This window comes from Pseudophryne corroboree (assembly GCF_028390025.1).
Source record: "Pseudophryne corroboree isolate aPseCor3 chromosome 3 unlocalized genomic scaffold, aPseCor3.hap2 SUPER_3_unloc_2, whole genome shotgun sequence".
NCBI classification, from domain to species: Eukaryota; Metazoa; Chordata; class Amphibia; order Anura; family Myobatrachidae; genus Pseudophryne; species Pseudophryne corroboree.
Window position 1 is genome coordinate 2,863,566 of NW_026967508.1, and position 276,452 is coordinate 3,140,017.

General features: G+C 48.7%; 2 protein-coding genes across 3 annotated transcripts; both read left to right on the top strand.

Annotated features, from left to right (window-relative positions):
* Positions 1 to 9,058: 9,058 nt before the first annotated feature.
* LOC134983609 (gastrula zinc finger protein XlCGF26.1-like) lies at positions 9,059 to 148,486 on the top strand. Its single transcript, XM_063949281.1, has 7 exons — positions 9,059 to 9,225; positions 48,436 to 48,551; positions 101,655 to 101,843; positions 102,219 to 102,342; positions 102,459 to 102,556; positions 102,694 to 102,799; positions 147,037 to 148,486. Exons 2-7 carry the CDS (start codon positions 48,474 to 48,476, stop codon positions 148,371 to 148,373), a joined length of 1,932 nt encoding a protein of 643 aa, XP_063805351.1. The 5' UTR covers positions 9,059 to 9,225; positions 48,436 to 48,473; the 3' UTR covers positions 148,374 to 148,486.
* Positions 148,487 to 219,966: 71,480 nt separating this feature from the next.
* LOC134983607 (oocyte zinc finger protein XlCOF6-like) lies at positions 219,967 to 262,743 on the top strand. Of its 2 annotated transcripts, none has more exons than XM_063949279.1 (6): positions 219,967 to 220,132; positions 236,423 to 236,650; positions 236,758 to 236,881; positions 236,999 to 237,057; positions 254,281 to 254,605; positions 260,635 to 262,743. In XM_063949279.1, the coding sequence occupies exons 3-6, from the start codon at positions 236,797 to 236,799 to the stop codon at positions 262,200 to 262,202; spliced, it is 2,037 nt and encodes a 678-aa protein (XP_063805349.1). In that variant the 5' UTR covers positions 219,967 to 220,132; positions 236,423 to 236,650; positions 236,758 to 236,796; the 3' UTR covers positions 262,203 to 262,743. The 2 variants fall into 2 exon arrangements, with proteins under 2 accessions (XP_063805349.1, XP_063805348.1); XM_063949278.1 differs by having other exon boundaries at positions 236,423 to 236,612.
* Positions 262,744 to 276,452: the final 13,709 nt, after the last annotated feature.

Sequence of the window (276,452 nt, forward strand, 5' to 3'; positions counted from 1 at the left end):
ACGTACCACCGAGTGCAACGTGTTTGCTTTTGCCGGATCCAGAGGCACATCTGTTAGGCAAAATCGATGAGGGGGGCGATTCTTGAAGGGTATGGCGTAACCTCGAGCAACGACTTCCCTCACACAGGTATCCGAAGTGGTCTTCAACCATTCCTGGGTAAAACCTAGAAGTCGGCTGCCCACCCTGGAATCCCCCAGGGGGAGACCCGCCTCGTCATGCGGCAGGTTTCTCAGTTTTTGAATCTGGCTGACGGGCGGCCCAAGCACGCTCCGGTCTGGGCTTGGCAGGTCTGGAAGCACGGACTTGCTTTGGGTACGCCTGACCTTTTGCTTTACCTGGAGTACGAAAGGGGCGAGGGAAAGTACTTTTAGCCTTCTGTGCGGAAGTAGCCGTACTAGGTAGGCAGGCTGTTTTAGCCGTAGCCAGGTCAGCCACAATCTTATTGAGGTCTTCTCCAAAGAGAATGTCTCCCTTGAAAGGAAGAACCTCCAGGGTTTTTCTGGAATCCAAATCCACCGACCAGGATCTCAACCACAGGATACGCCTGGCCAAAACAGATGCAGTAGCAACCTTGGCCGCGAGCAACCTGGCATCGGAGGCCGCCTCCTTAAGGTACAGAGAAGCCGTGGCAATATATGTTAGACATTGTCGAGCATGCTCAGAAGCATCCGAAGGTAGTTCCACCTCGAGTTCCTGAGCCCACGCCTCAACAGCTTCAGTAGCTCATGTCACTGCAATGGTTGGCCTTTGAACAGCCCCAGACAGGGTATAAATCGCTTTTAAACAGCCCTCCACCCGACGATCCGTCGATTCCTTCAGAGAGGCGACGGTAGTTACTGGTAGGGCAGAGGAAACATCCATACACGCCACATGAGAATCTACAGGCGGAGGTGTTTCACAATTTTTACACACCTCCGCAGAGAGAGGATAGCGAGCCAACAGTCTCTTATTCGGTGTAAACTTTGTCCACGGATTTTCCCAGGATTCCTGACATATGTCAATCAGGTGTTTAGAGTAGGGTAGGACCTGCTTAACCACCTTCTTACGCTTAAACCTATCAGGTTTCTTGGAGACAGTCTTGGGCTCAGAATCATCAGCCACCTGAAGAATGAGCCGTGTCACCTCAATCAAATCTGAGACATCCACGGACGATTTCCCCTCCCCATCTGAAACGTTAGCGTCAGTGTCCGAGGGATCAGTATAAGCACCGTCCTCCTCAAAGGACGTATCAGTTAAGGCCGCCGATCTGTAGGAGGTAATGGCCCTTTTAGAAGACGACTTAGTCTTATGCGGGCGAGAGTGACCCTTAGATTTGGACATGGATCGGTTCAAATGTTGTAACTGAGTGGAAAGCTGATCCGTCCATGGCGGGTTCTCAGCGGGGACCATAATCTGTGGTAACAGCACGGGGGCATCAATTTTGTTACAAGCGTGTTTAACAACGTGGAAAATGTAGCCCAAGGTGGTTCTTGTGATGCCCCGAGTGCTACCGACCCACTGGGAGGCAAAGAAGCCCCTGAACCTGAACTCTCAGCTGCTAAATTATCCTCCATTTCGTCAGAGGCCTCACTACCACGCAGTGTGGGATAGGCCCCAACGTCGTTGCCATGTGTAGCAGACATAATAATGCGCACAGTAGAGGGCAACTCGGTACAAACAGTAATTTTATAATTAGCAGCACTATACCTATTAAGAACTCTCAGAATAACAGCCGCAGCTGGCACAGACCGAAGGTTCAATAGGAATAAAATATATGGTGACTATAACTCACAAGTAAAAAGTACTCCCGTAGTATATCTTGTGAGACAAACCTATATTATCAGAGAAAAACTTGAAACACTTGGCCCTCACAGGTATAGTAATATAGGAATAGCACGCTGAGTGAAATACCCTGCAATTAGGCAACCACGCAGCAGCTACATGCACACACACGTTTATTGGGGGTCATTCCGACCCGTTCGCACGCTGCGTTTTTTCACTGCTGTGCGGAATGCGCATGCGCGATGTTGCCCGGCAACAGGGATCGCCGGGTTACGTTGTGGCTTCCGACGGGAGCGGTTGCAGCGATGACCGCTAAGAAGATTGACAGCAAGGAAGCGTGGAGGGGCGGATCCGGACCGTTGGAGAGCGTTTTCAGGGAGTGGTGAGTAAAACGCAGGTGAGTCCAGGACAACGGAGGGCGGAGCAGTGACATCAAAGCCGGGCCCATCATCGATGGATCCATCGCACAGGGCAAGTAGGTATGGGGCTACTTTTCTTCTGCTTAAATTTTTTTTAGCTTAGCAGGGCTGCACAAGCAATAAACTAAGCTAAAATAAACTCCACCATAGGCGTGGACTATTGATCGCAGCAGCAACTAAAAGCTGCTGGCTGCGATTAACTCGGAATGACCACCATAGTCACAAACGTACCATGCAGAAATGATGTACCATAAACTGTACTGGACTAGCAATACAAAGTAATACTCAGTATGGCTATATGTGATAACAATAGATATAACAAACACAGTAAGCACTGGATGTATATCACAGGGTGTTTATACCACACAGCCCTGACAGTATGCACTCTTTCTTAACTAGCACAGTCACAGTGACAGGTAGAATACGTAAGTGTCCTGTAGGAAGCACAGCACTGGCAGTCAGGCGGTTCCACAGAGGAGGATTTGCCCCAGCAGTCCTAGAAACAGCTCAGCTCAATCATGGATGGTCGCTGATCAGGAGTGAGGGAGAGAGATATGCAGCTCCAGGGCGGGAACATTACAGAAATGGCACCCTGGGACTGGGGGGAGGGGCATCAGGTCTGACCTGCTCCCCCTGCTGGCATCCCTACCGGGCGTGCGGGCAGTAAAAGAAGCGGGGGTAATGGTACAAATGTCCCCCCTAACCTGTGCCCCTATAAAAACACCTTGGTGGCTAGTGGAACAGGAGCCCAGTAATCTGTGTCCACGCCAGCGCGCGCGGCCCGCGGTGTACAGCGTTGGCACAGAAGCCCCTTACCTCCCCTTTGACAGCGGCCCCGCGACCCGGGAGATGGCGGCGTGTGTGTGACTCATGAGGACAGAGGAAGAAAAGCCGGCACCTCCGCTGTAGTGACCCGGCAACCGCGGCGCAGTAGTATACAGCGTCCACTGGGGGTGATGGTGCTGCTGCAGGGACATCTTCTGACACAGCCTGCTGCAGCCCTGGTACAATCCTCCTCTTTCTGTTGAAGCTAAAGCTAAGGAATAGGCTGCCTGGGGCAGCCCCCTTTTAAGTGACCTGCTACTGCAGGCACCAACTACAAACTGAGCTCACTGGCATGGAGGCGGGGTTATAGAGGAGGTGGCGCTGTGCATCTTGGGAACAGTCTAAAGCTTTGAGCTTGTTGGTGCCTCGGATCAAGATCCTACTCTACACCTCGATGTTATTTCCTTGTGGAGCCCAGTGTTTCCCGCAGCAGAAAATAAAGCAGCCAGTATTTACTGTGCACAAAAACAAAATAACCCATCCAAATCTAACTCTCTCTGCAAATGTTATATCTGCCTCCCCTGCAGTGCACATGGGGGGTAATTCTAAGTTGATCGCAGCAGGATTTTTGATAGCAATTGGGCAAAACCATGTGCACTGCAGGGGAGGCAGATATAACATGTGCAGAACCACTGGACTGGACTTATACGGCAGCACCCCTTGACTGGACTTATACAGCAGCAGCACTGGACTTATGGCAGCATAGGACACCACCACTGGACTTATGGCAGCACAGGACACCATCACTAGACTGATTCAGCATAACACAGCACCACTGGACTGTACTTAAATAGCAGCAACACTGGACTTATGGCAGCACAGGACACCACCACTGGACTTATGGCAGCACAACACAGCACCACTGCACTGGACTGGACTTACACAGCAGCACAGGACACCACCACTGTGACTTGACTGATGCAGCACAAGACAGCACTGGAATGACACATAAGAGCAGGTCGCCACCCCACTTTCCTGCACAGACACTGAGGAGACACGTCCTCTCGCTACACTGTCCAATTTCGGAGTGAAAATGGTGGCGACGCGTGGCTCCTTATATGGAAACCAAAACCCGCAAGAATCCAACAGCGGGATGATGAAGTTTTGCCTTGTTCTAAGGTTGGTGTGCAGTCACCCAAGGGGACGCCTTCCAAGGATTCACACCAAGATGCATACTTTTTCCAAATGCGATGGTAATGTTTAGCCGTTACTCCTTTCCTAGCCTGTATCAGGGTAGGACAAACTTGTTTTGAATGCCCTTCCAAGCTAAGATCTGGTGTTCAACCTCCATGCCGTCAAACGTAGCCGTGGTAATTCTTGATAGGCGAATGGCCCCTGTTGCAGAAGGTCCTCTCGAAGAGGAAGAGGCCTCAGATCTTCCAGCAGTAACTCCAGAAGATACCAAGCCCTTCCAGAGGAATGAGGATCGCCTGAACTCTTGATCTCTTTATGAGTTTTAGAATTCTTGGGATGAGTGGAAGCGGAGGGAACACATACACTGACTTGAACACCCACGGAGTTACCAGAGCGTCCCCTGCCACTGCTTGCGGGTCCCTCGACCTGGAACAGTACCTTTGAAGCTTCTTGTTGAGCTGGAAGGCCATCATATCTATTTGAGGTACGCCCCAAAGACTTGTCACGTCTGTGAACACCTCTGGATGGAGAGCCCACTCTCCCGGATGGAGATCATGTCTGCTGAGGAAGGCCGCTTCCCAGATGTCCACTCCCGGAATGAAGATCGCTGACAGTGCTACCTTTGCTACCTCTTGCTACCTCTGACATTGCAGTTCTGCTCTTCATTCTGCCTTGTCGGTTTATGTAGGCTACCGTCGTTACATTGTCTGACTGCACCTGAATGGCTTGATCTTGCAGAAGATGTGCCGCTTGTAGAAGGCCATTGTACACGGCTCTTAGTTCCAGAATGTTTATTGGAATAATGGATTCCAGACTTTACCACCTTCCTTAGAAGTTTTCCCCTTGGGTGACAGCGCCCCAACCTCTGAGATTACATCCGTGGTTAGAAGGATCCAGTTCTGCAACCCGAACCTGCGGCCCCTTGAGAAGGTGAGGCATTTCGCTCATAGGAGTGAAATCCTGGCTTTCGGCGACAGACGTATCCTCTGGTGCATGTGCAGGTGAGATCCCGACCACTTGTCTCGGAGATCCAGTTGGAAGGACCGTGCATGAAATCTTCCGTACTGTAGAGCCTCGTAGGAGGCAACCATCTTCCCCAGAAGGTGAATGCACTGATGAACCAATACCTGGGCAGGCATCAAGACATTCCGGACCACTGATTGTATCACTAACGCTTTCTTCACCGGTAGAAAAACCCTCTGCACTTCCGTGTCTAGGATCATCCCCAGGAAAGACAATCTCCTTGTCGGCTCCTAATGTGACTTTGGAAGATTCAGGATCCATCCATGATTCCTGAGCAGTCGAGTCGTGAGAGCAATGCTCTGCAACAACCTCTCCCTGGAGGACGCTTTTATCAGCAGATCATCCAGATGTCGAATTATGTTCACTCCCTGCTTGCGGAAGAGTAGCATCATCTCTGCCATTACCTTGGTGAACACCCCGAATGGCAGTGCCTGGAACTGATAGTGAGAGTCTAACAGTGCAAATCTGAGATAAGCCTGGTGTGGTGGCCAAATCGGAATGTGGAGATATGCATCCTTGATATCTAGGGATACCAGGAATTCCCCCTCCTCCACACCTGAGATCACCGCTCTCAGAGACTCCATTTAGAATTTGAATTCCCTCAAATAAGGGTTTAACGATTTCAGGTTCAAAATTTGTATGCCTGAACCGTCCGGTTTCGGCACCACAAATAGGTTTGAATAGTAACCCTTGTTTTCCAGATGAGGTGGAACTGGAACAATGACATTTGCCCCTTACAATTTTTGAATGGCTTCCTGTAGGATAGCCCTTTCTGTCAGCAAAGCTGGTAAGCCTGATTTGAAGAATCTGTGAGGTGGGAGTTCTTGAAACTCCAGTTTGTACCCCTGGGACACAATATCCTGTACCCAGGGATCCAGGCCAGATGACGCCCAGACGTGACTGAAATTTCTGAGTCTGGCTCCCACCTGCCCGATCTCCAGGCTGGGAGGTCCACCGTCATGCTGAGGATTTGAAGGAAACAGAACCGGGCTTCTGTTCCTGGGAATCTGCAGGTGCAGATTTTTTTAATTTTACTCGACCACCTCTGAAGAAAGTGGTAGGGGGCTTGGACCTTTTAGCCTTTGCGGGCCGAAAGGACTGCATTGTAGACATAGAAAATTATTTTTTCGGTGTCTGAGTGGCTGAGGGAAGAAAGGTTGACTTACCCGCGGTTGCCGTGGAGATCCACGCATCCAATGCTTCCCCAAATAGAGCCTGACCTGTGAAGGGTAGGTTCTCCACACTTTTCTTGGATTCCGCATCTGCTGACCATTGGCGCAGCCAGAGTTCCCTGCGTGCCGAGACAGCAATGGAACACGTCCTTGCATTCAGATGACCCAGGTCCTTCATGGCCTCCACCATGAAGCCTGCAGAATCCTGTATGTGACGTAAAAACATTTCAATGTCACTTTTATCCATAGACTCTAAATCCTCTAGTAATGTGCCTGACCACTTTACTATGGCTTTAGTAATCCATGCACAGGCAATAGTGGGCCTTGGCGCCACGCCTGAGGCAGTGTATATGGATTTGAGTGGTCTCAATCTTGCGGTCTGCCGATTCTTTCAAAGCGGTAGACCCAGGGACAGGTAAAACCACCTTTTTCGACAATCTAGATACAGAAACGTCTACTATGGGGGGGTTCCCACTTTTTCCTATCTTCAGGGAAAGGAAAAGCAATGAGAATCCTTTTTGGGATCTGGAATTTTCTCTCTGGGTTTTCCCAGGAGTTTTCAAACAATGCGTTTCATTCTTTAGACGCAGGGAAGGGAAGAGTGGGTTTCTTATTGTCTGTAAAGTAAGCCTCCTCAACCTGCTCAGGTACTTTGTCAGTAATGTGTAAAACATCCCTAATGGCCTCAATCATGACCTGTGCCCCTTTAGCAAGGGATGCCTCACCCCCCCCCCCCCCCGTATATCCCCATCACCGCCCCCCGTATCAGAGTCTGTATCAGTGTTGACTTGGATTATCTGGGCAAGAGCACGTTTTTGCAGGCATATACCAGGGGAGCTTGAGGAGGTAGTGGGAACAGAACACGACAAAACCTCTACAGATTTTCTCAAAACCTGCGTTTCAGTCTCATTTTGAGCAATCCTAGATGAAATCTGGGATATCTTTCCCTTAATTGAAGCCACCCACAATGATTCGGATTCTGCAGGCTGAGACATTATACTACATTCCTGAGTACATGGAATGGATTCCTCTGGAGAAGATACATACTCTGCAGCACAAGAAACAGAGTCCCTGGACATGGCAATGTGAGAAATATGTACACACACACACACACACACACACACACACACACACACACACACACACACACACACACACACTTACTTTCCCCCAAGTAGCTTCAGAGAGTTAAGGAGCCAGCCACACAGCGCCGTAGTAGGCAGTTATAGAATAAAAGCCTGACGCCTTCTGAGTAGCCTTAACAGACTACACAGTACAATAATGTGACAAAACACTGCCCCTCCCTATAACCCCTGGTACCGCACAGGATAGCTGGAGTTATGTGGAGGGTCAGCGCTCCCTGTCAGCGTCTCTGTGTGTGATCTGCAGGGAGAAAATGGCACTAGTGCATGCTGGATCCGCTCTGAGAAGCTCCGCCCCCTGTAATAGCGCATCTTGCAGCACTTTGAGAGATTATACTGGCCTGAGGTATTACATTGCTGGCAGTAGACAGAGACCCTGATAGCTAGAGTGACCAGTTTGTAGGGTTTGCGCTGGCCCAGGGCTCCCCTCACAGCGCCGCACTGCGTGCTTCTGAGCCCTCTGGAGCGCAGTGTCAGTGCTGCGCTTCTAGCCTGATGCCGCTATTCTCACCGGCTCCCCGCTTGTCGGGTCGCCGGTGTCCAACTCACCACCGACATCTTCTGGCTCTGTTAGGGGGTGGCAGCAGTGCTGCGGGAGCGTGCGGTCACCTCGGGGGCTTGCAATCATCACCCTCATTAGCTCAGTGTCCTGTCAGCGGAGATGGTGGCCATTAACCTCTAGGGTTGGACACTACTCCCCCCCCCCCCTAAGTCCCACGAAGCAGGGAGGCTGTTGCCAGCAGCCTTCCTGTGCCTAAACTCTTTTTAAAAAAACAAGAAAACTAAAAGAACTCCTCAGGAGCTCCCCTAGCTGTGACCGGCTCTTCCGGGCACATTTTCTAAACTGAGTCTGATAGGAGGGGGGTGGGGGTGGAGTCAGCACACACTCTTCAAACTCTTAAAGTGCCAGTGGCTCCTAGTGTACCCGTCTATACCCCATGGTACTAATGTGGACCCCAGCATCCTCTAGGACGTAAGAGATAATAATAATAATATTATTAATAATAATACATACACTCTATACATTATTAGTATGAGCTGTACCAGCGTGCCGGTAATCTAGGATATAACAGTAGAGGTGATAATAATAATAATATACATACATTATTGGGTAGTCTTCAGTATGCCGGCTGTCGGGTTCCTGGCGCACAGTATACCGGCCCCCGGAATCTCGACAGCCGGCATACCGACACTTATTCTCCCTCGTGGGGGTCCACAACCTCCCTGGAGGGAGAATAAATAGCATGGCGAAAGTAGCGAGCCCGCAAGGGGCTCATTTGCGCTCGCCACGCTGTCGGTATGCCGGCGGTCGGGCTCCCGGCGCCGGTATGCTGGTCGCCGGGAGCCTGGCCGCCGGCATACCATACCACACCCACATTATTAGTATGAGGTATTGGGGTGCAGTAATTTGATATAATGGCAGCAGGGGAGTATCAGGCTGTGTATGAGAGTATAACATGCTGCATCTCCCCTCCCTGTATTACATCTGTGTAAGGTAGAGAAACGCTGCAGTGTGAATGAAAGTCACATGGTCTGGTCACATGGCCTGTGATGTCAACGAATTACATCTAGGAAATGGAACTAGTGGTTGTGTCTATGTTACCTTCGTGCTAAGGACTGGGAAAGGTCCTCTCCACGAAGGTAAACTAGACGCTACCCTTCGCTCTGGCTGAACACATCACTCACCGGAGCTTGTGTGTAACATTTATCGTGTGTCTTTAATACATCTTGTGGCCTGTGCATAGAAGGTAAGACACGTTGGTTTTATATGGTTGATGGTTTGAATGATGTTTAGTGTTAGTACAATAAAGATGAAGCAGACTTTAGCGTCCTGATACTAAACTACAGAGGGAGCAGCCTTCTCTACCACATGTGATCATGTAGTGTAATAATGGGACATCACAGTCTGCTGAAATCTCTATTATAATAACCTGGCACAAGCCTGCTCCCCGTGTGGTATTGGGACACTAAAGCCTGCTCCCCCTGTAGTACAGTATCAGGACACTAAAGCTTGCTTCCCCTGTAGTACAGCATCAGGACACTAAAGCCTGGTCCCCCTGTAGTACAGCATCAGGACACTAAAGTCTGCTTCCCCTGTAGTATATTATAGGGACACTAAAGCCTGCTCCCCTGTAGTATGGTATCGGAATGCTAATGCCTGCTCACCCTGTAATATAGTATTAGGAAACTAAAGCTTGCTCCCCCTGTAGTATGGTATCGGAATGCTAAAGCCTGCTCCCCCTGTAATATAGTATTAGGAAACTAAAGCCCTGCTCTCCCTGTAGAATAGTATCAAGACAGTAAATCCTGCTTACCCTGTAATATAGTATTAGGACACTAAAGTCTGCTCTCACTGTAGTATAGTATCAGGACACTAAAGCCTGTACCCCCTGTAGTATAGTATTTGTACACTAAAGCCTGCTCCTCCTGTAGTATATTATAGGTAAGTGGTTGCGGGGTGCTGTGGGTGGGGGAGGGAGTCCTGAGCCACCTTGGGTGGGGGAGGGGCAGAGGGGACGCGGATGGGTTAGGGGTCCAGAGGTGCTGCGGGTGCAGAGGAGGCACGGCTGGGGGAGGGGGTATGCAGATGCTGCTGGTGGGGGAGGGGTGGGTGCTGGGGGACCGTGGATGAAGGAGGGGGTCTTGAGGTGCTGTCTGTGGGGGAGGTGCGGATGCATTTGGGGGGAGGGGCAGGGTGGGTTGGGTTTGGGGTAGGGGTTCCAGAGGTGCTGCGGGTGGGGGAGGGGTGGTTGTGGGTTGTCGTGGTTGGAATCTGTAGATGCTGTGGGTGAGGGAGGGTGGCTGTGGGTGGGCCACGGATGGGGGCAGGAGGTGCTGTGGTGGGGTGGCTGAAGAGGGGGTGCTGCGGATGTGCGAGGTGGTCGGGAAGTGTTGTGGGTGGGAGAGGGGCAGAGATGTGGGGGCCATAGATGGGGGATGGGTTCCGGAGGCCGTGGGGAAGGGGCAGGTACACGGCTGCTGCGAATGGTGGAGGGGGTTACGGAGGCGCTGCGGATGGGGAAGGGGCGGGTGCGGGGGTGCTGCGAGTGGGGTAGGGGGTCAGGAGGTGCAGTGGGTGGAGGAGGAGCAGGGTTGACGCAGGTGGGGTAATGGCAGATACGGGGGTGCCGCGGATGGGGGATGGAATCCATAGGTGTTGCGGGTGGTGGGTGATGGGGTGCCACAGTTTTGGTAGGGGGTCCGGAGGTGCCACGGGTTGGGTAGGGGCGGGTGCGGGGGTGCCGCGGGTGGAGGTCCGATGTCGCTGCTGGTGGGGTAGAGGTGGTCGCTGCGGGAGAGGGGCGGGTGCTGGAGCAAAGTGGTTGAGGGAGGGGCAGACGCGTCGTGGGTGGGGGAGAGGCGGGTGTATCAACTACTCACCAGAAAGTAAAAGGATCATGGCCTGCATCCAGCCACCTCTCCTATATATTTGGACAGATCTGTGACTCTGACTCCGCCCAACGTTGTGAGTCCGCACAGCGTTAGGAAATGAATCACAGATCTGGGCTAATATATAGGAGATAATTATATAATGGTGCATAGCCCTTCTCCCTCACTGTCCTGTGCTTCCATATACACAGTCACATTGCTGTTCTTTTCAGGAGGACTCTGTTGTTGCTGGACTGGTTATAATATTCTCTATTCTTTCTATGCAATCAGATTTACAGTATGTAAACTAAATTTCTCTTACGTCCTAGAGGATACTGGGGTCCACATTAGTACCATGGGGGTATAGACGGGTCCACCAGGAGCCATTGGCACTTTTAGAGTTTGAGAGTGTGTGCTGGCTCCTCCTTCTATGCCCCTCCTACCAGACTCAGTTTAGAAAATGTGCCCAGAGGAGCCGGTCACAGCTAGGGGGAGCTCTACAGAGTTTCTCTAGTAAAGTTTATTATAGAGTTCATTATTTTACAGGAGGCTGCTGGCAACAGCCTCCCTGCTTCGTGGGACTAAGGGGGGAGTAGTGTCCGCCCTGCGGGGTCTGAGCCACTATCTCCGCTGACAAGACACTGAGCTCCTGAGGGGATAGATTGTTCCCCGCCACAGGGGATCGCTCACCCCAGCAGCATGCCGCCACCCCCTTGTAGAGCTGAAGATCAGTGGCGAGTGAGTCACCGACCCCCTAACAAGGGGGGGGGGCCGGTGTGAAGTAGGGTAGGAGCGCAGTTTTAACTGCACTCCAGAGGCTCAGCGGTACATAGTGCGGTGCTGTGAGGGGCGCCCTGAGCCAGCGTCTACACCCTACACTGGTCACACAACCTGATCTCAGCCAGCATAAATCCTCAGGCCAGTATAATCCTAAAAAGAGTGGGAAGACAGCGCCATTTTGGGGGCGGAGCTTCTCCTCGGAGCGGGCCCAGCAGCGATCAGCGCCATTTTCCTGCCTGCACAGCACTGTCCAGGAAGAGCAAGTCCCTTCAAAGCAACTCCAGCTATCTCTCACGGTACCAGGGGGTTGTGGAAGGGGGGCGGAGGCTGCAATACGACTGTGTAACCTATTAAGGTGCACAGTCAGCGCTGATAGGGGGTCTCCCTTTATAATAAAAGCGCTGTATGTGGGTTGGCTCCAATTTCTGTGTCTCTCTTGCCATTCTTGGGGGTGAAACTCTGTCTGTCCTCCCCTGTATGTGTGTGGAGTGTCTGTGGTCTCCATTAAGCAATGCCCAGGGACTCTGGGGGTAATTCCAAGTTGATCGCAGCAGGATTTTTGTTAGCAGTTGGGCAAAACCATGTGCACTGCAGGGGAGGCAGATGTAACATGTGCAGAGAGAGTTAGATTTGGGTGTGGTGTGTTCAATCTACAATCTAATTTGCAGTGTAAAAATAAAGCAGCGAGTATTTACCCTGCACAGAAATAAAATAACCCACCCACATCTAACTCTTTCTGCACGTTATACCTGCCTCCCCTGCAGTGCACATGGTTTTGCCTAACTGCTAAAAAATTTCCTGCTGCGATCAACTTGGAATTACCCCCTCTGTGTCATATGCAACAGAGGATATGTCCTCTCAGGATGATCCTATTCCATGTAATCAGGATTGCACTGGTTTAGCACAGATTCCAGCAAGGGAGCCTGAGTGGTTATCTATCAAATCTATGATTTCTCAGATTTCAAATAGGGTTGCACAAAATGAATCTGCAACTCAGTCTGCAACTCAATCTAAAGCGCATCCCAGCATTCACAGCGGCGGAGGACAGCCTATGGTGAAGGAGAGGGACATCAGCAGCAGCGCCTCCACCAATTGCAGTGCGCTGCTGCGGCTCCCTCCTCCACCTATAATATCAGCATAAACAAAAGCGGCCATATTGGTTGATTTGATTGGAGCTAAAGCATGTCAATCAAATCTAACTCTTAGGATTGGTTACTTGGATTTTTTTATTCCCCGCTGGAGCTGTGGGATTGAGGCTCCCGTGAACAAGCCCAGCGGTGAAACGTACGTCGGGACTGACGTCATTACGGCTACGCCCCCTTCCGGACCGGGCGGCCGTTTCATCACGGTGTTTGAAGATAACGTGGAGATTCAGGAGGATGCCGCGTATTCACAGCGCCACTGATTTATCTGAACAGCGCATACACATGCGGGACTGGTAACTTTTACCCTCCATAGCGGCACTCTGTCATCACTTCTCCCTTCTTTCTTCCGCACAGATGTTTAGAGGGAATATAATAAGGGGTTCACATTGTATTAACATTGTAATCATGTGTGCACATTTTGTTGCTACTGCCGTCTATTTCGACCTGGATCAATGTTTATCCCTTTTTTTTCCCCATATTTAGATATTTTTATATATACTTATTTTCGCACATGTACTTTTCAGTTTGCTCATATATCCATCACATTTAAATGTATATTATCAGCTGTCTATCTATTAATTCAATGACATTTTTGCATCCAAAGATATTTATATAAAAAAAATCTCTTGTTGCTTCAATAGTTACAACAGTGTAACAACTAAAAATGTATTCTCTGCTGGTCCTCACTTAAATGTATCACAGGTTAATACTCAATTAACCAATAATATGTATCAGATGAGATGGGGACAGAATCTCACAGGAGCGTAATAATGAAGCTTTTGGCTCCTGGTGACTCCAAATTGACATCTTCTATTTCAGGTTAATATATAATTAACCATTATTGTGCAATAGATAAGATAGGCATGGTATTCCTCTTTTCCTTATATGCTGACCTTGATTGATACAGGGTTTAATTATTGACAGCATGATAGGTGGTTCATATCATGCCTTTCTGAAACTTGCACATAATATGTCAAACTTATAACCGTCTCCTGCTACTCTGCTGTTTAGATACTTTTTTCAGATGTGACGCGATAGAGATACAGTAGTGAAAAATTTAGCAGTGGGACATTCACTACCCATTGCTACAGTTGTCTCTTTTAGGCGCTGTGTAACAATCGGGTTTCGTACGGTATGCCGGTGCCGGGAGCCCGACTACCGGCATACCGACAGCGTGGCGAGCGCAAAGGAGCCCCTTGCGCGCCACACTATTTTATTCTCCCTCCAGGGGGGTCGCGGACTCCCACGAGGGAGAATAGTTGTCAGTATGCCGGGTGTCGGGATTCCGGCGCCGGTATCCCGACATTCGGCATACAGAAGACCACCCGTAACAATCTTATAGCAGCAAGATATCTACCAATACAATGGTATATTTTTCTTTCTGCCTAATAATCATCTATTCCATGATGCAATATTTACACAGCTGTGAGTAAATCATTAATGTTTTGATATGGATGCCTCTAAGCTCAACTATTTTTCCTAGGGATGATACATTATATATGTGATAATTTGGGTGGTTTTGATACTAGAATAATGGTCTTGATGTGGATTTCAGCGATCTGACTGAGAGTTTTACTCCCATACATTTTGATCACTTGGATGTTTTCTGATATTGGATCACTAATCTCAATGTGGCTCCCAGCGATTTGAGAGATTTTCTCCTATATATTTGATTAGTATCTGTTATTATTTACTGTTCATATCCACAAATTGTATGTTGGACCTAATCTGTGGCATGCTAAAAAATTTATAGTATTCACTTTATGCCAGTGTCAGCTCATACATTTATGTATACACAATCTTGGCACTTCACACATATTGTGTCACGATCCGGGTATCTGGACGCTATTACCTGCCGTTTAGGTGCGTTCCAAGTTCGGATCTCATCTGTGTCAACACTCTGCACATCCCTCTTGTCATTCTGAGTCACTACCACAGCGGCGCCATGTTTGAATCCAACATGGCGTCTCCCGTCCTCCGCGGCCGTCGTTCCTGTGTTATTGCTGCAGGTTCTCAGAATCGTGTATCATGCCTGCCGCGGCCTCTGCTGCCCTCCAAGTGTCTCAGCATATAACTGTCATCTGGCGTCTCCTGTCCTCCGCGGCCGGCGCCGCCAATATCACTATGTTTGCACATTTCATTTCAAACCAGTTTTCCCTCCAGGTTCCAGCATGGGCGCAGCCATGTTGGATTTGATCACCTGCTCCAATTTCTCCAATCCACCGTCTCTGGAATCTGCATAATTGCCCAGCCAATGCCTGCATAGCAGCAGGTATAAGTATCCTGTGTCTGGGCCAGATAGATGTCAGTGCTTTGAATGTCATACCTTGTTCCAGTCTCTCTCTCCTGTGGCTTGTTTCTCGAGGTTCCAGTTCCTGTCTCCAGCATCCACAAAGAGACCCACACCTGCTTTCCATCCTGCGGTGCAGCCTGACTCTACAGTCCTCCGTGGCTGTCCAGTTTCCAGCTATCTACTATCTGCTTCCAGCAGCCAGCTTTCAACAGATTCCAGCTTCTACCAAACACCGGTGCTGATCCAGCGGATCCTATCTTACCAGCAGTATCCACTACCACCGGTAATCATCTATCAGCTATTCTGTTTCTACGCTCCCTAGCATCTCACATCATCCACACTGTGTTTCATCACCTGGCTGGTTCCATCCAGCTTCCACTCCGTGACTTTAGTACCTGGCTGATTCCATTCAGCATCCACTCTGTGTTTCATCACCTGGCTGATTCCACTCAGCATCCACTCCGTGTCTTACCACCTGGCTAGTTCCATCCAGCTGACACAGCAGCTTACTCAAGTTACCAGATTCACCTGTTACAACTACTGGCATGTTCCTCGGCTATCTCCACTACTACAACCAGACCTGGTAAGGTTTTTCCATCAAAGGACTTTTACATCTGTTCTATACCTACCAGTACTCTGTGATACCTTCTAAGGTTACGTGTTCCAGAAACTGTGTTATTTGCCACTGTCAATTGCTAAACCTTAAATGCTGCTTGTTATCACACGGAGTCTGTTAATAAACTTTTATTTTGAATTTTAACCTGGTTGTCATGGTCACACCTTTGGGTAATCATTCTGCACTTACATGTCCAGGGGTCTGATTAAACCTCCCAAGTTTAATTACATCTCAGCCCCTACAACTGAGGCTTCCTCCCGTCAGCCTAAACCCTCAGTTGTGACATAATGGAGCATGCGGGTTATCCGCATTTGAGTATTTCATCTTAATAACACACAATTCTTTTAATAATCAGTTCACCTGTATCAGACTATCACTATTCTATCACTTTCTCTCTCATCTGGCTGACAGAGGCTTAGCTCCTTTCAGCGTACATTTTGCTGTTACAACACAAAGCAGAAGTGCTTATCTTCCTATAAATCTGAGAAAGGAGCAGCACTATCAATATTTTTATTCTCAGTGGTCTATATTTTACTATCCTGTCTGATTTTTCCAACACTCTCTCATCTGGAAGAGCCCAGGGTCCAATAATCCACCCTTTTGGCCCAGGCCCAGTACAGACAGCAGAAGTGGGTTCTCTCTTCCTTCTTCTATCATCCTCAATAACTGCCCACGGTTACATTATCCTTCACCTGCCCGATCCTGATTAATCTCGGAAGCAGATTGGACAGACCTGGTCAGTACTTGGATGGGAGACCAGCAAGGAATACTTGGTACTGTGGGCATCATTTGGATAGTCACTTTATTTACCCCTATTTGGATTATAGGTTGAACATAGAGTGCTTTTGACATAGCATCCTGATTATATTTTCACCATCTTTTATCTTGAGTTCATAAACATTGGTAAATTCCAGATTTTAAAATTTAGACTATGTAGTTGTTATTTTAACATATGGACAGAATAAATGTTAAGTTTTAGATCATTCACCAGTACACTGTTTACTTCAAATTCGTAATTTGTTCATACTTATAATAATTTATTTTGAAGAGTATTTCCAAAAATAATTATTTTTTTGTCTTTTCTCTCCACATTTACACTTGTAGTTGATCTACAAACATTTTTTTGGGAGCACCACCAATAATTATAGTGTTGCAAAATTGTTTAAAACAACACTGTCTATATTGGTTTAATAAATTTGGTTATAATATACCCATATGTTGTGTAATTTGGTGCGGAACTTACAACCTTTGATATAGACGGGTCCATCGGGAGCCATTGGCACTTTAAGAGTGTGGTCTAGACCGTTCCCCACCACAGGGGATCACTCACCCCGACAGCATCCCGCCACCCACTTTCAGAGCTGAAGATCAGTGGCGAGTGAGTCACCGACCCCCCTAAAAGGAAGAAGGGGCGGTGTGAAGATGGCGGCATCAGGGTAGGAGCGCAGTATTAACTGCACTCCGGAGGCTCAGCGGTACATAGTGCGGTGCTGTGAGGGGCGCCCTGAGCCAGCGTCTACACCCTACACTGGTCACACAGCCTGTCGGGGTCCCGGGATCTCAGCCAGCATAAATCCTCAGGCCAGTATAATCCTGGGAAGAGCAGGGGGCAGAGCTTCTCCTCAGAGGGGACCCAGCAGCGTTCCGCGCCATTTTCCTGCCTGCACAGCACTGTCCAGGAAGAGCAAGTCCCTCCAAAGCAACTCCAGCTATCTCTCACGGTACCAGGGGGTTGTGGAAGGGGGGCGGAGGCTGCAATACGACTGTGTAATCTATTAAGGTGCACAGTCAGTGCTGATAGGGGGTCTCCCTTTATAGTAAAAGCGCTGTGTGTGGGTTGGTTCCAATCTCTATGTCTCTCTTGCCATTCTTGGGGGTGAAACTTGTCTGTCCTCCCCTGTGTGTGTGTGTGGAGTGTCTGTGGTCTCCATTAAGCAATGTCCAGGGAATCTGTGTCATATGCTGCAGAGGATGATCCCATTCCATGTAATCAGGATTGCACTGGTTTAGCACAGATTCCAGCAAGGGAGCCTGAGTGGTTATCCTTTATCAAATTTGCGATTTCTCAGATCTCAAATAGGGTTGCACAAAATGAATCTGCAACTCGGGCTTTACAGATCTCTATGGCAGTCTGGCCCAGTTTTGGTACATCAGGGCTTCCCGCTGTATATTAACATAAATGTGCTCTTGCTCAGATCATGCAGGATGATACAGATACCGATTCTGATACTATAGACTGTTAGACAGTGACGGGGATGTGTTGCGGGGGGCAGCATCTCTTGCCAAAGGGGTGCAGTTGATGATAGAGGCTATTAGGGATGTGTTGAATATTGCTGATACAAAACCCGAGCAGGTTGAGGAGGCTTACTTCACTGAAAATAAGGAAGCCACGCTAACCTTCCCTGCGTCAAAGGAATGAAATGCTATTTTTGAAAAGGCTTGGGAAAACCCGGATTAAAAATTCCAGATACCTAAAAGGGTTCTGGTAGAATTTCCTTTCCTGGTAGAGGATAGGAAAAAATGGGAAAACCCGCCTATTGTATCCAGACTTTCAAAAAAGGTGGTTTTACCTGTTCCAGGATCTACCACCGTGAAAGAGCCGGCTGAACGTAAAATTGATAATACGCTCAAATCCATGTACACGGCTTCTGGGGCTATACTACGTCCCACTATTGCCAGTGCTTGGATTGCCAAAGTTATAGTAAAGCGGTCAGGCACGTTACTTGAGGACTTGGAAAAATGTGATGTTGAATTGTTTTTACGTAATATTCAGGATTCGGCAGGATTTCTGGTAGAATCCATGGAAGACCTGGGTTCTATGGCTGCGGGAATTTCTTCCATGTCAGTATCAGCTCGTCGAGGACTGTGGTTGCGCCAGTGGTCTGCCAGTGCGGAATCCAGGAGAAGTGTGAATACTCTATCCTACACAGGTCAGGCGGAAGCGTTAGATGCGTGGATCTCTACGGCTGGTAAGTCACCTTTTCTTCCCTCAGCTACACCTGCTCTGAAGAAATCCTTTTCTTCAGTTACATCACAGCCCTTTCGGTCTACCAAGCCCAGAAAGGCCAAGACGTCCAACACCTTCTTTCGGGGAGGTCGGCCCAAGACCAAGAAACCTGCGACTGCAGGTTCCCAGGAACAGAAACCTGCTTCAGGTACACCAAAGTCCTCTGCATGATGGTGGACTGCACGCCCCGGAGGTGGGGCCGGTGGGAGCGAGATTCAGACATTTCAGTCATGTCTGGGTGTCATCTGGCCTGGATCCCTGGATGCAAGATATTGTGTCCTAGGGGTACAGGCTGGAATTTCTAAATCTCCAAGGAGAAGCTGTTACGGTCCATAGCACTCACGACCCAGCTCAGGGAACATGGTTGGATCCTGAATCTTCCAAAATCAAATTTTGAACCAACCAGGAGGTTGTCCTTTCTGGGAATGATCCTCGACACAGAGGTGCAGAGGGTGTTTCTCCCAGAGGAAAAGGCGTTGGTGATTCAAACGATGGTCCGGGATGTCCGGAAGCCAGCCCGGGTGTCGGTTCATCAGTGCATTCACCTTCTGGGAAAGATGGTGGCCTCTTATGAGGCTCTACAATACGGGATATTTCACGCTTGGTCCTTCCAACTGGATCTCCTGGACAAGTGGTCGGGATCCCATCTACACATGCACCAGAGAATACGTCTGTCGCCAAAAGCCAGTATTTCACTCCTCTGATGGCTGCAATTACCTCAACTTCTGGAGGGCCACAGGTACGGGATTCAGGACTGGATCCTTCTAGCCACGGATGCAAGTCTCCAGGGCTGGGGCGCAGTCACTCAAGGGGTAACCTTCCAAGGAAGGTGGTCAAGTCTGGAAGCCGGCCTGCTGATAAACATTCTGGAACTAAGAGCCATCTACAACGGTCTTCTCCAAGCAGCCCATCTTCTGAGAAATTGGGCCATTCAAGTGCAGTCAGACAATGTGACAATAGCGGCTTACATAAACCGACAGGGCGGAACAAAGAGCAGAGCTGCAATGGCGGAGGTAACAAGAATAATCCTCTGGGCAGAAAAGCACGCGTTGGCGCTGTCAGCAATCGTCATTCCGGGAGTAGACAACTGGGAAGCGGACTTCCTCAGCAGACACGCTCTCCGTCCAGGGGAGTGGGGTCTCCATCCGTAGGTGTTCAAGGAGGTAACAGATCTTTGGGACGTACCCCAGATCGACATGATGGCCTCTCGTCTCAACAAGAAGCTTCGGCGGTATTGTTCCAGGTCGAAGGACCCGCAAGCAGTGGCGGAGGACGCCCTAGTGACTCCGTGGGTGTTCCAGTCGGTGTACGTGTTTCCTCCACTTCCACTCATCCCAAGAGTTCTAAAACACATAAGGAGAACAAAGGTTCACGCGATCCTCATTGCTTCCGACTGGTCAAGAAGGGCTTGGTACGCGGATCTTCTGGATCTACTGCAAGAAGAGCCGAGGCCTCTTCCTCTTCAGGAGGACCTGCTGCAGCAGGGGCCGTTCGCCTATCAGGACTTACCGCGGCTACGTTTGACGGCATGGAGGTTGAACGCCTGATACTAGCTCAAAAGGGCATTCCGAACAAGGTTATTCCTACCGTGATGCAGGCTAGGAAAGGAGTAACGTCTAAACATTACCATCGAATTTGGAAGAAATATGTATCGGTGTGAGTCCAAGAAATTTCCTGTGGTGGAGGTTCAACTTGGACTGTTTTTCCTCTTCCTACAAGCCGGTGTGGATATGGGCCTGAGGTTGGAATCTGTGAAGGTCCAGATTTCGGCCCTATCCGTTTTCTTCCTGAAACAATTGGCTGCCCTCCCTGAGGTTCAGACCTTTTTGAAAGGAGTTCTGCACATCCAACCTCCCTTTGCACTGCCTACGGTGCCTTGGGACCTTAACTTGGTGTTACAGTTCCTCCAATCGGACTGGTTCGAGCCTCTACATGAGGTTGAGGTTAAATTTCTTACGTGGAAGGCTGTCACGTTGTTGGCCTTAGCTTCTGCTAGACATGTGTCAGAGTTGTGGGCTTTGTCTTGTAAAAGCCCATACTTGATCTTCCACGAAGATGGGGCTGAACTCCGGAAACGTCAGCAGTTTCTTCCGAAGGTTGTGTCGGCATTTCATATCAACCAACCTATTGTGGTGCCAGTGGCTACTGACTCCTCAATTTCATCAAAGTCCTTAGATGTTGTAAGGGCTCTGAAAATCTATGTTGGGAGGACTGCTCGTCACAGAAAATCGGACTCTCTGTAACATAGTAACATAGTATCTAAGGTTGAAAAAAGACAATTTGTCCATCGAGTTCAATCTATTTGTGGTCTCCTATGTAGGATTATTTGGTATAAAATTTTGACCGATGCTGATGTCTACCGTTACGTTTTATCCCTCTTTTTTTATAATAACTATAGTGCGTGACTCTGCATCACAACCCTGGATATCCTTATCCATTAGGAATTTATCTAACCCATTCTTAAAGGTGTTGACAGATTCCGCCATTACAACTCCCTCAGGCAGTGAATTCCAAACACGTATCGTCCTTACCGTGAAAAAGCCTTTACGCTGTATTGTGCGGAATCTCCTCTAATCTGAGTGAGTGTCCACGAGTTCTCTGTGTTGATCTAACTAAAAACAGGTCCTGCGCAAGATCTGTGTATTGTCCCCTATATATTTGTAGATGTTGATCATGTCCCCTCTTAGTCTCCTCTTTTCTAATGTAAACATGCCTTTCCTCGTATTCCAGCGTCTCCCTCCCCTTAATTAGTTTGGTCGGCCGCCTCTGAACCTTTTCTAGCTCCAGGATATCCTTTTTGTAGTAAGGTGCCCAGAATTGTACACAGTATTCAAGGTGTGGCCTCACTAGTGATTTATATAACGGGAGTATAACACACTCGTCCCTAGCATTAATTTCCCATTTTAATCATGCAAATATCTTATTAGCCTTCTTTGCTGCAATCCTACTTTGGGTACTACTGCTTAGTTTGCTATCTATGAGGACACCTAAGTCCTTTTCAAGTTGTCCTGTATGATCCCAAGAAAATTGGGTGTCCTGCTTCTAAGCAGACAATCTCTCGCTAGATCAGGTTCACTATCCAGCATGCGTATTCTACGGCAGGCTTGCCGTGTCCTACGTCTGCGAAGGCTCACTCTACTCGTAAGGTGGGGTCTTCCTGGGCGGCTTCCCGGGGTGTTTCTGCGTTATAACTTTGCCTAGCTGCAACTTGGTCTAGGTCGAACACTTTTGCAAAGTTCTACAAGTTCGATACTTTGGCCTCTGATGATCTGAAGTTCAGTCAATCAGTTCTGCAGGAGCCTCCGCGCTCTCCCTCCCGTTCTGGGAGCTTTGGTACATCCCCATGGTACTAATATGGACCCCAGCATCCTCTAGGACGTAAGAGAAAATAGGATTTCTGCTGCGGGGTACACTGGGCTTCACAAGGATGGACAATGGGGTGTACAGTAGGATCTTGATCTGAGGCACCAACAGGCTCAAAGCTTTGACTGTTCCCAGAATGCACAGCGCCGCCTCTCTGCACAGGAGCTCAGTTTTGTAGTTGGTGCTGCAGTAAGCAGACAACTAACAGAGGGGCTGCTCCAGACAGCCCTAAGCAGAGCTTTTTTTGAAGCAAAAAGTGAAGACTACAAGGGTAGCAGCAGTGTGTAAATGTCAGAAGACATTCACTGCTGCAGCTCCAGCTCTCCCCAGCGGCGCTGTACACTCCCGAGCCCTGGTTGCCGGGTAACTACAGCAGGAGGCTCCGGTTTTCTTCACGTCAGGCACACACGACGGGGGCTCTCCGGGATCGCGTGGCCGTGCTTCGGGAGGTGGTAAGTGGGCTTGCGAGACCCGGTCTTTATCGCGATCCAACGCGGTCAGTGGGAGGCGGGCTACGCGTGCTGACGGTGGACACTGTGGCAGTACAGGCGATCCCACTAGATCACCAGGGCATGGGTGCAGGTCAGGTTTTCTCTCTAAACCATTTCAGTAGCCCACAGTACCCGGTGGTTTTGCCAGCAGGGGGATAAGGCTTAGACCTGAAGCCCCTCCCCCAGCCCCAGGGCGCCATTTCCCGCAAATGTTCCCGCCATGGAGCTGCATATCTGTCTCTCCCTCACTCCCTGGCAGTGTCTGGGCGCCATTATCCCTCAGCTCACTGTTCCTGGGACTGCTTAGGCAAATCCTCCTGTGTAAAGCCGCCTGGTTGTCAGCGCTGTGACTTTACAAGACACTTAAGTATTCTACCTGCCTTTTTAGACAGTGCTAGTTAAGAAAGAGTGCATTTAGTCAGGGTTTTCTAGTACAATTACCCTGTGATATACATCCAGTTCTTACTGTGCAGTGTTATATCTATTGACTACATAGCTATATAAGCTAGTCCAGTGCAGTATTATTGTTAGTAATAACCTCTGCATTGTACAGACTGTGACTATTTGTGTGTGCATTAGCTCGCTGAGTGGTGTCCATTTCGTGTCTTTCACTCAACTTGCTATCCCTATATTCTATAACCTGAGGGGGCTTGGTGCGTCAGGTTTTATATTTATATAGGATTTTCACAGATATACTTGAATACGTATTTTTCTCTGTGATTTAGTCACCATATCTCTCCTTTATCTCTGCTAGTGCTGACTACACTGCGCAGGGGTTTGGGTAAGAGGTATTGTGCTGCTGCCAATTGTACTGTGTTACCTGATACTGCAATTTATATCATGTCTGCTTCTGAGGGTAACATTTCTGGGGCTGAATGCACTGCCGGTGTTGCTGAAGCCACAGATCCCTATATGGAGAATATAGCAGCTGTGGGCTCTGGTTCAGGGGGCTCCTTGCCCCCCAGTGGGGCTGTGTCAATGGAGGTACATAATGACCCACCGTGGGCCGCTTTTTCCACTCTTCTGCATAAGCTAGTTAATAAACGAATACCCCCTATGGGACCCCCGATGCCGGTATAACTATATGGGCTGCAGAGGCTATTGAAGCATGGGCCTTGGAGATAGAAGCTGAAATCTCTTCTGACCATGCTAGACAATGCTTGTCAAATATTGTCACAGCTTCTCACTATATTAAAGCGGCGGCTTCTGATGCCGGTATCCTAGCAGCCAAGGCCTCTACTACATCAGTCCTGGCTTGCCGGATATTGTGGCTGAGATCCTGGTAAGTGGATCTGGACTCTAGAAAAACCATGGAGGTACTCCCTTTCAAGGGAGATATTCTGTTTGGGGAGGACTTAAATAAGATAGTGGCTGACTTGGCTACTGCCAAAACTGCCTGTCTGCCAAGTACCGCTCCTTCTGTGTCGAAGGCTAAAGGTACTTCCTTTCGCCCCTTTCGTCCTTCAGGTAAAGCAAAAGGTCAGGCGTACAACAAGCAGACCCGCACTTCCAAACCTGGTAAGCCAAAGCCCAAAAGAGCCTGGGTGGCCTGTCAGCCAGCATCCAAGGCCGATAAGCCTGCAGCATGACTGGGCGTGCCTCCCCCTAGGGGATCCCAGGGTGGGTTGCCGGCTTCTAGGGTATTCCCAGGAATGGTTGAAAACCACTTCAGATGCCTGGGTACGGTAAGTCGTCACTCGAGGTTACGCCATAGCCTTCAAAAACCGACCCCCTCATCGATTTTGCCAGACAGACGTCCCGTTGGACCAGACAAAGGCAAATACTCTGCATTCGGTGGTACAGACCCTCCTGGATTCAGGAGTCGTAGTACAGGTGTCTCTTGCGCAGAGGGGCCGGGGGTACTATTCTCCGCCGTTTCTAGTCCCAAAACCGAATGGGTCCTCCCTGCCCACTCTCAACCTCAAGGCATTGAACAGGTTTCTGAAGGTTTCCAAGTTCCGTATGGAAACCCTTTGCTCTATAGTTTTGGCCTTCGAACCTGGGGACTTCATGGGCACCCTAGACATACAGGTTGCTTACCTGCATATTCCTATAGCAGCGTCACATCAGCAATACCTGAGATATGCTATTGGCAACCTCCATTACCAGTTTCGGGCGTTACCTTTTGGTTTAACAACGGCTCCGCGAGTCTTCACCAAAGTAATAGCGGTGATGACGGTGGTACTCCGCCATCAAGGGGGTCAGGATACTGCCGTATCTGGACAATTTGTTAATCCTAGCAAATTCCCCAGAACTTATCCTTCATCATCTGGATATGACGGTCCGGTTTCTAGAAGCCCACTGGTGGCCCATCAACTGGAAGAAATCCTCCCTGATCCCCTGCTCAGAGCATGGTTCATCTGGAAGCGCTATTGGACACTCACAACCAGAGGTTGTTCTTGTGTCAGGAGAAGGTCCTGAAGCTTCAGGACAGGATTTATTGCTACCTTTCTCGTCCGAAAGTGTCGATACATTCGGCGATGCAGGTGGTGGGCCTCATGATATCAGCATTCGACATGGTGGAGTATGCTGAATTCCATTCTGACCCCCTCCAGAGGCTGATTCTAGCCTGCCTCATCAGATTAGGTCTCTAATGATCTCATTAACTCCGGAGGTGTGTCTGTCGCTGCTCTGGTGGCTCCAGGACCAACAATTTGTGCAGGGGCCGTCCCTTCTGGATATCCAACTGGGTCCTGTTGACAACAGATGCCAGTCTAAGAGGTTGGGGCGCGGTGCTGGAGCAACACTCCCTTCAGGGTCGGTGGACTAAGGAGGAATATCTCCTCTCGATCAACATTCTGGAATTGCGGGCGGTCTTCAATGCATTGAACCTGGCCCAGCATTTAATTCAGAACCGTCCTGTTCAAGTACAGTCGTACAACGGCGCCACCACAGTGGCTTACATAAATCATCAAGGCGGCACTCGAAGCCGTTTGGCAATGAAGGAAGTCTCACGGATTCTACATTGGGTGGAATGCCATCTACCGGCCATATCGGCAATCTTCATTCCGGGAGTCCTGAATTGGGAAGCAGACTTTCTCAGTTGTCAGGACGTGCATGCCAGCGAGTGGGGCCTCCATCCAGAAGTGTTTCAACTCCTAGTGGAAAAGTGGGGTCTTCCAGACGTAGATATGATGGCGTCGCCAGGGTGGAGGCGTAGGCATCCTTCTCTCCCCAAACTGCACCTTTCGTTTCATCCCACCTGAGCCCTCCCTTACCTTCTCCACCTTTGAGGTCCACACTATCCGCCTCTTCTACCCCATTCACCTCCTTGTGGCAGTGATCTACCGCCCCCCTGGCCACTGTTCACCCTTCTTTGACAACTTTGCTGCCTGGCTTCCCCACTTTCTCTCCTCCGACCTCCCCTCTGTCATCCTCGGTGACTTTAACATCCCTATTGACATCACTAATGCTGCTTCCACTAATCTTCTCGCCCTTTCCACCTCCTTTGGACTTTCTCAATGGACCTCCACCCCTACTCACAATCTCGGCCACTCCCTCGACCTTGTCTTCACCCACCGATGTGATCTCTCTGATTTCTCAAACTCTTCCTTCCCTCTCTCTGACCACCATCTGCTTTCTTTCTTCCTCTCATCCTCCTTCCTCCTCTCCACGCCCAGACCCACCACCACCAGACGCAATCTCGGGTCTTTCGACTCCACTTTCATGTCCACCCCGAGACTTTCCTATCTCCTCTTTCCACTATAACTTGCCCAACCTGGCAGCATCCTTCTATAACTCTTCCCTAACCGCTGCTCTCAACTCTGTGGCCCCCCTCTCCTCTGTCCCCCTCCGCCGCTCCAAACCCCAACCCTGGCATACCAAACTAACACGTTTCTTACAAAAATGCTCACGCTCCGCTGAACGTTCCTGGAGGAAATCTCACTCTCTGCCGGACTTCCTCCATTTCAAGTTTATTCTCTCCTCCTACAGCTCTGCTCTTTCCCTCGCCAAGCAATCCTTTTTCCAAGCACTCATCTCTTCTCAGTCCCCCTGTCCACGCCGTCTCTTTGAAACTTTCAACACTCTCCTTCGCCCCCCTCCTCCTCCCCTCCCATCCTCCCTCACTGCCACTGACTTTGCCTCCTTCTTCATCTCCAAAATTGAGGACATCCAACACGACATCTCCCGCCGTCACCCCTCTGCTACCCCCCTAACCCCTTTATCCCTCCCCTCCATCAATCCCACCCTGTCCAACTTCCGTCCCACTTAAGAAACTAAGTCCACTCCCTCATCTTATCCTCCCTCCACCTGCCCCCTGGACCCCCTTCCCTCCCGTCTTCTCCGCTCCCTCTCCCCCCACAGCCTGCTCCCACCTTGCTCACCTCTTTAACCTATCCCTCTCTACAGGCATCTATCCCTCGCCATTCAAACATGCCCTGGTCTCACCTATTCTCAAAAAAACCAACCTCGACCCCTCATCACCCACTAACTACCTCCCCATCTCTCTTCTCCCTTTCGCCTTCAAATTACTTGAACGACTAGTCTACAGCCGTCTCTCTAGCTACATCTCTGAAAACTCCATCCTCGATCCACTACAATCTGGCTTTCACCCACTCCACTCAACTGAAACTGCCCTGGTGAAAGTCACCAATGACCTGTTTTCGGCCAAATACAGGGGCCACTTCTCTCTGCTCATCCTTCTGGACCTCTCTGCTGCCTTTGACACCGTAGATCAGGGCTGGCCAAACCGGTCCTCGAGATCTACCAACAGTTCATGTTTTCCAGGTCTCCTGGAGATCTGTAGAATTGTCAGTTTGGAATGAATGCAGCACATCTTAATTAGTAATGACTACACCTGTGCACCAGCTAGGTGGTCTGGAAAATGCGAACTGTTGGTAGATCTCGAGGACCGGTTTGGCCAGCCCTGCCGTAGATCATCCTCTCCTCCTCCGCACACACCAAAACGCTGGCCTCTCTAGCACTGTCCTTGACTGGTTTTCTTCTTACCTAACTAACCGCTCCTTCTCTGTGTCTGCCTCCAGCACCACCTCACACCCTTGCATCCTTCCTGTTGGTGTCCCTCAGGGTTCTGTCCTTGGACCCCTTCTGTTCTCCCTGTACACCTCTTCCCTGGGTGTGCTCATTAACTCATTTGGCCTTCAATACCACCTCTATGCTGATGACGCACAACTCTACCTCTCATCTCCTGATCTGTCCTCTGTCAGGTTTCCAGCTGCCTCTCCGCAATCTCCTCCTGGATGTCTAAACGCTCTCTAAAGCTCAACATGGACAAAACTGAACTCGTCATCTTCCCCCCCATCCAGAGCAACACCCCCGACCAATATCTCCATCATTGTTGACAACACACCATCTGCCCCGTTCCCCAACTCCGCTGCTTGGGTGTCACTCTTGACTCCTCCCTCTCCTTTGCACCCCACATCCAAGCTATGGCACAATCCTGTTGTTTCCAGCTACGCAACATTGCTTGTATCAGGCCATATCTCTCCCAGAGTGCAACTAAACTCATTATCCACTCACTGATCTCATGACTTGAGTACTGCAATGTTCTCACTGGCTTCGCTTGCTCCCATCTTGCTCCCCTCCAATCTGTCCTGAACTCCGCAGCTAGGCTTATCTTCCTCTCCCGCCGCAGCACATCTGCCAATCCCCTTCGACAAAATCTACACTGGCTCCCATTCCCCTACAGAATCCTCTTCAAACTCCTCACCCTCACATACAAGGCCATCTCTAATTCCACTGCTCCTTACATCTCCAACATCCTTTCCCTTCATACTCCCTCCCGCCCCCTACGGTCGACTAATGGCCATCGCCTCTCCACCGCCCTGGTCACTGCTTCCCATGCACAAGTTCAGGATTTTGCCCGTGCTGCACCCCTTCAGTGGAACGCACTCCCCCGCTCCATTAGACTCTCCCCGACCTTGCAAAGCTTCAAACAGGCACTAAAAACCCACCTATTCATCAAAGCATACCCTCCCGGTGCATAACCCAGTGCTGAAGCCGCGCCTCCACCCCCCTGCCTCGTGCCGTGGACACCTCAGCTTTGCTTGCATACTGCCATCTGGCTACCTCCCACTTGCCTGCACCTCTTGTCATCTGTCTGTTGCCCCTCCCCACTAGATTGTTAGCTCTTCAGAGCAGGGCCCTCTTTCCTCTTGTTATCTAAGCCCTCGTCTTGACACATTTCACTTGCAGCTCTCCCCTACTCAATGTCCATCTTTATCCTGCTAGTAAAGGCTCATCTCCATCTATGGCCACCAGCCTCTAGTAGTACGATGATCACTCCATCAATACTTACATCTTAGCTGTATTATGTCTTGAGAATGTGTGGTGCTGATACCTATACTCTATTTCTGTTCTTTATTTACTGTAATGCTATGTTTTGTCTATCTGTACTGTCCTTTGTACGGCGCTGCGAAACACATGTGGCGCCCTATAAATAAAATGTAATAATAATAATAATGGCGTCTCGACACAATCACAAGGTTCCGGTCTTCGGAGCAAGGACAAGGGATCCTCAAGCAGCATTCGTGGATGCGCTGGCGATGCCGTGGAGGTTTTGGCTGCCGTACGTGTTCACTTCGGTGTCACTCCTGCCCAGGGTAATTCGGAAGTTCAAGCAAGAAAAAGGAATTCTGCTTCTCATAGCTCCAGCGTGGCCCAGACGGCACTGGTTCTCAGACCTGCAAGGCCTATCGTCAGAGCGTTCAATTCTACTTCCACAACGCCCAGACCTCCTCGTTCAGGGCACCTGTGTCTACCAGGACCTAGCCCGGCTGTCTTTGACGGCGTGGATCTTGAAGCTTCCGTCTTGAGGGCTAAGGGTTTTTCTGAGGAGGTCATTAAAACTATGTTGCAGGCCCGGAAACCGGCTTCTGCTCGGATTTACCATAGGGTCTGGCATTCCTACTTTGTTTGGTGCGCATCTAACAATTATGACGCTCCCAAGTTTAGTACAGCCAAACTTTTGGCTTTTCTGCAGCAGGGCCTGGATTTAAGCCTGCGCCTAGTCTCCCTCAAGGTTCATATTTCTGCCTTGTCGGTGTGGTTTCAGAGAAAAATTGCGACTTTACCTGATGTTCATACTTTCACTCAGGGTGTGTTGCGTATCCAACCTCCCTATGTCCTGCCTGTGGCTCCTTGGGACTTGTCGGTGGTTTTGGAGGCGTTGCAGGAGCCTCCGTTTGAACCCCTTGGTTCAGCTGACCTTAAGTGTCTTTCCCTTAAGGTGGTGTTCTTGCCTGCTATTGCCTCTGCTAGAAGAGTGTCGGATTTGGGTGCCCTTTCCTGTAGTTCCCCATATCTGATATTTCACCGTGACCGGTCGGTACTTCGGACTTGTCCCGGTTATTTACCGAAGGTGGTGTCCTCGTTCCACCTTAATCAGGAGATTGTGGTTCCGGCCTTTTTCTCTGTCTCTCCTGATTTGTCTCCCAAAGAGTGGTCTTTGGACGTGGTACGGGCTCTCTGTATCTATGTGAAGAGAACTGCTTCTATTCGAAAATCTGATTCTCTTTGTTTTGTTTGGATTTCACAAACGTGGCTGGCCTGCCTCACAAGCAGACCCTGGCCCGGTGGATTAGAATGTTGATTGCACATGCTTATGTGAAGGCTGGTCTGTCAGCTCCTGCTCACATTACGGCCCATTCTACTCGGTCTGTTGGACCTTCTTGGGCAGCCCAACGTGGTGTGACCCTTGACCAATTGTGCAAGGCGGCTACGTGGTCCTCCGGGAACACGTTCATAAGGTTCTATACCTTCGATACTGCCGCTTCTCAGGATGCTTCCTTTGGACGCCGGGTTCTTGTGCCTAGTACAGTGTGTCCCCTCCCATAAGGAACTACTTTAGGACATCCCCATTGTCCATCCTTGTGGAGCCCAGTGTATCCCGCAGAAGAAAACGAGTTTCATGGTAAGAACTTACCGTTGTTAAAACTCTTTCTGCGAGGTACACTGGGCTCCGCAAGGCACCCACCCTGACGCACTTAGCTTCTTTGGGTTGGCATTAGCTGCTGACACTTCTCTTGTCGTGAGAGTGTGGTGTATGTGGCTACTAACCGTTGTCGTCTCTTTTCCTGCTACTACATTGGGCATGGTTAACTAAAAACTGAGCTCCTGTGCAGGGAGACAGGGTTATAGAGGAGGCGGTGCTGTGCATTCTGGGAACAGTCAAAGCTTTGAGCCTGTTGGTGCCTCGGATCAAGATCCTACTCTACACCCCATTGTCCATCCTTTTGGAGCCTACTGTACCTCACAGAAAGAGTTTTAACAACTGTAAGTTCTTACCATAAAACTTGTTTTTGGTTACCTACCGATAAATCCTTTTCTCGCAGTACGTAGAGGATGCTGGGCGCCCACCCAGTGCTTCGTTTTCCTGCTTTCATTATTTGGTTCAGTACAAATTTGTTTTAGTTGAGTACTGCATTGTTACTTGGTAAGTAATGATTCAGCGGTTGCTGAGTTTTCAAGCTGGTTAACTTGACGTGCCTTGTATGTGTGAGCTGGTGTGAATATCGCCACTGAGCTGGTGTGAATATCGCCACTATCTGTGTTAAATCCTTCTTTCAAAGATGTCTGTCTCCTCGGGCACAGTTTCTAGACTGAGTCTGGTAGGAGGGGAATAGAGGGAGGAGCCAGCCCACACTCTCAAACTCTTAAAGTGCCAATGGCTCCTGGTGGACCCGTCTATACCCCCATGGTACTACTGTGGACCCCAGCATCCTCTACAGACTACGAGAAAAGGATTTACCGGTAGGTAGCCAAAATCCTATTTTAATATAACAACTATTATGTAAGTATCTCCCTATCACTATCCTCTTCCTCCCTCCATATACACACTCACAATTTATATCAGAATTGCGCAGCCGTTCTAGTTGTATATATTAGGACTAGTTAAAAGCCTGTAAAAATGACGGACTGACACCAGGTCCGGATTATTGGGGGAGGTCGCTACTCACACAGGAGCTGACTGGAGCTGAGCCTCTGTCATGCTGAGGGTGTAGCGTTAGCCTATATATATATATATATATATATATATATATATAGAGAGAGAGAGAGAGACTGTATATCTGTAATGGGCAGGCTATAATGATGTTGCACTATACAGTACAGGCAAGTGTAAGCTCCCCAGGCCCCGCACAGCTCTTGCCCAGTCTGGGGGTAGAGGACACCAATAGCCACCAGAAGCTGGCCGAAGGGTTGTGGGCATGGCCTGTGCGGGGTGTGGGGGGGACGAACACAGGACCCCACCCCTCCATCGGTACGCAGTATATATAAGGCAGCCCCAGCACCGACCCCTCCTCCTCCTCCTCCCGGTGACCGCACTTCTCACCCCACGCAGGGTCTACCCCCTTCCTGCCGGACTGATTCACCTTCTCCCCTCCCCGCCGGCAAGTGGCCACAGCTTTACAGCTCAGTGCGGTTACCCCAGTGATCGGTATGGGCCGGGAATCACACAGTAAGGACACAATAGCAAGGTACAAAATGCACCTTTATTGAATATTGAACATTGCATATGAAAAATCCTAACCACCTTTGTAACACACTATACAGGTAGCACTACTACAGACAAACACAGACTAAACTACTATGACAAACCACACAAAGGAACTCTTCCCCCCCCAAGCAGGTAATAGTCACCTCACCTTTGTGAGCTGGGACAAGGCATGCTGGGAAGCTCCTGCTGTATGCGAAAAGGCTGCTGGTGAGCTGGTTGTGAGTTCTGGCTGCTCGTCCTGCTGGTGATGAATCCCAGCCGCTTTGGCCTGTTTGTCCTCCATTCCTGAGAATAGGAGGCACTGGGGAGTCACCAGCTTTTGGCCAGCCCACTCGACCCAATCACCTGCGAGAGCGGCTAGCCCTGGCTGTGTATCTGCCGCTGGGGGGGCTGCCTCTGCTGGTCTGGCTGATGTCAATAAGCCTGGCTGGGTCTGGAGGGACCTCAGCCTCCTCCACTCTTGTCCTGCCTCGTAAGGACAGTGACCACAAACAGATCCAATCCGAAGAACCCAGTGCTGCTGCCTTACCCCTCCTTTTATCCCTCAGTACTGTGCAGGGATTGGCTGGCTCTTGAATCCTAGAAATGTAAAACGTCCCTTGAGCAGCTTGTCTCCTTGCTGGGCTGGTGCCTGGGAGTCTGGAAAGAGCCTGGTAAAACAAAGTCCTGTACATGATGGAACAGCACAGAGAGAGGGTATGTACGGGATGTGTGTAATCCTGTACATGGGGAAACAGCACAGAGAGAGGGAATGTTACGGGGTGTGTGTAATCCTGTACATGGGGGAACAGCACAGAGAGAGGGAATGTACGGGGTGTGTGTAATCCTGTACATGGGGGAACAGCACAGAGAGAGGGGATGTACGGGGGGGGGGGGGGGGGTGTGATCCTGTACATGGGGGAACAGCACAGAGAGAGGGGATGTATGGGGGGGGTGTAATCCTGTACATGGGGGAACAGCACAGAGAGAGGGGATGTAAGGGGTGTGTGTAATCCTGTACATGGGGGAACAGCACAGAGAGAGGGGATGTACGGGGGGGGGGGTGTAATCCTGTACATGGGGGAACAGCACAGAGAGAGGGGATGTACGGGGGGGGGGGGGGGTGTGATCCTGTACATGGGGGAACAGCACAGAGAGAGGGGATGTATGGGGGGGTGTAATCCTGTACATGGGGGAACAGCACAGAGAGAGGGGATGTAAGGGGTGTGTGTAATCCTGTACATGGGGGAACAGCACAGAGAGAGGGGATGTACGGGGTGTGTGTAATCCTGTACATGGGGGAACAGCACAGAGAGAGGGGATGTACGGGGTGTGTGTAATCCTGTACATGGGGGAATAGCACTGAGAGAGGGGATGTACGGGGTTTGTGTTATCCTGTACATGGGGGAACAGCACAGAGAGAGGGAATGTACGGGGTGTGTGTAATCCTGTACATGGGGGAATAGCACAGAGAGAGGGGATGTACGGGGTGTGTGTAATCCTGTACATGGGGGAACATCACAGAGAGAGGGGATGTACGGGGTGTGTGTAATCCTGTAAATGGGGGAACAGCACAGAGAGAGGGGATGTACGGGTGTGTGTAATCCTGTACATGGGGGAACAGCAGAGAGAGAGGGGATGTACGGGGTGTGTGTAATCCTGTACATGGGGAAACAGCACAGAGAGAGGGAATGTTACGGGGTGTGTGTAATCCTGTACATGGGGGAACAGCACAGAGAGAGGGAATGTACGGGGTGTGTGTAATCCTGTACATGGGGGAACAGCACAGAGAGAGGGGATGTACGGGGGGGGGGTGATCCTGTACATGGGGGAACAGCACAGAGAGAGGGGATGTATGGGGGGGTGTAATCCTGTACATGGGGGAACAGCACAGAGAGAGGGGATGTACGGGGGGTGTGTAATCCTGTACATGGGGGAACAGCACAGAGAGAGGGGATGTACGGGTGTGTGTAATCCTGTACATGGGGGAACAGCACAGAGAGAGGGGATGTACGGGGTGTGTGTAATCCTGTACATGGGGGAACAGCACAGAGAGAGGGGATGTACGGGGTGTGTGTAATCCTGTACATGGGGGAACAGCACAGAGAGAGGGGATGTACGGGTGTGTGTAATCCTGTACATGGGGGAACAGCAGAGAGAGAGGGGATGTACGGGGTGTGTGTAATCCTGTACATGGGGAAACAGCACAGAGAGAGGGAATGTTACGGGGTGTGTGTAATCCTGTACATGGGGGAACAGCACAGAGAGAGGGAATGTACGGGGTGTGTGTAATCCTGTACATGGGGGAACAGCACAGAGAGAGGGGATGTACGGGGGGGGGGGGTGATCCTGTACATGGGGGAACAGCACAGAGAGAGGGGATGTATGGGGGGGTGTAATCCTGTACATGGGGGAACAGCACAGAGAGAGGGGATGTACGGGGGGGGGGGGTGTAATCCTGTACATGGGGGAACAGCACAGAGAGAGGGGATGTACGGGGGGGGGGGGTGATCCTGTACATGGGGGAACAGCACAGAGAGAGGGGATGTATGGGGGGGTGTAATCCTGTACATGGGGGAACAGCACAGAGTGAGGGGATGTAAGGGGTGTGTGTAATCCTGTACATGGGGGAACAGCACAGAGAGAGGGGATGTACGGGGTGTGTGTAATCCTGTACATGGGGGAACAGCACAGAGAGAGGGGATGTACGGGGTGTGTGTAATCCTGTACATGGGGGAATAGCACTGAGAGAGGGGATGTACGGGGTTTGTGTTATCCTGTACATGGAGGAACAGCACAGAGAGAGGGAATGTACGGGGTGTGTGTAATCCTGTACATGGGGGAATAGCACAGAGAGAGGGGATGTACGGGGTGTGTGTAATCCTGTACATGGGGGAACATCACAGAGAGAGGGGATGTACGGGGTGTGTGTAATCCTGTAAATGGGGGAACAGCACAGAGAGAGGGGATGTACGGGTGTGTGTAATCCTGTACATGGGGGAACAGCAGAGAGAGAGGGGATGTACGGGGTGTGTGTAATCCTGTACATGGGGAAACAGCACAGAGAGAGGGAATGTTACGGGGTGTGTGTAATCCTGTACATGGGGGAACAGCACAGAGAGAGGGAATGTACGGGGTGTGTGTAATCCTGTACATGGGGGAACAGCACAGAGAGAGGGGATGTACGGGGGGGGGGTGATCCTGTACATGGGGGAACAGCACAGAGAGAGGGGATGTATGGGGGGGTGTAATCCTGTACATGGGGGAACAGCACAGAGAGAGGGGATGTACGGGGTGTGTGTAATCCTGTACATGGGGGAACAGCACAGAGAGAGGGGATGTACGGGGGGGGGGGTGATCCTGTACATGGGGGAACAGCACAGAGAGAGGGGATGTATGGGGGGGTGTAATCCTGTACATGGGGGAACAGCACAGAGGGAGGGGATGTAAGGGGTGTGTGTAATCCTGTACATGGGGGAACAGCACAGAGAGAGGGGATGTACGGGGTGTGTGTAATCCTGTACATGGGGGAACAGCACAGAGAGAGGGGATGTACGGGGTGTGTGTAATCCTGTACATGGGGGAATAGCACAGAGAGAGGGGATGTACGGGGTTTGTGTTATCCTGTACATGGGGGAACAGCACAGAGAGAGGGAATGTACGGGGTTTGTGTAATCCTGTACATGGGGGAACAGCACAGAGAGAGGGGATGTACGGGGTGTGTGTAATCCTGTAGATGGGGGAACAGCACAGAGAGAGGGGATGTACGGGGTGTGTGTAATCCTGTACATGGGGGAACAGCACAGAGAGAGGGGATGTACGGGTGTGTGTAATCCTGTACATGGGGGAACAGCAGAGAGAGAGGGGATGTACGGGGTGTGTGTAATCCTGTACATGGGGGAACAGCACAGAGAGAGGGGATGTACGGGGTGTGTGTAATCCTGTACATGGGGGAACAGCACAGAGAGAGGGGATGTACGGGGTGTGTGTAATCCTGTACATGGGGGAATAGCACAGAGAGAGGGGATGTACGGGGTGTGTGTAATCCTGTACATGGGGGAACAGCACAGAGAGAGGGGATGTACGGGGTGTGTGTAACCCTGTACATGGGGGAACAGCACAGAGAGAGGGAATGTACGGGGTGTGTGTAATCCTGTACATGGGGGAACAGCACAGAGAGAGGGGATGTACGGGGTGTGTGTAATCCTGTACATGGGGGAACAGCACAGAGAGAGGGGATGTACGGGGTGTGTGTAATCCTGTACATGGGGGAACAGCACAGAGAGAGGGGATGTACGGGTGTGTGTAATCCTGTACATGGGGGAACAGCAGAGAGAGAGGGGATGTACGGGGTGTGTGTAATCCTGTACATGGGGAAACAGCACAGAGAGAGGGAATGTTACGGGGTGTGTGTAATCCTGTACATGGGGGAACAGCACAGAGAGAGGGAATGTACGGGGTGTGTGTAATCCTGTACATGGGGGAACAGCACAGAGAGAGGGGATGTACGGGGGGGGGTGTGATCCTGTACATGGGGGAACAGCACAGAGAGAGGGGATGTATGGGGGGGTGTAATCCTGTACATGGGGGAACAGCACAGAGAGAGGGGATGTACGGGGGGGGGTGTAATCCTGTACATGGGGGAACAGCACAGAGAGAGGGGATGTACGGGGGGGGGGGGTGATCCTGTACATGGGGGAACAGCACAGAGAGAGGGGATGTATGGGGGGGTGTAATCCTGTACATGGGGGAACAGCACAGAGAGAGGGGATGTACGGGTGTGTGTAATCCTGTACATGGGGGAACAGCAGAGAGAGAGGGGATGTACGGGGTGTGTGTAATCCTGTACATGGGGAAACAGCACAGAGAGAGGGAATGTTACGGGGTGTGTGTAATCCTGTACATGGGGGAACAGCACAGAGAGAGGGAATGTACGGGGTGTGTGTAATCCTGTACATGGGGGAACAGCACAGAGAGAGGGGATGTACGGGGGGGGGGGGGTGATCCTGTACATGGGGGAACAGCACAGAGAGAGGGGATGTATGGGGGGGTGTAATCCTGTACATGGGGGAACAGCACAGAGAGAGGGGATGTACGGGGGGTGTGTAATCCTGTACATGGGGGAACAGCACAGAGAGAGGGGATGTACGGGGGGGGGGGGGTGATCCTGTACATGGGGGAACAGCACAGAGAGAGGGGATGTATGGGGGGGTGTAATCCTGTACATGGGGGAACAGCACAGAGTGAGGGGATGTAAGGGGTGTGTGTAATCCTGTACATGGGGGAACAGCACAGAGAGAGGGGATGTACGGGGTGTGTGTAATCCTGTACATGGGGGAACAGCACAGAGAGAGGGGATGTACGGGGTGTGTGTAATCCTGTACATGGGGGAATAGCACTGAGAGAGGGGATGTACGGGGTTTGTGTTATCCTGTACATGGGGGAACAGCACAGAGAGAGGGAATGTACGGGGTGTGTGTAATCCTGTACATGGGGGAATAGCACAGAGAGAGGGGATGTACGGGGTGTGTGTAATCCTGTACATGGGGGAACATCACAGAGAGAGGGGATGTACGGGGTGTGTGTAATCCTGTAAATGGGGGAACAGCACAGAGAGAGGGGATGTACGGGTGTGTGTAATCCTGTACATGGGGGAATAGCAGAGAGAGAGGGGATGTACGGGGTGTGTGTAATCCTGTACATGGGGAAACAGCACAGAGAGAGGGAATGTTACGGGGTGTGTGTAATCCTGTACATGGGGGAACAGCACAGAGAGAGGGAATGTACGGGGTGTGTGTAATCCTGTACATGGGGGAACAGCACAGAGAGAGGGGATGTACGGGGGGGGGGTGATCCTGTACATGGGGGAACAGCACAGAGAGAGGGGATGTATGGGGGGGTGTAATCCTGTACATGGGGGAACAGCACAGAGAGAGGGGATGTACGGGGTGTGTGTAATCCTGTACATGGGGGAACAGCACAGAGAGAAGGGATGTACGGGGGGGGGGGTGATCCTGTACATGGGGGAACAGCACAGAGAGAGGGGATGTATGGGGGGGTGTAATCCTGTACATGGGGGAACAGCACAGAGGGAGGGGATGTAAGGGGTGTGTGTAATCCTGTACATGGGGGAACAGCACAGAGAGAGGGGATGTACGGGGTGTGTGTAATCCTGTACATGGGGGAACAGCACAGAGAGAGGGGATGTACGGGGTGTGTGTAATCCTGTACATGGGGGAATAGCACAGAGAGAGGGGATGTACGGGGTTTGTGTTATCCTGTACATGGGGGAACAGCACAGAGAGAGGGAATGTACGGGGTTTGTGTAATCCTGTACATGGGGGAACAGCACAGAGAGAGGGGATGTACGGGGTGTGTGTAATCCTGTAGATGGGGGAACAGCACAGAGAGAGGGGATGTACGGGGTGTGTGTAATCCTGTACATGGGGGAATAGCACAGAGAGAGGGGATGTACGGGTGTGTGTAATCCTGTACATGGGGGAACAGCAGAGAGAGAGGGGATGTACGGGGTGTGTGTAATCCTGTACATGGGGGAACAGCACAGAGAGAGGGGATGTACGGGGTGTGTGTAATCCTGTACATGGGGGAACAGCACAGAGAGAGGGGATGTACGGGGTGTGTGTAATCCTGTACATGGGGGAATAGCACAGAGAGAGGGGATGTACGGGGTGTGTGTAATCCTGTACATGGGGGAACAGCACAGAGAGAGGGGATGTACGGGGTGTGTGTAACCCTGTACATGGGGGAACAGCACAGAGAGAGGGAATGTACGGGGTGTGTGTAATCCTGTACATGGGGGAACAGCACAGAGAGAGGGGATGTACGGGGTGTGTGTAATCCTGTACATGGGGGAACAGCACAGAGAGAGGGGATGTACGGGGTGTGTGTAATCCTGTACATGGGGGAACAGCACAGAGAGAGGGGATGTACGGGTGTGTGTAATCCTGTACATGGGGGAACAGCAGAGAGAGAGGGGATGTACGGGGTGTGTGTAATCCTGTACATGGGGAAACAGCACAGAGAGAGGGAATGTTACGGGGTGTGTGTAATCCTGTACATGGGGGAACAGCACAGAGAGAGGGAATGTACGGGGTGTGTGTAATCCTGTACATGGGGGAACAGCACAGAGAGAGGGGATGTACGGGGGGGGGTGTGATCCTGTACATGGGGGAACAGCACAGAGAGAGGGGATGTATGGGGGGGGTGTAATCCTGTACATGGGGGAACAGCACAGAGAGAGGGGATGTACGGGGGGGGTGTAATCCTGTACATGGGGGAACAGCACAGAGAGTGGGGATGTACGGGGGGGGGGGGTGATCCTGTACATGGGGGAACAGCACAGAGAGAGGGGATGTATGGGGGGGTGTAATCCTGTACATGGGGGAACAGCACAGAGAGAGGGGATGTAAGGGGTGTGTGTAATCCTGTACATGGGGGAACAGCACAGAGAGAGGGGATGTACGGGGTGTGTGTAATCCTGTACATGGGGGAACAGCACAGAGAGAGGGGATGTACGGGGTGTGTGTAATCCTGTACATGGGGGAATAGCACTGAGAGAGGGGATGTACGGGGTTTGTGTTATCCTGTACATGGGGGAACAGCACAGAGAGAGGGAATGTACGGGGTGTGTGTAATCCTGTACATGGGGGAATAGCACAGAGAGAGGGGATGTACGGGGTGTGTGTAATCCTGTACATGGGGGAACATCACAGAGAGAGGGGATGTACGGGGTGTGTGTAATCCTGTAAATGGGGGAACAGCACAGAGAGAGGGGATGTACGGGTGTGTGTAATCCTGTACATGGGGGAACAGCACAGAGAGAGGGAATGTACGGGGTGTGTGTAATCCTGTACATGGGGGAACAGCACAGAGAGAGGGGATGTACGGGGGGGGGGGTGTGATCCTGTACATGGGGGAACAGCACAGAGAGAGGGGATGTATGGGGGGGTGTAATCCTGTACATGGGGGAACAGCACAGAGAGAGGGGATGTACGGGGTGTGTGTAATCCTGTACATGGGGGAACAGCACAGAGAGAGGGGATGTACGGGTGTGTGTAATCCTGTACATGGGGGAACAGCACAGAGAGAGGGGATGTACGGGGGGGTGGGTGATCCTGTACATAGGGGAACAGCACAGAGAGAGGGGATGTATGGGGGGGTGTAATCCTGTACATGGGGGAACAGCACAGAGGGAGGGGATGTAAGGGGTGTGTGTAATCCTGTACATGGGGGAACAGCACGGAGAGAGGGGATGTACGGGGTGTGTGTAATCCTGTACATGGGGGAACAGCACAGAGAGAGGGGATGTACGGGGTGTGTGTAATCCTGTACATGGGGGAATAGCACAGAGAGAGGGGATGTACGCGGTTTGTGTTATCCTGTACATGGGGGAACAGCACAGAGAGAGGGAATGTACGGGGTGTGTGTAATCCTGTACATGGGGGAACAGCACAGAGAGAGGGGATGTACGGGGTGTGTATAATCCTGTAGATGGGGGAACAGCACAGAGAGAGGGGATGTACGGGGTGTGTGTAATCCTGTACATGGGGGAACAGCACAGAGAGAGGGGATGTACAGGGGGTGTGTAATCCTGTACATGGGGGAACAGCAGAGAGAGAGGGGATGTACGGGGTTTGTGTAATCCTGTACATGGAGGAACAGAACAGAGAGAGGGGATGTACGGGGTGTGTGTAATCCTGTATACGGGGGAACAGCACAGAGAGAGGGGATGTACGGGGTGTGTGTAATCCTGTACATGGGGGAACAGCACAGAGACAGGGGATGTACAGGGTGTGTGTAATCCTGTACATGGGGAAACAGCACAGAGAGAGGGTGTGTACGGGGTGTGTGTAATCCTGTACATGGGGGAACAGCACAGAGGGATGGTAAGTACGGGGTGTGTGTAATCCTGTACATGGGGGAACAGCACAGAGAGAGGGGATGTACGGGGGGGGGGTGTGATCCTGTACATGGGGGAACAGCACAGAGAGAGGGGATGTACGGGGGGGGGGTGGTGTGATCCTGTACATGGGGGAACAGCACAGAGAGAGGGGATGTATGGGGGGGTGTAATCCTGTACATGGGGGAACAGCACAGAGAGAGGGGATGTACGGGGTGTGTGTAATCCTGTACATGGGGGAACAGCACAGAGAGAGGGGATGTACGGGGGGGGTGATCCTGTACTTGGGGGAACAGCACAGAGAGAGGGGATGTATGGGGGGGTGTAATCCTGTACATGGGGGAACAGCACAGAGGGAGGGGATGTAAGGGGTGTGTGTAATCCTGTACATGGGGGAACAGCACAGAGAGAGGGGATGTACGGGGTGTGTGTAATCCTGTACATGGGGGAACAGCACAGAGAGAGGGGATGTACGGGGTGTGTGTAATCCTGTACATGGGGGAATAGCACAGAGAGAGGGGATGTACGGGGTTTGTGTTATCCTGTACATGGGGGAACAGCACAGAGAGAGGGAATGTACGGGGTGTGTGTAATCCTGTACATGGGGGAACAGCACAGAGAGAGGGGATGTACGGGGTGTGTGTAATCCTGTAGATGGGGGAACAGCACAGAGAGAGGGGATGTACGGGGTGTGTGTAATCCTGTACATGGGGGAACAGCACAGAGAGAGGGGATGTACGGGTGTGTGTAATCCTGTACATGGGGGAACAGCAGAGAGAGAGGGGATGTACGGGGTGTGTGTAATCCTGTACATGGGGGAACAGCACAGAGAGAGGGGATGTACGGGGTGTGTGTAATCCTGTACATGGGGGAACAGCACAGAGAGAGGGGATGTACGGGGTGTGTGTAATCCTGTACATGGGGGAATAGCACAGAGAGAGGGGATGTACGGGGTGTGTGTAATCCTGTACATGGGGGAACAGCACAGAGAGAGGGGATGTACGGGGTGTGTGTAATCCTGTACATGGGGGAACAGCACAGAGAGAGGGAATGTACGGGGTGTGTGTAATCCTGTACATGGGGGAACAGCACAGAGAGAGGGGATGTACGGGGTGTGTGTAATCCTGTACATGGGGGAACAGCACAGAGAGAGGGGATGTACGGGGTGTGTGTAATCCTGTACATGGGGGAACAGCACAGAGAGAGGGGATGTACGGGTGTGTGTAATCCTGTACATGGGGGAACAGCAGAGAGAGAGGGGATGTACGGGGTGTGTGTAATCCTGTACATGGGGAAACAGCACAGAGAGAGGGAATGTTACGGGGTGTGTGTAATCCTGTACATGGGGGAACAGCACAGAGAGAGGGAATGTACGGGGTGTGTGTAATCCTGTACATGGGGGAACAGCACAGAGAGAGGGGATGTACGGGGGTGTGTGTGATCCTGTACATGGGGGAACAGCACAGAGAGAGGGGATGTATGGGGGGGGTGTAATCCTGTACATGGGGGAACAGCACAGAGAGAGGGGATGTACGGGGTGTGTGTAATCCTGTACATGGGGGAACAGCACAGAGAGAGGGGATGTACGGGGGGGGCGGTGATCCTGTACATGGGGGAACAGCACAGAGAGAGGGGATGTATGGGGGGGTGTAATCCTGTACATGGGGGAACAGCACAGAGAGAGGGGATGTAAGGGGTGTGTGTAATCCTGTACATGGGGGAACAGCACAGAGAGAGGGGATGTACGGGGTGTGTGTAATCCTGTACATGGGGGAACAGCACAGAGAGAGGGGATGTACGGGGTGTGTGTAATCCTGTACATGGGGGAATAGCACTGAGAGAGGGGATGTACGGGGTTTGTGTTATCCTGTACATGGGGGAACAGCACAGAGAGAGGGAATGTACGGGGTGTGTGTAATCCTGTACATGGGGGAATAGCACAGAGAGAGGGGATGTACGGGGTGTGTGTAATCCTGTTCATGGGGGAACATCACAGAGAGAGGGGATGTACGGGGTGTGTGTAATCCTGTAAATGGGGGAACAGCACAGAGAGAGGGGATGTACGGGTGTGTGTAATCCTGTACATGGGGGAACAGCACAGAGAGAGGGAATGTACGGGGTGTGTGTAATCCTGTACATGGGGGAACAGCACAGAGAGAGGGGATGTACGGGGGGGGGGGTGATCCTGTACATGGGGGAACAGCACAGAGAGAGGGGATGTATGGGGGGGTGTAATCCTGTACATGGGGGAACAGCACAGAGAGAGGGGATGTACGGGGGGTGTGTAATCCTGTACATGGGGGAACAGCACAGAGAGAGGGGATGTACGGGGGGGTGTGATCCTGTACATAGGGGAACAGCACAGAGAGAGGGGATGTATGGGGGGGTGTAATCCTGTACATGGGGGAACAGCACAGAGGGAGGGGATGTAAGGGGTGTGTGTAATCCTGTACATGGGGGAACAGCACAGAGAGAGGGGATGTACGGGGTGTGTGTAATCCTGTACATGGGGGAACAGCACAGAGAGAGGGGATGTACGGGGTGTGTGTAATCCTGTACATGGGGGAATAGCACAGAGAGAGGGGATGTACGTGGTTTGTGTTATCCTGTACATGGGGGAACAGCACAGAGAGAGGGAATGTACGGGGTGTGTGTAATCCTGTACATGGGGGAACAGCACAGAGGGAGGGGATGTACGGGGTGTGTATAATCCTGTAGATGGGGGAACAGCACAGAGAGAGGGGATGTACGGGGTGTGTGTAATCCTGTACATGGGGGAACAGCACAGAGAGAGGGGATGTACAGGGGGTGTGTAATCCTGTACATGGGGGAACAGCAGAGAGAGAGGGGATGTACGGGGTTTGTGTAATCCTGTACATGGAGGAACAGAACAGAGAGAGGGGATGTACGGGGTGTGTGTAATCCTGTATACGGGGGAACAGCACAGAGAGAGGGGATGTACGGGGTGTGTGTAATCCTGTACATGGGGGAACAGCACAGAGACAGGGGATGTACAGGGTGTGTGTAATCCTGTACATGGGGAAACAGCACAGAGAGAGGGTGTGTACGGGGTGTGTGTAATCCTGTACATGGGGGAACAGCACAGAGGGATGGTAAGTACGGGGTGTGTGTAATCCTGTACATGGGGGAACAGCACAGAGAGAGGGGATGTACGGGGGGGGGGTGATCCTGTACATGGGGGAACAGCACAGAGAGAGGGGATGTACGGGGGGGGTGGTGTGATCCTGTACATGGGGGAACAGCACAGAGAGAGGGGATGTAAGGGGTGTGTGTGATCCTGTACATGGGGGAACAGCACAGAGAGAGGGGATGTACGGGGGGGGGTGTAATCCTGTACATGGGGGAACAGCACAGAGAGAGGGGATGTAAGGGGTGTGTGTAATCCTGTACATGGGGGAACAGCACAGAGAGAGGGGATGTACGGGGTGTGTGTAATCCTGTACATGGGGGAACAGCACAGAGAGGGGATGTATGGGGTGTGTGTAATCCTGTACATGGGGGAACATCACAGAGAGAGGGGATGTACGGGGTGTGTGTAATCCTGTACATGGGGGAACAGCACAGAGAGAGGGGATGTACGGGGTGTGTGTAATCCTGTACATGGGGAAACAGCACAGAGAGAGGGGATGTAAGGGGGGGGGGGGGGTGTAGTCCTGTACATGGGGGAACAGCACATACAGAGGGGATGTACGGGGGGGGGGGTGTAATCCTGTACATGGGGGAACAGCACAGAGAGAGGGGATGTACGGGGTGTGTGTAATCCTGTACATGGGGGAACAGCACAGAGAGAGGGGATGTACGGGGTGTGTGTAATCCTGTACATGGGGGAACAGCACAGAGAGAGGGGATGTATGGGGTGTGTGTAATCCTGTACATGGGGGAACAGCACAGAGAGAGGGAATGTACGGGGTGTGTGTAATCCTGTACATGGGGGAACAGCACAGAGAGGGGATGTATGGGGTGTGTGTAATCCTGTACATGGGGGAACAGCACAGAGAGAGGGGATGTACGGGGTGTGTGTAATCCTGTACATGGGGGAACAGCACAGAGAGTGGGGATGTACGGGGTGTGTGTAATCCTGTACATGGGGGAACAGCACAGAGAGAGGGAATGTACGGGGTGTGTGTAATCCTGTACATGGGGGAACAGCACAGAGAGAGGGGATGTAAGGGGTGTGTGTAATCCTGTACATGGGGGAACAGCACAGAGAGAGGGGATGTACGCGGTGTGTGTAATCCTGTACATGGGTGAACAGCACAGAGAGAGGGGATGTACGGGGTGTGTGTAATCCTGTACATGGGGGAACAGCACAGAGAGAGGGGATGTACGGGGTGTGTGTAATCCTGTACATGGGGAAACAGCACAGAGAGAGGGGATGTACGGGGGGGGGGGGGGGGTGTAATCCTGTACATGGGGGAACAGCACATACAGAGGGGATGTACGGGGGGGGGGGGTAATCCTGTAGATGGGGGGACAGCACAGAGAGAGGGGATGTACGGGGTGTGTGTAATCCTGTACATGGGGGAACAGCACAGAGAGAGGGAATGTACGGGGTGTGTGTAATCCTGTACATGGGAGAACAGCACAGAGAGAGGGGATGTACGGGGTTTGTGTAATCCTGTACATGGAGGAACAGAACAGAGAGAGGGGATGTACGGGGTGTGTGTAATCCTGTATACGGGGGAACAGCACAGAGAGAGGGGATGTACGGGGTGTGTGTAATCCTGTACATGGGGGAACAGCACAGAGAGAGGGGATGTACGGGGTGTGTGTAATCCTGTACATGGGGGAACAGCACAGAGACAGGGGATGTACAGGGTGTGTGTAATCCTGTACATGGGGAAACAGCACAGAGAGAGGGTGTGTACGGGGTGTGTGTAATCCTGTACATGGGGGAACAGCACAGAGGGATGGTAAGTACGGGGTGTGTGTAATCCTGTACATGGGGGAACAGCACAGAGAGAGGGGATGTACGGGGGGGGGGGGGGGGGGGTGATCCTGTACATGGGGGAACAGCACAGAGAGAGGGGATGTACGGGGGTGTGTGTGTGATCCTGTACATGGGGGAACAGCACAGAGAGAGGGGATGTACGGGGGGGGTGTAATCCTGTACATGGGGGAACAGCACAGAGAGAGGGGATGTAAGGGGTGTGTGTAATCCTGTAAATGGGGGAACAGCACAGAGAGAGGGGATGTACGGGGTGTGTGTAATCCTGTACATGGGGGAACAGCACAGAGAGGGGATGTATGGGGTGTGTGTAATCCTGTACATGGGGGAACAGCACAGAGAGAGGGGATGTAGGGGTGTGTGTAATCCTGTACATGGGGGAACAGCACAGAGAGAGGGGATGTACGGGGTGTGTGTAATCCTGTACATGGGGAAACAGCACAGAGAGAGGGGATGTACGGGGGGGGGGGGTGTAGTCCTGTACATGGGGGAACAGCACATACAGAGGGGATGTACGGGGGGGGGTGTAATCCTGTACATGGAGGAATAGCACAGAGAGAGGGGATGTACGGGGTGTGTGTAATCCTGTACATGGGGGAACAGCACAGAGAGAGGGGATGTACGGGGTGTGTGTAATCCTGTACATGGGGGAACAGCACAGAGAGAGGGGATGTACGGGGTGTGTGTAATCCTGTACATGGGGGAACAGCACAGAGAGAGGGGATGTACGGGGTGTGTGTAATCCTGTACATGGGTGAACAGCACAGAGAGAGGGGATGTACGGGGTGTGTGTAATCCTGTACATGGGGGAACAGCACAGAGAGAGGGGATGTACGGGGTGTGTGTAATCCTGTACATGGGGAAACAGCACAGAGAGAGGGGATGTACGGGGGGGGGTGTAATCCTGTACATGGGGGAACAGCACATACAGAGGGGATGTACGGGGGGGGGGGGGGGTAATCCTGTAGATGGGGGAACAGCACAGAGAGAGGGGATGTACGGGGTGTGTGTAATCCTGTACATGGGGGAACAGCACAGAGAGAGGGGATATACGAGGTGTGTGTAATCCTGTACATGGGGGGAACAGCACAGAGAGAGGTGATGTACGGTGTGTGTGTAATTCTGTACATGGGGGAACAGCACAGAGAGAGGGGATGTACGGGGTGTGTGTAATCCTGTACATGGGGGAACAGCACAGAGAGAGGGAATGTACGGGGTGTGTGTAATCCTGTACATGGGGGAACAGCACAGAGAGAGGGGATGTACGGGGTGTGACAAGCAAGCTCATATATGGCAGTAATTGCAAAATACGCATTATAGCGCGTTTTTACGCGCTACACGCATTTTGATACCCTGTTTTAAAAAATGTGCGGTCCTCCAGGAACCGCTGTGATACAATTCATGTCAGCAATGCATCTGTGTGACTCAATGGGCGCGTGGGGGAGGAGGGGGGGGGGGAGACAGATAGAGAGAAGAGAGAGAGAGTTTGCAGGTGTGAGCCGGACTGCGGCGTCAGCAGAAGCAGTACACAGCCGCGTATGGCGCCAGGCTCAAGGTGATCCTCGCGGACTGCATCACCAGCTATAACTCCCGCCACCGCTCCCATGGACTGGTACCCCATGCTGCCACCGCCTGCCTGCGATTCAAGTCCCAGTACAATGTCTCACCAGCCACCCACTATCTCCCCATAACCCCTGCCTCACCAGTCATCCACTATCTCCCTGTCATCCCAGCCTCCCCAGTCACCCACTATCTACCTGTCACCCCTGCCTCCCCAGTCACCCACTGTCTACCTGTCACCCCTGCCTCCCCAGTCACCCACTGTCTACCTGTCACCCCTGCCTCCTGAACCTATATATTGCCTCCCTGTGCCCTACACATGACCTCATGGTACATACACTCATACCCCAACATACTACCTCCAGGTGCCCCACACAGCACCTCATTATACATACCCTTCTATACCCCCATATACTCCCTCCCTGTGCCCTACACAGCACCTCATGGTTCATACACTCCTGTATCCCCACATACTGCCTCCCTGGCTGATGGCATATGAGGTGCTCAAAATTATAAATTGCGATGTGACCCAGAATAAGTATAGCAGGACCCCAATCTTTTAAAGTGAGGGGTCCTTGGGACCCTTTTTTTTGTTATCAGCGCGATCACTGTATGTCCATCATGGAGTCAGAGTTGCACGCTATGCAGATAGTCACGCAGCAGTTGAAGTACTGTGCACATGTCGCAATGTATCTCGTCCCGATTGTTACTGCACCGAGATGCAGAGATAATTTGGGCGCAGGGAGTGTGGTTTTTAGTGGATGGTGCTGGTAGGTTGCAGGTGGGTGTCTGGTCAGATGCGGGTGTGACGCTGGCACAGCAGGCCATGTGCAGATGGAGAGACCGCCTGCCATAGTGCTGGTACTGGATCCGATGGTGCGTCATAATGGCTCTAGAGAATAATTCCTCATATACCCGCATCAGTATGTTTGTAAGGTGTGTTTCTTTTTTCTGTTTATGTATTAAGGTGTGTTAAGTTATTTGTTTTCCATCTCTAACAAATCTACAGGGCAAACTTGTCTGTGTCATCTGACTGTCTCAAGGAGGATGGAGGAGGACAAAAGTGATATGACTCAGAAGATCTTAAACCTCACCCTGGAGATCGTCTACCTGCTGACTGGGGAGGTGAGAGAGTCTGGAAGTGTCACAGTGACATCACTCTTATCTCTATTACTAACACAGGGACCTGACTGGGGAGGTGAGGGAGTCTGGGAGTGTCACAGTGACGTCACTCTTATCTCTGTTACTAACACAGGGACCTGACTGGGGAGGTGAGGGAGTCTGGGAGTTGTCACAGTGATATCACTCTTATCTCTATTACTAACGTAGGGACCTGACTGGGGAGGTGAGGGAGTCTGGGAGTGCTTGTTTGTTGCTATAGGGATTTTAGAGACCTAGTAGTAGATAATTATATTTATAGGTATATATTTGTATCCCTGTTGCTCCTACCAAATTGAAAATGCATAATTTTCTATGTACGCTTGCAATTATAAAATATAATAATATTTCTCTTACGTCCTAGTGGATACTGGGGTCTTGTACTTTAGTACCATGGGGGTATAGAAAACTTCTAGTGTGTGTATGTGTGTGCTGGCTCCTCCCCTCTAGGCCCTTCCTACCAGACTCAGTTTAGAAAAATGTGCCCAAGAGCCGGGTGCACTTCTCTGGAGTGCCAGAGATTTTTTCTTTTATTGTTATTTTAGTTTATTATTTCAGGTAGCTCTGGTTGGCAACCAGACTACCTGCTTCGTTGGACTTAGAGGGGGAACCGAACCAACCTCCTGAGGGTTAATGGTTCGTAATCCCATCTGACAGGACACTGAGCTCCTGAGGTGCTGATCACACATCATTAGTATGTGTGCCCACACCAGCAGCTAGCCGCCACCCTCTAACAGATGCCGAAGTTACAAGGTGCGGTGAGTGTTACTCCGGGGTCCCGGTCAGCGGAGCCCCGGTGCAGTTTTAGCGGCAAGTCAATCGGCGGCCACGGGCCCGGAGCCGCGGTGCCCGCCGCGGACAAACTGGCTCAGGGCTGTTGCCCCACAGTGCTCTCTGTCTTAAGGCTTTGTGTGTACTGTAACAACGCATGATTTACTGTTTTGTATGTGGCCAGTATAATCTGCATTAGGGACCACGCGCCATTACAAGGGGCGGGGCTTCCCGGAGTGGGACCGGCGGCGGAAAGGCGCCATTTCCTGCTGCTGTGGATCTTAATGGCTGCATGCACGTTGCTCCTCCAGGACCCATGCTGCTACGGATTGTAAACTGGTACCAAAGAGTCCTACCAAGAGGGAGCACACCAGCGGTAGCACCGCTGCGCTAGTATCAGGTCATACACATAATTCAACACATTGTGGGGCTGTGTGCTGGTGTGCGCTCCTCAGTGTCACTCCAGGGGCTCTCTAGGGTCTGTGTGGGATGTTGGTCAGCGGGCTATTGGTGTATTACTTCTGTGTATGATGTCTGTTGGTTATGTGTGCTGTTTGGAATTCTACCCCCTCTTCAGCGGGGTCACTCATGTGTGAGCAATGTTCCTTATCTCCACAGGGACCCGGCTCACAGGCACCTGACTGGTTAGATAGCTTTAACAGCATGATTCAAAATGTAAATTCGTAATTAGCTGCAGCTAAAAGAGAGAGACAGGTATTAAAACAGTCTATTGGTTGTGTGGCTAAAGCAGCAGATGCCAAGAAGGCTACTCAGCCCCCTCTAGTGGTGTCACATAAACGCTCACTGCCACAGGTGCTCCAATCTGATTCTGATTAGCCTGATGTGGATGATGATGATATGGATGAGGACAGCTCTCTATCCCCTGGGGGGGTGGCTCTCATTTCTCTTTTGTCCTAGAGGATGCTGGGGTCCACATTAGTACCATGGGGTATAGACGGGTCCACCAGGAACCATTGGCACTTTAAGAGTTTAACCGTGTGGGCTGGCTCCTCCCTCTATGCCCCTCCTACTAGACTCAGTTTAGAAAATGTGCCCGGTGGAGCCGGTCACAGCCAGGGGAGCCCCTAGAGCTTCTTTAGTTTTATTGTTTTTTTTATAGTAAAATTAGGCACAGGGAGGCTGCTGGCAACAGCCTCCCTGCTTCGTGGGACCTAGGGGGGGGGGGGGGTGAGAGTCGCTATCTCCGCTGACAGGACACTGAGCTCCTGAGGGGATAGATCGTTAGCCGCCCCAGGTGACCCCTCACCCCAGCAGCATGCCGCCACCCCCTAACAGAGCCAGAAAACTTTGGTGGCGAGTGAGTCACCGGCCCCCTGATAAGCGTAGAGACGGTGTGAAGATAGCGGCAACAGGGTAGGGAACGCAGTACTAACTGCGCTCCGGGGCTCAGCGGTACTTCGTGCAGCGTTGTGAGGGGCACCCTGAGCCAGCGCCTATACCCTACACTGGCCAGCAAGCCTGTCAGGGTCCCCGGATCATATATTGTTGTTTTGCAAAAACTGTATTATCCTCTATGATCTGGTACATGATGGTTTATGTGTAAAATGGTTTGCTGTTTAGCATACTACTTCCCTGATCTACATCAGGTATAGATAGACCCATTGGGGCAATGTTTGCACAGACTTTGTACAGTTTAGCTGAAAAGTTAATTCTTACACTATTAACCCATGCAGCTAGAGTATGACTGGATGTGCAAGTTTAAGTTGGACATTCAAATAGTTGATTACTGGTGATGTTCAGCTGTTCATTTACAAACACCTTATGAATGTGGCTGCACGTTGATCAGCACAAATTACCTTATATTGCATGTACTGAATACTATGGCTGTTTAATACAAGCTACCAATGAGAAAAATGTGATGTTGATGAAAGGTGATAAATTACCCTGTATTGGACTAGGCAAACAACAGCCAAATAGAATTTCATGAAGAATGGATTACTAATTACAAATTGAAGTACAAGTTTTATGATTGCATGCAGATCATGATAGAGCAAAGGTTGCTAAGACTAGATTGTGGGCATAGTGTTCACTAAGTGAGGGTTGCAGAGTAATACTGTATACATATTTATTTATTTATTATTTATTAACAGTTTCTTATATAGCGCAGCAAATTCCGTTGCGCTTTACAATTTGAAATAACAATAACAAACTGGGTGATAACAGTCATAGAGGTAGGAAGGCCCTGCTCGCAAGCTTACAATCTATAGGGAAATAGGCATATGTACACAAGGAAAGGTGCTATCTTTTGCATAGAATGAGAAGACATGTGAGGATATGTGTGGACTGTACAGAGTGGATGTAATTTGATAGGAAGGTTTATGAAAATTATGTGGGTGGTTCAGGAATTTGATACGCTTGCCTAAAGAGGTGAGTTTTGAGGGAACGCTTGAAGGTTTGGAGACTAGAGGAGAGTCTTATTGTGCGTGGTAGGGCATTCCACAGAGTGGGTGCAGCCCGATGAAAGTCCTGCAGTCGTGAGTGGGAGCGAGTAATGAGTGTGGATGAGAGACGTAGGTCTTGTGAAGAGCGAAGAGGTCGGGTTGGGAGATATTTTGTGATAAGCGAAGTGATGTACGTTGGTGTAGTTTGGTTAATGGCCTTGTGTGTGAGTAAAAGTATTTTATATTGAATACGGTAGAGTACAGGTAACCAATGGAGGGACTGACAGAGTGGATCTGTGTCACAACCCTGACTGTAGGTTTTATATTTGGTGACTTACCCCTGCCATCTGTCCTGGATCCTGTGTCTTTTCACTCACGGAGTTAAACAGCTTGTCAGTTTTCCTGAGTTCTCTGCCTGAGAGGTAATAGTTAATTAGCTCCACCTGTGGTGATCTCCTGTGTGAGGCTGAATTCAGTAATCTGAAGTTCAGGCTTCAGTGTTCTCTCGGCCTGCTAGGCCTCGCTGCACTTCACAGCCTCCTCTAGAGTAGTCACATGACAGTGACTTCACCTGACCCAGAGTTGTCCAATCCTCTGCCAGCCTGAGACTCTCTACATCACCTAATCCTGCCCACCAATCATCAGGGACCAGGAAGTATAAATCAGGAGGCTGAGTTGGAATCTGGGCCAGTTCCTCATGTCACATACAGCCTTGTGTGAGTCTTATGCTGAGCTCCCTTAAGGTAACCTTTGTACCTAAGTTCCTGTGGGAACTCTGTTCCCTTGTTACCGTTTGGTTTACTTGTGTGTTGCCATTTGATTTCATCATTTTCCCTGAGTCTCAATGTAAAGGCACAGCTGCAATGTTCGTCTTAAAGGCACAGTACTGAATTCCGTGTTCTCCACTGAAAACCACAGAAGTCGTGTTTCAGTTTTACTACTGTTGTAGTTGGGATCTCCAGAGCTCAGTACCTCGTGCCTCAGCATCTCCGTGACTCAGTACCTCAGTGCCTCATCATCCCCGTGCCTCAGTACCTCCGTGCCTCAGTACCTCGTGCCTCAGCATCTCCGTGCTTCCAGCACCTCGTGCCTCAGTACCTCCGTGCCTCAGTACCTCCGTGCCTCAGTACCTCCGTGCCTCAGTACCTCCATGCTTCCAGCACCTCCGTGCTTCCAGCACCTCCGTGACTCAGTACCTCAGTGCCTCATCATCTCCGTGCCTCAGTACCTCCGTGCCTCAGTACCTCGTGCCTCAGCATCTCCGTGCTTCCAGCACCTCCGTGACTCAGTGCCTCAGTACCTCCGTGCCTCAGTACCTCGTGCCTCAGCATCTCCGTGCTTCCAGCACCTCGTGCCTCAGTACCTCCGTGCTTCCAGCACCTCCGTGACTCAGTACCTCAGTGCCTCATCATCTCCGTGCCTCAGTACCTCCATACCTCCGTGCCTCAGTACCTCGTGCCTCAGCATCTCCGTGCTTCCAGCACCTCGTGCCTCAGTACCTCCGTGCTTCCAGCACCTCCGTGACTCAGTGCCTCATCATCTCCGTGCCTCAGTACCTCCGTGCCTCAGTACCTCCGTGCCTCAGTACCTCCATGCTTCCAGCACCTCCGTGCCTTAGTACCTCCGTGCCTCCACGCATCCCAGTGCCTCCACGCATCCCAGTGCCTCTACGCACCTCAGTGTCCCCAAGCACCTCAGTGTCCCTGAGGTCCTCAAGCACCTCAGTGTCCTCAAGCACCTCAGTGTCCTCAAGCACCTCAGTGTCCTCAAGCACCTCAGTGTCCTCAAGCACCTCAGTGTCTCCAAGCACCTCAGTGTCTCCAAGCATCCCGTGCCCTTTAGCACAGTTGAACCTGGTATTCTTCACTGATTCATCAGCGCCTTTCCAGTTCTGTCTTTCAGGAGACCTTCAGCGCCCCCACGTGCTTCCTGTCTGCCGACCTAATCCTGTATGAGGAGAGCCTAGATTCGGTCATCTCTGCCGCGGTTCCTCTTCCCAGTCATCGGAAGAATACTCGAGTCCACAACATTTCCAAACCAGGTCAGTGGTAGTATTCACATAATCCTCCAGTCGCCCGCACAGACTTCACTACACCGGGTTCACAAAAACCTCAGTCATGACAGTAGGAACTGGCCACATGGACCCGGCCGAAAGTGTTTGTCTGACGCATGACCTCCTAAGCAATATTGCAGGACGCTTGGGAGGTCTGGAGTCGACTCAGCATCGATTGGCACAGTGTCTGCAGCGGAATTCGTCCTCCAGAGATTCTATGACCTTCTGCTCTAAGACTCCTGACCAACTGCAGATTTTCTACCAGATGTTACTACAGTTACAAGAACTTTTGCCTAGTATTCTCTCTGTGATGCCTGATCTCCTCAGGAATACTACCAACGTTGTTGATCCTGTTTTGTCCCATTCAGTTAATAGAGTCTCTTCCTCTGCGCAAGGGAAAGTTTTTCATCAGAGCAATCCACGGCCCAAGCTCTCTGAAGCTGAACGTCAGCGGCGTAAGGAGCTACATCTCTGTCTTTACTGTGGAAATTCTGGTCATTTTGTTAAAGACTGTATTCTTCGCAAGCCAGGTAATAGTGACAAATCTCAGTATCATAGTGCTCATGTCTACAAGTCATCCACAGTATCCGATCCATCTGCTGCTGACGGGGGTATCAAGAAGGCTACTCTTCTGAGAGAGACTCAAATTTATGACTGGGGTCCGGTGGTTAAAAGACCTTATCCCAAGTTGGGTGTCCAGAGAAGAATGTTCAAGCCATTTACAGTCACAGAGGAGTCCGTGTCCACAGCCCCAGGAGGGGCGTCTTCAGAGCGTCCAGCCCCAGGAGGGGCGTCTTCAGAGCGTCCAGCCCCAGGAGGGGCGTCTTCAGAGCGTCCAGCCCCAGTGAGGGGTTCAGAGCGCCCAGCCCCAGAGAGTCTACAGGGTGCTGCCCAGCCAGAGATTCTACAGAGTGCTGCCCAGCCAGAGATTCTACAGAGTGCTGCCCAGCCAGAGATTCTACAGAGTGCTGCCCAGCCAGAGATTCTACAGAGTGCTGCCCAGCCAGAGATTCTACAGAGTGCTGCCCAGCCAGAGAGTCTACAGAGTGCTGCCCAGCCAGAGAGTCTACAGAGTGCTGCCCAGCCAGAGAGTCTACAGAGTGCTGCCCAGCCAGAGAGTCTACAGAGTGCTGCCCAGCCCCGTGAAGAGGGGGCTCTTGCCTCAGCCCAGCCCCGTGAAGAGGGGGCTCTTGCTTCAGCCCAGCCCCGTGGAGTGGGGGCTCTTGCCTCAGCCCAGCCCCGTGAAGTGGGGGCTCTTGCCTCAGCCCAGCCCTGTGAAGAAAGGGCTCAGCCCGTCCCGGTTCCAGCCGGTCCAACAATACTCCAGGCCCTGCCTGGTCAGTCCGTCCCGGTTCCAGCCGGTCCAGCAATACTCCAGGCCCAGCCTGGTCAGTCCGTCCCGGTTCCAGCCGGTCCAGCAATACTCCAGGCTCCGCCTGGTCAGTCCGTCCCGGTTCCAGCCGGTCCATCAATACTCCAGGCTCCGCCTGGTCAGTCCGTCCCGGTTCCAGCCGGTCCAGCAATACTCCAGGCCCAGCTTGGCCAGTCCGTTCCGGTTCCAGCCGGTCCATCAATACTCCAGGCTCCGCCTGGTCAGTCCGTCCCGGTTCCAGCCGGTCCAGCAATACTCCAGGACCAGCCTGGTCCGTCTCCTTTGGCTCCAGCCAATCCAAGTATCCTCGGATCCAATCCAGTCCTACTCGTCCAGCCAAAGCTTTCTTCAGTTTCATCCTCTAAGCTTTCGTCTGATGGTTTTCCACCTATTTACTTTGATGGAGATTTATTGCAATATGCCGCTCTGGTTGAACAATTTCTCTCTCGGATGGAGTCTGATCCTTCAGGTGCAGTAACTCTTTCCAACGTTACTCGATATCTGTTCCTGGCATTCAGAGGAAGAGCTTTGGAGTGGGCCAACATGCTCTTTGAGAGTAATGATCCTGTGTTCCATGACTTACAGACTTTCAGTAACGCTGTAGTTAAAGAATTTAGTCCTAAACCTTTGGAATCTGCATCAACGAAGGTCCTAAATTCTTCTGTATGAATTTCTCAAGTTCCTCTAAGATTCAAGATGGGTGTCCGGAGTCCACCCTTGAAGAGGGGGATACTATCACAATCCTGACTGTAGGTTTTATATTTGGTGACTTACCCCTGCCATCTGTCCTGGATCCTGTGTCTTTTCACTCACGGAGTTAAACAGCTTGTCAGTTTTCCTGAGTTCTCTGCCTGAGAGGTAATAGTTAATTAGCTCCACCTGTGGTGATCTCCTGTGTGAGGCTGAATTCAGTAATCTGAAGTTCAGGCTTCAGTGTTCTCTCGGCCTGCTAGGCCTCGCTGCACTTCACAGCCTCCTCTAGAGTAGTCACATGACAGTGACTTCACCTGACCCAGAGTTGTCCAATCCTCTGCCAGCCTGAGACTCTCTACATCACCTAATCCTGCCCACCAATCATCAGGGACCAGGAAGTATAAATCAGGAGGCTGAGTTGGAATCTGGGCCAGTTCCTCATGTCACATACAGCCTTGTGTGAGTCTTATGCTGAGCTCCCTTAAGGTAACCTTTGTACCTAAGTTCCTGTGGGAACTCTGTTCCCTTGTTACCGTTTGGTTTACTTGTGTGTTGCCATTTGATTTCATCATTTTCCCTGAGTCTCAATGTAAAGGCACAGCTGCAATGTTCGTCTTAAAGGCACAGTACTGAATTCCGTGTTCTCCACTGAAAACCACAGAAGTCGTGTTTCAGTTTTACTACTGTTGTAGTTGGGATCTCCAGAGCTCAGTACCTCGTGCCTCAGCATCTCCGTGCTTCCAGCACCTCCGTGACTCAGTACCTCAGTGCCTCATCATCTCCGTGCCTCAGTACCTCCGTGCCTCAGTACCTCGTGCCTCAGCATCTCCGTGCTTCCAGCACCTCGTGCCTCAGTACCTCCGTGACTCAGTACCTCCGTGCCTGTGCCTCAGTACCTCCGTGCCTCAGTACCTCCGTGCCTCAGTACCTCCGTGCCTCAGTACCTCCGTGCCTCAGTACCTCCATGCTTCCAGCACCTCCGTGCTTCCAGCACCTCTGTGACTCAGTACCTCAGTGCCTCAGTACCTCCGTGCCTCAGTACCTCGTGCCTCAGCATCTCCGTGCTTCCAGCACCTCCGTGCTTCCAGCACCTCCGTGACTCAGTACCTCAGTGCCTCATCATCTCCGTGCCTCAGTACCTCGTGCCTCAGCATCTCCGTGCTTCCAGCACCTCGTGCCTCAGTACCTCCGTGCTTCCAGCACCTCCGTGACTCAGTACCTCATCATCTCCGTGCCTCAGTACCTCCATACCTCCGTGCCTCAGTACCTCGTGCCTCAGCATCTCCGCGCTTCCAGCACCTCGTGCCTCAGTACCTCCGTGCTTCCAGCACCTCCGTGACTCAGTACCTCAGTGCCTCATCATCTCCGTGCCTCAGTACCTCCGTGCCTCAGTACCTCCATGCTTCCAGCACCTCCGTGCCTTAGTACCTCCGTGCCTCCACGCATCCCAGTGCCTCTACGCACCTCAGTGTCCCCAAGCACCTCAGTGTCCCCAAGCACCTCAGTGTCCCCAAGCACCTCAGTGTCCCCAAGCACCTCAGTGTCCTCAAGCACCTCAGTGTCCTCAAGCACCTCAGTGTCCTCAAGCACCTCAGTGTCTCCAAGCATCCCGTGCCCTTTAGCACAGTTGAACCTGGTATTCTTCACTGATTCATCAGCGCCTTTCCAGTTCTGTCTTTCAGGAGACCTTCAGCGCCCCCACGTGCTTCCTGTCTGCCGACCTAATCCTGTATGAGGAGAGCCTAGATTCGGTCATCTCTGCCGCGGTTCCTCTTCCCAGTCATCGGAAGAATACTCGAGTCCACAACATTTCCAAACCAGGTCAGTGGTAGTATTCACATAATCCTCCAGTCGCCCGCACAGACTTCACTACACCGGGTTCACAAAAACCTCAGTCATGACAATCTGCAGGCGATGAACGTCTAGCGAGGAAGATAAGCCTCGCCGCTGCATTCAGAATGGATTGTAGTGGTGAGAGTCTCGTTTTGGGAAGACCAGTTAGGAGACTATTGCAATAATCAATGCGGGAGATAATGAGAGCGTGGATTAGAGTTTTAGCAGTGTCTTGTGTAAGGTATGGTCGTATTATGGATATGTTTCTTAGATGCATGTAACATGATCTTGAGACAGATTGAATGTGGGGAACAAAGGACAGATCAGAGTCAAGGATGACACCATGCAGTGAGCTTGTGGGGTAGGGTAGATAGTCGAGTTTTCAACAGTGATAGAGATATCAGGTTGGTACCTACTATTGGTAGGTGGAAATATAATTAACTCTGTCTTTGAAATATTCAGTTTGAGGTGGCGAGATGTCATCCAGGATGAGATGGCAGAAAGGCATTCAGTGACACGGCCCAGTACAGATAGGGACAAGTCAGGGGAGGATAGGTAGATTTGAGTATCATCTGTGTACAGATGATACTGAAAACCAAAAGAGCTGATTAGTTTACCAAGGATGAGGTATAGATAGAGAAAAGCAGAGGACCCAAGACTGAGCCTTGCGGTACTCCAACTGAAAGAGGTAGCGAAGAGGAGGTAGATTCAGAGAAGCGAAGACTGAAGGAGCGATTAGATAGGTACGATAGGAACCAAGAAAGGGCTGTGTCTTTAAGACCTAGGGATTGTAGTGTCTGTATGAGAAGAGAGTGGTCTACAGTGTCAAATACATACATTAGAAGTTGCAAAGAAGTTCATTTTTAGTTGCTGTAGGTGCTTGATGTTTCCTTTCAGTTTTCGTACAGTTTAAGTACAGTAAAGGCTAAAAAAAACACTTTTCTCTTACGTCCTAGAGGATGCTGGGGTCCACATTAGTGCCATGGGATATAGACGGGTCAACCAGGAGCCATTGGCACTTTAAGAGTTTGAGAGTGTGGGCTGGCTCCTCCCTCTATTCCCCTCCTACCAGACTCAGTTTAGAAAATGTGCCCGGTCACAGCTATGGGAGCTCTACAGAGCTTTTCTAGTAAAAGTTATTTTTCGAGTTTTTTTATTTTACAGGAGGCTATTGGCAACAGCCTGCCTGCAGTGAGGGACTAAGGGGGGGAGCATTGTCCGCCCTGCGGGGTCTGAGCCACTGTCTCCGCTGAGTGGACACTGAGCTCCAGAGGGGTCTGATCGTTCTCCGCCACAGGGGACCGCTCGCCCCAGTAGCATGCCGCCAACCCCTTACAGAGCTGAAGAGTGGTGAGTGAGTCACCGACCCCCCTAGCAAGCGGGGAGCCGGTGTGAAGATGGCGGCAACAGGGAGGGAGAGCAGTATTAACTGCGCTCCTGTGAAGGTTCAGAGGCACATGGTGCGGTGCTGTGAGGGGCACCCTGAGCCAGCGCTTACCCCCACACTGGTCCACAAGTCTGTCGGGGTCTGCGGATCTCAGCCAGCAAGTTTTACCTAAGGCCAGTATAATCTATGAAGATCGGGAAGACAGCGCCATTAAGGGGGCGGAGCTTCTCCTCAGAGTGGACCCAGCTGCATTCTGGCGCCATTTTCCTGCCTGCACAGCGCTGGATGGAAGAACAGGTCCCTCCACAGCAGCTCCAACTGTCAGTACACGGCACCAGGGGGCTGTAGAAGGGGGAGGGGAGGCTGTAAACTGACTGTGTCTCCTAATAAGGGACACAGGGGCAGATGTATTAAGCCAGGTGAAGTGATAAAGTGGAAGGAGATAAAGCATTAGCCAGTCAGCTCCTAACTGTCATTTTTCAAACCCAGCCTGTAACATGGAAGTTAGGAGCTGATTGGCTAGTGCGTTATCACCTTCCACTTTATCACTTCACCAGGCTTAATACATCTGCCCCACAGTCTTCGCTGACAAGGGGTCTCCCTTTACTGAAAGCGCTGTGTGTGGGTTGGCTCCGATCTCTGTGTCTCTCTTGCTATTCTTGGGGGGGAAACTCTGTCTCCCCCCACGTGTGTGTGTGTGTGTGTGTGTGTGTGTGTGTGTGTGTGTGTGGAGTGTTTAATGGTCTCCTTTAGCTATGTCCAGGGACACTGTGTCATATGCTGCAGAGGATTTATACTCCCAGGATGATCCCATTCCATGTAATCAGGATAGCACTGGTTTAGCACAGATACCAGCAAGGGAACCAGAGTGGTTTTCCTCTATCAAATCTTGGATTTCTCAGATTTCTGACAGGGTTGCAAGTAATGAATCTGCAACCCAGGTATTACAGAGCTCTATGGCAGTATGGCCTGGTTCTGGTACCTCAGGACGCCCCGTTATATACCCCCACAAACGTGCGTCACACAAGATGACACGGATACCGATTCTGACACTACATATGGTGATGGGGATGTGTTGCGGGGGTCCACATCTCTTGCAAAGGGTGTGCAATTGTTGATGGAGGCTATCAGGGATGTATTAAATGTTAGTGATACCACACCTGAGCAGGTTGAGGAGGCTTTTTTCACTGAAAATAAAAAAGCCTCGCTAACCTTCCCTGCGTCAAAGGAATTGAATGCTATATTTGAAAAAGCATGGGTAAACCCTGAGAAAAATTCCAGATCCTTAAAAGGGTCCAGGTAGGGCGTGGCCTGACTGCTAAAGGAGACAGACGTCTTTAACAAGAGCTCCTGGAAAACGGAGCCTAAACAAGCATAAATAGCCCATTTCTGGGCTCAATCAAGCTCCTTGGCAGCCCCACTATCCCTGCCATTCCCACGGCAGTACCCCTGCCTGAGCCGCGGAATCGGGGAGTGGTTCTAACTACTCCCGCGGATTGCGGCCTAAGAGACACGCAGAAGCCGGGGCCTCGATTTACCCCCCCATACCGAAGGTGGCCGCGGAGACCTGGAGACAGGGCTGGAGGCCCCTCCGGGACTTTGGGCGCCTGCACCGAAGCCGGCCACGGCTGGGAGACCCACCCCGCCACGTACTATCTACCTCCGCTGCCCGGGAACACCGTCGCCTCAGACGCCGGACGAGACCGCGGGAAGACCGGCGGCCGTCCCATCAGAGCGTCTACGGCTGCCTGCTGCTGCTGCATCTCTCCCGCTGGGCCCCAGAGTGAGTATAACTTACAGACCACCGGTCCGAGGGGTCCCAGCGGGGGAAGAAGACCACAAGCAATCTCCTTTAGACAAAGGCTAGCCGGAAGGTGAGGGCCGGGGTCTGGGCCTGCAATACACCTGCCCGGGGACCTCTCATACAGAAAGCCGGCAACCATCCAGCCTTCCCCCCACCTGACCCCCTCCTCCCCTGGCTACCACTACACTGCCCTTTAACACCACTGCTAAAAAAAAAAAAAAAAAAACATAACAGAAAGGAAATAAACAAATAACAAAAAATAACCGGAGGCCGCGGAGTCGGGGAGCGCCGTGGATGCTCCCGCAGACTGCGGCCTACCCAAGATCGCCAGACCGGGGCCTAAAGTACGAAGCTGACCCGCCGGACCATTGCACGGGCCGAGAGGACAGAATACGCCACCAACTCTGACTGCCTACGACTCGAGGGACCGGAGGCGGCACACGACCGAAAGTGCATGCCGGGTGACCGCTCTATCTGACGGAGGGGAATGGCCGGGAGCCATTTTGCCTCTAGCCGCTGAGAGTCGTGTAGCAGGGAAGGGACCCAGAGACGGGAGACCACAGCTCCACGGTAGCAGAAACCACAGGCTGCTGCCCCCCCTTTCTTTCCTCCCCCCACTAATCCCTGCTGCTGACTGCGGATTGCTGGAGAGGAGACCCGTCTGCAGATCGATCGGCCGGAGAGTAGCTGAGGCTCAGGATAGCCCGGCTCATATAGACCAGATAACCACAGCCGCAGATCACGGAGACCGACAGACTTCATTCTTAAACCCCCGCTGACAGACACAGAGCGGCATCAAGGAGACGGGAGCCGCACTGAATTGTCATCTCACAGTGCGGTGAGGAACTCTCCCTCACCTATCACCTATCACTTACCTCTCTATTTATCTGCCTGCTTCCGTCCCACAGTGACGGGATGAAGGCCTGAGGCCCTGCACTGTATTACACGCATCTATACAGTCTTCGAGACCTCACCCCTGTGGCGGGTTCTCCTTTACCTCATGCCCCACATATCTCCTACCCCTGATGCTGTACAAACATGATGGAAGTGCACTGAAAATCATTGCTTAATATGTGAGGCCCGTTATATCCTTTACTAATTACAGCCTAAGCGAGTGGACCCCACATCTGTATCCTGAACTACCTGCATGGAAAAGTTCCTGATCCCTCTGCCCGTAATGTCCGCAGGCACCGCCCAACACTCTCAAGAAGGTACCCCTCGCGGTGAGTCGTCTGACTCAGATCACTCAACCACTAGATCGCTATCCCAACGCTCTCGCAAATCACGCACGCTTACCAAACAACCAAAAATGAAAAATAAAGACCTGGTGGCGATCCTGGGGCCACTGCTTGATGAAAAGCTGGCGGGCATCAAAGAAGCCATCGAATCCTCCTCGACGATGCTGGCTCAACACTCCACCCGCCTCGATGAAGCAGAGCAGAGAATATCGACCCTGGAAGATAATTTAGAGGAAGCTCAACGCTCCCTACAGGCCAGACGACTGGAGGTCTCTGACCTATCGGAAAAGCTTGATGACCTCGAAAATCGAAGCAACGTAATAACCTGCGGGTCATAGGCATTCCGGAATCGGTAAGAGGCCGCGAGCTCACAGACCTCCTCTCGTCTAGCATCCCGGAACGACTATCTATAGATTTAAAAGGAATCCCTCTGGCTATCGAGAGGGCCCATAGATTGGGACCCGAAAAAAAAAATACCTCGGGACGCCCTCGCCCAGTGATTGCGCGCTTCCTGAACTATGCAGACAAGGCAAAACTCCTTGACCACTACCGCAAGGCCACTGACCTCTACGTCAATGGAGAACGCCTTCTCATCTTTCAGGACTTCTCGGCATTGGTATCCAACAAACGCAGAGAATTTGCCCCCGTCTGCAAGCACCTCTTTGACGCTAAAATCAAATTCTCACTACTCTACCCGGCCCGTCTCAGAGTGTTTGAGGACGGACGACCGCGTTTCTTTGAAGACCCGGATGAGGCCAAACTACATTTCACCATACCTGACACTTGATCACTGCACGAATATACCTATTAGCAATCCACTATCGCCCAAGTCTGCACTTGGGCCTCACATGATGATGCTATTGAAAAAAAGTGCTAGATACCCACTTTTGACTTACTATCTACACTTCCTATTGTTCACTGTTCATTGTTCATGAATGTTTTTGTTAATATTTGTATGTTTTGTTAAGTTTACCTGCCTGGGGGGGGGCCCCGTCCCCCCATTGGGGTATCCCTTCCCCGCTCGCTGGGACGGGGGGGGACCCTACTTCACTCTTCACATTCCCATGTTACTCTTCTACCCGGAAGGGGTGGGTTGACATGTCTACTGACACCCACCCACACCCCCAAGTAGACGGAAATACATCAAATTCATTGCTCCGTATAGTGTCATGGAACACAGAGGGCCTCAACCATCCGGTTAAGAGGAAAAAAGTCATTGCCCACCTAAAGCGCATGTCCCCCCATATCGTATTCCTCCAAGAGACCCATTGGTTAGCTGATCCTAGACACACCCTACGAGCCCCTTGGATAGGAGAATGCATCTCGGCCCCATACCAGTCTAAGTCCAGGGGGGTGGCAACACTGTTTCACACCAACCTCCAATATTCTATACAGAGAAAATTGTCTGACCCTGAAGGTCGATTTCTATTAATTGATATTTGTACCGACAACGTAGTTTATACACTTTTGAACCTCTATGCTCCCAACATCTCACCTGACTCCTTTTTTGCAGATCTTTTGAAAACTCTATGTACCTGGGGCAGCCAGAATCTAATAATCGGAGGAGACTTTAATTTAGTGGTCGACCCATCCATGGACAGATCCAGGGTAAGTACCTCCACAGCTACAACCCTCACACAGCTCCTGTCTTCTTTCTGCTCTCAGCTAGATCTGGTAGATCCCTGGCGAATACTTCACCCTACTCAAAAGGACTATTCTTTCTACTCCCATCCGCACTCCTCTCACTCCCGAATCGACTATATATTTACAGCTACCCATCTCCTCTCCAAGGTGGTACACACCTCCATTGACAATATCATCATCTCAGACCATGCTCCCATATCTCTCCACATCCAACTGGCCACATCCCCTCATAGCCCACCCCGTTGGCGTTTCCCTGCCTATCTTCGCAACTCTACCGATTTTCTCTTACACATGAAACAATCCTGGCTCAACTACACCACAGACAATAAAGATCAGAGTCTAAACACACCAATCTTTTGGGGGGCGGCTAAGGCAGTCCTCCGGGGACAGGTAATGTCATACACCCACTCTAAACGGAAGGCATTCTCTTCCAAACTACAATCCCTAAGCTCCACACTCACCTCTGCATACGGAAGATATACTCAACATGACACCCCTGCCCACAAAGAGGCTTACCTATCGGCCAAACTCATCTATGACACATTCCTCACGGAGCGGGCCCAACTGTCCTACGACTACCAACGCAACAAACTCCACAGATGGGGCAATAAGTCAGGCAAATTATTGGCCAATTTAATCAAAGGGCCAAAAGCCCGCACGTGGGTAAACGCCATTATCAGTAACGACACACTCAATACTGACCCCGAAGCTATCTGCACTAAATTTAGAGACTTCTATCAATCCCTGTATGCTAAAGGCCCCGACGACCTGGAAGCCAACCTTGCCTTCCTGGACGAGGCCGCTCTTCCTGTCCTTACTCAGGAAGAGAGAGAATCTCTGGAGGCCCCAGTCACCATCATGGAGGTTGTTGACATAATCAAATCCTTACCAAATAATAAAAGCCCCGGTCCCGATGGCTTTGGCTCAGAATTTTATAAAATGCTCCGGGAAGAGCTGGCCCCCACCCTCACATCTCTCTACAACCACATCCTTGTCTCTAAACAAACCCCGATTAGATTCAACGAGGCCACGATAATAGTCATAGCGAAACCCGGAAAAGACCCCTCCCTACCTGGCTCTTACAGACCAATCTCCCTCCTTAACCAAGATTTTAAGATCCTTACGAAACTGATGGCCAACAGACTACAGCTCTGCCTATCTCGAATTATCTCACCCGCACAACTAGGATTTATCAAACATAGACAGTCTGTTCAGGGCATTAGGACCGCCCTGGCGGCCATAATATATTCACGCTCCCACAACCTTATAGACAACATCCTAATAAATCTTGACGCAGAGAAGGCGTTCGACAAGATTGCCTGGCCTCACCTCGCAAGAGTATTATCATACCAGAAATTTGGTGATAAATTTCGTGGCCTTGTTGACTCTCTATATGACAATCCCACCGCCCAGGTAGTAGTTAATAATATCCCCTCAACTCCCTTCACCCTCGAGAGAGGAACCAGACAAGGATGCCCCCTCTCCCCCCTCCTCTTCAACCTAGCTCTAGAACCATTCATACGATACATCCTAAACCTCCCGATATTTCGGGGTATTAAAATTGGTAATAGAGTGATTAAACTAATGGCATTCGCAGATGATATCCTTCTGCTCACTTCTAATCCAAGACAATCTGTCATGGCGCTGCAGGAAGCCATCGCCCGTTTTTCCTCCTTTGCAGGCTTCTCGATCAACCTAGATAAATCGGAAGCATTGGCCATTTTCCCCCAGATAACAACGGGATAGGACACCCCCTTCCCATTCCGGTGGGCCCCCGCCCACATCACATACCTAGGAGTCATTCTCCCTTCCGACCCTGCCCGCCTTTATCCAGACAACGTACACCCCATCCTCACTAAAATCCAAACCGAGTTGATGCTATGGCAAAAACTACCCCTTAATCTTATGGGACGCTGTAACTTGGTTAAGATGGCCAGCTTCCCTAAATTGCTCTATGTCCTCCAGATGGTACCAGTTCTGCTCTCTAAACCTGATCTCACCCTCCTAAACTCATCTATCTCCAAATTCATATGGGCCGGTAAAAGACCCAGAATAAGTTTCTTCAAATTATCCCAGACAGTGCAGAACGGAGGGCTTAATCTACCAGACATGGAGCAATACAATAGGGCCTGCTTACTTCGTTTTGCAATGGATTGGCTCAACGGCACATCGGTTTTCACCGACTCGATGGTTGACTCCCAACTCTGCACCCCTTTGTCTCTTAGCTCTGTCCTACATGCCTCCAACTCAGACTTACCACCCAATCTCATGGACAATGTACTCCTAACATCCACTATGGGGGCGTGGAGACTTTCCAGGAAATCCCTAAAACTACAATATACCTCCTCCCTATTTCTCCCCCTCGTGGGTAACCCGCACTTTCAAAAGGGCATGGCCTCATACCCCTTCACTGCCTGGCATACTGCAGGTCTCACACGGGTGGGTGACCTCCTCGATTCTGGAAGGAAACCACTCACTTTCACGGACGCACTTGCCAAATTTGATATTAACCCTAACCACGAATTTTACTTCTTCCAGGCCTCTCATTATATTCACTCAGCCCTCTCCCATCTCGGCCCGGCAGATTTTACTAATAGCCTAGACACGCTACTACGCTCCGGGACGTGCTCCATCTCGTCTCTATATACCCGCATCCGAACGGAACACATCCCCACCACTGACCTATCCCAAGTACAGACATGGTCCTCACAAATCCCTTCCATGACCCCGGAAGCCATAATGGACAACTTCACATCCTCCCTCAAACTCATTCCGGCTAGTTTATATCAGGAGATGTCCTACAAAATTTTACATAGAGCCTATGTTTCCCCCAGAAGGGGCCATCTGATGGGCTTGTCTGATTCGGCTAAATGCCTAAAATGCTCGGCACCAATAGCAGATCTTATGCACTGCTTTTGGTACTGTCCCCTTATTCAGACATTCTGGACTGACTTACAAACATACAGTGCCTCCGAATTGGGTCTACACTTCCAATGTACCGCCTCATGGGCTCTCTTCGGATATATCCAGGACCAACCTAAATCCCCCCCCCAGAACACGAACACGAAAATGATAATGATTCTTTCAGCGGTGGGCAGAAAAGCCATCCTCCAACAATGGATCTCTGAAAACCCCCCTACACTGGCACTAGCTACCTCAAGGTTACTCTTCCTATTCACGATGGATTGGTTAGAGACGTCTTTAAACAAAGAGATATTGACTCCTGCGTTATTTCATTGTTGGGGCCGATTCATCAATACATTACCCACTCTGACAAAACTGGCAATCAAACAGAGCTTTCAATGTACCACATGGTACGGCAGACAACTTCTATCTGATGACCCCCCCGTTACCCTCTCATAATTTCATAATAAAGTAACCCACTACACCTCGGTGCTCCTCTGACCCTACCATCCCTATTTTCATACCCCCTGCTAATACCATATACTACTTACTACCTATTATCTATTATCTACTACCTCTCTGGGCTCCTTTTACTCCCCCCACCCTACACCCTTCTCACAAATCTCCGTCGCATGTACATCTTTGCTTGCTCTGATGATGTCTCCATGGATGGGTCGGTGGTCCCTTCACCCTGGCAGGTACTGTTGTTTGTTGTGTTTGTTTTCTTCTTCTCTTCTCTTCTTTTTGTTATTATTTTCACTTATCAGCTATTTGTTCCCTGATAGGGAGAACATACTTGAATGCTATACAATCTAAAATAGATATGTTATGATATTGATTATGTTTTTAGGATAATTTGGGGATAGATGGCCTTGCGAGGCGGCTCTTATATGAATCCTTTAACACTATCGCCCATAGCTGTCCTATGTTGTTTTAGAAAACAAGGAAAATGAGGTATTATTATTATTGTTGACTTGACTGCTTACCTGACATGTATGTCTCAGACTTTATTAACCCTTGCTTTCAAATATGTACTATGTTAAACTTTGAGATCACATGTTGTACTATATTAACCTCAATAAAAATATGTTGGAAAAAAAAAAAAAAAAAGGGTCCAGGTGGCATTTCCTTTCCCTGAGGAGGATAGGAAAAAATGGGAAAACCCACCAATTGTTGACGCCTCTGGGTCCAGACTCTCAAAAAAGATTTTACCTGTTCCAGGATCTACCGCCTTAAAGGAGCCAGCTGATACTAAAATTGATAGCACGCTTAAATCAATGTATACTGCTTCAGGGGCCATATTACGTCCCACTATTGCTACTGCATGGATTGCAAAGGCAATAGTAAAGTGGTTGGCTACCTTACTTGAGGGTTTGGATACGATGGATAGGGATGACGTTGCATTGTATTTAAGCAACATACATGATTCTGCAGGTTTTATGGTAGAATCCATGAAAGGCCTGGGTTCCATGGCTGCGGGAATATCTTCCATGTCTGTTTCAATTCCTGTAATCTGATTAGTTTGAGTCTTTACAGGAGGCTGAAGTCAAGTTTCTCACGTGGAAGGCTGTCACTTTGTTGGCCTTAGCTTCTGCTAGACTTGTGTAGGAATTGGGGGCTTTGTCCTACAAAAGCCCCTATTTAATCTTCCATGAAGATAGAGCTGAGCTCAGGACGCATCAGCAGTTCCTTCCAAAGGTTGTGTTGGTTTTTCATATCAACCAACCTATTGTGGTGCCAGTAGCTACTGACTCCTCAATTACATCGAAGTCCTTGGATGTTGTGAGGGCTTTTGAAGATCTGAAGAGAACGGCTCGTCACAGAAAAACGGACTTTCTGTTTGTCCTGTATGACCCCAAGAAAATTGGGTGTCCTGCTTCTAAGCAGACGATTTCTCACTGGATCAGGTTCAATATCCAGTATGCATATTCTACGGCAGGATTGCAGTGTCCAAATTTGGTTAAGGCCTACTCTATTCGTAAGGTGGGTTCTTCCTGGATGGCTGCTCGGGGTGTCTCGGCTTTACAGCTTTGCCGAGCGGCTACTTGGTCTGGGTCGAACACGTTTGCTAAGTTCTACAAGTTCAATACCTTGGCCGCTGAGGACGTAAAGTTTGGTCAGTCAGTTCTGCAGGAGCTTCCGCGCTCTCCCTCCCAGTCTGGGAGCTTTGGTACATCCCCATGATACTAATGTGGACCCCAGCATCCTCTAGGACGTAAGAGAAAATAGGATTTTAATATACCTACCAGTAAATCCTTTTCTCGTAGTCCGTAGAGGATGCTGGGCGCCCGACCAGCGCTTCTTGATCCTGCAGTGGTTATTTCAGTACTGCTTTGTTCTTGGTTAAGTACTGTTTTTTTACTTGGTTAAGTAATATTTCTCTGACGTCCTAGTGGATGCTGGGTACTCTGTAAGGACCATGGGGTATAGACAGGCTCCGCAGGAGACTGGGCACTCTTAAAAGAAAGATTAGGTACTATATCTGGTGTGCACTGGCTCCTCCCTCTATGACCCTCCTCCAGACCTCAGTTAGTATCTGTGCCCGGCCAGAGCTGGATGCACACTAGGGGCTCTCCTGAGCTTCTAGAAAAGAAAGTATTTGTTAGAATTTTGATATTCTATTGATCAAGAAAAATTCAGTGACAGTGCTGACTACGAGGATTGAGAGCACTAGTCAACAGCGCAGAATTCACGCTTGTACCCCGTAAAACATAATATGTGGGTATGTGCGATTAGGGATCACTAGCCAGCAGCTATTTAAATTCCAAAGTGATTGAAAGTGTTAATACTGACACATCGGAAAATTCCCTGTGAGAGATAATATTTCATAATATAGTGGAGGGTTGGTTAAAGGTAACTGGTATAAGAAGAGACTAACAACAATACGGACATTGAGATAAGTCTTTATTCACATACCATCTGACAATACACATAAAAACTTTAGAGGTCATGGTACCCATTAATTAAATAGAAAAGCAGTGCACGACACCCTAAGTATAGCGTGTGTTTTTAATGAATATATGTCACATTTTTGTCTTGTCATTATATGTTGGTTTTAATATTTCACAGCTATAGGACTCTTAAATAAATTAGAATAAAAGTTATATTTTATGAAACTATTTCTTTTTGTGCGCCATTTGAGACTAATTCTTTCCCTCTTCTAGTAAACATGTCTAAAAAATTGGTACTACCGGTACCAGGGGCTATATCCCTTAAAGATCCAGCTGATCTTAAGATTGAGACCATGCTCAAGGCAATATATAAGTCAGCAGGCGCAGCACAACGCCCCACAATTGTTTGTGGGTGGATTTCCAGCGCAGTAGTCAAGTGGTCAGATAATGTTATTGACGGTTTGGACTCTCTGCCTTGGGATGAGGTCATTACTTTGCTGCAACATATACATATTGTTATGATTCCAGCACTCCTGGTCAGAGAAGATCTTATGGCAAGGACCGGAGCGCTGGACCGGAATGCTGGGGAAGGGAGCAGGAAAGAACAATAGCCCCTGGCGCCCTAACTCTGTTGTCTCACCCGTGCTGTCAGAAATCCCTTGCGAGACTATGGTTTCTTGAGCCCTTGGCAGCCGCGTTTGAAGGGCGGATTATGTCTGCCCAACTCCGATGCGCCCCGGTCTTAGTGAGAGACAAAGGGAAATCCGAGACAGGATGATGACAAGATGCCCTCTAACTAAACAAACAGGCCAGGGGCTATGAGCTAACTACAAAACCTAAAGTATGTGCGGAGAAAACGCCAGGGAAAAGGACAACCAAAATCCACTTGTCCAATACTCCTACCCGGCACCGCCGAATACCAGAGTGGACCTGTGGAAGCGGAACCCTCCGCAAATGCTACAAAACATAAAGGGTAAAGCGGCCGAGCCGCTACACACGGCAGAGCCGCGACTCACGAACACCACTGGATGTTAAACGGTGATCAGTCAGGACTCCAGGGACGAGATGATAACTCCCGAGTACAGGACTTCAGAGGACTGGAATGACCGGATACAGCAGGACTGGAAACAGACTCTCAGCAAACAAAGGCAGCATGCAGGAAGCTATTACCGGCGTCTGTGAGAAGCCCTGGGAATGTATTTAACAAGAAGTCCTCCAATCAGCTGCTAAAAGGCTGATTGGGATAAATGCCGTGCAGCTGCCTTGCTGCACGGCCAGAGAGCAGGTGAATAACTTAACCCCTTCAGCCTAGCAACGGGGAACGCGGTCCGCCAGTGGCGTCCCCATTGCTAGGGTCCGTGCGGCTCAGTGCGCCCGGCGTCTAGCGTTGCTAGGGAGCCGGCGGCTGTACACGCACGGCGTCTCTAGTTGCTAGGCGCCGGGCCGCGCAAACAAGCGGACCCGGCGCCTAACAGTACCCCCCCCTTGAGGAGGGGTCAAGGAACCCCTAAAGCCAGGTTTCTTAGGAAACTCCCGAAAAAATGCCCTCTTGAGCCTCGGAGCATGAAGATCCTTATCCAGGACCCAAGACCTTTCCTCCGGACCATAGCCTTTCCAGTGAACTAGAAAATACAGCCGACCCCGGGACAATTTGGAATCGAGAACCTTCTCTACCAAGAACTCCTGTTGTCCCTGTACATCCACTGGAGATCTACCCTGAGAGATCTTCCGAGGAAATCTACTGGAAGAAACGTATTGTTTCAACAGGGAACAATGAAACGTATTTCCAATCCTGAGAGATCTTGGTAAACGTAACCGAAAGGCAACTGGGTTGACTCTTTTAATAATAAGAAATGGCCCAATAAATTTGGGTTCCAGTCTAGCCGAGGATTGTCGAAGCCTGATGTTGCGAGTCGACAACCACACCCTATCTCCCACCTTAAAAGTGCAAGGACGTCGGAGCCTGTCAGAAAATTTCTTCTCACGAAAGGCCGCTTTTCTGAGAGCAAGGTGCACCTTTTTCCAAATGGCTCTGAGATGGGAGGTTAAGGTTAGCGAGGAGACTGAGGAATGATGAAAAAAAGAATTAGCTCTGGGGTGGAAACCAAAAACTGAAAAGAATGGAGACTCTTTCGTGGAGGAATGACAAGAATTGTTGTAAGCAAACTCCGCCAACGGAAGAAACTCGGACCAATCATTCTGGAGTTTGGCTGAATACAAACGCAAATACTGTTTCAATGATTGGTTAACTCGTTCGGTTTGCCCGTTGGATTGTGGGTGGTAACCGGATGTTAACGACAACTTCATTTTTAACGAGGCACAAAAACATTTCCAGAATTGTACGATGAATTGTGGACCCCGATCAGAAACAATGTTAGTAGGCAACCCATGAAGTCTGAAAACATGGCGGAGAAACAAAACTGCCAACCCTTGGGCAGAAGGCAATCGGGGAAGAGCAATAAAATGAGCCATCTTGCTAAAACGGTCCACTACCACCCATATGACTCGGAATCCGGCTGAAAGGGGAAGGTCAACCACAAAATCCATGGAAATATGAGACCATGGCCTGAGAGGAACATTTAAGGGCATAAGTTGCCCGATAGGCAAGGAACGGGGAACCTTATGCTGTGCACAAGCCTGACATGAATAAACAAACTCCTTAACGTCTTTAGAAAGACCAGGCCACCATACTGAGCGAGAGACTAACTCCAAAGTCTTAGAGATTCCCGGATGCCCAGAAACTTTGTTATCATGGAATTACGTTAAAACAGTAGCTCTCAAAAACCCAGGGACGTAAAGACGACCAGCAGGAGTATTTCCAGGAGCTTGATGTTGAAGCTGTTTTAACTGGGTAAATAAATCTTGTGTGAGGCCTGCCCAGATGACTGAAGATGGAAGTATGGGAGTAACAGGACTGTTATTGTGAACCGGAAGAAAGCTGCGTGACAGGGCATCAGCCTTAGTATTCTTGGAACCAGGCCTGAAAGTGATTATAAATTTGAAACGAGTAAAAATTAAAGCCCAACGTGCCTGCCGGGCATTAAGCCGCTTAGCCGATTCGATGTATTGCAGGTTCTTATGGTCAGTCAATACTGAAATAGTATGTTTTGCTCCCTCCAGCCAATGCCTCCACTCCTCGAAAGCCCACTTTACTGCCAGTAACTCCCGATTACCAACGTCATAGTTGGATTCAGCGGAGGAGAATTTCCTGGACATAAAGGCACAAGGGTGTAGCTCCAGAGACTCCGGATCCTTTTGGGAAAGGATAGCCCCCACTCCAACCTCCGAGGCATCAACCTCCACAACAAAGGGCAATTCCGGATTGGGATGTTTGAGGACTGGAGCCGAGACAAAGGCTTGTTTCAAGGCCCGGAAGGACAACTCAGCTTCACGCGACCAGTTGGTAGGATCTGCTCCTTTCTTTGTCAGAGCTACAATGGGAGCAACCAGGTCAGAAAAAGAATGAATGAACCTCCTATAATAATTCGCAAACCCTAAAAAGCGCTGAATTGCTTTTAAATTGGTGGGTTGCGCCCAACTAAGGATGGCCTGGAGCTTCTTTGGTTCCATGGAAAATCCCTGAGGGGAAATAATGTACCCTAAAAAAGATACTTCCGTGACATGTAACTCACACTTCTCCAGCTTGGCATATAGATGATTTTCACGTAACTTTTGAAGAACCAGACGCACCTGGGTAACATGTTGTTCCATTGATTCAGAATAAATCAGGATGTCGTCTAAGTAAACGACCACGAATTTCCCTAGGAAGTCACGGAGCACATCGTTAATGAGGTCTTGAAAAACTGCTGGAGCATTAGACAAGCCGAACGGCATCACCAGGTACTTGTAGTGACCCGACTGAGTACTGAAGGCCGTCTTCCACTCATCTCCAGATTTAATTCGGATGAGGTTGTACGCTCCTCTAAGGTCAATTTTAGAAAAAATCACAGCCGAACGTAACTGGTCAAAGAGTACAGAAATCAGCGGCAAAGGATAAGTGTTTTTAACTGAGATCTTATTCAGGGCTCTAAAGTTAATGCAAGGTCTAAGCGAGCCATCCTTTTTCTCCACAAAGAAGAAGCCTGCACTTAAAGGAGATTTTGATGGTCTAATAAATCCTTTCTCTAGGCTCTCCTTAACATAATCATTCATAGCCGCAGTTTCTGGCCCGGATAATGCATATAATCTTCCCTTTGGCAAAGCGGCACCAGGAATTAGCTCAATAGCACAATCATAAGGCCGATGGGGAGGTAGAATGTCCGCATTGCCTTTGGAGAAAACATCAGCAAACTCCCGGTATTCCACAGGGATGAGTTCTGGAATGATAGCTGCTACTCTGACGGGAAACGTAATACATTCCTTAGCACAAAAAGTACCCCATTGTGAAATCTCCCCTGACCGCCAATCAATGGAGGGATTATGTAAGGCCAGCCAAGGGTGACCCAGAACAACTGGAACTGCTGGGCAATGTGTAAGATAGAACTCGATCTTTTCGGAATGTAGAGCTCCTACTGTAAGTAGTACAGGGGGTGTACGGAGAGAAATAACCCCATTGGACAGCGGACTCCCATCTAAGCCATGCATGGTGACACACCTACCCAAAGGTAACTGAGGAATGCCTAAGGCCTTAGCCCAAGTTAAATCCATAAAGTTTCCTGCAGCTCCACTGTCGACAAAAGCCGACACCAAAGAACTGAGACTGCCAAAGGAAACTTTAACTGGGACTAAAAGGGAGTTATTCGAGGAGATAAGCTGCAGACCTAGGTGAACCCCCTCACAATTCACCTGGTCAAAAGCGTTTCTCGACTTGTTCGGACAGTTTCGAGCAAAATGTCCCTTACCCCCACAGTACAGACAAAGACCGGATTTTTGCCTTCTGGCTCTTTCCTCAGGGGACAGCCGGGAGAGACCCATCTGCATGGGCTCCTCTATGTCTTCAGGAATGGAATATACACACGGACTTGACCTTATAGGTGCTCCTCTTTCAGTCCTTCGCTCTCTGAGACGACGATCAATCTTAATAGAAAGCTCCATGAGTCTATCGAGAGTCTCAGGAGCGGGGTACTGGAGGAGACTGTCTTTTATAGACTCTGATAAGCCGAGGCGAAACTGGCTGCGCAGGGCTGGGTCATTCCAGCCACAGTCGTTCGACCAGCGGCGAAACTCCGTACAATAAACCTCCGCAGGATTTCTACCTTGTTTGAGAGCGCGCAGCTGACTTTCAGCGGACGCCTCTCTATCAGGGTCATCATACAAAAGCCCTAAAGACTCAAAAAAAGCATCTACTGACAACAACGCAAGATCCTCTGCCCTTAAACCGAATGCCCAGGTCTGAGGATCCCCCTGGAGTAAAGAAATAATTATCCCAACCCGCTGAGATTCAGTACCAGAGGAAGTAGGTCTTAAACGGAAATATAGTTTACAGGATTCCTTGAAATTAAAAAATTATTTTCTGTCGCCAGAAAAACGGTCTGGCAAATGCATCTTTGGTTCAGGGACTACCTTCGGGGAGGCTCGCAAAAGATCTTCCTGCGATCTCACCCGAAGAGAAAGATCCTGAAACATCTGAGTAAGTTCTTGCATCTGGCTGACTAAGAACTGACCGGGATTTGGCCCTAAACCTGTCGGATTCATGAGGCCGATAAACTCTCACAAAACTGAATGAGAAAAAAATTAAACCCCGTTTAATTTTAAGTTTTGGTATGGCCGGTAATAATGTTATGATTCCAGCACTCCTGGTCAAAGAAGATCTTATGGCAAGGACCGGAGCGCTGGAACGGAATGCTGGGGAAGGGAGCAGGAAAGAACAATAGCCCCTGGCGCCCTAACTCTGTTGTCTCACCCGTGCTGTCAGAAATTCCTTGCGAGACTATGGTTTCTTGAGCCCTTGGCAGCCGCGTTTGAAGGGCGGATTATGTCTGCCCAACTCCGATGCCCCCCGGTCTTAGTGAGAGACAAAGGGAAATCCGAGACAGGATGATGACAAGAGGCCCTCTAACTAAACAAACAGGCCAGGGGCTATGAGCTAACTACAAAACCTAAAGTATGTGCGGAGAAACCGCCAGGGAAAATGACAACCAAAATCCACTTGTCCAATACTCCTACCCGGCACCGCCGAATACCAGAGTGGACCTGTGGAAGCGGAACCCTCCGCAAATGCTCCAAAACATAAAGGGTAAAGCGGCCGAGCCGCTACACACAGCAGAGCCGCGACTCACGAACACCACTGGATGTTAAACGGTGATCAGTCAGGACTCCAGGGACGAGATGATAACTCCCGAGTACAGGACTTCAGAGGACTGGAATGACCGGATACAGCAGGACTGGAAACAGACTCTCAGCAAACAAAGGCAGCATGCAGGAAGCTATTACCGGCGTCTGTGAGAAGCCCTGGGAATGTATTTAACAAGAAGTCCTCCAGTCAGCTGCTAAAAGGCTGATTGGGGTAAATGCCGTGCAGCTGCCTTGCTGCACGGCCAGAGAGCAGGTGAATAACTTAACCCCTTCAGCCTAGCAACGGGGAACGCGGTCCGCCAGTGGCGTCCCCGTTGCTAGGGTCCGTGCGGCTCAGCGCGCCCGGCGTCTAGCGTTGCCAGGGAGCCGGCGGCTGTACGCGCACGGCGTCTCTAGTTGCTAGGCGCCGGGCCGCGCAGACGAGCGGACCCGGCGCCTAACACATATACATATACAGGATGCTGCAAATTTTATGATTGAGGCTTTTAAGGAGTTGTATAAGATAAATGGCCGCACTACTGCTATGGCTGTTTCGGCGCGCAGAGCTCTGTGGTTACATTAGTGGTTGGCAGATGCTGATTCCAAAAAGGGTGTAGAAAATCTTCCTGTGACAGGTGATGCCTTGTTTGGGGACGAATTAAATAAAAGGATCTCCCGAGCAACGGCGGGAAAGTCTAACTATCTGCTGTCGGCTGCGCCACCAGCTAGACGTTCTTACACCGGACCCTCCTTGCAGTCCTTTCGTGTGGCAAGATTCAGAGGCAGGGGCCGAGGGGTCTCCACCACTCCCAAAGGATCTCGTGGTAAATCCCGTAAACCTGCAGCTGCTGCCTCCCTGGACCAGACCACCGGATCCCCTGCCGCTAAGCCTTCCGTGTGACTGTTGGCCCAAGCAGCAAGGCGACTTTTCGGTAGGTGCTCTCCTTCAACACTTCTCCCACGTGTGGGCAGCATCCTGTCGGGGTCCTTGGGTGAGGGATTTCATTTCCCAAGGATACTGGCTGGAATTTCAAACACTCCCTCCTCACAGATCTTTCAAGTGGGGTTTTCCAGCTTTACCCGCAGCAAAAGTTTCCTTGCAAGAGGCTATGCAAAAACTTTTGCAGACAAGGGTGGTGGTTCCTGTACCTCCTCGGTTACGCAGCAGGGGTTTTTACTCCAATCTTTTTGTCGTTCCCAGACGGTTCGGGGCGCCCCATCTTGAACTTGAAGTCTCTAAACCCATATCTGCGGGTGTTCAAATTCAAGATGGAATTTCTGCGGGCGATAGTGTCCGCTCTGTAGGAGGGGGAGTTCCTGGTGTCTCTGGATGTCAAGAATGCTTACCTACAGATTCCCATGAGGCCTCCGTCTCAGGCTTACCTCAGGTTCACCATATTGGATAACCATTTCCAGTTTCAGGCCTTACCCTTTGAATTATCCACAGCTCCGAGGGTCTTCACCATGGTCATGGCGGAGATGATGCTGCAACTGCACATTACGGGGATCAACACAGTCCCCTAAGTCCTTGCAAGGTGTCCATACATCTTTGCATCCACTTACTGGGTAAGAGAGAAAAATTTTGCTATCCCTAATGCACACTGAGTGAGAAATAACTCTACATAATACAGAGATCTTAGTTGCGTATATCTGCAGATATAGGGTTAAGCCCCCAGGCCGAACGGAAAGGCGTCTGTCACTGGAGGTCCCTAATACTAGGTCTGGGTCCGGGTGCGGGACCCCATCATGTCGGCACAGGTCGGCTACCCCAGGCCAACACACAGGTGAAAATTAATAAGGGTTAATAAGAAGCACATAAGTGCTTGGTAAGTGAGGTGTGATTAAAATAATACAAAAATGTATACAATGTGATAGGGAAAAACAAAGTGTGAATAAAGTGTTAGGGTTTGCCAACCTGAAGCAGCTCAGCCGCACAAACACATGGGAAAATGGCACCCCAAACACACCCCATAAAATATAACAAATATGTCTGGGTCTAATAGCCCAGTGTAAGGCCTCATGATAATGGCTCCTACAGCATCCGAGAGCCAGCTTACCTGGAGACACCCCTAGATTCTCCAATGGCACTCTGGAGTCAGCAATCCCTCCTAATGCTGACCCATCCATGCCTCTCTGAAATACAATGCACATTTATTGGTCAGCTGCTCAATCAGATTGTGATGTCACTCAGGTGCTAAAAGGGAGGAGTGATTCTGGGTAAGAGAGAAACATTTTGCTATCAATAATGCACACTGAGTGAGAAATAACTCTACATCATAATCAAATAATACAGAGATCTTAGTTGCGTATATCTGCAGATATAGGGTTAAGCCCCCAGTCTGAACGGCAAGACGTCTCTGTCACTGGGAGTCCCTAATACTAATACATCCGCTTACTGGGCAATCCAACATGGCAGATTCCATGCCCAGCCATTTCAACTGGATCTACTGGACAAATGGTTGGGTTCTCACCTTCACATGCATCGGGAAGTGACCTTGTCTCTGAAAGCCCGGATTTCTCTATTATGGTGGCTACAAGTGCATCACCTGGTAGAGGGCAGGAGTTTCAATATCCACTCGTGGATTCTACGGACAATGGATGCCAGCCTCCGGGGTTGGGGGGTTGTGACCCACGGGGTCCAATTCCAGGGGATATGGTCGAGACAGGAATCGGCTCAGCTGATAAACATCCTGGAACTGAGAGCAATTGCAGGCTTCTCAGCTCCTGAAGGTTTGGGCGATTCAGGTTCAGTCGGACAACACCACGGCAGTGTCGTATATAAACCGACAAGGGGGAACAAAAAGCAGAGTGGCGATGCGAGAGGTGTCAAGAATCCTCCTCTGGGCGGTGGCCAATGCAAGGGCCATTTCCGCCATATTCATTCCATGCGTGGACAACTGGGAAACGGACTTCCTCAGCAGACACGACCTCCATCCGGGGGAATGGGGCCTGAATGCCCAGGTGTTTCAACAGATAATTCACCGGTATATCCACAGATATATCTGATGGCTTCTCATCTCATCAAGATACTATGCCGTTACTGTTCCAGAACGAGGGATCCGCAGGGTGTAGCAGTGGACGCGCTGACGACACCGTGGATGTACCAGTTTGTGTACCTGTCCCTCCTCTACCGCTGATCCCAAGGGTGCTTAAAAGGTTAAGAAGGGAAAGCGTTCAGGCAATTCTAATTGCTCCGGATTGGCCTCGACAGGCGTGGCACCTGGAGCTCCTGACCATGTCTCTGGAAGATCCCTGGCCTCTGCCGCTCCAAGATGATCTTCTTCAGCAAGGCCCGTTCGTCTATCCAGACTTACCGCGGGTACGTTTGACGGCTTGAAAGTTGAGAGGGAGCTTCTAGCATGAAAGGGTCTTCCCTCCAGGGTTATTTCCACCATGGTCCAGACCAGGAAGATGGTTACGTCAGAGCAGAGTGTAGTACGGTATGCCAGCAGCCGGGCTCACAGCGGCCAGCATACCGGCGCCGGAATCCTGACCGCCAGCATACCGACAGCTGGGCGAGCGCAAATTAGCCACTTGCGGGCTTGCTGCGCTCGCCATGCTGCCGGTACGGTGGCGCTGGGTCGTGGACGCCCAAGAGGTAGAAAGAAAAGGTGTCAGTATGCCGGCTGTCGGGATTCCGATGCTGGTATACTGTCCACTGGGATCCCGACAGCCGGCAAACTGAAGACCACCCGTCAAAGTATTATCATCGTATCTGGAAAAAGTATGTTTCCTGGTGATTCCAAGGTTTCTTCCGTGCAATTTAGAGTTGGTAATTTTCAACTTTTCCTGCAAGCTGGAGTGGATATGGGCCTACGTTTAAGCTCCTTCAAAGTCCAGATTTTGGTACTCTCTATTTTCTTCCAGAAACAACTTGCCATGTTGCCTGAAGTACAAGCTTTCCTAAAAGGAGTCCTTCATATGCAACCGCCCTTCGTACCTTCCACGGCTCCGAGGGTTCTCAATGTGATTCTGTCCTTTCTTCAATTGAACTAGTTTGAACCCTTACATAGGGTGGAGTTAAAATTTGTCAACTGGAAGACTGTGATGTTATTAGCATTGGCATCTTCCAGACATGTCTCTGAATTAGGGGCCTTATCCTGTAAGAGCCCTTGTTTGATTTTTCATGAAGACTAAAGTGGTGTCAGCTTTTCATGTGAATCAGCCTATTGTTCTGGTGTTGTCTGGTGCTTTCATTGGCCCTGAGACCTTGGATGTGGTCAGGGTTCTGAAGATTTATGTCAGAAGGACGGCCCGTCATCGGAAATCGGACTCGCTGTTTGTCATTTATGATGTCTCCAAGTTTGGTCAGTCTGCTTCTACGCAATCTATTGCTCGTTGGCTCAGGTTGACCATTCAACAGGCCTGTACGTCGGCTGCTCTGCCTTGCCGACGTCTATTCGGGCACACTCGACAAGGTCGGTGGGGTCCTCCTGGGCGGCTGCCTGGGGTGTGTCGGCCCTACAATTGTGCCGAGCTGCTACTTGGTCTGTTTCGAACACCTTTATGAAATTCTATAGGTTCAATACTTTGGCCAAGGATGACCTTCAGTTTGTTCAGGCGATTTTGCACTGGTCTCAGCACTCTCCCACCCGTTTGGGAGCTTTGGGACTTCCTCATGGTACTAAAGTACAAGACCCCGGTATCCACTAGGACGTAAGAGAAAATATGAATTTAATACCTACTGGTAATTCCTTTTCTCCTAGTCCGTAGTGAATACTGGGCGCCCACCTCAGTGCTTCGTTCCTGCTTACCTGTGTAAGTATTTGGTTGAACCGACATTGTGGTCCCGTTATGTTGTTGGGATAGCTGTGCTATCCGGGTTAGGTTGGTGTTACTATTCTCTGTTCTGGTTAGCGCCCTCCTTTCATTATGGTTGTATGTTGGCTTGTTGCCTCACCGCTGTTGTATTGTTCTTCTCACATGTTATGTCCGTCTCCTCAGGCACAGTTTTCCTATACTGAGTCTGATAGGAGGGGCATAGAGGGGAGGAGCCAGCACGCAATACACACACTAAAAGTTTTAAAGTGCCAGGCTCCAGTGGACCCGATCTATACCCCCATGATACTAAAGTACAAGACCCCAGTATCCACTACGGACTAGGAGAAAAGGAATTACCTGTAGGTATTCAATTTCTATTTTCTTCTTCTGGGTCCATAGGCATCCACAGGGATGATCTTGGGGTATAATGGTGGAGACCAAGATTCAGGCACCGAACAGTTAAGCTTTTGAAGCTCCCAAGATGCACTGGTCCTTCTCCCTCATACCCTGCCCACAGCTCATGCTCTTCAGTTCGTGTCTGGTGCCAGCAGGAGGTGGTCACCGTTTAAACAGTGGGGCTATTTTAAGTAGCCCAACCTTTCATTTTATGATTTGTTTTTGCAATTGACCATGCCGCGGTAGGCAGTCTTATGGACGCCAGGGCTGCTGCTTCAACACCCCCGCCAGATCTGCGACTCCAGCCACAGCGAGTAGCTTTCGGCAGTATCCCTGTACAGCCTTTACTAGCTTGGGTACACAGTAATACCCCGGACTGCAGCTGGAGTATATCCATAGATGTACCTTTCCAGCTTCCTCTTCACAGGGTCCCTGTCTCCACCCGGACCTAGCTCGGTTGTCTTTGATGGCGTGCTCTTGAGTCATACCTCTTAAGAGCTAAATGATTCTGCTGTTTGGTAACTAACTATGCTCCGATCGTGGAAGCCTGTTATCAGCTAGTATATATTCCAGCATCTGGCATTCTCACTTCCTGTGGTGTACTCAACATCACTTTGATCCTCCTGGTGTTTGAGATTGCTAGAATCCATGCCTTTCTTCTTCGGGTTCCATAGAACTTTGGAGTTGTAGGTGGTGGAATCAGGTCCTGGGCACCAAACAGTTAAGCTCTTCAGATTTACCAGGATGCCTTGGTCCTCCTCCTTGAAACCCAGCTTCCATGCTCAGGCAGGTACATGTTTTGTTGGTGCCAGCACCTTTTTACAGGGGGCTTTTTTAAATTTATTTTTCATCCACTAGGGGTCACTGGAGTACTCTTGGGAATATGGATTTAAATGTGTAACCCTCCTCCCCCTCCATACTCCCAAGATGCCTCAGTATTTTTTGTGCCTTCACCCGGGAACGGCTCATTCTAGAGGTCTCTAGACTTAACTTTTTATAAAGATTTTAACTTTATTCTTTTTAATCCACATCCCTTCCCAGCTTATTAAGAAGCTTGGGTCCTGGTCTGTGTGTGCTGCTGATATCAGCATAGGCTTGTCGGCGCTCAGTCAGAGTTGCCTCACTCATAGACCTAGATCAGCTTTAGCTACAAAATTAAGCTGGACAGTGCTTAGGAAAGAAGCTCCGTCAGAGCCTCCACAGTACAGAGGTAAAGAGTGGGCAGGCAGCTCACACTGCTGCCGCTCTGTTCTGCCATTTGTTTCTATGGGAGCGGGGCAGTCAGCTCATGCGGCCGCCCCACCAGGTGTGGGGACATCATGTTTTATTGTTATGCTTCTTGTTTCCCCGCTGCAGTGCTCCCCAGCCCAGCCGCGGTCAGCCACGCTGCCATCTCCTGGGCGCCCGACTCTCTCTCTCCAGCTCGCATGGTCAGCTTCCACTATTGCTGGCCGCCCACCACTAGTTCACTGCTGCTGCCCGCCACATGCTCCATTACTGCTGCTGCTGGCCGCTCTGTCATGGCCGCCTGCCGCTCTCACTGCTACAGGCCGGCCGCCGCTATCTCAGCACAGGGGGAGATCGCTCTCAATGGCCACAGCTCCACGCAGCAGCCGCGCCATTCCACTGTCTCCGCTCCCCTGCAATAACAGGGGGAGATCGCTCTCACTGGCCACACCTCCACACTGCACCTACGGCTTCCCCGTCTCCACTCCCCTTCAATAACAGGAGGAGATTGTGGGTCACACCCACTGAGAGCTGCCACTGCTCGCCCGTCACCGCTTGCCGGGGCTTCCTGCAGTAGAAAGCACTGTGGCTCTTCTCCGCATATAGCGGTGGGGGAGATGTAACTGTGTGCATGATGGGGTCCCTAGTCCAGCGTTCCCCTCACATAGAGGGGATGGCCATGGATCTTATGAGTAATACCAAAAAAAAAAGCAATTGTGACGCCATTTTATATTGACGTCCTGCTTTTTGCTGCATGAATTTGATGTTGGTCCTACAACACACGGCCACTGGAGGGGGCAGGGGTGTTAGTAGGACTTTCAGTGGAGTGCATCTTTAACAGATCTTAGTGTGTACCATGTGCAGGCACTTGGTCTAATACACACTTCATTTCAAATTATTTTACTGAGTCGTGGGTACTTGTGTTGCACTATTCTACTGTCTGTGTGCATGAGAGTAAAACTACTGCAAAATCAAAGGCAGCTTGGCTGCGCTATCTGTGAGTGTGTTACGTGGGTACTTTCACTTGCACAGTGTGTCTTGCAAATATGGGTCCAATTAGCTCCTCTGCCCTGATCCTTCTTGAAAGATGGCAGGCGTGATGGCTGATTTGAAGTCACAGTTGGCCGCTGCACAAACAAATCCTTAGGTGGCTATATCTGATTTTATGTTAATACCGTCTGAGCAGCCACAGTGAGCTCAGGATATTTCTAGAACTTTGTAGGATTTACAAATGTCCATGTATAGTTCAATTCATAGGAGCAGTCATCGTTTGTCTTATCATTCACTGGTGTCCTCTGTGTTACATTCTGTGCTAGATCTAAAATCATTAGGGTAGTCTGCCAGGTATTACATTTCATTGAGATAAAGGAGACTGTCAAAAGATGTAGTGTTATTGCTAAAGGGAGGCTGTGTTTTCCTTATTCAAATGATCTTACTAAACAGTTGACGGCAGGTGACGAAATCCAGATAAATGTTTTATATAAAAAGCGTTTTTTGTCTAACTATCGTTACTCACAGGCTATGACAACTGGATAGGAAAATTCACCACCAGTGGGTTCTTCTGTTTCAAAACTTTCAAAGCCAGTCCCAACTACAACGACACTTTAAAACTTGTCGGAGCGTAAGCTGGAGCCCATGCTAATATTCATGTACACAGCAGCAGGAGTGTTGCTTAGACCTGCTTTAGTTGGATTTTCGGTTCACAAGGCTGTCGTTGCATAGGTGAAACAACTCAGGTTAGGCCTACAACAGGGTCTTTCCTCAGACTAGCTTATACTGCTTTCTGATCACATTTGTGAATTGGCTGAGTATTTAAGTAAGGCTTCTACGGTTGTCGGACAGGTTGGTTCTCGGCCTTCAGCTTCAATGATTGCGGCCCGACAAGCTTTTTTTTTTTTTTTTTTCACATTCTTGGCAGGCCGAGGCTGGTTCAAAACGAATCTAGAGGCGTTGCCTTAGACTGGCGATATGTTATTTGGTCCTCTATTGAACAAATGTATTTCCCAGGCTACTCTGGGAAACTCTGTTTCCTACCGTTGGCCGCACCAGTTCCGAAACGGACATACGCTAGACAAGCGTTCAAGTCCTAACTCCTTTTGAGGCTGTGCTCAGGGTATAACCGTACAAAGTAGACGTGGTAGAGAAAGTAGTTTTCAACAAACTATCACCGGTCGTCGACACACAAAGCCAGCTAACAACCCAGTGACATGACGGGCTTTCAGCCCATCTCTGATCTTCGGTTGTAGGAGCACGCCTTCAAATCACTTGGGTGGTTTCAGACATCCAAGGTTGAGTGGATCCGCACTTCAGTGTTCAGAGGTGCAAAATTGAGTTTGCTGGTCTACCACCACTGCGGTTTTTCGAAACAGGTCTGCCTGTGTCGGCTGACAAGAAGGCAGTTCTGCAGACCACTATTTAGTCTTTAGTGTCGGCAGTTTTAATTTTGGTACCAGTACACCAACAAGTTCAGGGGTTTTTATTCCAATCTTTTTGTAGTACCAAAGCCGGATGACTCTAAGATGGAATTCCTGCGGTCAGTGAGTGCAAGTTTGGAAACATGGGAATTCATGATTTCGCTAGATCTCCAGAAAGCATACTTACACATTCCGATTTGGGTACCTCCTCAGGTGTACTTAAGGTTTGCAGTACAGGATACCCATTAACCATTTCACAAAGGTGATGTCTGTGATGATTGCTCATCTCAGGTATCTGGGAGTGATAATAGTCCCGTACTTAGACAACCTTCTCATCAAGGCTTCGTCTCAACAAATACTCCTTCAAAATGCCTTACTGGCGTACAAGGTTCAGTAGGGTTGGATTGTCAACTACACAAAATCAAGCCTGGTCTAGTCTCAAATGATTCAGTTTCTAAGTTCAACGATTTTACCTGCCAGAAGAGAACGCACAAAGCCTTCATCATCTGGCACACTTGGTGCTCAGACCACAGGCCGTCACGGTGCACTTGTGTATTCAACTGTTGGGAAATATGGTGGCGTCTTTCGAAGCACTCTAGTTTAGAAGATTTCACTCACGTTCTTTTCAAGTAGATCTTCTCGCATAGTGGTCAGGCTCTCATCTCAAATTCATCAGATGCTGAGGTTGTCTTCACGGACCAGAGTATCACTACTTTGGTGGCTCCAAATACAAAATCTTATCTCGAGGCAAAGGTTCGGAGTCTGGAATTAGATAATTCTGACGACGGACACAATTCTCAGAGGTTGGGGAGCAGTGGTCCTACATTGTCGATTCCAGGTCTCTGGTCAAACCGACAAAGATTACTGTCAATAAATGTCCTGGAACTCAGGGCAATTTACAATGCTCTGCATCAGGCAGTTCAAATGCTCCAGTCTTGGACTGTTCAAGTTCACTCAGACAACACAGCGGCAGTCGCAGACATCAACAAACAAGGGACTCGAAGTCGCATGGCCATGCGAGATGTTGCTCGAATCCTGTTTTGTGCCGAGCATCACCAAGTGATATTATTGGCAGTGTTCATTCTAGAAGTGGACACTGGAAAGCAGATTATATCAGTCGTCAGGATTGTCATCCAGGACAATGGGCCTTACATCCATATGTTTTCCAGATGTTAGTCCAGCGGTGGGGTTACCTGCACGTGGATTTAATGGCATGTCCAGAACAAGATATCCAAGGGCAGTGGCTGCTCTCACATTAGCGTGGCCGTACAGCCTAGTGTATCTATTTCCACCATTTCTGCTGGTTCCTCGGTTGCTAAAGCAACTCAAAAGAGAGTCCATGATCGTCGTTCTAGCGGCGCCTCATTGGCCTTGGAGAGCGTGGTTCTCTGATCTCCGCTGTCTGCTCGCAGACTATCCGTGACCGCTTCCGCTATATCCAGACCTACTACAACAGGGTCCATTTCTTTACCTCGATTTGGTGCGGTTGTGTTTGACGAAGTGGCTGTTGATACCGCTCTCTTAAGACGAGAGGACATTCCAGAGTCTGTTATACCAACCATGTTACGTGCTAGGAAGCCAGTTACAGCAGCTCATTATCACTGGGTTTGCCGAGCTTATATAGGATGGTGTGAAGCTCGGAAGTTTCCGACATCTTCTTTCAAGTTATCCTGTCTTTTACTATTTTACAGGCGGGGTTAGATGGAGGACTACGTTTATCTACACTAAAGGTGAAGGTCTCTGCCTTGTCAATTTTCTTTCAAAGGCGTTTGGCCCTTTTTCCAACAGTTCACGCTTTCCTGCAAGGTGTCCTTCGAGTTCAAACTCCGTTATACCACCTACAGCTTCATGGGACTTGAATCTAGTTTTAGATTTTTTGCCATCTTCATCTTTTGAACCCTTTCATCAAGTGGATGTTAAGTTTCTAACTTGGAAACCAGTTTTTCTGTTAGCCTTAGCTTCGGCAAGGTGTGTTTCTCAATTAGGTTCGTTGGCATGCAAACCACCGTATCTGGTGTTTCATGATCAAGGAATTCCGTTTTCCTACCTGAAGTCGGAGTTATAGGAGGGACCTGATGCATACTGGGACAGCTAAAGCTTTACCCGTTGCTGCCTGGATCCAGATCCATCTCTACACCCCGATGTTTCCCTGTGGAACCTATGTACTTGGCAGAAAGGGAGTTAACAATGGTAAGTCTATCATATCTCTTACTATTTAGTCCTTAGGAGCCCACCTTGTCTTAAGTATTCTGGGCCCCCTGGGGCCTTAATCCGGCTCTTCCCTAGCCCTGTTTGTTATTTTGTGGTTTTGTATTTCTCTTACGTCCTAGAGGATACTGGGGTCAAATTTAGTGCCATAGTATAGACTGGTCCTTTAGGAGCCACTGGCACTTTAAGAGTTTAATAGTGTGGGCTGGCTCCTCCCTTTATGCCCCTCCTACCAGATTCAGTTTAGAAAATGTGCCCGGAGGAGCCGGTCACAGCTACGGGAGCTCCTAGGAGTTTTTCTAGTTTTGTTGTTTTCTATGAGTTAGTTAGGTACAGGAATGCTGCTGGCATCAGCCTCCCTTAGGTAGGGGTGAGTAGGAACCAACTTCCTAAAGAGTTAATGGTTCTTTACTCCGCTGACAGGACACTGAGCTCCTGAGGGTACTGATGGCAAGCCCACGAGGCGACTGCTCACTCCCGCAGCACGGCCACTACACCCTAACAGAGCCAGAAGAAAGAGTGGTGAGTACAGCGTCGGCTTCCCGGTTAGCGGGTCGCTGGTGGGTATGGCCGCACAAGGGTGGGAGCGCAGCTCTGACAGGCTGCACTCCGGGAAGGCTCAGCAACACACTGTGTAGGCGCTGTGAGGGGCGTCCTGAGCCAGCGCGCACACACCCTATATATATAGTGTTGCTTTGCGAAGGTGAAAATATTATCAAAACAATACAATAGGAATGTACTTTTAAAATATTTATTAAACAATCACATTACACTCGGCAGGTGTTAAAAATCGATAAAAAATATAGTAGATATAAACACTCCTATATATCTGTAATAATTATCACAGTAAAGGACTATTGTGCAATGGAAACTATAAGCTTATTAGCAGATGATAATACAGGCTGTAAGAATCATCCATCGATTGGAACGGTTTCTTGGCAAACAATCACAGTTCAAAGTTCAGTTTAAAGCTCATAGATTGTGTTATGCTCCAAAGTGCTAGATTTCCATATCTTTAGTAGACCAGCTTTCAGGTGTAAGATTTTAAAAACCTGTTTCCGCTGTTAACAATTATCGACTTTGTCCATCAGTCAGCATAGACAATATGTATGGAGATTTTAAAGTGCAGACTCCGGTTATCTCTCACCCATAATCAGAGCCGGATTAAGACCATGGGGGGCCCGGGGCACTTAAGAGAGTGGGGCCCCTAATAGAGAAGGCAGAAAATATATATATATATATATATATATATGTATATATACACACACATATACATATATATTTCTCTAACGTCCTAAGTGGATGCTGGGGACTCCGTAAGGACCATGGGGAATAGCGGCTCCGCAGGAGACTGGGCACATCTAAAGAAAGCTTTAGGACTATCTGGTGTGCACTGGCTCCTCCCCCTATGACCCTCCTCCAAGCCCCAGTTAGATCTCTGTGCCCGAACGAGAAGGGTGCACACTAGGGGCTCTCCTGAGCTTCTTAGTGAAAGTTTTAGATTAGGTTTTTTATTTTCAGTGAGACCTGCTGGCAACAGGCTCACTGCATCGAGGGACTAAGGGGAGAAGAAGCGAACTCACCTGCGTGCAGAGTGGATTGGGCTTCTTAGGCTACTGGACATCAGCTCCAGAGGGACGATCACAGGCCCAGCTTGGATGGGTCCCAGAGCCGCGCCGCCGGCCCCCTTACAGAGCCAGAAGGCAGAAGAGGTCCGGAAAATCGGCGGCAGAAGACGTCCTGTCTTCAACAAGGTAGCGCACAGCACTGCAGCTGTGCGCCATTGCTCTCAGCACACTTCACACTTCGGTCACTGAGGGAGCAGGGCGCTGGGGGGGGGCGCCCTGAGACGCAATAAAAACACCTTGGATGGCAAAAAAAATGCATCACATATAGCTCCTGGGCTATATGGATGCATTTAACCCCTGCCAGAATCCATAAAAAAGCAGGAGAAAAGTCCGCGAAAAAGGGGCGGAGCCTATCTCCTCAGCACACTGGCGCCATTTTCCCTCACAGCTCCGTTGGAGGGAAGCTCCCTGTCTCTCCCCTGCAGTCACTACACTACAGAAAGGGTTAAAAAAAGAGAGGGGGGCACTAATTAGGCGCAGTATTAACTATACAGCAGCTATAAGGGGAAAAACACTTATATAAGGTTATCCCTGTATATATATAGCGCTCTGGTGTGTGCTGGCAAACTCTCCCTCTGTCTCCCCAAAGGGCTAGTGGGGTCCTGTCCTCTATCAGAGCATTCCCTGTGTGTGTGCTGTATGTCGGTGCTTTTGTGTCGACATGTATGAGGAGAAAAATGATGTGGAGACGGAGCAGATTGCCTGTAATAGTGATGTCACCCCCTAGGGGGTCGACACCTGAGTGGATGAACTGTTGGAAGGAATTACGTGACAGTGTCAGCTCTGTATAAAAGACAGTGGTTGACATGAGACAGCCGGCTACTCAGCTTGTGCCTGTCCAGACGTCTCATAGGCCGTCAGGGGCTCTAAAGCGCCCGTTACCTCAGATGGCAGATATAGACGCCGACACGGATACTGACTCCAGTGTCGACGGTGAAGAGACGAATGTGACTTCCAGTAGGGCCACACGTTACATGACTGAGGCAATGAAAAATGTTTTACACATTTCTGATAATACGAGTACCACCAAAAAAAGGGGTATTATGTTCGGTGAGGAAAAACTACCTGTAGTTTTCCTGAATCTGAGAAATTAAATGAGGTGTGTGATGATGCGTGGGTTTCCCCCGATAACAACGGATAATTTCTAAAATGTTATTGGCATTATATCCTTTCCCGCCAGAGGTTAGGGTGCGTTGGGAAACACCCCCTAGGGGGGATAAAGCGCTCACACGCTTGTAAGGGCTCTACCTTCGCCTGAGATGGCCGCCCTTAAGGATCCTGCTGATAGAAAGCAGGAGGGTATCCTAAAAGGTATTTACACACATACTGGTGTTATACTGCGACCAGCAATCGCCTCAGCCTGGATGTGCAGTGCTGGGTTGGCGTGGTCGGATTCCCTGACTGAAAATATTGATACCCTAGATAGGGACAGTATATTTTTGCCTATAGAGCATTTAAAAGATGCATTTTTATATATGCGTGATGCACAGCGGAATATTTGCCGACTGGCATCAAGTCTAAGCGCGTTGTCCATTTCTACCAGTAGAGGGTTATGGACACGTCAGTGGTCAGGTGATGCGTATTCCAAACGGCATTTGGAAGTATTGCTTTATTAAGGGAGGAGTTATTTGGGGTCGGTCTTTCAGACCTGGTGGCCACGGCAACAGCTGGGAATTCCACGTTTGTACCCCAGGTCGCCTCTCAATATGAGAAGACGCCGTATTATCAGGCGCAGTCTTTTCGTGGACAAGCGGGCAAAAGGTTCCTCATTTCTGCCCCGTGACAGAGGGAGAGGAAAAAGGCTGCAGAAATCAGCCAGTTCCCAGGAACAGAAACCCTCTCCCGCCTCTGCCAAGCCCTCAGTATACGCTGGGGCTTTACAAGCAGAATCAGGCACGGTGGGGGGCCCGTCTCAATGAATTTCAGCGCGCAGTGGGCTCACTCGCAAGTAGACCCCTGGATCCTTCAGGTGATATCTCAGGGGTACAAATTAGAATTCGAGACGTCTCCCCCTCGCCGTTTCCTAAAGTCGGCTTTACCGATGTCTCCTTCTGACAGGGAGACAATTTTGGAAGCCATTCACAAGCTGTATTCCCAGCAGGTGATAATCAAGATACCCCTCCTGAAACAGGGAACGGGGTATTATTCCACACTGTTGTGGTACCGAAGCCGGACGGCTCGGTGAGACCGATTCTAAATCTAAAATTTTTGAACACTTACATACAGAGGTTCAAATTCAAGATTGAGTTACTCAGAGCAGTGATTGCGAACCTGGAAGAAGGGGACTACATGATGTCTCGGGACATCAAGGATGCTTACCTTCATGTCAAAATTTACCCTTCTCACCAAGGGTACCTCAGGTTTATGGTACAGAACTGTCACTATCAGTTCAGACGCTGCCGTATGGATGGTCCACGGCACCCCGGGTCTTTACCAAGGTAATGGCCGAAATGATGATATTCCTTCGAAGGAAGTGAATTTTAGTTATCCCTTACTTGGACAATTCCCTGATAAGGGTAAGATCCAGGGAACAGTTGGAGGTCGGTGTAGCACTATCTCAGGTAGTGTTGCGGCAGCACGATTGGATTCTCAATATTCCAAAATCGCACCTGGTTCCGACGACGTGTCTTCTGTTCCTAGGGATGATCCTGGACACAGTCCAGAAAAAGGTGTTTCTCCCGGAGGAGAAAGCCAGGGAGTTATCCGAGCTAGTCAGGAACCTCCTAAAACCGAGCCAAGTCTCAGTGCATCAATGCACAAGGGTTCTGGGTAAAATGGTGGCTTCCTACGAAGCAATCCCATTCGACAGATTCCACGCACCAGTGGGACCTGCTGGACAAATGGTCCGGGTCGCATCTTCAGATGCATCAGCGGATAACCCTGTCACCAAGGACAAGGGTGTCCCTCCTGTGGTGGTTGCAAAGTGCTCATCTTCTAGAGGGCCGCAGATTAGGCATTCAGGACTGGGTCCTGGTGACCACGGATGCCAGCCTGCGAGGCTGGGGAGCAGTCACACAGGGAAGGAATATCCAGGGCTTATGGTCAAGCCTGGAGACATCACTTCACATAAATATCCTGAAGCTAAGGGACATTTACAATGCTCTAAGCTTAGCAAGACCTCTGCTTCAAGGTCAGCCGGTGTTGATCCAGTCGGACAACATCACGGCAGTCACCCACGTAAACAGACAGGGTGGCACAAGAAGCAGGAGGGCAATGGCAGAAGCTGCAAGGATTCTTCGCTGGGCGGAAAATCATGTGATAGCACTGTCAGCAGTATTCATTCCGGGAGTGGACAACTGGGAAGCAGACTTCCTCAGCACGACCTCCACCCGGGAGAGTGGGGACTTCACCCAGAAGTCTTCCACATGATTAAAAACTCGACAGGTATTGCGCCAGGTCCAGGGACCCTCAGGCAATAAGCTGTAGACGCTCTGGTAGCACCGTGGGTGTACCAGTCAGGGTATGTGTTCCCTCCTCTGCCTCTCATACCCAAGGTACTGAGATTGATAAGATGGAGAGGAGTAAGCTCTATATTCGTGGTTCCGGATTGGCCAAGAAGAACTTGGTAACCGGAACTTCAAGAGATGCTCACGGAAGATCCGTGGCCTCTACCTCTAAGAAGGGACCTGCTCCAGCAAGGACCCTGTCTGTTCCAAGACTTACCGCGGCTGCGTTTGACGGCATGGCGGTTGAACGCCGGATCCTGAAGGAAAAAAGGCATTCCAGATGAAGTCATCCCTATCCTGATCAAAGCCAGGAAGGATGTAACAGCAAAAACATTATCACCGCAATTGGCGAAAATATGTTGCGTGGTGCGAGGCCAGTAAGGCCCGACGGAGGAAATTCAACTGGGTCGATTCCTACATTTCCTGCAAACAGGAGTGTCTATGGGCCTGAAATTGGGGTCCATTAAGGTTCAAATTTCTGCCCTGTCAATTTTCTTCCAAAAAAGAACTAGCTTCAGTCCCTGAAGTTCAGACGTTTGTAAAAGGGGTACTGCATATACAGCCTCCTTTTGTGCCTCCAGTGGCACTTTGGGATCTCAATGTAGTTTTGGGTTCCAAAAGTCACATTGGTTTGAACCACTTAAATCTGTGGAGTTAAAATATCTCACATGAAAAGTGGTCATGCTGTTGGCCCTGGCCTGGGCCAGGCGCGTGTCAGAATGGGCGGCTTTATCCTGAAAAAGCCCTTATCTGATTTTCCATTCGGACAGGGCGGAATTGAGGACTCGTCCTCAGTTTCTCCCCAAGGTGGTTTCAGCGTTTCACCTGAACCAACCTATTGGTGGTGCCTGCGGCTACTAGGGACTTGGAGGCCTCCAAGTTGCTAGACGTTGTCAGTGCCCTGAAAATATATGTTTCCAGGACGGCTGGAGTCAGGAAATCTGACTCGCTGTTTATCCTGTATGCACCCAACAAGCTGGGTGCTCCTGCTTCTAAGCAGACTATTGCTCGTTGGATTTGTAGTACAATTCAGCTTGCACATTCTGTGGCAGGCCTGCCACAGCCAAAAATCTGTAAATGCCCACTCCACAAGGAAGGTGGGCTCATCTTGGGCGGCTGCCCGAGGGGTCTCGGCTTTACAACTTTGCCGAGCAGCTACTTGGTCAGGAGCAAATACGTTTGTAAAATTCTGCAAAATTGATATCCTGGCTGAGGAGGACCTGGAGTTCTCTCATTTGGTGCTGCAAAGTCATCCGCACTCTCCCGCCCGTTTGGGAGCTTTGGTATAATCCCCATGGTCCTTACGGAGTCCCCAGCATCCACTTAGGACGTTAGAGAAAATAAGAATTTACTTACCGATAATTCTATTTCTCATAGTCCGTAGTGGATGCTGGGCGCCCATCCCAAGTGCGGATTGTCTGCAATACTTGTACATAGTTATTGTTACAAAAATCGGGTTATTATTGTTGTGAGCCATCTTTCAGAGGCTCCTCTGTTATCATGCTGTTAACTGGGTTCAGATCACAGGTTATACGGTGTGATTGGTGTGGCTGGTATGAGTCTTACCCGGGATTCAAAATCCTTCCTTATTGTGTACGCTCGTCCGGGCACAGTATCCTAACTGAGGCTTGGAGGAGGGTCATAGGGGGAGGAGCCAGTGCACACCAGATAGTCCTAAAGCTTTCTTTAGATGTGCCCAGTCTCCTGCGGAGCCGCTATTCCCCATGGTCCTTACGGAGTCCCCAGCATCCACTACGGACTATGAGAAATAGAATTATCGGTAAGTAAATTCTTATTATATATATATATATATATATATATATATATATATATACACACACATATATATATTTATATATATATATTTGCCTCCCCAAGCAGCAGACTCCCTGCCACACCGCAGATCGGATCTCTCTTCCGATCCGATCTGCGGTGCTGTGCTCCCCGGATCCCGTCCTCACTGCAGCAGCGGGCGCACAGACAGGACAGCTGAGCTGAGCGACGGCTCAGCTGTCCAATAAAGTATGAATGAAGCAGCCTGCCGCTCAGTCATTGGCTGGGCACGCAGGCTGTTTCATTGATACATTATTGGACAGCTGAGCCCAGTGGCGTAACTAGAAATTTTTCTCCCCCAAGCCAAAAAATCCTTCGGCGCCCTCCCCATACCCCCCGTAATTGGCACTAGCAAAGGTAGAAAAATGTGCACGCCGCAGGCGCGCGCCGGCAAAAAGTGTGTGTGGCTTTGTCGAAATGGGCGTGGCTTTGCGTGGAGGGCGTGGCATTGCAGGAAAAGACTACCTTATAGCCCAGTTTTGCAACCTGCACGCCCAGACGTTGGCCACCACAGGAAAGAAAAATAATCCTGATTCATGCCCCTTACATTATTTGTCATTTTTCCTCCTTATAGTAATGCCCAGTATACATTATTCCACATACTGCAATGGCCCTTAGACATTATTCCACACACAATAATGCACATGACACAATATGCACACACTGTAATGCCCCAGACACATTATGCCACACACCGTAATGCCTGTGACACATTATGACAGGAATCGCAATGCCCGTTATACATTATGCTACACACTGCAATGCCCCTGATACATTATAGCACATACAATGTCTGTGACACAGTATGACACACACCACAATGATCCTGAGACATTATACCACATACCACAATGCCCGTGATATAGTATACAACACACCGTAATGCCTGATACATTATGACACACACCGCAATGTCCGTGATACATTATGCCAAACACCGTAATGCCCATTACACATTAAGTTCTACAGTAAGGCTTCTAATTACTTTTAAATTACCTGCTCGTTGCCAGGGGTTTCATGCTCTTGATTCCATGCACGGTGCCAGGGGTTTTCACGCTCAGGGTGTCATGCTCGTTGCCAGGGGTTTCATGCACTGGGTGTCATGCTCGTTGTTAGGGGGTAGTGCTTGTTGCTAGGGCCATGCTCCCAGTGCCACATATGCCCCCAGTGCCAGATATTCCCCTACAGTGCCAGGTATATGCCCCTAGTGCCAGATATTCCCCCACAGTGCCAGGTACATGCCCCCAGTGCCACATATACCCCCCCCCCCCCAGTGCCACATATGCCCCCTCAGTGCCTGCTCCCCCCAGTGCCAAATATTCCCCCACAGTGCCAGGTATATGCCCCAAGTGCCAGATATTCCCCCACAGTGCCAGGTATATGCCTCCAGTGCCAGATCTTCCCCCCACAGTGCCAGGTATATGCCCCCAGTGCCAGATCTGCCCCCACAGTGCCAGGTATATGCCCCCAGTGCCAGATCTGCCCCCCACAGTGCCAGGTATATGCCCCCAGTGCCAGATCTGCCCCCCACAGTGCCAGGTATATGCCCCCAGTGCCATATCTGCCCCCCACAGTGCCAGGTATATACCCCCAGTGCCAGATCTGCCCCCCACAGTGCCAAGTATATGCCCCCAGTGCCAGATCTTCCCCCCCACAGTGCCAGGTATATGCCCCCAGTGCCAGATCTGCCCCCCACAGTGCCAGGTATATGCCCCCAGTGCCAGATCTGCCCCCCACAGTGCCAGGTATATGCCCCCAGTGCCAGATCTGCCCCCCACAGTGCCAGGTATATGCCCCCAGTGCCAGATCTGCCCCCCACAGTGCCAGGTATATGCCCCCAGTGCCAGATCTTCCCCCACTGTGCCAGGTATATGCCCCCAGTGCCAGATCTTCCCCCCCCCCCACAGTGCCAGGTATATGCCCCCAGTGCCAGATCTGCCCCCCACAGTGCCAGGTATATGCCCCCAGTGCCAGATCTGCCCCACACATTGCCAGGTATATGCCCCCAGTGCCAGATCTGCCCCCCACAGTGCCAGGTATATGCCCCCAGTGCCAGATCTGCCCCCCACAGTGCCAGGTATATGCCACCAGTGCCAGATCTTCCCCCCCCCCACAGTGCCAGGTATATGCCCCCCAGTGCCAGATCTGCCCCCCACAGTGCCAGGTATATGCCCCCAGTGCCTGCTCCCCCCCCCCCATGTGTTGGAGGGACACTGAGCGCATCGCGCGTCTCTCCTATGTCCCTCCTGGCTCTCCCCCGGCTGGTCTAATACAGGAAGTGCCGGTTCGTGAGCCAATCAGAGCTCACGAACGGCACTTCCTTAGACCGGCCGGGGGAGAGCCAGGGAGGGACACAGGAGAGACGCGCGATGCGCTCAGTGTCCCTCCAACACAGCAGGGAGGGAGAGGAGACCGCAGATTGACATGCGGACGCTCGTCCGCATGTCAATCTGTTCTAAGGGAGCCAGGGAAAGGAGCACAGCACCGCAGATCGGATCGGAAGAGAGATCCGAACTGCGGTGTAGCAGGGGGCCCTTTTGGAAAGGGGGGCCCGGGGTACGTATCCCCCGGGCCCCCCCCCCTTAATCCGGCTCTGCCCATAATCAGAATATGCATGGTGACGGGTCTCCTCGCTCCACACGTTCCTGGGATCAATATTATCTGCATGCACCAAGTCTAAGACAGTCCCTCTTAACGCGTTTCTCCGCTTGATAAGCACTCAGTGGCGCCGAGTGTAATGTGATTGTCTAATAAATATTTTTTTACAAGTACATTCCTATTGTATTGTTTTGATAATATTTTCACCTTGGCACAGCAGCGCTATATATATATATATTGTTGTTTGTTTCCATGTGAGCTATTGGGGATTAAGTGGTCCCCTTTATATGGCAGCAGCTGTTACAGGGTAATGTTTATCTAATTGTGGTGTCTCTTGCTAATTAGCGGCCAGCGCCTGGTGACTTGTCTTAATTGACTGGTCAAATATATATCTTTTTCTTAGCTTGGTCAAGCATGGGCTGTTAGCACATATCCCCAGGCCACTATAATCACTTAGTGCAGGAATCCGCGCACCATTGCAAGGGGCGGGGCTTCCTCTCAGAGCGGATCCAGCACTCACCAGCATCATTTTCTTCCTGCAGATCATAAAAAAGAGACGCTGACAGGGAGCGCTGCCCTCCACATAACTCCAGTTATCCTCTGCAGTATCAGGGTGTTATAGACAGGGGGGGGGGGGGGGGGGGAGGGGGGTGTATTGTTAGTACTAATTACCCTATTAAGGTTAGTTAGTCAGCGCCAGGCTTTTATCATAATAACTGCCCACAGGGGCGCTGTGTGGCTGGCTCCTTATACTCTGTGTCTCTCTGAAGGTACTCTGGGGGAAACTGTGTCTGACATTTTCCTGTGTGTGTGTGTGTGTGTGTGTGTGTGTGTGTGTGTGTGTGTGTGTGTGTGTGTGTGTTTAAGTGTGTATATCTCACATTACCATGTCTAAGGACTCTGTGTCCTGTGCTGCAGAATGTGTATCTTCTCCTAAGGAGTCTATTCCATGTACTCAGGACTGCAATATACTTTCCCAGCCTTCTGAATCCGAACCCCCATGGGTGGATTCTTTAAGGGGAATGATATCCCAGATTTCAACAAGAATGTCACATACTGAGAAAGAGAAGCAGTTTTTGAGAAAATCTGTAGAGGGTTTGTCATACTCAGCCCCCACTGCTGCGTATAAGAACCCACCTACATACCCACAAAAGCATACACTTGCCCAGATAATGCAAGCTGACACTGATACCGACTCTGATACAGGGAACGGTGATGGGGATATGCAGGGGGGAGATACATCCCTTGATACAGGGGTGCAACTGATGATTGAAGCCATTAGGGGTGTTTTGCATATTACAGAGTAGGTACCTGAGCAGGTAGAGGAATATTATTTTACAGTAAATAAGAACTCCTCGCTTACCTTCCCTGCTTCTAAGGAGGTAAACTCCTTGTTTGAAAAATCCTGGGAAAACCCAGAGAAAAATTTCCAAATCCCTAAAAGAATTCTCATTGCTTTCCCTTTTCCTGAAGAGGATAGAAAGAAGTGGGAAAACCCACCTATAGTAGACGCTTCAGTATCTAGGTTGTCTAAAAAGGTGGATTTACCTGTCCCTGGTTCAACCGCCTTAAAGAAGCCGGCTGACCGCAAGATTGAGACTACGGTCAAATCACTATACACTGGAGGACTCTGACTACGCCAATGGAGTGCGGATGCAGAGTCCAAGAAAAGTGTGGAGTATCTGCCCTTCACAGGTCATGCACTATTTGGGGACGCATTGGATGCGTGGATTTCCACGGCGACTGCGGGTAAATCGACATTTCTTCCCTCCTCAGCAGCATCGGCTAGGAAATCTTATCCTATGCCTACTCTCCAGTCCTTTCAAACCGCTAAATTTAAAAAAATCCAACCCCCCCACACACACACACACCTCCTTCTTTAGAGGAGGTTAGGGAAAATACAGAAAACCTGCACCAACAAGTTCCCAGGAACATAAACTAGGTTCTGCTTCCTCAGAATCTTCAGCATGACGGTGGACCTCCCAGCCTGGAGATCAGGCAGGTGGGAGCGAGACTAAACGATTTCAGTCACGTCTGGGCGTCATCATGCCTAGACTCCTGGGTGACAGATATTGTTGCCCAGGGGTACAGACTGGAGTTTCAGGATCTTCAAATCAGGCTTACCAGTTTCGCTGAAAGAAAGTGCTATCCTACAGGAAGCCATTCAAAAATTGGTACAAACAATTGTCATTGTTCCAGTTCCACCTCACCTAAAGGCCAAGGGTTATTACTCAAACCTGTTTGTGGTAAGGCCTATATTGAACCTGAAGTCATTGAACCCCTACTTGAGGGTTCTCCATTTCAAAATGGAGTCTCTGAGAGCGGTGATCTCAGGTCTGGAGGAGGGGGAATTCCTAGTATCCCTGGATATCAAGGATGCGTACCTTCACATTCCGATCTGCCCGCCTCACCAGGCCTATCTATGGTTTGCACTACAGGACTGTCACTATCAGTTCCAGACATTGCCATTTGGCCTCTCCACAGCACCAAGGGTGTTCACCAAGGTCATGGAGGAGATGATGCTCCTCCTCCGCAAGCAGGGAGTGAACATAATTCCATATCTGGACGATCTGCTGATAAAGGCATCTTCCAAGGAGAAGCTGTTACAGAATATTGCTCTCCCAACTCAACTACTCCAGGATGATGGGTGGATCCTGAACCTTCCAAAGTCACATTTGGAACCGACAAGGAGACTGACCTTCCTGGGAATGATACTCGACACTGAAGTGCAGAGGGCGTTTCTACCACTGGAGAAAGCGTTGGTTATCCAGTCAATGGTCTGGGATGTCTTGAAGCCAGCCTGAGTATCGGTTCATCAGTGCATTCGCCTTCTGGGGAAGATGGTAGCCTCCTACGAGGCTCTACAGTACGGAAGATTTCCTGGACAAGTGGTCAGGATGACATCTTCACATGCACCAGCGGATACGCCTGTCGCCGAAAGCCAGAATTTTACTCCACTGGTGGCTGCAAACTTCTCACCTACTCCAGGGCCGCAGGTTCGGAATTCAGAATTGGATACCTCTAACCACGGATGCAAGCCTCAGAGGTTGGGGAGCAGTCACCAAGGGGGAAAACTTCCAAGCAAAGTGGTCAAGTCAGGAATCTCTCCTTCCGATAAACATTCTGGAACTAAGGGCCGTTTACAACGGCCTTCTACAAGCGGCGCATCTTCTACAAGATCGAGCCATTTTAGGTTCAGTTGGACAACGTCACAGCGGTGTCCTACATAAACAGGCAGGGCAGAACGAAGAGCAGGGCTGCAATGTCATAGGTAACAAGAATCCTCCTCTGGGCAGAAAGGCACGCGCTTGCGCTGTCAGCAATCTTCATTCCGGGAGTGGACAACTGGGTAGCAGACTTCCTCAGCATCCAGGAGAATGGGGCCTCCACCCGGCAGTATTCACAGAGGTAACAAGCCGATGGGGCGTACCTCAGATAGACTTGATGGACTCTCGCCTCAACAAGAAGCTTCAGAGTTACTGTTCCAGGTCACGAATCCCGCAATCAGTGGCGGTGAACGCCCTGGTAACTCCATGGGTGTTCCAGTCGGTGTATGTGTTCCCTCCACTTCCACTCATCCCAAGGATTCTCAAACTACTAAAAAGAACAAGAGTTCCGGCGATACTCATTGTTCCGGACTGGCCCAGAATGGCTTGGTACGCGGATCTTCTGACATTGCTGCTGGAGGATCCGGGGACTCTTCCTTTTTGCGAGGACCTTATACTACAGGGCCGTTCGCCTATCAAGACTTACCGCGGCTACGTTTGACGACATGGAGGTTGAACGCCAGATTTTAGGTCAGAAGGGCATTCCGAACAAGGTCATTCCTACTCTGTTCCAAGCCAGGAAGGGGTTAACGTCTAAACATTACCATTGCATTTGGAGAAAATATGTGTCTTGGTGTGAATCCAAGAAGTTTCCTATGGTGGAGTTTCAACTAGGACGTTTTCTCCTCTTTCTGCAAGCTGGTGTGGATGTAGGCCTACGCTTGGGCTCCATCAAGGTCCAGATTTCGGCCTTGTCCATTTTCTTCCAGAAACAATTGGCTGCTCTCCCTGAGGTTCAGACATTCTTGAAGGGAGTTCTGCACATTTAACCACCCTTTGTGCCTCCTAAGGCACCTTGGCATCTAAATGTGGTGCTGCAGTTCCTGCAATCGGATTGGTTCGAACCTTTACAGGAGGTTGACGTTAAGTTTCTTACTTGGATGTCAGTCACACTGTTGGCATTGGCATCTGCTAGACATGTGTCTGAATTGGGGATATTGTCGCACATGAGACCCTACTTGATTTTCCATGTTAATAGAGCTGAGCTCAGAGCGCGTCAGCAATTCCTTCCAAAGGTTGTGTCAGCTTTTCATATCAACCAACCTATTGTGGTGCCAGTGGCTACTGACACCTCGATTACTTCAAAGTCCCTGGATGTTGTGAGGGCTTTGAAAATATATGTGAAGCTAACTGTTCGTCACAGGAAGTCTCACTATTTTTCCTTTATGATCCCAACAAGATTGGGTGTCCTGCTTCTAAGCAGACAATTTCTTGCTGGATCAGGCTTACTATCCAGCATGCTTATTCTACGGCAGGTTTGGCATGTCCAAAATCTGTTCAGGCCCACTCTACACGTAAGGTGGGTTCTTCCTCGGTGGCTGGCCGGGGTGTCTCGGCCATTCAGCTTTGCCGAGCGGCTACTTGGTCAGGGTCGAACACGTTTGCTAAGTTCTACAAGTTCGATACTTTGGCCTCTGGGGACCTTAAGTTTGGTCAATCTGTTCTGCAGGAACCTCAGCACTCTCCCTCCTGTAATGGGAGCTTTGGTACATCCCCATGGTACTAAATTGGACCCCAGCATCCTCTAGGACGAAAGAGAAAATAGGATTTTAATTACCTACCGGTAAATTCTTTTACTCGTAGTCCATAGAGGATGCTGGGCACCCGCCCAGTGCTTCGTATTCCTGCATTGTTACTTGGTTACGTTTGTTGGTTCAGCCGTTGCTGATTCATTCCAAGTTGGTTAGCTTGGCTTTCCTTTTTTGTTATGTATGAGCTGGTGTGAATCTCACCACTTTCTGTGTATTTCCTTCTCTCAAAGTATGTCCGTCTCCTCGGGCACAGTTTCTAGGCTGAGTCTGGTAGGAGGGGCATAGAGGGAGGAGCCAGCCCACACTATTAAACTCTTTAAAGTGCCAGTGGCTCCCAAAGTACCCGTCTGTACCCATGGTACTAAATTGGACCCCAGCATCCTCTACGGACTACGAGAAAAGGATTTAATGGTAGGTAATTAAAATCCTATTTTTTTATTTGTGTAACCTACTTTATAACCCTTACCTGCTGTTTGATTTAAACCTTGTGTTACAGAATTATACAATGAAATTGAAGTCTGGTGAACATATCACATCAATACAAAGTCCATCTGTATCTGGAAGAGTGAGCAGGACCCAGAGCCCCATCCCGGTGCCTCCACCTCACTCACTGATAGATGAAAAACAAAATGGCCAGAAGATCCTGGAACTCACCAACAAGATCATATACCTGCTGACTGGAGAGGTGACTGCTGGGAATGGGGCATTATACAGTAACACCAGGGGATGTGACTGGAGATGTGACTGCTGGGAATGGGACATTATACAGTAACACCGGAGATGTGACTGGAGAGGTGACTTCTGGGAATGGGACATTATACAGTAATACCGGGGGATGTGACTGGAGAGGTGACTGCTGGGAATGGGACATTATACAGTAACACCGGGGGATGTGTCTGGGTGATGACTGGAGAGGTGACTGCTGGGAATGGGACATTATACAGTAACACCGGGGGATGTGTCTGGGTGATGACTGGAGAGGTAACTGCTGGGAATGGGACATTATACAGTAACACCAGGGGATGTGTCTGGGTGATGACTGTATCATTGTGTGTGTCAGGTTCCTATAAGGTGTGAGGATGTCACTGTCTATTTCTCCATGGAGGAGTGGGAGTATATAGAGGAACACAGGGGTCTGTACAAGGACGTGATGATGGAGAATGACCGGCCCCTCACATCACTGGGTAAGAGGAGACTGTCATGTAGTGTAATGGAGAGATCAGCTATGGGGCCACCTAGCTACACATCACCTGATAATCACATATATACAATGTACTCAGTCACTGTGTGTCTCCTACAGATGGGGCCAGTAACAGGAATACCCCAGAGAGATGTCCCCGTCCTCTTTATTCCCAGGATCATACAGAGGAGAATCGCAGTGTCCCACAGGAGGGTCAGGTAGGTGGGATTTGATGATCTTGCAAAATATCCAAGTGTACTTACACTATACTATCATTATGAATGTTGTTAGTCTCTTATACACTTTTTTTTTTTTAATGTTCTCTCAATTCATTGGATATTATGGGTCTTTTTAGGCTGAAGATATCATTGATATGAAAATAGCAAATACGGAAGAGGAGACGTATGTGAGGGGTGATCAGCAGTGTAAGGAGGAGGAAATCCCTACAGGTATCAGCACAGGTGAGTAATACACACTAAGGGGGTGATTCATATTTGTAAGGACTTGCATAGCCTCAAGGAAGCGACTGTGTAATTAAAATTCAAATGCAGTAAGCGGTGTATTTGTGAGATCCAAGTGCTGCGTTAAAGGACGCAACATCTGGTCACAATCGCAAAGTTTTTAGGCACCGGTCAGCCTGCGCAAGCTGAAGCTTACTCAGGCTGGCCGTCTGATCTAGACACCTGGCTCCAGTAAGTCTAACAATGTAGACCCTGGACTCGTCAAGTCTACAAAATGGGGGCGACACGTCCCTGGTTTGTAGAATGGTGCTGTTTGCTGCCCCCCCTCCTCCCCCCCAGTCACTGAATAGCCAAGGTGAAACCAGAAATCACAAGGAGCAGTACCTGGAGAAACGCGTAATCAGGTCAGAAGAGTAGCCGAGCTCAGGAACAGAAATTCAGCTTAGATATGTACACGGCGTAGCACAGGGCTTACACGCTGGTGCAAGGTTTGATAGCCTATACTCTGGCATTTTGCAGTATGCAGATAAAGAGAGTTATGGTAGACTTACCTTTTGTTAACTCTTTTTTTTCTCTTACGTCCTAGAGGATACTGGGGTCCAATTAGTACCATGGGGTATAGACGGGTCCACTAGGAGCCTTGGGCACTTTAAGAAATCACTAGTGTGCGCTGGCTCCTCCCAGACTCAGTTTTGAAAATGTGCCCGGAGGAGCTGGTCACGCTTATGGAAGCTTCTGAAGAGTTTTCTACATTTATTTTCTCTGTTTTGTTATTTTCAGACAGGGCTGGTTGGCAACAGGCTGTCTGCTCCGTGGGACTTAGGGGGTGGAACGGCCCAACCTCCTATAGGGTTAATGGTCCCGTTCCCCGCTGACAGGACACTGAGCTCCTGAGAGTGCTTTTCGCAAGCCCCAGCACGGCGAGCATACGGTCCCGCAGCACGCCGCCACCCCTAACAGAAGACAGAAGAGTGGTGAGTAGGTGGCCGGTATCCTGGTTAGCGGGTCGCCGGCTGTTATGGCCGCACAAGGGTAGAAGCGCAGCCCTGGGTGGAGGCTGCGTCTCCAGGCTCAGATCAGCATTGCTGCACCGCTTGAGGGGCGAGCTGAGTCGTTTTAACACATAATACCCACACTGGCAAAGCGCTTACAGGGGCTCTGACCCACTGTTAAGTACCAACATCACCTCACCCAGTATAAAAAAAAACGGCGCGCCATGGAGGGGGCGGGGCTTCGCTGTGAGCGGATTCAGCAGCTCTCCAGCTCTATTTTCCTTCTGCAGCTTCACACAGACTGACTGGCAGGGAAGCACAGCTCCTCCACAAGGACTCCAGACTACTTCAGCGGTACCAGGTGGTCATAACTAGGGAGGGAGCGATATTAGAATACTAAGTCCCTATCAAGGGTACTCAATTTGCGACCCAGCTAAGCTTTGCATTAACAATAAGGGCGCGGTGTGGCTGGCTCCATCATACTCTGTGTGGGTTAACTGTGCTTCTTGCGCAGCAGAGAGTTTGTTTTTCCCAGGGGGGATCCCTACAGTGTACTCAGGATAGTGCACATTCTCAGGCTAGTGGGGCTGAACCCGCATGGTTGGATTCCCTTAAAGGGATGATCTCAAATATTTCTAATAAATTATCCCATAATGAGAAGGAGACGCAATACTTAAGACAGTCTATGGATGACCTGATGAATAGAGATTCAGTTCCCATTCCAGCATCTTAGACCCCTGCCATTTGTCCATAGAAGCGTACTCTGGCCCAAATCACGCAGGCTGATACCGATGATGATGATGATGTATCAGACCCAGAGAAGGGTGAGGTGGACTCGGGAGGGGGGGATGCAGCTCTGTCACAGGGAATACAGGCCCTGATAGAGGCTATTAGAGATGTCCTGCACATTCCTGACAAGGTGGCGGAGGTGGATGAGGAATCTTATTTTAATGCAAAAAAGAAATCCTCTGCTACTTTCCCTGCATCAAAGGAGTTGAATTCCGTGCTGGAAGAAACTTGGGTTAATCCTGAAGATCCTAAGGAGTTTCAGATCCCTAAAAGGTTACTCACAGCCTTCCCGTTTCTTCAGGATGATAGGAAAAAATGGGAAAATCCACGATTGTGGACGCATTGGTATAGGTTGTCACGTAAGATAATCGGGGGGCAGCCTCCTTAAAAACCGCGGCTTACCGCAAGACTGAGATCACTCTCAAATCTCTGTACACAGCTGCGGGGGTGGCTCAAAGACCTACTATTGCTTGTGCATGGATCACTAGGGCCATTGCAAAATGGTCAGGTAACCTAATTAAAGGGTTAAATTCCTTATCCAGAGAGGAGATAGTTTTACTCCTACAGCATATACAGGACTTTGCGAATTTTATGGTAGAGGCCATAAAAGAAATAGGTTTGCTTAATGCAAGCACCACGGCTATGGCAGTGTCAACATGCCTATGGCTACGCCAGTGGACTGCGGATTCGGATTCCAGAAAGGGTGTGGAAAGCCTTCCATTCACAGGTGAGGCCCTGTTTGGAGAGGAACTAAATACGTGGATATCCAAGGCTACGGCGGGTAAGTCTACATACCTTCCTTCCGCAGTCCCCCCAACTCTGCAGTACTTTCGGACAGCCAAATTTAGAAATAAAACCAAATGTTCTTCTACGGCCTTCAAAGGCAATAGAGGTAAACCCAGAAAACTGCAGGTTCACAGGAACAGAACTCCGGTTCTGCTTCCTCAAAGCCATCAGTATGACGGGAGCCAGATTAAAATATTTCAGTCACATATGGGCAACATCATGCCAGGATCCATGGGTCATAGATCTTATCGCCCAGGGCGACAGACTGGAGTTTCAGGAACTCCCACCTCACAGATTCTTCAAATTAGGCTTAAAAGCTTCTCAAGCAGCAAGTATGACCTTACAGGAAGCAATTCAAAAACTGGTACAGACTCAGGTCTTTATTCCAGTTCCGCCTCAGTTGCAAAACAAGAGTTATTATTCCAACGTGTTTGTGGTACCGAAACCGGACGGTTCGGTAAGGCCCATTTTAAACCTCAAGCCACTGAACCTGTACTTATGGGTGTTCAAGTTCAAGGTGGAGTCTCTGAGAGCGGTGATCTCAGGTCTGAGGAGGGGGAATTCCTGGTGTCTCTGGATATCAACGATGTGTACCTTCATATTCCAGTCTGGCTGTCACTACCAGTTCCAGGCCCTGCCATTTGGCCTCTCCACGGCACCGAGGGTGTTCACCAAGGTAATGGCAGCGATGATGTTTCTCCTCCTCAAACAAGGAGTGAACATAATACCGTACCTGGACGATCTGCTGATAAAAGCACCATCCAGGGAGAGGTTGTTGGACAACATTGCCCTCTCAACCCGACTACTCCAGGATCACGGGTGGATTCTGAACATATCAAAATCTCACCTGGAACCAACACGGAGGCTTCCATTCCTGGGGATGATACTGGATACGGAGTCCCAGAAGGTATTCCTTCCATTAGAAAAGGCATTGGTAATCCAGTCAATGGTGCAAGATGTCCTAAAACCAACCCGGATATCGGTGCATCTATGCATTCGCCTTCTGGGGAAGATGATAGCCTCTTACGAGGCTCTGCAGTACGGAAGGTTTCATGCAAGGCCATTCCAGCTTGATCTGTTGGACAAATGGTCCGGATCGCATCTTTACATGCACCAGAGGATACGTCTGTCGCCATAAGCCAGGATTTCTCTTCTGTGGTGGCTCCAGACTTCTCACCTGACCGAGGGTCAATGGTTCGGGTTTCAAAATTGGATTCTGCTAACCACGGGCGCAAGCCTCAGAGGTTGGGGAGCGGTCACCCAAGGGGAACAGTTACAAGGAGAATGGTCAAGTCCGGAAGCCATTCTTCCGATTAACATTCTGGAACTAAGGGCCATATACAACTCACTTCTTCTAGCTTCGCATCTTCTTCAAGATCAAGCAATTCATGTTCATTCGGACAATGTGACGGCAGTAACGTACATAAACCGACACGGCGGAACGAAGAGCATAGCTGCAATGTCAGAGGTAACAAAAATTCTCCTCTGGGCAGAAAGACACATGGTGGCGCTGTCGGGAATCTTCATTCCGGTAGTAGACAACTGGGAAGCGGACTTCCTCTGCAGACACGACCTCCACGCAGGAGAGTGGGGCCTTCACCCACAGGTGTTCGAGTCCTTAACAAGTCGGTGGGGAATTCCACAGATAGACATGATGGCCTCTCGTCTCAACAAGAAGCTAAAACGCTATTGTTCCAGGTCGAGGGACCCACAAGCAATGGCGGTGGATGCTCTGGTGACTCCATGGGTCTACCAAATGATTTACGTGTTCCCACCTCTTCCTCTGATCCCAAGAACTCTCAAAAGAATAAAAAGGGAAAAGGATCAATCAATTCTCATTGCTGCAGATTGGTTGAGAAGGGCCTGGTATGCAGATCTACTGGAGTTGCTCCTGGAGGACCCGTGGCATCTGCCTCTACGAGAGGATCTTCTGCAACAGGGGCCGTTCGTCTATCAAGACTTACCGCGGCTACGTTTGACGGCATGGAAGTTGAGCATCAGATTTTAGCCCGGAAAGGCATTCCGAACAAGGTTATTCCAACCCTGATCCAAGCTTAGGAAGGGGGTAACGTCTAAACATTACCACCGTATTTGTCTCGTGGTGTGAAAACAGGAATTTCCTGCAGTGGAATTTCAACTGGGACGTTTTCTCCTTTTTCTACAGTCAGGTGTGGATGAGGGCCTACGTTTGGACTCCTTGAAAGTCCAGATTTCGGCCTAGTCCATTTTCTTCCAGAAACAATTGACTTCCCTCCCTGAGGTTCAGACGTTCTTGAAGGGTGTTCTGCACATCCAACTACCCTTTGTGCTTCCTACGGCACCTTGGGATCTTAACGTGGTGTTGCAGTTTCTGCATTCGGACTGGTTTGAACCTTTACAGGAGGTTGACGTTAAGTTTCTTACATGGAAGACTGTTACACTGTTGACCTTGGCTTCCGCAAGGCATGTGTCCGAACTGGGGGTGTTGTCTCACAAAAGCCCCTATTTGATTTTTCGTGAGTATAGAGCTGAACTCCGAACTCGTCAGCAGTTTCTTCCTAGGGTGTCTGCGTTTCATATCAACCAACCTATTGTGTTTCCAGTGCTTACTGACACCTCTGCTACCTCAAAGTCCCTGAATGTTGTGAGGGCTTTGAAGATCTACATGTAGAGGACAGCTCGTCACAGAAAATCTGACTAGCTGTTTGTTCTCTATGATCTCAAGAATGTTCTGCTGCAAAGCAGTCTATTGCTCGCTGGATCAGACTTACTATCCAGCATGCTTATTCTACGGCAGGATGCCGGTTCCTAAAGTACAGGCCCACTCTACTAGGTCGGTGGGTTCTTCCTGGGCGGCTGCCTGGGGTGTCTCAGCTTTACAGCTCTGCAGAGCAGCTACTTGGTCAGGTTCGAACACGTTTGTTGAGTTGTACAAGTTCGATACTTTGGCCTCTGAGGACCTTCAGTTTGGTAAAACAGTTCTGCAGGAACCTCGGCACTCTCCCACCCGGTTTGCGAGCTTTGGTACATCCCCATGGTGATAAATGGACCCCAGTATCCTCTAGGACGTAAGAGAAAATAGGATTTTAATTACCTACCGGTAAATCCTTTTCTCGTAGTCCGTAGAGGACACTGGGCGCCCGCCCATTGCTTTGTGGTTTTCCTGCACTGTTACTTGGTTAAGTGTTACTGTTGGTTCAGCTGTTGCTGTTCCGGTTGAAGTTTGGTTAGCATAGTTTCCACTTGTTTTGTGTGCGCTGGTTCGAATCTCACCACTGTCTTTTTAAATCTTACTCTCAAAGTATGTCCATCTCCTCGGGCACAGTTTCTAGACTGAGTCTGGTAGGAGGGGCATAGAGGGAGGTGCCAGCGCACACTATCGATTTCTTAAAGTGCCCAAGGCTCCTAGTGGATTCGTCTATATCCCATGGTACTAAATGGACCGCAGTATTCTCTACGGACTAGAAAAGGATTTACTGGTAAGTAATTAAAATCCTATTTTCGAAGTCCTTAGGGTCCACAGGGTAACATTGGGTTTGTAGGTGGTTGGATCAGGACCTGGGCACCAAACAGTTAAGCTTTTCAGATTTCCCAGGATGCCTTGGTCCTTCTTTCTATACCCCCACCTCCATGCTCAGGCAGGTCAGTGTTAAGCAGGAAGAGGATGAAGAGAGAAGAAAGATACGGTACACATAAAACACACTCTCACAGACAGGAGAAGCGAACCAGTGACCAAAGCAGCAAACCCCCATGTAGGCGAGGAGCATCAGGGTGGGTGCCCTGTGGACCCTATGGACCTCAAAGAAAGAGAGTTAACAAGGGTAGGTCTACCATAACTCCTTTTCTTCTTTGGGTTCCATAGGGCCCCACAGGGCAACATCAGGGATGTCCTAAATTAGTACTACAGGTGTGGGGACGCTCCTGAGTGGATAGTAGAATCTGGTGTCCAAATGAAGTATCCTGGGAGGCGAATGTATCAAAGGCATAGAACCTAAGGTGTGAATAGAAGGCCACGTAGCCGCCTTGCACAATTGTTCAGCAGGTGCACCATGGCGCGCCGACCATGGCGGTCCCATAGACTGAGTAGAATGGGCAGAGATAGAAGATGGTACTGGAGGATCAGCTTGTAAATATGCTTGTGCGATAGCCATTCTAATCCATCTGCCCAGAGTCTGTTTATAATCTGGCCAACCACATTTGTGAACGCCATAGAGGATGAAGATGGAACCCGATTTTCGAATTGAACTGGTCCGATCTACATAGATACGGAAAGCATGAACCACATCCAGAGAACTTTCCCCTGCCGAAAGGTCTGGTGATACGAAGGCCTGAACCACAATTTCTTAATTTAAGTGGAAACGGGAGACCAAGGCACACAGTCAGTACCTTGAGGGAAAAAACTAAGACACATTGGTCCAGACAGGAAAAAAACAAACCCATTGGCCTCCACATGAAAAATACAATCACACTGCCCCCACAGTAAATAAAAATAATGAACACAGTTCAGAGTGTGTGCCAGGCTTGTCTGCTCGCAGAACACTGGAGGGACCCTATGCCAATGTCAGTTGTTTTTAGTGTGGATTGCACCAGGGTGTAAAGTTAAAAATGTCCTCATGTGAACACCATACAAGTCACTTTCCAGCTGCCATCATGTGCTCCTAGGGAGATAGTGCAGACAATATAGCAGCAGGACACCCAAGCATCTCCACCTTGCTCCCTGTGACGCATCTTCTTTAAATCCTGTAACCTAGTCAGCATGCCCCAAGCAACGAGTTCTTGAATCGGGACCCTGGGACTGACATGCACACCATCATTGTGAGAGATGGAGGAACAGCAGACACCACCAACCAATGATGATTAGCGGATGACAGGAAGAGGAGGGGCCAGCGGCCAGATCCAGACCCACTGACAATCAGAGAGGGGCGGTCTCATATGCCCAGGATACAGATACAGGACTGGAGCAGGAAGAGATCAGTGCTGTCCAAAATGAAAGTTCAGGCTGAACTGGCGGCAGTGGCAGCGGCACACTTGAGAACTGCTCTTGGCACACTAGTGTGCCGCAGCTCAGTGGTTGAAAAATGCTGCCCTATAATATATACTGCCTGAGGACGGTTTTTGTTCCTTAAGCATGGCTTGCATAACTGAGTGAGAAAAACCTTTTGCCCACAGTATGGAAGATTTAAGAGCCATGTCGTCAAAGACAGTCGTGCTAGATCCTGGTGTAGACACGTTCCTTGAGACGAGATCCTGTCGTAGTGGAAGTTGATGGGTAACCCCCACTGAGAGACCCTGTAGGTCAGAAAACCAATGATGTCTGGGCCAGGCTTGGGCCACTACTATGAGGTTGCCGCCTTCCTGTTTGAATTTCCGTAGAACCCTCGGCAGAAGGGATAGTAGGGGGCAGACGTACATAAGATGGTAGGTCCATTTGACAGAGACAATTTGCCTGCATGAACATCCGGGCGACTGAGGAAGTCTGCATCCCAGTTGAGGGTCCCTGGTATGAAGATGGCGGAGATGGCGTTCGGGCCACTTCCTGCATTGCCATCAGACTGTGAGTGCCGCACTGGTGATTTAGACAAGCCACTGCTGTGGCATTGTCGGAATGAATTTGGACAGGTCTGCCTTGAAGGACACTGTGTGCCAGAGTTAAGGCTTTGTATACGGCTCGTAGTTCCAGAACATTGATTGGTAAGTGAGAATCCGTCTGTGTCCAACGTCCCTGAAATGAGTGCTGTTCAATCACTGCTCCCCAACCACGGAGGCTGGCGTCCGTGGTGAGGATCACCCAGTTCGGGATCCAAAAGGGTCGTCCCTTGTCTAGGTGTGTCGTTTGGAGCCACCAAGTGTGAGATTGGAAAACTTCCGGAGTGAGAGTTATCATTTGTGATCTGATCAGATGTGGCCATCCATTCCACTTGTCCAGGATCAGTTTCTATAAAGGGTGAGAATGAAATGGAGCATACTCTACCATGTCAAAGGTCGAGACCATCATTTTGAGGACTTGCATGGCCGAGTGAATGGACACTTGGTGAGGCTGGAGCAACTTGCGAACACGGCCCTGCATTCTTGAGATTTTTTTCTGTTGGCAGGAAGAGCCGCTGACTCGCAAAGTACAGTAATGCTACCAGGTGTGACATCCGTAGGATGGCGTGAGGGATGTCTTTTTCCAATAGATGAGCCACCTGTGACGTTGAAGGAACGTCATCATAATTTGAAGATGCTGTTTCAAGACTTCTGTTGAAGTGGCTAGGAGCAGTAAGTTGCCTAGATAAGGAAGTATTCTGACTCTCTGACAACACAGCTGTGCTGCCATGACTGCCATAACCTTGGTAAAAATTCTGGGCGCTGTAGACAGCCCAAACGGCAGCACCTGGAATTGATAATGTTTGTTGCATATAGCAAACCGTAGGTATTGTGGGACGCGAAGGAGCGATAGGTATGTGAAGATAGGCATCCTGTATGTCCAGGGTTACCACAAAGTTCCCCGGCTCCATAGCAAGGACTATAGAACAAAGAGTTTCCATGCGAAACTTGGGAACCTTTATAAATCTGTTGAGAGATTTGAGGTTGAGGATGGGTCGGTGAGACCCATTGGGATTGGGCATGAGAAACAGTGAGGAATTGCCGCACTGAGACTGAGATACCGGAACTATCACACCTGACTGTAGAAGGGAGTGAATAACTTGAATTTGACCCTTTTACGGATCTCTGGAGGAAGGCCCATACAAAAGAACTGTGGTGGCGGGCGTGTCTTGAATGAAATGTCATACCTGTAAGAGACCACCTCTTCCACCTAGGTGTCTGAAGTCAGAGTCCAGACATGTGTTTAGTGAAGAAGTCTGCCTCCCACGCTGGGATCCCCCAGGAGGAGGCCCACCCCTTCAGGCTGCAGGCTTATCGGGTTTGCTGGTGGCTGCCGTGTAGCCCAGTGTTACTTGGCCTTGGGTTAGGCTTTATGGTGGATGTTTGGGAAAAGCCTGTCCTTCTGCTTTGCCTTTGGGACAAAAGGAACAAACATTTTAACTCCCTAACACGTGGAGTAGGAGTGGACGGGAGAAAGGCTATCCTAGCTGCAGCCAGATCAGTGGCAATTTTGTCTAATTCAGCTCCAAATAACACCTCATCTGTAAAAGGGAGAAATTCCAATGTTTTCTTGGAATCAAGGTCCGCTTTCCAGGAACGCAGCCAGAGAATGCATTGTGCCAGTACAGAAGTGGCATACGCCTTTGCCGCCAATACTTCAGCATCAGAAAGAGCTTCACGAATGTAAGAACCTGTGTGCTTAATAAAGGCCAAATATGACATGCAGTCCTCAGCTATATCTGAGGGAAATTCCTCCATGGCCTGTAATCGTGATTCAGTGGCTTTTTTAGTCCAAGAAGCAGCCGCTGTAGGTCTATGGACAGCACCATGTAGAGAAAAAGTAGACAATTTTCGAAGCATCTATCTGTGGGCTCTTTCAGTGAGGAAAGAGTAGCGACAGGTAGAATGGACATCTTAACTAGACGTGCAGTATGCGAATCCATCAGAGGAGGAGCCTCCCACTTAGCACAATCCTCTGCAGGGATAGGGTAACGGGATGCTAATCGTTTAGACACAGGAAACTTCTTACCCAAGGTTTTCCAGGGTTCCTGTCTAATTTCCATGAGATGTTCTGAATGAGGAAATTCTGATCTAAGTATCTGTTGTTGCATGAAAACATCAGTTTTCTTAGTAAACAACTCAGGTTCTTCATCCGTCAGTTGGAGATTTTGCCTAATTGCATCAATCAAAGCTGCCAACACCACTGTGTTAGGAGCTTCCGCCTCTATTATGCAGGAATCAATGACAGATGGAGGTGTGATGACTCGTTTGAGTCTGACACAGGCCTGGATTGAGATGAAGGTGTGGTCCTGGTAGTGGGTCGAGAGGATTGTTTAGTCCCAGGTAACATCTTTTGCAAAGCTAGGGATGTCTGGGCTAGGCACTGAACCGTATTATTAAGAGTATCCACCTATGGTGGATTAGTAAGTGGGACAATATTAGGTGGTGCTAACATAGGAGGTCCCATGGGGGGAAGGGGGGGGGGGGGGGTTGGAGCCTGTCCACTAAAGTACCTAGTAACTGAGAGAGAGAAGGCCATGGAGGCTCTTGAGTAGGAGCTGGGGATGTTGACTGGCCAGGAGGTGCATAGCAGTTTACACAAAGCCCATCCTGTACTACATCCTGAGCAGATAATCCTGTAGAGCACAATCTGTCTGGCTGTTTGCGACCTTTTACCTTGTTAGAGATAACCGCAATATAGGAGAGTCGCCCACACACACAGTTGTAAACCAAGGTGTGTCAGCTGTAATATAGTATGTGACTATATTCAGCAGTAGTGCTCAAATATATGTAAAGACACCTGAAACACCTGGTCACAGGGCACAGAAAAAGACAGGGACAGATCTATAGAAATCTGAAATGAGAAAATCAGAAACAAGCACAGGTCACATACAATGCAGAGAAAATAGGATTTTGGTACTTACCAGGTAAATCCTTTTCTTTGAATCCATATGGGGCACTGGAGTACTCTTGGGATATGGACGGCTTCCACCGGAAGAAGGCACTGAATAAATAAATTTTGAAACTACTCCTCCCCTCCATATCCCAGAGTACCTCAGTGTTTTTTACTGAGCCGAACAGGAGCGATAGAGAGATTGACAAAAGGAGAATTACATATAACATAACAGACAACAATAAAGTTGACACAAAACGTAACTGACAACTAAACAGTTGACACCATAACCGATTAGCACTTCTTAAATTTGAACCAGTCGGTGAGAATGTGTTACCATAAGATCTACTGAACTTACTCCAAACCAGGTAAACTGCTCTGGGTGGGCGTCCAGTGCCCCCTATGGATTCAAAGAAAAGGATTTACCTGGTAAGTACCAAAATCCTATTTTCTTTTTCATCCACTAGGGGTCACTGGAGTACTTTTGGGACGTACCAAAGTCTCCCCCGTGGGCGGGAGAGCTGTTTGGCACCTGTAACACCAGGCGGCCAAAGCTAGATGCTGGTGCCGCAAACGTATCAAACTTGTAAAAGCGCACAAACGTGTGCACTGAAGACTAAGTAGCCGCACGGCAAAGCTGTGTTGTAGAAGCTCCACGACCTGCTGCCCATGATGTTCCCACAGCCCGTGTGGAATGAGCTGTTACTGACGTAGGCGGCTGTAACCTAGCATGAAGGTAAGCCTGACGTATGGTCAGTTTAATCCATCTGGATAAGGTCTGCTTAGACGCTGGCCAACCCATCTTGGCAGCATCTTAGAGAACAAACAACGTATCCGTCTTACGAACTGTAGACGTTCGGGATACATAAATGCGTAATGCGCGTACCACATCCAACGTTCCAGAATTTCCTGTTAATACCGGAACTACTATTGGTTGATTGATGTGAAAAGACGACACTACCTTTGGTAAGAAAGTGGGATTCGTCCAAAGTTCCGCTCTGTCATCATGAAAAACTAAATACGGTGACTTGCACGACAAGGCACCCAAATCTGAAACACGCCTTGCTGAAGCTAAGGCTAAAAGAAAAATCGTTTTCCAAGTGAGAAATTTAATATCCACTTGTTGTAAGGGTTCAAAGTAAAAGGACTGTAAGAAATCTAAAACCAGATTCAAGTCCCATGGCGCTGTAGGTGGAATGAATGGAGGCTGTACTCTGAGTACACCCTGCAGAAACGTATGTACCGACGGCAACAAAGCCAATTTCCTTTGAAAGTAAATTGACAATGCAGATACCTGCACCTTTAGTGTGGATAGACGTAGTCCTCCATCTAACCCCATCTGTAGAAATAACAAAAGACGGGATAACTTGAAAGATGATGTCGGAAACTTCCGAGCTTCACACCAACCTATATAAGTACGCCAGATTCTGTAATAATGAGCTGCTGTAACCGGCTTCCTAGCTCGTACCATGGTTGGTATAACCGATTCAGGAATGCCTTCTCTTCTTAAGATGGCGGTCTCAACAGCCACCCCGTCAAACGCAGCCGCGCTAAATCGGGGTAAAGGAACGGCCCCTGTTGTAACAGGTCCGGACGTAGTGGGAGCGGCCAAGGATCGTCTGCGAGTAGTCCGCGGAGATCCGAGAACCAAGCTCTCCGAGGCCAATGAGGCGCTACTAGTATGACTGTGACGGACCCTCTCTTGATCCGTTTTAGCAACAGAGGGAGCAGCGGAAACGGTGGAAACAGATACACGAGGCTGTACGGCCACGCGACTGTGAGAGCATCCACCGCCACTGCCTTTGGATCTCTCGTTCTGGACACATACTGTGACACTTGGTGATTGTGGCGAGATGCCATCAGATCCACTTGAGGGTAACCCCACCTCTGGACCAACATATGAAACACTTCTGGATTTAATGCCCACTCTCCTGGATGAAAATCCTGACGACTGAGAAAATCTGCCTCCCAGTTGTCCACTCCCGGAATGAACACTGCCGACAATATCACCTGGTGATATTCGGCCCACCTGAGGATCCGAGCTACTTCCCGCATTGCCATGCGGCTTCTCGTTCCTCCTTGTTTGTTGATGTATGCGACCGCCGTCGCATTGTCTGACTGCACCTGAACAGTCTGAAACCGAAACATGTGCACTGCTTGTCGTAGCGCATTGTAAATTGCCCGGAGTTCCAGGACATTTATAGATAGCAATCTTTCGTGATCTGCCCAGAGGCCCTGGAGCCGATAACCCTGAACTACAGCTCCCCAACCTCTGAGACTTGCGTCTGTCGAAAGAATTATCCAATTCCAGACGCCGAACCGTTTCCCTGCGGATATTGTGTATCTTTAGCCACCAGAGAAGAGACACCCTGACCTGTGGCGACAACCTCACCCTGTGGTGAATCTGCAGATGCGAGCATGACCACTGTGCGAGCACATCCAGTTGAAAAGGACGTGAGTGAAATCTTCCGAACTGAAGCGCTTCGAAAGCCGCCACCATTGTGCCTAAGAGGCGAATGCACAAATGTACCGAGACTGTGCGTGGCTTGAGCACTAATTGTACCAGATGACGAATAATCTGTACTTTCTGTTCTGGTAGGTAAATTCTTTGATTTACTGTATCGAGAATCATACCTAGGAATTGAAGTTGTTGAGACGGAATTAGATGTGATTTCTTGAAATTGACTATCCAACTGTGCTGAACTAGAACATTGTTTGTTAGCAACGCATGTTGGAGGAGCATCTGTTGAGACGGAGCCTTGATGAGCAGATCGTCCAAATACGGAACAATTATTACTCCTAGGGATCTGAGATGAGCTATCATCACTGACATCACCTTGGTGAATACTCGAGGCGCTGATGAGAGGCCAAACGGTAGAGCCTGAAACTGGTAATGGTCTCGCCTTATTGCAAACCTCAAGAACCTCTGATGAGGTGGCCAAATCGGAAAGTGTAAGTACGCATCTTTGAGATCCAGCGCAATCATGAATTCCTGTGGCTCTAAACCTGCAATTACTGACCGGAGAGATTCCATCTTGAATCTGTAGTAAGTGACGTACTGATTGAGACCCTTTAAGTTCAATATTGGCCTGACAGAGCCATCCGGCTTTGGTATCACAAACAGACTGGAATAATAACCCTGACCCTGTTGTTGCACAGGGACCGGAATCACAACTGCAGCATTCAGCAGAGACTGAATGGCAACCTGCAGAACCGCCTTCTTGACGTCCGACACAGGCAGTCCTGTCTTGAAAAACCTCCTTGACGGAAGACAATCGAACTCTATTTTGTAACCCTTTAACACTAAATTGCGGATCCACCCATCTTTGGACGTCTGAAGCCACGCCCCCTGAAACGTCTGAAGGCGTGCTCCCACAATTGGAGATCCGAGATGGGCTGGGAGCCCGTCATGCCACTGGCTTGTTAGTGATCTTAGCGTCTTGACGACCTGCGTTGGATTGTTGGGCACCACGTCCCCGACCTCTTCTACCAAGCGTGGCCGCTCCTCTGCCCCGCCCATGAAAGGACTGAGTTCTAAAGGATTTGAACGCCGGACCAGAATATTTACGTTTAGGTACCGTTGTAGGCAATGGTAGAAACACAGACTTTCCTCCCGTAGCCTCAGAAATCCATCTGTCCAATTCAGGACCGAACAGCTTCTCGCCACCGTAAGGTAATGCCTCTATACCTTTTTTAACCTCCGCCTCCGCTTGCCAAGAACGTAGCCAAAGTGCTCGTCGTGCTGTGACTAGCGATGAAGAAAGGCGAGAAGTAAGCTGACAGACGTCAGTAGAAGCTGTACATAGATATTCAGCAGCTTCCCAGATTTGATCAGCGAGAAGTATAAGATGATCATCCTGTAGAGCCGACTTGAGCTCTTTTATACATACCATTAATGCTTTAGTTACCCAAATGCCAACCAACCCAGGTCTCAGCAGCACTCCTGCCGCTGTATACATGGACTTTAGCTTCTATTTTACAGTCTGCAGGATCTTTAAGCGTAGTAGCAGTAGGTACTGGTATGGTTAACTTCCTTGTAAGCTTAGATAAGGACGAATCCACCAATGGCGGATTCTCCCATGTAGCTGTCATGGACTCTGGAAACGGGTAACTCGACTTAAATCTGCGAGGTATAGAAAACTGTTTATCCGGATTCTTTCGTGTTTCCAGTAACATTTTATTAAGAGATTCCGAAACAGGAAAACACATCGGAGATCTCTGTCGTTTAGTAAAGACGACCTCATCATTTGTCAGAGGCTCCTCAGTTTCCGTAAACTTCAGAGACTGACGCACCGCTCTGATGAGATTATCAATGCCTGGGCTGTCAAAATCGTCACTATCTGACTGCTGGTCTACTTCGCCCTCCTCACACTCATCTGCAGTGAGGTCTAGCATCGCAGAAACTGGGAATTATAAGAAAAAAGAAAGTTATCCTTTCCACCCAAGGTGGACTTGGACTTTTGACCAGATTGAGACTCCTCTGGTAACCCTAGCGGTCTCATCTTAAACTCAGATCTTGCCGCCTCCCGCTCTTCACGAGAGGCGGCCAATTCTGATTGCAAACCAACCAAGACATTTGCAAGCAAAGCCCATGGAGGGTCCGGAGAAGAACCTGGCTTTAAAACTGGAGTGGAAATCGTATTTGTAGCTGTATTTACAAAACATACTGTACATGTGGTAGATCCATCAGGCAACACACTTTTACAGACATGACAAGAAAATTGCTTCTTAGACTTTGCTGGTGTCTTACTCATTATACAGACAATACAAACTACACACAGACAATTTGCACGACTCAGTAATAGCACTAAGGTTCTTTGTATATATCAGGCAAGTGCAGTGCACGCCAGTAATTTGAAAAATCTGATCCCCAAATTCCCCTAACACCCCTGTGTCTTAAGTAGAGATGTAATATAGGAACTCTGGAACAGACAGGAGAAAACAGGAAGTATGGTTAAATACCAAGTTTCCAGTATAATACAACATAAAATGCAGAATAACTTCACTAACTGCAATCATGTTCTGAAATCAAAGCTTAATACTGCTAATGTGTCTCCCCCACCCCCACGAGCACCGTGTACTGCACCGGGGTCGAAGGCACCGTGGAACACACAGCATAGAGTCGTGGAGCGGCCTATGCCCGTGTACCAGGGACAGCGGGGATCCTATCAGCTGCTGCGGCGCTGGGAGCGGCGGTCAGCGGGGATCTCATCAGCTGCTGCGGTGCTGGGAGCGGCGTTCAGCGGGAGCCAGAAAGCGCACAGCATAGAGCCGTGGAGCGGCCTATGCCTGTGTAGCCAGGGACAGCGGGGAACTCATCAGCTGCTGCGGCGCTGGAAGCGGCGGCCAGCAGGAGCCAGAGAGCGCACAGCATAGAGCCGTGGAGCGGCCTATGCACGCGCGGCTCCGGGCAGCGGGAAACGTGTCTTAGATGCGGCGGCGCTGAAGCGGCGGCTAGCGGGAGCCGGAGAGCGCATAGCATAGAGCCGTGAAGCGGGCTATGCACGCGTCTCCGGGTAACGGCGGTGTTAACTTGGCTCTCCCCAATACAGTTTCCCACACAGCGCGACCGCCCCTACCCAACATACCTGGACAGTAGTGAGGGCTATGACGGGGCTTCTTGTTCAAGCTCCGTCCAGCTTCTTGCAGGCAGCCTGCACGTGGTGTGAGGGAGCTCTTTACAGAGAGGTCCGACACCCACAGCTGCTCTATAGCAGCTTCCACTATCCCTGACCCACGCCTATCGGAAGGGGGGAAGGGATGTGGCAATCAATGAGGGGAAAAAAAAAAAAAAAACCTTAGAAAAAATTCCAATAAGTGTGGACAAACTCCACCAGCCTTCTAACTGTGTCGAGCACAGAAAAACCACTGAGGTGCTCTGGGATATGGAGGGGAGGAGTAATTTCAAAATTAATTTATTCAGTGCCTTCTTCCGGTGGAAGCCGTCCATATCCCAAGAGTACTCCAGTGACCCCTAGTGGATGAAAAAGAAATACAATAATATAACTGAAATGAGCACTTTATCAGCAACTCGGTTTTGTTTGTAGCAGGTAGGATATAAGTGATGTAAAAACCCGGCTCCTTGGAGGGGTGTAGTATGGAATGCCGGCTGTCGGGATTCCGGCGCAGGTATACTGTGCGCCGGGATCCCAACAGCCAGCATACTGAAGACCACCCCCTTGGAGACGTATTTACAGGGATATTGAACCCAGCGTTCCCAGAGACCTGGCTTGCTTGCACTGAGATGGCTTCCTGAGTCTCTGAGGGGAGGAGGGTGTGTAAATTCAGCTAAATGGCGTGAAGTCCGCGGTGGACTGACACCCAAAACTGAGGGAGGGGCTACAGGTTGAGCGCTCCCTCCCCTGTGCTGGCACTTAAGCCCCAGTACTGAGAGGACCCCGTAAAAATAAGTGCTATGCACTGTAACCTGTGCCTCAATGCCTTGGTGGTCTGGTGGAGTGCCTGAGCTGTGTCAGTGTCCACGTCAGCGCCGCAGTCCAACTCCCGGGACGTGCAGCAGATAGTGGTTTCAGTGCGGGTCCCGGTCCTCTTACCTGCTCCCCTTTGCCGACCAAGCAGTTGGTCCTCACATTGTGAGCGGTGCTAGCTGCACCGTGTGAATTTCCCGCCGCAAGTACCTGTCTCGGCATTGGTCGTGCGGGAGTTTCGGCACCGGTAGGGAGTGATGGAGCTTGCAGCGCTGAAGTTCCTGAGACTTCCAGCACGGACAGGCTCAAGAGAGAAAACGGAAAAAAAAAATCTTGGGGCAACAAACAGCAGCCCCATGTAAAAAGGTGCATCCAGGTTCCTGCTGGCACCATCTAAAAACTGACCTACCTTAGCATGCAGGCGGGGTTATAGGGAGGAGGACCGAGGCATCCTGGGAAATCTGAAAAGCTTAACTGTTTGGTGCCCAGGACCTGATCCAAACACCTACAACCCCGATGTTCCCCTGTGGAGCCCTATAGAACCCTAATAAGAAATGTCTTTATATAGGAAGGAGATACAAATTTGGCACCAAACAGGTCGGCGCGTGCCAGGGAGCAGCGTCCATCAGCAGGCAGAGACAAGGGATGCTGGCAGAAGTCATTGCCGACCACAACCAGACTACAGTGGAGGTCAGCAGAGGCGGATTTAGATCTCAGGGGGCCCTAAGCAAGACACCGATATGGGGCCCTCTCCCTCAAACAATCCGTAGCACTATAGTTTTGTTTCTGATTTATGCCCCTCACATTATTTGTCAGGTGTGTATGTGTCTATCTCTACAGCTATTACTGTGTAATAATATTGGCCCTCATTCCGAGTTGTTCGCTCGTTATTTTCCTTCGCATCGGTGCGATTTTCCGCTAACTGTGCATGCGCAATGTTCGCACTGCGGCTGCGCCAAGTAAATTTGCTAAGAAGTTTGGTATTTTACTCACGGCATTACAAGTTTTTTTCTTCGTTCTGCTGATCGTAGTGTGATTGACAGGAAGTGGGTGTTTCTGGGCGGAAACTGGCCGTTTTATGGGAGTGTGTGAAAAAACGCTGCCGTTTCTGGGAAAAACGCGGGAGTGGCTGGAGAAACGGGGGAGTGTCTGGGCAAACGCTGGGTGTATTTGTGACGTCAAACCAGGAACGACAAGCACTGAACTGATCGCACTGGAAGAGTAAGTCTCGAGCTACTCAGAAACTGCAAAGAAAAATCTTTTCGCAATATTGCGAATACTTCGTTCGCAATTCTGCTAAGCTAAGATTCACTCCCAGAGGGCGGCCGCTTAGCGTGTGCACTGCTGCGAAAAGCGGCTAGCGAGCGAACAACTCGGAATGAGGGCCATAGTGCAGTTGTAAAGTGCAATAGAATATGCTGTCGCTGTATACGTAATGGGATTGGGACGGGACCTGCTTACATAAGAAGGGGATACATTTTCAAAATGGTTTATAATTATTTTCTCTAACATCCATAAGGGATACTAGGGTCACTTAATACGATGGGGTATAGATGGGGTCCAAAGGAGCCGGTGTGCTTTAAATTTCTTCAACTGGGTGTGCTGGCTCCTCCCCTCTATGCCCCCTCCCACATGCAGTTTAAAAAAAAGTGCCCTCAGGAGAGGATGCACACTCTGCAGCTCCAGAGAGTTTTCTTCAATTTCTTTTAATCTTCTATTATTTTTGGTATGCTGTCTGGGCAACAGCATACCTGCACCATGGGAGTTAGCGAGGGGGCGGGGGCGGTCACTGGCCTTACGAGGTGCAGAGCCGCTTCCCCGCTGCAGGACCACCGTCCTGAGAGGTTGTTGTACCGCAGGCACGGCGCCTTAGCGCACACAACCGAAGCACGCCGCACACCCCTAACAGAAGCCTGAAGGTGGCAGAGTGGTGGGCATCCGCCGGTTCCATGGTGCGGCGCGATCGCAGGGGCAGCATACGGACCCTCCATGGAGGGATCCCATAGCCCCCCTGCATACACTGGCATTCGTTTTGGTGGAAACAGGTACTCATACTACGTTTGGCACCATAAGGAGACTTTAGCCAGTATAAATAAGCACATAGCTTCGAAAACCATAAAAGGGGGCGGAGCTACCTTAGAGCAGGACCAGCGACTTCCTGGCGCCTTCCTCTGCTTCCAGCAGCAAGTCACAGAGCTCCTCCAGGGACACTCCATTACACAGGAATCCGGTACAGGAGTGTTAGAAAGGGGGAGAGACGCTAGATTATACTATAATTACCGTCCTGTGACTGCAGTAATCTCCGGTGTTTCCACAGAGCTTCAGTGTATTATACAGCCTGCAGTCTTACTGAGTCTGCTAGGCTTGGACCAGTCTGGGGGGGAGTTTCAGGAGCCATTACAGTTAGTTTCGATACAATCCATGATGGCTGACATGTCCTCTCGGCCCTCTGCCAATAGTCAAAAGACACAGCAACTGAGGCAGGCTGTGGTAGACCTGGCTGCAAAGGCAGATGACAGAGACACCCCTCTCCCTAGCTCAGGGCCACATAAGTGTGGGCTGCCTGACTCACTCTCGAACTCTGATGAGGAGGGGGAGGAGCTGGAACCTATTACAGAGGATTTGATTGAACCCCTCATACTTGCTATCAGAGATATGTTAAAAAAAAACAGCGGAAGACGCTGCAGTACAGCAGTCATTCTTCTCACAGAAAAGGGTTAGCGTCGCCTTTCCTGATTCAAAGGAACTAGACGACATGTTTAAGACAACCTGGCAAAAACCCTGATAAAAAGTTCCAGGTGACAAGACGCTTTCTAAGCACTTTCCCATTTACCACAGAGGGCAGGAAAATTTGGGAAAACCCCCTGCTGTGGACGTATCGTTCTCACGGCTGTCCCTGGCACCTCTGCCTTAAAGGACCCTGGGAATAGGAAGATAGAGACTACTCTAAAGTCTATTTACACAGCAGCTGGTGTATCACAAAGACCTGTGATAGCGGGTTACTGGATGACGCATGCCATTCACACCTGGGCGGGCCAGATTCAAGAGGGCCTTGCGGCGGATATGTCTCTGGTAAATATGGTTACACTGATAAAACACATTCAGGATACTGCACGCGTCTTGTGTGATTCTATCAAGGAGATAGGTGCTATGAATGCAAGGACTACTGCCATGGCAGTGTCTGCGCGCAGAGCTTTGTGGCCGCGTCAGTGGATAGCGGACGCGGATTCTAAACGCAGTGTGGAGTCTCTTGCTTTTTCAGGTGAGTGGCTATTCGGGGGTGAGTTGGATACGTGGATTTTGAAAGCTACTGCGGGGAAATCCAAGTTTCTCCCCTCTGGGGCCCCACTGGTCAGACGCTCCTACCCGGGGCCATCTACACAGTACTTTCGACCGTTAGGTTTATGTCAAAAGCCAGAGGCGCCTCAAATGCTGCAAGAGGCAAGACGAGAAAACCAGCCGCTGCAAGTTCTCAGGAACAAAGCACCAGCTCTGCTTCCACCAAGGCCTCGGCATGACGGTGTTCCCCCACCAGAGGGAATCTCGAGGTGGGAGCTCAGTTGCGTCACTTCAGCCGCATCTGGGAAAGCTCCTGCCAGGATGCCTGGGTAAAGGAGCTCTTTTCTCAAGGCTACAAGCTGGAGTTCGACAGTGGTTGGCCCAGTCCCAGGTCATTGTTCCAGTGTCACTGCAACAACTGTTAGGCGCCGAGGGTCCGCTCGTCAGTGCGGCCGGCGCCTAGCAACGGGGACGCCACTGTCGGATCGTGTTCCCCGTTGCTGGGTCTAAGTTTATATCATCACTGGTTTCCTGGCTGTGTAGCATGCAGCTGCACGGCATGTTGTAATTATCACTCATCTGTTTCCCTGGCCATGCAGCTGCATGGCATTTAATCCAATCAGCCTCCAAACAGCTGATTGGAAGACTCTCTGTTAAAAGCACTCCCAGGACTCCTCACAGACGCCGGTGATAGCTTCCTGTTTGCCTGATTCTGCTGCAGAGAGAGTTCCCAGTCCCGGTCTGTTTGTTTGTTCCTGTTCTCAGTGATCCAGTACTCGGAAGTTACCATCTGTTCCTGGAGTCTGACCGAGCACCTTTAACATCTGGTGGTGTTCGTGAGTCGCGGCGCAGCCGTGTGTTGCGGCTTGTCCGCTACTATTTATTATTGTGTTTATTTTGAGTTCTGGTGCTTTGCGGAGGATTCCGCTTCCACAAGATCCACTCTGGTGTCCAGCGGTGCCGGATAGGAGTGTCGGATCCGTGGATCCTTGGTTGTCCTTTTCCCTGGCGGCTAGTCCGCACATACCTTTTGATTTAGTTAAGTTAGCTTGTAACCCCTGGCTTGGTTGCTTAGTCAGAGGGCCCCTTGTTATCTCCCTGTCTCGGACTTCCCCTTGTCTCCCATTAAGACCTGCGGGGGCATCGGGGTTGGGCAGACATAATCCGCCCTTCGAACGCGGCTGCCATGGGCTCAAGCAACCATAGTCTCGCAGGGGATTTCTGATAACACGGGCGAGACAACGGAGTTAGGGCGCCAGGGGTTACTAGGCTCTCCAGCTCCCACAACCTGTATTTCATTCCTGTACTCAGATCTCTGCCATAAGATCTTCTCCAGTCTGGAGTACAGGAATCGTAACATTATCACCGGCCAGACAAAAGAAAAAATTTCAACAGGAGTTAATTTTTTCACTTATCCAGTAGGGAGAATTTTGTCGGCCTCATGAATCCCACCGGTGTTGGGCCAAATCCTGGCCAGTTTTTGGTTAGTCAGATTCAGGAACTTACCCAGATGGTTCAGGATCTGTCCCTCCGGGTGAGCTCACAGGAAGATCTGTTACGGACTTCCCCGAGGGTCATCCCTGAACCAAAAATGCATCTGCCTGACCGTTTTTCTGGGGATAGAAAACAGTTTTTTAATTTTAAAGAGTCTTGTAAACTGTATTTTCGTTTAAGACCAGTTTCCTCAGGTACGGAGGCTCAGCGGGTTGGAATTATAATTTCTCTGCTTCAGGGGGATCCTCAGACCTGGGCTTTTGGTTTAAAGACAGACGATCCGGCCTTATCGTCTGTAGACGCTTTTTTGAAATCTTTAGGGCTATTGTATGACGACCCTGATAGAGAGGCATCCGCAGAAAGTCAGTTGCGTGCTCTAAGACAGGGTAGGAATCCTGCAGAGAATTATTGTACGGAGTTTCGCCGTTGGTCGAACGACTGTGGCTGGAATGATCCTGCCCTGCGCAGTCAGTTTCGCCTCGGCTTATCTGAATCTATAAAAGACAGCCTCCTTCAGTATTCCGCTCCTGAGAACCTTGATAAACTCATGGAGCTCTCTATTAAAATAGATCGTCGGCTCAGAGAGCGGAGGACTGAGAAAGGGGCATCTGTAGTTTCTTTTCCCTGTGTTTCTTCCGTTCCGATAGACATGGAGGAGCCTATGCAGATTGGTCTCTCCAAATTGTCTCCGGAAGAAAGAACCAGGAGGCAAAATTCTGGTCTGTGTTTGTACTGCGGAGGTAAGGGACATTTTGCCCGTAGTTGCCCAAACAAGTCGGGAAACTTCCTGACCAAGTGAATAGTGAGGGGGTTCACTTTGGTCTACAGCTCATCTCCTCAAATAATTCACTATTGGTTCCTGCTAAAGTTTCTTATGACAGCCTCTGTTCCTCGGTCTCTGCTTTTGTGGACAGTGGAGCTGCAGGAAACTTTATGGACTTAACATGGGCCAAGGCCTTAGGTATTCCTCAGTTAACCTTAAGTAGGTGTATCACCATGCATGGTTTAGATGGGAGTCCCTTATCCAATGGGGTTATTTCTCTATGTACACCTCCTGTTTTGCTCTCGGTGGGAGCTCTACATTCTGAAAAGATTGAGTTTTTTCTTACCCATTGTCCAGCAGTTCCTGTGGTTCTGGGTCACCCTTGGCTGGCCTTTCATAATCCCATCATAGATTGGCAGTCTGGGGAGATTCTACAATGGAGTACCATCTGTGATAAAGAATGTATTACACTTCCTATCCGAGTAGCTGCTGCCAGGCCCGCACATATTCCTGGAGAGTACCAAGATTTTTTGGATGTGTTTTCCAAGGGCAATGCGGATATTTTGCCTCCCCATAGGCCTTATGATTGTACCATAGAGTTAATTCCTGGTGCCACGTTGCCTAAAGGAAGGTTATATGCATTGTCTGGTCCTGAAACTGTGGCCATGAATGAGTATGTGAAAGAAAGTCTTGAGAAAGGGTTTATCAGGCCATCTAAATCCCCTTTAAGTGCAGGTTTTTTCTTCGTAGAGAAGAAGGATGGTTCCCTCAGACCCTGCATTGACTTTCGAGCCCTGAATAAAATCTCAGTAAAGAATACTTACCCTCTGCCTCTGATCTCTGTCCTCTTTGATCAGCTACGTTCGGCTGTTATTTTTTCCAAGATTGACCTGAGAGGAGCATATAATCTCATTAGAATCAGATCGGGGGATGAGTGGAAAACGGCATTCAGTACTCAATCAGGTCACTATGAGTATCTGGTCATGCCTTTCGGCCTATCTAACGCTCCGGCAGTCTTTCAGGATCTCATTAATGATGTGCTCCGTGAGTTTCTGGGAAGATTCGTTGTGGTCTATTTAGACGACATTTTGATTTATTCTGACTCTATAGAACAACATGTTACCCAGGTGCGTCAGGTACTTAAGAAATTACGTGAAAATCACTTGTATGCCAAACCGGAGAAGTGTGAATTTCACGTCACGGAGGTATCCTTTTTAGGGTACATTATTTCCCCTCGGGGATTCCGAATGGAACCTAAGAAGCTCCAAGCCATCCTGAGTTGGGCGCAACCCACCAACTTAAAAGCAATTCAGCGCTTTTTAGGGTTTGCGAACTACTACAGAAGGTTTATTCACTCTTTCTCTGACATAGTTGCTCCCATTGTGGCACTCACTAAGAAGGGAGCAGATCCTACCAATTGGTCATGTGAAGCTAAAGTATCTTTTCAGGCCTTGAAACAAGCCTTTGTCTCAGCCCCTGTCCTTAGACATCCCAACCCAGAATTGCCTTTCATCGTTGAGGTAGATGCCTCGGAGGTTGGTGTAGGGGCTATCCTTTCTCAGAAGGATCCAGATTCCCTTGAGTTACATCCTTGTGCCTTTATGTCCAGGAAATTCTCATCTGCTGAATCCAACTACGATGTTGGTAATCGGGAGTTGCTGGCTATTAAATGGGCTTTTGAGGAGTGGAGACATTGGCTTGAAGGAGCGACCCATACCATTTCTGTTTTGACAGATCACAAAAATCTTCAATACATTGAATCAGCTAAGCGACTGAATGCCCGACAGGCTCGTTGGGCTTTATTTTTCACTCGTTTCAAATTCATTATCACCTTCAGACCTGGTTCCAAGAATACCAAGGCAGATGCCCTCTCACGCAGTTTTCTTCCCGCTCAAGACAACAGTCCTGTTACTCTCATACTTCCGCCTTCAGTCATTCAGGCAGGTCTCACACAGGATGTTTTTTCTCAATTGAAGCTGCTTCAACATCAAGCTCCGGGAAATACTCCTGCTGGTCGTCTTTTTGTTCCTGAGTTTTTGAGAGCAACTGTTTTGGAGGAATTTCATGATAGCAAAGTTGCAGGGCATCTGGGAGTCGCTAAAACTTTTGAATTGGTATCCCGCGCAGTGTGGTGGCCTGGTCTTTCTAAAGACATTAAAGAGTTTGTTTTTTCGTGTCAGGTCTGTGCACAGCATAAAGTTCCCCGTTCTTTGCCTATTGGTCAACTTATGCCATTGAATGTTCCTCTTAGACCATGGTCGCATATCTCCATGGATTTTGTGGTGGATCTCCCTCTGTCAGCTGGATGCACAGTCATATGGGTGGTAGTGGACCGTTTTAGTAAGATGGCTCATTTTATTGGTCTTCCCCGATTGCCATCTGCCCAGGGATTGGCAGTCTTGTTCCTCCGTCATGTTTTCAGACTCCATGGGTTACCCACTGATATTGTTTCTGACAGGGGTCCACAATTCATTGCACAGTTTTGGAAGTCTTTTTGTGCTTCGTTAAAAATGAAATTATCATTAACCTCCGGTTATCATCCACAATCAAATGGACAGACTGAGCGAGTGAACCAATCCTTAAAACAATATTTGCGTTTGTACTCGGCCAAACTCCAAAATGACTGGTCTGAGTTTCTTCCATTGGCAGAGTTTGCTTATAATAATGCCTGTCATTCCTCTACCAATGTGTCTCCATTTTTTGCAGTTTTTGGTTTCCACCCCAGAGCTAATTCATTTTTCCAACATTCCTCTGTCTCCTCTCTGGCCCTGACCTCTCATCTTAAACTTATTTGGAAAAAAGTGCACATAGCTCTCAGAAAAGCAGCTTTCAAGGAAAAAGATTTTTCGGACAGGTTCCGGCGGCCGTGCACTTTTAGAGTAGGAGACAGGGTGTGGCTGTCGACTCGCAATATCAAACTTCGACAAACCTCAGCCAGATTGGGTCCTAGATTTATTGGACCATTTCTCATTATCAAAAAAGTCAATCCAGTTGCTTTCCGGTTACAGCTACCAAAAACGTTACGAATCGGAAATACCTTCCATTGCTCTTTGCTCAAACCATATGTTTCATCTAGCAGATTTCCTCGTAAAAAACCTCAGGGGAGATCACCAGTTAATGTACAGGGTCAGCAGGAGTTCGTGGTTGAGAAGGTTCTCGATTCCAAGCTGTCCCGGGGTCGGCTTTATTTTTTGGTGCATTGGACAGGTTATGGTCCTGAGGAAAGGTCGTGGGTCCTAGATAAGGACCTTCATGCCCCAAGGCTCAAAAGGGCATTTTTTCAAGAATTTCCTCAGAAACCCGGATTTAGGGGTTCCTTGACCCCTCCTCAAGGGGGGGGTACTGTTAGGCGCCGAGGGTCCGCTCGTCAGTGCGGCCGGCGCCTAGCAACGGGGACGCCACTGTCGGATCGTGTTCCCCGTTGCTGGGTCTAAGTTTATATCATCACTGGTTTCCTGGCTGTGTAGCATGCAGCTGCACGGCATGTTGTAATTATCACTCATCTGTTTCCCTGGCCATGCAGCTGCATGGCATTTAATCCAATCAGCCTCCAAACAGCTGATTGGAAGACTCTCTGTTAAAAGCACTCCCAGGACTCCTCACAGACGCCGGTGATAGCTTCCTGTTTGCCTGATTCTGCTGCAGAGAGAGTTCCCAGTCCCGGTCTGTTTGTTTGTTCCTGTTCTCAGTGATCCAGTACTCGGAAGTTACCATCTGTTCCTGGAGTCTGACCGAGCACCTTTAACATCTGGTGGTGTTCGTGAGTCGCGGCGCAGCCGTGTGTTGCGGCTTGTCCGCTACTATTTATTATTGTGTTTATTTTGAGTTCTGGTGCTTTGCGGAGGATTCCGCTTCCACAAGATCCACTCTGGTGTCCAGCGGTGCCGGATAGGAGTGTCGGATCCGTGGATCCTTGGTTGTCCTTTTCCCTGGCGGCTAGTCCGCACATACCTTTTGATTTAGTTAAGTTAGCTTGTAACCCCTGGCTTGGTTGCTTAGTCAGAGGGCCCCTTGTTATCTCCCTGTCTCGGACTTCCCCTTGTCTCCCATTAAGACCTGCGGGGGCATCGGGGTTGGGCAGACATAATCCGCCCTTCGAACGCGGCTGCCATGGGCTCAAGCAACCATAGTCTCGCAGGGGATTTCTGATAACACGGGCGAGACAACGGAGTTAGGGCGCCAGGGGTTACTAGGCTCTCCAGCTCCCACAACCTGTATTTCATTCCTGTACTCAGATCTCTGCCATAAGATCTTCTCCAGTCTGGAGTACAGGAATCGTAACAACAACAGGGAGAGGGTTACTACTCCAACCTGTTTGTGGTACCAAAGCCAGACAGTACGGTGAGGCCCATTTTGAATCTAAAATCCTTGAACCCTTACCTTAAGGTCTTCAAGTTCAAGATGGAATCCTTGCAAGCAGTGATTTCGGGTCTGGAAGAACAGGAGTTCATGGTTTCGCTGGATATAAAGGATGCTTATCTCCATATCCCGATTTGGCCACCTCACCAGGCTTACCTGCGGTTTGCCCTGTTGAACGACCACTACCAGATCCAGGCACTGCCGTTCGGCCTGTCCATGACTCCGAGGGTCTTCACGAATGTGATGGCGGAAATTATGTTTCAGCTCCGAGTCCAGGGGATCAATATCATCCCTTACCTAGACGATCTCTTGATAAAGGCGAGATCTAGGGAGCTTCTATTGCACAATATCAACCGCACTATTCAGCTTCTGTCACATCATGGGTGGATTCTAAATTTGCAGAACTCTCCCCTGGAGCCTTCTCGGCGGCTTCTGTTCCTGGTAATGATTCTGGATACAGTGGCTCAGAAGGTATTCCTCCCAGGGGACAAGGCGAGGACGCTCCAGGAGATGGTCCGAGCGGTTCTAAGGCCGAATCGGATCTACATCCATCTTTGCATACGACTTTTGGGAAAGATGGTAGCCTCATATGAGGCGATTCAGTACGGAAGGTCTCATGTCAGAACATTTCAATTGGATCTCCTGAGCAAGTGGTCTGGATCACATCTTCAGATGCATCGGATCATACGTCTCTCACCTCAGGCCAGGATTTCCCTTCTGTGGTGGCTGCAGTCCTCAAACCTGCTGGAAGGTCGTAGTTTCGGGATTTAGAATTGGATTCTCCTCACAAGGACGCGAGTCTGAGAGGATAAGGAGCTGTCACCCGAGGGACTCAGTTCCAGGGCAGGTGGTCAGCCCACGAAGCCCTACTTCCGATCAACATTCTGGAACTTCGGGCGATCTACAATTCTCTGCTTCAGGCCTCTCCTCTGCTCCAGGATCAGGCCATTCAAGTTCAGTTGGACAACGCCACGGCGGTGGCTTACATAAATCGACAGGGAGGAACAAAGAGCAGAGCCTGCATGTGAGAAGTGTCAAGGTTACTCCTCTGGGCAGAAAGAAATACAAGAATAATGTCAGCCATCTTTATTCTGCGGGTGGACAACTGGGAAGCGGACTTCCTATGTCGTCACGAACTCCACCCGGGAGAGTGGGGCCTCCAACCACAGGTGTTTCAGCAGATCACCGACCTGTGGGGCTGCAGATCGACTTGATGGCATCTGTGCTCAACAAGAAGCTTCGCCGGTATTGTTCAAGAACCAGGGACCCTCAGGCGATAGCAGTGGATGCACTGACGACGCTGTGGCCTTACCGATTGGTCTACCTGCTTCCTCCGAATCCTTTGTTCCCGAGGGGGCTAAAGGGAATGGTGCATCAAAGAGTCCAGGCAATTATGATTGCCCCAGACTGGCTTCGGAGGGCATGGTACACGGATCTTCTGGACATGTCCATCGAAGACCCTTGGCCTCTACCAATGAGAAGAGTCCTTCTTCAACAGGGCCCGTTCATGTTCCCGGACGTACGGCGGCTTCGTTTGACGGCATGGTGGTTGAGCGGAACATCCTAGCTCACAAAGGCCTTTCCAAAAAGGTTGTTGCAACCATGGTTCAGGCCAGGCAACCTGTTACGTCAATGCACTACCGTCATATCTGGAGGAGATATGTCTCTTGGTGCGAGGAGCGCAAATATCCTCCTGCAGATTTTCACCTGGGACGTTTCTTAAGTTTCCTGCAGGCTGGAGTGGATATGGGCTTACGTCTGGGCTCCCTTAATTCCAGATTTCAGCCCTCTCTATTTCTGCAGCGAGGTACACTGTATTCCACAGGGAGTAACTTCGGGGTGTAGAGTAGGATCTTGATCCGAGGCACCAACTGGCTAAAAGCTTTGACTGTTCCCAAGATATTCAGCACCGCCTCTTCTATAACCCCGCCTCCGTGCACAGGAGCTCAGTTTGTAAATTGGTGCCTGCAGTGCAGGCAGCTATCAGCCCTAAGAAGAGCTATTTTAAAGAAGAATAGAAGACTTCAAGGGCTGCAGCAGAGGCACTCTAGTGCTAGATATCATTCTAATATCTCCTGCTGCAGCTCCATCACCTTCCCCAGCGGCGCTGTATACTCCCACGTCCCTGGTTGCCGGGTACTTACAGCAGAGGCTCCGGTTCTTCACCCAGGGCGCACACACTAACCGAAGTTCTCCGGGATTGCGTGGCCGCACTCAGGGAGGAGGTAAGAGGGTCCCCCAGACCGGACCCGCTGGAAATCGCTATCCGCCGCGGCCATTAGGAGGTGTGCCGCGGACACTGTGGCAGTACATGGACCCCACTAGACCACCAGGGCAAGGGCACAGGTCGGATTAGGCTATAATCCATTTTATTAAGGCCCACAGCACCTGGTGGTGAAGTCCAGCAAGGGGATAAGGCTCTGACCTGTAGCCCTTCCCTCAGCCCCTGGATGCCATTTAGAGTAAATGTTCCCGCCCCGGAGCTGTTTGTCTCTATCTCCCTCACTCCCTGTCAGCGTTTGGGGCGCCATTACACACAGGCTGAGCTGATTCTGGGACTGCTGGGGCTCCTCTGTAAAGCCGCCTGCATCATCAGCGCTGTGCATTTACAGGACACTTAAGTTTTCTACATGTCTGCTGACAGTGTTAGTTAAGAACAAGTGCATACTTCGGGGTTATTTAGTATAAGTACCCTGTGATATTCATTCAGTTTTTACTGTGCATTGATATATCTACGTTTATACATAGCTTTACTCAGTAATAGTATTTCTAGTCCAGTGCAGTTTTATTATTTGTCATAATTCCTGCATTGTACATGTGACTGTGTGTGTGTGTGCATATAGCTGCTGGGTGATCTCCACTCCGTGTATCTCATCCCTACTGCTATCCCTATATTTTGTAACCTGAGGGGGCTCAGTGCGTCAGGGTTTTTAGATAATATAGGTATTTCACAGGATATACGTATTTTGTATTTTTCTCTGTTTTTCAGTCACATTTTACGGTTACCTCAGAAATCCTGTTTGTGCTGTAACACTGCACAGGGGGTTTAGGTTAGGTATTGCTGATATTGGACTGTGTCGCCCGTGGTTTACACTTTCATATTATGTCAGCTACAGGGGGCGATGGGTCTGGGGCTGATTCCGCTGTGCACGGTTATGACGTCCCAGATGCATTGGAGGATAACATGGCTGCGGAGGGTTCAGGTTTTTGGGGCTCTGTACCCCCCAGTCAGTTTGTAACAATGGGGGCACATCAGGGACCGCCTTGTGCTGCCTTTTCTAATTTACTGACTACGATGGTAACTAGACTCGCGCCCCCTATGGGACCACCTGTGCCTTATCAGCCTTATATGGTCCCTGCGGTTAATCCGTCATGGACAGATGCTCTGTCCACTCAGTTACAGCAATTGAATAACTCTTTGGGTAAAAGTGTTCCTGACCCTCGCCCGCCTAAGACTAAACCTCAGAAGTTCTCTAAGCGGGCTGTTACTTGCGCTCAATCCACGCATATACCAGATACTTCTTCAGATGAAGATGGCGTGTATACTGACTGCTCAGACTCTGATCATGACGTTTCTGATGGGGAATCTGTTTCACAGGTGGATGGTCCTGATCTATTAGAAGCTATCGCGCTCATTCTTCAGATTGATGATGATCCTGAGCCTACTGCTACGTCTAAGAAACAGGACAGGTTTAAACGTCAGAAGGTTACTAAATTAGTTTTACCTCATTCTGACCACTTGGTTGACATACGTCAGGAATCCTGGGAGAACCCAGGAAAGAAATTCACCCCGCACAAGAAGATGCTGGCCCGCTTTCCCCTTGCGGCAGAATTGAGTAAAAATTGGGAAACGCCAGCGACGGTGGATTAGCAAAACGCTCGCCTGGTGGCGTCATATGCTCTGCCTGTCACTACCGTCACTTCTCTCAAGGAACCGACGGATAAGCGGGTGCTGGGCTGCTTAAAATCTATCTATACACTTGCAGAGGCTGCACATAGGCCCACCATTGTGGCTACTTGGGCCGCAGCAGTTATTGAGGCGTGGGCTCAAAAAATAGAGGCTGAATTTCCATTCAATTCTTATTATTATGCCAGACAATGTCTCTCTTATATTGTCACGGCATCTCATTACCTTAAAGAAGCCGCTTCAGATGCAGGTGTTCTGGCGGCCAAGGCTGCTACAACATCCATTTTGGCTCGCCGTATTCTCTGGTTGTGGTCTTGGTCGGTAGACTTGTACACTAAGAAAACCCTGGAGGTGCTCCCGTTTAAAGGAAACATCCTCTTTGGTGAGGATCTCAACAAGAATGTCGCTGACTTGGCGTCTGCTAAGACGGCATGTCTACCTAGTACTACTCCTTCGGCTCCGAAGGCTAAGAGTACCTATATACAGGATGCTTACCTGCATATCCCTATTGTCATGTCACATCAACAATCCTACTTCTGATCACTCCGGCGTGGCCCAGACGGCATTGGTTCTCAGACCTCCAGGGTCTCTCGTGAGAGCGTCCTCTTCTACTTCCACAATGACCAGATCTCCTTGTTCAGGGCCCCTTGCGTCTACCAGGATTTGGCCCGGCTGGCTTTGACGGCGTGGCTCTTGAAGCTTCCGTACAGAGGGCCAAGAGATTTTCTGAGGCAGTCATTCAGACTATGTTGAAGGCCCGTAAGCCGGCTTCTGCTCGGATTTACCATAGGGTCTGGAATTCTTACTTTGCTTGGTGCATATCTAACAATCATCATGTTTTCAAGTTTAGTACGGCCAAACTTTTGGCCTTCTTACAACAGGGCCTAGACTTAGGCCTTCGTCTGGCCTCCCTCAAGGTTCATATTTCTGCCTTGTCGATATGGTTTCAGAGAAAAATTGCGACTCTGCCTGATGTTCATACATTCACTCAGGGTGTTTTGCGGATTCAACCTCCCTATATCCCACCTGTGGCTCCTTGCAATTTGTTGGTGGTTCTGGAGGCATTACAAGAGTCTCCGTTTGAACCTCTTGAATCTGCGGACCTTAAGTGGCTTTCTCTTAAGGTCTTCTGCTGGCTATTGCCTCTGCTAGACGGATCTCAGACTTGGGTGCCTTGTCTTGTAGGTCCCCCTATCTGATTTTAACCGTGACCAGGCAGTTCTTAGAACGAGTCCTGGTTATCTACCTATGGTGTTGTCTTCTTTCCACCTTAACCAGGAGTTTGTGGTTCCGGTCTTTGTCTCTCCTGAATTGTCCTCCAAAGAGCGGTCTTTGGATGTGGTACGGGCTCTCCGTATCTACGTAAAGAGGACAGCCTCCGTTAGGAAGTCTGAATCTCTCTCCGTACTGTTTTGTTTTCTCAAACGTGGTTGGCCTGCTAACAAGCAGATCTTGGCCAGATGGATTAGAATGGTGATTGCACATGCTTATGTACAGGCTGGACTTCCAGATCCTGTTACCATCAAAGCCCATTCTACTCGGTCTGTTGGACCTTCTTGGGCGGCCCGCCATGGTACGACCCTTGAGCAATTGTACAAGGCAGCTACGTGGTCCTCAGTGAACATGTTCATAGGTTTTATGCCTTCGATTCTTCCGCCTCCCAGGATGCTTCCTTTGGACGCCGGGTTCTTGTGCCCGCTACAGTGCGTCCCCTCCCATGAGGAACTGCTTTAGGACATCCCCGATGTTATTCCCTGTGGAATACAGTCTACCCCGCTGCAGAAAAGGATATTTATGGTAAGACCTTTGTTCAATCTCTTTCTGAGAGGTACACTGGATTCCACAGACACCCTGACGCACTTCGCTTCTTTGGGTTGGTATGGCATTAGTCGCTGATACCTTCTCCTGTCATGAGAATGTGGTGTCTGTGGCTACTAACGGTTGTCGTCTCTTTTGCCTGCTACTGCACTGGACTGGTTAACAAAACTGAGCGCTTGTGCGCGGAGGCGGAGTTATAGAGAAGGCCGCGCTGAGCATCTTGGGAACAGTCAAAGCTTTTAGCCTGTTGGTGCCTCGGATCAAGATCCTACTCTACACCCCGATGTTATTCCCTGTGGAATCCAGTGTACCTCGCAGAAAGAGATTTAACAAAGGTAAGTTCTTACCATAAATCTCCTTTTTCTTTCAGAAGAAGTTGCCAGTGTTGCCAGAAGTTCAGACCTTCTTGCAAGGGGTACTTCACGTACAGCCTCCCTTTGTGCCACCAACGGCACCCTGGGATTTGAATGTGGTATTGGAATTTCTAGTCCTCCTGGTTTGAACCGTTGATGTCGGTAGAAGACAAGTACCTTACGTGGCAGACGGTAACGTTACTGGCCCTAGCTTCTGCTAGGCGTGTCTCAGAATTGGGGGCCTTGTGGTGTGAAAGTCCATACTTGGTCTGTTACAAAGACACAGAGAAGAGCTCAGGACTAGGCTGCAGTTCCTGCCAAAAGTTATCTCTGCATTCCGCTTGAACCAACCTACCGTAATGTGGTTCTGGCACTTCTGCTCCTCCGGAGGCATTGGATGCTGTGTGAGCCTTGAAGATCTATATCAGGAGGACGGCTTGGATCAGAAAGACGGATTTCCTGTTTGTGCTCCTTTGATGCACAGAAAAAGGGTTTCCCTGCTTCTAAGCAGTCCATTGCTCGTTGGCTTAGGCTGACTATCCAACAGGCCCATGCGTCGGCAGTCTTACCTGTTCCACAGTCTTTGAAGGCCCACTCTACATGATCGGTGGGGTCTTCCTGGGCGGCTGCCCGTGGAGTCTCGGCCTTGCAACTATGCCGAGCTGCTACCTGGTCGGGGAAGAACACCTTTGTGAGGTTCTACAAGTTTGATACTCTGGCCAAAGAGGATACCCAGTTTGGGCCGGCGGTACTGCAGACGTCTCCGCACGTCCCGCCCTGGAAGCTTTGGGACGTCCCCATCGTACTAAGTGACCCCAGTATCACTTATGGATGCTAGAGAAAATAGGATTTGAATTACCTACCAGTTATCCTTTTCATGTAGTCCATAAGGGATACTGGGCGCCCGCCTCAGTGCGGTGACTTTTCTACAGGTTTTTTCTTGTAGGAAAGTTTACCTGTTCAGCTGTCGCTGTTGCTGTTTTGTTACCAGCCATTGCTGGTCGGTTTATGTTGTGGTGTGAATCTCACCACTCGTTATGTTCCTTCTCTCAAGTATGTCCATTCTCCTTCGAGCACAGTTTTACCTAGGCTGGCTATGGGAGGGGGCATAGCGGGGAGGAGCCAGCACACCCAGTTGAAAATTTTTTAAGTGCACTGGCTCCTTAGGACCCCATCTATACCCCATCGTACTAAGTGACCCCGACTAGGAGAAAAGGATTTACCGGTAGGTAATTAAAATCTTATTTTTTTTAACCTTTTTCCGTGTTTTGCATGTGCACATCTGCAAAAACAAGCCAGCAAAGTGGGAAGTTATCCCTTTCTGTCAGCCCTGTGCAGCCTGGCTGACTATTAAAGTGACGGTAGCCTTCTACCCCCCCCCCCCCCCCCCCCCTCCCCAACAAAAAAAAAAAATGTACCAGGCAGGAGCAGGACCCTGACAGTGTGTATGCCGCCCTACCTCCATTCTCACACTCCACTGTCATACATTACCAATCATTGTCACACATACCCACTTACCCCTCGCTGTCTCACATACCCACTTATCCCTCACTGTCACACATTCCAGCTCACCGTCACATTCACCCTCACACATTTCCATTCACCGCTCACACATACCCACTCAACCCTCCCTGTCATACTTACCCACTGACTATCACACATACCCCTCACTGTCACACATTCCCAATCACCCCTCATTGTCTCACACATCCACTTACCCCACACTGTCTCACACATCCACTCTTTTCATGTTCTGAATGTGGGAAATGTTTTACAGCAGGGAGCACTTGATGATCATCAGAGTACTCACACGGGTGAGACGCAATTTCCATGCCCTGAGTGTGGCAAATGTTTTACAAGTAAATCAAAAGTTACCAGTCACCAGAGAAGTGCACACAGGTGAGATACAATTCACATGTTCTGAGTGTGGGGAATGATGAAGGAAGGAAGGAAGGAAGTTAAACATCAGAGAACTCACACAAGAGAAAAATCTATTTCCATGAGCTGATTGAAAGATTTTAAATTGTTCAGATACCTGTTGGAGAGACTGCAATCTGCGTTGGGTCTTCTTCTTTTTTTTTTGTCTGGTGAAGCTGCCCCATACTTAAAACCTTTTGGAAACATCATCTCACTAGCATCCCAGATTCTCAGCCTACAGATTCTGCGTTATCCGAAGTTCATCCTTCTCCTCATTCCTATCCTAAATTGCCCTAAACGCACTTAAATCCTTTTTTTTTCCTTTTTTTTTGTGTGCATCATGAGCCAAATAGCTGCTTCTTGGAAAAGGTTGACTCCACCCACTCTCGCCTCGTTAACAAACCAGGTTTGGAGTATATCACAAGCATTTTGAGGAACTCCTTCACGTCATATCATAAAATGTAAGCCCCCTGGACTTCATGGCATAACAAGACCTTTTTAGATCTTTGACCATTTAGAGACTCTACTGTGTCGGTTGGTTGACTCTGCCCTATGACACTCTAGTCCCATTACTTGCTAGCAATTATCCACGTGGAACTCCCTATCCCCTTCTTTCCTCCTTCATCCACCTGGGGACACTGGAGATCAAGCCACTGGTATATAGATGAGTGGAGCTGGCACTTTCAATTTAGAAGTGTGAGTGACTCCTCCCCCTCTATCCCCCAGAAGCCCTAGTTTTAGAAATGTGCCCAAGTGAGCCGGTCACTTGGGGGCTGATGAGCTTGCTGACAGATCCCCTGTCTTGCTGGGGATTGAGATACTATATTGCAGTCCCCTGCTGCACCCCTCCTTTCCTGTCTGTCCTGATCAGTGCTGCTTATTTTCTCTAACATCGCTTATCAGCGCTACTTTCACTACAGTCACTTTTATTTCTCCCTGCAAAGAAGGGTCCCAGTGCCGGCGGTGAAGGAGAGAGCGGAGCTTCAGCGCTGTGCTCAGTGGACCTCTACAGCTCGCCTGACTGTAAAGAACCTCCCTTATTGGCCTCTCTAGTGGTGAAGGGGAGGTTCAGGCCAGCCCATAGCCCCTCAGATCGGCACCATTTGGTGAGGGCTGCACAGCTGCTTCCTCTAAAGCAGTGATTTTCAACCTTTTTTTACTCGCAGCACACCGAACAATATTTTAAAATTGCCAAGGCACACCATCCGTTCCCCACAGAAACCCCCCCAAAAAAACACACATTGGCCCTCACAGTAATAAAAAATCAACACATACATTGGGCTACACAGAAAAAACAATCACATTGCTCCCCACATAAATCCTGTTGCTCCTTACATAAATCCTATTGCTCCCCACATAAATCCTGTTGCTCCTTACATAAATCCTATTGCTCCCCACATAAATCATGTTGCTCACACATAAATCAATCACATTTCTCCCCACATAAATTCTGTTGCTCCCCACATGAATTATTCACATTGTTCCCCCCATAAATCCATAAATCCTTTTGCTCTCCACAAAAGATATAACATAACAAATATTAGCCCCCACCGGTCAGCTGTCCTCCTCCCTGTCCCTCAGTGGTGGAGGTTGTTCATAGTGGAGTGCTGCGAATACTGAGCAGCGGGGTGGGCAGGTGTGGATGTGGGTGGGCAAGGAAAGCTGTGGATGCGAGTGGGAACTGGAAGATGTGTGTGCAGGCGGGTGGGCTGGCTGGGTAGTGAGTTGCGGCGGCCATGACCTATGATATCACACCGCCGCGTCATCAAGGTACAGGTCACAGCCAGAGCATGAATGATCCTCTAAGAAGAGCCCGGGCCAACAGTTCACTCTGAAGGTGCAAGAAGCTGCTCTGGCTCCACGGCACACCTTGCAACTGGTCTCGGCACACTAGTGTGCCACGGCACACTGGTTGAAAAAGCCTGCCCTAAGTCCTCCACATGACGGTGGACAGCTAGGCCTGGAGGAAGGTCAGGTGGGGGCAAGACTCCGGCAGTTCAGCCATGTGTGGGTGTCGTCTGGTCTGGACCCCTGGGTCCTGGATATAGTCTCCAGGGGGTACAGACTGGAGTTTCAAGATTCCCCCTCCTCACCGTTTCTTCAAGTCAGGCTTGCCAGCCCTGCTGGCGGACAGAACAATTCTTCTGGAGGCCATCAGAAAATTTATGGTGTCAGAGGTCATTGTTCCAGTTCCACCTCAACAGTGGAACAAGGGTTATTATTCGAACCTTTTTGTAGTACCAAAAATGGATGGTTCGGTAAGGCCTTTTCTAAACTTAAAGTCTTTGAACCCTTATCTCAGGGAGTTCAAATTCAAGATGGAATCTCTGAGAGCTGTCATCTCAGGACTGATGGAGGGGGAGTTCCTGGTGTCGCTGGACATCAAGGATGCTTACCTCCACATTCCCATTTGGTCGCCGCATCAGGCATATCTCAGGTTTGCACTGTTGGACGATCACTATCCGTTCCAGGCGCTGCCATTTGGCCTCTCCACAGCACCAAGGTGATGGCGGAGATGATGGTTCTCCTCCGCAAACAGAGGGTGAACATAATTCCATATCTGGATGATCTCCTGATCAAGGCGTCGTCCAGGGAGAGGTTGTTGCGATCCATCGCTCTCATGACACAGCTGCTCAGGAAGCACGGTTGGATCCTGAACCTTCCAAAGTCTCATCTGGAGCCGACAAGGAGGCTGTCTTTCCTGGGAATGATCCTCGACACGGAAGTGCAGAGGGTTTTTCTTCCGGTGGAGAAAGCATTGGTGATTCAAGCAATGGTCCGGGATGTCTTAAAGCCTACCCGGGTATCTGTTCATCAATGCATCCGCCTTCTGGGGAAGATGGTTGCCGCCTACGAGGCTCTGCAGTACGGCAGGTTTCATGCTCGACCTTTTCAGCTGGACCTATTGGACCAGTGGTCGGGCTCTCACCTACACATGCACAGGAGGATACGCCGGTCTCCGAACTCCAGGATTTCACTCCTCTAGTGGCTACCACTTCCGCACCTTCTGGAAGGCTGAAGGTTCAAAATTCAGGACTGGATCCTTTTAACCACAGATGCAAGTCTGAGAGGTTGGGGAGCAGTCGCTCTGGGGGAAACCTTTCGGGGAAGGTGGTCGAATCAAGAATCCCTTCTCCCAATAAACATCCTGGAGCCGTGTACAACGCCCTTCTGCAAGCAGCACACCTTCTACAGGATAGGGCTGTTCGGGTGCAGTCTGACAACGTGACGACGGTGGCCTACATAAACCGACAAGGCGGACTGCCATGTCAGAGGTGTCAAGAATCCTCCTCTGGGCAGAAAGACACGCGGTGGCGATGTCAGCAATCTACATTCCGGGAGTAGACAACTGGGAAGCAGACTTCCTGAGCCTCCACGATCTCCATCCGGGAGAGTGCGGCCTCCACCCGGTGGTGTTTGAGGAGGTATCCGGTTGGTGGGGGGTTCCTCACATAGACATGATGACCTCCCGCCTCAACAAGAAGCTGGGGAGGTACTGTTCCAGGTCAAGAGACCCACAGGCAGTGGCGGTGGATGCACTGGTAACATCGTGGGTGTTCAAGTCAGTGTATGTGTTCCCTCCACGATACCAAAGGTTCTTCAGCTGGTGAGAAGAGCAAAGGTTCTGGCAATCCTCATTGTTCCGGACTGGCCAAGGAGGGCTTGGTACGCGTATCTGCTAGATCTTCTGTTAGAAGATCCAAGGCCCTTACCTCTTCGGGAGGATCTGCTACTGCAGGGGCCGTTCGCTTATCAAGACTTACTACGGCTACATTTGACGACATGGCGGTGGATTGCCAGATCTTAGCTCGGAAAGGTATCCTGAGTGAGATTATTCCTACCCTGATACAGGCTAGAAAGGGGGTAACGTCTAAACATTACCATCGTATTTGGAAAAAATATGCTTCTTGGTGTGAATCCAAGAAATTTCCTGCGGTTTAGTTTCATCTTGGACGTTTGCTCCTTTTCCTGCAAGCAGGTGTGGATATGGGCTGAGATTAGGCTCCATCAAGGTCCAAATCTCTGCTCTGTTCATATTCTTCCAAAAACAATTGGCTGTCCTCCCTGAGGTTCAGACATTTTTGAAAGGGGTTCTGCACATCCGGCCTCCCTTTGTGGCGCCAACGGCTCCCTGGGATCTGGACGTGGGGCTGCAGTTCCTGCAATCTGCTTGGTATGAGCCTCTGCTGGAGGCTGACATCAAGTTTCTCACGTGGAAGGCGGTCACTTTGTTGGCCTTGGCTTCTGCCCGATGCGTGTCGGAATTGGGGGCTTTATCTTGTAAAAGCCCTTATCTGATCTTCCATGAAGACAGGGCGGAACTTAGGACTCGTCCACAGTTCCTGCCTAAGGTTGTATCGGCTTTCCATATCAACCAACCTATTGTGGTGCCAGTGGCTACTGACTCCTCAATTGCTTCAAAGGCTTTAGATGTTGTCAGGGTTTTGAAGATCTATGTGAAGAGGACAGCTCGTCATAGAAAGACTATCTTTGTCCTCTACGATCCCAGGAAAATTGGGTGTCCTGCTTCTAAGCAGTCGATTTCGCGCTGGATCAGGTACACTATCCAGCATGTGTATTCTACGGCAGGATTGATGTGTCCGAAATCGATTAGGGCCCACTCTACTCGTAAAGTGGGTTTTTCCTGGGCGGCTGCCCAGGGTGTCTCGGCTTTACAGCTTTGCCGAGCTGCTACTTGGTCTGGTTCGAACACGTTTGCTAAGTTTTACCAGTTCGATACTTTGGCCTCTGATGACCTCAAGTTTGGTCAAGCAGTGTTGCAGGAGCCTCCACGCTCTCCCTCCCATACTGGGAGCTTTGGTACATCCCCATGGTACTAATATGGACCCCAGCATCCTCTAGGACGTAAGAGAAAATAGGATTTTAATTACCTACCGGTTAATCCTTTTCTCCTAGTCCGTAGTGGATGCTGGGCTTCGTTTTCCTGCATTGGTTTTTATAGTTCAGTACTGCCTGGTTCCTAGGTAAGTTCTGCGTTTTTACTGTTTCAGCACTGTTTCAGCTGTTGCTGAGTTGCTCCGGTATGTTGGCTGGATTTGCCTGTTGTGTGAGCTGGTATGAATCTCGCCACTATCTGTGTAATTCCTTCTCTCGAAGTATGCTGTCTCCTCGGGCACAGTTTCTTGACTGAGTCTGGTAGGAGGGGCATAGTGACAATGGCTCCTGGTGGACCCGTCTATACCCCATGGTACTAATATGGACCCCAGCATCCTCTACGGACTACGAGAAAAGGATTTACCGGTAGGTAATTAAAATCCTATTTTTCTTTTTCCTACTTCATGGCAGCCCTTACTGTGGGGTTAATATCCCATTCTCCCAAACTAGACGGGAGATTTTTTTTTTTTGCAGGATCCACCAACCATGGGTATATAGTTGTACTCCTCCCTTGTCTTTTTTCTGGTCTCCCTTTCTGTTAGGCAGAGATGGTCTATTATTATTTTTTTTAGCGTTTACCTCACTTGTTTTTACCCAGTATAGCCGCCTTACTGAGCCGCAATCTTTGGTGGGGGGGTTGGCACCTTGGGGGGAAGCTAGTGCACGGACATATGGTGCTACTGTGATGGCGGTGAGCGGGTGGTCAATTGCCCGGTGCTCACCGCTGGTATCTCCACTCAAGGCCGCTACTTCCAGGCGGCCGGCGTGTCCCAGAAGTTCCCGAACCAGCCCGGGAACCATTGCCCATGTGCCCAGCCAGATCAAAGGTCAAAAGGCTATTAAAAATGGCGCCGCACACCGGATCTCATGGAGCAGCATTGGAGCCTTCCACACTGTAGAGTTGGTCAGCATGGATGAGCCTTCTCCCCAAAAGCCTGTTAATGCCCAGCCGAGGTAAGTACTCATAGGAGTGGTTACTTTACTTTGCTTCTGGAGAAAAAAAAGAGGACTTGCAAGAAAAAGAATCTTGGATTTGCCCTGCATGTGATAAATCATTCACAGGAGACCAGGATGAATCCATAGCTATTGGAATTGATGGAATTGCTGAAAAAATCCTTTGTGTCTAAGGAAGAGTGTCAGCAAGGATTTTAAATATCTAGATCTCAGACTAGCCTGGATTCTGATTATGGGTTTATATCGCTGGGGTTTGCGTCTGAAGAGGACCTTACAGATGTTTTTAGTGCAGAGTCGGGAGAAATTCTGGAGGATAATATATCATTTAACATGGAACTTGTTGATATGATGCTGAAAAACATCTACAGATCCATGAATTATAAGGAAACTGTTCACCAGGAAGAGCAGGATTTGCTATTTGAGGACAGATCCAAAAAGAGCAGGTTCTTTCCAGTGCATAAAGTTATGAAAGACATTATACATAAAGAGCGGCAAAACTTGGATAGACTCCTAGGTAATCTTAAAAGAATTATCCATATGTACCCCATTGATGATGAGGAATTTATTGGCTGGTGTAGCATACCTAGGGAATCAGTATGATTTCCCGATGGACGCAATGCCGGTGGTTAGAATACAGACAGCCCTCCAGTAAGCCCCCTAACCTTCCCTTCCCCGCTGCCTAAACCTAACCTTCCCCGCTTGATGCCTAACCCTTACCTCCGCTTCTATGTGCCTAACCCTCCCTCCACGGTCCCTAACCTTCCCGGCACTGCAGCCTAACCCTAACCCCCCTTATGCAGCCTAAACCTGACCTCCCCCTTCCCCCACATGGCAGGACGGCAGTGCGTCCAGCTGTGAGGACGATCGAGATGCCAGCTGTCTGTAATATGATGTTGGCATCCCGAGTGGCATCGGTGTCTTGACGCCAACAATGCATCCTCACTCGGGATCCCGGCATTGGTATATTTACCACTGCCATCCCGTATGTCGGGAAGCTAACTGCTTCCCATACCTAGAGTGGAGGCTGCAGTGGCAGAGGTGACAACTAGGACTACCATACCTATAGAAGATGGTGCTGTTTTACGGACCGTGAGCTTTGACTGGCTGACGGACTGGCGGCTGATTTCAGGCAGGGAGCCGCCGGACTTGGGAGTGCGGGGAAGGAGTGGCTCACGCTGCGCTCTCCTCCCCCCACACAGGAGCAGCGGCAGCAGTGGGAGCAGCAGGAGAGGCCTGCTACAGGGGGCACGTGTATCTGGCACTGTGTGGACACGTGTATCTGATAATGTGGGGGCATATTATGTGTATCTGGCACTATGGGGGCACATGTGTTTCTCTAGCATCTATAGGGGATACTGGGATGACGAATTACAGTGATGCTAGAGAAAATGGGATTTTGGTAATTTCCTGTAAATCCTTTTCTCAAAGTCCATAGGGGATACTGGGCGCCTACCTCTGTGCTTCATATCTTTCTGCATATTGTTTGGGTTGTTTGCCAACGTGTGCATGTTGCTTTCGTTGTTTTCTTTTCTACTTGTTCGGTTGTGTTGCTGGTTTTCTCCTATTATTCTGTTCGGTTTTCCTGCTCTTGAGGTATGTTCCCTCTCCTTCGGGCACAATTTTCTAGACTGGTCTGATGGGAGGGGGCATAGAGGGGAAGAGCCAGCACACACTATGTTGAAGAAATTTAAAGTGCACTGGCTCCAATGGACCCATCTATACCCCACTGTAATTCACCATCACAGTATCCCCTATGGACTTTGAGAAAAGGATCTGGCACTGTGGGGGCAAATAATGTGTATCTGGCACTTTGGGGGCATATAATGTGTTTCTGGCACTGTGAGGGTATATAATGTCTATCTGGCAATGTGGGGGCATATAATGTGTATCTGGCACTGCACTACTGGGGTCATTATGTGTCTCGGGCACTGTGGGGGCATATAATGTCTATCTGGCACTGCATATGCCCCCCCCCCCCCCCCGCAGTGCCAGATAGACATTATATGCCCCCCACAGTGCCAGAAGGACATCAAATGCCCCCCGATGTCTCTCTGGCATTGCGGGGGGCATATAATGTCTATCTGGCACTATACTGGAGACTTTATGTGTAAAGTACACTACTGTGGGTGTTATGTGTGTAGAGGGGGTGTGAAAATATATTTATGTATAGTCTTGCTCAGGGTGCTAGTAGTCCTGGAGCCAGACCTGCTTTGGAGTATCTGCCTAATTTCAAGTATGGTGTGCAAAGCCTGGTTAAAGCCTCCTCGCTTCACTTACACTCCTTCTAAGATTGCACCGCCCACAAATGCCTGTCCTTGCCAAATCCAATCCTCAAACGTGACAGAGATTATGTGCTGAAGAGTTTGGAGATTATTGAAAGAGTTATAGATTATATGTGTGAAGCCTCTCTTGACATGCTGGATTTTTTGCTAAAGTCTAGAACCTCAGGTGTTATGGCCAGAAGGGCTGTATGGCTACATTCATGGACAGCAGATACCCATTCAAAAAACAGGCTTGTGACACTACCATATGAAAGATCATTATTATTCGGTAATAAATTGGAATCTATGATTCAGAGGATGACTGGTGGTAAATCCGTGAGGCTGCCTCAAGATAGACGTGGTAGATACCCAGAACCATTTACTAGACAACAGTTCAAGCAGCCTAGGTCCTATAGGCTTGGGCATCCCTGTAGGGAGAGGTATGGTTCTGGTATGTTGCGTCAGTCCTTTCACCAAGCACAGAAAAGAGGTAGTCATAGACAATGATTAACTTACATTAACACCAGTAGGGGGCAGGATTCTGAAGTTTGCCGACCAATGGAGAGAAAATGTGGATATAGCTCTTGGGTGGTACCGTTTACAGTTTCTAAAAAAAAAAAAACAAGAACAGACAAGTTGAGGACATTACAGCGTGGCATGTAGTGGGAGTGGGAACTGGGGGCACTGCAGTGTTGCGTGTAATGTAATTTTTGTGTATTTTATGATTGCAGAAATTGTATTCCCCTCCTCATTATTTTCATGCATTTATTGTATTCCCAACAGATGGCTGCAACATCAAAAATAGTGTGGGAAGAAATCTCATTTTATCTCCAGAGTGTAAAATACAAGATGACAACATCGCCCAAGATTCTAACGAAAACCCCATTAACCCATCTATACATCCAGTTCATTGCAGTGCAGATGTATCACTTAATGCATTTACTCATGAGGAAAGTTATCTTGATACATTGGATATTGTCACACAGAATATAGATCACACTGGTGGTAAACTGTTTTCATGTCCTGAGTGTGGGAAATGTTTTACAGAGAAATCAAAAGTAGCTAGACACCAGAGAGTACACAGGAGTAAGAAGTCATTTTCATGTCCTGAATGTGGGAAATGTTTTACAGAGAAATCATCAGTAGCCAGACACCAGCGAGTACACACGGGTGAGAAGCCATTTTCATGTTCTGAATGTGGAAAATGTTTTACAGGGAAATCAAACTTAGCCAGACACCAGAGACTGCACACGGGTGAGAAGCCATTTTCATGTTCTGAATGTGGGAAATGTTTTTTACACAATTCAGCATTTGTGGCACATAAGAGAACTCACACTGGTGAGATGCCATTTTCATGTTCTGAATGTGGGAAATGTTTTTTTCACAATTCAGCATTTGTGGCACATAAGAGAACTCACACTGGTGAGAAGCCATTTTCATGTTCTGAATGTGGGAAATGTTTTACAGAGAAATCATCAGTAGCCAGACACCAGAGAGTGCACACAGGCGAGAGACCATTCCCATGTTCTGAGTGTGGGAAATGTTTTATTTTTAAAGGAGATCTTATTAATCATCAGAGAAGTCACACAGGTGAAAAGTCATTTTTGTGTTCTGAATGTGGGAAATGTTGTACAACTAAATCAAACTTAGCCACACACCAGAGAATGCACACGGGTGAGAAGCCATTTTCATGTTCTGAATGTGGGAAATGTTTTGCACACCATACATCTCTTACGCAACATAAGAGAACTCACACAGGTGAGAAGCCATTTTCATGTTCTGAATGTGGGAAATGTTTTACACAGCAGCGAGAACTTGATGAACATCAGAGTACTCACACTGGTGAGAAGCCATTTTCATGTCCTGAATGTGGGAAATGTTTTGCACACCATACAGCTCTTACGCAACATAAGAGAATTCACACAGGTGAGAAGCCATTTTCATGTTCTGAATGTGGGAAATGTTTTGTACACACTTCAACATTTGCGAAACATAAGAGAACTCACACTGGTGAGAAGCCATTTTCATGTCCTGTGTGTGGCAAATGTTTTACAAGTAAATATAAAGTCACCCGACACCAGAGAAGTGCACACAGGTGCGATACAATGCCCATGTTCTGAGTGTGGGAAATGTTTTCCTTTTAAGGAAGTTCATGTTAAACATCAGATAACTCACGCAGGAGAAAAATCAATTTCCATGAGCTGATTGAAAGATTTTAAATTGTACTGATCTCTGTTGGAGAGACTGCAATCTGCGTTGGGTCTTTTTTGTGTCTGGTGAAGCTGCCCCATACTTTAAATATTTTGGAAACATCATCTCACTGGCATCCCAGATTCTCAGCCTTCAGATTCTGCATTATCCGAAGTTCATCCTTCTCCTTCCTATCCTAAATTGCCCTAAACGCACTTAAATCCTTTATTGCTGACAGAGTGACTCCACCTCCTCTCACCTCGTTTACCAACTGGGTTTAGTACATGTACCAAATGGAGTATATCACAAGCACTTTGAGGAACTCCTCCACTTCATATAAAATGTAAGGCCCCTGGACTACATGGCATAACAAGACCTTTTTAGATCTTTGACCAGTGGCGTAAGTTCGTCACAGTTGCCAGGAGGCAAGATAAATAATGGTGCCCCCCTATTTACTATATTAAGATAAATATATGTATGTAGATGTGCATGTATGTGTATATATATATATATATATATATATATACACGTGTGTGTGTGTGTGTGTGTGTGTGTGTGTGTGTGTGTGTGTTCTGAAAAAAAATTATATACTGTATTTATACATTTAATTGTCTTTTATCTAAATCACACATTTCTTAGCAGTCATACCCAGGATTAGAACCCATGACCTGTTACACTGACAGCAGACATTTTACTGATGGAGCTATTTGCTCCTGTAGAGGAAGCATGAGAATTCTAACTATGTGAAGTTACGTGTAATTGTCAGAGAAGTATCTTCATGTAGTTAGAATTCTCATATTTCCTATACAGGAGCAAACAGCTTCATCAGTAAGGTGTCTGCTTCCAGTGTAATAGGTTGTGGTTTCTAATCCTGGGTGTGATATCTACAGTATAATAAAAAGGGTGTGATTTGTAAGGTGCAGGGACCAGTGAGGAAGTCGGCCACTGAAAAGACAGTGGCAGCTATCAATTAACTTAATTCAATGGTGTCACAGAATGGGAGGTGAGGTGCCCCCCTTCAGAGCAGGAGCCCGGCGGCAGATGACTCCGTTGCCTCCCAGAGTTCTGCCTCTGTCTTTGACCATTTAGAGACTCTACTGTCTTAGCTGGTTGACTCTGCCCTATGACAATCTAGTCTCATTACTTGCCAGCAATTATCCACGTGGAACTCCCTATCCCCTTCTCTTTATTCCTCCTTTCACCTTCATCCACCAGGGGACACTTGAGTTCAAGCCACTGGTCTATAGACGGGTGGATGAGTGGAGCTGGAACTTTAAATTTAGAGGTGCGAGTGACTCCTCCCCCTCTATCCCCCCGAAGCCCCAGTTTTAGAAATGTGCCCAAGGGAGCCGGTCACTTAGCCCACACCTAGTTTTCTCTTCATTTATGTTTGTTTGAATTTACTTTAATAGCTCGGGAAGAACCCGGTGAAGGAGGGGCCTGTATTTTTTTTCCTGTTTTTTTTTTTTGAGGGGGGGGGGGGGGAGGGTGTTGCTATAGCTGGACCCTGTTCTGATTCTGCCCCTATGCCGTCTTGGATAGTGTTGATACACTTGCTAGAATATCTTGACCTGATCTTTATATCGAGGTGTATCACACGGGAGGCGGTCAACATCCCGCTGGACGCTAAGTGTTTTATAACTGAGAATATATTAATGGCAAATAAGGAGAGTTATGGTAGACTTACCATTGTTAACTCTTTCTGCGAGGTACATTGGGTTCCACAGGGAAACATCGGGTGTAGAGTGGGATCTTGATCCAGAGGCACCAACAGGCTAAAGCTTTAGGCTGTCCCAGGATGCATTGGGGTCTCCTCTATGAACCCACCTCCAGGCACTAAGCAGGGCCGTCTTTTCGTATGGGCTCAATGGGCACTTGCCCAAGGGCCCTAAGAGTATAAGGGCCCTAGGCTGATAGCTGAGGGTCCCCTCTTTCCAGGGGTACCAGATTTTTGAAAATCGGGCCAGGGGAACCAGAGATATCCGACTTCAAAGCAGTGGTCCCCATCCAAGCCTGTTAATTGCTCTTCCCAGCCAGATATCTCAGATTCTGTTTGACTTAGAGTTTTTCTGAAGGTATACTCCAAAAGCTGTGACTCTCCCCTTTTGGTGAACACTGGCAGCTTGTCTCTACTATGCCCAGAACCAGAGATATCAGCCTTCCAGCAGCTGTTCCCTGCTCCAGCTCCACACAACTGGTATACAGTTTTATATTTTCGTTGGTGGTTTGCTCTGGCTTCTGAACTTTGGTCCCCAAGTTCCCAGTACCTCCTGAAAGGTGAGACTCTTTAGTGTTTTTCTCCTTCATCCACTAGGGGCCACTGGAGCGTAGTTACAATGGGGAAATAGTAGGCAGTAATTGGGAGCTGGCACTTTAAAATTCTCACACTGTGGCTAGCTCCTCCCCTACTATCTCCCCTCCAAGCCAGTCTTAGTTAGTGCCCGAGGTGAGCTGGTTCACTTGGGTTTAGCTGAAGAATTTTTCATTTTTTCTTTATTATTTTATTTTTCTTTCACACACACACAGACTGGCAGCTCTGCCACGGCCAGTCTGCACCGCGGGAGCTGCCGGCGGGGTCCCATCGCAGCTGCGTGCGGCTCGAGATGGGCCCCGGCTGAGGGAGACACTGAGCTCTCCTGAGTTTGCCGGACACCGCTGCGTGCGGCGCGTGTCGGGGCCGCTCCACCAGCAGAAGATTCCGGCAGCATGGCAGCGGTGAGTATAAGTGGTCGGACACCGCTGCGTGCGGCGCGTGTTGGGGCCACTCCATCAGGAATCCTGCAACAGCGGTGAGTACAGACACTGAAGCTGTGATGAGGTGTGCTGTGTCTTTTATATTCACGCTCCCATACATGGGGGCCAAACTCAGGGTCCCTGGTCTAACCCCCCTCCACTACATATAGGGGCTGTGTATAGAGGCTGTGTATTGCATTATAAAAAAAAAAAGATTTTTATTTTACAGGGCACCTTTATATTTAGGCGCCATTACCAGGGTGGGCGGATCTTAATTCCGCTCAACCCGGCGGGCAAAGCGCCCCCGCTCCCCGGCCGCGGCTCACAGGACCGTCAGAGAGGTGCTCCCCGCTAAGTTTGCGCGGGAGCTTCAGACAGAGCACAGTTAGTGAAAAGGGGGCGGAGCTTTCTCCCGCTCTGCTCGGCGGGCTCAGCTTCCCGGCAGCAGCGCGTGTGATCAGCGGGGGAGGCAGAACGCTTCCCGCTGTCTTAAGAAGGATGGCTACGGTTTGTAAATTGCTAGGCTTCTGTGTCTCACGAAGCACCCGGGTTGCAGTGCACATAACGGGGGGTGGGGCTTCCTCCCGTCTTGGAGAGGCCACCTGCGGCTTGGTTAGGGCTGGCGGCCATTTCCTCTCTGCAGGGGAAACTTATACCAGGACTCCACTGCTGGCTGTCAGTGTCAGGATCTTCTTGTCACTGCAGTGAGTAGTCTTTTCTTAATGTGTTCCTCCTGTGGCACACATATGTATATATATATATATAGTTCTTGGTTGCGGACCGGCACTCCTCCTAATGAACGCTTGTGTCCCCGGTGCCTTCTGGTAATAAATGTGCAATTTCCCAATGAAGAAGACAGCGGCACTCAGGGTTTTGTAAAGGTGCAAAAAATGTATTCAAAACATGAATAAATAAGCCGACGTTTCGGGGCTTACCCGCCCCTTTGTCAAGGTGTGTAACAATACAAACAGAGAGTGACATACCTTTATTGAAGAAGAAGCCCGCCAGTGCTCGTGTGTGGATCGGAGTCGCGGATTCCCGCTGTGTTTCCGGTCCTAGACTGATGACGTCACTCCGGCTGCGTCTAGCGGTTGTTATAGCAACATAGACGTTTGCTCTAAATGCCGGTGCAGACAGTCATCTAGGATTAAACAAATAGTGACGAAAAGTGTAACCACTGATGTTACAGAGCCCACCACCTCAGTATATATATACACATATAGGCATATGAGCATGTTAAGTAGCACTCTCAGTGTATACGTGAAACAGTATAATGGGTATCTATGTGTAAGATATTGGAATATGTATGAGGTGTATAATGAATAAATGTGATGTACGTATGGGAGTGTTAAGTGAATGACAAGTGTATGGAGAAGGTTGCTAGTGTATGACCCTAACTGGCGTGTGTGAATGTGAGTCTGATGTGAAATGAACAATAAGTATGTGATGAATGTCAGAGCCCGCAGAGTGCGGGCATGTTTAAACTGGCAGGTCTAAGTCTGGGCGCTGTTGTGTGATGTGAGGGACTGGTATGTGACTGGGAAAAAAGACTAGGGTTACGTGATGTCTTGTGACTAGTAGCGTGTTGCTTAATAAAGTTGGTGTCTTTATGTGTATGTCAGGATATGTGCTACGACGGGTGATAAGTGGAATGTATACTAAGTGTGATGTAAGGGGTATTAATTGGCCCGAAGTGCAATTGGTGTGGGCTGAAAAAAATATGTTACGATACACTGAGAGTAATGCTGTCAGATGTGTAAATACGTCACGTAAGAATGGAAGCATATAAAAAAAGGGAAAAAAAAAAGGAAAAAAAGAATGGTTTGAAAAAGGGTATTTTGTTTGATGGAACCACAATCCACCAGAGTCCAATTTCACTGAAAAAGTGGATTATCTCAATTGCAGACCACCAACATATGGTATTGGAAGACAATGTTCATAATAAGTTGGTATCATCCTATAGGAAGATATTCCAGGAGAATTTCTCATTGAGGCCGCCTGGGCTGATTGTGCCTAACTCGTGGATCCACTTGGATTCGATTTGTAGCAGCTTTCGGTCACGGTCGCCCCCCCTGGGGTTTCTAGGCACATGGTCGATGATTTGATGCTTCAAGTCAGTGAGGGCATGACCCTCCGAGGCATAGTGGCGTGCCACAGGTTGGTCTGAGACTTTGCCCGCCAATGCTTGTTTAATTGCTGTCCTATGTAGGGCCATTCTCTCCCGCATCGTTCTGATTGATTTGCCCACATAGCATAGGCCACAAGGGCACGTTAGGAGGTATACTATGTGGGTTGTTGTACACGATAATACATATCTGATGTTATATCTCCTTTCTCTGTGGGGATGTTTGAATGTAGGCCCTACTATCATTTTACTGCACGTTGTGCATCCGAGGCACTTGTAGCACCCTGGTGCTTTGGTCAGGAAGTTGACTCCTGCCTTAGTCACCTCATCTTGAAACCCTGTGATGTCTGTGTGGACAATAGTGTCCTTGATGTTTCTACCTCTAGAGAAGCACATCATGGGTCTCATATTCTTTATTGAGGCTAGTGCTTTGTCAGTAGAAATGATAGGCCAGAGAGCTCTGGTGGCCCGTTGGATGACTGGACTAGCCGTGTTGAAGGTATTAACAAACGGAATCACCGCTTTAGAGCATTTAGAGGTTGGTTTTAGCAGTGTTTCTCTGGGGATCAACAGGATTTCTGCCTTCTGTTGTTGAAGTAGATGTGGATCGTAGCCCCTCTGTTAAAATTTCTTCACCATTATGCTTAATTCATGGTCCAGCGTAGTACGGTCACTGATTATCCTTGAAGCCCTAATCATTTGTGATCTTGGTAGGCCATTCTTGAGGGGCCTGGAATGATGGCTGTTGGCACGTAGCAGGACATTTTTGTCTGTCGGTTTTGTAAAAAGGCTCGTGGTCAACTTTCCCTCCAGCAGGGTAATTTTGACGTCCAGATAATTGAGGGTGTCATCGCTGACTTGGTGTGTATATTTGATAGGTGACTGTCGGTTGTTGGTATCTGCCAATTGGTCCACAAATTCGTCCATACAGTCATTCATCAGACTGATTAATGATTCAGTCCTCAAATATACAGCTGCCACAACTGAAGTACATCACAATCTTTCTAAGGCAGAGCGCATGGCTCTCAAGCAACTTGGATCTTACCGTGATGTAGTATTTCGTCCGGCGGACAAGGGAGGAGGACTCGTAGTTTTGAATCTCACAGACTACATTAATGAGATCAATAAACAACTGACTGCTTTGGACACGTATGAAGAGCTAGCCCAGGACCCGTCGGCCGGGTATCAACGGGAATTATTTACACTTTTAGATGATGCTAAAACCAGAGGCCATATATCCCCTAAATTATGTGAAGCACTCAAGCAAGATCACCCGCTGGTACCTATTCTATTCTCAGTACCTAAGATACATAAGAATGCTACTTCACCACCAGGGAGGCCGATAATAGCGGCCAGGGACTCCATCTTCCAGCCTATTTCCATCTTTCTAGATGGTATACTACAACCCCTCATCTTGAAACACCATAATTTCATTAAGGACACCACGAGTTTCCTAGAACGGATTAACCAAGTAGGTCTGGTACCAACAGGCACACTGCTGTGCGTAATTGACGTAAACAGCTTATATACAAGCATCCCACATGCAGCTGGCCTACAAGCCATGAAAGAATACCTGATGGCGGAAAATATGGACATAATTAACCTTGGTCTCTTCATGAGTCTTCTAACCATGACCCTGGAGAAGAATTTCTTCTTATTTAACGGTAGATTCTACCGACAAAAAACAGGATGTGCGATGGGGAGCAACGTCTCCCCGTCATTTGCGAACATTTTTATGTTCAAAGAAGAACAATCAGTCTTTTTTGATAATCAGGAAGTGGCTCAGCACATACTGATGTTTACCAGGTACATTGACGACCTGTTCCTCCTATGGACTGGGGGACGGGAAGCTTTTGACCAATTGATGGCAGATACCAACAACCGACAGTCACCTATCAAATATACACACCAAGTCAGCGATGACACCCTCAATTATCTGGACGTCAAAATTACCCTGCTGGAGGGAAAGTTGACCACGAGCCTTTTTACAAAACCGACAGACAAAAATGTCCTGCTACGTGCCAACAGCCATCATTCCAGGCCCCTCAAGAATGGCCTACCAAGATCACAAATGATTAGGGCTTCAAGGATAATCAGTGACCGTACTACGCTGGACCATGAATTAAGCATAATGGTGAAGAAATTTGAACAGAGGGGCTACGATCCACATCTACTTCAACAACAGAAGGCAGAAATCCTGTTGATCCCCAGAGAAACACTGCTAAAACCAACCTCTAAATGCTCTAAAGCGGTGATTCCGTTTGTTAATACCTTCAACACGGCTAGTCCAGTCATCCAACGGGCCACCAGAGCTCTCTGGCCTATCATTTCTACTGACAAAGCACTAGCCTCAATAAAGAATATGAGACCCATGATGTGCTTCTCTAGAGGTAGAAACATCAAGGACACTATTGTCCACACAGACATCACAGGGTTTCAAGATGAGGTGACTAAGGCAGGAGTCAACTTCCTGACCAAAGCACCAGGGTGCTACAAGTGCCTCGGATGCACAACGTGCAGTAAAATGATAGTAGGGCCTACATTCAAACATCCCCACAGAGAAAGGAGATATAACATCAGATATGTATTATCGTGTACAACAACCCACATAGTATACCTCCTAACGTGCCCTTGTGGCCTATGCTATGTGGGCAAATCAATCAGAACGATGCGGGAGAGAATGGCCCTACATAGGACAGCAATTAAACAAGCATTGGCGGGCAAAGTCTCAGACCAACCTGTGGCACGCCACTATGCCTCGGAGGGTCATGCCCTCACTGACTTGAAGCATCAAATCATCGACCATGTGCCTAGAAACCCCAGGGGGGGCGACCGTGACCGAAAGCTGCTACAAATCGAATCCAAGTGGATCCACGAGTTAGGCACAATCAGCCCAGGCGGCCTCAATGAGAAATTCTCCTGGAATATCTTCCTATAGGATGATACCAACTTATTATGAACATTGTCTTCCAATACCATATGTTGGTGGTCTGCAATTGAGATAATCCACTTTTTCAGTGAAATTGGACTCTGGTGGATTGTGGTTCCATCAAACAAAATACCCTTTTTCAAACCATTCTTTTTTTCCTTTTTTTTTTTCCTTTTTTTATATGCTTCCATTCTTACGTGACGTATTTACACATCTGACAGCATTACTCTCAGTGTATCGTAACATATTTTTTTCAGCCCACACCAATTGCACTTCGGGCCAATTAATACCCCTTACATCACACTTAGTATACATTCCACTTATCACCCGTCGTAGCACATATCCTGACATACACATAAAGACACCAACTTTATTAAGCAACACGCTACTAGTCACAAGACATCACGTAACCCTAGTCTTTTTTCCCAGTCACATACCAGTCCCTCACATCACACAACAGCGCCCAGACTTAGACCTGCCAGTTTAAACATGCCCGCACTCTGCGGGCTCTGACATTCATCACATACTTATTGTTCATTTCACATCAGACTCACATTCACACACGCCAGTTAGGGTCATACACTAGCAACCTTCTCCATACACTTGTCATTCACTTAACACTCCCATACGTACATCACATTTATTCATTATACACCTCATACATATTCCAATATCTTACACATAGATACCCATTATACTGTTTCACGTATACACTGAGAGTGCTACTTAACATGCTCATATGCCTATATGTGTATATATATACTGAGGTGGTGGGCTCTGTAACATCAGTGGTTACACTTTTCGTCACTATTTGTTTAATCCTAGATGACTGTCTGCACCGGCATTTAGAGCAAACGTCTATGTTGCTATAACAACCGCTAGACGCAGCCGGAGTGACGTCATCAGTCTAGGACCGGAAACACAGCGGGAATCCGCGACTCCGATCCACACACGAGCACTGGCGGGCTTCTTCTTCAATAAAGGTATGTCACTCTCTGTTTGTATTGTTACACACCTTGACAAAGGGGCGGGTAAGCCCCGAAACGTCGGCTTATTTATTCATGTTTTGAATACATTTTTTGCACCTTTACAAAACCCTGAGTGCCGCTGTCTTCTTCATTGGGAAATTATATATATATATATATATGTATATATATATATATATATGATCAATGGAGGTATATGGTTGTGCTGGGTATGTATGTATGTATATATGTGTGTGTATGTATATATATATATATATATATATATATATATATACATATCTTGTATGTATATTATATTTTATATAGTTTGTTTTATATATAGTGTTATATCGGATTATATCTATATATGCATATAGAATCAACTAGCGCCGTTGATTTTAAAGTTAGGCGCCATAGCAGTGCCCCTTTGTCAGGGGGGCTAGTGCCGCTAATTCAACACGTAGTCCCCTGTTTTATGGTATATGGAGTCAGCTCACTACTGCTCTCTATCAGGGCACAGTTGGGCTCACTGAATATTTACAATAAGATAGAACTACAAGCTCCACCGACATTTATTATAATAACACAGACCTGGGTTCACGTCCCACATATCTTCACCCTGCCATATTGATTTTTCCCCCTGCTTTACTCACAGGCTGCCCGCCATTTTGGGCAACCAGCAGAGCTTACTGAATTAGCAATACACTACATAGAGATGAGCGGGTTCGGTTCCTCGGAATCCGAACCTGCCCGAACTTCAGCTTTTTTTACACGGATCCGAGCGACTCGGATCTTCCCGCCTTGCTCGGTTAACCCGAGCGCGCCCGAACGTCATCCTGACGCTGTCGGATTCTCGCGAGGCTCGGATTCTATCGCGAGACTCGGATTCTATATAAGGAGCCGCGCGTCGCCGCCATTTTACACGTGCATTGAGATTGATAGTGAGAGGACGTGGCTGGCGTCCTCTCCGTTTAGAGAAGAAATAGATAGGAGAGTGAGAGTGAGACAGTGACACTTCATTTACTGGAGCTTAGGAGGAGTACTCAGACAGAGAGTGCAGAATTTTGCTGATAGTATTAGTTAGTTATACTAGTGACAGAGTGAGACAGTGACACTTCATTTACTGGAGCTTAGGAGGAGTACTCAGACAGAGACAGAGTGCAGAATTTTGCTGATAGTATTAGTTAGTTATACTAGTGACTGACCAGTGACCACCAGTGCAGTTTTATATTATTTAATATAATCCGTTCTCTGCCTGAAAAAACGATACACAGTGACTCAGTCACATACCATATCTGTGCTCAGCCCAGTGTGCTGCTGCATCATCTATGTATAATATCTGACTGTGCTCACACAGCTTAATTGTGGGGGAGACTGGGGAGCAGTTAGGTTATAGCAGGAGCCAGGAGTACATATTAAAATTAAACAGTGCACACTTTTTTTCTGCAGGAGTGCCACTGCCAGTGTGACTGACCAGTGACCTGACCACCAGTATATAGTATACTATATTGTATTGTGAATGTCTGCCTGTAAAAGTTAAACACACGTCGTGTGACTTGTGTGGTGTTTTTTTATTCTATAAAATAAAAAACTCATTCTGCTGACAGACAGTGTCCAGCAGGTCCGTCATTATATAATATATACCTGTCCGGCTGCAGTAGTGATATATATATATTTTTTATATCATTATTTATCATCCAGTCGCAGCAGACACAGTACGGTAGTTCACGGCTGTAGCTACCTCTGTGTCGGCACTCGGCAGTCCATCCATAATTGTATACCACCTACCCGTGGGTTTTTTTTTCTTTCTTCTTTATACATACTACATCTCATTATCATCCAGTCTATATTAGCAGCAGACACAGTACAGTACGGTAGTCCACGGCTGTAGCTACCTCTGTGTCGGCACTCGGCAGTCCGTCCATAATTGTATACCACCTACCCGTAGTTTTTTTTTCTTTCTTCTGTATACATACTACATCTCATTATCAACCAGTCTATATTAGCAGCAGACACAGTACGGTAGTCCACGGCTGTAGCTACCTCTGTGTCGGCACTCGGCAGTCCATCCATAATTGTATACCACCTACCCGTGGTTTTTTTTTCTTTCTTCTTTATACATACTACATCTCATTATCATCCAGTCTATATTAGCAGCAGACACAGTACAGTACGGTAGTCCACGGCTGTAGCTACCTCTGTGTCGGCACTCGGCAGTCCGTCCATAATTGTATACCACCTACCCGTGGTTTTTTTTTTCTTTCTTCTTTATACATACTACATCTCATTATCAACCAGTCTATATTAGCAGCAGACACAGTACGGTAGTCCACGGCTGTAGCTACCTCTGTGTCGGCACTCGGCAGTCCATCCATAATTGTATACCACCTACCCGTGGTTTTTTTTTCTTTCTTCTTTATACATACTACATCTCATTATCATCCAGTCTATATTAGCAGCAGACACAGTACAGTACGGTAGTCCACGGCTGTAGCTACCTCTGTGTCGGCACTCGGCAGTCCGTCCATAATTGTATACCACCTACCCGTGGTTTTTTCTTTCTTTCTTCTTTATACATACTACATCTCATTATCAACCAGTCTATATTAGCAGCAGACACAGTACGGTAGTCCACGGCTGTAGCTACCTCTGTGTCGGCAGTCCATCCATAATTGTATACCACCTACCCGTGGTTTTTTTTTCTTTCTTCTTTATACATACTACATCTCATTATCATCCAGTCTATATTAGCAGCAGACACAGTACAGTACGGTAGTCCACGGCTGTAGCTACCTCTGTGTCGGCACTCGGCAGTCCGTCCATAATTGTATACCACCTACCCGTGGTTTTTTTTTTTCTTTCTTTATACATACTACATCTCATTATCAACCAGTCTATATTAGCAGCAGACACAGTACGGTAGTCCACGGCTGTAGCTACCTCTGTGTCGGCACTCGGCAGTCCATCCATAATTGTATACCACCTACCCGTGGTTTTTTTTTCTTTCTTCTTTATACATACTACATCTCATTATCATCCAGTCTATATTAGCAGCAGACACAGTACAGTACGGTAGTCCATGGCTGTAGCTACCTCTGTGTCGGCACTCGGCAGTCCATCCATAATTGTATACCACCTACCCGTGGTTTTTTTTTCTTTCTTCTTTATACATACATACTACATCTCATTATCATCCAGTCTATATTAGCAGCAGACACAGTACAGTACGGTAGTCCACAGCTGTAGCTACCTCTGTGTCGGCACTCGGCAGTCCATCCATAATTGTATACCACCTACCCGTGGTTTTTTTTTCTTTCTTCTTTATACATACTACATCTCATTATCAACCAGTCTATATTAGCAGCAGACACAGTACAGTACGGTAGTCCACGGCTGTAGCTACCTCTGTGTCGGCACTCGGCAGTCCATCCATAATTGTATACTAGTATCCATCCATCTCCATTGTTTACCTGAGGTGCCTTTTAGTTGTGCCTATTAAAATATGGAGAACAAAAATGTTGAGGTTCCAAAATTAGGGAAAGATCAAGATCCACTTCCACCTCGTGCTGAAGCTGCTGCCACTAGTCATGGCCGAGACGATGAAATGCCAGCAACGTCGTCTGCCAAGGCCGATGCCCAATGTCATAGTACAGAGCATGTCAAATCCAAAACACCAAATATCAGTAAAAAAAGGACTCCAAAACCTAAAATAAAATTGTCGTCGGAGAAGCGTAAACTTGCCAATATGCCATTTACCACACGGAGTGGCAAGGAATGGCTGAGGCCCTGGCCTATGTTCATGGCTAGTGGTTCAGCTTCACATGAGGATGGAAGCACTCAGACTCTCGCTAGAAAACTGAAAAGACTCAAGCTGGCAAAAGCACCGCAAAGAACGGTGCGTTCTTCGAAATCCCAAATCCACAAGGAGAGTCCAATTGTGTCGGTTGCGATGCCTGACCTTCCCAACACTGGACGTGAAGAGCATGCGCCTTCCACCATTTGCACGCCCCCTGCAAGTGCTGGAAGGAGCACCCGCAGTCCAGTTCCTGATAGTCAGATTGAAGATGTCAGTGTTGAAGTACACCAGGATGAGGAGGATATGGGTGTTGCTGGCGCTGGGGAGGAAATTGACAAGGAGGATTCTGATGGTGAGGTGGTTTGTTTAAGTCAGGCACCCGGGGAGACACCTGTTGTCCGTGGGAGGAATATGGCCGTTGACATGCCTGGTGAAAATACCAAAAAAATCAGCTCTTCGGTGTGGAAGTATTTCACCAGAAATGCGGACAACATTTGTCAAGCCGTGTGTTCCCTTTGTCAAGCTGTAATAAGTAGGGGTAAGGACGTTAACCACCTCGGAACATCCTCCCTTATACGTCACCTGCAGCGCATTCATAATAAGTCAGTGACAAGTTCAAAAACTTTGGGCGACAGCGGAAGCAGTCCACTGACCAGTAAATCCCTTCCTCTTGTAACCAAGCTCACGCAAACCACCCCACCAACTCCCTCAGTGTCAATTTCCTCCTTCCCCAGGAATGCCAATAGTCCTGCAGGCCATGTCACTGGAAATTCTGACGAGTCCTCTCCTGCCTGGGATTCCTCCGATGCATCCTTGCGTGTAACGCCTACTGCTGCTGGCGCTGCTGTTGTTGCTGCTGGGAGTCGATGGTCATCCCAGAGGGGAAGTCGTAAGCCCACTTGTACTACTTCCAGTAAGCAATTGACTGTCCAACAGTCCTTTGCGAGGAAGATGAAATATCACAGCAGTCATCCTGCTGCAAAGCGGATAACTGAGGCCTTGACAACTATGTTGGTGTTAGACGTGCGTCCGGTATCCGCCGTTAGTTCACAGGGAACTAGACAATTTATTGAGGCAGTGTGCCCCCGTTACCAAATACCATCTAGGTTCCACTTCTCTAGGCAGGCGATACCGAGAATGTACACGGACGTCAGAAAAAGACTCACCAGTGTCCTAAAAAATGCAGTTGTACCCAATGTCCACTTAACCACGGACATGTGGACAAGTGGAGCAGGGCAGGGTCAGGACTATATGACTGTGACAGCCCACTGGGTAGATGTATGGACTCCCGCCGCAAGAACAGCAGCGGCGGCACCAGTAGCAGCATCTCGCAAACGCCAACTCTTTCCTAGGCAGGCTACGCTTTGTATCACCGCTTTCCAGAATACGCACACAGCTGAAAACCTCTTACGGCAACTGAGGAAGATCATCGCGGAATGGCTTACCCCAATTGGACTCTCCTGTGGATTTGTGGCATCGGACAACGCCAGCAATATTGTGTGTGCATTAAATATGGGCAAATTCCAGCACGTCCCATGTTTTGCACATACCTTGAATTTGGTGGTGCAGAATTTTTTTAAAAACGACAGGGGCGTGCAAGAGATGCTGTCGGTGGCCAGAAGAATTGCGGGACACTTTCGGCGTACAGGCACCACGTACAGAAGACTGGAGCACCACCAAAAACTACTGAACCTGCCCTGCCATCATCTGAAGCAAGAAGTGGTAACGAGGTGGAATTCAACCCTCTATATGCTTCAGAGGTTGGAGGAGCAGCAAAAGGCCATTCAAGCCTATACAATTGAGCACGATATAGGAGGTGGAATGCACCTGTCTCAAGTGCAGTGGAGAATGATTTCAACGTTGTGCAAGGTTCTGATGCCCTTTGAACTTGCCACACGTGAAGTCAGTTCAGACACTGCCAGCCTGAGTCAGGTCATTCCCCTCATCAGGCTTTTGCAGAAGAAGCTGGAGACATTGAAGGAGGAGCTAACACGGAGCGATTCCGCTAGGCATGTGGGACTTGTGGATGGAGCCCTTAATTCGCTTAACAAGGATTCACGGGTGGTCAATCTGTTGAAATCAGAGCACTACATTTTGGCCACCGTGCTCGATCCTAGATTTAAAACCTACCTTGGATCTCTCTTTCTGGCAGACACAAGTCTGCTGGGGTTGAAAGACCTGCTGGTGAGAAAATTGTCAAGTCAAGCGGAACGCGACCTGTCAACATCTCCTTCACATTCTCCCGCAACTGGGGGTGCGAGGAAAAGGCTCAGAATTCCGAGCCCACCCGCTGGCGGTGATGCAGGGCAGTCTGGAGCGACTGCTGATGCTGACATCTGGTCCGGACTGAAGGACCTGACAACGATTACGGACATGTCGTCTACTGTCACTGCATATGATTCTCTCAACATTGAAAGAATGGTGGAGGATTATATGAGTGACCGCATCCAAGTAGGCACGTCACACAGTCCGTACTTATACTGGCAGGAAAAAGAGGCAATTTGGAGGCCCTTGCACAAACTGGCTTTATTCTACCTAAGTTGCCCTCCCACAAGTGTGTACTCCGAAAGAGTGTTTAGTGCCGCCGCTCACCTTGTCAGCAATCGGCGTACGAGGTTACATCCAGAAAATGTGGAGAAGATGATGTTCATTAAAATGAATTATAATCAATTCCTCCGCGGAGACATTGACCAGCAGCAATTGCCTCCACAAAGTACACAGGGAGCTGAGATGGTGGATTCCAGTGGGGACGAATTGATAATCTGTGAGGAGGGGGATGTACACGGTGATATATCGGAGGATGATGATGAGGTGGACATCTTGCCTCTGTAGAGCCAGTTTGTGCAAGGAGAGATTAATTGCTTCTTTTTTGGGGGGGGTCCAAACCAACCCGTCATATCAGTCACAGTCGTGTGGCAGACCCTGTCACTGAAATGATGGGTTGGTTAAAGTGTGCATGTCCTGTTTATACAACATAAGGGTGGGTGGGAGGGCCCAAGGACAATTCCATCTTGCACCTCTTTTTTCTTTTCTTTTTCTTTGCGTCATGTGCTGTTTGGGGAGGGTTTTTTGGAAGGGCCATCCTGCGTGACACTGCAGTGCCACTCCTAGATGGGCCCGGTGTTTGTGTCGGCCACTAGGGTCGCTTATCTTACTCACACAGTCAGCTACCTCATTGCGCCTCTTTTTTTCTTTGCGTCATGTGCTGTTTGGGGAGGGTTTTTTGGAAGGGACATCCTGCGTGACACTGCAGTGCCACTCCTAGATGGGCCCGGTGTTTGTGTCGGCCACTAGGGTCGCTTATCTTACTCACACAGTCAGCTACCTCATTGCGCCTCTTTTTTTCTTTGCGTCATGTGCTGTTTGGGGAGGGTTTTTTGGAAGGGCCATCCTGCGTGACACTGCAGTGCCACTCCTAGATGGGCCCGGTGTTTGTGTCGGCCACTAGGGTCGCTTATCTTACTCACACAGTCAGCTACCTCATTGCGCCTCTTTTTTTCTTTGCGTCATGTGCTGTTTGGGGAGGGTTTTTTGGAAGGGCCATCCTGCGTGACACTGCAGTGCCACTCCTAGATGGGCCCGGTGTTTGTGTCGGCCACTAGGGTCGCTTATCTTACTCACACAGTCAGCTACCTCATTGCGCCTCTTTTTTTCTTTGCGTCATGTGCTGTTTGGGGAGGGTTTTTTGGAAGGGACATCCTGCGTGACACTGCAGTGCCACTCCTAGATGGGCCCGGTGTTTGTGTCGGCCACTAGGGTCGCTTATCTTACTCACACAGTCAGCTACCTCATTGCGCCTCTTTTTTTCTTTGCGTCGTGCTGTTTGGGGAGGGTTTTTTGGAAGGGCCATCCTGCGTGACACTGCAGTGCCACTCCTAGATGGGCCCGGTGTTTGTGTCGGCCACTAGGGTCGCTTATCTTACTCACACAGTCAGCTACCTCATTGCGCCTCTTTTTTTCTTTGCGTCATGTGCTGTTTGGGGAGGGTTTTTTGGAAGGGACATCCTGCGTGACACTGCAGTGCCACTCCTAGATGGGCCCGGTGTTTGTGTCGGCCACTAGGGTCGCTTATCTTACTCACACAGTCAGCTACCTCATTGCGCCTCTTTTTTTTCTTTGCGTCATGTGCTGTTTGGGGAGGGTTTTTTGGAAGGGCCATCCTGCGTGACACTGCAGTGCCACTCCTAGATGGGCCCGGTGTTTGTGTCGGCCACTAGGGTCGCTTATCTTACTCACACAGTCAGCTACCTCATTGCGCCTCTTTTTTTCTTTGCGTCATGTGCTGTTTGGGGAGGGTTTTTTGGAAGGGACATCCTGCGTGACACTGCAGTGCCACTCCTAGATGGGCCCGGTGTTTGTGTCGGCCACTAGGGTCGCTTATCTTACTCACACAGCGACCTCGGTGCAAATTTTAGGACTAAAAATAATATTGTGAGGTGTGAGGTATTCAGAATAGACTGAAAATGAGTGTAAATTATGGTTTTTGAGGTTAATAATACTTTGGGATCAAAATGACCCCCAAATTCTATGATTTAAGCTGTTTTTTAGGGTTTTTTGAAAAAAAACACCCGAATCCAAAACACACCCGAATCCGACAAAAAAAATTCGGTGAGGTTTTGCCAAAACGCGGTCGAACCCAAAACACGGCCGCGGAACCGAAACCAAAACACAAAACCCGAAAAATTTCCGGCGCTCATCTCTAACACTACATACAGGGCGGGTGTTGTCACCCCTTTATTACTCCTTTGTTTCACTTGATAATAATACTGTGTGTAATTTGGGGGAATTTGTGTGGTATCGGCCAAATAGCCGATGTGACTCGGTACGCTTATAGCGGGGACATCTGAACACAGATTGAATTCCATCAAACACAACTTTAGGGGATATGTGCCTGTCACTGCACGTTATAGTGCAGAGTTTATAGAGGGTTACACTTCTTTAACCTATCTTTTCTCTTTTCGTTTAACTAAACGTAACACCCAGGACAGAGAATTCCCTGTTATGTGTAGATTGTGCGGTGGAGCCATCTGATTAGCCCTCACTGCAGCTGCAGCACACTCCAGTTTGACCAGCTCAGCTTATGCAGGTAAGGTCACCATTACCAGAGACCCCGTCCGTCATTTCTTCCCAGGTTTCTAAAAGGAGGTTGCTAACCTCAGTGTTACACGATGCTGCGGATGACAGACCTCTATGGAAGGAGGCAATGAATGTCCGGGATACTAAGGATGTCTGTTTTCGGTGAAGTCCGACCAGTGTCTCGGGGTCCTGGAGACATACGACTGCACGTTTTCAGGTTTCTAAAAGGATCTTGCTAACCTCCATGTTACACGAGATACTGATTATGTTTCGGTGCAGTCTGGACCAGTATCTCAGGATATTGAGGCGTATTGTACAGCAGTTCGTCTGGTGCTGCAGGTAAAGAGGTCGGACACTCCAGATCCCTCGGGGTTTGACGCCAAGGAAGAAATGACAGCGACTTGTTCAGTTTCGAATGAGCTGGGCATGCTCCGGTAGGCGGCCGGGAAACATCCGAATTCACAATTTCAGATATCGAACAATGTTTGTTTGCCTATCCTTTTCCCGCAGATAGCAGGAAACGATATCAGACCTCTCCAGGTATACCTCTCAATGTATCGCCGGTCCAACAAGCTGCCGTTTTCCTGGGGCAGCCTTGCTGAGGGATCCATCTGAGAGACCTATGCGACAGCAGGGTTTCGACCTTATCCGGAGCAGGTAGGTTGCGGAACAATTGTCCTCTAGGTTACTGGATAATTCGCATCAGGATCAACTGATGCTTTGGGACAGATCAGAATCACGATTCTGCTTTATATTCTTTTGAGGTCCCCACGTCTGTATACTCGGAACCTGCATTTTCGCTTGGGCTGTCTTAACCCGACGACCTCTGGGGCTGCACCAGTGAAAGCTGAACTTGAAATCCTAAGGGGCAGCTGGTTCAGGGGAAGGAACTTCCTGCATGATTTCTCGAACCATTGGGGGTAAGTCCATTTTTCTTTCCCCTACTGCTGCCCCAGCTCCAAGACGGACCTTTACTGGTCTTTCCTTTAGATCTTTTCAGGCTTTCGACTCCACACGGGCGGTATCTCCGTCGCCAGGGGATCTCAGGGTAACAGGCTGAAGCAGAGTTTCAGCATCCTCGGTCCAGTCTGATTTTAGGTCATCCTACACATCCACTACAGGTCAGACCTTCCTACCACCTGGAGGGTCCCAGGGTAGGCGCAGGTCGGTGGTCCTACTGGGAGGACTGAGAAGGCTTGGGCGGTTACAGACTAGATTTTGGAGTACAACCGTCTCAGGGGTCCCTCGGCATGGGTCGGCCGGTTTACGATGCTTCTAACCGCAAAGGGTGTTGATCCCTGTTTTCACATATCATTTGAATCGGGACAGTTCTCAGGCCTTTGTTTTCTTTTCTCGTGCCGAAGCCAGATGGCTCGGCCACGCCTATTCTGGCCTTACAATCCTTTCAGTCTGTGATTGCTAGTTTGAAGAAGAAAGGGGGTTTTACGCGTCCCTTGTCTTCAGGGATGCCTGTTTACTCATTTCCGTTGTTTTTTTTTTCCTCATCGGGCTTTTCTCAGATTCGCATTACAGGATACTCATTTTCACTGTCAGTCCTTTCCATTCGGTTTCTCTTCCGCTCCCACAGTGTTCAGGAAGATCTCAGAATAACTCTTTTTCAAGGGCAGGAAGTGACGTTTGTTCCCTAATTGGACAATCTACTGCTAGTATCTCACTCTTAGGTGGCTTCTGAATATCCGGAGGATCCAGGAGTTTCTGGGTCGACACGGATTCAATTTATGCTCCTCGTAGACGTTTCTCAACACGGTCCGTCAGAGGATTTTTCCTTCCTCGGCACCAGGTGCTCTCTTTCTTCAGTCAAGTTGCGACGCAATGAGTGGTCGCCTACATTCCCCTCTGAGCAGAGGACAACAATCTTCTTTCCAGGTCAAGCCGCCAGGTCAAACTCCCGGGTGAGAGGACATTCCCCGGTGTTTTGTCAGCTGGTCCGCTGTTGACGGAGATTTCGGATCGACCTCCGGGCGTTCTGACTGACTCTTTAACCCTTTACTACTCTCGGACGTGAGCTCTGGCGGCAGTAGCCGAGGATGCCCTCAGGGCTCCTTGGAGTTTCTGGTTAGTCTATCCTGCCTCCTTCTCTATTTCTACTTCACTTTTGGTAACACAGGAGGGGAGAATGCGCGCTAGTCCTCTCGGTGGCTCCGGTTGGGCCACGCATGACTTAAAGATCCAGCCTGCACCTGTTGTCAGTAGGGGAGCCTTGGCTCCTACCTCGACTAGACTGTCTGCTTCAACAGGGTTCTTTTCTTTGTTCAATCTTACACTGGTTTCGTTTAACCGCGTGACTGTTCACGAGACCTCAGAGGGGAGGAGTTCCCTAGTTCGGTTATGCCTACTGGGCCCCGATTTCAGAAGTCGGGTACCTCTTCTCGCTTTTGCCACTTTTGGAAACCTTTATGGGGCATAGTGAGGATAACAGGGGTTTTCCCTTTCTTTCAGTTACCATTTAGCCGTCATCTTTGGTTTCTCTGGGAGGTTTCGCTCGGCTGCGCTTCAACCTATATTGACCTGAATTTTAGGTCTCTGCCCTTTCGGTTTTCTTCCAAAAGAGATTAGCCTGGCGGCCGTAAGTTCGGGCTCTTTTTCAGGGAGTACTCTATTGACAACTCCCCCGGCTGAGCTTCAGACTCAGCGGTCTTTTCTTCCAGAGGGGATGTCCGTTTTTCATATATGTCTGACACTAGTGTTTTCGGCCCTCTTTGAATGTTGTCAGGACTCGCCGACTCTCTCTACAGAGATCTTAGGCTATTCGACGAAGTGTTTTTCTTTGTTCTGTACGATGCTCCTGTACGAAATAGCTGGGGTCCCAGCATACACTGGGCCGTTGGATACATCTGACATCAGAGAGTCTTCTTGGCGGTTGCTCGGGAGCCTCCGTTTTCCATTCCAGCGCACTCTACGCGCGTTGTGGGACCTTCGTGGGCGGTTGCCCGTGGGGTCTCCAGGAATACTTTGTCGGGCGGCTACTTGGTCGGAACGACATTCGTTTTGTCGAATTCCACAAGTTTGACACTTTAGCGGCCTCTGCATCACAGTTTGGCTGAGCGGTTTTACAAGACTCAGCGCTCTCCCACCCATTTTGGGAGCTCTGGGACGTCCCCATTGTAACTACGCTCCAGTGGCCCCTAGTGGATGAAGGAGAAATCAGGATTTTGGTACTTACCGATAAATCCCTTTCTCCGATTCCACAGGGGCCACTGGACGCCCGCCCAGCGCTGTTCCTCCTTGTTTTTTGCTTAACGGTTTGCAGATCACCATGTGACTGCTTGTTGAGTTCGGGCTAGCCTGTTTGTTAGGTTCTGTTCCAGGTTTAGTTTGTGTTATCCTGGTTTACAGGGCGTCATTAACCTCCTCGACCTTAAGGTTTGTTTATTCCAGCTCTCCTCGGGCACAGTTTTACGTAGACTGGCTTGGAGGGGAGATAGTAGGGGAGGAGCTAGCCACAGTGTGAGAATTTTAAAGTGCCAGCTCCCAATTACTGCCTACTATTTCCCCATTGTAACTACGCTCCAGTGGCCCCTGTGGAATCGGAGAAAGGGATTTATCGGTAAGTACCAAAATCCTGATTTATCCCATCCAAAGCCAAGAAATCTATTTCCAGGAACTGGAGATATCTGCAGTCAAGAAAGCTGCCCTCCCACCAGAAAATGGTGAATATTAAGCCCACTCCACTATCTACCCCTCCCCTGCATATTAAAACCTGCCCTACCTCCCTGGAAGTCATGTACCAGGGCCCCTTCATTCAGCCCAGTGCCCCTTTATACATTTTAGTGTTCCCTCCACCGCATCTGTTCAGTAAAGGATTAATTAGCAGAAATTACTGCTCCAGGTCCTACATGCTGAGCTGAAGATAAAACACCCCCTACCTCCCACGGGACATCAAAGCTGCCGCTGATAGCACCCCCAGCCCCTACCGCTGGAGGATAGGTAGGGGCCCCAGTGCATTGTTGTGCCCAGGGGCCCACACTGCTGTTAAGACAGCCCTGGCACTGAGAGCTCAGTTTCGTTAACCAGTCCAATGCAGGAGCAGGTAAGAGAGAAGGCAGATGTTAGTCACATAGAACCACATTCTCACAACAGGAGAAGGGACTAGTGGTTAATGCCATACAAACCCATAGAAGCTAGGTGCATCAGGGTGGGTGCCCTGTGGAACCCAATGTACCTCGCAGAAAGAGTTAACAATGGTAAGTCTACCATAACTCTTCTTTTCTGCAGCAGGTTACATTGGTTTCCACAGGGAATACATCAGGTGATGTCCTAAAGCAGTTCCTCAAGGGAGGGGATGCGCCTTAGCGGATGTTAGAATCCGGCGTCCAAAGGAAGCATCCTGGGAGGCGAAAGTATCAAAGGCATAGAACCTAAGAAACGTGTTCATTGAGGACGCACGTAGCCCCCTTGCACAATTGTTCTGGGGATGCCCCAGGGCGGCCCGCCCAAGAAGGTCCAACAGACAAAGTAGAATGGGCTTTAATAGCAGCAGGAGCTGGGAGTCCAGCCTGTGCATAAGCTTGTGCAATCACCATTCTAATCTATCTGGCCAAGGTATGCTTATTCGCAGGCCAGCCACGTTTGTGGAAGCCAAACAGTACAAAAAGGGTATCTGACTTCCTAATAGAGGCAGTCCTGTCCACATAGATACGGAGAGCCCTCACCACATCCAAAGAACGTTCTTTTGGAGACAAGTCTGAAGAGACAAAGGCCGGAACCACAATTTCTTAGTTAAGGTGAAAAGATGAAACCACCTTAGGTAGATACCTGGGTCAAGTTCATAGAACCGCCCGGTCACGGTGAAAAATCAGAAAGGGCGGACGACAGGACAAAGCTCCTAAGTCGAAAACCCGTCTTGCAGAGTTAATAGCCAGCAAGAACAGGACCTTGGCCGTAAGCCATTTAAGGTCCACTGATTCAAGAGGTTCAAATGGAGACTCTTGCAGGGCTTGTCGCACAACAGACAGATCCCATGGAGCCACTGTAGGGATATAGGGAAGCTGAATCCATAGGACACCCTGATTGAAACATCAGGAATAGACGCAATTTTTCTCTGAAACCATACCGGCAAGGCAGATATGTGAACCTTGAGGGAGGCCAGACAAAGAGTCAAGTCAAGGCTTCATTGCAGAAAAGCCAGAATTCTGGAAGTTCTGAACCTATAGCTATCATAGTCCTTACCAGCACACCAGATGAAGTAAGAATTCCAAACCCTGTAATAAATCCGGGCAGAGGCCAGCTTACGAGCTTTAACCATAGAGAACGCAAGTAGTAGGGATCAGTTTAAATGGGTGCACTCAATCCCATATATGCAAAAAATTTATGCAATTTAATATAAATGTATTTAATTTTTATTTTATAACAAATTACCAATACCCACATGGGATATATAAACTTTATTTCTTGTCCCACATGAGGTATTATTATGACCTACATATAAGGTCATAGAGAGTGAAGTATATAAAATCAATTAAAGAAATAGAAAAAATGTGATAAGAAAAATAATGACAGAACAAAAAATTCTGTCCATGTGAAAAATAATAAAAAGATGTTAAAAACAACACCGTGTGCCGTGTATTGTTATTGTTAATTTATTTTATTATATCTCAATGATAAGGTACTGGATCTTATCCCCAAGTTATCTCTTTGGAAATACAATTTTAGTACATGTGTTGTATCAATGTAGAATATGCTTGTGTACTAATAGTATAATAAATCCTGTTACAATATTAATCAAAGTAATTAAATGTTATTATGATGTCCAAAAATGGTGAAACCTTGTATGTAGTGATATCACTCGCATCTGGGGGACTGTCACGGTCCGCCGGGAGACTGTGCAGGGGATCCGGTGCTTACCTGTCCGGTCCCTTTGGAGAGGTCCAGCTGGCAGAGGTGCTTGCTGCTGGCGCCGGGCAGGGTGTGCTGGGAGGACAGGCAGGGGCACTGGTTGGCAGCTCTGCAGACTGGCAGCATGTCCCTTTGGCAAGGGTTAGCGGTGCTGCTGTGGAGCCGGTGGCCATCTTAGATGTTGGCAAAAAGCCTGTCTTGCCCACACTTCACCAATTTATCACTTTCCTGTGGCCAATTAGCTCCGAGCAGCTGCTATAAGACAGGAAGCCCTACAGGAGGGAATTTGCCAGTGCAACGTCTTTTACAGTATCTGTGAAGCTAGTTCTCTGTGCTCCCGCAGCGTCTCCAGTGTCAGGTTCTTGTTACAGAAAAGTACCCAAGCCTCCTGATATAGCCTTACGCAGACTGCCGACTCCGTTCCCGTATCCTACCTAGCTACCTGTTCTGGATGCCGCAGTAACCAGCCTTCGAAATTCCTCCTTTAAAGTACTGGGTCATGGTTCCGGTATCCTCAGCCACCCGCTAACCTACATCTATTCAACTGTCTTTGGCGAACCCTGTTAAAAGTACTCCAAGTAATAAATGCGCAAGACCTTTATCTGTCCCGCATGTTTGTTATTCAGAGATCCAAGTGCACTAGAATCATCTTCCCCAAATCCGGATCCACAAGAATCCTCAGACGTGACAGGGATATTTTGAATCTCCCTCTGGCTGTACGGCCGTTCAGTTCTTTACCCAGTGTTAGCTAATGATACTAATGTTTCTATTTGTTCTCTGCAAGAATTAGTATCGTTAACACAAATGTTGCTCTTAATAAATAATGCACAATGTTTCAAACATCACTCATTTTGCAACATTATGCTGCTATGCTAGTTTATACTGGCAGACTGATCATGTTATGTTATAATGATTTAGGGGTAGATTTACTATCCTTCTTTAAGGGGTAATGCGCTATCTGCACACGTTATGTGACGCAGATAGCGCATCCCCTGATGTATTATCCCATTGAATTACTACTGTATGCAGGGTCGGTGTGCACCTGCTGCCTTATCGGCGCCTCTCTCTGTTACACAGAGCACCGATAAGATTGCTCACTTATGAACGTTCGGTGTGCCCGAATGTTAGTCTTTCCTACCCTGTTCCTCTTCGCTTCTAAGATCCGGCACTGCCGGTCTCCAAACAGTTACTTTTTTTTCTCTCAATAAACTTTATTGTTTTAATACACACATTCAAACCGCGCATGCGCCCTTATAACTCACGAAAGGAAGGCTGGGAGTTACGGGACGGCGCGAATGTAGATAATGCAGCCAAGAATGACAGCCGTTATGGGAAGATGCGTTTCACCAGAGGGGTGAGATACCGCGTTCCCATAATGAACAAAGCAGCCTTAATAAATGCACCGCAAAAGAAGTCCTGCTTCACCACGATGATGCGGTGAAGCGGGACCCTGCATATAAAGAATCTTATCAGCATTTTAATAAATCTACCCCTTAATTCCGTGTCACAGTCTGTCAGCGTCAAAGGAAAATATGAACCATGTGTAACTTTTAGGAAACTTCAATCCACCTGTTACCAAGTGTGCTACAATTGCTTATGTTCTAACACTTGGAAGACATAATAATTACACATATAATGGTGGCTTATGATGATATGTATGGTGATGACACATGCAAACCCAGTTATTTTCAGTACACTCAGGTATGACAAATTATTATTATTTTTTTAAATAACTTTTTATTGAGTCATCATGAAAGTCACAAAAAGCACATAAATCATAAGGTTATAATACACAAACATTAGGATCAAGTCGTATACGTCAACAGTGTCTATATTAATCGTCGGTTAAGACATTATTCTTCCAAAAAGAAAGGTTTACAGTAATCACGCTAGTGTTATCGTACATGATATAAGCAACCCAGAGGGAGGCCGCCACAGCCATCCACACCTAGACCAGGGATACCGGTTGTTCCTGTATGGCCAGTCTAGTTAGGTACCATGTGGTGTTTTTGAGGCTGTTATGAATGTTTAGGCGTGTGGTAAGGGGCAGGGTGGGGATGTAGGATTCCCACAGGTGAAAGAATCGTTCCACTTGTTTACCCCTGTCTACAATAGCCTCCACCCAGTCCATCCTAAATATATGATGTAACTTGTTTAGGAATAGTGGTATCTGTGGCGGTGTACTATCTATCCAACCCTGTAGTATAGTCTTTTTCCCCGCAGCGCTTAGGGCTACCAGTAATTTTTTGCATTCTGATGGCATGCGGAGGGCAGGATCAATAATGCCCAAGACTGCCCATTCAGGGGTGAAGGGCACGTGAGTAATTAGATTTGCCTCCGCATATCTCCTAACCAGGTGCCAGAAGTATTGCACAATCGGGCATGTCCACAAACAGTGAAAAGTGTCTGCTTCACTCTGATGACATTTTGGACAAGAGTGCGAGTCGGTCGCTCCCATGTGGAAGCGCCGTAGTGGGGATAAGTAGGTGTTATGATATACATTCAGAAACAACTCAGTGTACATGCTTGACGGGAGGACCTTTCTGGAGTAGAGTAGCGATTTTTCCATAGTTGGTATGGTCAGATCAGGAAAGTGAGCCAACCAAGAGGACATGCCGCCCTTCACATTAGCGTGATCTAATATTTTCCTCAAGAAAGTGTAGTGGATGGAAATGGCCTTATATCTCGGTACCGGATGTGTTAAGAGGCTATCCAGGGAGTTGGTCCAGTCCCCATCCGCAAAATGTGAGAGGACATGTCTGACATAGAATTGTGTCTGTAGATATGGAAGGGAAGATGAGACAATCACCTCGTGCCTCGCCGAGACCTCTGAGAGGGTGAGCGGGCGGTGGTCTCCCACTGCCACTAGTGAGCGAATTGATGTTATGCCCTCCTCCCTCCAAATCTGGAAGGGGTGAGCAGCCATGCCGTCTAAGAAGTCTGGGTTTTTAATTAGGGGTAGATGTAGGGAGTAATATGGGTTTAGTTTCGCATTGTGTCGCAGTATGTGCCACATCTTCCTGGTAGACCATAGAAGAGGGTTAGACCGAATGTGTTCAGGTATTTCCCAGTCATGCTGATGAAGGAAACATGTCAAGGCTACAGTCGGAAGGAAGCTTTGTTCGAGGGATGTATTTGTGTAAATAGAGCTGTTTTGAAACCAGTCCCTCAAGTGTCTCAAAAGAGCAGCGTGGTTATAAACCACCACATCTGGGAAGTTAATACCCCCATTGGATTTAGGCTGAGTAAACTTACGTAGCGCGATACGAGCTCGGCCCCCCTTCCATATGAAGGTTCTAATAAGTTTATTAATCTGCTGTGAGTCCTGCTTCGTCAACAGTATGGGAAGTGTTTGCAAGGGGTATAGTAGGCGAGGTATTGCCACCATTTTCAGAAGATTGGCCCTTTCAAGGTATGACAGTGGAAGGCGTTCCCATTTCTTGACATCATCGGTCAGGGTGTGTAATACCTTATGTACGTTGATTTTATAGAGTTCTGAAATATACCGTGGGATACTAATACCCAGGTAGGTGTTATATGTGGACACCCAATGAAAGGGGAAACGTGTGGCCCAAGTTGGACATGTCACATTGCCATACAATAACAGGGCCCTCGATTTGTCCATATTAATACTAAAACCCGATATGCGGCCAAATGAAGTAATCCTGTCCATGATCTGAGCTAGGGAACACTCTGGGTCCGAAATATAAAGGAGGATGTCGTCAGCAAAGGCTGAGAGTTTAATTTCCTGACTACCCACTTTTATCCCTCTAAAAACAGACCAATCCTGCAATGTTCTAAGCAGTGGGTCAAGGGCCAAGTTTAATAGGAGGGGCGATAAAGGGCATCCCTGACGGGTTCCCCTTTCCAGGAAAAACGTTGACCTCTGATTCCGTTAATTAGGAGCGAGGCGGATGGAGTGCTGTAGATATATCGTATATAGTTAATAAAACTCACATCAAACCCCCTTTTCTCCAACACAGTAAATAAGTGTGGCCATAGTACCATGTCGAAAGCCTTATTGGCGTCGAGGCTAAGGAGCATGTTAGAGTCTGTGCAGGGAGACTGGGATGCCGCCGCCAGTGCCGTGCAGATAGCCTTAACCGCATGTCTGCCAGTCACAAAACCCATCTGTGTCGTGGTGAGAATATCAGGAAGGATGGATTGGAGTCTCGTTGCCATAATTTTGGCTAGAAGTTTGTAATCTACATTTAGGAGACTAATTGGTCTGTAGGAGGAGAGGAAACCAGAGTCCCCGCCAGGTTTAGGGATAAGTGTAATAAAGGCTTCATTAAAAAGCGGGGATGGGGAGTTCCGTTCGTGTATTGCATGAAACAGTTCCAGTAAGGAGGGGACAATTTGGGCCTGTAACATGCGGTAATAATCACCCGATAAACCGTCTGGGCCCGGGGACTTACCATGGGGCAAATTAGAGATGGCAGCGTTAATTTCCTCCGCCGTTATTGGACCCATAAGGGCTTCTCTCTGGTCAGAGGGGGCAGCACGTCATCCGTGAGCAACTGTGTTTGTGTTTCAGTGTCTATTTGTGTCGATTGGAACAAGGACTGGAAGTAGGAATGGAATTGTTCTACTATTTCCTGCGACTTTGTGATAACCCGACCGGTCCTGGGGTGATGTATGGTAGTTATAACATGACGTTTTTGGGGAGGTCTAGAGATGACCGCCAATAATCTACCAGCCTTATTGCCCCATCTGTAGAATTTATTTTTAGTGTAGTCTAAGGAATGTTTTGCTTGGGTGGCTAAGTAGGTTTCAAGAAGGCGCCTGGCCTGTTTGTATTCGTCAAGAGTAGTCTCGGTAGGGTTAGCAGTGTATGTTTGAAAGGTCCTGGACATAGAAGCTATTAACATTGTGTATTCCAATTTAGAGTCTCTTTTCTTCCGAGAGACATAACTAATAATATGACCCCTCATCACTGCCTTTGAGGCATTCCAGAAAATCTCGGGCTTGTCCCAATATTCTATGTTGTCATCAACGTAATTGGTCCAATGATAGGTTAGGTATAATTTAAAGTCCTCTGAATTTGCCAAATATTGCGGGAACCGCCAAATACGATCTGTCGGGTGCATATGGGGATGGGCCAGCGCTAGCGTGACTGGAGCATGATCAGAGATCAATATATCGTGTATGTCTACCCTTGCGATCTGGGATACTAAGTCATCAGCTATCAAAAACCTGTCAATACGAGACAAGGTTCTATGTGCTAGCGACAAATGAGTATGTGTCCTGTCAGTCGGATGCAACAATCTCCATGGGTCAGAGAGGTCTAGTCTCGAAAGGCCAGTAGATGCCTGCTCTGGGAGTCAGTAGTTCTCGGCACACTTGGTGATCTGTCAACTGTGGGGTCATCCACCATGTTATAGTACCCCCCCCCCCCCCACTATCAAGGAGTAGTTAGTTCTGCTTAAAAGAATGTGGGCAATGTCCAGAATAAATGTATGTGTATTGACATTGGGGGCGTATAAATTGACAAGTGTGTATTTGGTATGAAAAAGCTCTATGTCCATAATGATGTACCTGCCTTAGGAATCTATGATTTCTGACAGGATAGTAACAGGTAGGTTTTTCCTAAAAAGTATCGCTACCCCTCTGGACTTTGTTTGAAAGGGGGCAGCTATACAGGGGCCAAGCCATGGTGCCTTCAGGATGTTTTCCTCCCCCATCAGCCAGGGGGTTTCCTGTAAGAAAATAACATCTGGGTGGAAACGTTTGAGATGTTTGGTCACACGTCGTCGATTGATTGGGGAGTTAGGTCCCCCTACATTCCAGGAAATGAATTGTATTGGCTTTGGGGGTAGTACCTCATCTGAAGAATGATCTACAGACGGCATGGCTACCCAATCCACTCAGGGCAATGTGAAACTTGACTGGTAATCAATAAATTCAGGCGGACAGTGGTGGCCCCCCTCCCACACCAAGGTCGCCAGGACATCAGCAATTTCAACCATACAAACACCAGCATGACATAAAATCTATAACACAGACCTAATGTGTGATGCAACAATAATGAACCATGATGACTCACAACTCCTTTTTCCAACATTTTCTCAACTTCCAAAACCATAGTGGGCACCAACTGAGTCCAGTGGTGCGCACAAGTAAATCCAACAAAATAAGTATTAAATTATTAAGGTAAACACTTATAGTATAGTATTATATTATCTATAAACTGAAAACTACGCCAATCTATGGCTAGCACATATCCGCCCGAGGCGGGAGTTCCTGATATAATCAACCCGTTATTCCCTCCCGACCAACACTATCCATCAGGTGATTTTGAGTCAGAAAGCGAGATTTCCCCACTTCCGGGTCCGTGTAAAACACCTGATTACCGTTCTCTATGACCCGTAATTTTGCTGGGTATAACAGAGCAAACCTGATGTTTTTACTATGTAAATAAGAGCAAACTTCAGAGAATTCCTTTAGTTTCTGAGCCACTGCAACTGAGAAGTCTTGGAATATCAAGATTTTGTGACCTTTGACCAACAGTTCTCTAGTTTTACGGTAGGCTGAGAGAACCTGTTCTTTGGCTCTATAATCAAGGTAGCGAGCAATGACCGGTCGCAAACGCTGCCGCGCTCCGTCCTGCATCGCACCCAACCTATGGACTCTTTCGAGATGTGGGATTTCCATATTGTCTATAATTCCCAACGAGTTTGGGAGGTCTACAGAAAGATATGAGGAGAGGGCCTGGCCCATCTAGGACTCCGGGACACCTATAAATCTAAGGTTATTTCTATGAGATCTATTCTCCAGGTCCTCGACTTTATCCTGCAGTTGCTGTATATAGGTATGCTGGGAAGCTATCCCCGCCTGACAGGATTGGACCAGGTCCTCAGTGTCCCCCAGTCTCATTTCCAATGCGGTAAGACGCGTTGCATGAGAGTCTATGCGAGCCAGGCCCGATTCTAAGCGGGCCTGAAGGTCGTCAAATCGCCTATCAAGTAGGGGCATGAGAAAATCAGAAATCTCTTTGGCCGTTAGAGGAGGGGTTTTGTCACTGAGCAAATTAGGTGGTTCCGACCCGTGTCCAACTGGGGAGGGTGGACCTGATTTAGGGAGGGGCTCTTTCCCCTTTCCCCCCTTATATGAAGTGTTGGACTGTTTCGGGAGCATGGTATTGTCGAGGTATTTGTCCATACCCCAGAGCGTGAAAAATGGGGCAGTCAATGTCACCTCTAAGTATTGTTTCCCCTAATATGGACAGTGGCAAAGATACAGAAGCAGTTACACACAGAGCTCGGGCGGAGGTGCTAGACCAAACCTATTTTCTAGAGCATGGGGGATCCCGACTTGGGTGCAAATCTATGTCTTGAAAACAATTTGAGATATCAAGCTATACAGAATGGAAATATCGAATAAAAATAACAAACATCACATTTAGGCCACCGCGGGCGAAGAGGAGAAGAAGATTATCTCACACAGAATACTTTGAAGCAGAAAAATAACAAACGTCATATAGAAGTTTCCATGTGAGGAGCACAAAGAAATATCGCATAGAATTTCTGGTAAGTGCAAAGTAACAAACGTCACATTAAACTGAAAAAAAACCCCAATAAACATTACATAAAAATTCCCAGCAGGAGAAAAACAAACAAAATAAAAGAAAGAATTCAATAGTGTGAGACGTTATACTAAAGAACCACTAGATGGCACTACTGCGTTAGATTCAACTCCATACAATTAGTAAGGCCACCGACTTAACTTGCGAGTGTAATAAAACATATGACTAGAAGCAATATGCTATATATCCCTAAACCATTTGTTATGTCAAGCAATATAGAATAGAGTATTTGGCAAAATAACAAACGTCACATTTTCCGCAGCCCGCGAGAAAGCCCATGGAGCAGCCCCGACAAAATGAGAAAAATAACAAACAGTACAATAAGTTTCAGAGGAAACCAGCAGATAGTGAGATAAATTTAGGGCACGTAATAATGGGTCATAAATTGCAAATAAGGCCTGTGGTCGGCAGTTAAGTAAACAATGTGGAGAGTCCTCTTCTGAGAGTTAGATTTCCCGGAGCAGCATCAGCCGGTGCCACGTAGTGCCCGTTGATGAGAGAGGCCTTCGAGCAGGAGTAAGCAGGGGGCATCAGGTATAGGCTGTGACACAGTTAGTAGTGAATGTATGTAACAACACAATTCAACAAGGGAGCAGGGTCTAGAGAGCGTCTGATGAAAAGGCCAATTCACCCCGCGCATGCACGGGAGGCTCCCATAAATATCAATGGTGCACAAGTGAAGCGCAGGGAGGGGAAAGGAAAATAAGGGAGTGAGGGTGAGTTCGACTGGGGTGAGAAAAAATAAACAACAGGGGGGGAAAAGGTTCACACAGGAGGGAGGAAGGGTTCAAGTATAGGATGTAATAAGAGGAGAGAGGGGTTATTATTAGTAAAAAGTGAGGGGGAGGACAAACAATGTTGCTATCTGTTGTGCCTGCAGGGCCATGCACGTCGGTAGAGGCTGTGGATATGGAGGCATCCCTTGGATCGTCATCCAGTGAGTGGGTACAGCCACTGTTGCCCCAGGCTCCCCCAGACGCCGGCAGCATGAATAGACGGCAGCAATCTTCAGCGTCCGCCTCACTTCCGGCGACGTCCGCTCAGGCTACGATGTTCCAGCCGTCTCAGCCCGCATGTGGTGGAGCGGCGAGCCAGAGCGCAGCAGTGAAAGCCAGATGGGGCCACCAGCTCAGCGCCTCCAGGCGCGGCAGGATCAAAGCCCAACGCAGGGAAGAAAGAAATAGGCGGGTGTGCCTCTCCGTCTCGGGCCGGCAGGCACTCCACAGCGGGGTCCTCCGCAGCCCGATGTCAGCCACCAGCAGTCGGAGGGAGAGGTAAGCGCGCCCAGGGTCTCCCGCAGTCACGACGACGACTCCCGCCGGTCAATCCTTGACGGGGACGGACTGAGTGTCACAGCACGTCCCGCGATGAAGGGGGGCACCCACTCCAAACCGATCACTCACAGCCGGGAGAGAGGGTCAGGCTGTCGGGCATAAATTAACCCACGGGTAGGGGCGCATCCCCCTCAGGCAGTCGTCAGCAGGTCCTCTCCAGATATCAGAGAGGGGTCGAGGGAGACAGTGAAGTCGGGTAGGAAGAGTTACTGTAGTAAGGGGCGTTCATACAGGGCACTATCAGAGGCCGGATTCCGGGGGATATATAGAAGGTCCAGACGTGAAAAAGGTATCTAAAAGGTATCTAAAGAATCCTCCACTCCTCAGCTATCCGAGGATATAATCAGAATCCCCATGAATAGATTAATAGTGGTAGATGAAGGCATATTCAGGAGATCCACGTCTCGAGAGATATTAAAATGCAGCCACACGAGGTGCCCTGCCCACCGGAAGACAAATTATTTTCTACAATAGTCTAAATCTGATGTTTGACGGGTACATGCTTATTGTCTCAGCCGTACAAACAACATCACCTTTAGACTATTGTAGAAAATATGTAGTGATACCTGAGAATTTGTTTTTGCTGTTCTGTACCAGTAGCAGGGCGAGAGAGAACATATTGAACACGGCCCTCAGCTCCAGAATGTTTATCGGAAGGAGTCGTTCCTCCTTGGTCCATCGACCCTGTAAAGACTGTTGTTCCAACACCGCACCCCAGCCCCTGAGACTTGCGTCCATTGTCAGCAGGACCCAGTCGGGGATCCAGAAGGGACGGCCCCTGCTTTACTGCTGGTCCTGGAGCTGTCAGGTCAGCAACAAACGAACCTCCGGAGTCTAAGTGTTCATGTGAGATCTGATCCTCTGAGGTAGGCCATCCCACTTGGACAAATTAACCTCTGTAGAGGGCAGTTATGAAATTGAGCGTACTCTATCATGTCGAAAGCCGACACCACCAGGCCAAGTACTTGCATTGCTTCAGGACTTTGTCTGGAGACAGAAACAGTCTCTGACTGTGCGTGTCTAGGAATGCTGTAGGTGCACCATGATTTGAGCAGGGACCAGCGAGGACTTCTTCCAATTGTTGAGCCACCCATGGGCTTGCAGCAAGTTTAGCATCAGTTGCAGATGATTTATGATGACATCGTGGGAATTCGCCAGAATAAGTAGGTCGTCCAGATACGGCAGGATTCTGACTCCCTGTCAACGGAGATGGCCTGTCATCATGGCCATGACCTTGGTGAAGATCCGAAGAGCCTTGGCCAGTCCAAATGGCAGAGCCTGAAATTGATAGTGGAGGTTGCCAATAGCAAACCGCAGAAACTGCTGATGCGACATGGCAATAGGATTATGCAGGTATGCATCCTGTATATCCAGGGATACCATATAGTCTCTAGGTTCCATAGCCAGTACAATGGAGCGCAGTGTTTCCATACAAAACTTGGACACTCTCACAAACTTGTTCAGAGATTTGAGGTTGAGTATAGGCCGCAAGGACCCATTTGGTTTCGGGAGTAGAAACAGAGTTGAGTAATAACCTCTGCCTCTCTGGGACAGCGATACCGGCACAACCAGTCTTGTACGCGGGAAAGAACTGACAACTGTTTGCAATGCTTGCGCCTTTAACGGATCTGAAGGGATAACCATGGTGCAAAACTGGCGAGGGGGAAGTCTCTCGAAAGAGACCGCGTACCTGTGAGAGACAACTTCCAGTACCCCTGCGTCTGAAGTGGCCTTTAACCAGACAAGGGCGAAATGTAGAAGTCGGCCTCCCACCCTGGGGTCTCCCAGAGGGAGGCCTGTCCCATCATGCAGCAGGCTTGTCTTGTTGAGAAGCAGGCTGCCGGGCTGCCCAGGATTGTTTCGTCTTGGGCTTAGTGGTTTTGGGAGCACAAGATTGTCTTGGGTATGCCTGACCTTTTGCTTTCCCTTGAGGCCGAAAGGAACGAAAGGTGGTACCTTTTGCCTTCTGTGCAGAAGGATTAGTATTAGGAAGAAAATCAGTCTTAGCAGCCGCCAATTCAGACACAATCTTATTTAGGTCTTCTCCAAACAAAAATGTCACCAGTAAAGGGGAGTATCCAAGGTCTTTTTGTAGTCTAGGTCCACCTTCCATGACCTCAACCACCAAATATGGCGAGCCAGGACAGCTGTAGTCGACGCCTTGGCCGCCAATATCACCACCTCAGAGGACGCCTCTTGAACATAATAGGCGGCGGTGGGAATGTGAGACTGGTATAGTCTGGCATTGTTAGATATATCCTCGGGCAGCTCTTCATCTAATGCCTAAATCCATGCTTCAATCCCTCTAGCAGCCCAAGAGGCAGCAATAGTGGGCCTATGTACAGCACCTGTCAGGGAGTAGATAGATTTCAGGAATCCCTCAACACACTTATCTGTCTGTTCTTTCAGTGAAGTGACAGTGGTGACAGGCAGAGTAGATGACACCACGAGGCGGGCGACATGATTACACTGGCGGTGGATTCTACCATTTGTTACAAAACTGCGGGGAGAGGAAATCGAGCCAAAGCCTGTTTAGGCAGAGGAAATGTCTTCCCTGGAGTAGACCAGGTTTCCCGCCTGATGCCCACTAAATGGTTAGAGTGGGGTAATACAGTTTTAACCACCTTCTGCTGTTTAAACTTGTCAGTTTTCTTAGCCACAGTAGTAGAATCCTCCTCATCAGGGATTTGTAAGAGATATACTTAATAGCAACCACTAGGGCAGGGATATCCATCTGCAAGGGAGAATCCTCATCAGAAACGGGATCCGGTCTGAAGGTCGACAATGTTTAGGTCGACCACTGTAGGTCGACAGTCACTAGGTTGACATGGATGGAAGGTTGACAGGGTTTCTAGGTCAACATGTGCTAGGTCGACAGGTCTAAAGGTCGACATGAGTTTTTCACATAATTTTTTCTTTTTAAAAAAAATGTCATATTTAACGATCCACGTGGACTACGATTGGAACGGTATTCTGTGCCGAGCGAAGCGGTAGCGGAGCGAAGGCACCATGCCCGAAGCATGGTGAGCGAAGAAAAACGACACAAAATAAACGACAAAAAAAAAATCCTCATGTCGACCTTTAGACCTGTCGACCTAGCACATGTCGACCTAGAAACCCTGTCGACCTTCCATCCAAGTCGACCCAGTGACTGTCGACCTACAGTGGTCGACCTAAACATTGTCGACCTAGATACTGTCGATTTGATGAACCACACCCATCAGAAACACCTGATTCAATGTCTGACAGGAGCGCATGCTCCCCCTCCTCTTCAGATGAAACTTCAGAGAGGTATGTGGATTGTGAGGAGGAAGCAGCCTGTTTAGATGCCCCAGGGACACAAGAGTGACCTTGGACAGGTTTATGTCTAACCAAAGACTGATTTATTTGCTGCAGCTGGTTAGTTAAATTATCCATCCAAGGCGGATTAACCATAGGGACAAATTGTGGCAGTATTGGCACAGGTGCTCCCGTAGAGGGCGTAAGGCGGTTCACCAGTGTACCTAGTATGTTTGTGAACGCAGCCCATGAAGTACAGGTACAGCAGTTGCGGACTGACTGGAAGATGTATGATATGCAGTACACAGCAGTGGCGTGCGGTGAGGTCAGTGGCTGGTGAGGCACTGCAGCCATAATGTTCGCTGAGTCCCGCTGATGACCCTTACCGCTGCCAAACTGATACCTGCTACCACCCCCTAACCGATAACAGTTACCGCCGACGTCTCTGATGCGTCAGCTTGTGCAGGTGAGGGATCTTTTCTGATCCCTCCCTGCTGTCAGACACAGACAGGCAGACAGGCAGAGGATGTGAGAGGATGGTGGAAAGAGACACATAGAGGAAAGAGACAGACAGACAGAGGATGTGAGAGGATGGTGTAAAGAGACACAGAGGAAAGAGACAGACAGACAGAGGATGTGAGAGGATGGTGGAAAGAGACACATAGAGGAAAGAGACAGACAGACAGAGGATGTGAGAGGATGGTGTAAAGAGACACAGAGGAAAGAGACAGACAGACAGAGGATGTGAGAGGATGGTGGAAAGAGACACATAGAGGAAAGAGACAGACAGGCAACAGAGGATGTGAGGGGATGGTGGAAAGAGACATACAGAGGAAAGAGACAGACAGGCAGAGGATGTGAGAGGATGGTGGAAAGAAACACCCAGAGGAAAGAGACAGACAGGCAGAGGATGAGGGAGTATGGTGGAAAGAGACACATAGAGGAAAGAGACAGACAGGCAACAGAGGATGTGAGAGGATGGTAGAAAGATACGTAGAGGAAAGAGACAGACAGACAGACAGACAGAAGATGTGAGAATGGTGGAAAGAGACACATAGCGGAAAGAGACAGACAGGCAGAAAGACAAAGGATGTGAGAGGATGGTGGAAAGAGATACATAGAGGAAAGAGACAGACAGGCAGATGATGTGAGCGGATGGTGGAAAGAAACACTCAGAGGAAAGAGACAGGCAGGCAGAAGATGTGAGGATGGTGGAAAGAGACACATAGAGGAAAGAGACCGACAGGCAGACAGACAGGCAGAAGATATGAGAGGATTGTGAAAAGAGATACATAGAGGAAAAAGACAGGCAGAGGATGTGAGAGGATGCTGGAAAGAAACACACAGAGGAAAGAGACAGACAGACAGTCAGGCTGAGAGAGGATGGTGGAAAGAGACACAGAATAAAGAGACAGACAGGCTGAGGATGTGAGAAGATGGTGGAAAGAGAAACACAGAATAAAGAGACAGACAGACAGAGGATGTGAGAGGGTGGTGGAAAGAGACACACAGAGGAAAGGGACAGACAGGCAGACAGACAGAGGATGAGAGAGGATGGTGGAAAGAGACAGACAGGCTGACAGGCAGAGGATGTGAGAGGATGGTGGAAAGAGACACACAGAATAAAGAGACAGACAGGCAGAGGATGTGAGAGGATGGTGGAAAGAGACACATAGAGGAAAGAGACAGACAGGCAACAGAGGATGTGAGGGGATGGTGGAAAGAGACACACAGAGGAAAGAGACAGACAGGCAGAGGATGTGAGAGGATGGTGGAAAGAAACACCCAGAGGAAAGAGACAGACAGGCAGAGGATGAGGGAGTATGGTGGAAAGAGACACATAGAGGAAAGAGACAGACAGGCAACAGAGGATGTGAGAGGATGGTAGAAAGATACGTAGAGGAAAGAGACAGACAGACAGACAGACAGAAGATGTGAGAATGGTGGAAAGAGACACATAGAGGAAAGAGACAGACAGGCAGAAAGACAAAGGATGTGTTAGGGTCTCCTGCCCTGTGCTGCCACGTCGTCATGGCAACCGGGAGACAAGTGCTAGTGGAGTAACCTGAGCGCAGCTGATACTCCGGTTCGGGTCTTTTGCTGTGCAGTGGTTATAGGCTCTGTGCACGGCAGGGGATCCGGTGCTGGTTTTTGTGCTCACAGTCTGTGAGGTCTGAGTGGGGCGTGGACAGCACCTGCTTTATAAGGCCTCTTTTCAGGGTAAGCAGATGCTGCTGAATCTTTGTTGGTTAGTCAGTTCATGAAAGTTAGCCAGTACTGTGTAGCTTTGTATTTGTTTGTTGCTTACTGCAAATAGGCCTGGGGATTTGGTATTACACTCTGCCAATCCAGACCTAGCAGTAAGACTGGAGTCAGTCGTTTAGCTTGCTGGGGTTCTGTTACTACTCTGTGAACTTAGCAAGTTTGCGGCTGTATTCTAAGACTTGCCTGTCTAATCCTGTCTCACTGTGCTAGGTGTCAGGGGTCAGTTTAGTGGCAGTAAGCTAAAACCTGTGCACTGCAAGTGAGAAATAGGATTGTGGAGACTCTCCTTGTGTCTATCATTCCATCTCTGACCAAGGAGTTTACTGCCACACCCGTTGGTAACCCTTTAGGGTTTTGCTGTTGCCCTTAGCAACAGCATTTCGGGTTCTCTACGTATTAAAACACAACATCTTGCTTTTTCCATCTGTGCAGTTCTAATACAAGGGAGATACCCAGTTCCTTAGCCTCTGGGCTTCTCTGTTCACTTTGTGTGTATTTTGTTACCCTATTACCTTCTGTGTACGTTATGTCATATTCCCCAGTTTGTCTGTGAGTCCATTTGTTTTGCATAACAGTTCAAACACCAGTACATTCCTGCAGACACTGGAGTGCATAACAGTTCTGACACCAGTACTTTCCTGCAGGCATTGGTGTGCATAACATATTCAGCAGCCTAATACTCCTGTTGAAATTTTGTGGGAATATGGAGCATACCCCTCAAAATACGTTGCAACAGGTGGTCGATCAGGTGCAGGTCCTGACTCGACAATTTAATGATTTGTCCATTAAAATGCACACCTCCCAGGCTGCTGGCGGAGCTCCCGCAGCAGCAGCACCTGCAGGGGTTAAGGAGCCGAAAGTAAATCTCCCGGATCGTTTTTCTGGAGATCGCTCGCAGTTCTTTTGTTTCAAGGAGAGCTGCAAGCTATACTTCCGGCTTAGGCCTCAGTCTTCTGGGTCGGAGATTCAGCGGGTGGGCATAGTGATTTCCTTGCTACAAGGAGACCCACAGGTCTGGGCATATGGGTTGCAGCCTGACTGTCCGTCGCTTAAAAGTGTTGATGCTTTTTTTACGGCACTGGGCATGTTGTATGATGACCCTGACAAGACGGCCTCAGCCGAGGCTCAGATTTCGATCCTTAAGCAAGGGCGAAGGCCAGTTGAGGTTTACTGTACGGAGTTTCGGAGGTTGGCCCATGATACCCAGTGGAATGACCCAGCCCTGAGACACCAGTACCGAAGAGGTCTTTCTAACCAGATAAAGGACCAACTGGTACAATATCCCTTGCCTGATAGCTTGGATCAGCTCATGCAGTTATCCATCCGGGTGGATAGACGGCTGAGAGAGCGTAGGCTTGAAAGGGAGACTGAGATTTCCTTCCTTCCCAAGGGAACCTCAGACTCTGAGGAATTTTCTGAGGAGCCTATGCAGATTGGGGCTACCCGCCTCTCCTCGCGTGAGAAGATGCGGAGGAGACAGCAGGGGTTGTGTTTGTACTGTGGGAATAAAGGTCATGTGGTAGTATCATGCCCAGAAAAGCCGGAAAACTTCAGGGCCTGAGGGTGATGGGAAATATCCTGTCAGGCCAGAAGTCAGAATTTCCCAAGAAGACTTTTATCATTCCGGTGACCTTGAAGATCCTCGGTCAAACTGTCAAGACTGAGGCCTTTGTGGACAGTGGGGCCGACGGGGTTTTTATGGACCGCCAATTCGCCCTGAAACACTCTGTTCCCTTAGTACCCTTGGCATCGGAAATTGAGATTTGTGGGTTAAACGGGGAACCATTATCCCAAGGTAAAATTACCTCTTGCACTAGCCAGATTTCTTTGTATATTGGAGCCACACACTCTGAAAAATTGTCCTTTTATGTGACTGTCTGTACTTTTGCCCCATTGGTGTTGGGGTTACCCTGGTTAAGGGCCCACAATCCTCAATTTGACTGGGTCTCTGGGGAGATTCTTAGTTGGGGTACTGATTGTTTCAGGAGTTGCTTGAGCCTTCCAGTCAGGCTCTCGCAGCTAAGTTTGCCAGGATTGCCAGGGTGTTATGCAGATTTTGCGGACGTGTTCTCCAAAAAAGTTGCAGAGGTACTACCTCCCCATCGCCCCTATGACTGTGCCATTGATTTGTTGCCAAATGCTAAGCTTCCCAAGAGCAGGTTGTACTCCCTGTCACGTCCTGAGACTCAGGCTATGGCAGAGTACATTCAGGAGAACTTGGCTAAGGGATTTATCAGACCTTCACAGTCTCCAGTTGGGTCGGGGTTCTTCTTCGTGGGTAAAAAGGACGGTTCGTTGCGACCCTGCATCGACTTCAGGGAATTGAACCGTATCACGATTAAAAACTCATACCCACTGCCTCTCATTTCGGTCTTGTTTGACCAGCTTCGTACTGCCACCATTTTTTCTAAGATTGACCTACGCGGTGCGTACAATCTAATCCAAATAAGAGAGGGGGATGAATGGAAGACTGCCTTTAATACCCACTCAGGGCATTATGAATATTTGGTGATGCCTTTTGGGCTCTGTAATGCCCCGGCAGTCTTCCAGGATTTCATGAATGATGTGCTCAGGGAATATTTGGATAGATTCTTAGTTGTATACTTAGATGACATCCTAATCTTCTCCCATTCCCTGGAGGAACATCGGAAGCATGTACGCTTAGTCCTCCAGAAACTCAGAGACCACCGGCTTGGGGCGAAGCTGGAGAAGTGCGAATTTGAAGTTCAGCAAATCGCATTTCTAGGATATATTATCTCCCCAGAAGGTTTCCAAATGGAGGGTTCCAAGGTACAGGCAGTCCTGGATTGGGTGCAGCCCACTAGTTTGAAGGCGCTTCAGCGTTTCCTGGGCTTTGCGAATTTTTATAGACGATTTATCGCTGGATTTTCGTCTATAGTGGCGCCCTTGGTGGCACTCACTAAGAAAGGGGCGGATGTTGCTCACTGGTCTTGTGAGGCTAAAGCGGCTTTTGCCCGTCTCAAAAGGGCATTTGTTTCGGCCAAGGTGCTGCGACACCCAGATCCAGAGCGTCCTTTTGTGGTGGAGGTGGATGCCTCTGAGATGGGTATTGGGGCAGTGCTTTCTCAGATGGGAGTGTCTGATAATCGCCTTCATCCCTGTGCTTACTTTTCCCGTAAATTTTCGCCTGCCGAGATGAATTATGACGTGGGTAACCGGGAATTGTTGGCTATTAAGGATGCACTCGAGGAGTGGAGACACTGGCTTGAGGGGGCTAAGTTTGTGGTCTCAATTCTCACTGACTATAAGAATCTGGCATATTTAGAATCAGCGAAGCGTCTCAATGCCAGGCAGGCACGATGGGCTTTGTTTTTTGCTCGCTTTAATTTTTTGATAACATATCGCCCTGGGTCAAAAAACATCAAGGCTGATGCGCTCTCGCGGAGTTTTGCTCCAATCCAGGAGACCACCGAGGAGCCGTTGCCCATTGTTTCCCCATCATGTATTAAAGTGGGCATTACCCAGGACCTCTTATCATTAGTCCTTAGAGCACAGGAGCAGGCTCCTCCAGACCTTCCGGTAGGTCTTTTGTTTGTGCCTCCTAGGTTAAGACAGCGAGTGTTCCTGGAATTCCATGCCAAGAAGTCGGCAGGTCACCCGGGTATTGCCAGAACTCGGGAGTTGCTATCTAGGGCGGTGTGGTGGCCCTCGGTGGCTAAGGATGTGGATTAGTGGGTTCGGGCATGTGACATCTGTGCCCGAAATAAGACTCCTAGAGGGGTTCCTGTTGGCCCATTACATCCACTCTCTATCCCATCTAAGCCATGGACCCACATTTCAATGGATTTTGTGGTGGACTTGCCCAAATCCTCGGGGATGACAGCCATCTGGGTTGTCGTTGACAGGTTTTCGAAGATGGCGCACTTCGTTCCACTGGTTGGGCTGCCATCAGCCAGATGCCTGTCTGAATTATTTATGCTGCATGTTGTGCGTCTCCACGGGTTGCCACTTGATGTGGTCTCTGACCGCGGATCCCAGTTTGTGGCCAAATTCTGGAGGGCATTTTGTTCCGATCTCCAGATTTCTGTCAGCTTGTCGTCAGGCTACCATCCGCAGTCTAATGGGCAGACTGAAAGGGTGAACCAGTCCTTGGAGCAGTTCCTCAGGTGTTATGTCTCCAAGTGTCAGACTGACTGGGTTGCTCATCTGTCCATGGCGGAGTTTGCCTATAACAATGCGGCTCACTCTGCTACAGGGATCTCTCCCTTCCTTTGTGTGTATGGGCATCATCCTAAGGCCAATTCTTTTGACCCCCTGGACTCCACGCCTGGTGGTTCCTCTGTGGTTTCGGTCCTTAGAGGTATTTGGCGGAAAGTGAAGAAAGCCCTTGTGTCTGTGTCATTAGTGACCAAAAGGGTTTTTGATAAGCGGAAAAGACCCTGCAGCTTCAAATTAGGAGACTTCGTCTGGTTGTCTACCAAGAATTTGAAGTTGAGACAGCCATCTCATAAGTTAGGCCCCCGGTTCATCGGCCCTTATAAGATCACCAGGGTTATCAATCCGGTGGCATTTCAGTTAGATCTGCCCCGTTCTTTGGGTATCAATAAAACATTTCATTGTTCCCTTTTAAAACGGGCGATTAGTAATCCTTCTTCCAGTGGAAGACCTTCCCCTCTTCTGATACGTGGCCAGAGGGAGTTTGTTGTTGAAAGGATTCTTGACTCCAAGGTGGTTCGGGGTCGGCTGTCATTTTTGGTGCACTGGAAGGGGTATGGCCCGGAGGAGCGGTCGTGGGTGCGCAGTTGTGATCTTCATGCCCCCAGACTGATACGCTCTTTCTTCTCGCAGTTCCCCGATAAACCCGGTGGTAGGGGTTCTTTGACCCCTCGTCAGAGGGGGGGTACTGTTAGGGTCTCCTGCCCTGTGCTGCCACGTCGTCATGGCAACCGGGAGACAAGTGCTAGTGGAGTAACCTGAGCGCAGCTGATACTCCGGTTCGGGTCTTTTGCTGTGCAGTGGTTATAGGCTCTGTGCACGGCAGGGGATCCGGTGCTGGTTTTTGTGCTCACAGTCTGTGAGGTCTGAGTGGGGCGTGGACAGCACCTGCTTTATAAGGCCTCTTTTCAGGGTAAGCAGATGCTGCTGAATCTTTGTTGGTTAGTCAGTTCATGAAAGTTAGCCAGTACTGTGTAGCTTTGTATTTGTTTGTTGCTGACTGCAAATAGGCCTGGGGATTTGGTATTACACTCTGCCAATCCAGACCTAGCAGTAAGACTGGAGTCAGTCGTTTAGCTTGCTGGGGTTCTGTTACTACTCTGTGAACTTAGCAAGTTTGCGGCTGTATTCTAAGACTTGCCTGTCTAATCCTGTCTCACTGTGCTAGGTGTCAGGGGTCAGTTTAGTGGCAGTAAGCTAAAACCTGTGCACTGCAAGTGAGAAATAGGATTGTGGAGACTCTCCTTGTGTCTATCATTCCATCTCTGACCAAGGAGTTTACTGCCACACCCGTTGGTAACCCTTTAGGGTTTTGCTGTTGCCCTTAGCAACAGCATTTCGGGTTCTCTACGTATTAAAACACAACATCTTGCTTTTTCCATCTGTGCAGTTCTAATACAAGGGAGATACCCAGTTCCTTAGCCTCTGGGCTTCTCTGTTCACTTTGTGTGTATTTTGTTACCCTATTACCTTCTGTGTACGTTATGTCATATTCCCCAGTTTGTCTGTGAGTCCATTTGTTTTGCATAACAGTTCAAACACCAGTACATTCCTGCAGACACTGGAGTGCATAACAGTTCTGACACCAGTACTTTCCTGCAGGCATTGGTGTGCATAACAGGATGTGAGAGGATGGTGGAAAGAGATACATAGAGGAAAGAGACAGACAGGCAGAGGATGTGAGCGGATGGTGGAAAGAAACACTCAGAGAAAAGAGACAGGCAGGCAGAAGATGTGAGGATGGTGGAAAGAGACACATAGAGGAAAGAGACCGACAGGCAGACAGACAAGCAGAAGATATGGGAGGATTGTGAAAAGAGATACATAGAGGAAAGAGACAGGCAGAGGATGTGAGAGGATGCTGGAAAGAAACACACAGAGGAAAGAGACAGACAGACAGACAGACAGTCAGGCTGAGAGAGGATGGTGGAAAGAGACACACAGAATAAAGAGACAGACAGGCTGAGGATGTGAGAAGATGGTGGAAAGAGAAACACAGAATAAAGAGACAGACAGACAGAGGATGTGAGAGGATGGTGGAAAGAGACACACAGAGGAAAGGGACAGACAGGCAGACAGACAGAGGATGAGAGAGGATGGTGGAAAGAGACAGACAGGCCGACAGGCAGAGGATGTGAGAGGATGGTGGAAAGAGACACACAGAATAAAGAGACAGACAGGCAGAGGATGTGAGAGGATGGTGGAAAGAGACACACAGAATAAAGAGACAGACAGGCAAAGGATGTGAGAGGATGGTGGAAAGAGACACACAGAATAAAGAGACAGACAGGCAGAGGATGTGAGAAGATGGTGGAAAGAGACACACAGAATAAAGAGACAGACAGGCAGAGGATGTGAGAAGATGGTGGAAAGAGACACACAGAATAAAGAGACAGACAGCCAGACAGAGACAGGCAGAAGATGTGAGAAGATGGTGGAAAGAAAAACATAGAGGAAAGAGACAGGCAGACAGACAGAGGATGTGAGAGGATGGTGGAAAGAGACACACAGAATAGAGACAGACAGACAGACAGAGGATGTGAGAGGATGGTGGAAACAGATTTTACTGTAGTTGTGACTAAAGGACCAGTGACCACTACCCAATAGGAGCACCGATCGCAGTAGCAGCCATATGGCTCTGCACACAGTGAGAACCGGCAGAGCAGAAGGGGGTATGGGACCGACTTGGGGGGACTAGCTTGGCTCCCAATGTCACAGGCACACAGTGCTACAGATCACCTTGGATCCAACACTGTCCCAGATGTGCTAGGCAATTGCTAGGGGCCGACTCTGGGGGTGGGGAGGGGGGGGGGGGTGTCACCGTGGCTGTAGACATGCCCCCTTCCTCACATAGAACCTTTTTCATGCTGACAGGCAGACTCAGCAGCGGCCCCTCCTTGCAAGAAAGCCCTCTCACCCTGCGGAGCTCCCAGCACCTGTAGAAATCCCCCCTGTCACAGAGTCCGACCATGGATCCATGAACCTCCCCTCCATGACACTCCCGGCTCACCTGGACACCTGTCGGTGGTGCAGTTTACAGAGAGGATCTGGATAGAGTGCAAACAACTCTGTAATCAGGCACCCTCCTAACTGTGGCGCCGCGCCTTACACAGCCTTGTACGCAGAACTGGCCCTAACCCATTTGATGCCCAAGGCAAGCTTTTGGCTGGTGCCCCCTAGCACTAACTCTTTACGCAGCACTCAATCACTACACTACATACCTACTATATCACCCCAGTATGAGGCACTAAATCACTACTGTACACCCCCCTATATGTCGCAGTACGTTTCTACACTAAGTCACTACACTAAATTCCCTCATATATACATTGAACTACATCACTACACTAAATACCCCCTTATACGCCGCACTACATCACTACACTAAATACCCCCTTATACGCCGCACTACATCACTACACTAAATACCTCCTTATACGCGCACTACATCACTACACTAAACACGCCCTTATACGCGCACTACATCACTACACTAAATACGCCCTTATACGCGCACTACATCACTAGACTACATACACCCTTATATGTGCACTACATCACTACCCTAAATACGCCCTTATACGTGCACAACATTAAATACGCCCTTATACGCGCACTACATCACTACACTAAATTAGCCCTTATAAGCGTACTACATCACTACACTAAATACGCGCACTACATCACTACACTAAATACGCCCTTATACGCACACTACATCACTACACTAAATATGCCCTTATACGCGTACTACATCACTACACTAAATACGCCCTTATTCGCCGCACTACATCACTACACTAAATACGCCCTTATATGCGCACTACATCACTACACTAAATACACCCTTATATGCTGCACTACATCACTACACTAAATACGCCCTTATGCGCGCACTACATCACTACACTAAATATGCCCTTATACGCGCACTACATCACTACACTAAATACGCCCTTATATGCGCACTACATCACTACACTAAATACGCCCTAATATGCGCACTACATCACTACACTAAATACGCCCTTATATGCGCCACTACATCACTACACTAAATACGCCCTTATACGCGCACTACATCACTACACTAAATACACCCTTATACGCACACTACATCACTACACTAAATACGCCCTTATAAGCGCACTACATCACTACACTAAATACGCCCTTATATGCCGCAGTACATCACTACACTAAATACACTGCACAAAATGACTGCACTGCACTACATTCTGCACAATAACATTTTACACATCCTTGTGCCACCCTCCACATGAACTTACTATGATGAAGTCCTCTCTCTGTCCACCGGAGCTTTAGAGTCAGACAAGGGCGACACTGCGACATGGTAGTGTGGTAGGAGGAGTCAGGGCCCTTGGGAGAGAGCTGGATAAATCAGAAGAAAAGTGGTGAAAGGCGGGGGCGGGGTTTGGTCCTACAGCTGGGACAGTGCTAGGTACAGGGTAAGTGAGGAGGACTGACTGAGGGGAAGTAGAGGGCGGGCCTGATCCACCTCAGGCCGAGACAGAGCAGGATAGAGGGATAGTTGCAGGGCTGGCTGTGAGGAAGAAGGGGGCGGGGCCTGATCCACAGGCCGGGACAGTGCAGGGTAGAGGGATAGCTGCAGGGCTGACTGTGAGGAAGAAGGGGGCGGGGCCTGATCCACAGGCTGGGACAGTGCAGGGTAGAGGGATAGCTGCGGGGCTGACTGTGAGGTAGAAGGGGGCGGGGCTTGATCCTCAGGCCCGGACAGAGCAGGGTAGAGGGATAGCTGCGGGGCTGACTGTGAGGAAGAAGAAGGGGGCGGGGCCTAATCCACAGGCCGGGACAGTGCAGGATAGAGGGATGGTAGATGCTAGAATCAAGGGGGCGATAGCTGCAGGGCTGGCTGTGAGGAAGAAGGGGGTGGGGCTTGGTCCTCCAGCAGGGACAGACCAGGGAAAAGAGAACTGGGGACTGCTGAGGGAAAGAAGAGGACGGTGTCTGATCATCCATCCGGACCAGAGCAGGTTAGAAGGGAATTGGGGACTGGGCTGGCTGAGCGGAAGAAGGGGGCTTGATCTTTCAGACTGGATAGACTGAAGGAAATCGAGGACAGGAAGAAGTGTTGCGGGGCTTGGTCCTCTGGCTGGGAGAGAGCACAGCCCGCACAGGGCTTAAGGGAGCTGGTCTAGTCACATTAACAAGAGATCGCGGGGTAGAGGGGAAGAAGGGTGCTGGCCTGGTCCTGTGGACAGGAGGGAGCACTGGCAGAGATTAAAAAGGGGGCAATGTTGTCTTGCAGTAGCATCTCGGCGGTGTCTAGGGCCGTCTGTGCTTGTACCATGTCCAGATGTAATGACAGGGCCGTCCCTGCCCACTGCCCTATCACAGCTTACTCAGTGACAGGGGCGTGCTTTAATGTGAGCTCACAGCACGCCCCATGTCAAAGCGGCACTTCTAGTAAGTGCCGCTTCTACTGCTTTTTTTTTAATGGGCCTTCACTGCCCAGTGCTTGGCTCCGCCCCCTGATTCCGGCCCTTTACACTGACAGCAGGAGGCACCGACAGCGGTGCCTCCAACACACATTTAACACAGATATTTAAAGGGTAAAAATTATTAAAATAATATGAAGGCTAAAGCAGATACTTATGACACAGAATATGTGTCATAAGTATCTTCTTTATATTATTTTAATCAATAATGACAGGGGAGGCACTGCCTCCCCTGCCTCCCCTGACTGCACGTCCCTGGTACACAGATCATCATATAATACTTCCCCCTGTGGTAAATCCTTGGCACATACTCTGCATGCTGCAGGAGAGTCCACAGGTTTATAGAATACTAAAGTGTTTGTAAAGTCACAGGCAGCTTTACAAGGGAGACAGCAATATCAAATTTCATGAACTATCGATGGAGCTTCCCAACCAGTGGAGAGACAGGAGATATAGGAGGGTGAAGAGATTTGGAAGTGACACAGGGTGGGATCCCTGTGTCATTTACAGCTCTCTCCACACCTGGGTTTCTGAGTCCTGTGTAACTTGTTATCTAATAAGGGTCTAGAGACACACATACACACACACACACACACACACACACACACACAGTCCTCCTGAGTCCTGTCCCAGTGTGTAAGTAGTACATAGACTGCTGCTATTCTTGCGTGTTACAAGATACATTTATATATTTTGTTTTTCTATGTGTATTTTAACGTTGTTTAAGCTGTCTTTATTTCACTACAGGAACATTTTATAAAATTTTTGTCTTTTAATTAGATGGAGCTATAAACAGTACTCAGGCATTATTACACTATTCGTTTATAGCTAATATACACCATTGGGCTAAATGTAATTTACACAATCCATACCTCCCAAACATGACCCATTCCCGGAGGGACATAATGCTATCTACCTGGACTTCCTTCTTAAGTTATGATTTCAGTCACATGTGTTGAAATACCTTTCTTATCAATTAAATAGTTCAACACAAATTACTACAATCATATATTAAGAGGGAAGCCCATGTAAACATGTAAAGAGCAATTATTCCCTCCTGTAATAGGTCATGTTGGGAGGGATGTACAATCTTATATACATTCCCTCTTCCATACATACATATTATTCATGTAACCTTGGAGATAATCAGAACCAGAGAGTGTCTATGTTGGCCTTCAAAGATGTGGAATCACAAGGTTTGGTGTTATCTTATATGTTAGGAATGATATTAGCCCATTAGTGGGACATTAAATCGTTTTCTTCCGTTTATTTTAAAACTATTTTTGGTATGCTGTTTGGGCAACAGCATACTTGCACCATGGGAGTTAGGGGGGGGGGCGGTCACCGGCCTCTTAAGGCGCCCTGAGAGGTTGTTGTACTGTGCCCTAGCGGTTGCAATCGCAGCACGCTGCACACCCCTCACAGATGTCTGAAGGTGAGAAGAGTGGCGAGTACCCTCCGGGGGCCCGGCTAGGGGGGGACCCTGGATATTGGTGCGGCACTATCGCAGGGGCGGCATACGGACCCTTCTCGAAGGGATCCGCAATAGCCCCCCTGTGTACACTGGCCAGCGGTTTGGCGGAAACAAGTATTTATACTCTGTTTGGCACCATATAGGAGACATTGCCAGTATAAATAAATGTATAGCTCCGGCGCCATTGCAGGGGGTGGAGCTACCTCAGAGCGGGACCAGCAGGTTTCTGGCACCATTTCACTGCACACTGATTACACAGACACTGCAGGGGACAAATCACCTTCTCCATGGACACTCCAACGCCACAAATGGCAATGGGGTTTATTGTAGGGTGGAGTGACACTACAGGTCCTAGTACAGATATAATATATATGTTATATGTAGCCCAGCACTTAGCTGGAGGCTGGTATGCTGGATCTTTCTATCTGTATAACCTGTAAATAGCATGCTTGTTTCCCATGTATGTCCCCCCTATACTAATCTGAGTAAAAACTAGTTCAGACTGGTTTTCCTCTGTGCGGTGTGGTTCTCAGCAGCCATCATCCACACCCTAATCTGGATACAATGTTGCCTACAGGCAGAGGAGCGGAATGATTACATAGACTGGGATCTGGTTTCTAGGTCGACAGGGACTCTATGTTGACATTTACTAGGTCAACATGAGTTTGTAAAAAAAAAAAGACTTCATTTGTTGAAGTTTTTCATACTTTACGATCCACGTGGAATACAATCGGGAACGGTAACCTGTGCCGAGCGCAGCGAGGCACCTTGCTCAAAGCATGGCGAGCGAAGCGCACCATACGAGGGGACGCGGTGCACTAATTGGGGTTCCCAGTCACTCTACGAAGAAAACCACACAAAAAAAACTAAAAAACTCATGTCGACCTAGAGTCAGGGCCGTCTTTTCGTATGGGCTCAATGGGCTCTTGCCCAAGGGCCCCAGGAGTATAAGGGCCCTAGGCTGATAGCTGAGGATCCCCTCTTTCCAGGGATACCAGATTTTTGAAAATCGGTCCTGGGGAACCAGAGATATCCGACTTGAAAGCAGTGGTCCCCATCCAAACCTGTTAATTGCTCTTCCCAGCCAGATATCTCGGGTTCTGTCTAATGTAAAGTTTTTCTGAGGATATACTCCAAAAGCTGGGCCTCTCCACTTTTGGTAGACACTGGCAGCTTGTCTCTCCTATGCCCAGAACTAGAGATATCAGCCTTCCAGCAGGTGGTCCCTGCTCCAGCTCCACACGCCTAACATGCAGTTTTAGATTTTCGTTGGTGAATTGCTCTGGCTCCTGACCTCTGATTCCCAAGTCCCCTGTACCTCATGAAAGGTGGGACTCCCTAGTTTATTATTCCATTCAAAGCTAAGAAATATATTTTCAGGAACTGGAGATATCTGCAGTCAAGCAAGCTGCCGTCTCACTAGAAAATTATTAATATTAAGCCCACTGCACTATCCACCCCTCCCCTGCGTATTAAACACCCCCTATCACCTTGGAAGTCATGTACCAGGGCCCAATGCTCCTTCTACAGTTTATCCCCATCTGTGCAGTAAAGGAATAATTAGCAGAAATTACTGCTCCAGGTTCAACATGCTGAGCAGAAGATAGAACACCCCATACATCAGAGCTGTCGCTGATAGCACCCCCCACCCCTACCGCTGGAGGATGGGTAGGGGGCCCAGTGCATTGCTGTTCCCAGGGGCCCACACTGCTGTTAAGACGGCCCTGCCTAGAGTCCCTGTCGACCTAGAAACCATGTTGACCTACTTATTGTCGACCAATGGTGGTTGACCTTTAACAGTGTCGACCTAAGTCTAGTCTAACATATCACACCCCATAGACCACAGTGTGCCTGTGTCTTTGAATTATGGGCCTAATTCAGACCTGATCGGCTCCGGCTCTTGCCAGACAGCCGACGGCCGTCTCAGCTTTAGGGGAGTGGTCCAGGCTATGCAGGCGTGCCTGGACCATACAGGGGGCGGGCTGCTGTGGCCCGGACCGCGACGAGTAGCTCCCTGCCAGCGCGCGTGACGTCACATGCAGCCGCTGCGACCCGGACTGCGACGAGTAGCTCCCTGCCAGCGCGCGTGACGTCACATGCAGCCGCTGCGACCCAGATTGCGACGAGTAGCTCCCTGCCTCTCTTCAAGTACAAAAGCATCGCCGCTGTGCGATGCTTTTGTACTTGTGTGGCGGGTAGGGCCTGACATGCGGGTTGAACTAACCCTGTGCTGGGCGTCGCCCCCGCATGTCAGGGAAGCTGTCTACGATCAGGTCTGAATTAGGCCCCATGTGCACTGCAGGGTAAAACTTGCTAGCTGCTGCTAAAACTTAAGATAGTACTTAAGAGGGGTGGTATTCATGTGACCGCCGGTCAGCTGACCGACAGTCACATGACCTCCTCCGTGAGCCCGACGGCTCACTATCCCGATGGTCAGCATGCCGACCAACAGGGACTATTTCCACTCGTGGGTATCCACGACACCCATAGAGTGGGCATAGAACCCGTGGCGACCGCAGGTCGCCACCAAGCCCGCAGTGTGGCGAGCGCAGCGAGCCCGCAAGGGGCTTGCTGCACTCGCCCCTCCCCGCCGGGATCCCGGCGTCGGTGAGGTGACCGGCGGTCAGGGGACCGCCGGTCACCAGTACTACACCCCTTAAGAGGTTATAGAAATTCTCTATCTTAGGGAGTAGAGCAATTATTATGCTATACGATCTGTGTAAATATACCAGATATTTATGTACACAGAAAGATCTCCATTAAGGAGTTAACTGGTAACTCATTCAGGAGGCCATGGAGTCTGCCTAATATGATAATTCATATACAGCCTTACCTTCCCTCCAGAGGACAGTAAAGTCTGGAAAACCGCCTAAAGTAGATAACTCAATATCAAAAACAGTTATACCATATAGTAACATAGTATCTAAAATTGAAAAAAAAAAATCGAGTTCAACCTATTTGTGGTCTCTTATGCATGATGATTTGTCTATAATTTTTGACTGATGCTGATGTCAGCCGTTGCATTTTATCCCTTTTTGTAGTAACTATAGTGCATGACTATGCCCCATAACCCTGGATATCCTTATCCATTAGGAATTTATCTAACCCATTCTTAAAGGTGTTGACCGATTCCGCCACTACAACTCCCTCGGGCAGGGAATTCCAAACACGTATCGTCCTTACCGTGAAATAGACTTTACGACGTATTGTGCGGAATCTCCTCTCCTCTAACCTGATTGAGTCTTCACGAGTCCTATGTGTTGATCTGGCCAAAAGCAGGTCCTACGCAAGCTCTGTGTATTGTCCCCTTATATATTTGTAGATGTTGTAGATTTGTAGATGTTGATCATATCCCCTCTTAGTCTCCTCTTTTCCAATGTAAACATGCCTAGTCTTTCAAGCGTTTCCTTGTATTCCATCGTCTCCATACCCTTAATTAGTTTAGTCGCCCTCCTCTGAACCTTTTCTAGCTCCAGGATATCCTTTTTGTAGTACGGTGGCCAGAATAAACCAGTGATATGTGCAAGGTGATAAAGGCACAAGCCAATCAGCTCCAATATGTAAATTAACAGTTAGGATCTGATTGGCTGGTGCCTTTATCACCTTACACATATCACTGGTTTATCACTTCCTTATGCCTTCTCCAGTTCAATACATCTGCCCCACAATTTGGTATCATCTGCAAAAATTTACACCATAATCTCTAGATCCTCTGTTAGGTCGATAATGAAAATGTTGAACAATAGCGGTCCTAATACCGAGCCTTGTGGCACACCACTTAACACTTCAGTCCAATTTGAAAGAGATCCATTAACCAAAACGCGCTGCTCTCTGTTATCTAACCAATTCTTGTCCCAAGTGCAGCTTATAGATGAGTTGCATGTGTGGTACTGTGTCAAAAGCTTTGGCAAAGTCTAAAAAGATTACATCCACGTCTTTACCCTGATCGAGGTTTGCGCTTACTGGTTCGTAAAAACCAAGTAAGTTGGTGTGACAGGATCTGTCCTTCATAAACCCATGTTGATTCCTTTTAGTGATTTTATTGGCTTCAAGGAACTTCTGAATACTATCTCTTAGAATACCTTCCAGTACTTTCCCCACCATAGATGTAAAACTAACTGGTCTATAGTTACCCGGTTCAGCTTTACTTCCCTTTTTGAATATAGGCACTACTTCCGCTATACGCCAATCTTTGGGAACCATACCTGATATAAATGAGTCCTTAAAGATCAAAAATAGCAGTTTTGCTAATTCAGAGTGAAGCTCCATTAGAACCCTTTTGGGTGAATTGCATCGGGCCCCGGTGATTTATTAATCTTTAAATGTTTTAATCGGTCACAGACTACTTCCTCGCTTAAATAAGTACCTATCAGTGGGATATTCTCATTATTGAGATTGTGTGTCAGTCCCTTAATTGGGTCCTCTCTAGTAAATACTGTTGAAAAAAATTAATTAAGTATGTCCGCTATGTCATTATCATTTTTGATTAAGACTCCCAACTTGTCTTTTACAGGGCCTATACTCTCCTTCTTTAATCTCTTGCTAATAATGTATTTAAATAATTTTTTGGGGATTAGAGTTACTTTCCTTAGCTACTAGTTTTTCTGTTTCTACTTTAGCCGCTCTTGTATCTTTTTTGCATATTTTGTTACAGTCTTTATAGTGCTGAAATGATTCCACATTCCCATCAGATTTGTATTTTTTGTACCTGTTAATAGGGGGTTGTCTCTCAGAGATTGTCATTGGTGCCTCACATCACTTATCTGTAGGGAGCATAAATCTTGCATTACCATGTGTTTAACTGTGGTGTGAAATACCATCCGTAGAACATGAGAAAACAAAAAGAGAGAGAATAATAAACATAAAACAATTGTCAGATTTCCGTTCACCATCAGGCTGTCACACCAACATGTCTATCGGTATCTCTGCACAGTCTTCCCCCACCAGTATTTCCACTCTCCACCCTCTGTGCATGGCCAGGCACAATGATGCTGGTGAGATATACTGGGGTTGGGCAGACCTCTGAAAAGACCGAGTAGACATGTGACGTTTGAGCTGTAGTTCTGTCGGTGAACGTCAGAGATGAAGAGGAAACATTTAAAGATAAATCACAGAGTTTACCTGGCCGCCCCTGTATCTACAAGAAATGATCTGCCAACTACATCAACTGTGACCTCAGGTTTACTTCCAAGGTTCACAATCAACTTCACTGGCTGCAGACTACAGGTGCGGGCCAAAATTTTTCCTATATGATCCCTGATCCCAATTACGTGTGTTATAACTTTGCTTGTGTTCTTGTCTAGGGGGTCTGACTTTATGTGTGCTGTTACAGTTGCTGGCATAATGCCCTTCCCTTTTACACAGATAACAAACTCTTGGCTTCCTCCATGTGCCAGGGGCCTGGGGTTTTTGTCGAGTTGATGCCTCTTCCAGTGCTTGGATGCTCATCACCATCAACCGCTCTCCCTGTGCTTCCCTGGTTCTTTGGATATTACAGTCATGCTCGATAGCGGACTCTCTTAATGCAGCCACCGAGATACCTCTCCAACTAGGTTGAGTGGTTTGTACCCTGGTTCTCAATGTTTCTTTTAAACCTTCCATTAATACGGACACAGCTACCTCTCTATGATATACATTTTCCGTTATGTATTCGATCCCAGTAAATCTAGCCATTTCCTGCAGTGCTCGATGGAAATAGTCAGAAGCAGGTTCACCTTCTTTTTGTCTAATGGAGAAGATTTTATTCCACTTGCCAACAGTTGGGAAATATACTCCTAATTGCAGATTGTTCTGTCGTACATTCTCCTGAGTGTATTCCTCAGTGAGAGGTACTTCTGCGTCTAATTTACAATCAGTAATACATTTTGCAGGGTCAATATTGGAAGGTAAACATACTCGTAGCACTGTTCGCCAATCTTTGTTTGTGGGTTCGGTGGCATTACCTAATTCTTTAATAAACCTCTGGCATCCGACTAGATCTTTTCTGGGATCGGAAAATTCAGACATAATTGTCCTCAATTCTGCCCGGGACCAGGGACAATGCATAGCAATGTCCTTGACGGGAGTGACTCCCTGAGCGTCCGTCCTCCCATTGGGGACTGCGATCACCCTGAAAGGATTTAGTTCAATTACACCATCTTGTGTTGACTCTACAATGTGAGGTGCAATTGTCTGTGCATAATGTACAATACTGTACTTACCTGTGGACACGACCTCACCTGACCCTCCGCTAGGGGGCTTTACTACTGCTCTTACCGATTGGGCCGTGCCCACCTGGGTGTCCTGTATGGTGGCTTCTAGAGAAAGTGCCGACATCGTGCAGGGCTCACTTTCTGTTAGGCGCCGGGGTCCGATCAGCGGTGCGGCCCGGCGCCTAGCAACCAGGGACGCCGGGCGCGTGCAGCCGCCGGCTCCCTGGCAACGCTGACGCCGGGCGCACGCAGCCGCCCGGACCTTAGCAACGGGGACGCAACGTTCGGGCCGCGTTCCCCGTTGCTGGGTTTTCTATAGGGATATCATCATGTGCTGGCCGTGCAGCATGCAAGCTGCACGGCATTACCTTTAATTGCCTAGTCTGGCTCCTGATTGGGGAGCCCGCAGTTATAGGCTCCCTTTGGACTTCCCACAGACGCCGGTGATAGCTTCCTGTTTGCCTGAGTCTGCTACAGAGAGTTCCCAGTCCCGGTCTATTCGGTTGTTCCTGTCCTCAGAGATCCTGTACTCGGAAGTTACCATCTGTTCCTGGAGTCTGACCGAGCACCTTTAACATCTGGTGGTGTTCGTGAGTCGCGGCGCAGCCGTGTGTTGCGGCTTGTCCGCTACAGTTTATTATTTTGTTTATATTGTGTTCTGGAGCTTTGCGGAGGATTCCGCTTCCACAAGATCCACTCTGGTGTCCAGCGGTGCCGGATAGGAGTGTCGGATCAGTGGATCTTTGGTTGTCCTTTTCCCTGGCGGCTAGTCCGCACATACCTTTTGATTTAGTTAAGTTAGCTTGTAACCCCTGGCTTGGTTGCTTAGTCAGAGGGCCCCTTGTTATCACCCTGTCTCGGACTTCCCCTTGTCTCCCATTAAGACCTGCGGGGGCATCGGGGTTGGGCAGACATAATCCGCCCTTTGAACGCGGCTGCCATGGGCTCAAGCAACCATAGTCTCGCAGGGGATTTCTGATAACACGGGCGAGACAACGGAGTTAGGGCGCCAGGGGTTACTAGGCTCTCCAGCTCCCACAACCTGCATATTGTTCCTGTACTCAGATCCCTGCCATAAGATCTTCTCCGGTCTGGAGTACAGGAATCATAACACTTTCTTGCTTGTAATCCTGAGGGAAGTTTAAAATGGGGTGCAACTTGCACGGGTTAGAATTTATACATTTATCAGTTTTACTCTTATCATCATTAATGTATTTATGACGTTTACTCTTATCATACATCAGTATGTCATTCTCTGTAGCCATCAGTGTAAGCTAGTTCCCTCTGTATATCACTCTCTCGTTGCCATAAATGTAAACAGTTTGTGTGTCTGATCCTCTGTTTTGGGGATTTTATCAGACAGATCCTAAGCCTTAGATTATGCAATACCTCTGAGTCAAAACTACCTATCCCAGGAAATGGTGCTTTATCCCCCACAGTCATTCATGTCCATTCATCACAAAAGGTCTCAGTGTGGGGACCATACGTCCCCCACATTACTAACCGAGCTGACCCCCTGGGTCTGAAATCTGCAGTCTGAACCCTGACTGCTGAACGTCCCTGTGTTGTGCACTTGGCTTCCATTGTGGACCTTTTTAACACGGGAAAACTTCCTAAAATGCACCAAACACAGTAGTCTACGGTGGAAATCCTTAAAGCTCTTCCACTGAACTTCTTCCACTCCGAGTACAACGGATCCGCCTTCTTTAGCAGACACGCGTAGCCAGTGCAGGCCCTACTTCTAGAGATTTTCCTGAGAGACCAGCGAAAATTCCCTAAACCTTTACTTTACACAAATCACGCTTGCATGTGCTTCCTATAACGCGTATGATGACGAGATTTACACACAAATATGCAAAACCTCATATCACGTTGCGTCACGTGTTGCCCATACAACCGTGCGGTCCAATCATACAGCTTATAGACACTTGCTATCTATAAGTGGTAGGATCACTGGAGTCTCCCTACTGTGCTCCAAAACAGCCGGAGCGTAATACCACGAAAACTTTATCACACTCCGCCGCACGTGTTCACCTAGACCGTGCTCACCACGAATTCACCTAGACCGTGCTTCACCAAGTTTACCAAGTTTCACCAAGCTTCACCAAGATCACCAAGACCACCAAGCGGGGTTCAATACACTCATACCTTTTTCAGCCCACACTATCATTCTATAGTTTTCTGATCAGAAAAATCCTTTCCTGTTAACTGATAGCTTTCCCCAAAGGTAATACAGAAAAAAAGGTATTTAAACTAAATTTTGGACACTGATCAATTTGTGCTATTATCGCGTGGCTACCGTATCACCTAACCTGAAACAATGCTATTGTGTATATTGTATTTAGTGGGCGTACCTGTACGCACGTTGCGTAAAATACGCCACGTGTGTAGGCCTTTGCGTTGCATACGCAGTCCCGCACGCTGTCCGGGACACGTGTACAAAGGCCGGATACGTCCGCAGTAATACAAATACCACACTTCTATAAATGTAAACGATATTTAACTATAATCGCTTACCAAACACCACACAGTATCTCCTGTATAAACCTTTATAACTAGGCCAGGCTGTGTGTGTGTTTTACACGTACTCCCTTAAATATTACTGTAAATTTTAACTAAATAGCAACAAATTTTCTCAGTACAGGTCAAAATGAATCTAGTAATCAATGCAAATGGCAACAAGTGAGTAGATATGCAGAATACACAAAATACAGGTCTAAATGAATCTAGTAATCAATGCTTCCAATAGTATGATTCATATTGGATAGCTATCTTGCAGAACATACATTAATATAAACACACACACATAATTATAATATTATATCTATGTACCATTTACTGGTCTCCTGAGACCCATTTACCCATTAAGTGCTTCTAATTTGCATATGAATGCTGTGTGCTTTTGACTGTGAAGGTGGTTTTTCACTGCTAGGAAAAGCAGTTACACAGGTTAATTTGCATTTCAATGGCTATCTTACAACAAGCAGAGTTTAACTGAATCCTAGAGGTAAAGAAAAAAAACTTTGTTTATATCTGTATGCGGTTCTTACATCACGTATTCATCTTACTATTAACTTCTATTAAGCCCCATCTGAATCTATTTCTAATTGACTATGGCATGGGTTAAATAAATGCATTGGTAACTCATAAATGGTGATTTATTTTTGACCAAGGAAGGCTGATTATTCGGGCAGTGAAAATCAGCCATTTAGAAAAATATGACCTTCCCAAAATGGCCGCTGCTCCTCCCCCTTCCACATCCATAAGGGTTACACAAAATGGTGGACAGGCCATGTGGTTAGTCCAAAATGGAGGACAAACCATGCGGCTTCCTTTGTCACAACGAAATCACACACCATGCAAGCCCCTGAAGTTATTTTACCTTGTTTTGCAACAATATGATCAGATATGCAGAGTACAGGTGTATGCTTGTATTGTGTGCGCATTTGGCGCAAAACAGAAATTTACAGATTTTAAATTAGCTTTGCGTTCTTACCTTCTGGATCCCACCAGCATCCCAACAAACCTTGCAGAGCAGACACCATCTTATAAGCAATGAAATAGGGTTTTACAGTGTACTCTACAGCCAAAAAACTTACGTAGGATACCTGTCCGCCCTTTTGCTGATAGAGTCTGCTTTAACCTGCTAGGCTGTGGCCCCCAATTGATAATGTCAAATATTATCTTAAAACATAAAGCTATACACTGTTACCGTGGAGCCGCTATGGCCGCTAGACTTATTACACACACTACGGACTAAGTACGCTATTTGCGTACTGAGTAACGTATTTGATACGCACTTAGCATATCAGACGCCGTGCCGTGGGTACAACGTACACGCGGCACGTACGCACACTGATTGAAATACTGTAAACCTTATTAATGAAACAATGTAATGATATGCTTATACTTTAAACCCTATAATAGCACTGGCGATACAAAGTATCTGCAGTGCATACACCTTAACAATGCAGGTTAATCTAAAACAGGTTAAACAAGTTAATCTACTTTAAAAGCCCAGGCAGGAAAATGAAAACACAACTCTGTTTGTGGTAAACAACTGGATTCTAACACCGCCGTGGATTATTCAGAGAAAAAGGGGTAAACAGATACAAGTTATACACTACAAGCTAACAGGGAAATCTAACAGAATAACAGAGAATAATGATGGCTACAGAGAATATACATACATGAGAATGTTTCGCAAGCGCAACCTAAATTCAGTCCTCAGCTATCAGGGAGAAAGCCTTCAGAGTCTTGTGTGTCCAAGCCTGCTGCAAGCTCTATTTATTCACTTCATCCAAAACAATACAGTGTAATCCCTTTGTTCATTGGACACAGGGATATGGCTCTAAATTACAGCAAAGGTCATAGGTGGATTTGAACAGGTGGGCTGTGTCTTTCCCCAACTGCTCTTGTGGGTGGTATCCTCTGGATTCCCGCCGCATGTGTAATTTACAGCAAATACAGTTAATGTTCATAATCTACTTCTGTACATAACTATACACAGGAGCGAGCGATCCTTTCCTAACTAACACCGGAATGTTACCCTTAAAATACCCTACAGCTGGATACTAGACACCACCTTTCATCCTTTATCTGACACTTCCTATCATGCAAAGAGGAATCTCTCTGTCCAGGAACTGTTTAAACTAATCATACTCGCTGACATGGTCTAGGGGAACTATATCTACAAAATGCACTATTTGGGTTAAATATGCTACTTTCGAGTCGCACGCTACACTCTCACAAACTCCACCGTAAATACACAAATCATGCGCACGAGTCGCTGGAGCGTCTCTTACGCAACTTGTGGGTATGTGTACGCATGAGGGACCAGGTGCACGAGCAGCGTGCATGTGCATGAGGGGTTAGTACAAGGTATGGAGCGGAAGAGCTGGCAGAGATGGAGGGACAGAGGAGGGAAGCAGGATGGAACAGAGCAGGAGTGCACTGGACAGGGCTGGGAGGGGGCAGGCCATTGTTATCCAGCAAAGGTTGGGTCCTCTTACTAGGGGCTGGCTTGCAACTTTCAGCTTGTGGGGGAAGGGGCACAAACACAAGGAAGTGGCTCTCGCAGACTGCAATTCAAAATTGGTGTGATAAAAGACCTATAGGTGTTTATCTATTGTGGGTGAGGCTTAAATAGGGATGAGTCAGTCTCTGTCTTTATGCTGAACCATACTGCTTGATGATCACTGGATCCCGGGTTTTCACCCACTTTTACGTCAGATATTCTGTCTCCATTGGTAAGTATTAAGTTTAATATTGCGCCTTTCCGAGTGGTCTCCCTCATCAATTTCTGGAGGGATGCTCACTGCCGGGAATTCAGAATGTCCCTACTTCTAGTAGAAGTTGCACAGACACATCCTAGTTTACATCAGGTAGATTTAAGTTTCCCATTATTATTTCCTCTAATTTTAATGCCACCATTTTAGTGATGTCCCACAATAGGTTCTTGTCCAGTTCCTCTTCCTGGCCTGGTGGATTTACTTTAATAATTTGAGACACTCACGCAAGCACTGGCTGGAGACTGCACTTGTGGACGCCGAGAAGGTATAATTAACATAGTCCGCTATAATATAAGGTTTTCTGATAAAATGAGGAAGCAAAAGGGTCTGGAAACCTAAATATCTAAGAGCCTACCTCCACCCCCACACAATACGCATTGCATCCAGTCTACTCCCCATACCCTGCTACCAGAGCTCTGTACCATACCATACTTCCATTTATGTGTGCCCGGCTGGAGAGAGCCTGGTGACATCTCTGTGCCTCTATGATGTTGACCTAGGCCTGTGTGTCTGGCAGCCCAAACGGTGACAGAAAGTGATTCCCCCTCCCTTGCGCACAACCCAGCATCATTGTTTCCTGCATCATCAACTCGTGTGACCAGATATATTAGTTGATATGGGGGAAGAAAAAACTGAAGAGAAAAAAGAGGGATATGGTGGGGGAAACAGATAAGAGAGATGGTGCAAGAGGGGGTGACATAAATGAGGGAGAGAGTAGAAAAGTGAGGGATTGGGTAGCGTCTAGTTACCCTTCGTGGACAGGACCTTTCCCATAATGCACTGGGTCCACGTCAACAACTATTTGGAATAGTAACCTGTGGCGAGCAAAGCGAGCATGCGATGCATCAATAAGAAAAATACCCGAAATCAAATGGAGATTGCACAAAAGATGAACATGCTGTAAGGGCGGAAGAGATATTACGCCCTCACTTGATGTCATTTCCGGGCCCCGTCCATGAAGAGTAAATAGACACAATCGGGGAGGGGGGCGGGGGAGAGACAGAAAAGGTATAAGACAGGAAGAGGTGGTGAGCACAGAAATGCAGGGGGCATAGCCATATTAAGGGGGGGCATGCAGGGCCAGAGCACGCTGACATCACTAGCTTTCCCACTTGAGCAGCAGCAGAACCAGACAGCCAGAATGCAAGCAGGATAGTATGCAGTGCAGGCAGAGGCACAGGAGTATCAGATTTCACGAACTACCAACGGAACCTCCCAACCAGAGGAGAGATAAAAGGGTGGAGAGAGCTGTAAGTGACACAGGGTGGGATCCCTGTGTCACTTACGGCTCTCTACACCCGGGTGTCTGAATCCTGTGTAACTTGTTATCTAATGAGGGTCTACACACACACACACACACACACACACACACACACAGCATACTTCTGAGTCCTGTCCCAGTGTGTAAGTAGTACAGAGGCTGCTGCTATTTTTGCATTTGACAAGATAAATTATAGATTTTATGTTTTTATGTGTATTTAAAGGTTCAAGTTGTCTTTGTTCCACTACAGGAAAACTTTACAAAATAGAGTTCTTTCAATTAGGTGGAGCCAGTGGCGGAACTAGTGAGCGGTGGGCCCAAGTGTGACAAAATGGTTCCCCCCCCCCCCCCACACATCCCATCCAAGTCCACTCCCTCACCCCTGGAGAGGATCTGGTAAGGGGCCAGAGAAATGGATACCTATCAACAGTGCTGTAACTAGACGTTTTAACACTGTGTGCAAGAAATGGCATCGGAGCCCCCCCTCCATGCAAAATGGGCGTGGCTTTGTGGGGAAGGGGTGTGGCCACAAAATAATACCAATTCATATAAAGGTGCACATTATTCTCCATTATTAAAATTATGCTGCACAGTAGCACCACTACACCAGGTAGAGCCCTTTTTACACATAACGGCAGAGCGCCCCCTTTTTACACATTAAGGCAGACAGTGTCCCCCTTTTTACACATTACGGCAGACAGCGTCCCCTGTTTACACATTAAGGCAGACAGCGTCCCCTTTTTACACATTACGGCAGACAGCGTCCCCCTTTTTACACATTACGGTAGACAGCGTCCCCTTTTTACACATTAAGGCAGACTGCGTCCCCTTTTTACACATTACGGCAGACAGCGTCTCCCTTTTTACACATTACGGCAGATAGCGTCCCCTTTTTTACACATTAAGGCAGACAGCATCCACTTTTTACACATTACGGCAGACAGCATCCCCCTTTTTACACATTACGGCAGACAGCGTCCCCTTTTTACACATTAAGGCAGACAGCATCTCCTTTTTACACATTATGGCAGACAGCGTCCCCTTATTTAAACATTACGGCAGATAGGGTCCCCTTTTTTACAGATTACGGCAGACATCGTACACATTTTACACATTATGGCAGACAGCGTCCGCTTTTTACACATTACGGCAGACAGCGTCCTATTTTTACACATTACGGCAGACAGCATCCCCTTTTTACACATTAAGGCAGACAGAATAGAAAGAAAGAATTAATAGATTATACTTAGTGTCTCCGCTGGCTCCCGGCTCCTCAGTGCAGCTTCTTCTGGCAGAGATCGCGGGCAGGGGAGAAGGAGGAGGAGGTAGGTGGAGAAGGGAGCCGCAGCAGCGCAGTGTAATTGGTGGAGGCGCTGCTGCAGCTACCCCTGTCCTTCACCATAGGCTGCCCTCCGCCGCTGTGAATGCTGGGATGCGCTTCCCAGCATTCACAGTGGCAGAGGACAGCCTATGGTGAAGGAAAGGGACAGCAGCAGCAGCGCCTCCACCAATTACACAGCGCTGCAGCGGCTCCCTCCTCCACCTCCCTCTTCTCCCCCGTGGTGGCTGCGATCCTCTCCTCAGTGGGCGGCTGTGTGCTGCGGGCGGCGGTTGCCCGCAGCACACAGCGGTATGTAATGAGTCCGTTTGACTCATTACATGCCGTGCTGCTTTGGGCCCCTGGACAGTGGTGGGCCCTAGTGCAAGGCACTGCCTGCACTGTTCCGCCACTGGGTGGAGCTATAGACAGTACCCAGGCATTATTAAATCTAATATACACCATTGGGCTAAATTTAATATACACAATCCATACCTCCCAAACATGAACCATTCCAGGCGGGACATAGTGCTCTCTATCTGGACTTCCTTCTTAATGTATGATTACAATCACCTGTGTTGAAACATCTTTCTTATCAAATAGTTCACATGTGACTACAATCATATATTAAAAGGAATGTCCGAGTAAAGAGCATTTTGTCCCTCCTGGAAAGGATCACGTTGGGAAGTATGCATAATCTTATGCATAGCCCCCCCACCTTCCACCGGGGCCCCCCTGCCTAAAGTGCCCCGTGCACCCCAAAGGCTTAATCCGGCCCTGGCAGGGGTTCAGCAACACCATCTGCAAGAGAATCATTTAAATGTGTCTGTGCACAGAGCCGTAACTAGGCATTTTGGTGCGCATATGTAAAATAGGTCTAGTGCGCACCAACAAATTAGGTGTGTGGCTTCATGGGGAAGGGGCGTGCTGACAGAATAGTACCAATTCACATTACACTGCACAGTAGTGTCCATTATTCAAATCACACCACAAAGTAGTGCCACTTATATACATTACAGCACGGAAGAGCCCCTTACACACATTACGCCAGGTAGAGCCCCTTACACACATTACGCCAGGTAGAGCCCCTTATACATGTTACGTCAGGTAGAGCCCCTTATACACAGTATGACAGGTAGAGCCCTTTAAACACATTACGCCCGGTAGACCACTTTACACACATTGCAACAGGTAGACTCCCTTAAACACACTGCGACACGTAAAGCATGTTATGTGGACCCCTGCAATGCTAACGATTAAAAATACTAGATGTTTTTCACTATAATGCCTATATAATATCACTAAAAGTTATTTAACACCCTTACACAGGTTTGATTGTTATAAAAATGTAACAATCACAATTTATTAAAATTCAATGTTTTTAAAGTATCAAACAGATAAAATACATTAAGACATTTTGTCATATCGTGCATTGCTTCAATAAACAGAGTTTCCACCCTTATTATAGAGGAAACATTTCTTCCAATCACAGGCTCTGTGAATGAGTGCGCTAATGTTTAACCCCTTGGAGCCTTTAGATGACATCGGCAGGAGATGCGCAATGTTAGGTGACATCCGTAGGAGACGTGCGGTGTTAGGTGACATCGGTGGGAGACGTGAGGTGTTAGGTGATATCGGTGGGAGGCGCCTGGTGTTAGATGACATCGATAGGAGGCGCACAGTGTTAGGTGACATTGATGGGAGATGTGCGGTGTTAGGTGACATAGTTCGGAGGCGTGCGGTGTTAGGTGACATCGGTGGGAGAGGTGCGGTGTTAGGTGACATAGGTGGGAGAGGTGCAGTGTTAGGTGACATAGGTGGGAGAGGTGCAGTGTTAGGTGACATAGGTGGGAGATGTGCGGTGTTAGGTGACATAGGTTGGAGAGGTGCGGTGTTAGGTGACATAGGTGGGAGAGGTGCAGTGTTAGGTGACATCGGTGGGAGAGGTGCGGTGTTAGGTGACATAGGTCGGAGGCGTGCGGTGTTAGGTGACATCGGTGGGAGATGTGCGGTGTTAGGTGACATAGGTGGGAGAGGTGTGGTGTTAGCTGACATAGGTCAGAGGCGTGCGGTGTTAGGTGACATAGGTGGGAGAGGTGTGGTGTTAGGTGACATAGGTGGGAGAGGTGTGGTGTTAGCTGACATAGGTCAGAGGCGTGCGGTGTTAGGTGACATAGGTGGGAGAGGTGCGGTGTTAGGTGACATAGGTCAGAGGCGTGCGGTGTTAGGTAACATCGGTGGGAGATGTGCGGTGTTAGGTGACATAGGTGGGAGAGGTGCGGTGTTAGGTGACATCGGTGGGAGAGGTGTGGTGTTAGCTGACATAGGTCAGAGGCGTGCGGTGTTAGGTGACATAGGTCGGAGAGGTGCGGTGTTAGGTGACATAGGTGGGAGAGGTGCGGTGTTAGGTGACATCGGTGGGAGATGTGCGGTGTTAGGTGACATAGGTCAGAGGCGTGCGGTGTTAGGTGACATAGGTGGGAGAGGTGCGGTGTTAGGTGACATAGGTCGGAGGCGTGCGGTGTTAGGTAACATCGGTGGGAGATGTGCGGTGTTAGGTGACATAGGTTGGAGAGGTGCGGTGTTAGGTGACATAGGTGGGAGAGGTGCAGTGTTAGGTGACATCGGTGGGAGAGGTGCGGTGTTAGGTGACATAGGTGGGAGAGGTGTGGTGTTAGGTGACATAGGTCAGAGGCGTGCGTTGTTAGGTGACATAGGTGGGAGAGGTGCGGTGTTAGGTGACATCGGTGGGAGAGGTGCGGTGTTAGGTGACATAGGTGGGAGAGGTGTGGTGTTAGGTGACATAGGTCAGAGGCGTGTGTTGTTAGGTGACATAGGTGGGAGAGCTGCGGTGTTAGGTGACATCGGTGGGAGAGGTGCGGTGTTAGGTGACATAGGTGGGAGAGGTGCGGTGTTAGGTGACGTAGGTCGGAGGCGTGCGGTGTTAGGTGACGTAGGTCGGAGGCGTGCGGTGTTAGGTAACATCGGTGGGAGATGTGCGGTGTTAGGTGACATAGGTCAGAGGCGTGCGGTGTTAGGTGACATAGGTCGGAGGCGTGCGGTGTTAGGTGACATAGGTGGGAGAGGTGCGGTGTTAGGTGACATAGGTCGGAGGCGTGCAGTGTTAGATGACATAGGTGGGAGAGGTGCGGTGTTAGGTGATATAGGTGGGAGAGGTGCGGTGTTAGGTGACATAGGTGGGAGAGGTGCGGTGTTAGGTGACGTAGGTCGGAGGCGTGCGGTGTTAGGTGACATAGGTAGGAGAGGTGCGGTGTTAGGTGACATAGGTGAGAGAGGTGCGGTGTTAGGTGATATAGGTGGGAGAGGTGCGGTGTTAGGTGACGTAGGTCGGAGGCGTGCGGTGTTAGGTGACATAGGTCGGAGGCGTGCGGTGTTAGGTAACATCGGTGGGAGATGTGCGGTGTTAGGTGACATAGGTCGGAGGCGTGCGGTGTTAGGTGACATAGGTCGGAGGCGTGCGGTGTTAGGTAACATCGGTGGGAGATGTGCGGTGTTAGGTGACATAGGTCAGAGGCGTGCGGTGTTAGGTGACATAAGTGGGAGATGTGCCGTGTTAGGTGACATAGGTGGGAGAGGTGCGGTGTTAGGTGACATAGGTGGGAGAGGTGCGGTGTTAGGTGACATAGGTCGGAGGCGTGCGGTGTTAGGTGACATAGGTCGGAGGCGTGCGGTGTTAGGTGACATAGGTGGGAGAGGTGCGGTGTTAGGTGACATAGGTGGGAGAGGTGCGGTGTTAGGTGACATAGGTGGGAGAGGTGCGGTGTTAGGTGACATAGGTCAGAGGCGTGCGGTGTTAGGTGACATAGGTCGGAGGCGTGCGGTGTTAGGTGACATAGGTGGGAGAGGTGCGGTGTTAGGTGACATAGGTCGGAGGTGTGCAGTGTTAGGTGACATAGGTGGGAGAGGTGCGGTGTTAGGTGATATAGGTGGGAGAGGTGCGGTGTTAGGTGACATAGGTGGGAAAGGTGCGGTGTTAGGTGACGTAGGTCGGAGGCGTGCGGTGTTAGGTGACATAGGTGGGAGAGGTGCGGTGTTAGGTGACGTAGGTCGGAGGCGTGCGGTGTTAGGTGACATAGGTGGGAGAGGTGCGGTGTTAGGTGACATAGGTGAGAGAGGTGCGGTGTTAGGTGATATAGGTGGGAGAGGTGCGGTGTTAGGTGACGTAGGTCGGAGGCGTGCGGTGTTAGGTGACATAGGTCGGAGGCGTGCGGTGTTAGGTAACATCGGTGGGAGATGTGCGGTGTTAGGTGACATAGGTCAGAGGCGTGCGGTGTTAGGTGACATAGGTGGTAGAGGTGCCGTGTTAGGTGACATAGGTGGGAGAGGTGCGGTGTTAGGTGACATAGGTGGGAGAGGTGCGGTGTTAGGTGACATAAGTCGGAGGCGTGCGGTGTTAGGTGACATAGGTCGGAGGCGTGCGGTGTTAGGTGACATAGGTGGGAGAGGTGCGGTGTTAGGTGACATAGGTGGGAGAGGTGCGGTGTTAGGTGACATAGGTCGGAGGCGTGCGGTGTTAGGTGACATAGGTGGGAGGCGTGCGGTGTTAGGTGACATAGGTCGGAGGCGTGCGGTGTTAGGTGACATAGGTGGGAGAGGTGCGGTGTTAGGTGACATAGGTGAGAGAGGTGCGGTGTTAGGTGATATAGGTGGGAGAGGTGCGGTGTTAGGTGACGTAGGTCGGAGGCGTGCGGTGTTAGGTGACATAGGTCGGAGGCGTGCGGTGTTAGGTAACATCGGTGGGAGATGTGCGGTGTTAGGTGACATAGGTCAGAGGCGTGCGGTGTTAGGTGACATAGGTGGGAGATGTGCCGTGTTAGGTGACATAGGTGGGAGAGGTGCGGTGTTAGGTGACATAGGTGGGAGAGGTGCGGTGTTAGGTGACATAGGTCGGAGGCGTGCGGTGTTAGGTGACATAGGTCGGAGGCGTGCGGTGTTAGGTGACATAGGTGGGAGAGGTGCGGTGTTAGGTGACATAGGTGGGAGAGGTGCGGTGTTAGGTGACATAGGTGGGAGAGGTGCGGTGTTAGCGAACATAGGTGGGAGAGGTGCGGTGTTAGGTAACATCAGTGGGAGATGTGCGGTGTTAGGTGACATAGGTGGGAGAGGTGCGGTGTTAGGTGACATAGGTGGGAGAGGTGCGGTGTTAGGTGACATAGGTCGGAGGCGTGCGGTGTTAGGTGACATAGGTGGGAGATGTGCGGTGTTAGGTGACATAGGTGGGAGGCGTGCGGTGTTAGGTGACATCGGTGGGAGAGGTGCGGTGTTAGGTGACATAGGTGGGAGATGTGCGGTGTTAGGTGACATAGGTGGGAGAGGTGCGGTGTTAGGAGACATCAGTAGAAGGTGTTAGGCGGCATCAGTGGGAAACTCGCCGGTGTTAGGTAACATCGGTGGGAGATGTGCGGTGTTAGGTGACATATGTGGGAGAGGTGCGGTGTTAGGTGACATAGGTCGGAGGCGTGCGTCGTTAGGTGACATCGGAGGGAGATGTGCGGTGGTAGGTGACATAGGTCGGAGGCGTGCGGTGTTAGATAACATCGGTGGGAGATGTGCGGTGTTAGGTGACATAGCTCGGAGGCGTGCGGTGTTAGGTGACATAGGTGGGAGAGGTGCCGTGTTAGGTGACATAGGTGGGAGAGGTGCGGTGTTAGGTGACATCGGTGGGAGATGTGCGGTGTTAGGTGACATAGGTGGGAGATGTGCGGTGTTAGGTGACATCGGTGGGAGATGTGCGGTGTTAGGTGACATAGGTGGGAGATGTGCGGTGTTAGGTGACATCGGTGGGAGATGTGCGGTGTTAGGTGACATAGGTGGGAGAGGTGCGGTGTTAGGTGACATAGGTCGGAGGCGTGCGGTGTTAGGTGACATAGGTGGGAGAGGTGCGGTGTTAGGTGACATAGGTCGGAGGCGTGCGGTGTTAGGTGACATAGGTGGGAGAGGTGCGGTGTTAGGTGACATAGGTGGGAGAGGTGCGGTGTTAGGTGACATAGGTCGGAGGTGTGCGGTGTTAGGTGACATCGGTGGGAGATGTGCGGTGTTAGGTGACATCGGTGGGAGATGTGCGGTGTTAGTTGACATCGGTGGGAGAGGTGCGGTGTTAGGTGACATCGGTGGGAGATGTGCGGTGTTAGGTGACATCGGTGGGAGATGTGCGGTGTTAGGAGACATCAGTAGAAGGTGTTAGGCGGCATCGGTGGGAAACTCGCCCGTGTTGGGTGACATAGGTGGGAGGTGCGCGGTGTTAGGTGACATCGGTGGAAGGCGCGCGGTAGTAGGCGACATCGGTGTGAGGTGTTGGGTGACATTGGCAGGAGGGAGACATGTAAGGCAGCTGAATATTTAGGCACCTTACATCCACACATATTATTATGTGAGCGATGCTTTCCCCTGTGCATGTGTCTGAGCTGAGCCGCCCATACATCCTGATGGTGATCACACAGAGCCGCAGCAGAGTCAGACGCAGACAGGAAGCGGTGTATTAGATATGTGTGGTGCGCTCCTGGGTGGTTACAGGGGGCTGGCTAATAACACACAGATGTAGTATGGGCGTGGTATTGGGCGTGTTTCTGATAGTGGTTAGGTACAGAGACCCTGTGTCACTCACATTGGAGCCATACTCAGACGGATGATCAGCACCTAGCACAGGGCTGCTGCAGGGTTCAATGGTGCAACCCCTGGTGCTGTCTAAGGGGGATCCGGTCTGAAGATCGACAGTATCTAGGTCGACAATGTTTAGGTCGACCACTATAGGTTGACAGTCACTAGGTCCACAAGGATGGAAGGTCGACAGGGTTTCTAGGTCGACATGTGCTAGGTCGACAGGTCTAAAGGTCGACATGAGTTTTTCACATTTTTTCTCTTTTTGAATTTTTTCATACTTATTGATCCACGTGGACTACGATTGGAACGGTAATCTGTGCAGAGCGAAGCGGTAGCGGAGCGAAGGCACCATGCCCAAAGCATGGCGAGTGAAGCGGTGCACTAATTTGGGATCCCCGTCACTCTACGAAGAAAACGACACCAAAAAAAATAATAATCCTCATGTCGACCTTTAGACCTGTCGACCTAGCACATGTCAACCTAGAAACCCTGTCGACCTTCCATGTCGACCTAGTGACTGTCGACCTATAGTGGTCAGCCTAAACATTGTCGACCTAGATACTGTCGACTTGATGAACCACACCCGTCTAAGGTGCACACAGTATCTCACAGAGGGCATCTCCGACCTTGCTAGGGACAGACATCGCATTCCGATGTCCTATGAAGATGTTTGAGTCCGGGCAACAGCATGGCACTACAAGCCCCAGCCAGCATAAAGACAGAATACAAGGAAAACAACTACACAAGCAGGACTTGTTCTGTAAGACTGGCAGAAAGCAGCAGTAGGTGCGTACACACCCTGCACCCCACACACAAATGCGAGCCCCCCATGTACATTCTGCTTCCTATTCAAGCAGTGACTCTGTTAAGGGAACATTGAGCCTCATTCAGCATGGAGTGCAATTACGCAGCTTTGCAAATGCAATCTGTAGCAATGCCAATGCATACACACCTCCTTGCTGCATTTGCAGCGCTGCGAGCGTGTTGTAGCTCGGGATCAAACATCGCGTCGGCAAGCTGAGTAAGCCTTTCTCAGGCAGGCCATTGCAGTCTTGCAACACAGTCCTTGGCCTCACCACTCCCGGAAAAAGGGGCCAACACGCCCTCTTTTCTGACAACGCCGGTCGCCCCCGCCCCTCCACCTGTCAATCAGGCATAAGCATTCGCAATCCTGCAATGTGATCGCAGGAGCCATTCTGCACATGCGCAGATCAGGTCTTGCGTTTTCGCAGTTTCCCGACTATCAGGAAACTGCGTGTTGGATCGCTTATGTGATCCAATTTGAAATAGGCCCTTTGTGACTATTAGATACTGCTCAGCTCTGTGGAACCACAGATCGCAGCATGCCCTGTAACATTAATTAAGAGTATTATTCGACGGGTGTGGTATGTAAGGTCGACAATGGTTAGGTCGGCCACTATTGGTCGACAGCAAGTAGGTCGACCAATAGTGTCAAGGGATGTCTATTATTCGACAACCCATTATTAGTATGAGGTATTGGGGTGTAGTAATGTGATATAATGGCAGCAGGGGATTATCAGGCTGTGTATGAGAGTATAACATGCTGCCTCTCCCCTCCCTGTACTGACGTAATAGCTAATAGGTCCCTTAGGCCACTTGGATCTAGCATTTACCCTCCTTTGTATTGCACTGTGTCTGTGGTGATACTGCAACACAGCTGTACAGTCCCTTCAACTGAAGCCACGCCTTAAAATTTGCATAAGACACACCCCTCTGCCCGCTGATGACCTGCATGTGGCAGGCAACGGTGTCTCCGGTTACGCTGACTGTGCGCATAGATGGCGACGGCCATTTTGTTGTAGTCCTACTGTACACTGCCTCACATACCGGAAGTTGTGTCCAAAAGTTTCCGGGCGATAGGGGAACGAGGAGGAGGTGATACTCTGATACATTTTGTTGCCTTTGAATGGAAGGTAAGACTCGCTGGGGTTGTATTGTATGGCTGGAGGTGTTACTGATCGTTGTTATTGCAATAAAAATTGTAAAGTCTATTAGTCTCCTGAAAGTAATTATTATTGTTGCTATAATACAGATGGGAGTGGAATTTATTGTTATATTGTACTACTGGAGAGCAGACTTTAGTGCCTTAATACTGTACTACAGTGGGGCAGCGTTGTGACATATTATTATTGTCAGATGCAGCAGACTTTGGTGCCCTGATACCGTAGTACTCAAATCTCTATTATAATAACATAGAGCAAGCCTTGCCCCCATGTAGTATAAGGGTGTGGGATGACAGATAGACAGTGTCTAATTAGACAGTCAATAGATAGACACCATATGTTAGACAGACATTAGGTCGACATGAAAATGGTCGACACTAAAATGGTAGACACCATTTTTGTTTAGCATTTTTGGTGGTTTGTGTGGATAGTTTTGCCATCTGGGACCCCAAATTGTAGAAGGGCATTCCCTTGCGGGGCTCGCCACGCTTCGGTGGCTCGCTGTATAACCAGCTCTATGCCGACATGGATAGAGAATGTATGAAATAGTCCAAAAACATGTCAAATAAAAAAATTAACTGGGTCAACCTTTTTTCTGTCGACCTTTTGTACTGTCTACTTTTTTCATGTCGACCTAACATATGGTGTGACTGTCTAACTAGACACTGTCTATCTATCATCCAGATACCGTAGTATATTATCAAGACATCAAAGTCTGCTCTACCTGTTGTGTAGTATCAGGACACTAAAGCCTGTTCCCCCTGCAGAATAGTATTGTGACACTAACTCCTGCTCCCCCTGTAGTATAGTATCAGTACACTAAAGCCTGCTCCTGCTGTAATATATCAGGATACTAAAGCCTGCTCTCCCTGTAATGTAGTATCAGGAAGCTAAAGCCTGCTCCGCCTGCAGTATAGTATCAGGATGCTAAAGCCTACTCCCCCTGCAGAATAGTATCAGTAGACTAAAGCCTGCTCCCGCTGTAATATAATAGGGCACTGAAGCCTTCTCCCCTGTAGAATAGTATCAGGACACTAAAGCCTGCTCCCGCTGTAATATAATATCAGGGCACTAAAGCCTGCTCCCCCTGTAGTATAATATTTAGGACACTAAAGCCTGCTTTCCTGTAGCATCGGGAAGCAGGCCTGTACCTTATTAGTATAATGCAGATTAGAGCAGACTGTGATGTCGGGAGGCAGACAATTGACCACCTGTCAGGATCCCGGCGGTACAGGTGGAGTAGAAGTTGCTGGGAAGTCATAATACAGGGGTGGTGGGTGTCTCCGGGAGGCTGACATGTTAGTGTCAGACTGGGGCATGAATGACCCACCAGGGAATGCTATAGATGGACACCAAGCTTAAGGGGTGTGGCCAGCCATCCCACTTGTCTGACCATTATAAAGGAAACGCAAGGAACAGGGCTCCTTTAAAAAGGAAGGGACCGGGGGGGGGGGGGGGGGGGGGGATGACAGGACTACTCAATGGCCTTCATTCCGAGTCGATCGCTAGCTACTTTTAGCAGCCGTGCAAACACATAGTCACCGCCCACGGGGAAGTGTATTAGTGTATTATCGCTTTGCAGAAGTGCGAACGCCTGTGCAGCCGAGCGGCTACAAACACGTTTTGTGCAGAACAAGACCAGCCCTGTAGTTACTTATCCTGTGCGATGATTGCTGCGACGAGTGATGCGGTAATGATGTCAGATACCCGCCCGCCACGCCTGTTTTTTTCCAAACACTCCCAGAAAACGGTCAGTTGCCACCCAGAAACGCCCTCTTCCTGTCAATCTCCTTGTGATCGGCTGTGCGATTGGAATAGTCGCTAGAACCAGTGCAAAACCACAAAGGATGTCGTACACGTACGACGCACATACGCATGCGCAGATTAGCTGTTTTTTAATTGATCGCTACACAGCAAACAACGGCAGCTAGCGATCAACTTGGAATGAGGGCCAATTTGATTGGCGGGTGGGTTAATTTTTGTGTTAATTCTTTAGAAACAAACCAAGCACCAAAGGTCATCTATGATCCTTCTTTACCATGGTAACTGACCCTCTATAGGAGGGGGTGATGGAGCCCTCAGCCAATGGGACCCACCAGGGTTTTTCCCTGTATACCAGTTGGTCAGTACAGCCCTGTGACACGTTATATATTCCCTCCCTGTCATTCTCCTGTTCCACCATGTATACAATCTCATTCTGGCAAATTTACAGAATTACTACGCTGCTGCCAGGCTGCTTGTACTATGTATTATCTTATATAATAAAAGGCTTAGGGGGACATTTACTAAGCAGTGATAAGAGCAGAGAAGTGAGCCAGTGGAGCAGTTGCCCCATCAACCAATCAGCAGCTCTGTATAATTTTGTAGCATGCAAATTTTAGATGTTACTTCAGTGCTGATTGGTTCCCATGGGCAACTTCTCCGCTCTTATCACTGCTTTGTGTGCTGCTAGCTGTCACAGGTGAAAGTGATACTGCGGGGAGATGTTACAGCCTCCTACCCTGCTGCTGCTAATATTAATCATACTGATCTGACGGTTTCATACTTGCTACATACGGAGAGTAGGGGCTGGAGAGAGAGTGGTGATAGTGGCAGATAGGGTCTTTTTAGGGGGGGGGGGGATGGAGAGTGGGGTAGGGAGAGATAGGGACTGGGAGGGTAGGGTGAGGGGTTGGGGTGGATAAGGACTGGGGAAAGAGTGGAGTGGTAGAGGCATATAGGGACAGTGGAGAGAGAGAGATGCATATTTTTTCAATATTGATTTCTATGGTGCCTAGCCTGCCACTGGAGGGCACCTGCCGGACCTCCGTTCGTGGAACGGACACACACATGCCCTATGTATACTACATACCCACATTGCACCCCCATACCCCTCCATATAGTGCCGCCTACATACAGGGCACCCTCGCCTCCATATACTGCTTCTGCCAGATACTCGGCACCCCCTCCATATACTATGCTGCAACCCCAGGTTACTAGCCATCCTGGGACTCGGCAACAAGTAGCAGCAGTAACCAGGAAATTAATGCAGGAACCACCAGACGGTCCCGCAACGCTCAGAGCAGAGCCACCGGAGACACGTTTGGCCACTTACCGGTGGAGGGGGGAAAGAAGCAGAATTAGACCCTGTGTGGGGTGAGCAGTGTGGTGACCGGGAGGAGGAGGGGTCAGGGCTAGGGCTGCAGATGATGTGGGTGAGTAGGAGGAGGCAGATAACTGGCTCAGCTGCTTTATATATATTGTGCAGCTGCGTAGGGATAGGCTACTGGTGTCCACTACCCCTAGACTGTCTGGGAGCTGTCGCACACTCAGCATGACAGAGCCCCGGCTCCCAGCAGCAGGTCTTCCATGAACCCGGCAGCTCCAGTGTGAGTAGCAATCACACCCACCCCACCCCACCGCCTCCCATCCCTATCCCTATATTCCAGCCCTGGTGTCCATTTTGACGGGCTGTTAACTAGTATTTTATAATGGGGTATAGTCCTATTGCCTTCACGGTCCTGTACTTTCATATACACAGGTACATGTTATTTCCAGGAGGATTCTGCTGTTGCTGGACTAGTTATATAAACATAATATAATCTATACTCCCTCCATGTAACTGTCCTACTTCACTATATATACAGTTACATTTGCATAATTTAATATGACAGATATTGTATTTTATTTCCCTGTCACTGTCCTATTCCTAAATATACACAATCCCATTTTATATCATTTTCGGGATTGTGCGTCAGCCGTGCTGGTTGTAATGTTCCGTAATGCTAATATATATTTCTTCCTTATTACTGCCCTGTTCCCCATAACACGCACACCATGGTAACAATAATATGGTATCCGGACTCCAGGTCAACACCTCTTAGGTCGACACCAGTTGGTCAACACACCTTAGGTTCGACACGGAAAAGGGTCGTTGTGAGTTTAAAAAAAAAAATATATATATATATTTCTCTAACGTCCTTAGTGGATGCTGGGGACTCCGTAAGGACCATGGGGAATAGCGGCCCCGCAGGAGACTGGGCACAACTAAAGAAAGCTTTAGGACTACCTGGTGTGCACTGGCTCCTCCCACTATGACCCTCCTCCAAGCCTCAGAATCCTGTGCCCGGCTCGAGCTGGATGCACACTAGGGGCTCTCCTGAGCTCCTAGAAAGAAAGTATATTTTAGGTTTTTTATTTTACAGTGAGATCTGCTGGCAACAGACTCACTGCAGCGAGGGACTAAGGGGAGAAGAAGCGAACCTACCTGCTTGCAGCTAGCTTGGGCTTCTTAGGCTACTGGACACCATTAGCTCCAGAGGGATCGAACACAGGACATGACCTCGATCGTTCGGTCCCAGAGCCGCGCCGCCGTCCCCCTTACAGAGCCAGAAGCAAGAAGTGTTCCGGAAAATCGGCGGCTGAAGACTTCTGTCTTCTCCAAGGTAGCACACAGCACTGCAGCTGTGCGCCATTGCTCCCCATGCACACCTCACACTCCGGTCACTGATGGGTGCAGGGCGCTGGGGGGGGGGCGCCCTGAGGGCAATATAATGCATCTTGGCTGGCAAATCTACACCATATATAGTCAGAAAGGCTATATAGGTGTAAAAATACCCCTGCCAGAATGCCAGAAAAAGCGTGAGAAGTCAGCCGAAAAGGGGGCGGGGCTATCTCCCTCAGCACACTGGCGCCATTTTCCCTCACAGCTCCACTGGAAGGATCGCTCCCAGGCTCTCCCCTGCAGTTTCCAGACTACAGAAGGGTAAAAAATGGAGGGGGGGCACTAAATTTAGGCGCAATATATATATAATATAAGCAGCTATAAGGGAAAAAACACTCATTTATAGTGGGATCCCTGTGTTATATAGCGCTCTGGTGTGTGCTGGCATACTCTCCCTCTGTCTCCCCAAAGGGCTTTGTGGGGTCCTGTCCTCTGTCAGAGCATTACCTGTGTGTGTGCGGTGTGTCGGTATGGCTGTGTCGACATGTTTGATGAGGAGGCTTATGTGGAGGCGGAGCAGATGCCGATAAATGTGATGTCACCCCCTGCGGGGCAGACACCTGAGTGGATGGACTTGTGGAAGGAATTACGTGAAAGTGTCAACTCCTTGCATAAAAAGTTTGATGACATACCAAATATGTGACAGCCGGCTTCTCAGCTCGTGCCTGCCCTAGCGTCTCAAAGGCCATCAGGGGCTCTAAAATGCCCGCTACCTCAGATGGCAGACACAGATGTCGACACGGATACTGATACCAGTGCCGACGACGAGAAGACTAATGTAATGTCCAATAGGGCCACTCGTTACATGATTGAGGCAATGAAAAATGTGTTGCACATTTCTGCTATTACCCCAGGTACCACTAAAAAGGGTATTATGGCCCTCATTCCGAGTTGATCGGTCGCAATGCGAATTTAGCAGAGTTACACACGCTAAGCCTACGCCTACTGGGAGTGTATCTTAGCTTCTTAAAATTGCGACCGATGTATTCGCAATATTGCGATTACAAACTACTTTGCAGTTTCTGAGTAACTTCAACCTTACTCTGCCTGTGCTTGTCGTTCCTGGTTTGACGTCACAAACACACCCAGCGTTCGCCCAGACACTCCTCCGTTTCTCCGGCCACTCCTGCGTTTTTTCCGGAAACGGTAGCGTTTTCATCCACACACCCATAAAACGCCGTGTTTCCGCCCAGTAACACCCATTTCCTGTCAATCACACTACGATCGCCGGAGCGAAGAAAAAGCCGTGAGTAAAAATACTATCTTCATAGCAAAGTTACTTGGCGCAGTGCGAACATTGCGCATGCGCACTAAGCGAAATTTCACTGCGATGCGATGAAAAATAACGAGCGAACGACTCGGAATGAGGGCCTATGTTTGGGGAGAAAACGCTACCAGTAGTTTTTCCCCCATCTGATGAATTAAATGAAGTGTGTGAAGAAGCGTGGGCTTCCCCTGATAAGAAACTGGTAATTTCTAAAAGTTTACTAATGGCGTACCCTTTCTCGCCAGAGGATAGGTCACGTTGGGAAACACCCCCTAGGGTGGATAAAGCGCTCAACGCTTGTCAAAGAAGGTGGCACTACTGTCTCCAGATACGGCCGCCCTAAAGGAACCTACTGATAGAAAGCAGGAGGCTATCCTGAAGTCTGTGTATACACACTCAGGCATTATACTGAGACCTGCTATTGCTTCAGCATGAATGTGCAGTGCTGCAGCTGCGTGGTCATATTCCCTGTCGGAAAATATTGACACCCTAGACAGGGACACTATATTGCTAACCGTAGAGCATATAAAAGACGCAGTCTTATACATGAGAGATGCACAGCAGGGATATTTGCCGGCTGGCATCTAAAATAAGTGCACTGTCCATTTCTGCCAGGAGAGGGTTATGGACTCGGCAGTGGACAGGGGATGCAGATTCTAAAAGGCACATGGAAGTTTTGCCTTACAAGGGTGATGAGTTATTTGGGGACGGTCTCTCGGACCTAGTTTCCACAGCAACAGCTGGGAAGTCAGCATTTTTACCCCATATTCCCTCACAGCCAAAGAAAGCACCGTATTATCAGGTGCAGTCCTTTCGGCCCCAGAAGAGCAAGCGGGGAAAAGGAGCGTCCTTTCTGCCCAGAGGCAGAGGTAGAGGGAAAAAGCTGCAGCATACAGCCAGTTCCCAGGAACAAAAGTCCTGTCCCGCTTCCTCAAAAGCCACCGCATGACGGTGGGGCTCCACAGGCGGAGCCAGGTACGGTGGGGGGCCGGCTCAAAAACTTCAGCAATCAGTGGGCTCACAGGTGGATCCCTGGATTCTACAAGTAGTATCTCAGGGGTACAAGCTGGAATTCGAAACGTTTCCTCAAATCTGCCTTGCCAACAACTCCCTCAGGCAGGGAGGCTGTGCTAGAGGCAATTCACAAGCTGTATTCCCTCAGCATGGATGTGTAGTGCTGCTGCAGCGTGGTCTGATACCCTGTCAGATAATATTGATACCCTCGACAGGGATACTATTTTGCTAACCATAGAACATATAAAAGACGTCGTCTTATATATGCAGGATGCACAGAGGGACATTTGCCTGCTGGCATCTAGAATTAATGCAATGTCCATTTCTGCCAGGAGAGTATTATGGACTCGGCAGTGGGCAGGTGATGCTGATTCTAAAAAACACATGGAGGTTTTGCCTTATAAGGGTGAGGAATTGTTTGGGGACGGTCTCTCGGACCTCGTATCCACAGCAACAGCTGGGAAGTCGACTTTTTTACCTCAGGTTCCCTCACAGCCTAAGAAAGCCACGTATTATCAAATGCAGTCCTTTCGGCCTCAGAAAGGCAAGCGGGTCAGAGGCGCATCCTTTCTGCCCAGAGGCAGGGGTAGAGGAAAGAAGCTGCACCAGGCAGACAGTTCCCAGGAACAAAAATCCTCCACCGCTTCCTCTAAGTCCACCGCATGACGCTGGGGCTCCACAGGCAGAGCCAGGTGCGGTGGGGGAGCGTCTCCGAAACTTCAGCAACCAGTGGGCTCGCTTACAGGTGGATCTCTGGGCTGTACAAATTGTATCTCAGGGATACAAGCTGGAGTTCGAGTCGACTCCCCCTCGCCGTTACCTCAAATCAGCCTTGCCAGCTGCTCCCAGGGAAAGGGAGGTAGTACTGGCGGCAATTCACAAGCTGTACCTCCAGCAGGTGATAATCAAGGTTCCCCTCCTTCAACAGGGACGGGGTTACTATTCCACAATGTTTGTGGTACCGAAACCAGACGGTTCGGTGAGACCCATTCTGAATTTAAAATCCTTGAACACTTATATAAGGAAGTTCAAGTTCAAAATGGAATCGCTCAGAGTGGTGATTGCAAGCCTGGAAGAGGGGGATTTTATGGTGTCGCTGGACATCAAGGATGCTTACTCGCATGTCCCCATTTACCCACCTCATCAGGAGTACCTCACGTTTGTGGTACAGGACTGTCATTACCAATTCCAGACGTTGCCGTTTGGCCTGTCCACGGCACCGAGAGTATTTACCAAGGTAATGGCCGAAATTATGATACTCCTTCGGAAGAAGGGAGTTATAATTATCCCATACTTGGACGATCTCCTTATAAAGGCAAAGTCCAGGGAGCAGTTGTTGGTCAGCGTAGCACTCTCTCAGGAGTTGTTGCAACAGCACGGCTGGATTCTGAATATCCCAAAGTCGCAGCTGATTCCTGCGACGCGTCTGCTTTTCCTGGGCATGATTCTGGACACAGAACAGAAGAAGGTGTTTCTCCCGGTGGAGAAGGCCCAGGAATTGTCATCTCTGGTCAGGATCACCCTGTCCCCGAGGGCCAGGGTGTCTCTGCTGTGGTGGCTGCAGAGTGCTCATCTTCTCGAGGGCCGCAGATTCGGCATACAGGACTGGGTCCTGGTGACCACGGATGCAAGCCTCCGAGGATGGGGGGCAGTCACTCAGGGAAGAAACTTCCAAGGACAGTGGTCAAGTCAGGAGACTTCACTACACATAAATATACTGGAACTAAGGGCCATTTACAACGCCCTGAGTCAAGCAGAGCTTCTGCTTCAAAACCAACCAGTGCTGATTCAGTCAGACAACATCACGGCGGTCGCCCATGTAAACCGCTAGGGCGGCACAAGCAGCAGGATGGCGATGGCAGAAGCCACAAGGATTCTTCGATGGGCGGAGAATCACGTGCTAGCACTGTCAGCAGTGTTCATTCCAGGAGTGGACAACTGGGAAGCAGATTTCCTCAGCAGGCACGACCTCCACCCGGGAGAGTGGGGACTTCATCCAGAAGTCTTCACACAGATTGTAAATCATTGGGAACTGCCACAGGTGGACATGATGGCGTCCCGCCTCAACAAAAAGCTAAAAAGATATTGCGCCAGGTCAAGGGACCCTCAGGCGATAGCTGTGTACACACTAGTGACACCGTGGGTGTACCAGTCGGTTTATGTGTTCCCTCCTCTTCCTCTCATACCCAAGTTTCTGAGGATAGTAAGAAAGAGAGGAGTAAGAACAATACTCATCTTTCCGGATTGGCCAAGAAGAACTTGGTACCCAGAACTACAAGAAATGATCTCAGAGGACCCATGGCCTCTGCCTCTCAGACAGGACCTGTTAGAGCAGGGGCCCTGTCCGTTCCAAGACTTACCGCGGCTGCGTTTGACGGCATGGCGGTTGAACGCCGGATCCTAGCGGAAAAGGGCATTCCAGATTAAGTCATTCCTACGCTGATAAAAGCTAGAAAGGATGTGACAGCAAAGCATTATCACCGCATATGGCGGAAATATGTTGCTTGGTGTGAGGCCAGGAAGGCCCCAACAGAGGAATTCCAGCTGGGTTGATTTCTGCACTTCCTACAGTCAGGGGTGACTATGGGCCTAAAATTGGGGTCCATAAAGGTCCAGATCTCGGCCCTATCTATTTTCTTTCAAAAAGAACTGGCTTCACTGCCTGAAGTTCAGACATTTGTTAAGGGAGTGCTGCATATTCAGCCCCCTTTTGTGCCTCAAGTGGCACCTTGGGATCTTAACGTTGTGTTGGATTTCCTGAAATCCCACTGGTTTGAGCCACTTAAGACCGTGGAGCTGAAATATCTCACGTGGAAAGTGGTCATGCTATTGGCCTTAGCTTCGGCTAGGCGTGTGTCAGAATTGGCGGCTTTGTCATGTAAAAGCCCTTATCTGATCTTCCATATGGACAGGGCAGAATTGCGGACTCGTCCCCAATTTCTCCTAAAGGTGGTATCAGCGTTTCATTTGAACCAACCTATTGTGGTACCTGCGGCTACTCGGGACTTGGAGGACTCCAAGTTACTTGATGTAGTCAGGGCTTTGAAGATGTATGTAGCCAGGACGTCTGGAGTCAGGAAAACTTACTCGCTGTTTATCCTGCATGCACCCAACAAGCTGGGTGCTCCTGCTTCAAACTATTGCTTGCTGGATCTGTAACACGATTCAGCAGGCTCATTCTGCGGCAGGATTGCCGCACCCAAAATCAGTGAAAGCCCACTCCACAAGGAAGGTGTGTTCTTCTTGGGCGCCTGCCCAAGGGGTCTCGGCTTTACAGCTTTGCCGAGCTGCTACTTGGTCGGGTTCAAACACATTTGCTAAGTTATACAAGTTTGATACCCTGGCTGAGGAGGACCTTGCCTTTGCTCATTCGGTGCTGCAGAGTCATCCGCACTCTCCCGCCCGTTTGGGAGCTTTGGTATAATCCCCATGGTCCTTACGGAGTTCCCAGCATCCACTAGGACGTCAGAGAAAATAAGAATTTACTCACCGGTAATTCTATTTCTCGTAGTCCGTAGTGGATGCTAGGCGCCCGTCCCAAGGGCGGAATCTCTGCAATACATGTATATAGTTATTGCTTAACTTAAGGGTTATTGTTATGAGCCATCCATTGAACGAGGCTCAGTTATTGTTCATACTGTTAACTGGTTATAGTTATCACAAGTTGTACGGTGTGATTGGTGTGGCTGGTATGAGTCTTACCCTGGATTCCAAATCCTTTCCTTGTAATGTCAGCTCTTCCGGGCACAGTTTCCTTAACTGAGGTCTGCAGGAGGGGCATAGAGGGAGGAGCCGGTGCACACCAGATAGTACCTAATCTTTCTTTTAGAGTGCCCAGTCTCCTGCGGAGCCCGTCTATTCCCCATGGTCCTTACGGAGTTCCCAGCATCCACTACGGACTACGAGAAATAGAATTACCGGTGAGTAAATTCTTATTTTTTCTCTGTGATTTTAGTCACCATATCTCTCCTGTATTCCTGCTTGTGCTGACTACACTGCGCAGGGGTTTGGGCAAGAAGTATGGTGCTGCTGACAGTTGTACTGTGTTACCTGATACTGCAAGTTATATCATGTCTGCTTCTGAGGGTAACGGTTCTGGGGCTGAACACAATACCGGTGTTGCTGACGCCACAGATCCCTATGAGGAGAATATAGCAGCTGAAGGCTCTAGTTCTGTGGGCTCCTTGCTCCCCAGTGGGACTGTGGCAACGGGGGTCCATAATGACCCACCGTGGGCTACTTTCTCCACACTTCTGAATACGCTAGTTACTAAACTAACGCCCCCTATGGGACCTCCTATGCCGGTTCAACCGTATGTGGTCCCCGTGGCTAACCCGCCGTGGGCAGATAACTTGTCCGCTCAATTGAAGAAATTGTACACAGTCTTTAACTACTAAAAAGTCTGATCCTGGCTCGCCTAAGACCAAGGGGTCCTCTAAGCGAGCTCTTATCGCCTCACAATCCACTGCTGTCACTGACACCTCGTCTGATGAAGATGGCGCTTACACTGACCCCACAGGTTCTGACTCAGATACGGCTGATGGAGAGGGTAGTTCACAAGTGGATGTTCCTGATCTTTTGGAGGCTATTAAGTTGATTCTACAGATTACGGATGATCCCGAGCCATCCGTCCCTCCTAAGAAACCAGATAGGTTAAAGCGTCAGAAGGTGGTTAAACAAGTTTTACCTCATTCTGATCACCTGGTGGCTATACGTCAGGAATCCTGGTGAAAATCCAGGGAGGAAGTTTGTGCCTCACAAGAAGATGCTGGCTCGCTATCCCCTCGCGCCAGAGCTGTCAAAAAATTGGGAGACGCCTCCTCCAGTGGACTCGCATGTGGCAAGGATGGTGGTTTCCTCAGCTCTACCTGTCACTACCGTCACGTCTCTGAAAGAGCCTACGGATAAACGTGTGGAGGGTTGTCTGAAAGCGATTTACACCCTCACGGGTGCTGCGCAAAGGCCCACTATTGCAGCGACATGGGCTGCAGAAGCTATTGAAGCGTGGGCCCTAGAGTTGGAAGCTGAAATCTCTTCTGACCATGCTAGACACTGCTTGTCGTATATTGTCACAGCTTCTCACTATATTAAAGAGGCGGCTTCTGATACCGGTATTCTAGCAGTTAAGGCTTCTACTACGTCAGTCCTGGCTCGCCGGATATTGTGGCTGAGATCCTGGTCCGTGGATCTGGATTCTAGAAAAACCTTGGAAGTACTCCCTTTTAAGAGATATATTCTGTTTGGGGAGGACTTAAATAAGATAGTGGCTGATTTGGCTACTGCCAAAACTGCCTGTCTGCCAAGTACCGCTCCTTCTGTGCCGAAGGCTAAAAGTACTTCCTTTCGTCCTTCAGGTCAGGCGTACCACAAACAGACCCGCACTTCCAAACCTGGAAGCCGAAGCCCAAAAGAGCCTGGGCTGCCTGTCAGCCAGCTTCCAAGACCGATAAGCCTGCCGCATGACGGGGCGGGCCTCCCCCTGGGGGACCGGCTTCTAGGGTATACCCAGGAATGGTTGAAGACCACTTCAGATGCCTGGGTACGGGAAGTCATCACTCGAGGTTACGCCATCGCCTTCAAAAACTGCCCGCCTCTTCGATTTTGCTTGACAGACGTCCCTTCGGATCAGGTGAAGGCAAAGACTCTGCATTCGGTGGTACAGACCCTCCTGGACACAGGAGTGGTAGTACAGGTGCCTCTTGCTCATAGGGGCCAGGGGTACTATTCTCCGCTGTTTCTAGTCCCGAAACCGAATGGGTCCTCCCGGCCCATTCTCAACCTCAAGGCATTGAACAAGTTTGTGAGAATCTCCAAATTCCGTATGGAAACCCTTCGCTCTATTGTTCTGGCCTTGGAACCTGGGGATTATATGGTCTCCCTGGATATACAGGATGCTTACCTGCATATTCCTATAGCAGCGTCGCATCAGCAGTACCTGAGGCTTGCGGTTGGCAACCTCCATTACCAGTTTCGGGCGTTACCTTTTGGTTTAACCACGGCTCCGTGAGTCTTCACCAAAATTATGGCGTTGATGACGGCGGAACTCCGTCAAGAGGTCAGGATCCTACCGTATCTGGACGCCTTGTTGATCCTGGCAAATTCCCCAGAAATTCTCCTACGTTACTTGGATTTGAATGTCCGGTTTCTGCAAGCCCATGGGTGGCTCATCAACTGAAAGAAATCCTCCCTGGTCCCTGCTCAGAGCCTGGTGCACCTGGGAGCGCTATTGGACACTCACAACCAGCGGTTGTTCTTGTATCAGGAGAAAGTCCTGAAGTTTCAGGACAGGATTAGTTGCTTCCTCTCTCGTCCGCAAGTGTCGATACATTCGGCGATGCAGGTGCTGGCACTCATGGTGTCAGCATTCGACATGGTGGGGTATGCTCAATTCCATTCTCGCCCCATCCAGAGGCTGATTCTGGCCAAGTGGGATGGCCTGCCTCACCGGATCAGGTTTCACATGATCTCATTGACTCCGGAGGTACGTCTGTCACTGTACTGGTGGTTCCAGGACCAATGATTGTGCAGGGGCCGTCCCTTCTGGATATCCGACTGGGTCCTGTTGACGACGGATGACAGTCTAAGGCAGTGGTTCCCAAACTGTTTTGCATTATGGCACCCTAGAGTATCAGAATTTTTTTCACGGCACCCCTAGGACAAAAAATTCTTATTGAGAAATTTAGAAAGAAATATTAAATTAAGTAGATTGTGTTTTATATGTCATCCTTAGGCTCAGTTGTGTGGTGAGGGACAAGATTTGCTTCTGTTTGTCCCCATATTTTATGATTGGCAGCCACCAGCACTAGTTTTGCCTATTATATTGACCATAAATAATTTGAATTGGTACTGGACCACCAACCCAGGACACCCCTGCAAGTGTCCCGAGGCACCCCAGGGAGCCACGGCACACAGTTTGGGAACCACTGGTCTAAGGGGTTGGGGCACGGTGTTGGAGCAACACTCCCTTCAGGGTCGGTGGACCAAGGGGGAATCTCTTCTCCCGATCAACATTCTGGATTTGCGGGCGGTCTTCAACTCATTGAACCTGGCCCAGCATTTAATACAGAACCGTCCTGTTCAAGTACAGTCGGACAACGCCACCACAGTGGCTTACATAAACCATCAAGGCGGCACTCACAGCCGCTTGGCAATGAAGGAAGTCTCACGGATTCTTCAATGGGCGGAACGCCATCTACCGGACATATCGGCAATATTCATTCCGGGAGTCTTGAATTGGAAAGCGGACTTTCTCAGTTGTCAGGACGTACACGCTGGAGAGTGGGGCCTCCATCCAGAAGTGTTTTAACTCATAGTGGAAAGGTGGGGCCTTCCAGATGTGGATCTGATGGCGTCTCGACACAATCACAAGGTTCCGGTCTTCGGAACAAGGACAAAGGATCCTCAAGCAGCATTCGTGGATGCGCTGGTGGCACCATGGAGATTTCAGCTTCTGTACGTGTTCCCTCCGGTGTCACTCCTGCCCAGGGTAATTCGGAAGTTCAAGCAAGGAGGAATCCTGCTTCTCATAGCTCCAGCGTGGCCCAGACGGCATTGGTTCTCAGACATGCAGGGCCTATCGTCAGAGCGTCCAATTCTACTTCCACAACGCCCAGATCTCCTCGTTCAGGGCCCCTGTGTCTACCAGGACCTGGCCAAACTGTCTTTGACGGCGTGGCTCTTGAATCTTCCGTCTTGAGGGCTTAAGGTTTTTCTGAGGCGGTCATTAAAACTATGTTGTGGGCCCGGAAACCGGCTTCTGCTCGGATTTACCATAGGGTCTGGCATTCTTAATTTGTTTGGTGCGCATCTAAAAATTATGACTCTTCCAAGTTTAGTACGGCCAAACTTTTGGCTTTTCTGCAACAGGGCCTTGATGTAGGCCTGTGTCTGGCTTCCCTCAAGGTTCATACTTCTGCCTTGTCGGTGTGGTTTCAGAGAAAAATTGCGACCTTGCCTGATGTTCATACCTTTACTCAGGGTGTGTTGCGTATCCAACCTCCCTATGTCCCGCCTGTGGCTCCTTGGGACTTGTCGGTGGTGTTGGAGGCGTTGCAAGAGTCCCCATTTGAACCTCTTGCTGACCTTAAGTGGCTTTCCCTTAAGGTGGTGTTTTTGCTGGCTATTGCCTCCGCTAGAAGAGTGTCGGATTTGGGTGCCTTGTCCTGTAGTTCCCCATATCTGATTTTTCACCGTGACCGGGCTGTTCTTCGAACTCGTCCCGGATATTTGCCTAAGGTGGTATCTTCGTTCCACCTTAACAGGAGATTGTGATTCCGGCCCTGGTCTCTCCTGACTTGTCTTCCAAAGAGCGGTCTTTGGATGTGGTACGGGCTCTCCGTATCTATGTGAAGAGAACTGCTTCTATTAGGAAATCTGATTCTCTCTTTGTTCTGTTTGGTTTTCACAAACGTGGCTGGCCTGCTCACAAGCAGACTTTGGCCAGATGGATTAGAATGGTGATTGCACATGCTTATGTGAAGGCTGGTCTGTCAGCTCCTGCTCACATTACGGCCCATTCTACTCGGTCTGTTGGACCTTCTTGGGCGGCCCGCCATGGTGCGACTCTTGAACAATTGTGCAAGGCGGCTACGTGGTCCTCAGTGAACATGTTCATAAGGTTCTATGCCTTCGATACTGCCTCTTCCCAGGATGCTTCCTTTGGACGCCGGGTTCTTGTGCCCGCTACAGTGCGTCCCCTCCCATAAGGAACTGCTTTAGGACATCCCCAATGTCTATCCTTGTGGAGCCCAGTGTACCCCGCAGCAGAACACGAGTTTTATGATAAGAACTTACCTTTGTTAAAACTCTTTCTGCGAGGTACACTGGGCTCCACAAGGCGCCCACCCTGACGCACCTAGCTTCTTTGAGTTGGTATGGCATTAGCCGCTGACACTTCTCCTGTCGTGAGAATGTGGTGTTTGTGGCTACTAACTGTTGTCATCTCTTTTCCTGCTACTGCATTGAGCTGGTTAACTAAAAACTGAGCTCCTGTGCAGGGAGGCGGGATATAGAGGAGGCGGCGCTATGCATCTTGGGAACAGTCAAAGCTTTAGAGCCTGTTGGTGCCTCGGATCAAGATCCTACTCTACAGCCCCCCAATGTCTATCCTTGTGGAGCCCAGTGTACCTCGCAGAAAGAGTTTTAACAAAGGTAAGTTCTTACCATAAAACTCGTTTTTGGACACTTGTGCGAGGTTTTGGTTCTTGACCATCTTTTACCTACTGGTTTATTTTATTGTTCTAACAGTTTCTCTAAACTACTGCTAGTCCTTTCCAGACTCTGAAAGTACTCTGAAGTACTGGAATCAGGGGGTTGCAGGGGGGAGGAGCTTAGGTTTAAAGCTACTGTTTACATTAAGTGCCATCTCCAGCCCCCACCTGCAATTCCCATGGTCCAGTGTTTCCCAGCCTGCTTAAGAGAAAAGGATTCAATGGTAAGTGACCAAAATATTATATGTATAGTCTTTACAAGTGTTCTGAATTTTTTCCTTCAACAGGATTACACAGTAGTGAAAAAGACGTGATCAGCAGGAGTCACCCAGCGGCCACCCTCGTGTGTCAGGAGGACTGAGCAGGAACCAGAGCCCCATCCCGGTGCCTCCACCACATTCACTGATACATGAGAGACACAATGACCAGAAGATCCTGGAACTCACCAACAAGATCATTCAGCTGCTGACTGGAGAGGTGACCGCTGGGAATGGGACATTATACAGTAACACCAGGTGATGTGTCTGGGTGATGACTGGAGAGGTGACTGCTGGGAATGGGGCATTATACAGTAACACCAGGGGATGTGTCTGGGAGATGACTGTTTCCTTGTGTGTGTCAGGTTCCTACAAGGTGTGAGGATGTCACTGTCTATTTCTCCATGGAAGAGTGGGAGTGTATAGAGGAACACAGGGGTCTGTACAAGAACGTGATGATGGAGAATCACCGGCCCCCCACATCACTGGGTAAGAGGAGACTTGCATGTAGTATAATGGAGAGAGCAGCTATGGGGGCCACCTTGATACACATCATCTGATAATCACATATATACAATGTACTGAGTCACTGTGTGTCTCTTACAGATGGGGCCAGTAACGGGAATACCGCAGATGAGAATCACAGTGTCCCACATGAGGGTCAGGTAGGTGGACCTGAGGCCTCACCAAATACCAAACTATCAAAATGACTTCTCACTATGTGGTCTGTAGAGAAGCTGTGTATATCTTATGAAGTGATATTGTTTTATTTATTATCAAGTCATTAAATTAAGAACAAGAAAAGATATTGTACACAAATAAGAGCGCTCTCCAAATATCACGTTATTTCATAATACACCAAAGTGTGACATATATAAAAGAGACTGATTCACCAAAATAAAGTCCTCTCAGACTACTGAGGAAAGTGTAGCCAAACAATGATGTGGACTCCTCCTTTCCAGGATTATTCCCAGCAATAATACTTCAGATGTTTTTGATAAACCTGAAAAATATTGTGTCTCCTTTCCCTCATATATTTGAGGATGAGTTGAGACACTTAGAAAGAGCCAAATGTAGTGCAGCAATCTTTTAAAATGTAAACATTTAATACTACAGGTTGCACTTACAAAACACACAAATAAGAACAGCATATCACAGTAAGCTCCATAAGACACAGCAGCATCGATATATCACCCTGGGAGATTCCTGTTACCACAGATGGTTTGGCAGTGGATCGGTACCAAGCTCCAGACGCCCGGTTCCACACAGGAAGCAGCCCTTCAGAATGATGATAAAGTCCTGGAGTCCAAGCATAAAAATAAGCGCGCCACACTTAACGCGTTTCAGACTGGTTAGCCCTTCATCAGAAGCGTGGTAGGAAGGCTCAAAGTGTCCGTATTTATACCCTATACAAGTGGGAACAATAGGTGAGTATCATCGCCGCTAACCGGCATCTCTCCAGCACTGCGCATGCGCATCAATCCGGAAGGCGGAAACAGAAGTCAGTCATGTGGTCCACATTCGTTCCAGATGGCCGGGAATTCCGATATTTGCGTTCCACTGCAAACTCTGTTGTTTCCCAATCGCAAAAAACAATGGTTTACTTTTAAGTAAAACCGGAGAGTTCCCCAAGTAACGTCCAATAATATACATCCACAGGATATTCATACAAAAACAACAAAACGTGATTACCATACTGAAAAGTATTAAGACCACATATTCTAAAGGACAGACAGAGTATAAAAGAAGAGAATCAGGGCAGAAACCATTTAAGTTCAAATTCACCGTTTAGTCCTTTGGGACCGAGGGTGCCCAGACGGTGAATCCACCTCATCTCTGCCTGTGACAACCTCTTATCAATGTCCCTCGTTCTCCATTTTGGATACCACAAAAGGTTTTCATAAACATTCCTTTGAACTATGAATCTCTTTAAAGTGTGTAGAAACGGTATGTGTATCCAAACCTTTGCGGATATTATATATGTGTTCCGCCAGCCTAACTTTAGCACATCTGCTCGTCTTCCCGATCTAGACTAACCCACATGCACACTCTAGCAGTTTAGTTTCACGTTTTTTGAATCCTTAAGGATAACCTTCTCTATCTCATCACACACCACTTTGTTAAAGACATCCAAGCAATTGCCTCTAGCATGTGTTGGATAAAAGGTAGAAGGTGGACTGGTTAACAAAACTGAGCTCCTGTGCACGGAGGCGGGGTTATAGAGGAGGCAGTGCAAGGCATCCTGGGAACAGCCAAAGCTTTAGCCTTTTGGTGCCTCGGATCAAGATCCAACTCTACACCCCAATGTTATTCCCTGTGGAATCCAGTGTACCTCGCAGAAAGAGATTTAACAAAGGCAAGTTCTTACCATAAATCTCCTTTTTCTCTTACAGGAGCTATTTCTCGCCCTGCCATGGTAGCGGCCTGGGTAGCTAAGGCCATAGAGATCTGGGCGGATGCCCTAGAGGACAATTTGCCCTCAGAAGCTACCCAGGAACAATTGTCTTACATTGCAAATATTAGAGCAGCTTTTTATAGTGGAGAAACGGCTCTGGATGTGGCACTCCCGACCTCCAAAGCTTTGGCTACTTGAGTGGTGGCCCGCCACATTATTAGGCTTAGCTCATGGAAGGCTGGCTCGGAATTTAAGAAGGCCCTGGGAGCACTTCCTTGCCGGGGAGTTTCTTTTTGGCCCTGAACTGGACAACATTGTCACTAACCTTTGGCCCTGAACTGGACAAGATTGTCACTAACCTTGTGGCCTCTATAACGGCTTGCCTGCCCTCAGCCTTCTCTACACAGCCTTTAGCCCCCAGGGCAAGGCCAGATGTCAAGCCTTTTCTTGACTTTCACGCTCCTTAAAGGCCACTAAGCCTAAAACCAAACAGGCCTGGACTGTCAGACATCCATCCACTAAGCTTAAGGATAAACTCCCAGCCTGACGGAATGGGCATCCTCCTGGGAAATCCCAGGGTGGGAGGCTGACTAATTCAGTTCGCACACTATTGGCATCACATCACAACACACATTTGGGTGCAGGACGTTGTCTCTTTCTTTACTCCCTGACAGTACTTTCATACAAGTCTCCCCACAGACCTTAGCAAAGCCATTGCTGTCCAGGCATCTATTCACTTCTTACTACATTCAGGCGTGATAATTCCTGTCCCAATGGGCCAAGGGATTTACTCAACATTTCTTGGTTCAGAAACCCAATGGGTCTTATCGGCCCATTCTCCTGGTATTTAGGATTCCAGAATCCCTGCCTTTTTTCCAGGCAAATTTGCATCTCAACCTACGCCTTGCTTCTCTTAAAGTACAAGTCTCGGCACTGTCACTTTGGTTTCAGAAACAGATTGCTCAGTTGCTGGATGTGTGTACCTTCATGTGGGGGTACTCCAGATTCAACCTCCCTTTGTCCCACCGGTGGCTCTTTGGGATTTATCTGTAGTTCTAAGTGCATTACAGCAGTCACCGTTTGAGCCACTAGAAATGGTTAACAGTGAAGACTCTCTTTTTGTTTTGGCAATAGCCCTGGCAAGGAGGGTGTCAGACTTGCCGTTCTCCATTTCTGATCTTTCATCATGACAGAGCAGTACTGTGGACCAAACAGGGTTACCTCCTCATCGTGGTATCCAGCTTCCATCTTAACGAAGAAATAGTAGTTCTAGTCTTCCAAATGCCAAACCTCTCGGTAGGGAAGGCCTCCTTGGATGTAATCTGTGTCCTTCGAATCTACTGGACTGTACTAGTTCCATCAGGAATTCACTCTTTGTCCACAAGTGAGCAGCTAGCAGACTCTGGGCAGAAGGCTTCGCATGACTATCTCACAGGCTTACATGCAGGCTGACCTTCCCTGTACCAGATAGAGTCTCTGCTCACTCTACTCAGTCTGTGGGACCTTCGTGGATAGTCCGTTGTGGTGCGTCTGGCAAGGCAGCCACGTGGTCTTCTGACCACGCGTTTCTTAGGTTCTATGCCTTTGATACATTTTCCTCTCAAGATGCCTCTTTTGGATGCAACGTTCTCCTCTCAGCATAGGAGCATCCCCTCCCTAGTTAAACTGCTTTGGGACATCCGCAAGGTTATCCCTGTGGTTGCCTATGAACCTTGAGATGAAAATAAGTTATGTTAAAATTTCCCTTGTTAACTTTTTCTTCAAGGTCCATAGGATCCACAAGGCACCCACCCTGACGCACCGAGTTTCAATGGGTTCCCCCTCTCGGTGACCAGTTCCCGTATCCTGATTGTGATAGTGTGTTGCCTGTGTGTATGATCCTTCCTTCTCTCCAGCTCCACCCATGGGCTTGTTAACAAAAACTGTGGAGCCTGAGCTGTGGGCATGGTTTGAGGGAGAAGGACCAGTGCATTTTGGGAGCTTAAAAGCTTAACTGTTCAGTGTCTGATCATGGTCTCCAACGTTATACACAGAGGTCATTTCTGTGGATCCTATGGACCTCGAAGAAAAGAGTTAACAAGAGTACGTTATTTTATCATAACTCTTATTTTCACCTTCATGGTTCATATCTGGACATTTGTATTTGGGATGTAGTGGGTCCATTATGTCAGCATATACATAAACATGTTTGATGGTCTTTGTTCCTGCATCTGTGTGACCCTATGGTGACAGTAACGGAGGTCAGAGATCGACTCCTTATTTAACAAAAAATAATGATGAGCAGGTGACTGTCTCTTTCTAGGCCCAACCATTCTCTCACACCTCACAAAACGTAAATATATTTGTTATGGGGGCACTTGTTTAATTTTTGTTTACACTTACTGGAGTTATAGTTATTTGCTAAATGTAACCATGGGAGGGAAAATAGAAAACTTTTTTTTCTCCTTCATCCACTAGGGGACTCTGGAAGGTCATTACGGTAGGGGGTATAGATGGTGGACAAGTGGAGCCAGCACTTTCATTTCTTTGAAAAGTGACTGCCTCCTCTCCTCTATCCCCATCCCCCACCCTCAAAGGGCCAGTTTCAAAAATGTGCCCGAGGGAGCCGGTCCTCTCTCTGTACTTCTCCAGAGATTTCTCTCTTTTCCAGCCGAGGACAGACAGGCAGCCTACTGCCCCTGTCTGTCAACACTTTGGCAGCTGCCGGTGGGACTTCGGCACAGTTTCTTTAAACTGCAGCTATTGTCCCAGCTACAAGGATTAAAGTCCTGGGGGAACTCGCACAGACACTGCATGCAGGTCTGCTAGGGTCCCCACAGCCTAGTGCCCAGCCGGTTCAGCAAGGCAGTGGTGAGTATAAACAGAGCTCTGACTAGCAGAGTCTCTGGATTACAGGGCACTCTGCTCCAGCTCTGAGTACCGGTGCCGCTCTGTACAGCAGCGGTACTTCAGCACTAACCGTTAGGAAGCATCTTTGAATTTCCCGCCTAGCAGGGTGCCGGAGGCTGGGGGTGGAGCTACGCTCCGAAGCACAGTGCTCAGAAGGTGGAGTCTTCTTCCGGCAGCTCAGCGCCATTTCAGAACACGCTGCAAGTACTGCTTGGCCGCTGGGGCAGTGTTCACACAGAGGAAGGACGCTGCAGAACCGTAAGGCTCCGTTGATACCAGTATAGAGGGGGAGAGTAGTTAGTCACTATTATGTGTGTGTGTATATATATATATATATATATATATATATAGTAAGACTGTATAAGGAACGCCTGTGAGTTACACTAAGTGTATCTGTCAGTTAGGGCGACTGTGACTGGTCTCTCACCTATCTTCCCCCTCTCTATTGTCTTCTCTCAGTTTCTAACAGTTCACTACTGTACCTGTGTTGTTGTTTTTTTTTTCTTAATTTTTATTACTGATGGTTCATTATATTGTGATAACTGTGAAGTAACTTCTCCAGCACCTGCAACTATGCAGGATCCCACTCCACCATGGCTTGTTCAATTGTCCGGAGTCATGACAGATCTGTCGGTGGAGCTGGCTGCTTCCCGTTAAGATTGAGAAGAATCCAGAGCTCAGACTTCTCATTCTGAACCAGAGTGGGTGCACTGTCTATCCAGGTCAGTAGAGGAGTTACGTAAGTCTATGGGGGCATCTAAATCCCCCACCTCTGTTTCTACACTGGCAGTCTCCAAAAAGAGACCGTTACTAGCGGTTTTGCAGTCTGACGACTCAGACATGGAATATATGGGCGACCCGGCGGCGGGGGCGGGCAGTGACGGGGGGGGGGGGTTAAGTTTCTTCACTCCCCCCGTCACCCGGCTCCGTAGACTTGCAGGCAAATATGGACGATCTCGTCCATATTGGCCTGCATGCACAGCCGTCATGGCACCAGCCATGAACGAGCGTGGGGCCGCGCATCGTTCATCGCTGGTGCCTCCACACTGCACGATATGAACGTGATCTCATTCATTAATGATCGAGATCGTTCATATCGTGCAGTGATGTTGGCCAGTGTGTAGGGCCCCTTAGATGCTCTCATACTGACTGGCAGTGCGCCAGGTGTTATAAATTACAGAAGTCTGATCTGACTCCTCCACAGCCTACTTTAAAAAAAATTAAAAAAAAGAGTGCGACCTCCTTTTCTATTTCCACATAAAAATAGATGATAATTTTGCATAGAAGCACCCTGATAGGAAATTCCAAGTTACGCGTAGACTGTTACTGTCGTATCCTTTCCCAGAGGAAAATAGAGCTAAATGGGAGAACCCTACTCTGGTAGATCCCTCTTTATTTTGACGGTCTTACCGGTGGCTATCGCTACCTCGTTAAAGGAGCAAGCAGACCGCAGGTTAGAAAATACCTTAGTCTATTTACACAGCAGCAGGTATACTTATTCGTCCTACTCTGGTACCTATCAATATTCTTGATTAACTGTTATGATTCCTGTACTCCAGACCGGAGGAGATCTTATGGCAGAGGTCTGAGTACAGGGAAAATATGCTGGTTGTGGGAGCAGGAGAGCCTAGTAACCCCTGGCGCCCTAACTCCGTTGTCTCGCCCGTGTTATCAGAAATCCCCTGCGAGACTATGGTTGCTTGAGCCCATGGCAGCCGCGTTCGAAGGGCGGATTATGTCTGCCCAACCCCGATGCCCCCGCAGGTCTTAATGGGAGACAAGGGGAAATCCGAGACAGGGTGATAACAAGGGGCCCTCTGACTAAGCAACCAGGCCAGGGGTTACAAGCTAACTAACTTAAACCAAAGGTATGTGCGGACTAGCCGCCAGGGAAAAGGACAACCAAAGATCCCCTGATCCGTTACTCCTATCCAGCACCGCTGGATACCAGAGTGGATCTGTGGGAGCGGAATCCTCCGCAAAAGCTCCAGAACACAAGTAAACTAAATAATAAACAGTAAGCGGACAAGCCGCAACACACGGCTGAGCCGCGACTCACGAACACCACAAGATGTTAAAGGTGCTCGGTCAGACTCCAGGAACAGATGGCAAACTTCCGAGTACAGGATCTCTGAGGACAGGAACAACCGGATTGAGCAGGACTGGAAACTCTCTGTAGCAGACACAGGCAAACAGGAAGCTATCACCGGCGTCTGTAAGAAGTCCTGAGGGTGCCTTTATTCAGGAACCCTCCAATCAAAATCCAGACAGGGTAATCAACTGAAATGCCGTGCAGCTTGCATGCTGCACGGCCAGCACATCATAAGGTAATCAGGACAGACCCAGCAACGGGGAACGCGGCTGAACGTGGCGTCCCCGTTGCTAAGGTCAGAGCGTCTCCGTGCGCCCGGCGTCTAGCGTTGCCAGGGAGCCGGCGGCTGAACGCGCACGGCGTCCCTGGTTGCTAGGCGCCGGGCCGCACCGCCGAGCGGACCCCGGCGCCTAACAGTACCCCCCCCTTGAGGAGGGGTCAAGGAACCCCTAAAGCCAGGTTTCTGAGGAAATTCTCGAAAAAATGCCCTTTTGAGCCTTGGGGCATGAAGGTCCTCATCCAGGACCCAAGACCTTTCCTCTGGCCCATAACCTCTCCAATGTACCAAAAAATAAAGCCGACCCCGGGACAACTTGGAATCGAGAACCTTCTCCACCAAGAACTCCTGCTGACCCTGTACTTTTACTGGTGATCTCCCCTGAGATAGTTTACGAGGAAATCTACTGGACGAAAAATATGGTTTAAGCAATGAGCAATGGAAGGTATTTCCGATCCGTAAAGTTTTTGGTAAACGTAACCGGAAAGCAACTGGATTGACTTTTTTGATAATGAGAAATGGTCCAATAAATCTAGGACCCAATCTGGCTGAGGTTTGTCGAAGTTTAATGTTGCGAGTCGACAACCACACCCTGTCTCCTACTTTAAAAGTGCACGGCCGCCGGAGCCTGTCAGAAAATCTTTTTTCCCGGAAAGCTGCTTTTCTGAGAGCCAGGTGCACTTTTTTCCAAATAAGTTTGAGATGAGAGGTCAGGGCCAGAGAGGAGACAGAGGAATGTTGAAAAAATGAATTAGCTCTGGGGTGAAAACCAAAAACTGCAAAAAATGGAGACACATTGGTGGAGGAATGACAGGCATTATTATAAGCAAACTCCGCCAATGGAAGAAACTCAGACCAGTCATTTTGGAGTTTGGCCGAGTACAAACGCAAATATTGTTTAAGAGATTGGTTAACTCGCTCAGTCTGTCCATTGGATTGGGGATGATAGCCGGAGGTTAATGATAATTTCATCTTCAACGAAGCACAAAAAGACTTCCAAAATTGTGCAATGAATTGTGGACCCCTGTCAGAGACAATATCAGTGGGTAAGCCATGGAGTCTGAAAACATGGCGGAGGAACAAGACTGCCAATCCCTGGGCAGATGGCAATAGGGGAAGAGCAATGAAATGGGCCATTTTGCTAAAACGGTCCACTACCACCCATATGACTCGGCATCCGGCTGACAGAGGGAGGTCCACCACAAAATCCATGGAGATGTGCGACCATGGCCTAAGAGGAACATTCAAGGGCATAAGTTGACCTATAGGCAAAGAACGGGGAACTTTATGCTGTGCACAGACCTGACACGAAAAAACAAACTCTTTAATGTCTTTGGAAAGACCAGGCCACCATACTGAGCGGGAGACTAATTCCAAAGTCTTAGCGATTCCCGGATGCCCGGCAACTTTGCTATCATGAAACTCCGTCAAAACAGTTGCTCTCAAAAACTCAGGGACAAAAAGACGACCAGCAGGAGTATTTCCAGGAGCTTGATGTTGAAGCAGCTTTAACTGAGAAAATACATCCTGTGTGAGGCCTGCCTGAATGACTGAAGACGGAAGTATGGGAGTAACAGGACTGTTGTCTTGAACTGGAAGAAAACTGCGTGACAGGGCATCTGCCTTAGTATTTTTGGAACCTGGCCTGAAGGTGATAATGAATTTGAAACGAGTAAAAAATAAAGCCCAACGAGCCTGCCGGGCATTCAGTCGTTTAGCTGATTCAATGTATTGAAGATTTTTGTGATCAGTCAAAATTGAAATGGTATGGGTCGCTCCTTCAAGCCAATGCCTCCACTCCTCGAAAGCCCATTTAATAGCCAGCAATTCCCGGTTACCAACATCGTAGTTGGATTCTGCAGATGAGAATTTCCTGGACATAAAGGCACAAGGATGTAATTCAAGGGAATCAGGATCCTTCTGAGAAAGGATAGCCCCTACTCCAACCTCCGAGGCATCAACCTCAACAATGAAAGGCAATTCTGGGTTGGGATGTCTAAGGACGGGGGCTGAGACAAAGGCTTGTTTCAAGGCCTGAAAAGATAACTCAGCTTCACGTGACCAATTGGTAGGATCTGCTCCCTTCTTAGTCAGTGCCACAATGGGAGCTATTAGGTCAGAGAAAGAGTGAATAAATCTTCTATAGTAGTTCGCAAACCCTAAAAAGCGCTGAATTGCTTTTAAGTTGGTGGGTTGCGCCCAACTAAGGATGGCTTGGAGCTTCTTTGGTTCCATACGGAATCCCCGAGGGGAAATAATGTACCCTAAAAAGGATACCTCCGTGACATGAAATTCACACTTCTCCAGCTTGGCATATAGGTGATTTTCACGTAATTTCTTTAGCACCTGACGCACCTGGGTAACATGTTGTTCTACAGAGTCAGAATATATCAAAATATCGTCTAAATAGACTACAACGAACCTTCCAAGAAACTCCCGGAGCACATCGTTAATGAGATCCTGGAAAACTGCCGGAGCGTTAGACAGGCCGAATGGCATAACCAGATACTCATAGTGGCCTGACTGAGTACTGAATGCCGTTTTCCACTCATCCCCTGACTTGATTCTGATGAGGTTATATGCTCCTCTCAGGTCAATCTTAGAAAAAATCACAGCCGAACGTAGCTGATCAAAGAGGACAGAGATCAGCGGCAGAGGGTAAGTATTCTTTACTGAGATTTTATTCAAAGCTCTAAAGTCAATGCAGGGTCTGAGTGAACCATCCTTCTTCTCTACGAAGAAGAAACCTGCACTTAAAGGGGATTTAGATGGCCTGATAAATCCTTTCCCAAGGCTTTCTTTCACATACTCATTCATGGCCACAGTTTCAGGACCAGACAATGCATATAACCTTCCTTTAGGCAACGTGGCACCAGGAATTAACTCAATGGCACAATCATAAGGCCTATGGGGAGGCAAAATATCCGCATTGCCCTTGGAAAATACATCAATAAAATCCTGGTATTCCCCAGGAATAGGTGCGGGAACGGCGGCAGCTACTCGGATAGGAAGTGTAATACATTCTTTATTACAGATGGTACCCCATTGTAAGATCTCCCCAGACTGCCAATCAATGATGGGATTATGAAAGGCCAGCCAAGGGTGACCCAGAACCACAGGAACTGCTGGACAATGGGTAAGGAAAAACTCAATCTTTTCAGAATGCAGAGCTCCCACCGAGAGCAAAACAGGAGGTGTACATAGAGAAATAACCCCATTGGACAAGGGACTCCCATCTAAACCATGCATGGTGACACACCTACCCAAGGTTAACTGAGGAATACCTAAGGCCTTGGCCCATGTTAAATCCATAAAGTTTCCTGCAGCTCCACTGTCCACAAAAGCAGAGACCGAGGAACAGAGGCTGCCAAAGGAAACTTTAGCAGGAACTAACAGTGAATTATTTGAGGAGATGAGTTGCAGACCAAAGTGAACCCCCTCACAACTCACTTGGTCAGAAAGTTTCCCGACTTGTTCGGACAACTACGGGCAAAATGTCCCTTACCTCCACAGTATAAACAAAGACCAGAATTTTGCCTCCTGGTTCTTTCTTCAGGAGACAATTTGGAGAGACCAATCTGCATAGGCTCCTCTATGTCTACAGGAATGGAAGGAACACAAGGAGTAGACCCGACAGATGCCCCTTTTTCAGCCCTCCGCTCTCTGAGCCGACGATCTATCTTAATAGAGAGCTCCATGAGTTTATCGAGAGTCTCAGGAGCGGGATACTGAAGGAGACTGTCTTTTATAGATTCAGATAAGCCGAGGCGAAACTGACTGCGCAGGGCTGGGTCATTCCATCCACAGTCGTTCGACCAACGGCGAAACTCCGTACAATAATTCTCTGCGGGATTCCTACCCTGTCTAAGAGCACGCAACTGACTCTCCGCGGACGCCTCTCTATCAGGGTCGTCATACAATAGCCCTAAAGATTTTAAAAAGGCGTCTACAGACGATAAGGCCGGATCGTCTGTCTTTAAACCAAAAGCCCAGGTCTGAGGATCCCCCTGAAGCAGATAAATAATAATTCCAACCCGCTGAGCCTCCGTACCTGAGGAGACTGGTTTTAAACGAAAATAAAGTTTACAAGACTCTTTAAAATTAAAAAACTGTTTTCTATCCCCAGAAAAACGGTCAGGCAGATGCATTTTTGGTTCAGGGATGACCCTCGGGGAAGTCCGTAACAGATCTTCCTGTGACCTCACCCGGAGGGACAGATCCTGAACCATCTGAGTAAGTTCTTGAATCTGACTAACTAGAAGCTGGCCAGGATTTGGCCCAACACCGGCGGGATTCATAAGGCCGACAAATTCTCCCAACTGAATAAGTGAAAAAATTAACTCCTGTTAAGTTAAATCTTTTCTTTTGTCTGGCCGGTGATAATGTTATGATTCCTGTACTCCAGACCGGAGGAGATCTTATGGCAGAGGTCTGAGTACAGGGAAAATATGCTGGTTGTGGGAGCAGGAGAGCCTAGTAACCCCTGGCGCCCTAACTCCGTTGTCTCGCCCGTGTTATCAGAAATCCCCTGCGAGACTATGGTTGCTTGAGCCCATGGCAGCCGCGTTCGAAGAGCGGATTATGTCTGCCCAACCCCGATGCCCCCGCAGGTCTTAATGGGAGACAAGGGGAAATCCGAGACAGGGTGATAACAAGGGGCCCTCTGACTAAGCAACCAGGCCAGGGGTTACAAGCTAACTAACTTAAACCAAAGGTATGTGCGGACTAGCCGCCAGGGAAAAGGACAACCAAAGATCCCCTGATCCGTTACTCCTATCCAGCACCGCTGGATACCAGAGTGGATCTGTGGGAGCGGAATCCTCCGCAAAAGCTCCAGAACACAAATTAACTAAATAATAAACAGTAAGCGGACAAGCCGCAACACACGGCTGAGCCGCGACTCACGAACACCACAAGATGTTAAAGGTGCTCGGTCAGACTCCAGGAACAGATGGCAAACTTCCGAGTACAGGATCTCTGAGGACAGGAACAACCGGATTGAGCAGGACTGGAAACTCTCTGTAGCAGACACAGGCAAACAGGAAGCTATCACCGGCGTCTGTAAGAAGTCCTGAGGGTGCCTTTATTCAGGAACCCTCCAATCAAAATCCAGACAGGGTAATCAACTGAAATGCCGTGCAGCTTGCATGCTGCACGGCCAGCACATCATAAGGTAATCAGGACAGACCCAGCAACGGGGAACGCGGCTGAACGTGGCGTCCCCGTTGCTAAGGTCAGAGCGGCTCCGTGCGCCCGGCGTCTAGCGTTGCCAGGGAGCCGGCGGCTGAACACGCACGGCATCCCTGGTTGCTAGGCGCCGGGCCGCACCGCTGAGCGGACCCCGGCGCCTAACATTAATAAGGCAATAGAAGCCTGGGCAGAACAATTGGTGACAGGTTTGCAATCTGGTCTCCCTACAGGTCAATTGATTACTCTTGCAGAACATATCAGGGAGTCTGCGCTATATTTGGGGGAAGCATCCAAGGACGCCGGAACCATCGGATCCAGGATATCGGCCTTGTCTATTTCAGCTCGCCGTGCGCTCTGGCTTAAGCAATGGCAAGCAGATGCGGATTCCAAGAAGGCGGTAGAAGCAATATCGTATAATGGTGAGTTCCTGTTTGGTCAGGAACTGGACACTCTAATCTCTAAGGCCACGGGAGGTAAGTCAACATATCTTCCTTCTGCAGCTCCTCCTCCCAGAAAGACTTACTCTGGACCGTCCTTTCGGCCTCTGTCAAAGTTCAGAGGACGTGCTAGTGGTGGAGCCACGTCTTTCAGCGGTGGCAGAGGACATGGTCGTGCTACAGCTGCCTTACAGACGGACTCTAAACCAGCCACTAAGCCCCCCGTATGACGGGCTCCACTCCCTCTTGGGGGATCCCAGGGTGGGAGCTCGGTTACTAAGTTTCATACAGATTTGGACGGAAACCTGCACAGACGCCTGGGTAAGAGATATTATTACTCAGGGATACAGACTCGAGTTTCAGTTGCATCCTCCTCCAAGATATTTTACAACAGGTTTACCAGTTTCACAGGAGCGTCGGGATTCTCTTCTCTTGGTGATACAGAATTTCCTGGAGAAGGGTGTCATCGTTTCTGTACCTTTACACCAGCAAAAACAGGGATTTTATTCCAGTTTGTTCGTGGTGCCGAAGCCGGACGGCTCGGTAAAGCCCATTCTGAATTTAAAGAGTCTCAATCCTTTTTTGAGAATAGTCAAATTCAAGATGGAGTCTCTGCGGTCAGTCATAAATGGTCTAGAAGCGGGGGACTTTATGGTGTCGATAGACATCAGAGATGCCTACCTCCATATCCCGATTTGGTCGCCCCATCAGAGTTTTCTCCATTTTGCGGTAAAGGATTTACATTTTCAATTCCAAGCCTTACCTGTCGGTCTTTTTTCAGCACCTCGAGTTTTCACAAAGATGATAGCAGTAATGATGGCGCGATTACGATCACAGGGGGTCAACATTGTCCCCTACTTAGACGATCTTCTAAAGACCCAGTTGGAGGAGATGATATGAGAACAGCACAAGATTTCAATTCCTAGAGATGATCATGGATACTGTACTTCAGAAGATATTTCTCCTCAAAACAAGATTCAATCCATTCAAGAGTTAGTTCGGTTGATCTTACAGCATCGCAGAGTTTCGATTCATCTTTGCATTCGTCTTCTGGGGAAGATGGTAGTAGCGTTCGAAGCGGTACAGTGCGGAAGGTTCCACTCCAGACCATTTCAACTAGATCTACTTTCCAAATGGTCCGGTTCGCTTTTTTTTAATGCATCAGTAGGTTCAGCTAAGCCCCAGAAATCGTCTGTCATTGCTTTGGTGGCTGAAGACAGCGAATCTGTCAAAAGGCAGGGACTTTGCTCTCCTGGATTGGGTCCTTCTCACGACGGATGCCAGCCTCTGCGGCTGGGGAGCGGTAACTCTAGATTGCCAATTCCAGGGTCTTTGGACTTTCCAAGAACAGACTCTACCTATCAATATTCTGGAACTTCGAGCTGTCTATAACGCTCTCCTGTTGGCCAGTCATCTCCTACAAGGACGAGCAGTATGCGTGCAGTCAGACAATGCTACGGCTGTGGCATACATAAATCGCCACGGGGGAACCCGAAGCAGAGCTGCTATGAGGGAGGTTACCAAGATCCTCTTATGGGCAGAGAGGTATGCAGTAGCAATATCAGTGGTGTTCATACCAGGAGTTGAGAACTGGCAGGCCAATTACCTAAGTCGTCAGGATATGCATCCAGGTGAATGGGAACTAAATCCGCAGGTTTTTCAGCAACTGGTTCGTTGATGGGGACTCCCACAGATCGAACTCATGGTGTCCAGAACGAACCACAAACTTCCTCTGTATTGCTCTCGCACCAGAGATCCAGAGGCGGAGGCGTTTGATGCATTGACGATTCCTTGGACTTTCAAATTTGTGTACCTGTTTCCGCCGTTTCCCCTATAGCCACGTCTTCTCAAGAGAATCAAACGGGAAACCGTCAGAGTTCTACTCCTGGCTCCAGACTGGCCTAGAAGAACTTGGTACAGCGATCTCCTTGAGTTACTCATAGACGACCCGTGGCCGCTACTTTTGAAACGGGATTTGCTGTCACAAGGTCCTTTCGTTTATCCGGAGTTAGAGTGGCTACGTTTGACGGCGTGGTTGTTGAGAGGGAACTTTTAAGACAAAACGGCATCCCAACACCAGTGATTCCTACTATGATGAGTGCTAGAAAGGAGGTCACTTCTAGACACTATTACCGCATTTGGAGGTCCTACATCTCATGGTGTGAACAGCGTCATTTCTCGCCTACTTCCTTTAATTTGGCCAGACTTCTTTTTCTCCAGGCTGGCTTCTTGACCGGGTTTGAGCCTAGGGTCACTAAAGGTTAAAATTTCCGCCCTGTCAATTTTTTTTCCAAAGAAATTTGGCCTTACTGCCTGCGGGACAGACTTTTCTTCAGGGGGTTATCCACCTTAAGCCACCGTTCGTTCCTCCCACAGCTCCCTGGGATCTGGATACAGATCTTTCATTTTTGCAATCATCCCTATTTGAGCCTCTGGAATCGGTGGAGCTCAAATTCCTTGCATGGAAGGTGGTGTTACTGTTGGCACTGGCCTCAGCTCGGAGGGTCTCTGAGTTGGGAGCTCTCTCGTGCCGTCCTCCGTATTTGATCTTCCATCATGAGGACAGAGCAGAACTTCGCACTCACATATCTTTTTTACCTAAGGTTGTTTCAGCCTTTTATATTAATCAGCCTATTGTGGTTCCAGTAATCTCAGGTGACTCTCCTTCTTCAAGATCCTTGGACACTGGACTCTCAGCACCTTCCCGCCCGTAATGGGAGCTCTGGGACGTCCCCACCGTGATTACCTTCCAGTGTCCCCTAGTGGATGAATGAGAAAACGGGATTTTGGTACTTACCGGTAAATCCATTTCTCCGATTCCACAGGGGACACTGGACGCCCTCCCAGCGCTGGTTGTCTATTTTGTTTAGTTTTTAGTTTTTGTATTTCATTTAATTGAGTACTTTATACTTAATTTTGGTGCTTTAAAATAATCAAATATGCTTAAAATGCATTGAAAATGTATCTAAAATAGTTCATCATTATGTTTCACTGTTGTGTTTATGGTGCCATGGCAACAGTTACACGGAGGTGTGATGACGTCACTGGCGAGCACCGCTACCCGGAAGCTTCATGCAGCTCCGGTGAGCGGGTTGTACACGTGTCTTGTGGCGGGTATATAGGTAAGTCACTTCTTTTGTATTTTTATGTATCCTGAAGACAAACTGATAAAGGTTTGAAACGTTGGTATCTACCCTCCTGTCGCTGTGATTGTGTCTCGAGTGCCGCACTGTGGAACCTCTATGTATACTGCTGCCATGCATGTGTGAGGGCACCAGACCAAGTACTTGTCATTTTCTGGGAGTGCTGAGTCTATGACTGGATATATATATATATATATATATATATATATATATATATTCAAATCATATTGTCCGCACTCACAGCAATAAACAATCACCGTCGGGGTGCTCCTCAAGAAGGTCCAGATACGGACATCCACATATACCATATATTCATCCAGATCCAAATAGAAATCCAGAATAGAGGGCACTCACCAGTCCAATTTCATAAAAGAATTTATGGATACATCCGAGTCAGCACATTATGTCGACGTTTCGGCTTTAACAAGCCTTTTTCAAGACAGCCCAAGAGACATCTGCTTAGCATGCCAGGAACAAGCATGGCTCTATTGGATTGGCACTCACCACATCCATGGCTGTCATGCTCCGTTGCCCTCTGGAACACATCTGTATACCTTATACCAAGCAAGCACTGGAGACTCAGAGACTTCATTTAGTGAATAAAAACCTAGTGGTTTCATTAATAACACAGCAAAAGTATGCCAACGTTTCAGGGCACAGCCGCTCCTTTATCAAGGTGAACAAAAAGTGAAATAAAGTGCAGCATACAGTACCTTAATAGTGTGAGAAGACCCGCCAGCGGGAACTATAGTGTAGACAGGGAACAGACATTACTTCTGTCTCTGTCTCGATGCCCAGTGAGCTGACGTCAGCGCGCTCCGGCGTGGTCTGCCTCCATGCCGTTGGTTACCCGTGTTGCCCCGTCAACCCGCACGTAGCCGCTCTGTGTTACCTCAGCGTCCACGTCTCCTAGTGCCACTGCTTGCTTGGTATAATAAAATTAAAAAAAATAAAAATGAAAACAAAAAAAAAAATATATATAATATATATAGTACTGTTCTCGTTCTTTCTCCTCCTCCTCTGTCGTGTTGTATCGAGCCGTCTCCTCTCGGGCTCAGTTTTTGAAACAGCCCGGGGAAGGAAGGGGGGATTAGAGGGGAGGAGCCTGTCACTATTCAAAGAATTTAAAGTGCCGGCTCCACTTGTCCACCATCTATACCCCCTACCGTATTGACCTTCCAGTTTTCCCCTGTGGAATCAAAGAAATGAATTTACCGGTAAGTACCAAAATCCCGTTTTTGCGAATGTTTCTCTTCCAGGGTGTTTAATACACTTACAATAAGAAAAACCAAAACCAAATCTGAAATTCAGTAGGAATAACAAAGTAATTAGAAAATTTATTTTCATTTAACACATAGCAAAACTGAAATGCGCTATGGTCGCAATGGCACTAATATCCCTTTATAGATGTGTAGATCTTATTTTATGAAGTCAGACTTATTTTTTTGTGTTGTGCGTTATATAGGGCCAAGGACTGACTGTTATTAAAGTAGAAGATACAGAGGGAGAAGAAGAGCTGCATGTGACCAATATGAAGGCAGAAGATACAGAGGGAGAAGAGACGTATGTAACTGACATGAAGGTAGAAGATACAGAGGGAGAAGAAGAGACGTATGTGACTGATACAAAGGTAGAGGGAGAAGAAGAGACGTATGTGACTGTTATGAAAGCAGAAGATACAGAGGGAGAAGAAGAGACGTATGTGACTGTTATGAAAGCAGATGATACAGAGGGAGAAGAGACATATGTGAGGAATGATCAGCAGTGTAAGGAGGAGGAAATCAGCACAGGTGAGTAATAATCACTATGTACAGAGTCACATATTTTCTTGTTCTGTCACTACAGCAATCTCTTATCCTACACCCTCCTCTGTCAGTACAGGCTAATGAGGACAAAGTATCTGCCCAGTGGGAGAGTCAGGAGTCATCAGCCCCTATTCTACTCCTGCTCACCCTCCTCACATCATGTCACTGTGTTACCAGCCCAGAGATCTGACCAGTCTCCTCCCCACACTCTCTCTGATGTATCTCATACATCAGGAGCCATCAGCCCCTATTATACTCCTGCTCTCCCCCTCACATCATGTCACTGTGTTACCAGCCCAGAGATCTGACCAGTCTCCTCCCCACACTCTCTCTGATGTATCTCATACATCAGGAGCCATCAGCCCCTATTATACTCCTGCTCTCCCCCTCACATCATGTCACTGTGTTACCAGCCCAGAGATCTGACCAGTCTCCTCCCCACACTCTCTCTGATGTATCTCATACATCAGGAGCCATCAGCCCCTATTATACTCCTGCTCTCCCCCTCACATCATGTCACTGTGTTACCAGCCCAGAGATCTGACCAGTCTCCTCCCCACACTCTCTCTGATGTATCTCATACATCAGGAGCCATCAGCCCCTATTATACTCCTGCTCTCCCCCTCACATCATGTCACTGTGTGTTACCAGCGCAGAGATCTGTCCAGTCTCCTCCCCACACTCTCTGGTGTATCTCATACATCAGGAGCCATCAGCCCCTATTATACTCCTGCTCTCCTCCTCACATCATGTCACTGTGTGTTACCAGCCCAGATATCTGACCAGTCTCCTCCCCACACTCTCTGGTGTATCTCATACATCAGGAGCCATCAGCCCCTATTATACTCCTGCTCTCCCCCTTACATCATGTCACTGTGTGTTACCAGCCCAGATATCTGACCAGTCTCCTCCCCACACTCTCTGGTGTATCTCGTACATCAGGAGCCATCAGCCCCTATTATACTCCTGCTCACCCCCCTCACATCATGTCACTGTGCGTTACCAGCCCAGAGATCTGACCAGTCTCCTCCCCACCAGAGTGTGTGGGGAGGAGACTGGTCAGATCTCTGGGCTGGTAACACATCTCATACATCAGGAGCCTTCAGCCCCTATTAAGTTGGGTACACACACAGCGATAAATGAAACAACGTTGCTCATTTTGAGCCTTCCTGAGTGATGTAATTTAATTTATCGCAAAGTGTGTATGCTGCCAACGACGAGCGATGCGCGGGTCGTTAACGACCCTCACTGTCGACCGTGTATGCAGTTACATTTTCACTGTCATCCAAAAACTGCATGTCCGGCCGCAGCGTGGCGTCACTGAGCGATATCGTTTACATATTGCTCAGTGTGTATGCACTGCCGACGACCACCCCACAAAGAAGTGAACACACTAAGCGACATCGTTCATAGAGCACATTGCCTAGTGTGTACCCGCCTTTAGACTTTTGCTCTCCTTTCATAATCATGTCACTGTGTGTTACCAATCCAGAGATCTGACCAGTCTCCTTCCCACGCTCTCTGGTGTATCTCATACATCTGTGTGTGCAATGGGCACTCATGTAGAGGAACAGACACACTTGGCACACATGTAGAGGAACCAGGAACACATGTAGAGGAACGGACAATGGGCGCCCATATAGAGGAATGGGCACACTGGGTGCTGATGTAGAGGAATGGGCACACGTTTAGGAATGGGCGAACATGTATAGGAACAGACACAATGGGTACATATGCAGAGGAAGGGGCACACTGGGTGTACATGTAGAGGAACGGACACACTGGGTGTACATGTAGATCAGGCATTCCCAACCACGGTCCTCAAGGCTCACCAACAGTGCAGGTTTTAGTGATATCCAGGCTTCAGCACATATGGTTAAATCAAAATAACTGAGGTACTAATTAAGTCACCTGTGCTCAAGCCTGGATATCACTAAAACATGCACTGTTAGTGTGCCTTGAGGACCGAGGTTGGGAAACACTGATGTAGAGGAACGGACACACTGGGCAAACATGTAGAGGAACTGGGCACCCATGTAGCTGAATGGACTGACTGGGCACACATGCAGAGGAACAGACACACTGGGTGTACATGTAGAGGAACGGACACACTGGGTGTACATGTAGAGGAACAGACACACTGGGTGTACATGTAGAGGAACAGACACACTGGGTGTACATGTAGAGGAACGGACACACTGGGTGTACATGTAGAGGAACAGACACACTGGGTGTACATGTAGAGGAACGGACACACTGGGTGTACATGTAGAGGAACGGACACACTGGCCAAATATGCAGAAGAACGGGCAAACATGTAGAGGAACGGAAACACTGAGCACCCATGTAGAGGAATGGACTCACTGGGCACACATGTATATGTACCCTGGGCACACATGTATATGTACCCTGGGCACACATGTATATGTACCCTGGGCGCACATTTAGAGAAACGGGCACGCTGGATGCACACGTAGAGAAACGGGCACGCTGGGTGCACATGTAGAGAAACGGGCACGCTGGGCGCACATGTAGAGAAACGGGCACGCTGGGTGCACATGTAGAGAAACGGGCACGCTGGGCGCACATGTAGAGAAACGGGCACGCTGGGCGCACACGTAGAGATAGGAACACACTGGGCGCACACAGAGGAAGGAACACACTGGGTGCACATGTAGAGGAACGGACACACTGGGCGCACATGTAGAGGAATGGGCACACACATAGAGGAACGGACATCCTGAGCACATACACATGTATGTACACTGGGCACCCATGTAGAGGAGCGGGCATGCTGGCCGCACATGTAGAGGAGCGGGCATGCTGGCAGCACATGTAGAGGAGCGGTCACACTGGCCGCACATGTAGAGTAACGGGCACGCTTGGCACACATATTTAGAGAAACAGGGCACACTGGGCGTACATGTAGAGGAAAGGGCACACTGGGCGTACATGTAGAGGAAAGGGCACGCTGGGCGTACATGTAGAGGAAAGGGCACGCTGGGCGTACATGTAGAGGAACGGGCACGCTGGGCGCACATGTTGAGGAATGGACACGCTGGGTGCACATGTAGAGAAACAGGTACACATTCAGAGGAACATGCAAACATGCAGAGAACATGCATGTATATGTACAGACACACTGGGTACACATGTAGCCGAATGGAGTGACTGGGCACACATGCAGAGAAACAGACACACTCTGCCCAAATGCAGAGGAATGTACACACACTGGGCAGAGGAATAGACATGCTGGGCCTATATTCAGAGGAACACACTCGGTACACATGTATAGTAATGGGCACACATATGTTTGCACAGTGTGCCTCTATATGTACTCTGGGCACACATATAAAGGAACAAACACACTGGGCACACATCTAAAAGAATGGGCACACGTGTACAGGAACAGACACACTGGGCACACATATAAAAGAATGGGCACACGTGTACAGGAACAGACACACTGGGCACACATGCAGAGGACCTGGCACACGTAGAGGAAACGGACACACTAAGCACACATGTATAGGAACGGGCACACGTATAGAGGAACAGACTTCCTGGGCATACTGTACATAGAGGAACGGTCCAGCTGGGCCCGCATGTAGAGGAACGGGCACACATGTATAAGAACAGACACACTGGGTACACATGTATAGTAACAGGCACACCTATGGAGGAACAAACACACTGGGCACATATGTATATGTACATTAGGTGAACATGTAGAGGAACAGACGCTGGGTGCACTTGTAGAGGAACAAACACACTATGCACACATATAGAAGAATGGGCACATGTATAGGAACAGACCCACTGGGTACACATGCAGAGGAATGGACACGCTAAGCACACATGTATAGGAATGGGCACACACATAGAGGAATGGACATCCTGGGCACACACAGAGATAGATAGACACTCACACATACACACTGGGCACCCATGTACGGGCACGCTGGCTGCACATGTAGAGAAACGGGCATGCTGGTTGCACATGTGAAACCGGCACGCGGGCCGCACATGTAGAGGAACGGGCATGCTGGACGCATATGTATATGTAATTTGGACGTACATGTAGAGGAATGGATACACTGGGCTCACAAGCAAAGAAACGGACACACGGTCGCACATGTAAAGGAACGGGCACGCCGGTCGCACATGTAGAGGAACGGGCACGCCGGTCGCACATGTAGAGGAACGGGCACGCCGGTCGCACATGTAGAGGAACGGGCACGCCGGTCGCACATGTAGAGGAACGGGCACGCCGGTCGCACATGTAGAGGAACGGGCACGCCGGTCGCACATGTAGAGGAACGGGCACGCCGGGCGCACATGTAGAGGAACGGGCACACTAGGCGCACATGTAGAGGAAAGGACCTGCTGGACATTACAGGAGAAACTATTTTGATTAGGGTAAGGGAGGTAATAAGTGGGTTATTCAATATGAATGGAATTCATTCATGATGTATACATATGATAGAAACAGAAAATTTGACGGCAGATATGAACCACTTGGCCCATCTAGTCTGCCCCTTTTTTATCCTTTAGGTCATCTCAACCCTTTTTGAACCTTAATTCTTTGTAAGGATGTTCATATGCTTATCCCAAGCATTTTTAATTGCTCTACAGTCTTAGCCTCTACCACCTCTGATGGGAGACTATTCCACTTATCCACTACCCTTTCTGTTAAGTAATTTTTCCTTACATTTCCCCTGAGCCTCCCCCCCTCCAGTCTCAGTGTATGTCCTCGAGTTCTAATACTTCTCTTCCTTTGAAGAATGTTTCCCTCCTGAACTTTAAGACCCTTTGTATATTTGAAAGTTTCTATCATGTCTCCCCTTTCCCTTCTCTCCAAAAAACTATACTTGTTAAGATCTTTTATCCTTTCTGGGTAAGTTTTGTGATGTAGGCCATGCACCATTTTAGTTGCCCTTCTTTGTACACTCTCTCTAATGTATTTATATCCTTTTGGAGATATGGTCTCCAGAACTTGACACAGTAATCCAGATGGGGCCATACCATTGACCTATACAGTGGCATTATGTATATACATATATCATACGCGTTGTGTATATCATACAGCGATTGAGTGTATAATACACTGCGCAGCAGTCACATGGGTTCAGTCTGCCGACACTGGGCATTTAATATATGTATCATTCACCTCTCTATGCTATGGTGTGGCATATAGGAGCAAATTCAATTGAGCGCAAGGTTAAAAAAAAACTCACGAACCTCGCACCCGATTTTGGATTACTGTGGGTATGCATATACCCGATACCTGCTGTATCCATTTTAAAATAGACGTTCGCTGGGTTTTCATCTCAGAAAACCCTGTGGTACGTAAAAAAAAAGAAAAAATTCTCACCTCTCCGGTGGCCTCCTTTTCATCTCACTTGGGAGGGGGCTGCAGGGAGATGTAGTTCTCCAGCTACTAAGTCCAGTAGGGGTGGGGGTGGGGGGGGAGTTGAGGATTCAGACAGTCATGCACACACTCACAGACACTCACCTCACATACTCAACGCAGAGGACTGGTTCCCGGGGCTGGCAGAGAAAACACCACTTTGAAGGTATTTACAAGGTATTATGATAATTAGAAACTTCCATTTGCTTAACTAGTCCTCAGGGGGATAACGCCATTGTCCCAGTGTAAGTCCCGATAATGTTTCCTAAAATTATTGACTTTTGGAAAAATCAGGCTTGCTCTGGGGCTGCGTGAAAAAACCCCCGCTGTGATTTCTATAGACATCACTGTATCTGATTTTCTCTTCTCTAATTGAATAGCAAAACCCTGCGGGTGCGGGGAAAACCCAGCGCTGCAGGGTTTTTAAAATTTCCTGCTGTCCAATAAATTCTCCCCATATTGTGAACTGGGGCAATACGCTGTGGCATGTAATGTGAACTGGGGTACTGTATTTGGCATTTAATGTACTTTTTGTGTATTTTATCAGTGTACCAATTTTATTCCCCTCATTTTTATTTCCATGCCTTTATTTTATTCTCAACAGATTGCTGCAACATAAGAAATAGTGTTGGGAGAAATCTCATTTTATCTCCAGATTGTAGAATACACGAAAACAACATAGCACAAGATTCCATAGAAAACCCTATTACCCCAGCTATACATCAGGTACATTGCAGAGCAGATGTATCACCATTTATTCCATCTACTCTTGAGGAAAGCTGTCCTGATATATCCGATATTGTCATACAGAATACAGCTCACAATGGGGGTAAACGGTTTCTGTGTCCTGAGTGTGGGAAATGTTTTACAGAGAAATCAAAACTTGCAAATCACCAGAGAGTGCACACAGGCGAGAGACCATTTTTATGTCCTGAATGTGGAAAATGTTTTGCCGAACAGGGAACACGTGATGCTCATGTGAGAACTCACACGGGTGAGAGGCCATTTCCATGTCCCGACTGTGGCAATTGTTTTTCAAAGAAATCAAATCTTGTTTCTCATCAGAGAACTCACACAGGTGAGAAGCCATTTTCATGTTCTGAGTGTGGGAAATGTTTTACACATCAGGGAACTCTTGCTGTACATAAGCGAACCCACACAGGTGAGAAGCCATTCTCGTGTTCTGAGTGTGGAAAATCTTTTACACATCAGGGAACACTTGAGGCACATAAGGGAGCTCACACAAAACCATTTACATGTTCTGAGTGTGGGAAATGTTTTGCGAAGCACCGAGCACTTGATGATCATCAAAGAACTCACACAGGTGAAAAGCCTTTTCCATGTCCTAAGTGTGGGAAATGTTTTGTACATCAGAGAACACTTGCGGCACATCAGAGAAGTCACATGGGTAAAAAAACATTCTCATGTTCTGAATGTGGGAAATGTTTTGCACATCAGGGAACACTTGCGGCACATAAAAGAACTCACACAGGCGAGAAGCCATTTCCTTGTCCTGAGTGTGGCAAATGTTTTACACAGAAATCACATGTTGTTGCTCATCAAAGAGTTCACACGGGGAAGAAGCCATTTCCATGTCCTGAGTGTGGGAAATGTTTTGGACAGCAGGGAAAACTTGCTGCACATAAGAGAACCCACACAGGTGAGAAGCCATTTTCATGTCCTGAGTGTGGGAAATGTTTTACACTGAAATCACATGTTGTTGCTCATCAGAGAATTCACACCGGTGAGAAGCCATTTCCATGTCCTGAGTGTGGGAAATGTTTTACACAGAAAACACATGTTGTAGCTCATCAGAGAAATCACACGGGTACAAAGCCTTTTTCATGTTCTGAGTGTGGCAAATGTTTTGGACAGGAGGGAAAACTTGCTGCACATAAGAGAACCCACACAGGTGAGAGGCCATTCTCATGTTCTGACTGTGGGAAATGTTTTACACATAAGTTAATACTTGAGGTACATAAGAGAATTCACACAGGTGAGAAGCCATTTCCTTGTCCTGAGTGTGGTAAATGTTTTACACAGAAATCACATGTTCTTGCTCATCAGAGAACTCACACGGGTAAGAAGCCATTGCCATGTCCTGAGTGTGGAAAATGTTTTGTTTTTAAAGGAGATCTTACTAATCATCAGAGAACTCACACAGTAGAATGAATGAATACTAAATGGTTCCGATACCTGTTGAAGAAGCTGTGATCTGCATGGGGCCTTCTATGTATGTTTAATTGAGCTTCCCCAAAGTTGAACTGTTTTGGGAACAGATAATCTCCCTGGTATTCTAGATTCTCAGTCTACAAATTCCATATGAACCAAAGTACATCCTTCTCCCCTTCCTATCCCAAATTGTCTTAAATACATTCATAAATTATTCCGCATGATTGCTATACTAACTGCCATATAGCTGCTTCTTGGAAGACGTTTTGGGCAGTGTGGACGGTGTAATAGAATTGCTGCCTCACAGCACTGAGGTCAATCACACTGTGGCAAACACGCAGGACCCATCTTGCACATGCGGCGGGTGTAAAAATCCAATTGGTTTCCCATTGTCTTGTATGTAATAATGTAATACACAGTGTCACTACTATTTCTTTTCACTGTTCTGTATGTATATATTTTGCTTCTTGATTTCTGTTAAATCTCCAATTGGCCTAGAATTGTACAGCAGTCTCAATAAAGTGTTACGTTGTACTATAAATCATTATCTCTCATCCTCAGTGTGCTTAGTATGGAATGCTTCTTAGTGTGTGTATGTAGTCGTATTTGTCATATAATTTCTTCTTCAGACCATAGGCATCCACAGGGATGACATTGGGGTGTAGGTGGTTGGAGAGGAATGGATACCAAACAGTTAAAGCTTTCAGCTCCCAGGATGCACTGGTCCCTCCTCCCCTATACCCTGCCCCCAGTCAAGGCTAGCCAGTTTTGCTTTGGTGCCGGCAGGAGCCGGATGCACCTTTTAACAGTGGGGCTGTTTTTAAGCAGCCCCAATCTTTTCTTTTATGATTTGTTTTATTACTGTTTTTACCTCACAGCAAGCAGCGCTAGGCAGTCCTATAGAAGCTCTACATTACCTGTTCCCACTGCATCCTCCCTCAAAGATGCCAGCCACCGGGGAACAATGGGCTTTATTTAAACAATTTACTTGTATATTCTTGTGGAAAATAAATATTTGGACACCTACCAAGCAGCAAGATTTCTGGCTCTCACGGACCTGTTACTTCTTTTTTAAGAAGCTCTTCTATCCTCCACTCGTTACCTGTATTAATGGCACTGGTTATCTATATAAAAGACACCTGTCCACACCCTCAAACAGTCAGACTGCTACCTCTCCACCATGGCTATGAACAGAGAGCTGTCTAAGGACACCAGGGACAAAATTGTAGAGCTGCACAAGGCTGGGGTAAGCTACTCGACAATAGACAAGCAGTTTGGTGAGAAGAGATCAACTGTTGGCGCATTTATTAAAAAATGGAAGAAATACAAGATCACTGACAATCTCCCTTGACCTGGGGCTCCATGCAAGATCTCACCTCGTGGGGTATTAATGATCTTGAGAACGGTGGGGAATCAGCCCAGAACTACACGGGGGGAACTGGTCAATGACCTCAAGAGAGCTGGGACCACAGTCACAAAGGTTACCATTAGTAACACACTACGTCGTCATGGATTGAAATCCTGCAGTGCCCAAAAGGTCCCCCTGCTTAAGCCAGCACATGTCCAGGCCCGTCTAAAGTTTGCCAGTGACCATCTGGATGATCCAGAGGAGGATTGGGAGAATGTAATGTGGTCAGCTGAGAGCAAAATCAACGTTTTTGGTATAAACTCCACTCGCCGTGTTTGGAGTGAGAAGAATGATGAATGGCATCCCAAGAACACCATACCCACTGTGAAGCATGGCGGTGGAAACATCATGCTTTGGGGCAGCTTTTCTGCAAAGGGGACAGGATGACTGATCCGTATTAAGGAGAGGATGAATGGGGCCATGTATCGTGAGATTTTGGGCAAAAACCTCCTTCCCTCAGTAAGAGCTTTGAAGATGGAACGTGGCTGGGTCTTCCAGCATGACAATGAACCCAAACACACCGCCCGGGCAACTAAGGAGTGGCTCCGTAAGAAGCATTTCAAGGTCCTGGAGTGGCCTAGCCAGTCTACAGACCTCAACCCAATAGAAAATCTGTGGAGGGAGTTGAAAGTCCATGTTGCCCGGCGACAGCTCCAAACCATGACAGATCTAGAGAAGATCTGCATGGTAGAGTGGGCCAAAATACCTGCTACAGTGTGTGCAAACCTGGTCAAGAACTACAGGAAACATTTGACCTCTGTAATTGCCAACCGAGGTTATATTAAAAAGTATTGAGTTAAACTTTTTTGATTGTCCAAATATTTATTTTCCGCAAGAATATACAAATTGTTTAAAAATCATACAATGTGATTTACTGGGTTTTTTTTTTCAGATTCTGCCTCACAGTTGAAGTTTACCTATGATGGAAATTACAGAACTCTCTCATCTTTTTAAGTGGGTCAACTTGCACAATCGGTGGCTGTCCAAATACTTTTTTGCCCCACTGTAGGATGCTCATTTTTGTGTTTATGAGGTTTTCACGAAAGGGGCTGGCCTGCTTGGCCTTCCACAGCCGCGGTCCTCTGTGTTCCAGGTGTGGTTACAGCTCATTCCACTCACTCTGCAGGGCCCTCTTGGGCAGGTAGTCATGGAGCTTCTGCTGAACAGTTCTGCAGGGTGGCCACTTGATCTTCAGTCCACACTTTCCTCCGCCTCTCAGGATACTTCCATTGGGCGGCAAATTCTCCATTCAGCTCAGTATCATCCTCTCCCTGTGGATGCCCAGGACCCTGAAAAAGAATATTAGAGTTAAAGTAGACTTACCATAGTTAACTCTTTCTCTTATGTCCTAGAGGATACTGGGGTTCACATTAGTACCATGGGGTATAGACGGGTCCATTAGGAGCCATTGGCACTTTAAGATTTTGAGAGTGTGGGCTGACCCCTCCTTCTATGCCCCTCCTACCAGACTCAGTTTAGAAAATGTGCCCGGAGGAGCCGTTCACAGCTATTGTCGAGGGACCCACAAGCAGTGGCAGTGGACGCCCTGGTGTCTCCATGGGTGTTCCGGTCGGTGTATGTGTTTCCACCTCTTCCACTCAGTCCAAGAGTTCTAAAGCTCCTAAGGAGATCAAGGGTTCAGGCGATCCTCGTTGCTCAGGATTGGCCAAGGCGGGCTTGGTACGCGGACCTTCTGAATCTCTTGCAGGAAGAGCCGAGGCCTCTTCTTGAGGATCTGCTGCTGCAGGGACCATTCGCCTATCAAGACTTACCTTGGCTACGTTTGACGGAGGTTGAACGCCTGATACTAGCTCGGAAGGTCATTCCTACTTTGATACAGGCTAGGAAAGGGGTAACGTTTAAACATTACCATCATATTTGGAAGAAATATGTTTCTTGGTGTGAATCCAAGAAGTTTCCTATGGTGGAGTTTCAACTCGGACGGTTTCTCCTCTTCCTGCAAGCAGGTGTGGATATGGGCCTGAGGTTGGGATCTGTGAAGGTCCAGATTTCGGCCCTCTCCATCTTCCAGAAACAATTGGCTGCCCTCCCTGAGGTTCAGACTTTTTTGAAGGGAGTTCTGCACATCCAACCTCCCTTTGTACCGCATACGGCGCCTTGGGACCTTAACGTGGTGTTGCAGTTTCTCCAGTCGGATTGGTTTGAACCTCTACAGGCGGTTAAGGTCAAATTTCTTACTTGGAACGCGGTCACGTTGTTGGCCTTAGCTTCTGCTAGACGTGTGTCGGAATTAGGGGCTTTGTCCTGTAAAAGTCCTTACTTGATCTTCTACGAAGATAGAGCTGAACTCCAGACACGTCAGCAGTTTCTTCCGAAGGTTGTGTCGGCATTTCATATCAAGAAAAAAAACAATTGGTTTCCCCAGCACCCTGAATAACAGTAACCAGATATAAATCCCACATGATAATAGAATTCAGAGATCTTCGTTACACATATTTGCGCAAATGTGTGGTTAAGCCCCAAAGCCGCATCAAGGCCTCTCTGTATATTTGGGGTCCCTAGCGCTATATCTAGGTGCAGGGTGTGGTACCCCAAAACACCAGAATGAGCCAGAAAGCCCAGCGTGGCATACCTGTGTAAAAAACTATAGTGTTAATAAATTAGTATTTAGGAAGCCAAAGCTATAGAGAGGGTGATACAAACATGAAATGTAATTAAAATAGAGAAATATAGTGTTAGAAAATTAACAAGTGAAAAGTGTTAATAGAATGTAAAGGTATGCCACACTAAAGCCATCCAGCTCAGCCAGTCCAGAGGCACCACACCTCCATTACCCCAATCTGGGTCTAATATTAACATGATAATGGCTCCTTACTAAAATATGTCTAAGCTAAGAGCTACCTACCTTGGAGCAACCCCATAATGCTCCATGTGGCATGTCAGGGCCTGCACCCCCTCCTAATGCAGGAACCTCTCTGCCTCTCACAACAGACTTATAGATTGGTAAATGCTCAATTAGATTAGTGATATCATTCAGGTGCTCGAAAGGAAGGGGTATTTCTGGGCAAGAAAAAAAGCAATTGGTTTCCCCAGCACCCTGAATGATAACTGTAACCAGATATAAATCCCACATGATAATAGAATTCAGAGATCTTCGTTACACATATTTGCGCAAATGTGTGGTTAAGCCCCAAAGCCGCATCAAGGCCTCCCTGTATATTTGGGGTCCCTAGCGCTATATCTACCTCTCTGCCTCTCACAACAAACATATATATATATATATCTATTAACACTTTTCACTTATTCATTTTCTAACACTATTTCTCTATTTTAATTACATTTCATGTTTTTATCACCCTCTCTATAGCTTCGGCTTCCTAAATACTAATTTATTAACACTATAGTTTTTTACACTGGTATGCCGCGCTGGGCTTTCTGGCTCATTCTGGTGTTTTGGGGTGCCACACCCTGCACCTAGATATAACGCTAGGGACCCCAAATATACAGAGAGGCCTTGATGCGGCTTTGGGGCTTAACCACACATTTGCGCAAATATGTGTAACGAAAATCTCTGAATTCTATTATCATGTGGGATTTATATCTGGTTACTGTTATCATTCAGGGTGCTGGGGGAAACCAATTGCTTTTTTTCTTGCTCAGAAATACCCCTTCCTTTCGAGCACCTGAATGATATCACTAAGCTAATTGAGCATTTACCAATCTATAAGGCATTTCATATCAACCAACCTATTGTGGTGCCAGTGGCTACTGACTCCTCAATTACATTAAAGTTCTTGGATGTTGTAAGGACTCTGAAGATATATGTGAAGAGAACTTCTCTTCATAGAAAGTCGGACTCTCTGTTTGTCCTGTATGAGCCCAAGAAAATTGGGTGTCCCGCTTCTAAGCAGACTATTTCTTGCTGGATTCGGTTCACTATCCAGCACGCTTATTCTACGACAGGACTGCCGTATCCAAAATCTGTTAAGTCCCACTCTACTCGTAAGGTGGGGTCTTCCTGGGCGACTGCCCAGGGTGTCTCGGCAACTTTGCCGAGCTGCAACTTGGTCTGGGTCGAACACGTTTGCAAAGTTTTACAAGTTCGATACTTTGGCCTCTGATGATCTGAAGTTCAGTCAATCAGTTCTGCAGGAGCCTCCGTGCTCTCCCTCCCGTTCTGGGAGTTTTGGTACATCTCCATGGTACTAATGTCGATCCCAGCATCCTCTAGGACGTAAGAGAAAATAGGATTTTGGTTACCTACCGGTAATCCACAGGAAACTCACCCAGACACTTCTGGCTTCTTTAGGTTTTTACTCTTGGTCCCCCCCTCACCCCCCCCTATTGTGTGAGAGTGTTTCTTGCATGTACCAGTCTTCCTTCTCTCCTATACTTTGGCCTTGGGCTTGTTCACAAAACTGGCTAGACTAGCTCTTTTTTTTTTTTTACTGAATGTTCATAAAACTTACCAACATATATTATTACTCTCTGTGCTCCTAATTCTTTATATGACTCCCTGGCGATAGGAGTGTACATTCTTCTGTGTTATACAGTGTATTACTAGTCACATGTAATGCCACCCGCACACATGGCTTTCTGCAGTAACCCTCCTAGTAAAGAAGGAGCCCGTGACTACACGGGCAGTAGGAGCCGGATACAGAATATTAATGTAACCAATTGGTGAGAACATAGAATTGCACATCTACATGTGGTAACTTTTATGCAATGATCTCACAGTAAGCATTAAATGTAACACAGCATGATCTGTCAGAAGTCATAAAATATTAACACATAACTGTTACTATGTAGATGTTTAGCACCACCGTATACTATCCACCCCCACCAAGTAGAACAAGCTGACTTGCTGATAGTGAGATATATGGGCCCTCATTCCGAGTTGTTCGCTCGCAAGGCGAATGTAGCAGAGTTACACACGCTAAGCCGCCGCCTACTGGGAGTGAATCTTAGCTTCTTAAATGTGCGACCGATGTATGCGCATTATTGCGATCACAAACGAGTTAGCAGTTTCTGAGTAGCTTCAGACTTACTCTGCCTGTGCGATCAGTTCAGTGCTTTTCGTTCCTGGTTGACATCATAAACACACCCAGCGTTCGCCCAGGCACTCCCACCGTTTCCCCGGCCACTCCTGCGTTTTTTCCGGAAACGGTAGCGTTTTCAGCCACACGCCCCTAAAACGCCGTGTTTCCGCCCAGTAACACCCATTTCCTGTCAATCACAATGCGAACGTCGGAGCGATGAAAAAGCCGTGAGTAAACTTACTTTCTTCATAGTAAAGTTACTTGGCGCAGTCGCAGTGCGAACATTGCGCATGCGCACTAAGAGAATTCTCACTGCGATGCGATGAAAATCTCCGAGCGAACAACTCGGAATGAGGGCCATGGTGCGTACACATGGATAGAAACACGCAGACTTGCACGGGGTTGATTTTCACTCTGTCTTGGTGGTGACTATCCGATCGCAAACCTCTGTAAATTCGCAGAGGAGCGATCAGGTCTGAGTTAGAGCCGTAGACTCAGTTGCACACAGATATACTATTAATCAGCACAGTCTCGTGATATAATAAGTGATAGGACATAGAGGAGGCAGTCATCCTTTACTGTGGACATGGTTATGGAGGGATGTATCGTTGGTATTCAGACTCCTATATAGGGGTATATGCAATTACCGGCGAATCGCTGCAATTTTTCGCCCGTTTTTTAATTCGACGCAATTCGACCGTCGAATTCCGGCAAGTGGGTGCCGGAATTCTACATATTCAATAAAAAACGGATTGGACAGTCCCGCTTTCGAAAAATGGCCGATTTGACGGATTTTGATTAGATTTTAAAAAATTTAAAAAAACCCGGGGAAAAACGGTAAAAACTCAAATAAAAATTGCGTGGGGTCCCCCTCCAAAGCATAACCAGCCTCGGTCTCTTTGAGCCGGTCCTGGTTGCCAAAATACAGGAGAAAAAATGACATGGGATCCCCCGTATTTTAACCACCAGCACCGGGCTCTGCGCCTGGTCCTGGTGCAAAAAATACGGGGGACAAAAAGAGTAGGGGTCCCTCGTATTTTTTGTACCAGCACCGGGCTCCACTAGCTGGACAGATAATGCCACAGCCGGGGGTCACTTTTATACAGCGCCCTGCAGCCGTGGCATTAAATATCCAACTAGTCACCCCTGTCCGGGGTACCCTGGGGGAGTGGGGACCCCTTCAATCAAGGGGTCTCCCAGCCACCCAAGGGCCAGGGGTGAAGCCCGAGGCTGTCCTCCCCATCCAAAGGCTGCGGATGGGAGGCTGATAGCCTTGAGTAAAATGACAAGAATATTGTTTTTTCCCCAGTAGTACTACAAGTCCCAGCAAGCCTCCCCGCAAGAGGGTACTTGGAGAACCACAAGTACCAGCATGCGGGAGAAAAACGGGCCCGCTGGTACCTGTAGTTCTACTAGGGAAAAAATACCCAAATAAAAACAGGACACAGACACCGTGAAAGTAAAAGTTTATTTCATACATGCCGACACATGTATGGATCTTACTGAGACATCTGGACATACTGTACAGGAGAGACTACAGCAGGGAAAGACGTGTGTCTAGCTGCTCCCTCTGATGTGACTGCAGACATGGGCAGCGTGTGAGAGGACAATCACCATCTCCTGGCTACAGCATCTCCCCCAGGGAGTAACACTGCTCCACATACCAATCACATAATGACATTTGAAGGGTCCTGACCTTGCTTTGTGTTTGGAGAAGTGAAGCAGGTATCTCCATCACCGTCCATGCCAGATAAATATGGTCCAATAGTGTCCCTTTTTTCTATATATTTGATCATCTGTCTTGTCCCGGGAAACACAACTCTTAGTTTTGGCCCTGCCCTTGGTAACCAATAAGACCAGGCCTGGATAACCTGTGGCTCTCCAGCTGTTGTGAAACTACAAGTCCCAGCATGCCTTGCCACAGTTTTGCTATTAGGGAATACTAAAGTTGTGGCAGGGCATGCTGGGATGAGTAGCTTCCCAACTTCGGCAGAGCTGCGGGATGGCTTGGCCTGAATCAGAGCCTGTCCTCCAATTTTGTAGCACAGAGCTGGCCAAACTAGTCCTCGAGATCTACCAACAGTTCACATTCTCCACACCACCTAGCTGGTGCACATGTGTAGTCATTACTAATTAAGATGTGCTGCGTTCATTCCTAACTGACAATTCTACAGATCTCCAGGAGGCCTGGAAAACATGCACTGTTGGTAGATTTCAAGGACCGATTTGGCCAGCCCTGCTGTAGCACTTCTTTAGTAACAAGCAGGGCCGTCTTAAAAGCAGTGTAGGCCCATGGGCACAGCAGTGCACTGGGCCCCCTACCCATCCTACAACAGTACAGCGGTAGGTGTGGGTGTGCTATCAGCGACAGCTTTGATGTCCCGCTGGCGGTCTGGCATGTTCTGTCTTCAGCTCAGCATGTAGGACCTGGAGCAGTAATTTCTGCTAATTACTCCTTTACTGCACAGATGGGGCAAAACTGTAGAAGGGGGCATTGGGCTGAATGAAATGGCCCTGGTACATGAATTCCAGGGTGATAGGGGGTGTTTAATACGTAGGGGAGGAGAGGATAGTGGAGTGGGCTTAATATTTATCATTTTCCTGTGGGAGGGCAGCTTGCTTGACTGCAGATATCTCAAGTTCCTGAAAATATATTTCTTAGCTTTGAATGGGATAATAAAACTAGAGAGTTCCGCCTTTCAGAAGGTTCTGGGGACTTGGGAATCAGAGTTCAGGAGCCAGAGAAATTCACCAACGAAAATCTAAAACTGCATATTAGACGCGTGGAGCTGGAGCAGGGACCAGCTGCTTGAAGACTGAGATCTCTGGTTCTGGGCATAGTAGAGACAACCTGCCAATGTCTTCTAAAAGGGGAGAGTCTCAGCTTTTGGGTTATATCCTCATATCCTCATAAAAACTTTTGCTCAGAAATACCCCTTCCTTTCGAGCACCTGAATGATATCACTAAGCTAATTGAGCATTTACCAATCTATAAGGCATTTCATATCAACCAACCTATTGTGGTGCCAGTGGCTACTGACTCCTCAATTACATTAAAGTTCTTGGATGTTGTAAGGACTCTAAAGATATATGTGAAGAGAACTTCTCTTCATAGAAAGTCGGACTCTCTGTTTGTCCTGTATGAGCCCAAGAAAATTGGGTGTCCCGCTTCTAAGCAGACTATTTCTTGCTGGATTCGGTTCACTATCCAGCATGCTTATTCTACGACAGGATTGCCGTATCCAAAATCTTTTAAGTCCCACTCTACTCGTAAGGTGGGGTCTTCCTGGGCGACTGCCCAGGGTGTCTCGGCAACTTTGCCGAGCTGCAACTTGGTCTGGGTCGAACACGTTTGCAAAGTTTTACAAGTTCGATACTTTGGCCTCTGATGATCTGAAGTTCAGTCAATCAGTTCTGCAGGAGCCTCCGTGCTCTCCCTCCCGTTCTGGGAGTTTTGGTACATCTCCATGGTACTAATGTCGATCCCAGCATCCTCTAGGACGTAAGAGAAAATAGGATTTTGGTTACCTACCGGTAATCCACAGGACGCTCACCCAGACACTTCTGGCTTCTTTGGGTTTTTCTCTTGCCCCCCCCCCCCCTCTCTCCCCCCTATTGTGTGAGAGTGTTTCTTGCATGTACCAGTCTTCCTTCTCTCCTATACTTTGGCCTTGGGCTTGTTCACAAAACTGGCTAGACTAGCTCTTTTTTTTTTTAACTGAATGTTCATAAAACTTACCAACATATATTATTACTCTCTGTGCTCCTAATTCTTTATATGACTCCCTGGCGATAGGAGTGTACATTCTTCTGTGTTATACAGTGTATTACTAGTCACATGTAATGCCACCCGCACACATGGCTTTCTGCAGTAACCCTCCTAGTAAAGAAGGAGCACGTGACTACACGGGCAGTAGGAGCCGGATACAGAATATTAATGTAACCAATTGGTGAGAACACAGAATTGCACATCTACATGTGGTAACTTTTATGCAATGATCTCACAGTAAGCATTAAATGTAACACAGCATGATCTGTCAGAAGTCATAAAATATTAACACATAACTGTTACTATGTAGATGTTTAGCACCACCGTATACTATCCACCCCCACCAATTAGAACAAGCTGACTTGCTGATAGTGAGATATATGGTGCGTACACATGGATAGAATTACGCAGACTTGCACGGGGTGGATTTTCACTCTGTCTTGGTGGTGACTATCCGATCGCAAACCTCTGTAAATTCGCAGAGGAGCGATCAGGTCTGAGTTAGAGCCGTAGACTCAGTTGCACACAGATATACTATTAATCAGCACAGTCTCGTGATATAATAAGTGATAGGACATAGAGGAGGCAGTCATCCTTTACTGTGGACATGGTTATGGAGGGATGTATCGTTGGTATTCAGACTCCTATATAGGGGTATATGCAATTGCCGGCGAATCGCTGCAATTTTTCGCCCGTTTTTTAATTCAACGCAATTCGACCGTCGAATTCCGGCAAGTGGGTGCCGGAATTTTACATATTCAATAAAAAACGGATTGGACAGTCCCGCTTTCGAAAAATGGACGATTTGACGGATTTTGATTAGATTTTAAAAAATGTTAAAAAAAACGGGGAAAAACGGTAAAAACTCAAAAAAAAATTGCGTGGGGTCCCCCTCCAAAGCATAACCAGCCTCGGTCTCTTTGAGCCGGTCCTGGTTGCCAAAATACAGGCGAAAAAATGACATGGGATCCCCCGTATTTTAACCACCAGCACCGGGCTCTGCGCCTGGTCCTGGTGCAAAAAATACGGGGGACAAAAAGAGTAGGGGTCCCCCGTATTTTTTGTACCAGCATCGGGCTCCACTAGCTGGACAGATAATGCCACAGCCGGGGGTCACTTTTATACAGCGCCCTGCAGCCGTGGCATTAAATATCCAACTAGTCACCCCTGTCCGGGGTACCCTGGGGGAGTGGGGACCCCTTCAATCAAGGGGTCCCCCAGCCACCCAAGGGCCAGGGGTGAAGCCCGAGGCTGTCCTCCCCATCCAAAGGCTGCGGATGGGAGGCTGATAGCCTTGAGTAAAATGACAAGAATATTGTTTTTTTTTCCAGTAGTACTACAAGTCCCAGCAAGCCTCCCCGCAAGAGGGTACTTGGAGAACCACAAGTACCAGCATGCGGGAGAAAAACGGGCCCGCTGGTACCTGTAGTTCTACTGGGGGAAAAATACCCAAATAAAAACAGGACACAGACACCGTGAAAGTAAAAGTTTATTTCATACATGCCGACACATGTATGGATCTTACTGAGACATCTGGACATACTGTACAGGAGAGACTACAGCAGGGAAAGACGTGTGTCTAGCTGCTCCCTCTGATGTGACTGCAGACATGGGCAGCGTGTGAGAGGACAATCACCATCTCCTGGCTACAGCATCTCCCCCAGGGAGTAACACTGCTCCACATACCAATCACATAATGACATTTGAAGGGTCCTGACCTTGCTTTGTGTTTGGAGAAGTGAAGCAGGTATCTCCATCACCGTCCATGCCAGATAAATATGGTCCAATAGTGTCCCTTTTTTCTATATATTTGATCATCTGTCTTGTCCCGGGAAACACAACTCTTAGTTTTGGCCCTGCCCTTGGTAACCAATAAGACCAGGCCTGGATAACCTGTGGCTCTCCAGCTGTTGTGAAACTACAAGTCCCAGCATGCCTTGCCACAGTTTTGCTATTAGGGAATACTAAAGTTGTGGCAGGGCATGCTGGGATGAGTAGCTTCCCAACTTCGGCAGAGCTGCGGGATGGCTTGGCCTGAATCAGAGCCTGTCCTCCAATTTTGTAGCACAGAGCTGGCCAAACTAGTCCTCGAGATCTACCAACAGTTCACAATCTCCACACCACCTAGCTGGTGCACAGGTGTAGTCATTACTAATTAAGATGTGCTGCATTCATTCCTAACTGACAATTCTACAGATCTCCAGGAGGCCTGGAAAACATGAACTGTTGGTAGATTTCAAGGACCGATTTGGCCAGCCCTGCTGTAGCACTTCTTTAGTAACAAGCAGGGCCGTCTTAAAAGCAGTGTAGGCCCATGGGCACAGCAGTGCACTGGGCCCCCTACCCATCCTACAACAGTACAGCGGTAGGTGTGGGGGTGCTATCAGCGACAGCTTTGATGTCCCGCTGGCGGTCTGGCGTGTTCTGTCTTCAGCTCGGCATGTAGGACCTGGAGCAGTAATTTCTGCTAATTACTCCTTTACTGCACAGATGGGGCAAAACTGTAGAAGGGGGCATTGGGCTGAATGAAATGGCCCTGGTACATGAATTCCAGGGTGATAGGGGGTGTTTAATACGTAGGGGAGGAGAGGATAGTGGAGTGGGCTTAATATTTATCATTTTCCTGTGGGAGGGCAGCTTGCTTGACTGCAGATATCTCAAGTTCCTGAAAATATATTTCTTAGCTTTGAATGGGATAATAAAACTAGAGAGTTCCGCCTTTCAGAAGGTTCTGGGGACTTGGGAATCAGAGTTCAGGAGCCAGAGAAATTCACCAACGAAAATCTAAAACTGCATATTAGACGTGTGGAGCTGGAGCAGGGACCAGCTGCTTGAAGACTGAGATCTCTGGTTCTGGGCATAGTAGAGACAACCTGCCAATGTCTTCTAAAAGGGGAGAGTCTCAGCTTTTGGGTTATATCCTCATAAAAACTCTAAGTCAGACAGAACCCAAGATATGTGGCTGGGAAGAGCAAATAACAGGCTTGGATGGGGACCACTGCTTTCCAGTTGGATATCTCCGGTTCCCGAAGGCCGATTTTCAAAAATGTGGTACCCCTGGAAAGAGGGGACCCTCAACTATCAGTCTAGGGCCCTTATACTCTTGGGGCCCTTGGGCAAGAACCCATTGAGCCCATATGAAAATACGGCCCTGGTAACAAGGGCCCTCATTCCGAGTTGTTCGCTCGCAAGCTGCTTTTAGCAGCATTGCACACGCTAAACCGCCGCCTACTGGGAGTGAATTGTAGTTTAGCAGAATTGCGAACGAAAGATTCTCTGTGCAGTTTCTGAGTAGCTCCACACTTACTCTTCCAGTGCGATCAGTTCAGTGCTTGTTGTTCCTGGTTTGATGTCACAAACACACCCAGCTTTCGCCCAGACACTCCCCCGTTTCTCCAGCCACTCCCGCGTTTTTTCCCAGAAACTGCAGCGTTTTTTCACACACTCCCATAAAACGGTCAGTTTCCGCCCAGAAACACCCACTTCCTGTCAATCACACTACGATCAGCAGAACGAAGAAAAAAAATGTAAAAAAACCTTGAAATGCCGTGAGTAAAATACCAATCTTCATAGCAAATTTACTTGGCGCAGTCGCAGTGCGAACATTGCGCATGCGCAAGTAGCAGAAAATTGCTGCGATGCGAAGAAAATTACCAAGCGAACAACTCGGAATGAGGGCCAAAATCAGGTCTAATACAGCAGTCACATAGCTAAAATTATCTACCTAGCTTTACTAATATATAGTATTACTATAGGATATTAGGCCTGTACCATCATGCTGGTAATCTGGGATATACAGTAACAGTACAGGTGGTAATAATAATACATATACATTATTAGTATGAAGTGTACCAGCATGCCGGTAATCTGGGATATAACAGTACAGGTGGTAATAATAATAATACACTATACATTATTAGTATGAGGTGTACCAGCATGCCGGTAATCTGGGATATAACAGTACAGGTGGTAATAATAATACATATACTATACATTATTAGTATGAGCTGTACCAGCATACCGGTAATCTGGGATATAACAGTACAGGTGGTAATAATAATACATATACTATA

Excerpts from the sequence above, each read along its gene's own strand:
- LOC134983609 (XM_063949281.1), top strand. The coding sequence starts at position 48,474 with ATGGAGGAGGACAAAAGTGATATGACTCAGAAGATCTTAAACCTCACC. Across the intron at positions 102,557-102,693 it reads GTGTCCCACAGGAGGGTCAG|GCTGAAGATATCATTGATAT; the intron begins GTAGGTGGGATT and ends GGGTCTTTTTAG. Across the intron at positions 102,800-147,036 it reads CCCTACAGGTATCAGCACAG|ATGGCTGCAACATCAAAAAT; the intron begins GTGAGTAATACA and ends TATTCCCAACAG.
- LOC134983607 (XM_063949279.1), top strand. The coding sequence starts at position 236,797 with ATGGAAGAGTGGGAGTGTATAGAGGAACACAGGGGTCTGTACAAGAAC. Across the intron at positions 236,882-236,998 it reads CCGGCCCCCCACATCACTGG|ATGGGGCCAGTAACGGGAAT; the intron begins GTAAGAGGAGAC and ends TGTCTCTTACAG. Across the intron at positions 237,058-254,280 it reads GTGTCCCACATGAGGGTCAG|GGCCAAGGACTGACTGTTAT; the intron begins GTAGGTGGACCT and ends TGCGTTATATAG.